Source organism: Lepisma saccharinum, chromosome 1 (genome assembly GCF_977018435.1).
Source record: "Lepisma saccharinum chromosome 1, izLepSacc3.1, whole genome shotgun sequence".
NCBI lineage: Eukaryota > Metazoa > Arthropoda > Insecta > Zygentoma > Lepismatidae > Lepisma > Lepisma saccharinum.
The window spans coordinates 161,116,620-161,334,120 of NC_139229.1; the positions used below are offsets into that span (position 1 = coordinate 161,116,620).

The following is a 217,501-nucleotide window of genomic DNA, read 5'->3' on the forward strand; positions in this document are numbered from 1 at the left end:
TTGGGATACACTATATCATCATGTAATCTAAGTTTCAATATTGAATTTTGGCTGGTGAGATGGAATACCCCCATGATGTTTTAAATACCACAAGGCCTTTTGAAAATCTTCAATTGATGGTTTATTTATTTGAGACATATATCTAAGAACAGATAAACACAGATGTCCGCAATTAACATCTTTGAAATTTTGAACACGGGCATTATTGTAATAAAGATTAGTTGATTTTAGATATTTTACTACATTTTCAGGTGGAACACCTCCAAATGAATCAAACACAAATGCCTCATTTTTTAAATATTTAAGATAACAGATCCAGTGAGTGCCCTGATTTTTGTACTTATCCAAATTAACAATGCCACACTCTTTGTTGAGTGGTTGTTCTGGTAAAGAATCAGACATGTACACACCTCTAAAATGTTTGATGCCCAGTGGCTTGATTAAAGCTTCAATATCTTGGTTTGTAAGCGGCTCTTGTTTTTTTTAAACTTATTCATGGCTCTCTTAACACCTTTGCCTTGTTTCTCCATGGCCAGGTTATGGCGCTTCAATTCATCTAATTCTGCCCTATTCTTCTTGGCATCTATTACTGTTTTTGCTATGGCAGCTGATCCCCCAGCCAAGCTCCCCACAGCCCCAAGTGCTGCTAAGATGGCCGGGATAGTAAATATAAATCCACCCACATGTGATTTTTTTCTAGATTGCTGTAATTTTTTTAATTGGGGGGTACTAAGTAATAATTTCATACCATGGCCCTGGGCAATACAAGAATTTTTTTTCTTGCGCTGCTTTTTGGTTAAAAGACTATCAATAGTTTTAAGAGATTTAAGACCTGCATAAGGTATCTGATACATAACACCCTTGGCCTTCATCCTAGGTTTATTATATATACATATTCACAAACCCCACCCCAGTTTTTGTTTGGTGCTCATAGCTATGGTGGTTCCCAATGCTGCTATTCTCTCACTCAAAGAAGCATCTTTGCTTACAAATCTACCAAATGCAGCCTCTTCTAATTTCTTGTCTGCAACATGTCTCTTGTCAAGATCAGAATGTGTGTTGTATGCTATGTCATGGTCCCTACAAGCAGCATCTAGGGGATTAACACCAGGATCACCTCTGTTTAATCTATGGTCCAATTTTGTGCCTGGACCACAATACTGATAGCCTGGAATGTGTAGTTCAAATGGCAGCTTGTTTATAATGTTATTAACCAGCCCCCGACCCTCAGAAATATTCCAAAATTTAGGTGGTAGAGTATTAATAATTTTTATAAGATATCCAATCCCCTTAGTGTCATTCACTATAAAATTAGACAATTTTGTGCTTATCATGTCCATAATTCCAACCTTTTCATTGTAAAAATTGTGGTTGCCAGCATTTTCCTCCCCAGCTATCACCAATAAACTATCTACAAGTTTCCTGACATCATCAACCCACACAAATTCTTTGGGCAGGGTGTTATAATGTTTGATTCCACTGCCAGTCTTGATCTGTGACCATATGGGCTTGATTAAGTTGTTATATTTTGCTCCACTGCTAGACTTGACTCTTTTTTGTGTGGGATCATTGTTCTGGTACAGAGCATCTGATTTTATTAATATTTCTTTGTAATGCTCATAATCTTGATCTGTATAGCTGCCAGGTCTCTTCCTAGTCATCAGTTCCCACAATCCAGGTGTGCCGGGATATTTAACAAAACCACCTTTTTCTCCAAGATGAGATTCTGAATATACAATCAGAGCATCTCCCATAAATGTTACTCTGAAATTGCCAATTCTATGTATGATGCTACCATCACGCTCTGTGTCAGCATATAAGCCAAAGACCTCATCTTTGTTGTCTTTAGGTGTGCTTAAATATTTTTGAGCAAGAAGACCCAATTCAATAGGATCCTGAGTAGCTTCAATTCTTCGAGGAGCAACAGGACTAGGTGTATGAATACTAGAAAGTGGGGTGATTGGATAATCTAATATGTTCCTTGCAGCTACAGGTACAAGCTCTGTGATCAAATTTTGATTTTGCTCTGTAACAGTTTTGATATTTTTACCTAATTCACTAATAGCATCAATAATAGGCTGTTCTGTTTGCTTGTGTTTTTCATAAATTCCTCGGTTCTCTGATTTCCATCCCTTAAATCTTTTTACAAGATAATCTCTTAATTTAAGATCATCAATAATTGGCCTTTTCATGGTTATTTATATATGTTTCAATGTCTAGAAAATTGTTGATTTTATTTCTGTATTTGCCACTATTGGGTTTTCTTGTCATATCAATTGTGACAAACCCATAACTATCCTGGTTCCAGCACCTACTGCAAAACTTGGAAAAATCATTGTAGCTCAAGTCCCCACCTACATATTCATCATGTATGTGTTTGAGGTTGGTATGATCTTGATGAAACACACATATAAAATTGCTGTTGTCTCGGATCAGCTGCTTGGGTATTTTTGAAAAAGTCTGTGCAAGGTAGAAGCAATCAATGTTTTTGTGTCGGCCCTGTGTAAAGAAATTTCTAACCTTGTTTTAATTATCCAGTATAATGTCATCAAACACAACAACAGAATTATCGAGACATTCATGAAGTGGCTTAACATCTGATTCAAAAGTGGCAATATCCAGTCCATCATATAGCTTCATCAGCTGCTGATATTTTAATTGTTCCAAGCTCTTAGAGAAGACATACAAGTGCCTGTTTTTCCAGTCTAACCAGTTGGGTGCCAATAAAAAATTATCAATCATTAGTGTAGTTCTAATATTATCAGGCAGCAACTTGCCATTTCTCTTATTCTGCTGTTCAGGTTCTGGCAGCCTCTTTATAACATCCCAGGTGTTCATATTATCACTTTGTTTGCCTCGATCCAGCTGTGTTCTGGAAGTCCTAGCCATTTGACAAATAACTTGTTGCCTTTTCTGCGGATGATTTTTTCTATGAGATATGTGTCAGGCTGTTTAGTTTTGGTGAGTTCTTCTTCATAGAACCTGCCTTTGAGAATTTCTCCTCGGTGGTCTTTTATTATATATGTGTTAAGGGTCCCAGGTTTAACTTGAACCACTGTAAATAATTCAGTGCTCCAGTTTCTGGTAAAGCCTCTTTTGAATAAGTGCTTATATTTGCTGATTCTTACTTGATCACCCACCTTGTATTTGGCTTTTCTTGTTGTTGGCTGATATTTAGGATAATAAACAGTACTGATCAATTTTTGCTAATCAGATGAAGTTACTTCAGAGGGTTTCATGTTGATTGTGGAATGGACCGAGTTGTTATATTTTTGTAGAAGTTCTGGAAGAATATTAATCCATTTATAATTACCTTGAAGTGTAAATTGTTTATACATATGATTTTTTAGGGTTTGTTGAATCTCTCTACAATTGAGGCCTTGAGATCACTGTAACTCGAGTAATGTTGTATTGACTGGCTTTTAATAAATTGTTGGAACACAGAATTATAAAATTCTTTGCCATTATCTGTTTCCAAATAGCGCGGTGATCTTCCACTCTGATTGATGATTGTTCTGAAGGCTTCTGTAACATATTTTCCAGTCTTGGATTTGAGTGGCACAGCCCAGGCAAATTTTGAAAATGTGTCTATTACAGTGAGTAGATACTTGTAGCCCTTGTTGATTTTGTCTAAATTTTTCAGCTGTCCACTTGCCATCTCAATCAAGTCGCACTGCCATAAATCATCTATGCCTTTTGTAACTACTGGCAAGCTCTTAAAATTATGTCTGGCTTGTCTGTGTAATTCATCAACAATAATTTGTCTAGACATAATATGTAAACAAGAATATTGCAACTATAGGGTGTTCAGCAGCTGATACTACAGGATTTTCTAAATACAGTTTGTCTCCTATTTGTATATAAAATTCCAGAGAGCCATCATCTTCAGCATAAGATGTTTCTAATGTATTGGGATCTGTAAAATCCTCTAACTCTACACTCATGATTTTTGGTTTGTTATCAGCATTTGTTATTGATAAGGTAGGGTAGTGGTGTGCCTGTGGTTGTAGCCAATATTTGATCTTGATTGGTCTCAGTGTGCCCCCAACAAAAAATTGGTAATAAAATTGTGCAGGGGACAGCATATATATTTTGCCTCCTGGTGTAAATGGTGAATCATATTCTTTGTTGGGGATGCTGTACAATTCAAGAATTACTGTATGTTTAGGATTCTCGATTATGCCTGTTATTTCTTTTTCTGCTGTAAGCAATCTGCTTGTTACAGATTCAAGGTGCTCAATGATAGTCCTAACAACATCATCATGGCCTGGCTTGATTTTTATGTCCACAACAAGTTTCTTGTATTGTTGCACAATTTCTTGTAGCTGGGTGGCAAAAACAGACAAAGCATTTGCTTGATTGGATTCCATGGTCCCTAGCTGTTGCTTGATATTAGCTACAATTTGCTGTAAATTTTCAACAACTGCCAATTTTGAATTTTGAGCAGTAAGATCATGGACCTGTCTTCTGATATCCTCAAACAGGGCATGCAGTTCATTAATATGTTGATTGGTTGGTAGAGTGGCCACTGTCTGAGTGAGTTGTTTGATCTCTGTCTGGATATTCTTGATATCTTCTGATTTCAATATGCGATTCACATCTCTCTTAATATTTTTAAGTTCCTGTGATGTAGGCAGATTTGATACAGTATTTTGCAAAGATTCAAGTGCCAATTTCACATCATTTAATTCAGAAGCATCAACCACACCAAGCATAGCATTTTGGAGCAGGGCTATATCTGCCTGACTGGGTGTTGATTGTTGTAAAATTTCAAGCTTTGCTTGGATATTATCGATCAAGTGATGAAAATGAGATAGCTCAGATTCAGTGTTGAGGTTTTCAAGATTTGTGATCTGTTGCTGGACACTGACAAGGGTGTCTACAATACCAGGCAAGCGAGATTCTAGAGATTCTTGTACATTTGTCAAATCACTTTGCACTGCTGCTATTGTACCCTCAAGATGGGTTATGGTACTTTGAATTTTTCCAAAATCTTCATATGTTTCAAGTTGCAGCTTAATATTGGCAACACTCCGAGTTATTGCACTCAAAGCATCAGAAGATGGCAAGTTGTTCATAAAATTTTCAAGTGTCTCAATTTTTTCTTTAACCTCGGCTATGGCATTGTTCAAGGGGTCCAGATTAGGTATTTGTAATGATTGAATCTGTTCTTTTAGAGTGGAAATCACTAGATCAAAATCTTCTTGTGATTTTATGCTTTTGACAATTGTTTGGAGCTGTGCCTGGACATTATTTATTTGCTCTTCCAATTGTTGCTTCAATTGCTCAGAGTTGGTGGCCTGGGTCTTAAATTTGGCTTGAAGAGCTGCTACAGCTTCTTCTAAACTTTGAAAATTATCCAATGTGGCCAACTCAGTATATTTCTGAAGCAATAATTTGAGTTCAGAATCAAGTTCAAGAGTTCAGAGCAAATTTGTAATTTCTAGTTGAAGACTGGCATTCAGTGTGGTTTGTAAAGCTTGTAAATCACTTCTTAATTTCTTGACTCTGACATCAAGCATCAGAATCTCATCACTGTGATCTTCATGTCTTATATGGCCAAATATATCATTAGGCATTTTTGTTTTAGCGGTTATTTATTATTGAATATCTAATTCTTAATTCTATAAAAAAGGGTATAAGCTTGTCATAGGATCCCGGGACCTCAATATATAAGCAGTCACCAGCAGAAACAGTATAAACAGTGCCAGAAATCATGTTTGAGTGCTTAATTCTATAAATATTTCTCCCTATTGAAATCTTGACATTACCCTCAGGGGTTGTAATAAATTGTAATTGTCCACCTACAGGTAATTGGTAATGATTTAAATTATTGTTAAATATGTACAATGTTTTACCTGTTTCATCATCAACATCTGTAAGTATGCTGTTCAGATGAATAATTAACAAAGCACTTAGTTTAGATATTATATCAGAAGAGGGTTGTGGTGTTGGCAGGTCCATAATAGCCTGTTTTTTGAACCCAAATAAGTTCATAGGCATGTTTATTTATTTCAAATCATGCTCTGTAATTGGGCATTGATTCCCACTTTTCAAATCACAATGACCCCATGGTAGAGTATGTATGCCACATGACAAAATACATCTCTTATCATCATGTGGGTCCAGAGCCACTTTTCTTACAATATTGCTAGTCAACAAGTGATCCACACTCTGAATTCTATTTTCTGATGTTCTGATTGTGCTACATGATTTGAGGCAATTTTTGTAATCTTCAAATTCAAGCTCTTTGTCAACAGTTACTCTGCCAATGCCCTTGGCTTTTTTGGCAACAGCACCACTACATGTTTCAAAGCTGTACATCTTGGCCCTTAACCCAGCAAATGCCGCAATAACATCACCAAGTGTCTCATCTTTTAACTTGCCAGACACCTTTTTGTTGTGGTGTTGAATTTTTGAATGTTCACTGGTATCAAAATATTTAAACAATTCAGGCTGTGCTATATCTTGATAAACATCTTCTGTTTGAATATCAAGAACAAAACTATCTGTGTCCATGTACATCAATTTTACACAATCACCATAAAAAGATTTCAGCACATTATAATAGAGCTCCAGCATGTGTAATTTGGCCAATTCCAATATTACAGCCCCTACATAAATAGGCTTATCAAACTTAATCTTTGTTTTTTTCATATTAAAAAGTGCCATATTTTCATCATAAATTCTTCTGTAGTTGAAATTAGGCTTTGTAATCAATTTTTTGCTCCGGCTGGGGTCAGTAATTATTTTAACATCAATATGTTTTCTGACATTTTCTATTGTTTTGCCATACACAGAATTGACCATCAATTTAAACAAGGTCTTATCAAATTGGCTCATTGCAGATGTTCGAAGCTCTGTGTTTGTATCAATATATGGCTTCAACCATCTTGAGTGTCAGGCAAAACTTTGCCAATTTTGCTCACTTGAACACCATGTTTCATCAGGAACTGGAGGTTTTTGTAATATATGACATAATCCTGTTTTGGCTCTAGAGTCATCATCAATTTCTTCTGTTTAGAGCCAGATGAGCACTCAACCTCAGGAATTGGGGGCAGATCAGAAAATATGTTGTGTAAATTATCAGGAATTGTCAGATCAACCTCTAGGAACAGGCCATAGTTACTGTCATCAAAATCCTTAAGATCTTCAATATTGAAATCTTCAACCCACTCAAGCCCTGCATATGGCAGTTTTTTCATCATAGCATAACCATAGAGGCTATTGGCATCCACATACAGTATATAATTTGATGGCAGTGCTGGATCATAATCAGGAATATATTTGTTATTTGCTCTGGCATATCTCTGAGAGCATTGCACTATGCCCCCTCTTATACATTGCTCCATAAACAGATACATATCTTGATCTTGGATCAGATCCAATTGCATTTTAGTGTTTAAAAACATTGCAGACCATGCTAGGCCTGGCGCACTGTAAAAATACATTGGGTCCAGTTTATAATTTTGCATGGAAGATTTTCTAAATGCCTGCAGTATATCAGCTAAGAGGGTCACATCAAGTTTTAAATAAGCCTTGTGATAATCACCAAATGACTTGCATTTTAAATTGTTCCACATCAACTGGGCATGGTGATAATCATCATCAGTGATTCCAGATCCTCTGATTTTGCTGTAAAACTCTTGTTGTGGTGGCAGAGCACACTCATCAAATTTAGAAAAATCTGTAACATAGTCATATGGATATACACCCTTCCGCCTAATTAATTTCAGGTCCTGATTTGGAAACAAAGCACATGTGATTTTGAATTGATCATCAGATAATTGAGTGGCCAGTGTAGCCAGGCTAGCAGACAGAATTCTGTAGGAATCAAGAAATCTTAAGTGAATAAGGATCACCATTAACTTTAATTATTTTGCTAATAGCAATATATTTCTCATTATTTTCAGCTAAAATATTTAAATTCTGCTTGTCAAACCCCTTGTACCTGATCAGATGATGAAAATCATAATTGGATGCACCATGGCAAAATATAGGGACAAATTTTGGTCTCTGGATCTTAATATTACAGCTATTACACAGGGCCATTAAGAATTTACCATCTGTATGGGAATGGTGATGTACCTTGATATTTATATCTGAAAATTCAGAATCACATACCGGGCATTTTTCTGCATTGTTGAAATCTTCATTCTGTTTCTCTGTTAAAGGCAACATGGGTTTTGATTTTAATAAGACATTAGATGCTATGTGATGCACTCATTTTCTATTCTATGTGCAAATTCTTTGATGGCATCTGCTCCCATGTATAAATATTCTTTACTAACAACCCCATCCTGTACAACCACATAATAAAAACTAGAAGGTTCATGTAATTGATAAGATGTAATTGAAGGTTCATCAGGATCTGGGCTACAGACTGCAAGAGGTTTGAGATTTGATTCAAAATCACAGACTATATATGCTGGGTGTTCCAACAAGGCTTCAAACTTTTTGAATTTGGCATTTTCACTTGGCATTGGCATCACCATATGAACAGGTTTATGGTTGCCACAATATTTTAAATGTTCAATTAATTTGTTTTTAGCAATTTTTGCATTCACTTCCCGAACCCCATTTATTATTTTTTGACCATCAAATACAGTCAAACATCTTCTGCACAACTTGAATATTGTCTTAGATTTGTCTAATTGTTTTCTGACTAAAGCTTCAAGATTATGTATCAGAGTGTAATGATATGTGTCATCCCCTTCAATTAAGAGCAGATCAATCGGAACAGCAGAATCATCATCAAGTGTACTGATTCTGAGAGGTGCTATCAAGCAATTGCCACGGCCAGTAGAACAAATAAAAACATTAATAGATAATTGTTTATCATTGATATCCCTGGCCTTTTTTTCAAATTTATCAATATTCTGAACAGACATTAGATATTCTAAACCCTCCATTGCTTCATCAAAATTGTGTTCATGCTGTTTATAATAACTTATTCTCTCAGGATTCCTTAAAACTGGAAACAAAGCAGCTAAAATACACCACAGAAAGCATTTCTGGTGGGTATTTTCTATGTTAACCACGGCTCTTTTGTTTTTAATATTGGCAGGTAATGGCAGATATGTAGAACCTTGTAATGGGCTGAATTCAGAAATATTAACATAGAGCTTGTGTGAAGAACCGCATAGGCTCCATCCTGACTCTTTTGTTGCAAATTCAGAGTGTTTAATATTCAATTGATCTATCAAACTGCTTATTATTTTGTCTGAATTTGTATTTGAGTATACAGGTACAGTTTCTGTTATGTGGGGCTGTGTAAATTTTGTGCCATTTGGTTTCTTATATTGTGTAAACAATTTGAGAGACAGCTTATAAGAGCCATTTTGTGCATTTAGAATTGCCTGCACATCAGGATTTATACTGTTCAAAAAATTCTTAATGTCACATCTTGGCTCTGATATAAAACAGTGATCCCTAAGTTGGCCATTAAAACTGCTATGGATAGGTGGTGCATAGCGTGGCTGCTTTGCCGGTCTAGCATTAACAGGTGCTTCATGCTTCCTTTTCAGACCAGATGTAGATGGTTGTGGGGGCAATGTTGATGACTGTGCAGAACAAGAGCCTACATGTCTATTGAAATATGCCTTGCTAAATATTTTATGGCATTTGGGGCATATTTTTGTGGGAGTTCTATATTTGCCTGGGTCACAATTTTTTTGGTGCCTAGCAAAATTGGGGCTGGATATATTTTTATTACACTGATTGCAATATTTTTGATTTGGCATTTTTGTTGTTGGTTTATTATATAAGATTTCCTGGGGTTCAATTCAAAATTTTGTACTTAATATATATATATTTTGTTCAGCTGTGTGCTTTGTATATTTCTTGTGTATATTTAATATGTTAATATTAATAATTTTTATCCTCGGTTTATTATATAAATTTTTTTGGGTTTTAAATCAAAACTCTATGCTTATTATGACAGGTTGTAAAGCTAATAGCCTACAAGTGGAAAAAGAGAATAAATATTGATCTACACTGACCTAGCACAAATACCTGCACAGACATGCATGTCCTAGAAAGGCAATGACCTAACACTGTGTTATGTATTGATTTTTGTATAACAGGCTGGGACAGATATAAGCCTGACTCTAAATATGAGTGGATTACAACAAACAAGCTGGATGTAACAAATATCAGATTTTTTATACAAAATATAAGCCCTTTTGTTCAATATACCAGAAATATATTTAATATGAATAATAAGAAATGTTATATATTAAACCAAACAGGCCTGTAGTATGAAAAGCACTGTAACAACACATCTGTACTCCTCAGCCACTCTCACAATACTGGCTGATATGTAATGTAAAATCTCTTTATATACCCTAAGCCGGTCCGAGAAGAAAAAACAGGAATTTCCCGTGAATTTTGTTTTTACGGGAAATTCCCGAGGGCTTTTTTTACGGGAAATTCCCGAGGGGTCATATTTTTCACGGGAATTTCCCGAGAGCTTTTATTAAAATTATCTGTGAATTCCACGATACACTCCCTGATGACACCATATGTAGTGTTATTCTTATAGGTGAAAAATCATATATTTATGATGTAAGAAATGAGAGAGTTACAGAGCAATTCTAGAAAATCTCTGCATATTACATTGTTTTAATATTAGATAAACAAATTGAGGCTGGTGTTCAATTGAACTTAAACCGGAAGTAAATATGGGTGGGTGGGTATGGGTTTTATGAGGATTTTGGCTTAATTTCAAGTGTATCCAAAACAATATCAAGAGGGGCATATTTTTAACAAGCTTATGGACAAAAATCTGGCAGATGTAGCTTTTGTAAGTGTAGGCAAATCAATCTGAGGGGGGTCATCATTTGTACACTGTAGTTTCGGGAAATTCCCGAGGGCATTTTTACAAAAATCTTGGATTAGACAGGGTGCTACACTTGAGCAAAAAGCTCATATGGACATGTTGAGCTTGTTTTAAGTGTAGCCAAATCTGCTTGAGGGGGGCTCATCATTTGTTGAGTTTATAATAGTATCAATCACACTACTTACCTTAACTTTCGCAAGATATGAAAAATTTTTGAATTGTTGGATCGTAATGTCGTGACCATCCCTGATATTTTCCTTGCATGTGAACGATATTTTTTTGAAAATAGGGTTAGTAACCCTCAATTGAAGACCAAGTGAATGACTTGCGATGTGGTAGTCGCAAACCTGGCCAGGACGAGCAATCGTTCATTGGAGCTACGGAGTCAAGATGCCATACACGTCTGAAGCTACTCGTGGCCGTATAATTGGCATGTTTCGAATGTGGCCGCACAATTTCTGATATCGCAATAGCCATTGGAAGGCGTGAACATGTTGTTCGTCATTAGATAGAGCGTTTTCAATATGAAGGAGAAGAGGATCTGAAAACAAGAAGGAAAACAGGGCGCCGCAGAGTGACATCGGGAGAGCAAGATGCTGCTATTGTGGAACACATTGCAAATCATCCATTTTCTCCAGCCAGTATTGTTGCCAGACATTTACAACTGCAGTGTTGAAGTGATACAATACGAAGGCGTCCACAAGCTGCGGGGATACGGCACAGAACACCAGCGAAGAAAGTGCAACTCACAGCGCAACACGTAAATGCTCGTCTTGGGTTCGCTTTACAATATCTACCCATGACAAATGACTTTTGGGAAACAGTAATTTGGACTGGAAAGTGTTTTGTTCGGATGAAGATGGCCAAATTAATTTGTGGCGGCCGGATAGAACTCGTTATGATCCAAGATATGTTCGTAGCAATCGAAGAAGTGGAAGAATTTCAGTGGCATTTTGGGCGTGGATCAGTGCAGCTGGTGCAGGAGATATCGTAGAAATATCCTCGAGGATGGATTCCGAAGAATATATTAAAGTGCTTGAAGAACATATGCTACCGACAGTTCGCGTTATTTATCCTTCGGAGAAAATGCCCATCATCAACTTCGTTCATGATAATTGCATTATCCATACGTCCAAAAGAATGAAGCAATGGCTTGCACATCACCCTCACATTCAGCCATTTGAATGGCAGCAAAATCACCAGACCTCAATCCAATTGAAAACGTATGGTCCATTATGGTGAGAGAATGGGAACCTGGCTATGAAAGAACAAGAGAACAATTACATGGCCATGTGTATGACGTATGGAGAACTATACAGAACAGGCCACGTATTTGTCATAGACTTGTTGAATCTATGCCCAGAAGATTACATGAGGTAATCGACAACAATGGCTGGTGGACTCATTACTGAACACACGTCAACATTATTTGAAACATTGAAAATCAAGTTTATTTTTTGTTTGTTTGAATGAGCATGTCCTTTCTTTCTTTCTGTTTTCCCTAGAGACAATATATTTATTTTCTTTGTAACATTTTGAACTCTGATTTTCACAAGGCTGCATTAATTTAGCATGTGACACAACGGTCTCAAAATATGGCATTTTATTTAGGAACAGGCAAACTAAACTCGAGTTTGCAAAAGCAAATACATTTTTTCGCCCTTGTAACTTATTGTTTCTTCCAATTATCGAGTGATTTCTTTGCTTTGCGTTGCTCTAGGTCACTCAGTAGCCATTTTTGTTTGTGAGCATATACTAAGTTTGATTGAAGCTTATCCTCTATCCTTTCATCATACAACTTGACTATGGGCTTCAGGTTTGACATCTTAATAGAATTTCTATCAAATATAAATAATCAACTTGAAATATATTTCACTTACTAGCTCCTACTTTCCAAAATTTGGTATGTTTGGTTTTCTGATGATACACGTGATATCGTAAAATTTGAATATGATAGATTTGTATTTTATACCTGTGGAGATTACTTACTTACTTTTGTATCTCAGACCTCTTGTAATTACCTACAAATTATGCGAAACAATACACTAAAAATCACCTCCCCCGACCTGTTTTCAAGGATCGATCCAGCATCCACCTCCTAGAAATGTTCATCTCGATCATTGCATATCAAATGAGTGTGGGTCTTCGTGAATCTTCCCTGTAATGCAGATCCATAATTTGCTCTAGAGTATGTGAAGATAACTGAAAGCAATACTTGTGCATATAATTTCAATTTTGAACTATTTATTCATCTATTTACTTCTTTCATTGTGGGAGGGAGACTGGCAGTCGGGAGATAGGCCAAGGCCCTTCCAGGGCTGTTGAGACACGTTTTTGTTATTTACTTCTTTCGGTCCGGGGTTCCATACCCGGTGGAAGCACATAGTGGTTCAAATCTCACTTTATAACGTATGTCAAGTCCCGATTAGCTTTTCTATGTAAAACGTGGATTGAAAAAATTACTTAGTCAAAATTTGTGACAGTTAGTTACTGATCGCAAGTTGCATTGTTGCAGAATATGCGGATACTACGTGTTGAAAGCAGAGGTGTTCATTTGGAATCAAACTCCCTCACCCTCCGAGATCGCAGTCGCACTCACCCTCCACCGCCCTCACCCTCACAAGTCTTCCGGAGGGTGAGGGTGAGGTCTGCCCTCACGAGGGTAAACACATCTGGTTAAAGAATCACGACGATGAGGATGAGTCATGATATGATAAAAGCACACAAAAAACAATGCCCAGGCCGGTATTTTTTAAAAAAAGGAATACACCTTTTCGGTAGTATCCCCCGTCATTCACACATTTCTTAAACTTTCACACATGTCAATTTTTACTCTAATTGTTTCTCGGATATGAACGAGATGTGCCTCCCCAAACGCGCCGTCAAACAAAAAGCGGATTCTCCCCGACGAACACATTTTGGATCTAATACCACTCATAAATTAAGTGTCCAGAAACAGATATTAGGTATGAATATACGATGAAATACTCCTTAGCAATTACAAATAATTATAAGCTAACTCGTGGCCGAGAGTTAGAACGATGTGACTAAACTTCCCGCTCTTGCTTCCGAGTTCGAGGCCTGGTCTCAGCATGGAGTTCTATCTCTGCAGTGTTTCCTTATCAATTTAATGTAATTATCATCCATCCTCATAGTTGCGACAAATTATAAATGTGTCATGGTAAAAACAAAGCAAAATAAGAAAACAAAATTGTAACATTACTGCAATGTCAGAACTACGTTGGCAAAAAAAAGTGAACACCAGATCATTTTCAAACAGGCATTTGGGGAGAACTGTGTAGAGGTAGACAGACAACATGCTCCCAAAAGTTGCCAATCGACATGACCTTCGGTACTGAAGTTGTGCGTTGAGAAAACTTTGCTTGAGGCTCCTCAAGCGTCTTATCACAAATGCCTAGGTGTTCGCAGCATTGCCAACTCATTTTTCGTCGAGAAAATCTTTTTTCTCCTAATTCATTTGCTGTTGATTGTACAATGGTGTGACTTAAATGGTATGCAAATTAATTTAGCTAAATGCAAACTATTGAGATGTTCGAGAAAAACAAATTGTATTGTTTGTCAATATGTTCCTAGTCATAAGCATGTGGGCATAATTATTGATCCTAAATTGCTATTTGATGAACATATAATTGAAGTTTGTAAAAAAGCTAAAAAGGTTTTAGGTTTCATATTTTTTAATTGGACTTCCTTTAAGAGAATGGAAACTTTTAGATTCCTATTTATAGTTTTGGTTCGACCATTAGTGGAATATGGAAGTGAATTATGGAACATAGCAGCAAACAGTCACACCGAGAAAATTGAATCAATTCAGAAATTATTTATTAGGTTACTTTGTATGAAAATGAAGAAAAGTTACATATCACTAAATTATATGGAGTGGTTGGAGATACTTAATTTTCCAACCTTGAGCTCAAGAAGGAAATATAAAATTAATTTATTGATACAAATCATTCTGTCAAATAGGATTGATAGTGAATATTTTATTAATACAGTAATATATAACGTTCCAAAATACGAAACAAGAAAAAATTCATTATTGTCAGTAAATTTGAAAAAATGTGGTGAATTTATAAAAATATTAATTAATGATTTTGACTATGACTTCCCTTAAAATATTTTCTTTAGGTATAAGATGAGATGTACTCTAAAAAGCATTATGAGTTAATCCTTTTATATTACTCTTTGTGACATAGTGTTGTATAAGGTTTCTTCTTTTTAACTGCTCTCAGTACTTTAAAATAAATAACTATTATTATTATTATTGGCACTCATCCTGGTACTTGCCCCCCAGACAAAAATTCATGGTTGCGCCTTTGGTGTGGGGGCAAAATTAGCTTCAAATTAGGCTGTTGTGAACACTTTATGGTTGCGTATCACAATAAAAATTTTCTGGTATTTCAATTGGGAGTGGATAAATCTCGTAGAGTAGGATGCATAAGTAATACCAATACCAAAATTGTCCATCACTATGTTCACTCGCTAGCTGTTGACAACCTCTCTACAGTGTCAACGAAGTTAGAAGAAAGGTCTGTTTTATACAGCGTATATTGATACACTTGTAAGTTTAATTGTATGGTGTATAAAGAAACACACTGCCGGACTACTAATTGAGGTGAGTGTACCAGCATATGTAAAAATTAAATTCTTAAAAACATGTAGGATGCTAGAGAAAACTCAATGAAAGTAGTCGTGGGTAATTTGCCGAACAATACGTATTGTGCATCCCACTGTTCTATAATTTATTCTCTTTTTTTATAAGAAATTTATTTTACGGAATTTGCACATTTTTGGGTTTCTCCCTTTTTCCCCTGTCCACCAAAATTCCCCGCTCCTGGGAAAATCCCTGGAGAATGCAGAGTTGAGATGTAGTGTGTTTACAGCTGATACGAATATTCAATGCTAAGCTTTCCGATGGCGGTGCTCTCGTGCTGTGTCGCAAGATAATTTTGTTTGTCATTTGGTACTCTAAAAGCTTGGAATGCGGTGCTGTACATCAAACGCTGTATTGAAATCCTATTTCCAATTGATTAATAATATAATTCGAAAGTGTTTAATGACCAAGTTTCATTGATGAGAACTGTCGAAAATGTTTCCGATTCTGTCGGTAAATGTCGGATATTTCCCATCCTGAAGAACGTCGAAAGATTTTCCGCCTCGCTCATTCTTTCTGTCTGCTCATTTCTCCTGTCTGCCATCTTACAAGTATCGTTGAGAACAGCGAGAGAATTTTATAAGGGTGTGCGGGATCGAGAAAAAAAAATCCCGCCTCGATTCTGACTTCGGCAATAATTTTCCAACTTTTCGGGATCCTGGACAATAGGGAAATTCCAAATGCTTGTGTTTAAAAGTGGTTAATTCCCGATGTTTTCTTGCACTATTAATGTATGAAATTTCTTGAAATTAGCCGCTTTTATTCCGAAAATGCAAAAATAATGACTTGATGCAGTAGCGGCTTCTGCCTATTCGCACATTCGCACTTGCACACCCAAATAAATCTGTAATACAAATTTTGATTATACCTATTCATTGAACACCATCTCATTCAAAATATCTAATGTTCCTACGCACTTCACCTGCCATTTGCTTCGTTTCAGCAGCGTCTGCCTAGATTTTTCGCGTAGACTGTGGCTCGCTAACGCATTTCGAAGTTTGTTATCTCTGTCGCTGTTTGTAGCAAAGCGCGTATAGAAAACAGATTGCCTCTTCTGGCTTGTATCATTATGGACTTCATTCGCACAGCAAGCTCGCGTGTTTACCACCATCAGCCATGTGCTGGAATGTAATGTTGCAATCCCGGTCCATTCGAGACCGTGTGACATCATTCCAAATTGAGGACTTTTTTTTTTTTACAAAAAAAAAAAAAAAAGGAAATCGCCATCTCACCCTGTTCCGAGCATGGCAGGAGCGGGAAAGAGGGTGTGGGGAAGCAAAACCGGTGTTTTAAACAATGTATTGCTGTAGACATCGAAGCAAGAGAGGGAAGTTAGCTACAAAGTATGCAGCGTTTGAAGGAATAATACGGATAAGACGGAAGGGAAAGACAAATTCTGAAGTACGAAACAGGTCAGTGTAAACTGAGTGAGTACTTTTATATTTTTTAAATATTTATTATTCTCCTGATTTCTCTTGATTTTGTTTGTTCGGTCAGTCGGTCGTTAGAAACAAACTAACAACTGCTAGATATATTACAATTGGTTTTCTGCATGTGGTAGTCTGATCGGCTTCTTTGATTGGTGTATGCAAATGTTATTATTCTCGTTGTTCACTATTGTCAGCGGAGCGAGGGAGGAAGTTTTTACTAAATATTTTCCAAATCGAAATAATATTGATATTACAGATCGGCATTTATTTGTTTTGAGTAATCTTATTAGGTTATCGAATGCTGAATTATCTATAGTCCAGTAATGTCTTTCTCCTCGTGATGGACGGAAAAATCACCGAAGTATTTCAAATTTGTAAAAAAAAAATCACATTTAAAAGTTTTTCAACCCTGCCATAGTTTCATTATCAGTGAAAGGTGGTCATAACTTGGATTCCCAAGACATTTAGCATAATTATGAACGCAAAAACGGGTGTGGGTAATTGAGAGGGCGGTAACACTTCTTCTTTACGCGAAGCCACAGACTTGATGGCGTGTAGAATTCCAGATTTTCGCAGTGTTGGGAAATTTCGAACGGCGGAATTTTTAATTTCCCGTCCGGACCAAAAATATTTCCATCTCCCACTTCCCTAGGAATTAGCAATCACTCCTCACCAGTGGCGGTCCCTCCATGGAACAGAGGGAACAGGCTGTTCCCTCCTACTTATCGCCCATTGAAGCTATTTAAATTATCTATATTAACATAATAACAACACTTCTTTCTCCCGAAATCAACATTTCCAAAAGTAACGCCGAAGAAAAACATTCACCGTGTCAGGGCGTTTGTTTACTTCACCTACCCTCGTCGTTCATCCCTCTACGGCCTGATGCCGAGTATTTCCGACCACGCGCGAAGGTTAACGATCCTCACCACGGAAGCTGAACTCTCTAGCTGTTCCCTGCGAGAGACATAGCGAATTCCTTTTCCTTCGAATTCTTGCTATGTGCTAAAGTTTAATTGCGTCGTAGTGATAGTTTTGAGTGTAGTAAGTCCATATTTTCCTAATTTCATTGCAAAATTGCGTCTGTCATTCATAACGAACTGGAAAAATGTTCTATAGTCTAAGCGTCTGCTAAATGCTTTGGCTAAACGCTGCAAAATAGCTTCCGAGGGAACAGCTCGCATCCATCTGTTCCACCAGCCCCAAGCCAAGGCCCAAGACGCACGCAGCGGCAGGACAAGAAAGCGAATGTTGCGAGCGTAGGGATGCGAATGTTGTATGATCGACCGGCTGAAGACGAAAACGAAAGCTTTTAGTTCATTGAACTTTACAGAAAAGACAGCAAACCAATAATATCCTAACTGGATTAAAGACTAAAACGAAATCATACACAAGGCATTTTCAAACAAGTTACTCAGGCACGTATCCAGGAATTCTTTTCGGGGGGGGGGGGGGGCTGAACACCATTTTTTAAAGGGCTATAGATAAAACCTCACAATTGTATGTTTAAGGCCAGTGGTGACAATTGGGTGCCAAAACGGGGGTTAGACAAGGCTTAGCATTAAGAGGCCATAGTGTGATAGTGCAGGCAAAAAATGGGGAGCAACTATCCCCTAAATCGTTGTCACTGTTTGAGGCTGTCATTTTCATCAGAACGTGAAATCGGAACACTTTCTACCTATCAACTCCTCTGTTTCCATGCTGTAACGCAACCATCTCAGTATGTGAGTTTGTCCATTTCTTCTCATCAGGCATCAAAACATCTATGTATCAGAAGTGTTTTTACGAAGCTGTTACACATGCACGGGATGCACAATCCACTCGACAACACGAAATTTAAACTATGGGCTGCAAACTGGACGCTGACAGTTCTCGAATATGATTTGAGCTTGAACACCACTAATGTGTCTTGTCCTCCCATATTATGTTTGCAGCTCTTATGCTCCGGAAGTTCCGCTGTCGTCAATGTCTTCAGCTTTGGACCCGAACTAGAACTAGTAGTAGACTTTGTTACTTTATGGTATTTAGTGATTTTCATTTTCGAATCACTAGATCTTATAAAGCAACCAATGGACACTGACTGATCACTAATCGACTGCATGAATTGCCACACTTACCTCTGAAGTCTTATTAACAGATTCTGTTGTACAGATCAACCGCGAAATTGAAGCCGCGTATTTATACCTTCATTATATTCTATATAATGAGGGTATATAAAAACTATTCGTTAATATTGCCAGTAGTTCGACTCCTTCTCTTATTCAATAACGTTCCCTCTCGCGCCTTCCACAGATTAAAAATTACAACGAATCGTCCTACGCGTGGCGCTACCTTTGTTGTGCAGCTTCCAAATGCTGACAAGTCTCTACATAGTGTTAAGTTCGCTGCAACAACACCGAAAGAGCAAGAAAAGGTTTACGTGCAATATTATCAAAAACAGGATTATAGAACATTCTCCGTCTTGTATCGATAATTATTTATCTCGAATTATCATCACATTATTCAAGAAGCCAAGAACCTACGTAATTTTATCTAGTGTAAACAGAAAAATATCCTGAAAGGAGGGGGGGGGGGCTCGAGCCCCTGATGCCCACCTTGAATACCTGCTATTTACAATAATAGGGTTATACGTAGAACATTCTCCGTCTTGCATCGATAATTATTTCTCCTTAAATTAACGTCACATAATTTTATTTCACACCACAAAAAACAAAAAAATCATTTTATCTAATGTAAACCGAAAACATTCGGGGGGCTCGAGCCCCCTAAGCCCCCCCCTTGGATACGTGCCTGTAAAATGATTAATTGGATACTCTTCCAGCGGCAAATTATTGTTGTCCTTGTTTGTTCTTGAGAAGGGAGTTTGGAACATTTCGGGTATTGTCACAATTTCTACAAATCTAGCGGACGTCATGAAAAATCTCTGCCATCTGAATATAATTATTTCATTGAGGACGTTTGAATTACAAGAATACGCAACTCTACAAAAAAAATGTCAACGTAATATACAAATAGAGAGATGAAACAGGATTCGACCAAACATTTATTTCCTCTGATCACTCATAAATTGCTTTCATTATTTTTTCTTTGTTGTGCATCAACAATTTTGTTTTTAATGTTTTCTCAAGGACCTTCAGGGCTGTTGCGCAAAGGATTATTATTATTATTACATTATATCATATTTGCTTTAACAGTGTAATTGTCATAATTTTAACGTGTTTCATGTATGTCACTTCTGACAATTTGTAACATATGTATCGTATATTTATTTAGTTCATTTCAGTAAGGGTTGAATTTTACTTTGTCTACTGCATTATATTACGACAGGTATGGGAGCAGGGACGGCGACAGGGGTGGGCACGGGTGGGAAAGCGCCCATCCAAAAATTCCTGTGCCCACCCGATTGCCCACCCAATCAAATTCAATAAGTACATATGTGAATGACTCAATAAATAAGTATATTCTGATGTTCATAACATGCATATTATACTTGTGAATATTATAAATGCTAGAAATGTTCACATATTATTTATTTATTTATTTATTTGTCTCTTTTTTTGTGGCGGAGATTAAGGATCATGCCTTTTCTTACACTTAACCACATTAGTACCACATTATTAAAACAAAATAGGTAATTTGGATGTAGTAAAAATATAATAACACACCAGACCATGTAACTTGGCGAGAAGTTATAACTTAAACTGTGTAGAGGGGATTGGAGTGAGGTCTTGCTGCTGTAAGGCCCGGGCCTCCACATACGTATATAAGTCGCGGCCTGAGTATGATTAAAATAATCTCCAAATAAACAAATAAAAACCATCATTTTAGCGTTACTTCCTCCAGCAACACAATAAATTATTTCGACTTTTTAATTATTATTATTAGAATAATTTAATCAAGAAGACTTAGATAAGAAGGCCATGTGACACGAATGGAAGAGGAAAGAATAGTTTACAGGATTCTTGTTGGGAAACCTGATGGTAAGCGACCTGTAGGAAGGCCAAGAGGAAGATGAAGGGATAACGTTGAGATAAACCTAAATGAAATCGGTTAGGATGGGAAAGATTTGATTGATCTTGCCCCGCATAGGGACAGATGGAAGGCTTGTGTTGCTGCAGCCATAAACATTCGGGTTTAAGTATGCTAGAGAGTGTAGTATAGTTTTAATAAGCTCTGCATTGAAATTCCAGAAGTGTCCCTTTCTTTATTTCGTTACAATTTTTATATATATACCTGTCATCTTCAAATACCAATATGGTCTGTGAAATATCAACTTTATATTCGTTCTTGTAATAAGAAGGAATCACAATAATCACTACAATACCGAACTGAATAAATTTTGATAAACCAGTTATGTATGGAAAAAGCTACAGAATTATTCAATTGCTAATGAGTGACTTATCATATTTAGAAATCCTCGTTCGACACATAAATTTTGCCACATGAATCAGCCGAAAATGTCGACAGAATCTGTTTGTTTTTAAGCCCACTTTAATGCTCAGATAGGCTAATTGGGACTAAACCTACAGTTTAACGTGTAGTCCGAACCAGTGTGCATTGTGCTTCCACCAGAGGGGGGGGGGGAGTTGAACACAGGACCTCTTCATTATTATGCGACAGCGTTATGCCATTGGGAAAAAATATACAGAAAGAACTCGCAACAAACGTGTTATTTTACCTCCACAGAAGATGCGTCCATTTTAAGAGGGTGTATTGTCTGAGACAAATACATATTTGAGACTTGTGGAAATCAACGTCATTGCTCACGGAATTAGCTGCCTTGATCTACTAATGAACACTGTGCAATGTGTTTCATTAGTAGAAACTACCACCTCAGCTTTCGAAGTGGTATGTACTAATGAAACTCCATTTTTGGAAGAGTAAGTTGTGGATGATTTGTTTTATTTTAAGTCATTTTTCTGCTAATTTTGATAATGACGACGATAAGGTTCAATAGTGATTAGATGAAAGTGAGGAAGGGGCGAAAACAAACACACATGGACACTCAAAATACAAACCCCCATAAATTATTACTTCGACTGTGGTTCCAGGAGCCAGGGACTCGTTGCCCTGCAAGAATAAAGTTTGCAGGGTATGCTGTACAGGACAGGGGTTGGCATTCTAGTGTGTTCGAAATGGTCATGCCATACAACGCAAGTCATCTATGAAAAATAGATGAATTATTCCTGGTACAGTGATCAACTTCGATGAATTCCTTGTGTCCTTAATAATTTTGTTACCTCAAAAAATATGTTCATGTAACCATACGTGTGTTGCTTCTCCCGCATGAGTAACATGACTTAGTTCAGAAAACGAATATCAACTTAGCTAATAATCTCTTCAATTCTGAACAGATTTTTCAATCTTACTTGTTTATTACTTATGAGTGATATTTGGTCAAAATAGCCTTTCATTAGCCTAGGAATACTTCATGGATAATGAACAAAGAATTGGTTTTCCGTGTGTGTTTTAAGTTATTCCTAATAAGACGTTCATTTGAATCCAAACTTTCAGTGGCGGCGATTAGGGGGAGCGGGAGATCGGGGATGCAGTTCCCCCCGGCACATATTGCGACTTTTTGCCCCAGCACTATGACTTCTTTATGCTAAGCCTTTTCTACCAAAATAAAGTACCTATATTGCCCTTGTCCCTCAAATGTTGGCACCCAATCGCCCCTACTGCAAACATTCAGATAGATTTGCCAGTTGTACAAACATTGTAAGCTAAGAAAAGTGACCCCGAAGGAGTAAGAGAACTCTTTCAGTCAAAAACTCATACGATGAAAATACTATGCTCAGGAACATGCATTTCAATTACGAGGAACATCACAATTGTCTACCTTCACACTTTCTATCACTGTAGCCTTGTATTTTTTTTTGTTTTGTTTTTTGTTTTTTGTTCCCGAAGGGCAAAATGTGATGCAACACAAGCTTAAACCTAATTCACATTTGTTTCATTATACACTCCTGACAAAAATTTTGGAATATAGTAATATTAGGCAATAGGTGATAGACACGGTGGCATATGTCGGCTTGAAGACGAGAACATCCACCAGACAGAAATCATATATTGTTGCATTCCAAGGCCGTGTCTGTCACCTATTGTCTAACGTAACAATATTCCAAACTTTTTGTGAGGAGTGTATTAATATGCATGAAAGAATGTGACTGTGAATGTATGGCTGCGCATGGATAAACACTACGTTGAAATAATTGTGTCCATCAGAGACCATGCGAAAGAAAATGGAACAAGTTGCGAGAATAGATTAGAAAAGAATAAAGAGGAAAACCTGAAATGGAGAGGGAAAAAAAGCAAGAAGAAAATCGGGAGTTTAAGAGAAGAGGGGATACATATACGTCTTACATGCACATATATCCTATATGTTCTTAAATTTATACTGCCCACCCTAATCTATCAATATGGAGCTTCTGCCCACCCGGTCAAAAAATTCTGGCGCTGCCCCTGCATGGGAGGTTGGGGGGGGGGGGGGCAAGTGCAGGTCACCTGTTTTCCTGCCTGATTTAGCACCGCACGCCACTGCTCCTCGCTATCCAGGAAACAAGTGTATCCGCTGATATTTCTACCTACCATTGCTATGTGAATGTAAATTATTAGGGAGGCTGTCATTTAAATAACTTACCAGAATTCATCGCATCAGACTGGTGGACCAAAAATGACATCAAATTCCGTGAAATCTGGAAAACTTCTTGCTTTCCGAAATCGTACGTATTTTTGCGTCTATTCGGAAAAGTCAGTAATAGTGACGAAATTTTAGAAGATATTTGGCGATATATCTTCTCACACAGCGATATCTGATTTTTACATATTTATATATAAAAAAAAACATTCGATCAAAAAACGTCACTTTTCCAACAGTACTCGCAATTTGAGCTCAGGGCTATACAGGTTAAGTTATATCTTTATGTTATTAGATTTTGTTAAGTATTAAACAGAACAAGGTATATATATATATATATATATATATATATATATATATATATATATATATATATATATATATATATATATATACGTATATGCATTCACCAGGGGCGTATATTCCAGGCTAGCTAGGCCATCTGCGAAGCCTGAAGCCTAGAAAGTAAAATACTGAAGAGAAATCTCTTAGAAACTGTGTGAATTAAGCTGATTTGAAACAGAAGGTAATGGCGATTCTGAAGTTGGCAACCTGAATTCTTAGGAGTTGGCAATCTGAAATCTTAGGAGTTGGCAACCTGTATTCTTAGAAGTTGGCAACCTGAATTCTTAGAAGTTGGCAACATGATTTTTTATAAGTTTGCAACCTGACTATCGTTGGGATGGCGACGTGGCTTCCTTGAAGACGTCAAGAATGAGTCTAGTCTTCTCCCTTCCTCCATAGCCTAGGACCAGGTGTCATTTGAGAGAGCCTAGGTCTTAGACTCAGAATACGTCACTGGCATTCACGTAATATGTGTTGTGAATAGTAAAGGTTTTCATGTTCTAAAAGATCTAATAGTTTGATATTAACAGTTGTTTCATATTTTATGACATTTAAATTTGACATGAGAGGCACAAAGACGTTAAAGTTTTCTTTCAATTCTTTTTATGATTGATTGATTTTGTGTTTTTAAGTCCACTTTATGCATAGTAAGGCTAATCGGGACTGGACCTACAGTTTAAAGTGGGATCCGAACCACTATGTGCCTTAACCGGCAACGAACCCAATCCCTTTTATGGTCTGATATGCGAATCAGGACTGGGTCCACAGTTTTAGAATAGAATCTGAACCACCATGCAATATGTCTCCACACACACACACACGATTTTAATAGTATTTATCACAATGTAGGTAAAATGTAACCACGGTTCCATTCCATTTATTCGATTTCTCTTGTATGTCAATGGTGTTGCTGAATTCTCGTTAGATTTCTTCTAGTTCAAAAGTCTAGCGCACAAAGAAAAATTGTGTAGGTCCGGCTTGATAAGTTCTGCAAGGGGGCCCAGAACTGAAACGCCGTAATCTTCTCTGCTGGGATGTATTAACTCTATTCATATATTAACATTATCGACATGTAAGCAAGATATTTCGGATTGGATTTTGAGTGGCGGACATTTCAATTTGAAATATATTCTATACCGACTTGCATTGTTGTGCTAAATTTTTTCTTTGTATTATTTGATAGTCTGCAAAAATGTATTGTTGAAGGATTCTATTTTATGTTGCTAAGGGGGAATTTATAAAATTTGAGCCCCCAGGTTATCCTTTGTTTTGAGCCCTGCTGACCTTATTATTATTATTATGAACAGTTTTGTTATGGTACTTCACTTCCACTAATTGCATGCTCTGTATTAATAACAATTGCAAAGTTTAAAATATAGATACGTCTGATTAAAAATTATTAATTAAACTTCGTTTTCGTTTATCACTTGCACTGTGCATTTCGCCACAGAACACTAATATCGCACACGCATCAAAAGAAAAAAAACGGATGCTACATTACGGTAGCCACACTGCGTACTAAGAAACGAGGATGTTGATTGCAACAGTCAATATTCCCCCACTTTCAAATGTTGGCATTCAAATTGTTTACATCGTTGCTTCGAGGAACAATTGTTTATATCCAAGCACTGTTACGTGACCTCTGAAAATAGGGTTATGGTGCAAGTTAACGCTAGAAACTCCTTCCTTGTACCTTCTTTCATGAAATATGCAAGTAAAAACGACTTGACATATTGTTTTATTTTATTTATCATCACAATATCAAGGAATTTTAATAGTCGATCGTCTTCGTCACTTCTGCCCCTTCAGCTTCTAATTTCGGTGTGCTCCCCCTGATGTTGCTGCTTGCACAGAGAAAAAGGTTTGTTTGGATTAACCAAAAAAATGGTAGTGGTGAACAAATCGTTTGTTTAAATAGGCATCAACCAAACAATTGTTCACCAGTACCAAAAGATTTGGTCAAGTTCTATTTGTTTGTCGTAAACAATTTTTTGGTTACCAAAACCAAATATTATTTTGGTAACTCTAACAAAATGTAGCCCATTTGTTTAGGAAAACCAAATAATTTAGTCAAAATTACCAAACGATTTGTTAAATATTTTATTCATAATTACTTATGTTATAATCTGGTTCATTTTAGCTAGGATGGATAGTTTGTAGAAACTAACTGATCTCAAAATACACATTCAGGATAGGAAGTTCACATGAAGTAACAGTTTTTGGAGCGTGTTTGTTTTTCTGCGCCAGTTACCAGTTACCAGTTACGAGTCTTGGCTTGCTTTGCGCAATATGATGTGGAGTACCAGCGTCTGTGGACACCTTGCCTCCTCTTTGAATTGTTTTTGAAATGGCGTGCGATGTTTTCGGTGTTGAATTCCACTCCTGCAGCTGTCGCTTCGGGTGGGAAAGTGAGGGTGGCATTGGCGGTTAGGCTTTGGTCACTTTTCAGTTGTATTGGCTGGTCGGCTCAGGGTCTTGGTAGACGATGAGTGTGTCTGTGTGGGTTGGCGGTACCAATGGCTCGTGCCGTTGGATTTGGGTTTTCCTGGAGTTTGGCCCAGAACGTGGTGGTTGTCCGCTTGAAAACGTCATCTAGCGGTGGAATGTCGAGGTCTTCGTGGAGTTGGACGTTTGTTGTATACCGTCCGTGTCCGCTGATGATACCTAGGACCCTGTTCTGTATGACTTAGAGTCTGCGGAGGGTCGTCTTGGGTATGATTTGCCAGGCAGGGCAGGCGTAGAGCAGAGCTGGTCGGATGATTGCCTTGTACAGTTGAAGTCTGGTTTCCAGCCGCAGTCCTGGCGATCGTAGCATCGGGTAAAGTGCTCCCACGCGTTTGTTTCCTTGGTTGACGATTTTGGCTGCGTGGTCTCTGAGATAGAGCCCTCTGTCTAGCAGCATGCCGAGATATGTTGTGGTTTGTTTGTGGGGAACAGGTTGTCCTTGTAGTCTGAGATGGTATTCGCGCGGACGACGTCTACGAGAGAACACGATGGCTGTGCTCTTGTCGGGATTCACTCGCACTCTCCATTGTTTTGCCCAGTGATCGTATTGTTGCAGTTGTTCTTGCATTCTGATGTAGGAAACACGAATATCCTTGGCTGCGGCAAAGTATGCGGTGTCGTCTGCGAAAGTGGCTGGGAGGCAACCAAAGGCTGTTGGTACATCCGCTGTAAACAGGGCGTACAGCAGCGGGGAGAGGGAGGATCCTTGGGGTACTCTGGCCGTGGTTGTTCGAATGGTGGAGATGGCTCCTTGAAACACTGCGAAGAAGGTAGCTGTCCAGCAAACGTACATAAGAGTCAGGTATACCAAGTCTGTGTAGCTTGTATATGAGTTCTTCGAGCCAAACCTTGTCGAAGGCCTTCTGGATGTCGAGGAATGTGGCTAGTATGTGGTGTTTCCAGTTGAAGCGTACCGAGAGATGGTCGACCACCCTCACCAGCTGGGTGGTCGTGCTGTGGTGTTGCCTGAAGCCAAATTGGTGGTCTGGGAGTAAATCAAAGTGTTTTACGTGGTCTTGTAATCGGTACAGGAGGAGGCGCTCGAAGACCTTGCTGACGTGAGACAGTAAGCTTATTGGCCGATAGTTCTGTGGGTGTAGCGGGCTTTTACCCTTCTTCAGGATTGAACATACTCTGGCGGTTTTCCAAGATCTCGTGTAGTAGCCAGTGAGAATAATGGCGTTATATATTTGGGTTAGGACAATCAGGAGTTTCCTTGGGACTTGCTTCAAGGCTTCTGTCGGTATTTTGTCCGGGCCTGGCGCTTTATTGTTTGGCAGCCGTCGTATGACTGTGTGAATCGCTCGGGGAGTAATTAGGTGTGGTATGTCTGCATGCGGCTGCTCTCTGAATATGTCCAGAAAGTTGTCCACCGTTGCTATTTGTTCCTCGTCACATGGTTCTGTATTGGGAGAGAACTGTTCTTAAAGGTTGTTTGCGATTGCGTCAACTTGTTCTTGTGGTTGAAATAGAAGATTGCCCTGTGGGTCGTGGAGGACTGGCGTCCACCGTTGCTATTTGTTCCTCGTCACATGGTTCTGTATTGGGAGAGAACTGTTCTTAAAGGTTGTTTGCGATTGCGTCAACTTGTTCTTGTGGTTGAAATAGAAGATTGCCCTGTGGGTCGTGGAGGACTGGCGTCGTTGAGCTGGCGGTGTATCCGCGGAAATTTCTTGCGAGCTTCCAGAATTCGTTGTTTGGCTTGTCGGAGCTCTTCAGTTTCTCGTCCCAAAGGTGTTCCCTTGATCTTTGAAGGTGTCCTCTCACTCGACGTTTCAAGTTCTGGAGGAGCTGCCTGTATTGTGCATGTCGTGTCTGTTGATATTTGCGTCTGATCCATCGCTTTAGGTGCAACAGGATGTGTAGCTTGAGGTCCGTTGTGTTTGCTTGCTCTTGACGGTTTTGTTTGGTGGTACTGTTTCGAATTGCTGAAGTGATCTTGGCACCGATTTCCTCAACGGCCGTGTCGATATCTTCCGGGGTTGCAACGTGGAGAGGAAGCTGGATTGCTTCTTGAAGAGTTGTTTTGTACTGCTGCCAATTTGTCAGCGGTTGTGTTGGTGCAGTAGTGAGATGCGTCAGTAGTCTATGGGCGACAACACATAGAACCGGCTCATGGTCTGAGTCGAGATCGGCGACGACATACGGCGCTACGGTAAAGTTGATTCCTTTGTGTAGTGTGATGTCTAAGACATCCGGCCTAGCTCCATTTTTGGGGAAGTGTGTCAGATCCTTTGGTGCTGTTACCGCAAGGTTTATAAATGGTATGTGGTTGAACAGCTGTATTCCGTTTCGATTGGTGACCCTAGAATTCCACTCTGGATGTTTGGAGTTCAGATCTCCAGCTATCAGTACTCTGGTGCCTAATGACTGTAATGTTTGAAGGTCTTGAAGCTTTACCCTCGCTTCCGGTCTTTTGTATGCTGCAACAAGGACCAGCGGTTCAGTTGGTGTGATGATTTTGATGGCCAAAGCTTCAATGATCTGCAGTTGTGGGATGGAGATTGTATGTGGGAAAATCGCTCTTTATTACCCTCTACTTATATAGTCAAGAATAAAAAGGTTGCTCATGGGAGATTCACTTTTATTCACTGCAGTACATTTTCTTCTTTAGTTTATAGCTTTGATGTTCACATATCTTTCGAAGAGTGTTAAAGCACAATTTTTCACTATGACTACAATCAAACGTACCATTATTTGTTGTACAAAAACTTATGTTTCTTCTACACATTTCGACAGAACCATCTAACGGCCGGTGTAGGAAACTCAGCATAAAGTAAGTATATTCTGAGCTTTTTTCCACAATATTAGGTTACACAGCAACATAAAGACTCGCTTCGAGTAATTATCTATCTACATGAGTTTCAATTTTCGACAAAGGATTTTCATACTACATTCGACGAAACTGGACAATCGTTATTTCAAATTCGAAAGCATGCTGACGCACATATAGTAAATTTAACCAAACGTTTTCTTTCTCTTTACTTATATATGCATCATTTTGTTTACGAGCACCATATTTCGTCTGACCAATTTTTTTGGTATTCTTAAACAAAATGATTTAGTAATTACAAGCAACATTTGGTTATCGGAAACAAAAAGCATAACCAAACGGCTCAACCAAACTTTTTTTTGGTAATTCCAAACAAACCAGTTTTTTCTGTGTGCTGGGACTTTTTTTATTTCTTCTTTGGAATGTAATACCACAGATAATACTTATAGTCATGTTTATCTTTTTTTGTTTTTGTTTTCTGTGAGGGCACATAGCCCGCCAATGGCCTAGTCTACTCGTATCGTAAGATTCAATTTGTCGCTTTTTCGACCTCAGTGGTAACAGTGAATCTTTGTCGTATGGTTGCTTGCATAGGATAGAACATGACGTTTCTCGAGGATTCGTAGAATTGACCAAAATGTCATTGACAAAAGTTTTTGGTCTTCACGTTCCCTGCAATCTGCACTGTGAAAGTTTATCGGTGATGTATGATGACATCCTGTATACACGCTCTATCCTAGGTGCGCGTGTATGATGTGTCCCTTCCCCAGAAAAGAAAATATGGTTATGGATCCGCCTATGTTCGAATATACTTACAGCCTCATCAGCAGGAAGAGCCTGCATTTTTCCGCCTTAAGGTAGAAACTCTTTGGCACAACTTCCTTCAACAAATCACCATTCCTATTCCCAGTTTTCTGTTGGGCTACAAAACTGTAGTACCATTGCCAGAGCCGGCTGCGACTCCACGCGCACATTTGTAGATAAATATTGCTAGTCGGCAACACTGCAGGCCAAGGAGACTGCATGATACTAACGCCACCTGCCGGCCCCAAGGAGGAGTTTTTGTCCCGCCAAAGACTTACGAACTGGTTCGGGAGAAGTTTGGGTTCGAGGCTTGGAAGATGGTGAAGTAATAACAATGGCGGAGTGAACGTTGGAGCACTCGCGTTTCAACGTGTTTTTTAATGGGGAATTTAAGTTGGTGGAGGATTATGTGCGTGTGGTGTGACTGATTCAAAGGACACCTGTTGAATTCTCGTGGGGATCCGCTGGTTGTCACTTGGAACACGTTGCAAGTGTATGGCTGGACGATTAGTAAGGTCAAGTCAACAGGTCAGTTGCTCTAAGTTTCGTTTTTGTTTTTTCTCTCCCCGATCATTCCGTGTTATTTGATATCACGTGCAGGAATTCCTTGTTGGTTTCACAAGTGATGAAAACTTGTGTGACACGTGTGTTTGAAGTGTGGTTATGTATGTGTTGTGGCAACGTAACGTAAATGTTTGTTGCTTATTGTCAACCTTTCTGAAGTCGGCTCTTGGGAAAAGATGCAAAGAATGACAGCAGAAAAGGTGCAGCTGTGGCATTAGCTTGACAAAACACAGGCAATCAGCGCTACTTCTGCCAACAATCTTTAATGTATACAGAAGTGTTTTGTTTGTTTTAAGTCTACTGTATGCTCCGATCGGCTTTTCGTGACTGGACCGACTATTTTAAAAAAAAAGTGGGTTCCCAATCACGGTGTAATGTGTCCCGTTCGAAGCCGAACCGTAGAAGTGTTCCGAGCGAGGTAATATACATGTCCTGTTACTCATGGAAGCAATGCCCAGCATGGAAAACACCACTTGCATGTCCCTGAATCCCTGCCTTGGAATATACGATGTACTAATTCATACGGTTTGTTTATCTCTCACACAAAATCTATATATTGTTTACCATTACCCCGCGCACATAATCTACATGTTGTTTACATTTGATACCAATGTTAACTAGAAGAGAAACAAGTTGAAGAACGTGTTAATTCATTTCTGATTTTAGGCGCTAAATATGATGGAAACTTTAGAAACTTGAATTAGTTGATTTGCATTATTTTACTTCACTTTTCTGCCACTTTTGGCTAATCGCGAAGATGAGGATGAATGATGGTATAATGATTAAGTTGATGAAGGGACACTCACAAAGAACAACCATGCCCAGGTCGGAATTCAACTCGTGACCCCTTGCATCCTAGCTATCACTGTGCTAACAACTATTTTTTTTAAAAAAAAAAGAAGTAAAAGGTGGTACCTCCAGGCCCCTTCATTCACTTTTTTCTCAACTTTCACACGTGTCAATTTTTACTGTATTATTCTATCTGTTTCTCATTACGGACAAAAAGAAAACAAACATCCATGTCCTAAACAGGATTCGAACCCAGGATCCCTGGCGTCCTAGCGCACTGTACTAACCACTCCGCCACGGAGGTCGGCCTGGAATTAGTAGAGAATAATCCAATAGATATAAACTCTCTGTATTTCCTCCAAGTAACCATTTCACTTTGCACAATTATGCATTGTGTGGTAGTGGCAAGCTTAGAGATTACTGTTATTTTGATATCATTATGTAGGTATTAAATAAGTGCATGCCTACAATAAACGTGTTCTTTAACAGCAGCACTTAAGGTATTTAAAAAAATAAGGCTATAATGTTTCCTCGTTAAAATGTTAAATATATAACATGGCCATTTGGGGGGGAGGGTTGCAGTAAACACTTAGGGCGTGGCAAGATAGAAATTAGAAAGGAAATCACCTCACCAGGGTTAAAAGTTTATCTTGAGCCGTCCCTGCATAATCCCAAGATCATTATAGTTATCATTGGTTGACAAAATAATTTCTAAACGTTAGAAATTCTTATTGTTACACTTACACTGGAACGTCAGCATTCTTAAAGGTACAGTGGGATCCATGAGTATTACCATGCAAATTGTCCATCACCATGTTCGTGCACTTTATTTGACCCAATAAGAGCTTCAAGAATTAAAAGAAAACTCAAAACAACCTGTTGACAATTTCTTCATCAGCATACATAAAAATCCATCGCTTAAAAACACATAGGATGTAAGAGAAAAATTAATGAAATTAGTCATGGACAATTTGCACGTTAATACTCATGGATCCCACTGTACTACTGCGATGCAATCGTGGAAGGGAGCTGCAAACTAATTAGCATTTTAAAATACCCTGTTTTCGAAAACAAAATCGCCAATATAATAATACTATGCATAGCAGTGATTGGGTGCCAAACCGGAGAAGGGGCGGGGGGGGGCAAGGACAGTTTACTTTCTCTTGGTAGACAAGCCTTAGTATCAGTGAGGACAACTGCCCCCCCCCCCCAATCACCGTCACTGCTACTACCTTCATAACTTTTCATGTGATATCTTTGTACCTACATTTCGTGCTGTTGTTACTGTTCTTGCAGTTGTTGCAAAATACCAGCTGCCGATTTTTTTTTTTTTTACCAAATTGCATTATACAGTACTTTACGTTTTCCGTTGCTTCACTAAAATTGGACATACCAGCACGTTTCGTTTCCCGTATGTTTTACTACATATTACATTAAAACTGTAAAAGTATATGTTTTTTTATCAAAATGAGCATATGAAATAAATTTATTGGAACATGAATGTAAAAAAAGTAGATGATCCATGAGAGGTGGGGGGGGGGGGCTGGGGACTCATGGGCCGCCAGAACATCTTTCTATTACATAAATATTATTACACAAAGAAAAGCTGCCTTCATGACGGAACAAGTTGAGCGTCTGATCACACTAATTTTACTCGTGAACTTCTCAGTGAGAGCAGTTTTTCCTTATTAATATAACCGAATTACCATTCAACCTCATCGTCACAATTAAGACATAGAAAATCGTCTTAAAGCAAAATGGAAAAATATCATATACTTTGTTCATTATTCATCGAGAATTCTATTATTTTTATTTTAGTCATCAAATATTCTCAGACTGAGGAGGAACGGTTCACGTATGTCGTTTAAAATGACAATTTTAAGTTGTCAAGGAATTTGAAGAGTTTTGGGGAGGGATTTTTCACGGGATGTGGATTTTAATTTATCAAATCTGAGACAGTTGTATAGTATATATTTCTAGAGGATTATAACATGATCAAATGAAGGGCTGGAGGTCATCTAAGGATCTCCTGCATCTTCATCACTGTAGTCAATCCATCTCAATGATACAGGAATGTGGAAGGGAGAGCAGGGGCAACTAACCGAAATCCCCCCCTCCCGAATTTCTTGCAGGGCGTTAACCTAACCAGTGGCGTGCCTGAGGGCAGATTTGGGGCTTGTACATCCAATTGCCTCCTATGGTCAGAGAAGAATGAAAGTTGGAGGAGCTCTGACATGCAACAACAGATGCACTAAGGGCTGCCCAGAGGGGCTTAATTGTTGCACAGTATATTGCATAAATTCCACACCATGCAGGGGTTTATTCAGAATTTTCCATCTGATAGGAGAGAGGGACGAAAAGCCGTTTTCAGGGGGTGTAAAAGTAAATTTACTCGGCCTTTGGGAAGAATTTAAGGGGGGTGTTGAGGAAAATAGGGGTTGCAGGTGCGTAGATAAATTACTGTCTCTATGTACAGTGGTGTACTCAGGGATGTTATCATTCTCCTAGGGTCCCTTTTCCTAAAGTAAAGATCACTAAATATATAATGGAGTGGTTAACACAGCGCACTACGACACCAGGGGTTCTGAGTTCGAACCGCCATGGGCATTGGGTGTTCTTTGTGTGTGCACCTTCAATGTCGTCATATCATCACTCACCCTCATCGTCCCGATTAGCCAAAGTGGCAGAAAAGCGACGCTAAATAACAACAATAAAATAAAATCCCCAAATATGTAAAAATATGGTAAAATAGTTCTTACTATTACAGAAAACACAAAACCATAACTCCACGATATTTTTGGGAGCGCCTCTGTATATGTGGATAGTAGGGACGTGAGGAAGGGGTATTTTTGGTCGAAGGGATCGGTACAGAAAATTTTTGAAAACCCGATTTCGGGACAGAAAATGTTCAGAAATTTCGTGCCTGTTTTCGTATTTCTGGGATGGAAACTACGATTTTCAAATAATCTCGAACACACTGTGACTGTGTAGAAAACTTGTGAAAGTATGCACATGTCACAAAGACTATTCGAAAATTTTGGGTATTGTTGGATGTGTGTGTGTGTGTGTGTATGGATAAATCACTAGGAGTCGGACAGATCCTCGGAATTACCTAACCTGCCGACGTAGCTGTGAAACGTTGCACTTTAACTGCTTCAATAAAGCTAGTCTTACCTCAATTTGACAGCCATAAGTCATAACGGTGCTCGCTCGCGGCAGCAAGTAACCAAGTGCGATGTTGTACAATCGGGATAACTGTTGCGGAAAAAATGTTATGTAAGATTGCTTGTTCTTCTAGCTCAACACACAGTTCCGGGCAGCAAAAAATAATGCACTCTCCAGAATAATCTTAACTCAGTTGTAAACCCTGTGTTCATGCAGTCTTAGATCAGTTTATAGAAATTGTTTCTGATGTGCACTCTTCTTTCTAATAGGGCCTCCCCAATGGCGCAGTCGTTGCCTTGTAATCAAGTGGTCCCGGGTTCGATACCAGGTGGATGCACTTGGCACAGTGCTTCGGATCCCACTTTAAACTGTAGGTCCAGTCCTGATTAGCCTTACTGTGCATAAAGTGGACTTAAAACACCAAATCAGTAACAATAACAATCTTCTGTCTAATACGGTGTAATGGTTTCTACTTGGGTTTCTACCACCCTTTTTCTTTGGGCGAGTAGTTAAGGTGACGGGCTGTATTTGGGAGGTTGAAGCAGGGGTTTATCGATAATTTTCTGTCGGTGAGTGTAATGGTAAATTTAGACAAATTGGCTCGTCCTGGCAAAATTTTTGGTGGCGGGCGAATGTGGTTAATCAGCGGCCATCCTAACTGAAGTTTCTGGGCGCTTTTCCTCGGTTCTTCTAAATACTTGGCAGTGTACTTTCAAAGAAGGCCATAAACGTTACCTTCCATCCACTTCCTTGTACGTACCTTTCCTCTCATCCTTCGTTCTGATTTTTCATTTGATCTTTTATCTAGCGCCGCTTTTCTTTCACTTTTAGCTAATCGCGACGATGAGGATGAGGTATGATACAATGAAATTATTGAAAAGACACCGAGAACACTTATGCTCAGCCCAGGATTCTAATCCGGGACCCTGATGTCTATGATAACCACTCCGCCACGGAGGTCGGCATATGTCCGTCGTTCACTTGGACTTCGCGAAGTGTCATTTATTGATAAGAGCCAACTGTAGCCGGCGAAATGGTCTGCTGAACGCGCCACGAAGCCAGAGTGCCCCGTTTGGAACCTGGGACAAGGCTTGACTGTATCATTGTACCAGCACCATTTCATCCTCATCATTGCATTAAACCAAAGAGGTGAAAGGCGACGTACAAATAACCGGAAAGAGTCAAATGAACTCTTTTTAGTTGCCGCTTCAATTCATTTCACCGTAACGATGCTCGACGTTACAACCGCTCATGATGTAAACGGTGCAAAATTTACTGAAATTGAATCTCGAAGAGTTGGGTGTCCTGGCCACCTCGCGTCTCCCCGCATCGATCAGATCAAATTCCAGATGTTTTTTCCCCGGCAATTCAAGAAATGTATCACCGGCCCAAAATGTGGCAACACTGTCGATAGTCACGTTTTCTTTCTCCGTCGGGTGTTTGGTTCGTTCACCTTTTTCTCTTGGATCGGCACTCCTGGAGTCCAAAGCAGGAAGATATGCACCAGTTTTGTTACGTTTCGAAGTAGTTTGTGCAAGAATTTGCATAAAAACGTTCCTGTTTCAGTAGATATCTAGGTTTGGAAAAATTGCAAAAATATGAACAGTTCCGGTAACTTCAAGGTTACAGATAGTGAAGAAACGACGTTTATGATGAATAACAGAGATTACGGAGATAACAACTACATACAAAAATAATGTTTCGTTTGTGTTTCATGGACACCCAACTTGCCAGACACAGTACCTTGTTAGAGTACAATGTTAAATAATAGTACTGAATAACATAACCTGATGCACACCAGTGGCGGATGCAGGGATTGCACTTGGGAGGAGTGATTTTCCCGCGGAAGTCCATTCTAAGCAATATTTACATAGCTTTTACATAAACAGGGTGTGAAATCACTGCAGATTGGTGGGGGGGAAGGAGCAGACAGACAGACACACATACACACACTATATATGTCATTAAATTTGTGTCAATTATTAAATAATCAAATTATATTATAAAATATACAATATATTATATCGACTGTCTTTCATTTAAATGTAATTGCAAATTCAAGATTTTGATGTGCTATGAACAATTAGAGAGGAGGGACGAAAATTAAGATACATTAAGAAGATAATAGTTTTCTGTATAAAATTCACATATAAGTGCTATTACGTGTTTTATTAATATATTTATATACTTCGTGGTTGCTAACGAAAGACGATGAGAAATGGAGAAGAAATAAGTCGGTCTAATTTCTGTGTTCTGGGGATTGCTGGATTCAGTGTCCTTAGAGATGAGTCTCTTTTTTGTCCGTTCTTTTTGTATGTTATCGATATTATTCCAGTCAAGTATATTCGAATCCTAAACTAATTGTTTTTGTTCGTTGTTAAAACAAAAACTCTCCCCCCCGGAAGAGTTTGGTGGGGGGGGGGGAATTTCAGGACAAGATCGTTGGTGGGGGGAATTCCCCACGTCCCCCTCGGGTTTTCGCACCCTGTACATAAACAATACGTACGATATAGGAACTACTCCGTAGGGATTTACACGCACAGCTGAAAACAAGGGTACTGGGTCCGAATCTGGGATAAGTAAAGGATGTTCATTAATTAATTCTAATTAGTAATTACATAAAGATGCGAATAGAAATTGGGAAATGAGGAAACAAGGACCTCTCCTATAGAATCATGTCGCTCCTGTTGATCCAGGAAAATGTAAAAATATGCATAAAGCATTAGGGTCGTTATTAACTTATTTTTGTAATTTTGATTTAGAATGTATATTCTTAGCAGACATCCTCCATACAGGCTTGGGAACAAATAATTAATAATAATAATTCGGTATTACAATCTTTATAAAAATATTCATAATAACAATCTATAATTATTACACCAATTAAATAATGGAGAGCTAGCTTACTGTGTAATTCTGATATACAAATGAAATATAAATTAAATATTATGTATGGAAAAACCAAGTCTAAGCTTTTGGATTGGGAGGGTGCCTTCCCCGTGGTTCCGCGCCTGTTGCACACTCCTGTTCAGATAAAGTGGCACATTGATTATGTTCACGGGTATGCTGATCTCGGAAGCTATTTCTTGAAGAATATGAAGGCACAAATAAGTGAATATGCACAAGGAAATACTTGCTGTCTACGATATTTCCTGTGAGGGGGTGGGGCTTAAAGGATGTGGAAATGTCCCTAGGGAATCCTTCGGCCGCCTGCCTCTGGTGTTGTCACTGAGGCAGAGTCCTTGCAAATACTGTATGGCTCCTTGTAATAAAGGAGTTCCTGGTTCTTATCTGGTGGAGATACATTATTCAGTGGTTCGGATCCCTCTTTAAACTGTAGGCCCAGTCCCGATTAGCCTATCTGGCCTAGCAGTGAGCACAACGTGGACTTGAAAAACACACTTTTACATTCAGGTGCATGCACAGGACTTCATAGCACATGCCATGACTGACTCCTCAGGCGTGAGGAGGATCTAGTGTAGGATCTCCTGCTGGCTTCAAGATTAAATCCACACATAAAACGAACGTGGGAGAACTTGAAGGGGAAAGAGAAAACAAACAAACAAACAAAAAAAAAGCACATTCACTCCGTAATAATCGAAGATTTTATGTCATTTTAATTGCAAAAAATGTGGATGGAGTGCGACCATTATGTTAATATTACCGGTACTTAAAAAATCTTTGGTGCATGATAAGGATGGACGGATTGCTCGTAAATATACCTTAAAATTGAACAGTCCAAATCGACGCACTTAATTTTTTCTTTTTGTGTCAGTTAACAAATATTTTTCCTGTCAGAAAAAATAACATAAGAGTATTAGTTGTTATTGATTTGTGCATTATATTCGAAATATTACATTTAAGAAAATTTACTACAGTGTTGAACTTACAGAATTGATTAGAAACCAATTTTTGGACTGAAAAAACGGTGCAACGATTATGTGGTGAAATACGGTAGCAGTTATTGACGTGAGTAATGGCTACAGCGCCTTGAATAACGTAGCGTGGAAAACGGCACGGTTCTGCGCTCTCTGGCTGGTTCCACTCGAAATTGATCCGCTAGAGGCGCTGGTGTTGGACCCGGTGCTTGGTATTCGTCTGCTTATAATGATTTGATTTGATTTGGTGTTTTAAGTTCACTTTTTGCACAGTATGGCTAATCGGGACTGGACCTACAGTTTAAAGTGGGATCCAAACCACTTGTGCCTCCACCGGGTATCGAACTTGTGACCCCTTGATTACAAGGCAATGATGCTACCACTGCGCCATGGGGGAGGCCCATCCGTCTGCTTATAATGGAAGTAAATGGAGTTTTCGCTGCAACGTCTGATTCTTTTACATGAAGCATTTCTATGAATGTGATAATTGTTATGATATTTGGTACAGTGGTCGCGAAGATATTAACGAACATTCTAGACAGTCGACCACGTCCTGTTATCGTCATACTTTCGTTAATAGTACGGGAGAAAAAATACGCGTGGAATGCTCTTGGCAACTAAATTTTTGTGTATGAATTAGGTTCATTATTATTGTCATCATCATCATTTCATTTAAAGATATACACACTGAAGCATGTGTATTTTTGATATTTACTGACTCTTTTCTTCCGCTTTAAACTAATCGCGGCGATGATGATGATGATTCCATGAAACGACAAGGGGAACCCCACAAAACTTTCTTAGTGTAAGGAAACTTTCAAACCAATGGGGCAAGCGACACGGGATGTTCACACTGTCACACTAGTGACACACACTTCCAGACTGTAAAATAGCATTCATTGCACATGAGGGTCGAAACAGCAAACGACACGTTCATATGTCGTATTCGCGTGCTACTTGTTTTTTCAGTCGGAAAGAAGGGTGCTCAGCTCGAAGCGAAAGCGACCCGCTACAGGGGGAGTTCCGAACTAAGTGACAAGCGACAGCCTTGAAGCGGCACTTCAGTCTATTACTAGCAAGCGTTTGCTGCTAATTGTGCGAACACCAGATCTAGGCGACACGATAAGCCACACGTGTCGCTTTGTCGCTTGTGTGTCGCTCAAACTGGACCATTCCCTCAATAGCTTGCAACGTGTTGCCGTGGTTTGTTGTTCGCGCATGCGCGATGCAATCAGTGTCTTGCTTTAGGGATATTGCGCACCAAAGCGGCACGCGACACTTATCGCTTGAGGATTTCACCAACCGAACGCTGGCCTGTGCTGCCCGTCATGCCTTTACAATGTGAAATGTTGCTCTTGATTGGCTCGTTTCCAAGCAACATGTGTCGCGTCTCGCTTCGGTATGAAAGTTGCCTTGGGCCGAAGGACCCGTGTCGCTTTGGTGTGAAATCCTCGTATCGTTTGTCGTGTGTCGGTTTGGTGTAAAATCTCCTTGAGGAAGCGGTGCAGTCAGAGCTTGTGTCCCTACGGTTCGAAAGGCTGCATTGATTACGGACTGCTCGCTTCCAAGCGACACTTGTGGTTTGTCGCCTCGGTATGAAATATCTCTCAGGATACTATTTATATTCTAATAACATAGAAAAATAAAGCTCTAGTACACAATCCAACACCTGACGTCCGGAATCACTTTTTCGATGTTTCTTCTTGTGTTACGCATGCTATTTATTTATTAATTTTATTTTACTTTTCTTTCGAAAGTAATGCCATTTCGTGACTGCAAATCACTCCACAAATATAACTGTTTCCATCAATTCACTTACCGCCTTTCTAGACAAACAAATCTACATAATATATTCCAAAAACTAACTAAGCCGCATTACTTTCATAAGAAAATTAGCACCTGGTCCTATCGCACTGCCATCTATGTTTGTCATCCGTCTGGGGAACTAGTTTCTTGGGTCGTTTTCCACACTACGTTATTCAAGGCGCTGTAGTAATGGCTATTCAGGAATTTGAAACCTTACTTAAAGCTATTCCAAACGTCAAAAGTTCGTTATAGTTTAGTTCAATCCACCGTATGAGCAGATAGATACCGACACTAGACACAAGACGAGACTAGACACAGTCTCTCTCATCCAGTCTTGTGAATGAGGGTTCATTCTTATTCTCGCCTCGACTTGCAAGTGCTTGTTTCTTTTCCTTGTTCTCTACAACCACTCCTTTGGCATATCTAAACAAGCCGCATGGGGCACCCAATTTTGATTTGTGGTCATATTTTTAATATTACACGAATCAGTATTCAGTATCGGCTTGGCGCAAAAAAGCCTCCATCAGATTACCATACGGCAAGGTGCTCATGTACAGTGGAATGCACAAATATTGATCGGCAAATTGTCCACGACTATTTTCATTAATTTTTGTCTTACATTCCACCTGTTTTTAAGGAATGGATTTAATTTTTACGTATGCTCTGGTGCAGAGGTTGTTGGCGTTTTGTTTCAAATCATGAAGCCATCACTGGCTAAAACAAAGAAAATAAACGTGGTGATGGACAATTTGCTTGGTAATATTCATGCATTCCACTCTAAACTGTGCAACGCGAACATCTTTTTTTATGATACCTTACGCTGCAAACTGATACGTGTAATTGCGTATTGGGGTTTCCTCCCGTGTTGTTTCAAAAGAGAGACTACTCTACTCTATGAAAAGGTCTCGTCTCAATTTTCAGACGTCTGTCTCTCTCCTTCCCGCTTGAATTCCATCCCTACTTTAGAGTTTAAAATCGTGTACGAATCACAGAAATAGCCAAAACTGAGGCAAACTCAGCAAAGTTAGCTCTTTGCTACCTCTCATTGTTACCCCTTGGAGTACGCGATTAAGATTCGCTGGTCTACAAGAAATTAAGTAATATTGTTTACAAACTAAAACCTTGCAGCTATGGACATCCACGTATGTATCCATCATGTATTTTGTTCACACGAAAACTGTCGGAAAAATCCAGCGGGAACAATGACAAGCATGGTGCTAAAGCAGGCGTTAATTCGCACCACGTCCTATTTCTCACATAATTTCCTTCTAAAACATTTCTGTACTTCTCTCAGATACTTCTTCACACGAGAAATCTCTGCAGTCGGTCCAATGCGATATGAACGACTGGTATAATTTAGGACTCATACTGTGAGTAAACAAACAAAGTAATATTATGTTATTTTATCTGCGACTTAAAGTTGAGGCTTATAATGAAGTCGTGGGAATTATTTTGTCCTGCATTCCGAATTTAATAACAGAGTGAGAGTATTGTCGTCTGTCTTAGCAGCTATTGTCTTCCTTTAGTCGGGATACGGTGGCCGCTGTTTTTGACAAAGAAATAAATGACGTTTATTTTATGGCTCGAGGTATGTTCTGGATGGTTAGTATTGTTTGTTATGTTGTCCTGTTGTACCTATGAGGTGTTCTTTAAAACCATAATTATAGGGTTCGGCCGACCGCCGTGGGGGAGTGGTTAGCACATCGCTCTACGACGCTAGGAGTCCTGGGTTCGAATCCCGGCCTGGCCGTGGATGTTTGTGAGTGTCCATTCATCGATTTCATCATATCAATCATCCCCATCTTCGCAAAGTAGTCAAAAGTGGCACAAAAGTCGAAGTAAAATAAAACAAATCAATCAATATAGGGTTCAGTAATGTGCTTCCTTTTTGGGGAAGGGGTGCCACACTCTCTTGGTTAAACCGACAAAGGCGTAGGAAACGGGACGGCTAACCCCCCAAATAATCAAGAAACATCCTATTTATAACTGTATGATTTTGAAGGTATTCGCTGAAGGTACTCAAGTCAACCTCACTTCCTGGTAAATGGCATTTCTGCCAGGCCAACGAGGCTCTGGTGTCAGTATAATTCTCTGTAGAGTTGTGTGTTGTCCTTATATGTGCTATGTGCTAAGTACCCCTTTACAGCCTCAAAATTTAACCTGGGTAAGGAGATTTTAGTCCTCGGAGGCCCAGAGAGACGTTTTGTTGGTAGTGGGCTTGACCCGGATAGTGCGACAGGTGCAAATGACTTAAATGTTAACGCACCCACAAATATGATTTCAACCCATCACAAAAATAACTAAATAGTAAAAGAAGAAAAGATAAGAAAACATGCCCATCGAAGCAACTGATATCTGTGGCAACATATTCCCAAGCATTTCCTGTCACTCATCCCTTTGTCAAACACGTGGCTGTACATGTTTTTCAACACGTTATTTTTAAATCTCCAATTCGCAAAAATTACAACAACCGAAGATGGTTTTAAATCTCATTTTCTTGTTATTTAGCGTTGCTTTTCTTCCAGTTTTGGCTAATCACGACGATGAGGATGAGTTATGATATGATGAAATTGATGAAGGAACTCTCACAAAGGACACCCTTGCCCAGGCCGGGATTCGAACCCAGGACGTAACATGAAACGTAACCATGGATTTCAAATATGTATCATGTATTCATTCCTTTTTAAATGTAAACAGGCTTGTAATCAAGGGGTCCCGGGTTATGTAATTGGTCCTGATTAGACCTACCGCTGCCCTCTTATTTCGGCTAAAAGCGGCAATCTTAGAATCCATCCTTCCCTGTACCATTCCCGAAGGGGCCAGCAAGGCAAGACGATTTTCTCAAAATAATCATTCTGCTCTGTAAATGGAAGCCAGGAGTTACCTTTAATCTGGCCTAGCTGAAATTGATCAAGGAGTACTTGCAAAGAACACCAACGCCAACCCCGGTACTCGAACCCGGGAACTCCGGTGGCGACTTCAAGTCGACAACTTGACCCTAGTCGTTATGTGTGTCTTGTCTACCATGTTTTGATATTCATAGAAATATCTGTTGCGAACCAGAATTGGTTTGGTGGGGTCATACCCCTTCGGTCCAACTCCTCTTTACGAAATTCCTGCGAGCCGCCTCGGTAGCCGATAGCGTTGAGTGGTCGACTCGGAACTAACTAGCAATGGTTCCGAGTTTGAGTCCATACTCATGTAAATGCCCCTTCATCAGTTTCATTTGATCGTCTTCATCGTCACGACTACCTTGAAGAGCATGGAAAACGACATAAAATAAGAAAACACAATTACAATTACAAATATTATACGAGAGTCCATGAATTTTGTCCTTTGACATGTTTAACTGTGTGAAGACTGTGGGTATAGCAGGGTGGCGACAGACCTGGAAAACCTGGAAAACCGGGAAAAGTCAGGGAATTTGAGGTGTCAAAAAAAGTCAGGGAAATGTCAGGGAATTTCGTCTTCATTGACCTTTTTTTTTATTTTTTTATTTAAAGGTATCATTATGTAACTCTGTATGGGAACAGGGTAAATTTCGACCTCAACTTTTTAGGCCCCTTTTATGCGCAACACAGCCACGGCGCCAGAAACCAGTGATGGCAGGAGGAGAGAAAGAGAGAGAAATTTCTCTCGCCCGGGCTTCTCGGCGGGAATTTTAAATTCGAACACTCTTTGGAGGAAAATTGTTATAACTCTGGCACTATGGGATCAATCTACTTCGGATAACTTTTGTTTTGCAACTAAAACATCCGCGCATGCAACCATGTACAATTCAGGACACCGGACCGAGGAAGGGGGCTTGGTGGGGGGGCATGTACCCCGAATTTCAATGGAAAAAACAAAAATCTGGAGTTTGCTACCTCTTCTCCCCCTATTTTGGGGAGAAGGCGCGAACTTTAGTATTCTTTTTAAAGAATGGACATTTCACAAGAGAACGAAACATATTTCATGTTTTTGGGTGACATACAAGTTGAATAATAAGCTAAAATGTGAAACTCTGTTTTTTACGAAAATAGGTAATTTGCATTTTAGGAGGTAAATTGTTATAACTGTGGTACTATGGGAGCAATCTACTTCGGATAAGTTTTGTTTTGCAGGTAGAACATCAGAGCATGCAACCGTGTAAAATTCAGAACACCGGACCAAGAAAGAGGGGCTTGGGGGGGAGGGGGGGGGGCGGGGCGAATATCTATGAAAAAAACAACATAAAAATGGGAGTTTGCCCCCACTTCTCTCGCTATTTTGCAGAGAAGGTGCAAACCTTAGTATTGTTTTCAAAGAATGGACGTTTCCAAAGAGAATAAAACATGTTTCATGTTCTTGGGTGCCATACAAGTTGAATAATAAGCCAAAATGTGAAACTCTGTTTTTTACGATTGATTGATTGATTTGTTGTTTTAAGTCCACTTTATGCACAATAAGGCTAATCGGGACTGGACCTACAGTTTAAAGTGGGATCCGAACCACTTGTGCCTCCACCGAGTATCGAACCCGGGATCCCTTGATAACAAGGCGAAGACGCTACCACTGCGCCATCGGGGAGGCCCCTGTTGTTTACGAAAAATAGGTAATTTGCATATAGCTCAGAAAATTCTTATAACTCGGGCACTATGGGAGCAATCTACTTCGGATAAGTTTTGTTTTGCAGATAAAACATAATAGCATGCAACCGTGTACAATTCAGAACGCCGGACCAAGGAATAGGGCTTTGGGGGGGGGGGGGGGGCGACCCCCAAATTTCAATGAAAATAAAATCTGGAGTTTGCCCCCTCTTCTCCCGCTATTTTGGAGAGAAGGTGCAAACCTTACTATTCTCTTCAAAGAATGGACGTTTCCAAAGAGAATGAAACATGTTTCATGTTCTTGGGTTTCATACAAGTTGAATAATAAGCCAAAATGTGAAACTCTGTTCGGAAATGTGGCATGGATATGTTGCGGAGAGGGGGGAGGTTGGTCATCAATATGAATTTAACCAGGCTTGCTCCAGACCTGTGTCAAGAGTCTCCACCCAAACATAAGAGTATGAAGGTCCAAAAAGCACATTGATTTCGTAATCAGCACCATTATACCATATAGTATCATCGGGCCAGTACGACCTTACTCTGATGATACCATATGGTATCATCAGGAGAATAAAGGTTAAGCTTCTAATTATTATGCGGAAAATGCATTGAACTGTTGTCAATTTTTCTTGTCCGTATGGGCGTAGTAAGGGGACTTGTCAACAGATGGAGGTGATAAAAGCGGGTGGCGCCGTCCGATAGCTGTTGGACGTCATAGTAAGGCATTTTGTTGGGCAAACTGAATGAACATGGAAGCAAATAGGTTCCGTTGATACCTACGATTTTTGTCGAATATCGCCAGCCGACGAAGTATCTCACTACAACATGCGACAGAAATTGCATGGACTGCAACATCCAACAAAAATCGCATGCATAAACAAGAAGAGCTTTAGACTGCAAATATGCTGCTGGAATTTTATTACTCTTCTGGCTCACTTCACCTTATTTAATGTAGCAGTGCTTACGAAGGTTTTCTTTCATCATCCTGACGTATTACTGGTTTCGCACAAGTTAACATACGTTTACAATGACATTGCACTATTCTTAGATATCAAGAAGAATCCAACCAAATGGGATATATATTGAATACTATCACGAAGAAGTGAAACATACATCTGCATTGGTGAACGTTATAAAAATTGGCAAGTGCATGCTCCCAACCTCAAATTTACTGCAACACTAGTATTGAAATGAAATTAACGCCACTCTCTGTCCTGTTTGTTTAAACTCATGAGCGATGGTCATTAATCTCTCACTGAGTAAGGTTAATGTCCAATATTATGAAATAAAATACTAATAATAAATACGTAAATATTTTAATATCATATTTACTCGAATCATTCAATCATAAAAGCAAATCACTTTCTTCAAGAATTGACTTTTCTCTGCCAGCCCTGGTAAATTTTCACTTTCCATCTACTGATTTATTCGAGGGGTGGCCAGAAAGTAATTTCCAATTAGTAGGGCCATTGATTTTTCGCAAACGCCAAAACCTTGAAAAATGTTAATTGCTGCGAAGTTGTGTTTAGGAATGTGCAGTGATGTCTGGACACATTTTTCGCCCATTCGAAATATCGAAATAATGTAAATTTGGCATAAAATGCGAATTGTTGGAATTTTTAGCGATTTTTTTAAAGAAATGTCCTAAAACAACGAAAAATTCCATGAAATCCAACATTCTTGTCTTTTCTAGGCCATGTTTGTGTACATAGAACATGCAAGTTTTCCAACATTTTACTCAAGAGTAAACTATGGAGTTATACGTACATGGAATAATTCCGACAGCCACATTAAATCATGCATTTCCCACGATTTTTTCAACTTCTATCAAAACCATTTGCATCACAGAGCAAAGTGGCAGGGTTCTAACAGGAGATCGAGTGTGTATCTACCGTCACACAGGAGCCACATCTTCGTATTTGTCGCACGAAATATGTTTTGAATTACCAAGCTAAGTGCGCACCATCGGCATTTGTTGAGCGAGTAATAATGGAGCTCAGTCGTTAGGGCATCTGACTACTATGAGAGGGACCCATGGTCGATCTCCTGCGGGGGAGAACCGGGATGTTTGCCACCTATTCAAACTGCTCCGGTGCCCACCCAGCATCATATGAAGCTGGTACCTTGAGGAAACTATGAGGGATCAAGGTAGCAAGGAGCATGGTGCTGATCACATCACCCATACCTTCGCCGTGATCAAGATAGTGTGGGGTCCTAACTCCACACCCCTACTATACACCTTCATGGAAAAGTGCAAGGGAGCACTTTACTTTTACTTCCTCAAAAATCTGTTCCAACATATCAAACTGTCACGGAAATACGTAGACCATGTGACCTACAATTTAAAATAATAGTTTAAAAGCACAATGGAGTATTACGTTTCGGTATATTTGGCAGATAAATTTTTTAAGACAAAAACGCGAATTTTGGGAAACGTAACACTAACAAGTCAAAAAAGATAATGCCAATTTTTGGTGCCATAATATGATCGGTATGTCACGTGAGATATATTGATTTTAATTTTTTGGGTGCGTCGCCACTTATGGTCATTATGCACCCTTCAATATATATGGGGAAAATTCCATTATCTAAAATCCTTACCTTAAAATTAAAAAAGGGCTATGGACAATAACTTTCCTAAAATAACTTCCAAGATATCAAACTCTCACGAAGGGGCATAAGCCATGTGACTTACAATTTGAAACAGTAGTTTAAAAACACCATGAAGGTATAAAACACCAGATATTTGCCAGAAAATGCGCAAAAATGAAAATGTGAATTTTTGGAAAAATAACACCGTATAGTAAAAAATAAGAAAATACACCAATTTGAAAAAAATAACAAAATATGAAGGTCCCTACCGATTAGGCATAAACAAAACATGAATATCAGTTGCTCCGGTGCCCACCCAGCATCATATGAAGCTGGTACCTTGAGGAAACTATGAGGGATCAAGGTAGCAAGGAGCATGGTGCTGATCACATCACCCATACCTTCGCCGTGATCAAGATAGTGTGGGGTCCTAACTCCACACCCCTACTATACACCTTCATGGAAAAGTGCAAGGGAGCACTTTACTTTTACTTCCTCAAAAATCTGTTCCAACATATCAAACTGTCACGGAAATACGTAGACCATGTGACCTACAATTTAAAATAATAGTTTAAAAGCACAATGGAGTATTACGTTTCGGTATATTTGGCAGATAAATTTTTTAAGACAAAAACGCGAATTTTGGGAAACGTAACACTAACAAGTCAAAAAAGATAATGCCAATTTTTGGTGCCATAATATGATCGGTATGTCACGTGAGATATATTGATTTTAATTTTTTGGGTGCGTCGCCACTTATGGTCATTATGCACCCTTCAATATATATGGGGAAAATTCCATTATCTAAAATCCTTACCTTAAAATTAAAAAAGGGCTATGGACAATAACTTTCCTAAAATAACTTCCAAGATATCAAACTCTCACGAAGGGGCATAAGCCATGTGACTTACAATTTGAAACAGTAGTTTAAAAACACCATGAAGGTATAAAACACCAGATATTTGCCAGAAAATGCGCAAAAATGAAAATGTGAATTTTTGGAAAAATAACACCGTATAGTAAAAAATAAGAAAATACACCAATTTGAAAAAAATAACAAAATATGAAGGTCCCTACCGATTAGGCATAAACAAAACATGAATATCAGTTGTAATTTATTGCATTAGTAACAGTGAGTCCTAACCTAAATTTCGACATAATCACCACCGTTGTTCTGGCATTTGTCGTAGCATGGCACTAAATTTTGTATGCCCATGGTATATGTGTCTGACAGCAAAGACTGGAACTATCTCTACCGCAGTGTAGCTGTCAAATCCTTGCCCTGCCAGAAACCTCTTCAGTTAAACAAAAAGGTGAAAGTCCGTACATTCAAGGACAGAACTGTACAGGGAGTGTTCCAAGATCTCTCACCTGAAGTGATGCAAAGGACCCGTGTGTACTCAGCTGTATGTGGTTGTGGACATTCGATTGGCCTTCCGTGAATTGTCTGCACCATCGTCTGACCATACTATCACTCACGACGTCCGGTCTGCACAACTCACACGACTGCTGGTGGCTCTGTGCCAGATTCTGAGCGTGCAATGTAGGCTACATCGAGTCGGTGGGAGACTGTATGAGAGCTGCAATCTTTAACCTAGAACTGTCCTAAAACGGCTGCATTGCGACTGTACCAGATTACAGCTACATGCCACTTCTTCCTGCCTGCATGTGTGTGTGTCGCGCTCCGACCACTAGTGCTGCGTATAGGCACCATTGGAGCTTTTTTCAGGATGCCCCTCGTATATGAACTTTCAGAAGCTTTTATTATTAGTGTTTCTGTTTTAGTGTGTGGTTAGCTAAATCAGGTACCTATACAATGCAATTCTATAAATTCCTTGCGTTAAATTTCTAATACTTACGTACCCTTTTCGTCAGCATTAATGGTATAACTGCATGTTGTCAGTTTCACAGCACTTCACTTGGATATACTGTACTGAAGCAGAAATCCCATTGATAATGTAAGGAAATATGACACTTTATTTTGTTCGATTCAATTGTTTCACTTATATTCAAGAGTTAAGTTGTTTGATTTACAGAGAAGAGAGAAGTAGCTTTATGCATTGAAAAATGAGTCCGCACTCATGGTTCTTGCAAGCAGAGGGTTCCAAACCTCAGTGGAAATATCAACATATAATACCGAGAATGTATAAGGAGACTGATAAATTACAAATTGTATTTCTTAATCATTCACTCTTCACTCTTATCTCATTTAGTCGTAACTTTAAAAATATACAATTATTTTATTTTAAACTTGATGTGTATGACAAAATTCCATAATCCTTCCCTAGCTTGTGAATTGTAATACTTTTGCAAATTCACTATTTTGCAGTTTGAATTCAAATCATAGAGAATAGAGAAATTAAGTCAATTTCATAGAAGATAATATTGGTACTTAACAAATCCATACCTGGATCTGTATAAGTTTATTATTTCCATTTGCAAAAACATCGATTTAGTTTCGTTTGTAATGGTCAGGGAAAAAATGTAAATTTTGTCCTGGAAAACCTGGAAAAGTCAGGGAATTTCATTTCTGCTTGTTTGTAGCCACCCTGGTTTAGGTATAGTATGTCTCCACATTTAATCACGGCAGTATGTCTCCACATTTTTTCTCGATACATCATTGTGAACCACGTTGGGTTAGGTTAGGTTAGGTTAGCTTGCGTTAGGTAAAGAAAACATACACCTTTTTTTGTCTGTTTTCTTTACCTAACCTAATCCAACCTAACCTAACCTATCGTGGTTAACAAGAAAGTAAAGTGAAGAAAAGATACACAAATATAGAACTTGAAACATACATACATATCACACCTATATTCTTCCAATATGGAGACATACTACATCAATGTGGAGACATTCTTTCCAATGTGGAGACATACGTACTACACCTACACCTGAAGACTGTATCTGTTAAGAGATCAGTTACCATGGCCTATACCTATATGTTTCAAGTTGTTAGCATTCCAATAGCGACCATCAAAATGTTTCGGACGATAAGACGCAGTTACATTTTAGACATTATTTTTTAAGGTAAAAGTGCGTCTTATCTTGTCCGAAATTAATCCTTCTTTTTTCTTTCTTTGTTGCCTAGATTTCTGACACCTCAAATGATTTGCGCCCTCAGAAATCCTACAGCCTACACAGCCACTGGTTAATATGGCACTTCTGGTTACGCTTTGGTTAGACCATTATTATCCAGTATGTTCTCAGTGGAATTCACTGCTATAAATCCTGTTCAGTTTTCATGTGTAAAGAACACGTACAGTCAACGTCGTCACAATGCAGACACGGTAACAACTCTACCATTACTGATTTTTTTCTTCCTATCTTTTGCCGAAAACTGCACGTGCATGATAAAAAGTTACTCCTGAAATGCAGTTTTTCTTCCTTAATGTCCAGTGGCATTGAAACAGTAGCGTCGTAACGTACAACAATGGACATTTGAGTCTTGGAGATGATCTTTACGATTGTTGGAACAGGCTCTGTAAAAGGAATGCCTGGAATAGCTCCGTCTAGTTCTCTTTCGGCCACGGCAATTCTTTTGCGTCACCCAGGAGAGGGAGAGAGAGAGAGAGAGAGAATAAGAAAAAGGAATCTTACGTCGTAATTTTTGTCCCGATGTTCGAGAAAACTCATCCGATGGTTTACAAAACTTCAGCCAAAGCGGACGATCTGTCGTATCTTATCTGACCTTTGGCAAGCCATTCAGCCGTAACTCTGGGATTATGTGAATTCCTTCACCATTTAGATTGGTCGCCATTGTCCGGGTTTCGTTCAGTTGATGTTCTTTACTGCGTTAAAAGGTTGACGTAAATTATGCTTCCTCCACCCTTCTTTTCTTCGATTCCTCTTGCGTTCCTTTCTGCTTCCTTCCACTCTCTTTGTACGCACGTGTTGGAGCGTTATTATTTCGTTTTCTGGTAAACGTTTCTTTATTGATGCCAAAGGTCGCTTGCCTCCTTCGTGCTCGGAGCGAGAAGTTTTCGGTGATTCCCAGCAGGTGGCGGTATTGTGCGGGAAAATTACGATTCTCGTAAATAAGGCGTTAACTCGTTTAGGAATTTTACGGGAAATTGTTTGTCAAGTATGGTGTGAAGGTCTGCAGGACGTAGAGAATTTGGCTGTTGACCCACGTGACTTTTGTTTCTTAACTTGAGGAATTCAAGAGTACTTTTCACTTTTCATATGGTCACTACACTACACTGAGTGAGGCAAGGCATGTTCTAAAATAATCAATTGAAATCTGTTTAATGTTGTTCTGGTCTCTTCATAGCTATTGTTTTTCCATATAAAATCGTATGTATTAGAATATACATTGAAGCTAATTGCACAACTATAGAAATTTCTGGACACACCTATTACATAAATGGTCCTTTAGCTTCGATATATACGTATACATAAGGTGTTGCCGCACGACCATGTGGATTCAGCATCCGGAGGGCGATTCTCATGAGGGCAGACCTCACCCTCACCCTCCGGAAGACTTGTGGGGCAAGTGCGAGCTGTGAGAGGGCGTGCGAGGGCAAGAAAACGTAAGGGTGAAGATAGGGGAGGACGAGGGCGAACTAATGAGCTAAAAATCCTCATCGGATGAACCATATTTGTCTGGCGATGCTACCATCTTTTCATCAGCTACAGGTTCAGTTGTTGCACTTGGAGCAGCAGTACTGTTGTCATGAGCCACATTCATCATGGCAGATGAACGGATTTTATACGAAATTTTTTCCTGGAATACCCAGAGGGGTTCATCCGAAGGTCGATCCTCATGAGGACAGACCTCACCCTCACCTTCCAGAAGACTTTGAGGGTGAGGGAATGCGAAGTCGAAGGTTTGGGTGGGCCTTGAGGGCGAGGGTGCGGGTGAGGGAGGTTGATTCAAAATGAACATTTCTGCGTACGACACTTTACATGCAGAGGATATTCAACTTCTGTTTTTGTCACTTTCAGTTGAGTAATTAAAAAAGATAAAATAAAATTTCGATATTTCGCTTTTCACCGTCTTATTTTCAGTCTCTCTTCTGAGGTACTAGGCTATCGTAGCTCTTTATTACGTAGTTTATATGTAGTTTGCAACAACGCTATTTTTTTTTACACATGGCAACCAAATACACAGTCCGACTATTGAGAAATCAAAACGTCGCTATCAAATGAAAAGGAAACAAAATATTTGAATGTTACGTGGAGTACTTAAAGTTAATCCATCTTGCATCCATACTGCAATTGGCACGGTAAGTCAACGATTGAAACGACATCTGCAAGTTTTCATGTTGCATGATTTGATGATTGGACGTCACAACCAATTGGATGTTTCTGTGTTCACCAAAAGTACGTAATTCCAGCAGCACTCAACTTTTGAGAACCGGAAATAATTACCAGGGATAAGTCTGGGAAGTAGAGAGGATGATTAAACATGACTCACTTTTTTTTTTCGAGCTAGGAATACCTGACACTGCGCGTTTACATGGAACGAACATTATCGTGGAACGAACCAACTATCCGGTTTAGGATATTCAGAAAGACACAGACAGATCTCTTTCGTAATCATTCAGAGCACCTCGATAGTAACGGCGTGTTCCAGTTTCACCCTCCGGAACTTGACTTTTGATTGGAGCTCTTAGCTTGGCGATTTCCACGTTTTTTTGGTTCGAAGGAGGACTAGCGAAAATGCCACGTTTCATCCTCCACAACAATGGAATTCAAGCATTTTCCATTCCTGCAACCAGTTTTCAGTACGACTTTGATGAAATTTTATGTTCACTTCCTGCTTCATACCAATTACGTGACAATACCCTTACACCTCCTTAACGACATGACAGCATAACAACCAGCACGCTCATCGCAATTTTGTCAGTTGTTGCCAGTTTGTAGATTATGGACCACGCTACACTATGAACACGTTACTTCACAGACGTGGCACAACCTAAAAATTTCTCTCATTACTTAATTGTCGTAATGTGTAATGTGTATATTTGGCATCTCTTGTGCCGTAGTAAGTCGAAGTGATAAAAGAGGATACAATATGATTTGTAGCATTGGTCTCCTAACTTAGTAGGTCACTTGCAAACTCCTGAATTGAATTGTTGTTTTAAGTCCACTTTATGCACAGTAAGGCTAATCGGGACTGGACCTACAGTTTAAAGTGGGATCCGAACCACTTGTGCCTCCACCGGGTATCGAACCCGGGACCCCTTGATTACAAGGCAATGACGCTACCACTGCGCCATGGGGGAGGCCCCCACTTGCAAACTCCTGAACGACAGATAAAGAATGACTGAAAATATTTTGTGAATGGTTCAAAACCATATGGATTGTACTACTAAAACCCCAATGAATTCATTTCAGATTAATTCCCAGCCCTCCATTCTTTCATTGTGGATACATAACATATATTTGAAGTTGGAGTAAAACAAATGCATGAATGAATGTGCGTGTTTTAAACTGTTTGCAAAACTATACCTTTCTCGACACATCGCTTAGTGAATGAAACACAAGAAGTGGTGGCCCATTCTAAATGCCCCCCCCCCCCTCTGAACGAAAAAGTGATAATAACAGTATTCTTTCCTGTACTTGAAAGGAAGAACATTTGGGTAGACTTGATAGCCCGCCACCTGTTACTCACGCATCATCCTTATGGCAGTACATTCTTTCCGAACCAGCAAGGTCGAACGCCATTAACCACCCCTGTAGCGACTATTCTGGCAAAACATTCCGAATTTACTAAATTTACCGTGGAAACATCATTCTTTTATATTTCTGTGATCTGTTCCCGCCCAGGAGGGCTTTCTTCCAATAGGAGTTTTGGGAAAACCTTAGGTTCCAAAGAAATACATGAGACACCTGGCGTCCTGTCAGCACAGCCATCGCCGTCTGATACCCCGAGGGGGGAACTGCCCCTTCCAACACCTGGCGTTGTGGAATGTATGTCAGTAAGAGATTTCAGAAAAGTACCTGCTGTCTTGTTTTGCTTCCCAACACAAACTTAGGCCGATATCGTCTGATTATTATGTGATATTGTGTTATTTATTAATATTGTGTGCGTGTCACAGCGTCCTTTTTTCGTAGATTGTGATTACTGGTGAACTACTAGATAAACAATTAGTATTAACTGCAAACCAGACATATTCTGTACAAAATCTTGGCCAAAATACGGACCATTTCCTGGCCTTCCCCGATGGCATCGTGGTAACGTAGTCGCCTTGTAATTAAGGGGTCCTGGGTTCAATACCCGATGAAGCCACACAGTGGTTTCGACCCCACTTCAAACTGAAGGTCCAGCCCTGATTAGCTGGTCAGTGCATAAAGTAACAACTCAACGGACATTTCAGTACCACTAAAATATAACACGCAGACAATTTTCCACCAATGTTTTTAAAACGTGATTCGAATAAAATTACAAATGAATACATAGACAAGAAAATACTTCACGAAAGTCACATTTTATTTGTACATAATATACAACGAAATACATAAAAAAATAATATGAAACTGAAATACAGACGACGATTTTTGTTCGATTTTTGTACAAAGAACCATTCGTAAACCATAATGCAAACTGTTTCAAACTAATGTTTGCTAAAGTTGCTTAACATTTTTTGCACCTAAATTATGCACTTTTCAGGAGGATGCAAGGTAAAAAATTTGATTTACTTTTCATAGATATTTTTTCCTACTAGGTTAATCAAATATGATCTTTTTCCAATGTGAAGTGGCTATAAGTGCTGTACGTGTTTTGCTTATCATAAATGTACGAATAAATATATTTTTCACCATAACCTTTTTTCTCTCCCAGGGACAGAGCGATGCAGTGGAATATACCCTGAATGACCTTGAGAAGGATCTCGGATCACCTCGCGGTAAGTGCACTTAATTATAGTTTTATTTCAAGTGTTTGTGTTTTCTTTTTGTGTATAACTAACACTGAATTTTTATGGATTACAAATATCGAAATAGCACTAGCGTACGCAGGATATTTTCGGAGGGGGCTGGGAAGGGGCCGGCATACACTAAAAATATTTCATAATTACCACTTGTAATCTTCGTTTTAAAAGTTGTTCAAAGACAAAAATGGTAATCGGGGGTCATTTTAAGGAGATTTGAATTTACCAGTTTGGTTTTTCGTAAGGTCTTTTCTGCTTTCATTTGAAAGTTTTGATTTTTCTCAAAATTTCTGGTGGTTTTGTAGCTCCATCAGCTCCCCCTGCGTACGCCAGTGTCTAATTCTGCACTAATCCGATACATAAAAATGGTTAGAATTCAGTGCAGAATTTCAAGCATAAATTCACCTCCTCCTCAATTGAAGAACTCATAAAAAGAAGAGATGCAAATGTTTCTGACTTAAGTTTGCAATCGTTACATTGAAATACTATGCATATCATGGAGTCCCGTTGAATAATGAATGTCGGCCTAAAATTATATATTTCAAACATACAATTGCATTTCAGTCCCTATAATTTGCGTTAATATCAAGGACTGATAATTACAAGTAAGGCTGTAGTAGGTCGTTGGAGGACAGAACTTCAAGTGAGGTAGTGTTTGGTGGGGAAAAAAATGCCTTGCTTGCACCCCGCATTCTGGAAAAACTACCGCGGATGCCTATGGTGCATACTGTGAAGTGTTTAAAATAAAACCACTGAATAATCAGTAAGATTAAAGCAAGTGCTTGTGTTCAACATAATAATACTTTGAAAACCTCTTTCCTCCAATATCCGAATGGTCTCTTTCTCTCTCTCTCAATCACATGAACACACACACACATAACACGTGCCAGAGTTGCATTTTCTTATAATTACATATTTTCCACATTACCGGCTGTTTTAAATATTCTCGTGGGTCATAGGTACTTTGACATACGGTTCCCATCCTAACAAAAGTGTAACATTTCCGCTTCATTGCTAACCACTGCCTTTATTCCACAATCGCATTTTTTTAGAAGTTAAGGATAATCTAAGGACGTACTAACCTTCCTCGCACGAAAGGACCTTGCAAAACCCGAAGTAATTTAGAGCAGAAAAAGATATCTTCACAACTGCAAAAAACAAAACAAAAAATAAAGGTGAGTGAGTTTTAAGAGGAAGTCAGTTAGCGATCTGCTCACAGGAGGGCGGGGAAGTGCTTGAGGGACGTTCCTATTCAGCGAAGCGTGTCTCGCTTAGAATGCTAGAAATTCTTCCCAAGTCAACAAAACATGTGTGACTCAGGGTTGAAGAATTACAAGATGAAGAAAATTCAGTGTTTCCAACTACAATTTTGATAATTAATTATACGAAATTGCAGATTTTATTCAGGAATTTTCGTTAATGTAATGAGTCATGTTTTCGTCGCTAAAACGCCGCCGTGTGCATCAAACGCGTGCCTAGTTTTTGATAGATAGCTTCTGTAGTGAAACTATAGTCCACTTTTGGAGGAGTTCTCCGAGACTTAACACAAGAAGTTTATCTGCGTCAGAGACAGTATCGGTTACTGAGTATTGAAACAAGGTTGTCCAAACTGCAGTACATAGTTTCAGATTGTACAGTAACGGGCAATAAAAATGCGACACGTAGATCCTGAAATACCCGCTTCTCTGCATGGAGTTATGTGTGTTGCCTAACTCCAGGGCGATAGCCTAATTTCCTATTGAATAGTTGCTATTAAAGTTGGCTTATCGCCGTAGAGTTAGGCAACACACACAACCCATTGCAGGGAAGCCAGTATTTCAGAATTCAGGTGTCCCATTTTTATTGCCGGTGACTGTACTAAAAAAAGGGCCACTATACAATTTGAGAACGTGCGTCTTTAAGTGCTTAATGTTAACCGTTGAGTGTATTTGCTATGTTTCGTTACATTTTATAAAAACATCCAACCGTAATAAAACAACGATTTAAATTAGCGTCGAATGCTGACCGACATTTAAATCCAAATTTACTTGAAAGTGGTTTTTATCAACATACAACACCATTATTAAATACTAGCGTTAATAGTAGATAATAATTAATAAAGAATTTTATCGGCAGGTAGAACATGATTTGTGTTATAGTTATTAATTGTTTAGTTAGTGGTTTTAACAATGTAATTTGTACGATATGAATAAAAAATAATGAATACTTTGCTTAAAATATTTCCTTTTACATCCCGATCATGGAAACCTACAACAACGACTGGAGGTTCGTCGTTCTGACCACACGTCACCCCGTAACTGGTTAGGTGATCTCCCAGCTCGGCAGATGGGAGTGAGGCCAGCAGTCGCAAGGTAGGCCCTGGCACCACGGGCTATTGTTACATATTATTATTTTTATTTGTCTTCCCCCGTGGCCGTCCGGTCTAAAGCGCTGCGCTTTGGGCTCCGACTGCGGGACGGCATGGGTTCGAATCCACCTGGATTCAGTCTCTGGGTTCTCGTCCTGTGTATAGGGCCGGTGGCAATCCACCATCGTGAGGCAATTGGACAGCTACGAGTGAGTAGCGTAACCCTCTCTTCACCCCACTACCGGTTGAAGATCTCCACACCTCTATGTAGGATTGTGGGAGGAAGACTGGCAGTCGGGATATACGCCAAGGCCCTTCTAGGGCTGTCGAGCCACGGATTATTATTATTATTATTATTATTATTATTTATTTCGTTTTACATATTTGAGTCAATAAGTGTTCTTTTTAAATCCTAGTGTTAGTAAAAGAATAACAACTATGTAATATTTGTTTAGAAAGGGAGGTTACTGTCTTAATAGTAACAAATAATGAATATTATTATTATTAGTTTAATTTTCCGATCTGGTGTCCCGGGTTGAACCTATACAGCATTTGTCTCCCTAAAGCGAACTAAAAATATAATTATGTTTTTTTTTGTTTATATTTGCTCATGGTTACTTTCAAATTCTGTCACATTTTGTGACAGACACTGTCCAATCTAAGAGCTCGAATTTCTTCGGAATGCCAAGAGTTACAATAACCCAATTGGTCTTGTTTAGTTTTGTGCGTACAACATGATCTAAAACCGACCTCCGTGGCGGAGTGGGTAGCACAGCGTGAGGAGTCCTGGGTAAGACATGGTTGTTTGTGTCTGTCCTTAATGAGAAGACTGATATATGTGAAAACAGAGAAAAAGAGAAAGATGGGGGAATACCGCTTAGGGGGTTTCCTTTAAGAAATGATGAAAATGGTGGTGAGAACAACGCGCTACGGCGCTAGGGGTCCAGAGTTCGAATCATGGCCCTAGCATGGATATTCTTTGTGAGTGTCCTTTCATCAATTTTTTCATATCCTTGCTCAACCTCATCGTCACGATTAGTCAAAAGGTGCAGAAAAGCAAAGTAAAATTGCCCAAATCAATCAATCATTCTAAGAACATCAACTAAAAAATGATTAGATTTGATTTTCTAAAATAATCTCACCGACAATCAATTGAGATTACTCATATTTTGCCTTTCATGCGATTTATTTTCCACTCTTTCCAAACTTCGTTATCATTAGTTCAGTAACATCGACTGAAATTCAATGAAGGGGTAAGAGGGCAACGCCTGACTGTTGAATTACATTTTGAAAAGTCTATATCCTGTTATAAAATAGGTGTACATACAATTTGTTGGGGTGCAAGTATTTACACTTTAACGTATTTCTGAAAGGGAATTAAATGTAAATTGCGAATCACTGCTGTTCACAAAACCTTTTTTTCTGTCTTCTGGCCACAGTCCTCCAGGCAACGCGATTACTATTCTAATTTCAGGAGTATGAAATAAGGAATTCTCCTTCTGATATCTTGGACACATTACGGCCAGTTTTTAGCAATGAAAGACGGGGACGATCCCGTTTTGTACTACCCTCAACGTCCCTGTTTTAGTAGACAGTGACTGACGCTAGAAAACATGGCGTCTCTTCACACAGTTATAAGATAACCTATCAAGCAGTATGTCAAAATCTAACTTCCCATACAACACAAATCTCCAAGGATATCCATTGGATATCCACAATGTTAAAATTAGATCCATGGATATCCATTGGATATCTATTAGATATCCAATTCTGGATATGCATTGGACGTCTATGGGATATCCAGAACTGGATATCTGAAACTCGACAAATTCTAGATATCTAATACATAGTCCAAATATGTAAAGAACTGGCTGTCAGAAACATGTCCAAATATATCAATACGTCTCCAGATCTTGTCCAAAATGGGATATCCAAAACTCATCCAATCTGGATATCCAGAACATATCTAGATCTTGTCCAAAATGGGATATCCAAAACACATCCAAATCTGGATATCCAAAACTTATCTAGATCTTGTCCAAAACGGGATATCCAAAACATATCCAATTCTGGATATCCAAAACATATCTAGATCTTGTCCAAAACGGAATATCCAAAACACATCAAATTTTGGATATCCAATACATAGCTAGAACAGATCCAGAATTGGATATCAAACAGTGAACATAAATATGATTTGTTTCGGATATTAGAAAATGATCATAGTATTTCCGTTATGTATACTTTTTCATACTGTATCGTAGAATTGAAACAATAATTGCATTGAAGCATTAGCGTTTATAAACTTATTTGCCTGTTATTTAGTGATTTAATTTTTTTCTTCTTAGAATCAGAAAATTTCGATTTAGCCTTACTCAACGCTTAAAATTATAAGAGTGGATGCTGTACTTGCCAAAATTGGATGTTCAAAGGTGGTTTGACAAGACCCAACACATTATAGAGGCAAAATCGAGAACTTTTTTCACTAAAACTTGAAAACTTCGTAGAAATAAGAAAGCCAAGCTCCCGGGTCTACGACTCGATCCAAGCTGGCATATAGACGGTCAGGAATGCAGCTAGTGTTGGGCGATATATCTTCCAGCCGATATATCGTGATATTGAGAAAAATATCGTCCAGGCGATATCAACTAGATTATATTTCGTCACGATATTTTTTCGATATATATCCTGTCGGCGATATATCGTCACGATATATCGCCGATATCACGATACGGAAAAAAAATATCGTATCGTACAGATCGCGATATCAAATTTCCGATATCGTCCATCCCTAGTAGCAGCATTAATCAGTGAGAAATCTAACGTTCCCATTTGATCCGCCGTCCCCGTTTTGGACTACTCTCCCCTACACATTATCAAGAAAGATTGAAAGACAGAAGGAAATAGGGAAATAGAGTAATAGTAAAACAACTATGAGTAGAAGGAGTGAATGTAGATCTAGACGGATGTTACTATTTTACATATATATTAACAAAAATAACGAGAGGAAATTCTTTGGATTTGCATGCAATTAAGTCTCAGCATAACCAAAAAACGTTGTTCCTTAGAATAACTTATACGCAAATAGAATTAAAAATCTTATTTGAGACCACATTATGATCTACAATTTTGCATTTTATGTTGCGTGCACAGAAATATCCGATTTCGGAAAATGCTCACGGGGACTATATGCAAGAACGAAGGAAGTAGTTGTGGCTTCTTAACAGACTGGCGCCACTTTCTTCTTCTTTTCTTCTTGTCTGCAACGTTATTTTTTGTGACCTTGCTTGCAGAGGCACTTAAATTATAATCCTACCCCTTCTGCCTTTGGGAATGCATATGCACTGTTGGATTTCGCGACAACTCCATCCATTATCCCTGGGTGACACCGGTTTAGCACAATTAACAGGTACTTGGAGCCGTCAGTGCGTGTTGCTAACGGAGATCATCGCATGGCCATCCTGAGGGCGATCGGTTTTCAGTGGAAGTTATGTGTTGAAGAAATGTGAACCTCTGCCAACCTACGTGGCGGAGTCGTTAGGACAATTTCTGGACTTCAGCCAACGCCAGGGGTCGTGGGTTCGAATCCCAGCCTGAGCATGTGTGTTCTTTGTGAATGTCCATTCATCAATTTCATCATACCATCACTCATCCTCCTCTTTGCGATTTGCTAGAAGTGACAGGGAAGAGGCGCGAAATAACAAAACTCAAATCTAAATGTTTCTAGTTCATATTAACAGCTTATTGATAGATATTGTTGATGTTGCTAACAGTCTGAAATACCAATATTTCAGTTTGGCAAGGAATTAATAACTGCAATTTTAACACCTAATCTTTGTATGTAATGAGAGAAAGCAGTTCCAGCTTAGCCAAATAGTTAACCTTAACGGTCTCGACGTTGGTCTAAACGTTCTGGGTTCGATTTGAGGTGGGAGTTCCGAAAGTTCGGTGTTAACCAAGCATCGTGAGGATATTTCGGGAGTTACTTGAAAGCAGTAAGTCTCCAGTCTCGAAAACCAAATGAAGGCACTGTAGTGTTTAAGAACATTGGTGTCTTAGTTTTATTGCGAATATCTGTACATAGAAGTTTAACCGCGAGAACGGAGGAATATATTTTCCCGTTGACAAGATTGGAAAGAAAATTGAAGTAATAGACATTTTCACGTGTCTGGAGTGTCGAAACAGACAGGATTTCAGGTAATGCTTTACTGAGAGCGAATTTCGGGTATGACTTAGCCTCGCCCCTCGGCAGAAATGATATCCCCCTCGCATATTCAAAATTTCTTCATGGAAAAGAAACCACGGACGATTTAGGAAGTTTTATAATTGTATGAAAGTAGACACACTAATTGCTTTTGAATAGCTCGGACGAAAATTTCTTCAGAGAACCGAATCGTCCCTGCTTGCAGACCCGTCGTGCTCGGAAACATTGTAATAATTCTATTCCCGTCACATCGTGGAGCCTCGATACAAAAACACAGCATTTAGCTTTTGTCCGTGTAGAAACATTCTGAATTCTTGCAAGATCTGAGGCTCAAGATGTATAATTTCGTTCCCCGTTCAATTTAAATAGGTCCTCGGGCAAGAATGTGATTAGTAAAAAGAGGTAGGGGAGAGAGAGAGAGAGAGTTTAAGAAGAGAATGGAAGAGAGAAACAGCTACAGTTGATAAGAATTCTTGCAGGCGGCCTAGAGGAGGGGGAGGGGGGTTCTTCTCCATGATCTGCATGCGAGGGACATAGGATGAAAGCCACGTCTAGAGAACCGGAGGTGTGGTTGGGTGCAGTGTATCTATCCTTTGTCTCAAGTTCCCCATTAACATCGATTTTCCCCTCTTCATTAAAATTTCCCATAAACATGAGAACATTGGAGGGCGGGGGTGCTTATCTTCACACAAACACGGTTTCAACCATAATACTGTATTTCACAATTGGGTGTATATTGAAACTTTTTTTTGGTATGGTCCGTGAGTTATAAAACGTTCTATTCCCACCAAAACTCGTTACGCAGTAACATGCACGTGAGTTCAACAACCAACGAGCTTCGTTCGCACACAGTCGTGCCACTATCCGGTTGGCACAGAGGCAGTTACGCACGTTTACTGGATTTAGATTTTCGCGGGAAAAGTGAGGAATGAGTTGCACCTCCCATATTGTAATGTGTTAGCTGATCTCTAAATTGCTGGCAGATGTCCGAAAACACTAAATTTGCGATAGGTCATTTACTGTTAAATGTGTTCATATAACGAATGTACCCGCGCGTGTGTATAGAAAGATTTCTTTTGTGAAGGTTTTTAGCTAATTATCTATTACAGTAACCAGAATCGCGGGTAGAGAATTCAAAAGTAATGATCGTTCGAAAGGTTAGAAGTTACTTTCTTCTCTCAGAGTATCTTCTTTTTCCATTTTATAATAATGTACGAATTCACCAAATAATGGGAACATTGGGTTAGTTACATTTAGTAATGGACCTAAGTCGAAAAGCCCATACTTAATCTATTCTACTGTGTTGAAACATCGAATTAGCCTATAATTATAAGGAAGGGAACGCTTCAGCCATCGTTGCGATTAGCCCAGGAGGTAGAAAACCGACGTAAAATAACTAAAGAAATAATAAGTCAGTACTTTAAACCGCCAAACATCCAGATATGTCTAATTAGTCAAGTAATTTCACAAGAACACGTAAGTTAACTCTTGTGCAATTTATGAAATATTCAAGCTTACATATTAATATTTAAAGAAATTTTATAGGTCACTTTAAAAAATAGGCAATTTCTAACAATAAATTGAAGGACATTTATAGGTCATCTTTCAGACTTTCCATCTTTGATCACGAAGTAGAGAATAGGACAAACAAGACACGTCCATTCATATTTTCCAAGATTAGAACCTCTGGCCAACTCATTACGCTATCCTTACCAATACCCCAACTTGATACTTGAGATTAGGATATACTAATAAGTGAATAGAAGTAACACGCATGTAAAAAAACAAGAACAAATGAACTATGCCATGCATCAAGTAAGCCAGCAGGGCGCCGTTCTGGCATACAGGGGCGCCTTGAAATGTTCCAATATTTTCACTGACATGATAGTGATTTTTATGAATATGATTGTTCCAAATATCTGCTTATTTGGTACTTTTTACATACAAAATGTTTCTGAATTTGAAATACGTGTAACAGAGCGTTGCAAGTATTAGACTTGGGCGCAGCGGAAAGATCTTGAAATACTATAAGGGCACGAAAATAATTGGGAATGTCTGAAAGCGAAACTTGTTAGGTTGCTGTTTTCTTTTGATAATTTTCATAATTTTTTTGTTTGCACTTCCTGCATTTTCCCTGTCAGAGGGAAATTTCCCATTATGTTGCAATACTGCGTACGAGTTCCATAGAGTCTGCCTGAGGTTCGGTGGGAGAACTTGGATAAGAAAGGGGGAGAAGGGGGGTACAGAACGAAGCTCACCGCGGGGTTCCCTGTCAGAGCTTGACAGCATCTTTTGTCGTCCTTTACGTTGGAATTTTCAAGGTTGAAAAAAAAAATCAAAAGGGGGGAGGGGGAGCTTAAGGCGGAAAGACGGAGCACTGTAAGAGCTATCTCTGTAGCTTTTGACGTGGCCTTGAAATGTGGACGAAGATGGACAGATCAAGTATGACGTTCTTCATTGTTGCCCTCGACTCTTACGTCAAATTTCTCTAGAGATAACTGCTTGAGCCGGGAGCAAATTCCAAAATATTTTTCTGTGCGTTCACGTGAGTGTCCACCAGCTTTCTGGCCGACGGAGGACACGGACATTCCATGTGCATATGCGCTTTGCATCTCACGTAACGCGAGAACTGGCCTCCAGGGTGTAGTCGTTGAAGTATGGAAGTGCGAATTTTGAGCAAAGCAGTGGCTTGCCCAGGATTTTCGTAATGAGATTATATCTTCAATTTACTCGTAAAATAGCCAGTCCCATATTTTGCTATATTTTCTTGCATCTGATGTTTTTTTTCGTAAAATAATGTTGAGCCAACCCCATCTTGGGTACGTCACTGCTTTCATGTATTTCTTCATTTCATAATTTGATCATTCTCATCGTCGTGCCTATTTCGATATTTAGTATCTATCATTTTAGCATCGTCGTCGCCTTAGGGTCCCGAGTCCCAGTGGAGTCACACTTTAAACTGTAGGTCCAGTCCCGATTAGCCTTCCAGTGCATAAAATGGAATTAAAGCAACAAATCAATCAATCAAGTATCATTTTGAGCTTCTACTGCCTCCATCCATATTATATTGCATGATTTTCTTGTCATGAAAACCCAGAAAGAAATCACTAGCAACTAACTCTCTAGCATTCTTAAACCCGAATGTTTATGTCTGTAGCAACACAAGCCGTCTGTCTGTCCCTATCCTGGGCAAGATCAATCCAATCTTCTCCATCTTCACCGATTTTGTTTATGTCCATCTCAACGTCATCTCCGTCTTGGCCTTCCTACAGGTGTCTTACCATCAGGTTTCCCAACTGCAAAAACCCTGAAATGGCCTTTCCTCTCCCATTCGGTTCACATGACCTGCTCATCTAAATCTTCTTGATTTACTTATTCTTATCATATCTGGACATGAATACATATTATGCAGTTCTAAATTATGTAACCTTCTCCACTCACCTGTAGCCCTATCCTCATTCATCTCTGGAATGGAATATTCCAGGAAGAAATAATTGAAATCAAATTTAGATTTTAAAAAGACCACAGATTTTTTTAAAAAATGTCCAAAAACCATGAAAAGTTGGGTAAATTCAGTTCTTTTGTAAATTCTTAACAGGAATTGAGATAAAAGTAATATCTTAGTTGGAACCTTTTTGTATATTTGCAGTTCTACAAAGTAAGAAAAACCTTGATGAGACTTAACGGGTATTGTAGGCTGAACTTAAAGCATTACAGAAAGGTGCGAAAAATGTATTTAAAGATACTGGCAAAGGCAAACATGTATTTGACTTTGAGAAGAAAAACAATCGTGTCTTACAACGTCTTTGGTAGGTCTCACGTTATCTTCGTCGTAAACCAGCAATATCACTATCGGTGGTATCGACAAGACACGATACAAGAGTTGCCCGTTTCGAGTCTCGAAGTATTTAATAGCTTATAAACAACATATAGGTAAGTATAGCGCGTCACTGCACACCTTGAGTCCTAGAAAAAAGGAATGTTGTCCTGAATATATGCAACAACGCTGCACAGGCTCAATTGAATATACTCTGCAATCACGATAACGAAATATTTGCTTGGCATCAGTGGCGGTGATTGGGTTCCAAAACCGGTGGGCAAGGTGCCAAAACTGGGGGGGGGGGGGGGGTCAAAGACAGTAGTATATTTCCTTTTGTAGATAAGGTTTAGCACATAGTGTAGGAGCAATAGTGGCGAAAACTGGGGGGGTGGCAACTGCCCCCCCTAATCGCCACCAGTGCTTGGCATGTTTGAGAAAGTTATACAGTAAAGTAATTTTGCTTTACAGAGGTCTGTCTCGGGTCTTAATTAGGGTAAGTGAAAAGGCGGGTGGACAATTGCGATGAAATTCTAAATCTTATATCAAATTGAAGGGTGACTTAACACCTCGTACAATACCTCTTAGAAGAGAATTATGTGAAACATTGATATTTTCGAATAGAACACTGATTCCTCTCACACTTTCTCCAGGCTGGCAAGGTAGCTTGTAAACTTACTTGCATTACAACCACTTTGGCGTGTTTAAAATCAGTGTTATTCCACACATCGTCAGTTATAACTATTTCCTCATTCTCGCATTTTTGTTATTACTTTTCTCCCTTCTTTTATTTCTTGTCAGCACGGAAGTGCTTCGTCAAACGTGGCTGGGAATTTGGTTCAATCAAGTTTTTAAACATGGGCTAGAGCCAACGGACACCTTTTGAAGTCACCCTTACCTCATATATGCGAATACACTTTCCAACTCTCTTCGATTTTAGTGTCACGCTTCTTCCTTTTCTGACCTTCTAGATTAAGTTCCATCCGTATGCACTTTATGTTGGTTTCTTATGTTGAGGCAGGCCAGAACATCATGAATTTTTGGATGCCGTCTTCCAAGCCAGCTATTTATTTTGTTGTTCCAACCTTCTATTGCATTATTAGTTCTGTGGCGCCTTTGGTTAGGTTAGGTTAGGGAGTGATCGTTGCAATTGACCTCCCATTAATTTGTAAGATGACCTTCACTGTCAAAATCATCGCAATTGTCCTAGATTCCTTATTTAGTCCCGTCTCGACAAACCTCAAAGGGTCTGGTCTCGTCTTGAATGTCGAGATGATTGTTGATTTGTTGATTTAAGTCCACTTTATGCACAGAAAGGCTAATCGGGACTGGGCCTACAGTTGAAAGTTGGATCCGAACCACTGCCTCCACCGGGTATCGAACCCGGGACCCCTTGATTACAAGGCGACGACATTACCACTACATCATCGGGAGGACTGAATGTAGAGATGAGACCGAGACTTATTGTGTCTCGGTATTACCCCGTAATATTACAGCTTTTCACATGCTTGTTTGCATCAGCTTAACCCGAACTGCCCTGTAGAAGGGGGCTTTTATTTGTAAAGTTGAACCAGACAATCAGAGGCGAAGATATAGTACAAGCAATGCAAGCACTGCTTGCATAATTCGAATATCATTTAATGTACTTAATGTTCTAACCGTATTTAGTTTCCATCGCACTCGATTTCGCGAAAAAATGCGGCCGCAAACTCCCCCAGCAGCTCTGTAGCAAGCACCAGCCTCAATGCTTGCAGCCGTTCTGCGGGAAAATAAGGCCTCCGAAGGAGTCACATGGCGAAGCGTGAAATTTTGGTGGAACCCGTCCATAAAGCTTCTAGAATAGAATAGAATAGAATAGAATTTATTTCCAGTATGAGCCTTTACAGCTATACATACCATACAGGTGAAAAATTTTCGTGCACTTTCCCTACACCCTTCCTCCTTTATAGTCTGCTTCCCCCTTCACCACTGCTTGGTAGTTCACAAACACTATTTCATTTCAAATCTTTCCCTATACTTGCACTGTTACCTGAGTGGTTCCTACGTTTCCTCAAATGTATTTATGAATTTATTTATTTATTTGGTACCCCTCCCTTCTTTCACACATGTTCGCTATCCCCACTGAGCTTCTTTGCTCTCTTTACCCAGGCGTAATGTAGGAAAGTTCCCAGATTCCTTATTTGCGTCTCTCCCCCTCTCGGTCTCTCCCTCCTAATAACGCTTGTCATTATATTCTCAATGTTATCTTCATCTATTTCCCTGATATATTTTTGTCTTGCCTCCCCTGTTTCTTTGCACTGGAGGAGAATGTGAAATTTCGTCTCGCCTTCGCCGCATAACGGGCATTCTACGCTCCCGTCCTCACGTTTAAGCCTAACTTGTGCCCATCCCCCCAGTCTGAACCAGGCCAATCCTGACCTTTCTTTTGCCCCACACAAATCTACGTAGTTCCTCCTTCCCCATTCTCGATCCGTATCTACTATTTTCGCCGATGTTAACGATATTTTTGCGTCGCATTCCGCCAAAATTTTCTGTTTGGTAATATCTTCCAGCCTGGCACGTATGGCCCCTAGCATCTGCGTATCAATTCTCCCCTCTATTCCCTCTTCCCACACCCATCCTAGCCCTATACTGTATAATTCCGTCTTTATTTTTGCTACCCATTGCCTCCCATTACCCTCCCTTATCTGTGATTGTACACAGAGTTTCTTCAAATTTCCCCCCTCCATGGTGATCAGTTTTGCCCAGTATTTAATGCTCCTCATTTTGGCATCCACTTCCTCTCTTAACTTTCCCAGTTCCCTAAGTGCCCCACATGTTGCCGTACCCCTCCCTACTCCTAGCCCTTGTTTTAAGAATCTAGACTGTACGACGTTTACGGTTTCCCCTCCCTCCCAGACCCATAGTTCGATGCCATAGAATAGTGTTGCCTTAACTGTGGCCTCGTAGACCCCCTCCAGAATTTTGATTGGAATATTTGGTACTTTGTATTTTATTTTTCTTGTTTTTTCTAACGCAAAAATTGCTTTACATTTATTCCTGTGTACGTGCCTTGCCCACCTACCCGTCATTGTCATCACCATGCCTAAATAGTCGTACTGTTTCACCCTATCGACACTTGTCTCTCCGTATTTCCATTGTTCATCCTTACCAAATACGTATCCGTTCTTAAATACCATTATTTTGGTCTTCTTCATATTTACTCGCATGGCCCATTTCCCGCAATATCCGTGTAACGTGTCTAGACCGTTCTGTAGACCTGCTGTTGTGTTCGAAATCAGTACCAGGTCGTCTGCGTATAACAAAAGCGGTACCTTTACGTCGGATCAAAAAGCTGTGCTTTCCGAGCTTGCGTGATTCCCGAAAATAGCCGAGTTCAACCGAAAGCAGAAGGATTCATCTATGGGTACGTTGCCAGCAAAAAACTAGTAACGAATATTTGTCTTCATGAACACGTAAACAAGATCGCAAGTATAATAATAATTGTTAGTCATAAAATAACTAAAAGAAGTTATTATCACTGTTCTAAATTCCATATATATCATATTATATTACAAATTATTTTAGATTTCGCGAAATGTAAAACGCGTAAAAAAAGTTGACATTGGGAGTTGGGGCAGTGGAATTTCTGCACCCCCGTGAAGAGTTTTCTCAGGGAGGGAGGGAAGATTGGACGGACCTTGGTCCCGCACCCTGCTTCCTGGTCGGTCCAGCTCAAATTACGCCAGAAGTGTTGACCGCTACCAGTGTTTGCAACTGCCAAATTATTTACGCAGTAATTCAAGTGAGCTCTTTCACAAATTTTACAATCAATAAATTGACTGCTTTTGAATAAAACTTGGGGTGAAAATAAAGCTATCTGAGAAAGAACTATCTACTGATATTTGTACATGGCATAGAAGTAAATCGTATACATTCTGCATATTATGAGCACAAGAATATGTTTTAATGATTGATTGATTGATTTGTTGTTTTAAGTCCACTTTATGCACAGTAAGGCTAATCGGGACTGGACCTACAGTTTAAAATGGGATCTGAAACACTTGTGCCTCCACCGGGTATTGAACCCGGAACCCCTTGATTACAAGGCGACGACACTACCACTGCGCCATCGGGGAGGCCCGAATATGTTTTAAGTTCTATTATTATGACGCAAGTGGTTTTCCCAGGGTCTTTTTACGGTCCCCATTTTGTCATCTTTTCCTTCCTTTGACGTTTTTTCTTAGATATACTGGGCCAAAAGGGGGTTATGTCTACCATCCACCCCCCCCCCTTCGCCCCGGGCACGCCATTGAATGACACTTTATTACTTAAATATTAATGTACATACTCGTTCTGCTGAAATGATTCTGATTCCTCCGCGTAATTTTTATCTCCAAACTGATATATCTTTCCTTTGTGACGGATAAAATTAAGGAAATAGGTTGGTATCACTTTCTGTTGTTTCAGAGATTTTCAAAGTGATCTTGTGTGGATGCTTGTATTTGCAGTTGTGGAAAGCGCGTGGGATAGTGTGAGTGTTTGTTGCTTCGTGTTTTGTGCTGTGAATTTATCGGAATGAACGCGTATTTAGGAACGGTTGATGTGAAGTGCGGGTGTATTATTGAGCAATTGAAAATTGCTTCGTTTAGCTCGAGAGAGATAAGTGTTAAAATGAAAATCGTGGAAGGGGGTCGACCAACACCAAGAGTTTGAAATTTATTGTGGTGAGTACATCGTCTATGCATGTGTTTCTTTGCTTTGAAAGGAATTTTTTATTGTTTGTGTTTAACTTTTTATTTAGTTTTTAAGTTACTCCAATGCGGTTTTTAGGGTGCCCAAAAATACTAAATTACATCATGCAGCGTAAAATAAACAAATGATTCCCATTTTTTTAAAATCTAAATCGGTTTGGTCACCGTTTGACCATATTAAATAATAATGAACAAATAAAGGTACTAATAAGTAAGTAAGAAATTCCGTCTCCCTTTAGTCGTATGCGGAAAGTTCGCATATGCAAAACGTTTAATATCATATGAATAACGTTACCTGGATTTTTTTTTAAAAGTAAATGTGACGTTTGCGGATCATATGGTTTATTTTTAGTACAGTCACTTTATTACGATATTTTGACAAATCCAGCGACTGGGTAAATGAGGCTATAAACCTTGAATCTTTCCCCTCGGCATGTCGTTGTACTACATGTTTTGTTGTACTGAAACATTGCTTGCCTCCTTCGTAAGACTACGCTTCGCTACTGCAGACAATATATACCCCTCACCGTCCTGCTCTGTGGCACCCGACTGGTTGGCTAAACTAATCATATTGGCGATATATCGAAATCTTTCTGAGCAACACTGCAACGCCGACTATGCAGTTGGTAGGTTTAGTTCTCTAGCATAAGTACAATGCAATATTTCGGGGATTGACTAAGAAGTTATTATTTTGCTAAGAGAACTAAACGCAACAAGCCTAACCTAATCACGAAGGCTTACCGCAATGACGTCAGAACACGAGTGTCTTCAATATGGGTGCGATAAACGAGACCCGCAGTTTTGCATCTGTCCAGCGAGACGAAACAGTTAAGTGACGTTGGGATTACTCTCCTGGTGCCGTAACCGTTGCTCCGACTTGCGACCGCATTGCTGATCGAGACGAGAAGAGAAGGAACGTTTTCGTATTGGAAAGGCTGGATGGAAGGCATTTTCGGATTCCAATCGCAGTCACGATTTGCCAAGCCACGCAAGCGGCGACCGCAGAACTCTGTAGTCACGATGGTGGGAATGCACGCGGGAAGATTAAGGGAACGTGACTCCAGGAATCCCAACCTCAAGATGGGAGGAGGAAACTTCTGCACCGATGGTATGCAAGCATGGAAAATGAATATCTTATGCACGACTAAAATTTCCCTCATTTGAGACTCCCCCTCTTTAAAAATTTACTTTTAGTCAAAATGTATCTCCCTTCTCCTGAGAAGTGAACATAATTTCTACATAATTTTAGCAGGTACAAAAAATATCGCATGCACAAAATTATTTACAAAGTAAAAAATATTATGAAATGGTATTTTATGCAATCTTCTATGTGATTGAATAATAACAGAAAGCGCAAAGGAACACAGTAAACACCATGCTAAAATTATACCTCACCAGATTGTTGCTAGTTTAGTAAATATTGAACTGCATTCCGAATTACGTAAGAGCGGGAAAATGTATGCCAAGGTTCTTAAACCAAATTAAAAGCTACATCTGTAGATGTCTAAACTGGATTCTAATACATTCTCTTAATTTCCGTCCCTACCATGTTATTCACCCACTTGTCTCAAATCACCCATTGCGGGCAATGTAAAAGGATATGATAGTTCTTCTCGCCCTCTCGCACAATGGACACTGCTTCATCCTTACTTGTTTTATACATCCCAATGTGAAACATGCCAAATTAATGAACTTTCTCCCCATTATTTTGTTTTTAGTTGTTCCCTAAAGCAATATTAGATTGGCAGCTACCGGTATTATTTTATCTCAATTCCATTCAGTTCCATTCTGAGCTGATTTTTGCATAATGTGTGCAATCTTCCCTTGCCAACTGCCTTTGGGGTACCATAGTAAGTTCTTTTGACGTGGTTTATGTGGGAAATTTTGCTTTGGTTTTTCTTGTTCCAGTTTTCTTGTCATTGAGAATGTTTTCACGTATATGAATCTCCTTGTGACAGGTTAAATTGTCCCTTCACCCATATGTCCACTTCTTCTTCGACTATTTGCGGAAGTCATAATTTTCGTGTTTTTTTTTTCTTTTTCAAATGTTAACCATCATCTTATAATTTTTCCATGCCTCGCATATATTTCCTTCCACATGTCTTTATGAACTTCTGCGAATATTCCTGTGCCAAATTCTTTCAAAATTTCCCTCCGCCTGAGTAAATTTTCCCTCACGTACCATCACTGCGAAACGAGTTCTGAAAATGTAGCTTCCTCCATCACGTGATTCGATTTTTGGACAGGTGCCATTCGGGGATGCGAGCAGGGTTGCTTTTGTTCAGAGGTATTTGTCTGTGTCACAGCGTCCGGCGGGCGGCTCGCGACAGTCACGTGACCCAACACGCTTCTCCTTGCGAGGCCGAACCCCGGAAAGACGATCGTTTTATTGGTTTCCCCTGCACGTCACATTGTCCTCGGCGGCCACAGCCTTCCCTTCCCCAATCTCAGTATTGCCACTTCAGCCTAACAACAGGGTCTATGCAGCTGAACGGAGAATAAATCGAAAATAAGACCAAATACCACAACACGAAAGAAACAGAAAGAAGCAGCAGCGCACCGTAATCACTAACCAGTGATAGCGCGAAAGGGGGCAGAGGAAGACGCCTCCCACACGGTTGACTAGTCCGCTCCCTCTCAGTAAACAAGAAAAAGTAGGAAAATATTATATTTTTAATGGTATTTAAGTGAATGTGACAGACCCCCGTAATATTTTGGTCGCCGTCACAGGTCGAAATAAATGCGTAAATAGTACTTAGAAGAAAGTTTTTTGTAAGGAAAAATCGTCACGATTAGCCAAAAGTCGCAGAACCAGCGATTCGAACTAACAAAACTACAAATTCTAATACATATAGAGCAAGAAGTTATTTTATAGAGTTAGAAAGTATGTAAAAAGAAGAATACGAACCGAACAGATGCTGTGACGCTTAGTAAGAGTGAAAAATAATCCAAAACGGAATGGAGAGAATTAAAATCTGATTCGAAATAAAGTCGACAGTATTTCAGAAAACTGAAATTTAGCCGCTCGGTGTCGTCTTGATCTCGAAGGGTAAGTCTCCTTTTCGACTCGAGTCTCGAAATTAGTATGAAAGCTATATATGCAGCTTTTCTTCGCACACAGCGTATGGAATTAAATAAGGCAAATACTTTTCTTGAAGTGCTTTCGTTTGCATCATTTCGATTCCACGAGCCCTCGAAAAAAAAAAAAATGGGACTTTATCCGAATGTACGCACCACAGGTTTACAAGTGCAATTACTATAAACGAAATATACGACGTACTATCTATAAAATAATCAGGTAGATATCGGCTTGACATGTTTGAAGAAGTCACAAAAATAAAGTAAATTTGGTTAAGCTAAATTTTACATGCCGTTGGACACCAAGTCCCGGTCTTGACAAGTCTCGAAACGTGGTCTCTGTCTCGTATCGTTTCCATCCCTACCTGGAAGCAATTAAATGCGAAAGAAATACTGAACGCCGGATTAAGGAAGTAATAAACACGAAATTAATTTATGATCAACACCGGGATAAGCTAAAAAATATATCAGTTTTTTTCATCTGTCACAGAACTAAATTCTGTGAAACAATAGCCCCTTTTTGGTCAAGGTCTTCTAAGTTGCTTTACATTTGGTGATGTGTTTCTAGCGCATCCAGCCCCATCTCCGCTGTCACCTGGCGTTCACACGATGCTAGGCCAGTACCGAAATATTGGTGCTACCACCTGGCAAAGAACCCGGAACTGCTGCCACAAAACTCTAAACCATTCTAACAGACGGGAGCTTACAGATATTCTCCTAAGTGCATTAATTTGCAAGCACTGAAATGTTTTTTTTTTTATTTCATGGAATGTCTAGAATCAAGTTGTACAACCTTGCCTTAGTAAATAATAATAATAATAAAAGTAACAATATATTGTGTTATGGTCCGTTTAAATCCAATTTATGCGCAGAGACGATAATTGTTTTTTAACAAGAGTTTAAAATATCCTCACTGGAGATGGAATCCAAGAATTTTTGTTTCAAACGCTACAAAATTGTCTCAGTAATGTGATTTTTATTTATTATCAAAATAACCCGTTTCACTTTCGCACCTTCATGATGACGTGGTGCTTGCCACATACATACTCATCAATAGGGCTAAGATTTTCATGACTTAGCATATTTCTTTGGTGAGGGTGATGTGTTTCCTAAATATATAGAAATTCATATTATGAAGAAACTAATTACATTAAGGTGCTTTTTAAGGGCATATTTTGGCATATTTGGCCATTTCTGAATGATAGAGCATATTTTGATGGATTTTCGGTCATATTCAGCTTATTTTCGCTTTTTCAAGAAATACACAGTCATTTTCGAAGTGGTTTCGTTCTTAGTCCCATGTTCAGTCGTTTTTTTTTGTTTTTTTTTTTGGACTGTAGCAAAATCTTTTTCATTTTTATTTGAAAATTTACAGAAAGTATTCATTGTGCATTGCAACTCAGGGCCCAAAAAGTGAACTAAAAAAGTACGTATGTGAAAATATCTCAGCATTTAGATATTGATGCTTGAAACAGTCCTGTTATAAGGGCATAATTTTCAAATTATAGTGCATATTTTGTACAATTTTAGGTCATAAGAGCATATTTTATTTTGCATATTTTGGTGATTTTTAGGTCCTACTCATCAACGTATCTAGAGTTTGATTACCAATGCGAAATATTTAGAATAGTTCGATATAAGTTATATTCGATCTTTCCGATCACTCAACGTGGATTTGAAATAACACTTTACATGAACCTACTGGAAGGACGTTGACAATACGATAAGAAGCCGGAAGACGTTAGCAAGTAAAACAGTGGTTGAATTCCTTTACCGCCCAGATCGTCAATGAAACAATTCGTTTCCGTTCAATTAGCATTTTTTTGTACATTTTGAACGTAATTTAGTCATGAGGTTAGCAACACTTACTCCCCCCACCCCGAGTGCTTTTGAGATTTGGCAACACCCTACCGCTACATTCCTGTGAGTATCTGGTATAAGAAAGCGGCTCGTTACAGGAGGGGAGGGTACCGGACGTGCCGAACCGGGCAACTTTGGTGACAGCCGCTCGCTTTCAGTGCTGGTGACAGCGTTGCCAGGTTCATAAATTATTACTAGATTTCCTGATTTTTTTTTGTATCACATCCTTCCTGCTGTGGTGGTCGAGTGGAAAAAAAAACCTGAGAAAGAGTGAAAATCGTGCCAGAATTCGAGTGAATTTTCCATGATAATTAAGCAGAAAAGAACAGCAACGTTACATGTAAAACATAACGGTTGGCTGTCTTAATCAAAATGCCAAGTGAAAAATGTACATGATCATAAAAAACGAAGAACATTTTTGTATAAAAAATGTAATGGAATAGAATGATAAATTATAATACATAATAGAAGATGGAAAACACATTTATGTGTAAAAAAAAAAACTGACCTCAGGGTACACAGACTGTTGAGATCTCAGACACGTGGAAGCGATGTGATCAGCACCAGTACCCCTGTATGAGAGACTGGGAAGCTCCAGAGCACTTATGGGTAAACGGAAATATTCCCACCCGAGCGAATCGAACCCGGGTCTCTCGTAGAAAGTCAGATACCCTACTGTCTGAACCAAGTTTTATAATTTCTCGTATGGGGCTCTTAATTAGAGAATTCTTGACATAATGTATTGCATTTAGTTTCTTTTGCGTCGCTTTCCCACCTGTTCGGGTTAATAGGGATGATGTGAATGAGTAATGATGAGATGGAAGAAAAACACCCGTGCCCTGGTGGGATTCAAACCAGAGTGCTCTTGAGGTTGTTCATGTTTACATTTCAACGTTTTTGTACTTACCATAAATCGTGTACCTGCTACATATGCGGTAAAACATTGACCCTTTGCTCTGCCTGTGTACCCGTGGTAGTGAAATATACTTATAAAGGGGACACTTCATCTAAAGCTTATTGTAAACATAGGAGTAACTTGATCCCCTTGCCCCCCCCCCCCCCCAATTTTCAGATTTGTTAAAATCTACAAGTTAAGAATACTTTTATCAACATCCTGAGACCTGAGGAGCTAAGTAATAAATAATAATATTTGTGATTTAGCATGTAACAGTTATTTAACAAATAGTTCTGGACGCTATTTTTATGTGATAAAAACGTTTTGACTCCCCCCCCCCAAAGTTAAGTTCGTACCTGCCCCCCAAAGTTAAGTCCCAAGCTACGCCCATGATTGTAACGCACACACACACAGGGTGTCCACTAATATCTCCCGGGGTTGTAAACGGGCATGGAATCCTTATCGGTGGCCGGGTGCACGTGTCTCCAGAAAGAGTGACTCACAAACATTCTATGTATATTACATCCTTTTTGCCACATAGCAGATATCAAGGCGATATTTCCACTCACGTCACACAAAGCACCTCAGGATCGCTCAACATTGTAGCTAGCTATTTCTGAGTAGACATCCACTGGACGCACTTGCTACCTGGTGAGAGGGAGCAACGGTTACTTTCTTCACCCAACATAAAATCCTATCTCTACCTGCGGTCAATATATTCATCTGCTAGTTACAAGTTCGCACGCAGGATGCACGTGCAGTATAATTTTGAATTTAAAATGGACAAATGGATACCTTCTATAGTCATCATTCATCAGCATCACTGGTGGGGGGATAAGGATCTTAATCTATAAACCTCCCTCCCCCCATAAACATATGTATAAATTATACGATATACATATTTATAATATTAAAAATAAAAATAAATTACTAAATTAAAAATATATTAGTATTAATTACATATAAAAAAAACTAGCTTGTGTATCACTTCACTTAAATACAGTGATACAATGCTACCCCGTTCGTTATACCAGTAAAATGCTCCGCGGCTAAAAAGGATTATGATCTTCGCGAGAAAGTAATGACAGTATTGTCAGGCAGGGAAATGTATGTCTCCACGATATTTATCGTGTTGGCGATATATGTATATCGTTACCACGTTATGAGTGCTAGCCAAGACCGTGATTCAGGCAAGGGAATCACTCTAACGTGGAGTGTTTTAATTTATTTTGGTTCTCGTACAGCCTCAGCCAGAACGACGAATATCTGATTTTCCGCATAGGTCACTACAACTCAAGTTTTTAGCGTTCGCAGATAAACCTTAGTTTACCTCGCATGTCTGTGGGTCTTGTCCAGTCTTACGGCGGGCGCCCTACATGCTGGCAAGCGAAGTGGGGAAGCGACCAATCCAATGCGATATGAAACTCAGCAGCGTGTAGAACGAGGTGCGCGCAGCGCTTCTTCTCGACGTCGTAACTCTGTGCCACCGTTTTGCATGATTGGTCTGCTGCGTATTCCCCGCTCCCCATTTTCCTTGCCAGCATGAGGGCCGGTTAGTTCATTAAACTCTCCAGCCTAAATATTGCGTATTTTGTGGAAGCAGGAAAATTTTCTTAAAAAGTCCTTGCCTTGACTCACCCAACAGCTCGTTAGTTGCCGAGTCTTGCCCCTAGTTGACCGCTTCCTGGAGATGAGGCCTGCTCGAGAAAGGGTTCTTAAGCCGCCCACCGTAAGATTAGACAAGAGTTATAGCCAGAACGACGAATTCCAGGTCACTAATCAACAAATTTTGCAAACTTTATATGAAATAACATTGTGACAATGGAATGAACATTTTTGGAAAATTATTTGGTTGTAATGGAAAATGATCACAAGACTACTTTGATTTTGCAACATAGGTAATTACCATTATGTTTTGTACAATATATTTACATACTAATTATTGCGTTTCCATTTTTTTTCTCGCCCTGCTAACGTACGTAAGTACGAAGTACAGATCTTACGTCCTTTTTTACATCCAAATGTGACGAACCGAACTTGTTATTACATGAAATACCTCTGTTTTTGACGGGAAATGCAGCACGGATTAGCGGACGATACTCGTATATATATCGTGGAGGCGATATGTATCGTGGGACGATATATATCACCGATATCACGATACGAAAAAATATCGTATCGTATCGTCTGTGACGATATATCGCGATATCTATTTTCCGATATCGTCCATCCCTAGATAACACTGTCTCTGGCTGACATACAGGGTGGCCCAAAAAAAGGTAACCGAACACATAAGGTAACGGTTCTACATTCCAGTCACCTTCTTTGGGCCACCCTGTAGAAGCTACTTGATATACATTTCTGCCCATTAAAGTAGGTTATTTTCGTGCCTCCAGTATTTTTCATAGCCAATTAGAATTTGAAACTGCACGTTTCATATTTTCTTGTCGCTGATAGGGAGAGCGCAAACCAACTGACAACTGCAGATCAAAGTTGGGAAAGACAGTCAACGAATGTGATTTGGTTTATTTTACTTCGATTTTCTGCCGCTAATCGCGAAGATGAGGATGAATGATGATGTGATTAATTTGATGAAAGGACACTCACAGGAAAGAACATCCATGCCCAGGTCGGGGATTCGAAGGCGGGACATCTGCCGTCGTAGCGCGCTCTGCTAATCACTCCGCCACGGAGATCGGTTAGGTAATCAACGAAAATAACGTGTTACAAGATAACTTTCCTTAAGAAGCAAGGGGTGACCTTTACTTTACCCATTACTATGTCACATGAAATCTATTGGACACCCCTAACAAACAGCCGTGTATGTACGTATATTCACATCATTATCAGTCACCATGCTAGTGGTTTTGGCGCGAAGTAAAATTTCTTAGTAGAAAATCATACATTGTTCTGTGGAATGAAGAGAGCAGTTTTTAATTTAGCAGAGGAACGTAATTACTTTTTCTGGGTAACACGCTACTAGGCTAATAAAGTTACCGATATAATTTCAGTAACGTGATGTAACGCGTTGGTCTTCCGCGTATCTCAATGTTAAACGCTCTTACCTTTAGCACCAAGTGTTCCGGGTTCGATTGCAGGAACCACAAAATTCCAGTGTTGACGCATCACGAGGACAATTGTTGTAGCTGATACCGCTGTAGAAAGCCCAATAACGGCGGCAATGGAAAACGTAGACCCAACCCTCAGGTTTTTCAATTCATCGCCGTTACAATATATACTGTGTAATCGAACGATATGGACGGTACACAGTGCCAAAGGAGATCATAAATATCGCAGATAACACAATACGAAGAAATATATCACCAAACTTCCGGTATCACTCATCCATAGTCATGACTTTTCAGGAATTCGACGTGGCAACACTGTGTGCAGAACTCTGGAAGACAAATTTACCTTCGCCCATGGAATCTTTGACGATTTGACTTCCATACGGGTTGTTTATCGTGTGCAACGATATTGACTGCGTATGAATGAAGGAAAGCATTAATTGCATGGTTTCTTGACCTTGCCATGGTAATAGTGTATCCTAGGTCTAGTGGCAGAAATAAAAACATATGAAAGTCTAACGCCGCGTGTGCATACCTGTTGCTTGTATCGGGGAGATTTGACTGTAATAAGTATCAACATCACGCCGGACACTCGTGTTTTACCAGAAAATCGCTTCAATGTTATCTCCTTGCAGGTAGGCTACCCGACAACACGCAGCGGATTTGCACGTTACATAACATTGATTTATTGTACTGGTTGGAAGTGCAGTACATCATTATCTTCCATGTTTATGTCAGTATTCGAGGGGAAGTGCTAAGATAACCAGTACTCCCTCTGTCCCATAATTATTGTCCGGTACACTTTAATTTGTTGTCCCATAATACTTGTCCGATATTCAAACTGTGACATTGGTGTATACAGAAGAAGAAAATGGAACACGGGAATGAGTCATACAACGTTATTACTCAAGGATCAGTACAAATTGGCCGATCAAGTATCCAAAAGAACATAAATAAAAAGTTACCATTTTGGCATACCTGACTATAATTATAAGACAAAGGGTGTATTTTATAGGAACCATTAGGGAAGCATCCTTACTGGCAACGGCGTACTTAGGTGGGGGAAGGGGCATGTGGGACGCGTTTCCCCAATAATCCAGAAAATGCAGAATGTGCGTACAATATTGAGTAGAATATACTATGTTGGTTTTTAGTTTGAGTTTTTGTTTTAAGCCCAGTTTATGCACAGAAAGGCTAATCGGGACTAAACCTACAGCCAGGACCGTAGCCAGCATTTTATTTCGGGGGGGGGCTCATCCCTTAACAGCAGAGGCGTCGCCAGAAATATTTGTAGAGAGGGGCAGGCCATTAATAAAACTTGATTAGTAGAAATGTTGAGTTGAGTTGGTGTTTTAAGTCCATTTTATGCACAGTAAGGCGAATCGGGACTGGACCTACAGTTTAAAGTGGGATCCGAACCACTTGTGCCTCCACCGGGTATCGAACCCGGGACCTCTTTGATTACAAGGCGACGACGCTACCACTGCGCCATCGTGGGGCCCAATTATTAGTAGAAATAATAATAACAATAATAATTATTACCACGGTTATAATTTTCATTTTTTACAATAATAACTATTATAAGTTATTAAAAATAATTGTTACTATTATTATAATTACATAAATGGAGGGACTTTGATATTCGATCCACCGTATGAGTGACATTATTTTTCTTACATTTTGTACAGTTAGTGTACTGAAATTCATAGCTATTGTATTTTGTTATAAACTTTTACACATTACGTTCAAAAAAAGACTAAAAGTTAGGGGCAAATTTTACTCATAAAGTTTATATTGTGACCTCTCACAAAGGAAACTATACATTTTGGGAGCTGTGGATCCATTTATTCTTTGGATTAAATGGTAGAATATAAAAATATAAGCTGGTTGCTCTATTATACACTAAATTTTTTTTGATCTCATATGTTTAATCGTGCTAAGGAAGTAAAATTAATTACCAATATACATTATTCAAATTAGATATTTGTAGCATTTCGGGGGCTTCAGCCCGCTCAACCCTCCCCCTGATACTTGCCTGCCTACAGCTTAAAGTGGAATCTGAACCACTATGTGCCTCCACAGCGTATCGAACAAGTATTATATTGGTGTATTATACAGCAACCCCGGTAACACAAAGGTAGCGACGCTTATGCTTACTAGACCACAAAATACTGAAGTGACAGCAAATATATTGGGTATTATTAAGGCGCTTTATTTATCATCAACCGAACGCCTCTTAGTGGTCGTGGCATGACAACTCTCCCGTGAAGGATTTATTTATAGGGGGTGTTCATCGGGGTCAAGACCCTCCTCTCGAAAGAGTTGCGAATTCATGAATTAAGTAGATAAAAATTTAAAATGCTGTTTGTTGTATTCGTTACCGTGCGTGGACTGTGTACTGTTTTATAGGTTCATCACGACCATGAGGATGAATGATGAATAGGTGAAGGAATACACACAGTGGAACATGTGCACCTGGTGAGGTACAAATACAAAACATTTGGCATAAATTGTGGGTCATTGCAGTTAAAGACTCGATTGGGTTGAGTCCCAGTTTGTCAGCTGTCAGTAACATCATTTTAGAAAGCCGGTAAACTTTTTGGATTTTCTTTATATCCCGATAGTGTGCTAACACACTTTTGTTTTATAATTTCATAAATTTATTATTATTATGATCAGCAGCAATGGCGGACCCACGAATGTCACTTGGAAGGGTAGATTTTCGGCCAGAAATCTATTCCAACCAACATGTACATTTTTTTAAATATATATATAACATATAAGCAATATGTGGTCCTACACACAAAAAACTAGTTGGCCTTAGCGGTGTAGGGATTAACCCAACGCATTGCGAAAATAGGGATCCAGAGTTAGTAACGGATATTTATTTTTATCCCCCATCATTATCACAGTTTTTTCCGTTGTCGCGCTAAACCCTAACGATATTAATATACGATGTGAAATGGGAAGACAATGATTGTTATTGATTTGGCGTTTTAAGTCCACTTTATGCACAGTAAGGCTAATCGGGATTGGACCTACAGTTTAAAGTGGGATCCGAACCACTGTGCCAAGTGCCTTCCACCAGGTATCGAAGCCGGGACGACAATGAAACAAGATCCTTTTGTATAGAATCATGTCGTTCTTTTTATGTCAGGTAAATGTAAAAACATACGATCGTTCCTTTTGTTTTTTACTTAATTTGATTTGAAATGTTGAGAACACCAGGAAGGCCTCAATACAGAATTAAGAACAAATAAATGAACATTCAGAATTGCAAGACATAAAATACAAGGATAATGTCTTGCTCTAATCAAATAATCGATACACATACAATACTACGGTACAAATAATGAAGCGCACATTCTAATAAATAGAATGTGTAAAAACAACCTTCACGTAAAAATCTGGTCTGGGCAATTTGAAGCGGTGATTTTGGTAGTCTCCTTTACATGGCCCTCCCTGTGGGTTCACACCTAATACAAGCGTGTATTCTACATGATACATGATTAACCTGTACACGCACAAAGCGCCCCTCCACAATATAACCCTGCATACTTATTTATACTTCCCAGGACTGCCAATTTATGAGCACCACTAAAATGATCGAAAGTGATATATGAATCTCCACCTAAAGGGACATCGCGACGATGAGGATAAATAATTAACTGACGCGATAAGTGGCAGGACAGAAGCAGATATCCAGGCTTCGAATCTATTGACTTCGAAGTTCTTGTTAACCACCCTGCCCCAGATGCATTGTCATACCTCAGGATATACAGCTTGGAAAAGCGTGACAAAACTTGCAAAATCAGAGCTACATTTTTGTTCAACTTTTATCAGTCATCAACTACATGTGATTTACCAATGTAGTAATTTCATTTCTTCGTAAACGTTTTTAAGCTAATATCTTGTTATAATAGAATGCTTCTAAGAAGATTTAGCAACAGTTATTTTATTTGTTGTCAAATAACCACTACTTAAAGCAGGAATCATTGTCCTTCTTGGAAAGACATCTGTACACTAGAAAAGCTGGAGCATTGGTTGATTATATTTTCTCGTCTCTAAAATAAGAAATAAGAAAAAGAATTTCACTCTCAACATCTGTCTTCCTATTTGAAGATTTCTCATTGGTACTGATATCAATTCTTTTAAACGGGATATAGTCTTCTCACCATTAATTCCAAATATCACTTCACCATTTTGAAACACACCTCTTTCTGCAGAATGAACGGAATACCCATAATGTTTACTTCCTACTGCGAAAATATGGTACTAACAGTGAACGGGTGGCAACACTGTTTTTCCGAAGTGGCGGCGGACGGAGCCGATATCAGCCGACTGACCAGATGTAAAATCTACACGGCATTCAGGGATTTTTCCAGTACACGCGGGAACGTTTGTGACATTAGCCGAACGAGACTTTTTTTGGAACTCCGAAGCGAGTTCCCCGCGACTTTTCGGAAACGGAACGTCTTTGTGGGAAACACTGGAATCGAATCCCGAAGTTCTGTGACGCGACACGCCGGTAATTCCGTACAGCTGATCGGGTGCCGAGAGCAGGTCAAACTAGCGTTTACATGTGCGGTTGTGTTTTTATTACAAGTGCGCGCTGTGCAGGATTTCCGTCGTCGTATTGTGACGTAAGGAGAGAGTGAACTTATTGAAACGACTTAGGAAGTGTTTAGGATACAGAAGGGCACAAGGCGGTGCGTGGCCGGCGTTTAGGAATTCTTTGCCACGGGTAAGTAAGTTAACTGTACGGATAGCGGAAGCTGGCAGTGTTAAGGTCCATATATGGTAAATTCAGCAGAGTTGGCAGGAAGGGGGCCTGATAAGGTTCGGCTGGATCTTAGGACGTCTCAGAAAGTACTTCTCGTTTCGAAAATATGTCGATGCCAAAAATTTTGAAAAATACATATGTTTGGAAACCTTTCTGTGACGTTAAAAAAAAAAAAATTCGAGAAGATTCAATGCGCTGTTCACGGAAATCTGCAATATATTAGCGGGGACTACGTCACGATTAACAGATACTTAGTTTTCAATCTTGGAATGTAAGAATTTTTTTTATAGGGTATGAAAGAGTGTATTTAGCGCTAAAGTAGGGATCTCGAGGGTGACGACATTGGGAAGTTGCGGTCGGCCTCTGTACTTGAAAGGGTAACGCAACGCCCTAGAAAACCAAGGGCCATAGGTTCGACTTCGAATCCTTTCGAATGCATATGATCGTCTTTGCCATGTTATCGTTTTCATCAGTTCTGATATTCATTGCCATTGTCGCTATTAACTTAAGTGATAGGGAAGTGACCTAAAGTAACCACTGTAGAAACCGAAATAGGAGTAAACCACTGGCGAGACGAGTAAGCTTATTTGCTGCTGTAAAAAGTATAAACCGTAGGACATTCATTTGAAAATTATTCCGAGCTATCTATGAGAATGTCTAACAAGACATAGTTATTCCAAATTTGGAATCCCATCGTCAGTTCTAACAATGGTTTGACATTGATTTCTTTTTTAAAAGTAACAAATCATCATAAATAAACAGTTAATTCAATTTTGAAGTGGGCATTAACGCAGTACATGCAAAATAAACTGTGTAAATCAACATTTTAATAATGTCCACGATGTAGATAGTGTTGTAAACTCGACGTTCACAGAACTCTATAGTGTACTGGTTAACGTGATGTGGGGGTTCTGGGTTCGATTCTCTGGTCGATTTAATCAATTCCTAAGACATTCGTCATTGGGATTTACCCAAAGAATAAAAAAAGCAACAGGTTTTAACTAAAATATAAGATTCTTAAACTGGAGAACTGACTGCCTCTCTTGTTTACACACATGAAAAAATGCCACTGATACAGTTCATGACATGTTTGCAGTCTTTATTAGGTTTCTAGACAGTTTTGCGCGTTGACTGAGGTAAAATGCATTTATTTTTTAAAATTCGTTGTTTGATTTGACCTAGTCATGATAAATTCAAAGACCTGAGAGCTGTTTATGACCCATGATAATTCAAGAACTATACGTCTGTTGCCCAATATGAGATAAGGAATGAACATTTTATAGCAATTATACAAACTTCACTCTGTCGGTAATGAATTAAATGAGTGAGATGTAAACGTGTCCAAGAACGGGGTTGAATTTCGCGAAGTTAATTCACATTTGTAGTACAAATTATGAATCACTCTTTGACACATCTTTATGTCCCTGCACCAATGGCATATTAACGACCATCTCTCGTGAGGTGCGGGATATTTTTTTCTATCGTCATGTAGCTTCATCATATTGTTAGTTTTAGACGTCCTTTGCGGGGAGGGGGGGTGATTAACTAATTTTAGACGTCGAGGGTTATGGTGTAATTTACTCTCCCTTAACGGCCTATTTACTGTTAGTCTTGAGTAATGTCTCAAGGATGATTTTTACCTTTTTTTAAATTCTGTTAATAAAACAGAAATTCTAGTCACGAAGTTTACGCAAATTGAGGCATCATTTTATTCTTTGGATTAGTTGATAGAATATGAAAACATGAAGTTGTGCCCTTGATTCTGCATTCTACACTCAGCTTTTTCAAGTCAACTCATTTTTTCGTATGGTTATTGTTCTATAATATAATTAGCTTTTTTGCTTGTTTTTGTAATTTGAAATTAATGTGCCAGTTTCCAAAGGGGAGAGTTAGTCGACCTTCTCTTCTCGCGACGCCCATTGAGAGATCGTATTTTGAGACATCTCGTCAGCCAGGATACAATTGACGTTGGTATAGAATCATTAAAACACAGCGTAAAGTGGCATTTTTCTCAATCTACATGCAAGCTCCAGTTTGAAGATTGGAGATTTCAACTTGTGTGATGTACAGGAACTCGGTCGGTTGTGGAAATTATCGTGGGATGTTCAGTAATTAGATGCCGCTGGTTCGACTCTTTGGTGGCCGGAATGCTTTTGTCTGTGCCACTTCCGTCACATACGTATATAGGTTCATCTACTCCGTGATGCTCTATCTCTCTCAAGGTACTTTGGGACTCAAATCATGTAGCATGTCCTGAAAACGTTGTTTATTCATAACAACGGACATTTGTCGACTTGAACCTCGGTTCTTATTGTTGATGTCGCTTTTATTTGCTTTAGCTTTGAACTTTATTGGTGATTCGCTGTTAGTCCCACAAATTGTGTTACCATTCACGTAGCCGCTTAAAATTCAACGGTTAACATGAACGTCAAGTGAATGGAAATGTTGCACAGTGAGATACCCTTGAATTTCTTGAATTGATACATTTTATTCACTATGAGCCTTGCCCGTTATCCACCCAAGTTTTAATTTGTTCTCAGACTTGTTCCATTACCGGAATATGAATCTGTGACGAAACGACTAAGTGACATGGACGGTCATTTCTGAATAAAAATATTCTGTTTGTAGAAATTTGAATATTTATAGCTTAGTTAGCTTTGGCACCTCATCGTCATGCCATGATCCTCTGGAGGAGTCGGATGTCAATTTAAGCTGCTCCATTTTTCCGGTCTCTGCTAATTTTCATTCTCCACTTTTTCCGTAATTCTTGTCGCCTCTATTTTCACAGTTTGTTCTTTTATTTTGTCCGCGGTGCAACCATATGGACTTGAGACGGAAATTAACAACAAACCATACATGATGTACGACAACTCCGAACACGCACAGACAAAATGCTGATCTTCCACGGAAAATGCAGAACCAAGAAACGCTCTATAGTATCACTTTGAAAACTTCAAATCTTTCACTACCCAAAAGACACCCAGAAACTTAGGAAATCTATTATGAAGAGACGGGTGTTCAGAAATTTCAAGATATTCCACATGAACGTATTGAATACCTTCTGTAATGAATTGTGAACGCACAAACGACTTGGAAAGAACTTCGAGGAAGTTGATGTTAAATATCCATTGGATATCTCTTACAGAAAACAAAATACATTAAAGAACTTTCACCATCACTGGATTTTCTGGTATTTCATTAGTGGCGGGGAGGAGTTAGGCTGCCTTCGCAGCAAGTAGCATTCGAAGTGACAGTGCAGCTGCCACTTTGTCTGTCTCGAAAGAGAACATTTCTTCTTATGCAAATCTCATGTTTACTGGCGGGGATGGGGAAAGGACTAGATCACGCTTCAGTTCACAAAACAGGCGCCAGACATCGCTAACGAGATTCTCCGAATTCCGAAGCCTGTTACCACATCACGTCGCCGTCGAAATTAAACGTGCCTTCTTTCGTTGGAGCAGTTCCGGACATTCTCACGACGGCAGCTGCCTGCTTCCCAAAGTTGTACTCTCTATTGATGAGGACCGTCGGGAATTTCACCACGGACGCTGGATCTCTTCGTTCACAATGTTTTTACCATCTTGCTAATTCGGTGCGTTCTTTCCACTTGTATCCGAAATTTGTACTCGCGTCATTTCGGATTTTTTCCCCTTCCCTCCATCTCCATAGATTTCGTCCTATCTTTCTTTCTCATTTCAGCTTTCACCGATGTTATGGTGTTGCAGCTGTCACTTTGTAATCAAGGGTTCCCGGATTCGATCTCCGGTGGAAGCACATTGCACAGTCGCTCGGATCCCACTTTTAACTGTTGATCCAGTACCGATTAGCCCACTTGAACATAAAGTGCGCTTCGAACAAGCTTTGACAAACTTTAGAACTGCTTTTCTATATTTTAACTTGTCTCTTTTTCTTGTTCCTTATTTGTTACTTTTTACCGACCTCCGTGGCGGAGTGGTTAGCACAGCGTGCAAGGACTCTATGGGTCCCGGGTTTCAATCCCTGCCGGAGCATGTCTATTTGTGCACCTTCTTCAATTTCATCAAACCATCATCATCGTCGCGATTGACCAAAAGTGACAGAAAAGCGACGCTAATTAACAAAAAATCAAATCAAATTTATTTGTTTTCCTTTCCATTTTCTACATTTTCCTTCCTTTATTTTTATCCCTTCCTTTTCTCTCTTTGTCACCTTCCTTCACTTCCGTTTTGCCACGTGAAATCTATTAGTTTCTGTTATCTATTTCTATTTCGAAGAAATGCTCGACCTATAGTTTGTTGCAATATTCACCAATTTCTTTAGGCGCTCAGCAGATCATCGTTGGATATCCATGCCGATATAAGAGAATGTGGAAATTAACTTTGTGCATACGTACGTACAGGTTTTCTTCGGAAACAAATGTTCCTATACTCTTCTTGAAGCTTCCTCCTCCCGCCCCTAAAAACAAGGAAGAACACGCACTTCCAATGTTGCGTACAAGACCAAGAAATATGTTAACAAAGGGAGAACAAACTGGTATGCGATGTGGATACGTGAGTTGGTCCTTTCTACGCAGAAGGCATATTACGTGGTCATTTCTTCATTACGATCACGTACTTAAGGGAGAAAAAAAATCCTTTGAGTCGGCTTCTCTCATTCTCTCTCTCGTACCGGCAAGGTCATCCTTCGCCAGAGCATTTTCGGCAGCACTTTCGCTCGTCATTTGCATCGTGCAAAGGTTTATCAACATCTAATGGAAATCTCTGTGTTTGTATTGGGGAGGCGGGGGGTTATTTTTGGCATATAGCTATGATAAAAACCTCGTTTTTCAGAAAACACTCTTCCATACGGGATTTCAGACGACAATTTTTTTTTCGAATCATCTGGTTCAATCTTCGATAAAAAGAGAAGGTTCAAAAATTGGTGTCGGGAAAAATGCGCCCGGGAAAATTGCGCTCTCGCAATAAAAGTGGGAAAAATGCGCCCTCCCAAGAGTAACCACAGTGAAAAGTGGGAAAAATGCGCCCAGCACACACGACCTTCACCAATATGATAATAGGTTGATTAAAACAACCTTGACGTAGCTTCCCCTCACATTTAACACAGGTTTGGGACTGTCAGGAAAGATATTTTTTTAAAAAAAAAAGTACAGTAAAAATATTCTCTTTTCTGGCGTGTTTAGAAGTTGGAGATGATGTCCTTTGTCATACTTTTTTTTTACTTTTGTAATTTTTATTTAATATGTTGTAATTTTTATTTTATTTGATTAAAGTTTTTATTTACATTTGTATTTCCATTTCTTGTGACCTCCGTTGACGATCTTTTACTCCATTTTTTGGATGTACGCCAGACTTCTCAGGCACTTGGTAAGGTCCTTGGGTGTGCTTGTTTTGTAAGTATGTAAAATTTTGCTAATCTGTTCATCCAGTTTATGTCAACCATGATTCTTTCTGGATTCCAACCCGGTAAACATTCCTTCATTTTCCCAAAAAGTAGGTCGTCAGTTTATCTTTTTTTGTTCGGCAGGAAGGCGAATACTACTGGAGCGATGTTAGTCTCGTTATCTGTACTGCCAAGATCTGCGTGAAGAACTGATTGTGATTCTGCAGTATTTCCCTGCCTTTGGAGCTACAAAAAACTAGGATTATCTGCTCGTCTCCTTCATCTAGCAAAAGGAAACTTGAACTGTCGCCCATTTTCAGGTCTTCTTCAGATAAAACGATGTTCTGTCTGGAATTCGGTCTCGAGGATCTCCTTGTGCCTGCCTCCTCACATAGTTCATGCTGCGTTTGAAGCTGGAGTACACAGGAACTTCCACCACGAGGTCGAATCCTTGATCAAACAAGTGACCCATTTCTTCCTGGTAGAGCTTAGACATAGATTCGTCACCTTCTCTTGCTCGCTTCTTAGCTGCCACTCGCTTAATTGTGTGCTGGGCGCATTTTTCCCACTTTCTAATGTGGTTACTCTTGGGAGGACGCATTTTTCCCACTTTTATTGCGAGAGCGCATTTTTCCCGGGCGCATTTTTCCCTGATTCCAAAAATTGATAAGTAAATGTAAAAAATGGGGATGCCGTGTGGAGGTAGGGGCCCCACATATTCGCAATCTAGGCCATTTGTGGAGGTGATATGATCAGCACCACGATCCAGCCATCTTTTATATCCCAGGGTTGCCCCCAGTACCCATTTATTAGAGTCTGAGTGAAACCTATAGCCACTCCATACAAGCTATGTGGCAGTCAGGTGCGCTACCGACTGAGCCAGTACCGCTCTTGAAAAATATGGGGGTATGTTATTGTAAAACAAAATTGCAGTCTACCTGTCGCTGTATAATGATTACATAAAACACCGCTTTCGGTTGATGCCACTTTGATACCAATACCGATTATTAATATTAATGTGTAAATTATAATTATATGCATCAATTTACCAAGGTTTTGCATTAAAATATTCAAGAATTACATTCAGAATATTAAATTACATGTTACGTTATCACAAAAGTCAGTTTTTTTCACGCAAAACTGATGACTTAGAACTGTGCATAATTTCCAGGCACCGCGGGGCGTTTATACGGAGCCCGAGAAAGACAAAAATGCAGGAAAAGTATCTGCTATAAATTTTTCGATACCGATACATCGCCTCGCCCCTGATATTTTCAGTTGTAATTTTTTTTATAGTTGATAATTTTCCCCACGTCTCAATTATTTTTACCAGTGGAGCAATCTGTTGCACTGATAAATATTTCTATATAACTTAGCAAAATTATATGAGGGCCCCGTGTCCGCTGAGATGGCAGGATATAGCATGTAGCTTCTTGGAGACACATTGATTCTTTCAAGGGTTTCACTTCCTCTTGAATTGTATTCGGGCTGACCCTTCGCTGCCCTCTTGTGCCTCGCTTCCTCCCACCGCGATTGTGCTCGTGGACCATCTCTCACAGTTACTGCTGTCGGAGGCTCCTTGTGCGAGTTAGCGGGAACCCGCTAACTGTGGGAAATGGGGTCGCTCTCTTCCCGCGTTCTCACTTCCCAGCTACCGAAGTCGTCCCTCGTGTGAGAGAACGTTGCTGGAAGTTGTAGGTTTCATGAAGAACCTTGCTTGCTTAAATTTCTTTGTGGAACGGTACTGGATTCTTAAAAATCCTGAATTCTTGGGCGTGTCGAAAATTTTTGCTGGGGTTAGAGGGGTCGTGTCCTTTATATCAGTGATTTATCCATATATTCCCACTCATAATATTGTTGGAGAAATACCTAATGTATCATTATCTTGGTGGTTTACACCCCTCCTTAAAAACTTGCTTGCACCTTTCTTTAATGAAGTTTATTCCCCTTGAAACCATCTTTAAAGACGTGATGTTTTTGTTAATTCGAATTTTGGATATTTGGAACTTTTTTCATGTCACTTGGAGTTCGAATTAGAAAGAGTCCACTCTATATATTTAAACAATTGATTTAGGATGAAAAGGATAAAGCTTCTCCTTGTGTATGCAGTGTTGCCAAAACTAATTAGTAGAAAGGAGCTAAATCGCATCCAAGATTAAATTAAAATTCATTTTTCAGGAGCCACATTTACAAAAATCGTAGCCGCGATGGTCCAGTCGATATGGCGTCTGGGAGAACCCGGGTACGATTTCCAGGGTGGGTGTTTTCAGGTAGGGATTTTTCCAGTGAAGTTCATCCATCCTTTAGTAGATATGTACCTGGCGGATAAAGGCTGCTGGAGCGTGGTGCTGATCACATTTCCTTAAAAAATGACCGAGATTGTGAATGTGTGAGGCCCTAATTATACATTATTGGAAATATTCTCGTCTGTTACTCCCCCCTTTAATTTTTTCTTTCGTTGTTAGTGGTTTCCTTGATATCTTTTAAAATGGACAAACATCAGACGAAACATGATGTAAGTTTTTTTTTGATAAATAGTACTTATCTGAATATCTTAATCAAACCTGGCATTTTTAAATTTCCATATTACACCCAGTAGTTCCTCTTTATATTAGCTTTTAATCTAGTTTTTTTAAAAGTTGATATCGAAAATATTTATGTTTCTTGGTAATATATTGGAATACAGTAAACAAAATGGAGGCACAAAATCCTTGCTTCCTGGTGTACACGACAGCTGGCTGCCTTCGTCTTCTGGAATGGAAACGCTTGCACACAAATATTCCACAGGACAGAGGTGACATTGGCTGCTATATATAAGTAAGAGATGCCACGAGATTGCCCTGTTTCTTGCAATCAACTGTTGGCTCATTCCTGGGAGACACACTCGTATATTCCCCTTCCCTGGTTTCACCTGTAAATTTGAGAAAGTGAACACTGACTCATTCCTTAGAAAAAAGTGCGATATGCTCATCTCACTACTATGTGTACTAATTACTATTTAGATATTGGCAGATAAGCCTCATACTATTCACTGCGCATGAATATTTTCGTACTTATCCAGAACAGAATCGCAGGTTTTCGTGCATCACATTACGTCACGTGCCACTTTTGGCTAATCGCGAAGATGAGGATGGGTGAAATGATGAAATTGATGAAGAGAACACCCATGCCCAGGCCGGGATTCGAAACTCTGAGTTCAGATAAAATTATAACAGTAATATTTTCAGCGGAATCATGTGACAGCCAATCACAATGTTAAATATAACGACGGAGCTGGAGTTAATTTTGTTCATTGTCATCTATCTCAGAAATAACGTTGGAATAATGGTAAACAAAACAAGTGGATTATTAACGATATTTAACGTTCTACCATGGTTTGAGTAACAATGTTTACTACATTGATAATTCTGCATTCGGTTTGAATTTGTGTACGAGTTCTGTTTGGGAAAATCAAGCATTAAAACTTTCATCTGCATATCTCAGTTCGTGAATCTCGGATTTGAAATATTCGCAATTTGGCGATATCCAGCTTGGTGCTACAAGTAAGAATGGAAAACGTCCATATTTGACATCAAATGGGTTAAGTTGGCAACAATATGTGAAGGTAAGGCTACTCCTTACTAAAGATGCCCGCTCAGTGAACCCTAGAACCGTTTACACTGGGACATCGAGAAAAAAACCCTTCTTGAGATCACCTACTTCCTTGCAGTAAAAAAAAAAAAAAAAAAAAAAAAAAAAAAAAAAAAACTTGAACCAACGGCACACCAAATAGTGTACACTGACTTTCCATTAGAGGCAAGGAAACTTCACATGTTGGAAAGGCGGAAATGCACGGTCAGGATTTTCCCCATTCGAAGGGGACACTACTGCTGTTTCTTCTCCATCATTTATGTTTTTCGTTGTACGTAATACCCTATATGTTCTGCTGTCGTTTTTATTGGACGATATTTCATTTCCGCATTTAATTAACGTGCATTTTTACTTCTTTACCTTTTCAATTGCATAGTCGTCGGAGAGATTCACCTGACTGGATCCGCGGTGGTACAGTCGGTAGCGCGTCAGACTGTCATGCGGGAGACCCGGGTTTGATTCCCAGGGTGGGTGGTTTTAGGTGGAAATATTTCCTGCAACATGCAGCGGCTCTCGGGATCAGCCAGCCTCTAATTAATGGGTACCTGGAGGCAACCGTAGGGAGTAAAGGCGGCCAGAGCGTGGTGCTAATCACATCATATCCAGAAATGGCCGAGATTGTGAATATGTGCGGCTCTACTTCCGCATTCCCCATGAACCTTCACGGCAAATGTTCCGGGGGTAGTTTTACAAGATTCAACTAACTTGAGATTTTAGTTATAAGTTACTGCACATCATTCAAAAAAAGAAAGTAATTGAGTACATAAAAAAAAGATAGAGAAAAAGGTCTGCCGTAGATGCTCGTCTCTCAAGAGTTCGCAATTAAAATCGTGAATTCAGATTGCTGAATATTCAATACAGAAGTTAATATCCTAGAGTATATGCAACCCGCGTGCAGCTTCTGCTGAACTAGGATGTGTGCTTGTAAGGGGTACAAGATACGATATTGGTGTGGTGTTTCGGCTATTTTTCTTCAACTACAGTATTTTAGTTTCGAAGCTTTGACTTCAGACACACACACGAGATTGATTCACTATGTAAAAATTTAAGCGGAAGTGCGGATTTGACAAGGACTCGGACCTGGGTATGCCAGAGACCTGGTATAGAGTTCCGGCCGAGCCGGCATTTTGAATTAACTAATGAATGTAACAACTGCACTTTTTAAAATCCTCATTTGCATAATGTTTTGCTCCTTGATAGCCTAACTAAATAAAGAAACAAATAAAATTTTCCATTGATACTTTGTTCTTCAAATTAAACTGAAGTTTTCTTCAAAAGTTACATGAAATAAGGTAGTTTGTGTACAACTCACTTGAAATAATGTAATGAAAGTACTTGTAGAATAGCAAAAACGTTCAAGCATAGTATGAGAATTACTATATTTTTAGCAGCGTTTTTCACAGCATACAAGAAAACTGGATTTGTTATGTATGACCTTTTTCACAATCGTAAGCTTATGCGATTCTGAATAAACATAGAATTGATAGGCGTCATCAAGTGATATTCTACAGAGGTACACATGCCCGACCCTGTGGCCGAGTGGTTAGCAGATCTCGCTGCGACGCCAAGGGTCCCGGGTTCGAATCCCGGTCGGGCTTGGTTGTTTGTGAATGTCCATTCATCAATTTCATCATTTCATCACTCATCCCCATCTTCGCAAATTAGCCAAGAGGCACAAAACGCGAAGTAAAATAAACTAAATCAATCAATCAATCAATACAGAGGTACAATTGTTTAAGGTTTTGTTGGATATTGTACACTTACAAAATCTGAATATACAATATACGAGTACAATTTATCATTTTTGTTCTTGCATTAGCCAATAGAAATCTGGCATTCGGTTTGCCATTTTCGCGCACTGTACAGTCATCGGCAATAAATATGGGACACCTGGTCCATGCAATACGTTAAATGTGTTGCCTAACTCTACGGAGGTGACCCGGCTTCAATAGCAAATTTTCAATAGGACTACCGCCGTAGAGAAGGGCAACACACGTGACGCCTTGCAGAGAAAAGCCCGTATTTCAGGATCTAGGTGTCCTACTTGGAATCATAAATCGTTTGCGAATTTGAAATTAAATCACCACTTAATCAGTTATTATCTTTTAGCTTTTGATCCACAATTATTGGCCAAATATATAAGATGCTTGTTTGTGTCCGAGTTCCTAATGTGAAGGAACGACGTGAGAGAGAGAGAGAGAGAGGAGGGGGAGAGAGGGAGAGAGAGAGAGTCACACTTTCTTGTTGTTAGTTTCGGAGCACTTTTGCTCGTGACTGTACACGTAATAGCGAGCATTGTAAAAAGCAATATCACTAATGGGAAACCTCGGGTCGTAACTCGTTTAGATTATTGTCCACTGAGCCAGTCAGATTGTCCCAGTAATTTCGGTCGACCATGAATCAGGCGGCCGTGTTTTGCGAGCGAGGGGATTTTTTTCTAAGAGTCTTTTCTTGTAACCCCTTACCTTGATATCTTCCCCTGGAGGAACGTTCAGATGAATGGCTGCAGCAGTTTTTTTTATCCCTTTCTACCTTCCTTCTCTTACTCAAACCACCTTTTTTTTATTCACAAGTTCAGAAATTATAATTTATGTCGGAGGGGAGATGGGGGAGGGGAGACAGGCCCGTGGAATGCCGCCCTGAATTGTCCGCGCCGAACTTGGCTCTGCGTATCCCCGGTAGCCGACAACAAACAAGTGAAGGTCTAAGCCCGCGGCAATAGAAAAAAAAGTGCAGCGTTGCCAGCTCTAGTCATTTCCCTCTGTACCCATTCCGTTGGTCAGGTTGTCCCGGGCCGAGAAACAGTGTTGCCAACGAAGAAGAGTCAACGCTTACTTTAAGAAGCCCTAAGTCGAACGTGTCTGATGTGTAATTAGTAATCACTGAAGCGGAAATCGGATGATATTATTTCTTCCTTTAGAGTTTGTCCGAAAGTTTTTGGAACACATTTTAAGTGAAAATTTTAGAACTAGACGAAATCTGTACAATTTTTTAAAATGTAAAACACACTAACACGGAGTGGCGTGCCCAGGATTGTCGAAAGGGAGGCGTGACGTACACTTTTTTGGTAGTTACCCCTCATTTTGTCATCTTTTCCTACCTTTGTCGTTTTTTTTTAGGAATACTGAGCCAAAGGGGAGTTATGACCCCCACCAACTCTCCCTTGGTCACGCCACTGCTAACACATGTATGTATTCAGAATACAAGACAATGTTAAATACAAGTATATAATTCATGCAAGTCACTAGAAATAAATACTCCTTCATAGACCTACACAGCGGGGAGATAAAAAGTGGTATTTGGATGTTGTCGAATATTTATTTAATTATTTATCTGTATGCTCTTTTAAATTTCGAACGTGAATTTATATTGTCAATAAAAAATGTCTGGAATAAAATATTTAGGATAATTTTTACAGTTCGGTGTTTAGAGTGTTCTATTCCAGACAAGCAAATTAGGAGACACCGCCGAATGTTTAGGGTTGTCAGGTATATTGAATGTAGAATTTCGTGAAAATTTCATACAAAAAGTACTACGTTGCATAGAGGTTATAAATTAAAATAAAACATATATATATATATATATATATATATATATATATATATATATATATTATACGCCATGCCAAATGAGATAAGCCGACGAAACGTTTTTCAAGAAATGAAATCTGTTGTCAGAGAAAAATATTACTACAGTTTCAAATACATAGACATATTATTGTAATAATTTAAGTGTACCGACTCTCTAAACACACACACACACGCACGCGCGGGAACTGACTACAGGTTCAGTGAATAGACAGCAGGTCAGTTTACCACAACGTTTACTTTTTCGTTTAGAATGCTTTGTAGCATTTTTTATTAACTTTGTATTTACATAACCTTTGTTCTTTTTTTTTTTCTTGACACTTCAATTAGAAAGGCTAATAAATTCTTAAAATTAATAATAACATTTCACATTTTACCAGGGATTCGGACCCAGTACCCTGGTTTCGCAGCGCTATGCACTAATCTCGACAGGGTGAATTGATGCCCCCCCCCCCCCACCCTCAACCACCGCCACACACACATAAATCTTCCAAAATTTAGCATTTAGTAAGTTGTCCCTTGACGCCCAACAGCTATAAAATAAATAAATCACTAGATTTGGTGGTTTATCTATGGAGTCTGCAACCCTTTCCAGCGGTGGAAAGAAAAAGCTTGTTGAACAAAACTCCAGCGAAGTTCCAGATGGCGCGCGAGTGGAAGTGTAAATGCGGAAGGGAAGCAGAATAAAGTATCTTGGCTTTCTCATTCTCTAAAATGACATTCAATATGAGATTTGATTGTTGATCTGCTACTTGGCATTGCCAGTTCTGCATTGAGCCGTGGCAAATTGGTAAACAAAGGTGAAATTTAAAAAAATTATAATAATAAAGGTCTGGATTATTCTGTTTTTTATCCTGTGGTCTAAGTAATTACATCTCTGTCCAGCCTGTGCATAATTTTTCACAAGGTTTAGTCAATTTTTTGGTCTAAAATACAAAGAATGTCAGTGACTGTACGTATATTTATATCAGAAATTGGTTTCAAGGGAAACAGCGTTCCAAACAACCGACCAAATACGAATACATATTCAACACCTTAAAAAAAAAAAAAGGCAACGTACCCTCCGTGGCCGAACGCGTTGGGTACAGGCGTGACGAAAGAAGACAAAATTCAAACTTAGAACTAAAGCCAGGCTCCGTGGCGTAGAAGTTAGCGTGGCAAGCTATGATTCATTGGTTATCTATGAACATATTTGTTCCTTCATTTAAACCGTCAGTTCACCATTCATGTTCATCGCAGTGAGGTAGAAAAACGAGGTAAAAATTAGGGAACAGTGATACTTAGATCTAATCGTTCTCCTATGTTTTAATGTTAATGTGCTTATTGCCAACTACAATTCAATTTGGAGGTTACACTAACAATGATATTTTAACCCGGCCTCCGTGGCGGAGTGGTTAGCGTAGCGTGCCACGACGCCAGGGGTCCCGGGTTGGAATCCCCGCCTGGGCATGGGTGTTGTTTGTGAGTGTCCCCTTATCAATTTTCATCATTGCCACTCATCTCCATCTTCGCGATTGGCCAAAAGGGGCAGAAATGCGAAATAAAATAAACCAAATCCATAAATCAATCACTCAGTGATATTTTAAGTTTTCTTCACGCAGAAAAAAATGTTGTTCTATGTCATCTTTTTTTCTGGTTTGTGTGTCTTCATTCTCTCTCTTTATGTTTTATAGTTTGAACTTTGTTTTGTTGTTTTAACTGTTATTTTGTTAGTGCTGTTTTCTCTGCTTCGGTAATAAAGTATGTTGCAGAAATTTATTTATTTGCCTTTTGTGTATGTTTGTATGATATTATATGCTATGCTTCAGTGTTTTAATTTCGTTTCATGTTGTTTGGAGCCTATAAATTCCTATTTTGATATTTAGTGCCTATTGTGTATAATCTTTCCCCCCTTTTATATGTTTTGCTCATTCCTGCTTTCTAGTGTTGCCCACGAGACGAGACGGGACGAGACTTTGGTCTGTCCCGTCCCGTCTCGTGAAAATGCTGTCTCGTCTCGTGTCTCGTCTCGAAAATATTCGTTTGTCCCGTCTCGTGTCCCGTCTCGAAGGGTTCTGTCCCGTCTCGTCTCGTCCCGTCTCGTTTTGTCTCGTCTCGTCTCGTAAAAGTGATCCGGGATATCATGCCAACAAAAGTCAAAAGTAGCAGAAACACGAAATATTTTTCCGGAAAGTGGGATAAAGCTCTAAATATTTTACCCATTGCGTGGTGAGAATAAATAAGGGTCGTTAATCATGAGGACATTAATATTAAAAATGCAGTTTGTTGGTTACTGATTGCTAGGTATCTTATGAAATCTACCTTGTGGTTTTTCTGGCTTCCATACAAGAGTGCTCTTTTCATTACTGCTATACCTTTTGGAAGTTTTGAAATGTTTTCCACTAGACCTTCTTTCTTTCTGAATGTCGAACTTCCGTGCACTATGAAAATGTACATTTCTTCTTTAAATTCTAAGCTTGGCGCTCGGGAGCAACAAAAAAAGTTTTTAAATGTGTAGTACGAACACAAAAGACTATTTAAAATTTCAATACTTAGTATATTACAAATATAAAGCATTTATTGTTTTTAATATTGTTAAACATCTTCTATGACATAAGTTTCAAAAAGTGTTTCTTTGTGATATTGTGCTGTTTCTTATGCTCAGCTTATGATGCACATACTTCTTTGTTTTCTCTTTAGCCTCTAAGTCAGATACCACCACCGCTTGATCTAATTTATCCTCTGGCAGGCACCCATCTAGAAATATATGTCGGGGGAGGGTGTCCGAGCCAAGTGTTTCAGAAAAAATGATAATAATAACATTAACGACAACAATTAAGCAAGCCCGACCCTGTGGCCGAGTGGTTAGCACATCGCGCTGCAACGCCAAGGGTCCCGGGTTCGAATCCCGGTCGGGCTTGGTTGTTTGTGAATGTCCATTCATCAATTTCATCATTTCATCACTCATCCCCATCTTCGCAAATTACCAAGAGGCACAAAACGCGAAGTAAAATAAACTAAATCAATCAATCAACAATTAAGCAAATGTTTAAATTAATACATTAATATAATTCATAGGTCTATTCACTTGAATATGTAAATTAATCAATTCTATTATTGTTATTACATGAAATGTTACAAAGATTGTAGAAGAATAGTAATATAACAGCACGAATATTAGCTAATATCTAGCTTACGTGTAGTTAAGATCGCCTAAATTTGCATAAAAACAACTGTCCTGGCAAGAAGTTTAATGTCAAAAAAGGTGATGAATTGAATATTTGTTAAATAACAAAAAAGAATGTTAAGTCCACTTGATGAAAAATAAAATTCCTGATTAATATTTTATTCTCATTATTATAAGTAGTAGTGTACATAAATCTTCATTGATACTGTCATTCAAAGCCGTATGATCGCAACAAAATCCTTGTTCGGCATGAAAAAGTAACCCTCGATTATGCTAAAGAAATATATTTTTTGTTTAGCTAGAGCACGGCCCCAGAAGGATGTAAGAAGCCGTTCCTGCAAAAGTGTATGTTTTACGAAGCGAAGAAACGTGACAAAACCACCAGGTATGGAAGGCAAACCTGCATATATTTTATACCGCACATTTACAGAGCCGTGCCTCCTGAAGTTATAAAAATCCCAACTTCAATGATTCGTTTAGACATGCTATAGTTGAACAAAATATGTTTAGATGCACCAAAAGTGCATCATTATCAGATTATACATATAACGTGTTATTGGAATCAACATATTTGTGTAAATTGGGTGCCTCCCCGATTACGTAGTAATAACGTCGAGGTCTTGTAATCAAGGGTCCCCGCATTCGATACCCAATGGAGGCACAAAGTGGATCGGATCGCACTTTAAACTGTAGGTCGGTTCGCGATTTAGCCTATTTGTGAATCAAGTGGACTTAAAACCCAATATCAACCTTAAGAATATTAGAACCCACTAATTCACCCGCAGCTAAGTCAAATTTCACATATCCCTCTTCATCCTCGTTCATAGATTTCCTGCAATACTCTTGTGCATGTGGGTTGCATCCCACCAGGTGCGAGAAATGTGAAGTTATTCTTTCCCTGTACTGCGTTATTTTTTTTTCATAAGAGTAAGGCTAAATTCTCGTTTTATCTGAACTTTTAAAAAATGTGCGAAATACGTCTCTATCTTTAAACAACCACCCTTTCTCATGTATGTGTAAAATAATCCCACTCTGTCTCAGAAAACCTCTTCCTACGATCAAATGAAGGAAACAACTCTCAAGTCTCAACAATTATAATTTTTTGCTTAAATTTCCTATAATTTATACAAACAGTAGCACACATCACGTCCTTTGGTGCAACACAGTCAACAGCTAATGCTACTTTCCTCGTCCTAATAAATTTACTTCCAACCAGTGACGGCGCCAGGGAAATGTGACTGGGGGGGCGGAAGGCTGGCAACAAAATATTATAAGGGGGCAGTCACATTAAAACGCGAGAAAACACTACACATATATATACATATATAATAATACTTATAATAATAATTATAATAATTATTATTATTATATTCATGTATGGTGTTTTGTGTTTGTCTTTTATTTAGAGTGGACGTTTACTGCCTAAATTTACTTCTTGATTACGAGTTTATCTCCACATGATTCGTTTTAATAAAGACATTAATTCTTTTTTAGTGATAAGTTGCGTTGTCTCTAGTGGCCTATTTCAGTATTGGAAGACATTCATAATTTTATAATTCATCGTCTTTCTTGAGATGAAACTACTGATATAAATATTTTAGTTATAAGATATTAATATAAATGACGAAAAAATGCTTCGAAGAGTTTAATTTTCTTGCAAAATAAACGTGACGTTGGAAGAAATGAATCTTCTTAAGTATTAGAAACAATGTGAGGCACTTCTCCTGCAGGAGAATTCTGCTCTATGTGCTTTGGAGAACACATTGCCCACCTTTGGTACGTCCAGGACTTGACATTTCTTCTCAATGGCAAGAACAGTCAAATGAGGCAGTTTGCATCCAGCATCCTGTTTCAAGCAAGCCTTTTCAAAGATTTTAAGGACAACCATCTTCGTAATGCTGAAGAGTTTTGGGCAAAATTTGTGTTTCACCTTTCAGGGAAATGTTATCACAGGATAAAAAAATCAGACAAAGGTTACAGTTATCTCATAATTTAAGAAATATTCTGACCCTGGCAATACTTACTCTTACTCTACCACTCCAATGTATGTCAGTGCTACACAATTACAGGCACCTATGGGGTTCATGGGAAGAAGTTCTTCGATTTTGATATGTACGAGAAATAGCGAACCTGCATCCAATGATTGAAGAGTGGCAAATCCTAAAAAGCGTTATTTTACCTGCACGCGATATGTTTTGAATCGAATTTTAAGTGTAATTTGCATTTTAAGGTTCACGTTCAATACATTTCCAAATAATATCCCCTCATTAACTTCAAGAGTATCGAAGAAATTCCCTTTGTTACGGTTTCCTCAGACTCATCATCTCGAAATTCAAATCCCTGAATAGTAAGAAACCGCGATGAATCCACAACAACTGACATGTAGTGTCGGGTTTTCTCCGATCACCTTTGGTCCTGGGTTCGATACCCAGTGGAGGCACTTTAAACTATAAGTCCAATCCCGATTGGCTTTTCTGTGCATAAAGTGGACTTAAAACATCAAATCAACCAACCAAATAAAATCTTGAATCAACTTTGAATGTCTTTTAATAATTAGCGTTGTCACTAACGACCACGATTAGAATAATTTGCCCGTACTACACATGATGTCTTGAGGTCCTGAAAATATTCGTGATGTTTTAAAACCATCCACATTCAACACTTTTTCCCAGTTCTTAAGACTGGTTAAAACTTAGGTTAATCTCGGCTATTACAGGACATAAATGAATGAATGAGAAATCACCTATGCCCAGGTCGGTGCTCGAATCTTGAACTAAAGTCACATACACATAGCTATATATATACTAAACAAATTAATATTTGTTAATCAAGTTGGTATTATAAGCAGGAAAGTGATATCATGCATAATACACCACTTTGAAAAGGTGGTCGTCACCATAACATTCTAAAAATTTCGCAACCCGTGCAAATAATCACGTGGTAAAATCTTGTCATGGTTCCCTGTAAACACTAAAATCACCAAATTACTTCTTTCCATAACACCCGTATTTTCTCCTCCTCTTTAGCTCTCAGCTGTTCGGAGTGGGATAATGCAAGATTATTTGTCCCTAATTATATATTTCTCTTAGTCTTGCTAATATCTTGGACTCCTTAATAACTTTCCCAACAACTCCTTATCAATTTGTACTGCCATGTTTCCCACAATGTTTTTCCTACTTCCTAATAACATTCACTTCTGTACACCCTTTGATGTAAAAATTAAGTAATAATAATAAACCCTATCCGTCGGTCCGTTTATCTTTCCAACCTATAGAGCTGAGACTATGTTTACAAGATAAATCTCGGACGCAGACACTCCACGATCTTTTGGCCCCTCCTTCCACCTTCTCTACCTGCCCTTTTACTTGATGTTATTCAGAATTGTATTAGTATCTGGAGTACTATCGTAACATAAAGTTATTAACCTGGAATGAATTGAAAAATAAAAATGGGGAGTAACCCTGTGTTTCGAAAGAGTATTGAAAGTAAGTTTAGGTATTCATTCATTCATTACTCTCTCTAGAATAGTCTTCTTTTGACTTAACACGCGCTTATCAACGTTTCTAATTGAAATATCTTTTTCCAAGCAAACAAGTATTTGCAACTGATTAAATATTTTGCTTTTATTTTTTCGAGACATTCGAGACGAGACGAGACTTTTCAAAAGCCGTCCCGTCCCGTCTCGTGTCTCGTCTCGAAAACGAGACGAGAAAGTCATTCCGTCTCGTCCCGTCTCGAATTTCAAAAGGCTTGTCCCGTCTCGTGTCTCGTCTCGTTTTCGAGACGAGACACGAGACGAGACGGGACATGTCCCGTCCCGTGAGCAACACTACTGCTTTCGTACGCTACTTTGGCTTTCTCGACAATGCAATGTGGAAATTCATATCTTGTTTTGTGAGTTCCCCTTCAACAATATCATCTAATCACCATTCATCCTCAACAGCAGTTTGCCAAAAGTAAAGCCCCGCACGATCAAAGAACCAATTTGGAAAAAGTCTTAGGTTTTTTTTTTAATATTTCGGGCTTGAACAGGAAGCGACACAAAAATTAGAAAAATACAGTAGAATACAAAATATTCCAGTCGATATGTGCAAATGGTGAAGAAAATTTATAAATGTTTATGAATGGTTCATGTTCACTGCCTATTTTGTGCATTTTTTATTTTATTGGTGTCTTCATTATTTTTAGTGCTTCTTTGCTTATTTTACAATGAGTTACCACGAGGATAATAAATTGTTGTCACTAAGGTAATTTTTGGTTGGTAGATGTCTAACGTGAAGCTTTTTCCCTCCAATCACAGAGTTCGTCTCGTCGACGCCGAGGAAAAGCAGCAGCAGCGGACTTGGAGCTGGGCTAATCCGTCACCATGTGAAGAAGAGGCCTCCTCGAAATGCCATGGTGTGCGAATGCAGTTGCCGTGTACACGGCCGATTGCAGGTAAGGATATGCTAGTTCCGCATAGAGCGTACCTGCATCCATTTATAAATACTCTGAAATTCATGCGTTTAAGACTGTAGATTGTCCGTGCGACAAATTATATTCTTAATGAGATATTTTCAGCTAAACGACAGCGGTAAACATACCTCAACGTGGCACACAAGTGCCAGCAAAAGCAAGAGGAATATTAGCTAATACATATTTTCACCTCGTGTGAGTTGAATTTTACGTTAACTGAATTTTTCATCCTTAAAACCAAGGTATATTGCCACCACAACACAAGTTTTCCATCTATTCTATCTCTATTATGAACAAGATCAATCCAGTTGTCAACAGCCTTAACTAATTTCCTTGAGGTTCATCGCAGCATCCAAGTAGGTAGCTTTGTCTGTTAAGTGGCCTTCTTTGAGTGCACAGGATTTGACAATAAATATGTTTTAATCCACTTGATTTTTTTTAAAAAAACCTAAAATATTAATTTTAAGGATAAATTTAAAGTTAAATTTCAATCGATTCTGATTTCAGCAACCTCGGAAATGTAGCTGACGACATACTGCATGTCCATGACGACCGTTAAAAAAATATAAAAATATATCCTCCGTATTGAATATTAATTTTTTGAAGCCTCGCTCTGAATTGATTGATTGATTTGGCGTTTTAAGTACACTTTATACACAGTAAGGATAATTGGGACTGGGCCTACAGTTTAAAGTTGGATCCGAACCACTATGTACCTCCGCCGGGAATCGAACCCGGGACCCCTTGATTGCAAGGCGACGACGCTATCACTGCGCCATCGGGGAGACCCGCCTCGCTCTGAAGTTGCCTTTATTGTTGTGATATGAATCTGTGCAAAGCGACATCTTTTCTTCGTCAAAGCTGTATTTTTTCATCGCGTAGAATTGCTTTACATCTTGTATTACCTTCTTGAAAGTTGCTTATCACCGGATTTTCCAACAAGGAAACTCTTCTCCTGTTCATCGAGGTATCTTGAGTTAATTATTGTAATAATATTGGGACATCACACAGATAATGAATGCATTTTAGTATTTTACTCTTGTGTTTCTTGATCTGTTATGAACTGAAAGGAGTTTACAGCTGTCATCTGTTTATTAACCTATAAAATTAGATTGAAGGATGTCATGATCATATGCTTCCGTAATTCTATGTACAGAATGTCTGCATTACACGTCGTATTTAAAAATTAGACGTACCATAAAATCGATTTCATTTTCAAGCACAACTCCCATGAAGCTGGAAACTCGAGTATCTCGTGGTCAAACTACAAGGCTGTTGGTTATATCCAGCAACAATTCTGTTACAATCTGCGAGTCAGCCATTGAGAGTTGTTTTCAGAGTACAAGAAGGATCTTTACAGTTATTGCTCCTCCTTAAAAAAATGAGGGTTATGTCCTTGGGTTATAACCCCTTCATATATCGATTACTGAGACAACTAAAAACGGAAACAGTATTTGGTGGATTGAAATATCTGCTTGTCACGACGGTCAAACAATAGAAGTCAGTAATCGACTTATCTCGATTCGTTGATATCTCAAGAGTAAAGCTACATACATGTACCGAGAGACATATCGCACAAACCAACTTCATTGAACAAAATATTCTCGATTGTTTTGTTTTTTTCCAGTCAACAACTGAACCATTCAACCTGTTGACTGTTCAGAAACTGGTACTGATAAAGGATAAAATTTCGTGGACTGAAGAGAGTTCCATGTTCTATTATAAAGGGGTATTTAATATTTCGATCTATCTGTCAGACAATGGGGGCAGACAACTAACTGTAAGCAACGGGATTATAGTGGTCTTTCACTAGCCCAGAGACAACAAAAGTATCCATTTTCTATTTTTCGGAACGATACACCGATGAGATGTCAGTTTGATGCAACATTAATATTTTCTTATTATCTTGGATCAAGAATCATTTTGTACTAAAGTGCAGTCGTTAACAACACAACTAACTATTACAAAATTGACAGTACGTAGCCAGCTTACGGTAAAAAAATCAACAATATATTTAGCATTTGTTATGCTGGATAAAAACGCAGTAATACGCGTATATTAAGAAATTTAATCAAGGAGTTTATGAAACAGGAGAACTTACATCACTGTAAGGCTCTTTATTTCATCATGCTCATTGCTTGTACAAAAAGATGAAATCGAACTGTTCTTTGTAATTAAATGGAAACTAAGATTCGGAAAATATAAATTTAATTTGAATATTGACTTTAAAAGTTCATGAAAAATTATTTTAAAATTCAGACCAACAGATATTTGTATGAAGAAATGAACGAGTCGTGTAATTTCCAATATTTTAATATTTCGTTACAGGTAGTGTTAATAATAATACAGATATATCGCACATGTCCTCTAAAGAAAAGCTAATTTCCTTGTAAATACGGTATGCGCCTTTCTTGTTCACATCTTAATGTATGCTCCCCTCCCCAAAGCAGAAAGTTAAATTCTCACACTTGTTCGGGAACTACTTTAAAACTGTACGTCCTGTCCTGATTTAACTTTTTTCACTTAAATTTAGACGTCATGTAGGGGTCGATCACCATGGTTTGGTAGGTTGTTCTGGTGAACTCATAGCCCATATCTACTTGCGCAGCTTTCCAACCCAGTTCTGGGGGGGGGGGGGGGTTGCAAACGTAGCCAACTTGATTTAGTGAATATTCTTAGCACAGCAAGGAACATACGCATTTGAAAACTTCCTCACAAGAAATAAACAACTTCCGAGGAGCGCGCAAGGTTCACCTGGCATATACTGGCAGGCCGAGCGTCCCTTGCCCCCACGCAGCAATTACCAGCGCAAGTATTTAATCGGGCAGAGGCAAAGATGACGTCACCGGCGACGAGGAGAATTTATGCATCCGCCGATAAGCCCGATGCGCGTACCGTCGCATCATTGCACTTGTCCCGGTACTCTGCTAAGTGAGAAAATGATAAATGCTCGGATGTCTGTTCCCTCCACTCTCTCAAGGTGAACGCGAGGCGGCGGAGGGGAAGGGAAATATATTAACGCCGGCTGAATGAAAACCTTCCAGTCAGAAGAATAGACTCGATCCCCCCACCACCACCACCTCCCTTTTTTTCATGAATAATTCATCCGCCGATCTTCAATTGTTGTAAGGAGGGCGCAATTAACCGAGTTTGCACAAGGCCAGGCTCCTCGTAAAAACATGGGAAGTTGCGAATGCGGGCGCCGCATATTTATGTCTTGCGTGTTTTAAGCATCGCCGTACCAAAAATTGTTCTCAGTTACTGCCCCGTTGCGTTTCTTCCCAAATTCAGAATTAGATCGTTGTTTATTCGTCCAGAACCACGTGTAAGTTTTCACTTTCAGATTCCAGATGCCCACAACAGTGGTGCAACAACAGCGAAACGGGATACCTTAAAATATTCTGTTTGATCAGACTTTGGAGACTGTATGCCTCACTTCCACCCCGGTAGAAACCACCCAGTATAGTTGAAAATCCGGTAAAAAAAAAATCAGAAGTAGGAGGCATGGAGAAGGGGTGCAGAGTGGCGAGTGGGAACGAATTAAAATATTTTGGAGCGTCGGTACATATGGCCATTTTGCACCCTTCAAAATGTAGGAGGAAAAATCCTCTTATCTAAAACCCTTACTTTAAAGTTAGAAAGGGGGTGCAAAGATCCCCTTGAGGAAGATGAAAAGTACAAGGTTGTTAAGGGGCCTGCACATCATACACAACACATTAAAACGATAAAGATAGACGAAAAACTTCCTCAGAAACAGTGTAAAGCTGCTTCTCTCAAAAAGCTAAAAACATTTGTTAAAACACTGTCGTGATCTCCCAACATGGATGATGAAAAGTTTGGAAGATGAACATTTTGACTGGGGAAAGTAAAATCGGCACATACCCCGATAAGAATATCATTAACATTTAAAATAACATTACATACACGACATTGGAGCCCTTGCAGCAAGTGGCCATGGCTGAGACAGCTGTGTCCAATTCGAAGTCGAGTTAAAATGACCTCTTCTCGTGATGAACCAGTGGCGGGCTTCATAGCACAAAGCTCGTTCCGGTTACCTTGTCCCTTTCTTCCTGCCTCTTGTCAAGATTCAAGAATTGAGCAACAGAACACATTCTGCAGGTTCCTGGATGATAGTAGGTGGACAAGAACATCGCCGTCTATATCAGCAGATTTGGCGGCAGCGTCGGCTGCTTCGTTCCCGTTTATGCGCATGTGATTAGGGACTCAACAGAAGCGAACTTCAGCTCTTAAAGATAAGGACACGAGCCGTCGAAGGACGACACTAACCTGGAGAACAGCGATTCCAGACTCTGAAGCTCACTAATCGAATCAACAAAATATTTTTCCCTAAAAACTGGGTGCGGCAAGGAGTCACCACTGACTGACTCCGCGAATCTTGTGTTTTAGGGACGACCGACAAAAGGGCTATTTCATAAATGCAATGATACGCCATCTGTTATCGGGCATGATATATTGTGCTTTCACTGAAGATCCGACCATGTCTGCTGCCACGAATGGACTCCAATGTTCATGGATTTCTACATTTATTTTCACTGTTGCGAATCGGTCAAAGTCTACGTCACTTGTCAGAATAGGTTGACATCCAATGTAGAGTGTGAATAATTGGGCTGTGTATGGATGACGTTTGTGGGTTTCCGCCGAACAAGGTGAGCCATTCAACCTTTTGTGGCCATAAATATGTTCTTCCAAACTCTTGGCCATCCCATCACAAACGATTTTAATGCCGCAGGGGTTTGTGAGGTCGAATTGCTTACACAACATGAACTATTGTATCAAGATTAGAGTAAATTCTATCATTGGGGTTGGCAATACCTTCAACAAAAATATTATCTTTCCAATTGGTATTCCCAGTGTGGAGAGGGGCTAAGAACAGTGAGGGGGATAGTTCACTCCCTCTCGAAATTGAAAATTGAATATTTTAGCTTTTGCAGCGAAGAAAAATGAAATGCAAAATTTGCGCGAATAATTAATTGCCTTTCTTCTGGTAAAATCTCATCATTCCCCACCCCAACTACAATACTTTTATTTCTGAGCAGGCCAATCCCTTCTAGCTGATATGTATACAATTTTAGTTATAGTTCTTACACTAAGTTATGTCAAACGGTTAATTATTTTATTTCTAATAAGATATTTCTTGCATTTCAAATGTCGCGTCCAAAAAACGTTTCTTCTTTCACAACATTTTCTCACAGCCCCCCCCCCCCCTTTTTTGCACCGCCCAAAGTCACCTCTAAATCTGAATCCGAGCATTTATTTATTGGTAGTTTCTCAACAGTTGTCTAATATCTGGTCGTACACATACCCCTTGAATGCCCTGCTACACGTGATCTGAGAGATCCGTTGGTGAAGAACACAACAGGGAGGGAAGTGGTAGAAGTGGCAGACGACGGAGGAAAAAACTTCATGCTAGAAACGGTTCGAAAAGTGGATAGGTACGTGTGAGAAGTGATGGAACGTCGAGGTAAAACTGCGACAGAAACAGAATCCGTGTTAACAAAGTGGAATTTCAGTACTTGTTTGTTTGCCATGATTATGGGAGTATGTGTACAATCAACATAAAATTTACCGGGTCACTTAGACGTAAAATTGAGCTGTACCGTTCTTATTATTATGTATTTATATTTCACGACTTTACAAAATACGAGTATGTAAGTATGTAGTGCGTACAGCCAGCCGGCTCGCACATGAGAAGAAATATAATTTATGATCATATCATATCACTCCATGTATGTTTGACACAATTTCTTCCTATGGGTCAACGAAGATTTGTTAGTGCGAGATTCCTTTAGAAAGGCGAAAACATGTAGCAAAAACGTTGCTGTTTTTGTAGTACTTTACTTCTCACAACGAATAATCTGTATTTAATTGCCCAGTGGCGTATTCAGAAATTTAATGTGGGTTAGGATAATCGTAAGGGGGAGGGATTATATCTCCCTTTAAAAAAGAAATCGGTTCTACGAGTGGCCGTTCCTGCCTTTTAAGTTGTAAGAAGAGTTACAAGTGAGTGACTGTTTGCGTGTTCAGTGTTCTATATTTACCCAGTATCGTGAGGGCAACTGGGGAACTATTTGAAAAGGAGAAGGCAGTAAGCTCCGGTCTCTGGACAGCCAGATAACAGCAGCGATGGGATGGAACTCTATCTCCTGACCATGGGTCAACCAATGCAAAGGCGCTTGGCAGTCTTTGCCCCTCAGACAGCTGTTGTAATTTGTTTTTAGTTTTATATCGAGTAGTGCATAATCATATAACCATTCATGCTTCCTTTTGACAGCATGGAGAGAAAATATTAATTATACACTTTATATTGCCATTCCATTGTGTCAAAAACAAGTATCACATTGATTACTCATTGAAATTCACAAACAAATACAAAAACATATTGTTAACTAAAGAACACATCTTTGACGTAATAAAAGTCTTGAAGCATTTTAAAAATTGCTACAATTAGCTGCATTTGATGCAACAGAGCTGCTAAACTGCTAAAATGGATAAATAAAAAAAATGTAAACGCGGCAATTCACCCACAACTATGTGCGTTTCAAACTAAAAAAAATCAGCAGGTAATAACATTCTACCCTTGAAGGGAAGACAATTACAAAAGATCGCTAGGCTTGTCTTCGCAACCGATTTTTCATCTCTGAGGAATTCTTAGGATCGTGTTTCACGGTTCATCTCACACGGGAATTGCAAGCGCACACGCGCGAATTCGCATATGTGTGTACAACGATGCAAAAAAAAGGGGGGAGTAGTTGGTGGGAAGACGAACATTCTTGCGAAGTTAGGTAGACGTGGCAACACAGTGCGCATTGTTGCGGTAAGATTTCGGGGCAGGACACCCGCTTGTTCGGGTCGCCCGCCTGTCACGTCTCCGCCTGACACGGCGATCCCAGGAATCCCGCATACTTGCTCCGCGCAAGTGTTGCCAATTTTTTGCCGTTGGAAAACACCAGATTGCGTGTATATTTCTTTAGGGGAGAGGAAAGTATCCAGGATTTTTTCAATTGTCTCCAGTTCCTAGAAATCTTCCCCAATATCATGGTGGACCATACCCTAGTCCTGTAGTCCACGGTTCGATTACAGGTAGAAACAAGAGTAACAGTTTCCTTCACGGAGAAGAGCCGAGCCGGGGTGATCTATGCTGCCTGGTGTCGGGCAGTAGTTAAAATTTTGCATACGCGCTTACTGAAGTCTTCCTTTTTTATTATTTACTCTAGGAATATGTTTACACAATAGAACTGCACAAAGCACACGAAAGTTTGAAGAAAATAATGCCAGACCAGAAATACACAGTGCAAACAAAACGTTAAGTCAACGAGGAAACGTTTTCATCCTCCATAAGAAATACACCGTCGTCCAAAATGCAGTTGCTGACGCTATGTTTAATCGTCATCATACAGCCTAATAATGTAGTACATTAAGAGCTGCATACGTCTGCCACACGAGGATAAGTACGTACTCAAGAATACATCAGAGGCCTTTTTTTAATATATAGTTTAATATTCAAGCTAATTTCGACAGAATTAAGATAAATGTGCACATTTTGCAAATCTGTTCCCCATGTTTAAAAAGTGTATTAGTCTATCACTTTTCTTATTGTTTCTGTTGTCTCACAATTTTATTCCTCTATTTTTTTACAATTTTTAAATGTTATTACTTTCATGAATTTGTACTTTTGGGATTAGGTGTTAGGATAGGCATTACCCATTCTGATCACGAAGATTGTGTTGTGTGACCTTTCTCACATAAGAACCTCAATGGTTAAGATTTGACGTCATTTATTATTTATCTATTTTCGGGCACCCATATATAAAAGCATGAACTTCAGTTTAGTGTTCTCTTAAAGTTACATCAAATTGTTCTCGTGATCGAGATAAGCAAGCGTGTACTTAGTCCATTGATGTATCAACATCCCCTATCACTCCCCAAAATCTCTTCAACACCCCCGTAAAATTTATGCCTATTTTGTCTCTAAATTTATCCGTTCAGCCCCTAAATGCGAACTTACACTCCCTAGATGGAAAAATCTGGATATACTCCTGACTTGGTATGTTTACGTACAGTCCATAAATCCACCAGTGGTTAGTTTCATGATGATAATTTTGTTGCATATAATCTGGTGTTTGATCCGTGTGATTTTAGTGACTATTGTAAACGGAAGCTACCAACTCTGCTCTCAGTTTGAAAGTCGTTTTTGGATATTTTCCTTGCATGCTGTGGTTGCTGCGTAGCCTAGAGGGTATACTTGTTTCCTCCCTTCACTTATATAGAAGCGTACGTTTTCTTTCGTAACATTCGGCTTTCCTGGGGCATACATTTCCTTATCTGATTAAATTCTCTATTTATTTTATTGCTACGAAAAGAGGGGTAATGACGTAACTTTCGGCCCAAGAGCCACGAAACAACCGCTTACCATCTGTCAGCAAATTCGAAAAGTCCCTGGAAAGATTTCCTGATCGCGTTTTGCATCCCCTGTTTCATCACTCCCGTAAGGTCATTTGTAGGCTTGGTTTCTCAATGAAATTCTTTATTTTTCAGCAAAAGCGGATGTTGGTGGAAAAAATAAAAAAAAAAACAATCTTGTAGCAGGGAACCTTTTAAAACAACTGCTCAGTTCGTGGTAAATTAGCGAAATACGTGAATATGCTGCGACCGCGTTAAGTAGGCAAATGTGCTTTATTGCCGTGGATACGTACATAACGGTCTAGACTTCTAAAACATCCACACATTCACTATTTTGGCCGTAGGTTTAGTTGATGTTATTAGCATCGTGCTTCGACAACCTTTGTATCCTCCCTTTAGTGTACCTCATCTGATAGGAGGCTGGGGAAGTTCATTTTTGCCCAGAGGGTAATTGCAAGTGGTCCTACAGTTGATAGGGGATTCAAACCATTACATTGGGTCCATATTGGAATTCGAACCCACATTTCCCTAAGTTGGTAATCATTGACATGCAATGTTTGCTAGGAGAACTTGTTTTCCCGTTTAGTAAGGTTTTATTCCATTGATGAAAATGTCTATTTTTGTTAAGACACAGGATGAATCTAATAAAACGTACAGATCATGTCAATATTTTCGTTATGCGTGGATATCCAAAACATATATAAAAGTGATCTACAAACCTTCATGTATATTCTTGAAGGACATCCAATTTATATCTTTTGGATATCCATGGAAATCCAATTGTCTACTGAATGTCTGTTGGATATCCAAGGGACATCCAATTGTCTACTGGCTGTCTGTTGGATATTCAAGGGACATCCAATTGTCTTCTGGATGTCTGTTGGATATTCAAAGGATATCCAGTTGTCTACTGGCTGGCTGTTAGATATCCAAGGGACATCCAATGAATGTCTGTTGAATATTCAGCAGATAGCCGTTAGATATCTTTCGGACGTTTGTGTGCTGGATGGGAGATTGCATATTTGAGTAGTTTGATAATCATGGTTGTTACCGCTCTGTTTGAATAGTAAGAGGCAATTTTGACCAATCTTAAGAATACCTAAGTTTACATTTTTCCTATTGCTTTTTGCAGGATGAGTCCCCACTGGGTCGAAGCAGACACTGGCAGCCACCGCCGCCCTCGCAGAATCTCCAACGAGAGATGATCGAGGAGTACCGCCTGGATGAGGCTCAATTGGCGACTTTGCATGCCTTGTATGACTTGCCGCTAAGTTTGAAGCCTCACAGGGTCCGGCCGATGCAGAAACCGAGCGTGAAGACGGTGTCCATCATAGAGACACTGAGCGGGTTGGCGCACGAGCTGGCGGCTTCCGGGCCCCCGGCTGCCGTCTCGCCGCCCGGAGGGCCCGCTGCGAGGCGGAAGGAGACTTGCAGGCCCAAGCCGCGTCGCTCGGAACACCCGCAGCCTCCGCTCGAGAAGAGGAGGGTCGTGTCCGCGGGTTCGAAACCCGCCGATGTGGATCTGCTTGCTGGTGGAACGGGGACTCGAGGCCGCCATGATCCCGATCGATCGTACAGGGGCCGAGGACGAACACCCGATTGGATCCGGAAGATATTCGACGTGGCGAAGAGAGGGAACCTGGATAAACTGGTAAGAAATTTGTGATATATTGATATCGATAAGGAATGGAAAAACTATAATTAACTCGCAATAAGAGTTCTCTTTTATGAAGGTGTAAAGTTAAATGTAGGGCTAAAATTGTCTTGAGTTAGACTGTAGCGAAAACTTTTACAATGGTGTTTTTAAAAATATAAGGTTGCGTAAGGGACAGTGATGCTAATCTGTTTCGGTAATTTCCTTCTCAAACAAAAATTACCTTGTTTTAGATAAATTTCCTCGCTTTAATATAGAAGAGACCCGCGAAAAGAGAATAATGCATTTTTCGTAGAAACGTCAACAGATAACACATGCTACTATACTGGGAACTACATGTAATTCCAACCAGAAACAGGTGCAGGAAACGAATTGGCGCGATTGTTGCCTGTAAGACAAGAGACCAGCGTGTGTTTGAAGAAAATTTGCTGTTTTCTCTAAAACCTTTCAAGGTAGTTGAGACACACGTAGCATACAACACACAATATTTGAAAGAAAAAAAAATGTTATTAAATAGTAGTTCATAAGCGATATAATTGCTTTTAATGTGCAATAGTTAATAATGATATTTTTTAGGATTATATAAGCATAACTTCAATTGAAATGCCTAAAGGCATCCTGCGGGCAAAGCGCATAAGCCACCTGCTTTGCACGCTCAGTTTAATTTGGAGTATGTAAGTTACATAGAGTGGCTGAAGCGGTTTCCCAGTAGAACCAAATAGAGCGCGAGGTTGTGCCTAACTATTACCTAGAATGAACCAAGAGGTTCAAGAGTGTCTGAAGTGATTTCCTGGCTGAAGCAAATTGAATTGTGTCTTATCTGTTGTGACAGCACCGGCTATTCTGGGGAAAGGAACCGCACCTGTTGAAAGTTAAAAGTTGCCTCTCATAGACAACTCCGGGCACCGGCAAAAATAAGTCAGAAGAATTTGCATTGAATTTACCTCAGCAAATAATGTGGATCTAGTTTCTTTTTTAATATATTTTTTTAAATTTATTGTTTTCAGAAAAGTGCCTTGCAAGACATGGGATCCACCTTAATCAGAAACCTATCAGACCATCACGGAAACAATCTGTTGCACGTTCTTGCCTCGTATGGCCACCAGGCGGCTTTGGCGTGGCTCTGCAGCTCCTGTGGTGGCCAACTGGAGGGCGCTCTCCATGACGAGAATCGCAGCGGTTTGACTCCAGTTACCTGCGCAGTTAAGGTAATAATATTATCATGTCGTGACTTTCGAACTTTTACATTTGTGTTACATATATATTTATTTCCTTATGTTATGGTTATGCTCGGTAATACGGGCAAACACCGTTAAACTTTTCTTATTCTTCCTTTCTGTTTTTCCATCTTCCCTTTCCCGGTTAATCTAATGGCAGAAATAAGCGACATTTCAAACCACCCAACCATGAATTATGCCAAATTTCTGTTTGTCGATTTTGGTTTTTGGAACCTTTCACCCTTAATTATTAGATGTAGCGTTGCCTGCGTAAATTCAAAGAATAATAAAAGACACTTCAATAGATGAGATTTTATAAAGCATAAAACTCAGTGTTGATATTTATCATGGTATTAAAGTTATTGAGAAATTTGGTTGCACGACTCTTGAATCGCTCTCTATATTGAAAGAAAATTAAAAAGCCATTTTTCACAATTTCTTTAATAATAAAAACAGTATAGAAGACTAACTAAATATCCACATTAATAATATTATAAAAATAATGATCGTAATAAAATCTTCACACTTCCAACTTAGCCATATGGGTGACCGAGTGCATTGAGAGGTTGAATCCGCTATCTTATCACCAAAGGTACCGGGTTCGAATCCCGGCACGGCCAAGGATGTTCCTTCGTGTATGTGTCAATTGAACAAATTCATGTAATCGCCCTTCATCAGCAATCAGCCGAAAGTGGCAGAAAAGCGACGTAATATAAGAATACCAAATAGTTTCAACATTGGCCGCGGTGGCTCAGTCGGTAACGCGTCTGACTACCATGCTCAAGGTCCCGGGTTCGATCCCCGGCCGGTTCAAATCCGGAAACTTTTCTAACGATGGAAGCGGCCCCGGCGCCAACCCAGCGTCGAATAACATGGGTACCTGGGGGGTAAAGGCGGTCAGGGGCGTGATGCTGATCACATCACCCTCACTCCTGACTGGATCAAGAAAGTGTGGGGCGTTACCCCCACATCCCCTATACGCCTTCATGGCGTGGTTGCTAAGCACAGGGGAACATTTTACCTTTTTTTATAGGACCGCATTTTTGGTTATTTTACGTCGATTTCTATTTCTTTCTAGGTTAATTACGCTGATAAGGATGATTTGTGAATTGATGAAATAGACGAATGATAAATACAATAAACTGTTCTATCTAGGATTCGAACGTAGAACCTATGGCTCTGTAACACCTCTCTAACCGATCCGCCAAGGAGGCGGACTCTACATATACAGGTACAAGTGCTGTTTGAATTTCAGGAGTTCCTGCAGAGAGGATGTGTATTGCCTTAGGTGCATCATTCCTGTTCTTAGACTTTTGAAACTGTTTGTACTCATTGTGTGACCACAGTTTTTTTTAATTATTTAATTTTCCAGTGGTATATAATTTTCTATATTATCTTTATGATTGTTTTTCAGTACGGGCGGATATCGTGCATCGAGTGGCTGGTGAACAACACGAAAGCAAGAGAAAAACTGGGATCAAGGGAAGGGGAGAGGTCCTTGTTGCACAGTGCTGCCAAATACGGTCAGGTGAGTAACCACATGGCTTCTATTCGTGCCCTTTAATTCACAGGATGCTTTCTTCAATTAGGATGCCAGTGAGTTTCTTTTCTTCTCACCATAGATTTCAATATCCTTTTTTTTCTGTGTTTCTATGTCGAAGAGACTTTTCAAAAGAAGCCGGCGTTTTAGGCGTGTGCCTTCGGACCCTGCCTAGCAGCGCAGGATGCATAATTATCACGTTTTGGCCCTTACGTCCTTTATATATATTTCTGTTACCTGATTCATTAGCAGGTAGCTATAATGTAGTTAGATGTAGGCCTTCCAGAGTTAGAGAGTAAAATGTAGCCACGGCTGTCTGTAGCTGTCTGTATACATGTAAAAAAAATGGGAGGGGCGTCACTAGCTCTGCGTTATGAAAGTTTAGTGATTGTATTTTGTAGGGCTCTCTCGTAGTCGAATGGTTAGCGCTTTGCACAAACGATCCCGGGTTCAATCACCGGTGAGAGCTTCGTGAAGGTGACTTAAGCTACAGAAAAGGAAAACGTCGCCGACTCCTGTCTGGAAACAGCGAAGATAGGACTCGATCCGCTGACAATGTTTCACCCAATGAAAACAAAAACAGCCCCGCAGGCCTTGGCACCCAAACGACTGTTGCGCCACGAAGATAAGTTGCATTTTATTATGTTACGTCGCCTTTCTCCTTAACTTGGTTAATCTTGACGATGAGGATTATTGATGAAGAGTGGTGGTGATCACAGTTATTAAATCCTGCATAGCTGCGGACTGGACTCCCTTTCCCTGATGTCCCGCGTATGTGAAAGTGACACGGAGCATTAGGAAATAATCCTGTTGCTGTTCAATAAAAAGAGAAAATAATGTGTTCGTTTCATGTGAATCACCCTGTATATTTGATAATACTAGAAATCATTTTGCTGATATCAGCATATTTGGGTACTGCAATGAAGCGCTCCTTTTTGTGCTAATAAGTGCGTCTACTTCCCTGTGTACATTCTGTTTCAATTTCTACCCCCCTTTTTTTCTCTCTTTTCCCCTCGCAACGATTTACATTCGTTGTAAAAGTGGCCACCAGGCGACACCACCTGCCACCGACACTAACCAATGCTATGTAATAGATGACTGCTTCGGGTTATGGGAAAATTTTCTGTCCCATTAAAATTTTTGTCATGAAAAATGACGAGTGCCCGGCCTCAGGTATACTAGCAGCGGGGGAAACGAAAACCGACACCAGCTCACTCTGACGGTAATTACAGAAACAATTTATGCCGTCAAAAGACGCAAAAATTCCTCGTGTCACATAATGACCAGCTTTTTACGAGCGTTTCTCCTCCCGGGTTCTTGACGTTCGACTCACGTGGACAGGCCGTTCTTTCCAAAGGCATTCTCCAGACCTTTCAAAGCTTGGATTTAATAGCTATTATAGTTTGGGGTAAAAGGGGATTGAAATTCCAAATAGTCATCGTGCTCCCGAGGAGAGTAGACAGTTCACGAATGAAGGCTTATTATGAACCAGGTTCCATTTTTTTCCCCTTTCCCGGCGGAGCTGGATGTTTTCGGTTTTGAATTCTTGCTCCAAGGGACTGGCCAAAGATGAAAAATGATGCACGTTTCCTTTTGATTCAATTCGTTCTTATCGTAATCATCGTTGCCGGAGATTGAGTCGACGTTCTTTTCAGTCTGATGCACTGATTAATGTTTATAAGGTTTCCACTCTTGTTGTTAAAACGGGGTTTTTGATAAGCGTAAGAAAAGTTTTTGAAAAAAAGTGGCATTTCATAAAATCATTTTTTGGATTCTGTTTTTAGAACTGTTTTTTCGGGTTTCGTTTACAAAATCCGAAAGCGTGCACTACCTACCATAAACAGGCAATCGTTGCAGCACTCAAATATATAAGAATTCTTGTCGGTTAAGAATAAAACATGTACACGCGTTACTTCTCTATGTACCTTCGTTAGTAACACGCTACTTCTCTATACAAAGAATAATTGTGACGGCACTTTGCTACTTTTCGTTGCTTTACGTGCGTTACGTAGAAAATTCAAAGCTAGAGGAATTATTTACCAGCGCGAAACAGGTTTTGTTGCGTTATTTTAAACTTGTGCATGTAAAGTTCCGCAGGAAAAACATGCGCTACAGAGAACTTATGTGATACTTGTGTACACAGTTATTGTTTGACGAAGTAACGGTAACTGTGATTGCAACATGTTACTTTTTTCTTTTTGTAGAAACGGATCTCTGTAGAGAAGTGAGCTAAACTTCATGATTGAATCTGTGGATAAACTCGACCCTGAAGAAATTTAAATTTGGTGGATCTTGTCTCCTATTTTTTGTTTTTTCTTCACTTGACATTCGAAAATTAAGATACAATTCCCCCCGTCGCCCAGAAAAGAAAATGACATTTGTGGTCAACTTATATGACACACAGATTACTGAACTGCCTTTGTCGACTCACGACCTCGTCAAAAGAAGTTTCCGGTTTCAAGTCAACCTGGGCATGGGAGTCCTTTATGAATATCCCTTCATCTTAGCATTCATCGTCGTCGCGATTAGCTGAAAGTTGAAAAAATAACGCCAAAAGAAGGAAACATAAAAATGCATACAAAAATGAACACGTTATTAACAATAACAAAAGTGTCTGAAAACTTACGAATGTACTAAACTTCATTGTCAAAGTTAAGGATTTTCCCCTTCAGACTTGAATGTGTGCGGGGCCCTTCGAGATAAATGTTTGATGTCTGAATTCGAACCAACTACCCATCAGAATCGAGTCAAAGCTGACATTCTTTTGTTACGATACGGCACAGAGAGATGTTATTATGGATTAAAGATTGTTATCGATTTTTGAGTTTTTGAAGTCTACTTTATGAACAGATAGGATAATTGGGAACTGAGCCTATAGTTTAAAATGGGATCCAAATCACTATGTGATCCCACCAGGTTTCGAACCCAGGACTCATAGATTACAAGGCGACGACGTTACTACAACACCATCGGCGAGGACCAAGAGTGTAGCTAATCATATTTATTCACAGCATATTATAAGCGTGCAACGCTGTTCAGCGTTTATAGCAGAACACGTAGATTGTTGTAAAATCATAGGATGAGCTTCTACGTTGAACGGGAAGGTGCTAAAGTAAGTAATTTTGCCATGCAGTTAATTGATAAATCATAAATGGTATTCAAAGTGCCCTATGATTCAAACTATTAAGCAACTCGAACACTGAATAGCGTTGAGTTCAGCCCAACTACCTGCCAGCCACATTCGAAATGATCGTTCTTCCCGGGGCCTTCTTATGCAAAGGAATTCCGAGCTGCCACATGACGCAATCCAGAAACGTTTAAGTGGTATGGTAATTATTCCTGGATATTTGGTAGATTCCAGCTTGCATTCCTTCTGCGGGGGAACAGTGACCATTGGAGTACAACCACGGAAAGGGGGAGGGAGGAGGGGCGGTCTTGTGTGATGAAGCAAAGAAGCTGGAGGAGGTAAAAAAAGGGGGGAATTTAGCGGACGACAGGCTCGCGTGCCGCGCATTCTTCGCGACGTTGCCAAGTCGTTCCAAGAGGTTCGGGACATCTGACTTATTTCAAGGTCACGCTGATGGGCTTCCACTTCCAGCCATTGTTTGGATGGATGGACAGATCCTCTCGGGATGGCCGTCTTTGAAATTATGGACGGCCAAATTTTCTTTCGATTGCCTAGTAATGATAATGCATTTGCTTCTTTTGTGATTCCACCACGCATACAAGCCTATCTGTGTACATACACGCTGACGAGCCGTAAAGGTCATATTATTGTGCAGCAGTACATATTGCTTGCTCAACGATATTTGGGTATTGTATGTACTGAAGTTTATGTGAAGGTGCGTATGTTGCAGGCCCCTAGCCAGGAATTCTTTGTAGGGGGGGGGGCGAAGTCAATCCTAGAGGGGGCAAATTTTTAATATATTGTGTCGCATTAGCAGATAAAGCAGGGTACACAGACAAGGACGTATTTAGGGGGTCCAGGGGGTCCGGACCCCCCCGAAAGACGTATCAAGTATTAAAATTAAATAATGAAAAATATATTCGTTTAGCCTTTGTTGTATAATTTGCTCTGAACTTATTGGGATTATCGGGCTTTGAAGGACAGGAAGGACGTATTTAGGGGGTTCGCACCCCCCGACCCGAAAGACTTATTAAGTACGAAAATTAAATGAAAATATATTCTTTTAGCATTTGTTGTATAATTTCCTGTGAACTTATCGGAAGACAAGGATTATATTGGGATCATACGGCTTAAAAAGGACAGGAAGGACGCATTTAGGGGGGGTGTCCAGGGATCCGCCCCCCCGAAAGACTAAGTACTAAAATTAAGTAATGAAAATATTAGCATTTGTTGCATAATTGATGGTCATTAATTTCCTCTGAACTTTTTAGAAGGCAAGGATTATATTGGGATCATATGGCTTTGAATGACATTACAAAGAAGATTTATGTACACTGCTACTCAATTTGCACAAAATATTAATCAGAAACTTACTTTTCTCCAACTGCATGTAACATCATTTTTTGTTATTCCATAAATATTCAATTATTCATCTATTTGACATCAATTTCATTGCCAGGTGACTTGTTTATATGTAAATTATTCCGATCTTAACTACAGGTATGCTACGTAATGAATATGCACTGTTATATCTCTATTCTTATACAGTCTTTTTACCTATTCGTATAATAATAATATAATATTAATTTATGTATTGTAATTAGTATTAATTTGATTTAATATAATTATTTTAAATTAAACATTATTATTATTATTCCCGAGACTCTTGGTTCGGACCCCCTCCAAAACGTATTTCTAGATACGTGCCTGTACACAGAGTTACTTGCCCCCCCCCCCCCAAAGAGATAAGTAACAGAAACTGCAACAAACAAAAAAAACTTCGAGCAACATCAAATAGCAATATTTCGATAATGACCTTTCCAGATTGCCAAAGAATATAAAGTGTAACATAAATAGGCTAATAGGGGCCTTTGTTGATATTTACAGGTCGATAATGTTAATAGATGATTAATATGTACCAACAACAGCTTTGGGCCTCTCTGCAGAACTGATTAATGAAGTCCTTTATAAATCGTGCTTCATAATGTACTCTAGTTTCCAGTATGCAAGATTTTTATGCACAAAGGAATCTAACGAGAATCCAACATCACCATTGTGTTGTGTTATGCAAGAAAAATCGAATTAATTGAATAATAATGGTTACATATTATCTACACTTTGATGATTTGTGTAAAAATTTGTAATATATTTTTTTGTACTTGCTAAAACATTAAAACACGGGTACCTTAGTCCACCACGGACTCTATTTGCTTCAAATGAAAGACTCTTGCATCACTACAGACAATGTTTGCCTACTGGTTACGTTAATCATTTTGCAAAATATTGTGTGAATTGTATTATATTATAGTTGAAATACATGTTTTGACACCTGACAAACAAATATGAATTTCTTGATTGATCAATGACTTCTTGTATATTGTATATTGTATATTAAGTTTTATAGAAATGAATTGTTTTAATAGGGCACAAATAATTTTACGGGGGTGCCATGGCATTCTCTTTAACATTTTTTTTTTCAGATAGATTGTTTGGCTCGCAGGGTGGACTCCCGCTGGCCCATAGCTATAGCTCTGAACTTGGACTATAAGAATAGCAGAGATTGAGAGCGAAGCGAGCAAGAAAATTTAACGAAATGTATTTTTATTTGTATAAAATTTGAAATCGAGGGGAAAAATTGCCCCTCTGTGCCCGTTTCAAGTGCCCTTGGCAATCTGGAAGAAAAATGCAAGGAACACATATAAACTAATTCCGTCATGAGTACCCAATTGTCCTGCTATTCTTAGATTCTCTTAGTCTTGTTTTTTTACTTCAGTGTTTGCTTCCCCTAGAACGGACTTCCATCCAAGGTCGAGGGGGGGACAATGTCCCCTGCCCCCCTGTGGTTGCGGCACTGTTTATGAGTGTCTCCATCAATTTCACGTCATCACTCATTGTTGCGATTAGCTAGAAGTGGCAGTAAAGCAATGCTATGTAACAAAAATCAAATATCCACTCCCTCTTTCTGCCACATGAATCACTATTATCAAAAGGTAGACTTGGGAAACAAAAATTTAAGCATTTCTAAGTTCATAGCAACACATCCAAGAAATACATCCAAATACCTTAGGCACCTTTAATACAAGACTACTCAAACTGTCACAACTGTTCTAGATACTGAAAATTGCAAAATTATTTCCCGAAGTCTGAATCTGGATGGGAATTTTTCCTCCCAATCCTGATACGACATTATACAGAATCCCATACACCCTAATAAATAACAAAATCAATAAGTGTCTTTGTTATGTTGCTAGAGTAACACATTATATAATTGTAAAGATTAGTGAGAATTCCAGGTAGGAATGTGTTCTGTATTTTTCACAGGGATGGGGGGCAAAGCATGCTCTCAGGGGGTGGCAACTGCCCTCTCTAGCTACGGGTCTGGTATGTTGATATGGATGTTGGAAGACCAAGAGAAACATTTGTGTTTTGAACGGATCTACTAAAAACGCCGAATGAGGAATGGAATTGTGCAAAACGACGAAGACAGAGGCGGAACATCCACAACAAATCATTCATGCACGCACACATATAAGACAATTCTGAACAATTGGATGAATTCGTTTAGGGTTACAAATTCACACTCGCCAGTTTCCTTGTTTTAATTATTTCGTTAGCGCTCCTTACGCCTCATGTAATAATAAATTGTATTATTAAAGATATTAAGTATAATAAGAATAATTAAATAACATTCTATTATTAATAATAATAATGTGCATAACTTATTATTAGTACATAAAATACGTAGAGATATGTATAACAGCCTGCACGTATTATCAAACTTAATTTCTAGTTAAGACTGCATAATTTGTATTACAAAAATGCCAAAATAAAGAGAAAAATGCAACATTTTTCAAATAACAAAGGTGTTGTTACTTCCAAATAATGAAAAACAAAGTTCATGGTCATTATTTTTATGCAAACACTTATCAATAAAAGTAAACAATTATCAGAATATCAGATAATCATTCAATAAGTGACCTTCATATTATACAGGAAATGGCATACAAGTATTTTGCTTATGTCATTTTGCGTTACCTATCACCATTTTTAGGGACTGTATCCAGTATCATCAAATATCATCACTTGACTGTTTATTTTTGATGGTATTCATGGTGATAGGTAATCTTGCTAATTTGTATTCTGATTGTTTGATCACTCATCATCAATTTGTATAACTTTTAACACCAAACCGACTGTATCAGGAACGACCGATTCTTTGATACACACATCGAATACGAATTCAAGTGAGTTTCTAGTCCCGAAGAATCTGTCAGCCCTGCTGGTATATAGAACTCTGGTAAGACATTTGCTAACCTATGATTGTGTGTGTGTAAAAGGTTGCTTGTCAAAGTGTAAGTGTACTTTATGCTCAGATAGGCTGATTGGGACAGAACCTACAGTTTAAAATGGAATCTGTACCACTGTGCAGTGTACCTCCAGCAGGTGTCGAACCTGGGAAACCTTGACTACAAGACAACAGTGTTACCATTATACCACCGAGAATCCCCTGTGGATGTATGTGTATAAATATATTTTTTCAAATGAACGGAAACTCTTGAAGAGAACCAAATATCTCATCTTGTTTTGTAGTTGACCATATAGCAAGGACAGAATTTATATAGTTTATTGTTATTATTAAATTTTTATATCATTCCATTTTCCAGGATAGTTTTAAAAATTTACAGTCACTCATATGTATACTAATTATTGGTATAAACATTGCCTATAATGTTCTACATGTGTACATACATATAGCTGTTCCAGTGTTCTAAAGCTAACCTCTGTGGTCGAGTGATTAGGACAGCATGCTACAATGCTAGGGGTCCCGGGTTTGAATACGGGCTGGGCATAGGTGTTGTTTGTGAGTATCCCTTCATCATATCATCCTCCATCTCCATCTTTCTGATTAGCCAAAAGTGGCAGAAAAGTAATGCAAAATAAATTAAATCAATCAAACCAATGAATTCAGTGGTTGATTCCCAATCTTGCCACTGATGGCCCAGGGTTCAAGTTCCGGTATGGCCGTGGGCGTTCTTTTGTGTACCCTCTGTAAATTTAATCATCATTCTTCATCGTCATGATTAACTTAAACAGGTAGAAAAGCAACCATTTTTTAAAAAAAAAATGTTATAATAATGTTGCTAAACACGTAGCATTGACTTGCTCCAAAGATGATTGCTTTATTTCAGATATGACTGTAGTATTGAAAATCTATAGCACCATAATGTAAATGTTGTCCGTAAATACTTGGCTATTGTCCATTCCAAAAATATTTGTTGCACATTCTTATGCTGTACCCTATTACATTACTGAACTTGTATAATTATATTGCAGGAGCAGCTTCTTTTGTGGTTACTGCAATATATGAAAAAGGAGAATATTCCAGTAGACCATAGAGATCATAGTGGAAATACACCTCTTCATTTGGCAGCAAGAGCAGGAAAGTTGTCAGCATGTTGCCTGTTGCTGTCACACGGAGCCAGTATTACACTCAAGGTTTGCCAAAGTTATATTTATGTATTATCGCTGTGGCTCAGTCGGTAACACGTCTGACTACCATGCTAAAGGTCCCGGGTTCGTTCCCCGGCCGGTTCAAATCCGGGAACTTTTCTAACGATGGAAGCGGCCCCGGCGCCCACCCAGCGTCGAATAACATGGGTACCTGGGGGAAACCCTGGGGGGTAAAGGCGGTCAGGGGCGTGATGCTGATCACATCACCCCCACTCACAACCGGATCAAGAAAGTGTGGGGCGTTACCCCCACACACCCTATATGTCTTCATGGCATGGTTGCTAAGCACAGGGGAGCACTTTACCTTTTTTTTTATATTTATGTATTATTTTTAAAATATAACCATGCTTTTTATATGTCTAGGTGTAATTGTACGTGATAGCATGAAAAGGCACTATAAAGCAGAATGAATAAATATTACCAGAGTAAATTGTTCATCCATCTTCATGTTAATTTACTTTGTTTGAAACAAGAGGCCAAGGGAGCAGTTGACAACCACTGCACTTGCATGAGTACAATTCATTCATTATAAACAGTGGCGGCGATGGGGTTCCAAAACTGGGGGGGGGGGGGGGGCAAGGACAGTTTACTTCCCTTTGTAGATAAGGTTTAGCATAGTGTGAGGGGCAAAAAGTGGGGGGAGGGCTCCCCCTCTATTTGCTGCCACTGTTAAAAAACATGTTGGATATAAGAGAGAAATTAATGAAAATATCAATGGGCAATTTGCCTCGTACTTTTTATGCACCCACAATACAAAGATCTGCCTCTAATTACTGTACCATGTTCTACAATGTTTGCATCTGTTAGTCAGTATTTTTAAATATAATATTCTGTAGATGTATCTTGTCTTCTTTTAAACTTTCTGGAACAGTAAACTTTCTGTGCTACTACAGTAGTTAATTTGAAAGCAATACATTCTGACCACCTATCACAGGGAAAATAATTTTAAGATGATATAAAATATTTTAAAAATTATAAAGTAAAAATAATTAATTTTGAAATGTCAGTCTTCTAAGAAAATCACAGAATTATAAATATTCTTGAGCCATCTTCATCATCCAGAATTAATAAATTAAGCAAGTGATCATTCAATTTATGAGTGTAAATTTGCGTGTGTATGCAAGGAAGAAAATAAAAGTTAGTGATTGTTCTTTTAAGCTTCTATTGACCTACTGAAATTTTTAACTTCACGATTTTTTTTGGTTATGTCTTGTTTGATTTTTATGAAAATATTTTTTAAAAGTATTACCAACTTTTCTAGCAACATTCATCATAAGGCTTATAAGTAAGGAATTTATGTAGTAAAATTAGTATTTAGTAATTAATCATATGCTAATTGAGGAGTCAAATGACAAATATCATGTAATAGTGTGTAAAAGTAATTTTCTACAGTTATTGATAGTTGTAATATCTCTTATAACTAGAGCCTGGAAGTTTGGCAAAATGCCTCTTTTTATTTACTGCATATATTGATAAAATTTTTCCGGATATACGTTTTTTATGTTGTTTCGAATGTTTTAGAAGCCTTTTCATTTTGCCTATTTTGCCTATTTGGGACCCCACTGCCTATTTTTAATTATAATGCCTTTTTCTGCCTTTTTCAATGAAATTTGACCATTTTTTTTAAAAAAAAATGTTGGCATTTATTTTTCTTCCGTTTATTACGTGAATAATTTTCGCCTTATTTAAGTAATATTGAACTCACGCATGTTTCAACATTGCTGAAGGAGAAAAGTGTGAGAGAAAAGTATTTCCAGCTGAGTTAGGATATTGCCTTTCGGTTAACATTTCCTTGTGCATAATTGACTGCTGAAGTGGAGAGGTTGATTTCGAACACAAAGAAGATATTTCTGAAATCTCCCTCTCGAACCCGGAAATTTCAGGAAGTTACGCCTGAGCTTAGTTTTCCTCCGCAACCAGTCTTGACAAGATGGGGAACCTGGATATCAGCAGCTATATATTATGCTAACAACCTTGAAAAAATCAGTGAGGTGATCGATGCTCATCCAGAAAATGAAGCGGCTTCAATTCGTGAAGTGAAAAACTCCTGAACTGTCGTTTATTTTTGCACATTATGGTGCATTGCCAGAGACAATTACAAAGCTAGAAAAAAGAGGTGAGACTCTTGTAGCATCCATGAAAATCTTCGAGGAATCTATGCAGCAGATGATGGAAGTGCCAGGAGAAAAGGGGTCAGCTGTTGCGGAAAAGTGCAAACGGGTAGTGAGTGCAAATAAGGACTTGAAACAATTGAAAACAATTTGTTATATTCTAAAAGATGAAAATGCTGTTACCAAAATGAGTCCAGCTACATTAGCTTGTTCTATGTATGCTCCAATAACTTCTGTCTAAGTAGGAAGGTCATTTTCTATTATGAAAAACATTCTCTCTGACAGACGACTATCAATGAATGTTGAGAACTTAAAAAAACACCTTGCAGTTATGTGCAATCAAGACGGAGAAAATTGAAATGCTCTTCCCAATGTAGATTTTAACATGTTGCCAGATATTATATATAAAAGTAAGCGACTTCCAAATGTGCCATTTTTTCGGTTTATTTTGCCTTTTTTTTCTCATTTTTAGTGCCTATTTTCCACATTATAAATGCCTTTTTGCCTGCCTATTTTAACGAAAATAAATGCCTGAACTTCCGGGCTCTACTTATAACCATATAAAGAGAATAGTGTAATTTTTTTTTTTCCATTTCAGAATGACATAGGGTACAAAGCGTATGATTTTGCAAACATGTGTGGTCATGTGGCATGTGCTCAATATCTTCTTCTCTATGAAGCAGCCTTGGGAATTGCCTCTGATTACACACATGTAGAGACTGATTCTGAAATTCTAAGAACAGAGAATTCTGAACTCAAAGGCTATTTCAGGTAAGATATTTATTAGTAATTCTGATGTTGGACAGAGAGCTTTAAAACATAAAAATATTTATATGCACACACACTTCCATAGTACATGTGTATGACATGTGTAATTATTTCATCTACAAACAATTCATGTAACTTTTGAAAAAAAAAATGTTACATGTTTGCAATGATTTTGCTTTATTGTCCCCATTTTGATAGTGGTATACATGGATCAGATTAAAACAGTTGTTAAACTTGAAATCAATGGGGTTTGGGATGCCCTTGCAACAGATGGGAGGGAGAGGGATGTAGGTGCCCCAATTGTTCTATATCTGCTCCAGAAATTTTGAATAATCCCAAGAATTCAGCATATAGTTTCGCTTAAGAAACAGATGTGGGTCAACAATGCCACAATTTGAACTGGAAATTCTTTGAAGTGAGCACTGGATTGTTTATTGTCAATGAACATAAAAGTTACATCAACAATCAGAGTTAGCTGTATTGTACTAGTCTGGGAACCACATAAACTTCACAACTCAGCAATTTTTGTTATTATTTAATATGTAGGTATGTGTGTGAGTGGTTTCCCCAGAGGCGTGCATGTACCGCAGGTAACAGCAAAATGTGAAGAATTAAAAAGTTGTTTCAATAAAATAACAACATTGTTAAATCAATAAAGTAACAACATTGTTAAATACGTTAACCAATCGTGTTGCCGGCCCTTGCATGAGTGGTAGTTCTTTCTAGGAGTGTTTGTGGCTAAATCACTGAGTGGATTGCAATAAAAGAATGAAATGAACAGAAATCTAGATCGAAGGCATGTTTTTTTTTTGTTGTTTTTTTTTGGGGGGGGGGGGATTGTAAATGATAATTGCCATACTGATGGCTGATAACACTTTGAAAAAAGTCACGCCATGCCACTGGGGTTCCCATAACACATCATAAGAGGGACATACTTATTCAGCCAGAGAGGTCCAAACTACTTGGCATGTGGTGAATTTAGGGTTACCAGACGTCTGGTTTTTCCCGGACATGTGCTACATTTTAGCCTTATGTCCGGCATCCATGAGGAATTTGAAAAATATTATAAATGTCCTACATTTTTGAGCATCGCATAATATTAATTAGGAAAGTACGTAACAGAAAAAAATGATGCAAGTTACTAGCCTATGGACTGCACTTCCAAACTCAATAGTGAAATTTATTTTGATTCCGTCATTGCACAAAAAGAAAAAAGTTTGTCCTGCTATTAAACAAATGGGGAAACAGAAGCAATTAATGAACAAAGTTTTGGGACCACTTTCTGATAACGTTGCTGTTCAATGTCTGAGCAGAATGTCTTGCCTTAGGGTTTATACTGATGGAACAAGGTGTTGCCCATTCTTATTCAATATAATTTGATTGTAAAGCAGGGGTATAGAGAACAAAGTTATTCAGGGTGTCTGCCAGTCAAGAAAGTCATGGTAGTCAAGAAAAAGTAAAGAAATCAACAAGAAGTCAATAAAAAGGCAATAAATGATTCTTGTGGTCAATATTTTTTGCTATCAAAATAACTGATTGTTGATTTAGTTTATTTTACTTCACTTTTTTCTGTCCGTTTGGCTAATCGTGAAGATGAGGATGAATGGTGGTAAGATAAGATGGATGAAGGGAAAGTCACAAACTAATAGGGACAACCGACACAAGCCCCACATAAGATTATACTGGCTGTGAGTCCAGATGCCAAAGTCTCACTTGTCTGCCAAACACAGTTCAGGATGCATTAATACGAGAAAGCAGATCTAATTCTCTTCTTAAATTCAGCTTCCGTTCTTATCTTAACTGGCCCTTTGGTAGGGGTTTTCATTAAATAAATATTTATTTTCTTAATTACTATTTTCCAAGTTTACCTAAGCAGGGTTCGAATAAATAAACGTTAAGAATAACTGAAAAAAGGTCTAGAAAAGTCCAGAAAAAGTCAAGAATTCTGGATGTGTTATTTTGGTAGACACCCTGTTTTTGAACTAAAAACTACCTAAGATGAAACTTCTGGAACCATTTTAAATTACGGTAATTGCTGAATATTTGTTTGCCTTTACAGGTCATAATTCAAATGTTGAGAGAGTACTTTCATTACCATCAGCACAACATTGATTGATTTATTTTCTTTTACTTCTCGTTTTGGCCTCTTGGCTAACTTGCGAAGATGGGGATGAGTAATGAAATGATGAAATTGATGAATGGACATTCACAAACAACCAAGCCTGAGGGGAATTCGAACCCAGGACCCCTAGTATTGCAGCGCGATGAGCTAACCACTCGGCCACAGGGTTCAGCATCATCATCAGCACAACAGACTCACGAGAGAAATTATTTTTTCATAAAGTCTGTAAAATGTTTGGTACTGATCCATATAATTTCAGTGTGTTTGACTGTCCACTCTAACATAAATATAGTTTGACTAAACCTGAAATTTTGATAAAAATTGTCTTCTCTGAAAACTATCACTTAAATCATGTAGTAAGAGGTGCATTAATTAGTATGATTGCAAGTTTTGAAATTTTGAATTTAAAAATTTATTAAGAATTCATTTTTTTAAAACTGAAAAGTGTCATTTTTCAACTACTTTCTAACGTGTTCTATAGAAATATGTATTATTTATTGAGAATGTTTTGTGTCCTGCATTTTGGGAAAACATGTCCTACATTTCCCTTACATCGATCTGGTAACCCTAGGTGCGTTCCATCCAAAATGTCACATGAACTTACTTGCTCACAGATGGCCATCATGCGAGAGGTGCTCCTGAAATTTGTCTTTTTAGTTTGTGCAGTAATTTTCATTAAGAAATATTTTATTGTGGAAATATTCTAATTAACTGTAGTTTTCCATGCAACATGCCAATGAAAATCAGCACTTACCAAATTAATTTAATGATGTTGCCCTGAGGAAACCACAAGATACGAGGTGCATGCCAAAAAAATAGGGCCGATAATTTTTTACGCAGGGTTTGGCAACACTGGTGAAGTTGAGCATGTGCAGGAGCATGCCCTAGTATTCTGTGCTTGCAACAGAGATAGAATCGTCAGAGTGGGGTTGCGTACGTGCGAGTAGCAGTAAGGTGAAATGGCTGCCGTAATACAAAATCCTGCCAAATGTGAAGTGAGATCTGTCATACGATTTCTGAACGCCAAAGGACAGAATGCAGCTGACATCCATCGGGAATTATGTGCCATTTATGGACCGACAGTGATAAGTGAAGGGAAGGTCAGGCAATGGTGCAGAGAGTTTCGGGAAGGGCGTTCAAATGTCCATGACGATGAGCGTAGTGGAAGGCGTAGTGTTCAGACGGACGATCTAGTGGAACGCGTTAACGAGAAAGTGCATTCCAATCGCCGGTTCACAATATCTGAACTTGCCAAAGAGTCTCCAGAAGTGTCTGTGAAAACAGTGCATCGAATTGTGACTGACAACCTGGGGTATCACAAACTGTGTGCGAGGTGGGTACCAAAAATGCTGACAGACGCTCACAAAGAGCAAAGAAGGACAGCTGCACGTGATTTTTTTGCCTGCTGGGTGGAGGTTGGAGATGACATCTTTTTGCACATAGTGATGGGGGATGAAACGTGGATATCGTACACCACTGGGGAGTCAAAGCAGCACTCAATGCAATGTCGGCACTCTGGTTCTCCTAAAGCGAAGACATTCAAACAAACACCATCAGTTCACAAAATCATAGCAACCGTGTTTTGGGACCAAAAGGGTGTAATTTTTGTGGAATTTTTGGAACCAGGACGAACAATTACAGCAGAGGTGTATTGCGAAACACTGAATAATCTGCGACGTGCCATCCAAAGTACAAATGAATCAAGTAAGGATGGTTTTATTTAATTTTGTTTTAAGTGTTTTTATTGTCCTAAAACAAAGTTAACTGCCTTTGTCAAACCAATATTGAAAATAACCTTTTTTCTAATCTTTATGTATGAACTTCATGAATTCTGTTTTGTACACTTTTAATGTGAGAATGACAAAATAAGAAACCTTGCAGTAGTGTAAATTTCCTAAAGTTGTGGCATTAAATTCATGCACATAACTAAAAATAATAAATACATGAAATATTGTTGAGTTTTTCGTGATAAAAAACTATTAATTTCACAGTAGTCGGGTATTGCACCAATGATGATGAAAGGATGAAACAACTTGCCTCATGTACATGTATTTTGTACTGAAATGTACTCACTTATCTGTAAAACTGTTTTTTAAGAAGTTCTATAAATTTCAGCGACAACGTCTTTCTTTCCCTGAAACATGAAAAAACACTTGAAAATATTGTGAATAAATAGTTATAAATATAACTATTATATAGTTATGGAGATGAATGGGATAAAATCATCCTTGGCTGATATTAAATTGCACCTTTGTGTCCAGGATACTTGGCTGTAGCATTGCCCCCATTGATTCATATCATGGTTTTTCTCCATGTCAGTATTATTTTTGTTTATCAACCTTGCCTACAGGACCACTATCAAATATGCTATTATTGTATCTTTGCTTGTAAGCTGTATATTTTATGTGTACTTAGGTATGTGTTTAATGTACTTGTACAGGGATGTCCTATCTGTTGGAAAAAGATTTGCCAAAGAAAGAGATGAAATGTGTCGAGAACTTGGAAGGTTTCATGAAGAAATTATTGAACTACATGACAAGATGATCATGGAAATGCAGGTGCTGTACAAAGAAAATACAATGCTCAGGGAAAAACTTAATGGTGGAAGGAAAGGCAGCCAGCAGGAGTGAGTTTTATGCTAATATATACTGTTTGACTATTATTTTTGTAAGTAAATTTATTGTTGCATGTTGTGTAAACCAATGCTAACCGATCGTCTTCCTATATTACAGATCCTACACATATTTCTTAGAGTGCAAAAAGTAAAGAAGAAACTTCAATACCTCACAAAGAAATGGAATAAATACAGCTGTATTTTCCCTAATATACTGGCTGTTTGTTCCATCTGCTTGTGGGGCATTTGACGAAAAGTGGCCCTACTCCATGTAAATATTAAAGTGAATTAATATGGAAATTTTTATTGCTTTTAATTCCATTAAAGTTTCGATGTTTGTGAATGCATATAATTTACACATTTCACCAATAAAAGTTACTGGCATCTGTAGTATATGTTTCACAAGACAAATAAAGTCAAAATTTGCTACATTTATAATTCATCACACATGAAATGTACTTTTGTTAATGCTTTTCACACATTCAGCCTATGCCTTCACACTCATGCTATTTTCATTTGCTAGCAGATACCACAAAGTACCTCACAATTCTGAAATCAGTTCATTTTTAATATTTTAATCCAATCTCATGACTAGAACTTCAAATTTTGTGTGTAAAATGTCACACACCACGCCATCTTTAATAGAGGCCGGAGCCTTCAATTTGGAAACCGTGTAAACCTTGACATCAGCCAGCCGATGTTTCTCGGAAGAAACATTAGAGAATGAACATCCAAAAGTAGAAAAAAAGTAATTATTTTATGTAGCCTATTCATCCCGTAATAACTTCATTCGCTCAAATTGTATTCGTTACTGTATTGAACGTTATTTTTCCTAAGTAAAGCAATATGTTATCAAGTTGTTAAAAATATACATTACATGTTTTGAGCAGCATATCAGCATTTCACGGAGCATTCCGTACGTTTCACATGTGGTGAATCATTGAATATAATAAATATCCCATATTGATGTCATTAATATTTTTAATTATCATGTGCAAAATAAATTAGTGACATCAAAGAGCTATAACCATGACACAGAGGCTTATAAAATGTTTACGCAAAAAGCAAATTCCACGCTGACGCTGAGAAAAGTTGTGTGCATGAGGCACCACACACTAAGCTTTTACTTGTATTAAGTGCAAGGATTAAACTACAACACTCAAACAAGAATTCGGGGAAACAATACAAACTCAAACAAACCTCTAAGAGCATAAAATTAAAATTGCCTAACCTAACAAAAACTGTAGAACACAAAATCACTAATTCCTTCACTGTGACGTATCTCCGCAAGAGAAAAACAACGGAAATGTATCCCCTTTCTAATTTCTAAACCATGCAAAATTATCCACTTTCTTGCAGGGACTAGATAGTCACCAGCATTCAGCATTATTTTAGCCTTGTACATACATGGGCTATATGCAAACAAAACAAATATTTGTACATATGAACATCATAAGTACAATGTACTGTCTGTTGAACAAAATCTTGGCAATTATGTCATAGACTGCTAAAATGAAGACGTTGTACAGAAATATGTAGGCTACATAAGATTTAAAAGATTTATTTAAACTCTGAATATAACATTTGTTCATGCTGGTTTATCACATCCACAACTACTTTGTACGTCTTACTTTTAGAACCTTAAGTCCAGTGTGTTAGATCTTCCATCATTTAAATATTTAGTTGTTAATTCGAATGTCATTCCGAAATGCTAGCAAATAAAATAAGGGCAAGCTACACATTATTGGAAAGTTCCATACTTGATACTGCATATGAAATGCAAAGTTGGCATTGTATTTTCTGCTTATTTCAAGTTATTTAACGGCAAATTTATATTTCAATTGTTAATGTATGTTTTCCACTTACATCATAATGTCTATCTTGTCTCCAGATTTGGAAAAAGGAAAAAAATTTACACAGATTCCCATGTTTCTTTAAGAGTCAACATCAATTTTGCTATTTGCGCCCATGCTATGTAACTGGATGTTTAGGCCGGCGAGACAGCGTTGCCACATTTCAGGATTCTGGCCTTTATAAAGCAGGCCGTGCACACACGCAATGTTGGAATGCCCCATGTATAGGAATAAACTACAGAAATCACTCAAAGGGACAAATTACTTTAGGTCATTACACTATAGTGAGTAACCCGTAATTTTAAATCATATGGCAGGGTGAGATCCATGTGGGATGACAGGAATATGGAATCATCCCCTAATTTTTCTGCAGGCTTAGTGAAGAATGAGGCTGTTTGTGAATAGAAAAAAAACTCCACTAAAGTGTAACTATTTAAAAAAGAAGGAAGGTATGACTGATAAGTGTCAAGTTAAGTCACACCTACGTAGAATAGTTTGCCAGATTTTCCTTCTTACAGTAATATTACTACAAAAGGTTGTTAGAGGGTGTGGACGTCACATTACTTACAAACTTCAGTACAGCTGTAGATGCATATGATATTTATTATCTTCAAACCACTCAGCCTTGTTTGATACCATGCTATAGGGAATTGTCACAACCTCACCTCACATAGTGCAGTAGTTGGCACTGTTGCTTTTGGTATAAGCAGTCTGAGGTTTGATCCTCGACATGAATCCCAGAATTTTAACCTTTACCCTGCACGAGGAAAATTAGGGAACTGCTTGAAAAGATGTAGCATACTTAAGTGCGGAAAGCTTGATAGGCATGGCAATGCAACAGGATACACTAATCATGCATCATCCTATGAAAAGCCTTTTTCATTCCATGGTGCTCAAGAGGCTGTTACACCATCAGTGCTTGAAGTGGAAATCCCTAGCTGGGATGGATGAACATGGGAACAATGGAGTAGGTGGAGTGGTACCTGTGGAATTGACCACTGTGCACCATGGAGTTTGGTTTAGGTTGTACAGAACTAGAAAGCAGCACAAAATATCTCAATTACTTGCCCAGTAAAGAATCTTGGGATATCCACACAGATGACAACACCATCTCTATAACTCCAAAATTGTGGTAGTAATAAATAACATATTTCAGTCTAATACAAGGGCTATTTTTTTTTCAACCTCCGATAGGGCATGAAATCAAAACCACAATGAATAGCAAAATGGATTTATTGACAAAAGTTATGTACACAGATAATCTACTTTTCAACGTAATCACCAAGAAGATGCACCAGCTTTCCAATACCCTCTGCAAAAAAAGGTGCCGCCTGTCTGTTGAGCCAGGTCTGCACGGTATTCCGAAGCTCCTCATTCATGTGGAAGCGCCATCCTCCCAACCACTTCTTCATCACCGGGAAAAGGTGGAAGTCACTCCGTGCCAGTTCAGGGATGTAGGAATGGTGATTGAACACTTCCCAGTGGAATCGTTGAAGAAGGTCTTGGGTTGACGCAGCAACATGTGATCGGGCATTGTCATGAGGCAAGACGTAGCCTGAAGACAGCGTGCCTCTGCGTTTGTTCTGGATGGCTCTGCGTAGTCTGTGCAATGTCTCACAGTATGCAGCCGCATTGATTGTGGTCTCCAGCTCCATAAAGTCTACCAGTAACACACCTTGCACTTGGTGGGAAAGTCGATTGTAGCAGACATCTCTACGTGCCCGACGCTCAGCTTCAACTGAAGCGTTGGGCTTGGAAGTGGTGGTGGTAGTGGCAAGGAGGATGCCAATCACGCTGCATGATGCCCCGCTTCCTAGTGCTTCATGGGCCACCTGATGGCGCCATCGGAGGTTGAAAGAAAAATAGTCCTCGTACAGTACTACTGAAGGAATTGTGCATTTAACATTTTTTATTAAAAAAATACAATTCCGTCATTAAAGATTTTGAATTTCAGAGAAATTATGATTGCATTTGGAAATGAAGTGTATGGGAGCTGTAATCTATTTCCCATGTTGACACATTGATAATAGTATGCATGGTTGGTAAAATACTGATAATAGCATAATTCTTTGTCCAATTTTAATGCATTTATTTCACCCTTGCAAACATTTAAATTGTAATATGTTGTAAAAATCAGGAAGAAATGGGAACACATCTAAAAAGCAACAATTATGTTTGCAGTCTATAAATAAATCCCATTTTATAGGAAAAATAATATTGTTTCCTTTGCAGGCATGGCATAGACGAGACTATAGAATTATGCAATAATCTGCATGATAGCTGGCAGTCTCAGTACAGAAGCTGGTTTTCAAGCAACCTGGCTGACATGGAACACAAACTCCTTGTTTCAGAGGAAGGTTGGAAACGACTCCGCAACAACACCAACAAGAATCATTTCAGTTCAAAGCAACCTCTGGAAATCCTTCAGTAAGTGCATATTGCAAAACACTAATCTCTATGACAGTGTCAAAACTTCATATATCCACATATATAGGATTATTCAAAAAGAAGAAGCAGATTACAAATCTTAATTGTGGACACACGGTAAAAGACACAAACATGTGCTATGCGTCACCGGAGAGAATAAGAATCAAAGTTTTAATAACCCACGTAGAATTTTCATTGTATCCCATACAGCAGAAGTATAGGTGGTGAAAGCAATATGGTGAACCCCCAGAGAATTCCTTCGACATTTCGGGATGCTGAATTGTAAGAGTTGGGCACCATGACTTTATGTGTCGTTGATGGTTGCCTAGGTCCCTCACAATTTTCATCTCTAGGGGTACATAAAAGACACTGTTTACATCCCACTTCTACCTTGCAGCTTTTGAGTCTGTAACTCTAGACCATTTGAAGCACGTGTGGAAAGAAATGCATTATTGTTTCGACTTTTGTCGCATAGCACATGTTTGTATCTTTCACCATGTATTCACAATAAAGGTTTGTAATCTGCTTCTTCTTTTTGAATAACCATGTCCATACACACATAAAAAAGAATATATTAAATTTTTGGATTTCATATTTCTAAATCAGTTGTGTGTTGTAGGTCTTTCATTGAAGATGCAAAACAGGTCTTCCCATATTTACACAATCATTGATATCTTGTCATTGGATTGTATGGATGCACAGCCATGGACATAAGTACCTGGTAAATCAGAGTTCTGAACTAAAAGAAAATGTAAAAGTGAACTGGAAATTTGAATCAATGTAACCTTCACAGAGAGGTAGGCTATATCCAGTGATAAAGATGTTTTACTATTTTTCATACTTCATTGAATATTTATTGTAGAATGCAGATAATGTAACAGAGGACGTACTTAAGATAGCAGGTGAAAAAGAATATTCAGAAAATAATCTCTTCTGATGGAATATACATTTTTATTATTAATCCCCATAATATAAAAGCACAGACAGCACACATAAAACACCTTGCAGTTGCTGAGATGCAGGATGAATGGATATCTTTGTGGATATGGTTCAGGATAAGCTGTAGTTTCACTTACCTGTTTCTTGTTCTCACTAGCTCTGATGACATGTTCATGAAGTTTACTAGCATTAGTGTGTTATATATGCATGGTGTTTGTACTTTTATAATAATAATAATACTAATGATGATGATGAAGATGAAGTAGATGTAATATCTTATGCTGAACCGTTAGACAAGAGATGCCAAGGATGCATGATCTGTCAAAAGTATCCATCTCTAAGTTCTTTGACATGGTCCACTCTCAGAATGATCAGTGTGATTTTTGTGGAATTTGGGTTGCTCCACTGTATGGATTTGATATTGGCATTTGATTTAAATTCCAAATTTTCCTATCTAAACTGCAAGTCTTGTCAGCCTGTTTATACTATCAGGTTAAAAAATATGTTGGTTCAGCCTTGATTATATGAGGAGTATTTTGCACAAATGATTTTTATACCCGAAGTTTAAAAACACATTCATTCTTCTTTTGACTATCAGGTTATGCATGATGCATGTTCTAGTAATATATGAGACCACTCTTTCCACACTTTTATGTATTAGAATTTGTAAATTACATGCATTAAACTACAATGAAATCAACTGTTAAACAAGTAGTAATTTAGTAGTTGCATTATTATTCTCTCGTTTCTGTATATTCTTCTTGTGTATTCTGCATGCTAATTACTTTACAGTTATAAATAAGTAATAAATAAATTTCTTATGTTTACAGGAAACAAATTGCTCAAATCGAAGCTCAAGTTGGTGGGCTTCAACTGGAAGTGAAGTCTCTGTCTTCCTCAGAAACTTCCTTGGCTAGTTTTGTGTCTTCAAGCAATGATGATATCAGTGAGGACCATATATTTGGCAGCAAAAGTGAATTGAAGGATTGTTTAAGTGAGAGATATGGAAGAATGCCCATTCTGGGTGAAGAAAGAGTGTTTCCAGTGCATACTCGTGTTCGAAGTGTAGAGTTTGAAGACTCTTTTGAGCGGAAAAAGATGTATAGTGATTTAGATTTGTCAGTTGAGGAAAACTTGGACATCACCATCAACAAAAAGTATGACTTTAGTTTGTTCGATTCTTTCTCAAAAAGTGATACTAGTTTGAAACTATCTTCGCCATTGCCTCAGAAAGTTTCATTAAAGGCAGGAACTACCCATGTTTTGCATTCTAGTAAAAGTAAAAAATTTAGGAAAAATTCAGCATCACACAGTAAACTTTCCTTGAGTTGCTCAAGCATAGAGAAGAAACCGACCAAAGAAGAACTACGACAGAAGTTGAAAGAGTTATCTTTAACTTCGGAAAGTGGAAATGCTTCTGTTCTTGAGGTAATTGAGCCAACTACAAGTGAAGAAGATGATGACATTGCGAAGGCAGGGCTTGGGTGGGACCTACACAGAAGTATTTCAGAAAGTACAATTGATAAAGCAGGAAGAGAGAAGGATTCATCAGCAAAAGGCCAAAGAAAAAGTAGCAATTTTCCATCCCCATCACGAGACAATCATCACAGAGCGAAAGGTGAACAAAATATGTCAAGATTGAAATCTCTCAGTGCTTCAATTGAGGATGAACTAGAAAAAATACGGACAAAAAAACATTCTGGTACGCATCAAGATTTGGGATGGCCAAAGAGTAGCAGTTCAAAAAACGGTTCAAGTAAAAAATCAGATGTTGAAGAAACTCAGACAATTCCAAAGAACAGTGAAGCAAGGAATACTCTTTTTCGTGTGACCGGTGATGACAAATCTGATTTTTTTCCTAATGCAATCCAGCCAACAAACTCCTCCCAACCAGACTTATTGATAGGGACAAACAAGATGTCTCGTGATAGTTATGAAGATCATGGATATGAAGTCCTCGATGGATTGAACAATACTGAAATACACTCTACTACAATTATGTCATCACTTAGTGAACATGTGGATGACATAGGATTAGATATGTCTGATCAAATGCTGGATATAGAAGAAATCCCAGAACACCAGATTTTTCCTGTAGAATTAGAACAACATCAGTTAAGGAGTGATACAGTAAGTACAAGCTCAGGTAAAAAACGTGGTTTTTTACAGAAGTTTTCCCTAAAAGCTAGGTGGCCTTCTAAACGTAAACCAAAAACTCATAAAAGGATACAGGAAATATCACCGGAGGATTTCAAAGAGACTTACATGCATCCACGCCCAGGTAGTACAGGTTCTTTGATTGATGTTGAGACTAGTCTGAAGGGAGAAGTAAGCACTTCATCAAGCCAGGAGCTAAGCTCTCACTCTGATGAGGTAGCTCCCAGTGCCCAGAAAAGCTCAGATTCAGCTCAGTCATCAGGGTCATCAAATGAGGGTGGTAGTGTGCAGGGAAAGAAACAAACTTTAGGCTCACCTTCACTTGAAAATGTAGCTGCTGTTGAGAGTTCAGATGGAGAGGTTCGATCGAAAAGAGCTTCTGTGGCATCAAGAAGGGACACATCAATCCTTTCTGGAGACGAGAGCAAGAAAGAATTGACTGATGATGTATCATCTTCTTCATTGTTGTCGCCGACAGTGACTCCTCCTCCTCCGCCACCACGGAGAGAGAAAGACCAGCCACCTCCATCCCAACCAACCAAAGAAACAAACCCCTGCTCAAATTGTTCACCCCACATACAGTCAACAGTATTAGCTAAAGAAATAACTCTACCTCGCAGACTTCCCCAACATCTTCTCAAATCAAACCTGGACATTAAAGCACAAGTAGAATCCTTAAGTGTTGCCACATCAGAGGACTCGGGAATTGTAGCTCGTCCATCATCCAGTGCATCGAAATCTGATTCGCTATCTCGACCCGAATCTTCGTCATCATCATTCCCTCCTTTTAAGGGAGGTTTTCCTTTGCGAAAAGCATCTTCAGTCTCCACAGATTTGCTGCCAACTCCAGATTCAAGTACAGCCGGGCGTCTGTCACCGGCTCCCTCAGATGTTTCCAAAACTGAATCAGCATTGTCTCCCCCTTCCCATGCATCAGATGTTTCTAAAACGGAATCTACCAGGCATCTAAATCAACTTGGGAAAATTGAAGAGTTGTCGGGTACAAGTCCAACATCAACATCAAGTGCAAATGGTACAAAAAACCCAGTGAGGATCCTCTCCTTGAAGAAGCAATTGGAAGTGAAAACAGCATCAATTCTGGACATAAGCATGGAAAACAAGTTGAAAAATAACAAAGAAAATGGGAATAAAGCAACAGAAAATAAATTGCAACAAGATGGAGATAGACAAAGCAAGGTCAGTACACAATAATCTTCAAATTAGTGATTATGTATTACTCATTGCATCACTTGTATATTCACACTATGGAAATTTCGTAATTACATAATATATCATGTTAAACTAAATTCACCTTTGATAATGGCTTACTGTTTTACTTCTTCATTCTTTGTTGAGAATGAGGAATTATGTATTTAATAATGCACTATATGAGGATTAAGTAAGAAATGTTTTTGAATAATTAACTACAAGTTCAGTGACAGTGTTCGAATTGAATTGGTGTTTCAAGTCTACTTTATGCACAGTAAGGCTAATTGGGACTGGACCTACAGTTTAAAGTGGGATCTAAACCATTATGTGCCTCCAGCAGGTATCGAACCCAGGACCCCTTGATTACAAGGCGACAACGCTACCACTGCACCATCGGGGAGGCCCTGACAGTCTTCGAAGATCTAACATAGTCACAATATGCTTTCTGTTAACTATGATATAATTTACAATATTAATGTTTTAAAAGCATATACGTAGCTGGCAATCTGTAATATTAGTGAAGGTAGTGTCAGTAGAAAGCTAAAATGTATCTTCAACTATCTGGAATATCACTCAAGTTACATGCTTGTTTGTTAGTTTCTTCTTCCCCTTCGTGCTGTTAGGCATCGGCAGGGCTCAAAAAATCCCGGTCGCCATGGCGACTAAAAATTTCATCTTGGCGACTTTGATCTTTTGCTGTAATATTGCCAGTCTTTTAAGTTTTAGTGTACGAAACTTTCAAGATTCTAAGTTCTAATTGCAGTACAACGTAAGTTAGCAAATTATTTTTTTATCAACGTTCTGAACATTCTATAGAATCAGTAACAATTTCTTACTCATTGTCCCCCATCCCCCCATTTCCAGCTTTCTCACATAATTTAGCGATGTTTTGAATACGGTGATGCTCAGCTTATAGACTGATTGATTTGCTTTATTTTACTTTGCTTTTTGTGCCACTTTTGGCTAATTTGCAAATATGGTGATGAATGATGATATGATGAAATTGATGAATGGACACTCACAAACATCCAAGCCCAGTCTGGGATTCGAAACCGGGCCCCCTGGCATCGTTGCGCAATGTGCTAACCACTCCGCCACAGGGGCTGGCTCAGCTTCTTATAGTATCCACAATTACTAGTAGGTGGTTTCCTGGCACCTGATTTTCAGAGCTGGCACCTAGCTCTGAAGAAAATTTTTCGAGCACTGGGCATCGGGGTCCTTCAGTCATCTGCTAAAACTCTTCTTGTGCCATTCTTTTAACTTCCATTAGTGTCTTCCCTCTTTTAGTAACCATCTCTGACAGGTATTGTTCCCATTCTATCCGAGGTCTTCCTCTTCCTCTCCTTCCTTCTGGTCTTGCTTCCATTAATTGTTTCGGTTTTCTTTCATCTCCCATTCTCATGACATGGCCATACCAGCTCAGTGTTCTGCTCTCTATTACCTCTTCAATTGATTCTACTTGTAGCTGTTCCCTGATTTTAGTGTTCCTGATTCTATCTCGTCTGGTTTTTCCTACTCTTCATACTCTTCTGAGGTATTTCATCTCTGTTGCTGTTAATCTACTTTTGTGCTTGTTTTGGAGCGTTAATCTTTCTATGCCATAGAGCATTGTTCATATAATTATGGTTTTAAATCCTTAATTTTGTATTTTCTTGTACCTCCTTTTTTCCTACTATTGTATTATTTATTTGGTAATATATTTTATTTGTTTTTAGAATCTTGCTATTTATTTCTTCTTCTACATTTCCATTGCCTAGTATTATTGCTCCCAAATATTCATACCTATTCACTTGTTCGGAAAGTTACATGTAAATAAATTTATGTATTTGTCTCGAGCACTAACGAGTCAGTGCAGTTGCTGCAATGCAGAAGGGCTGTAATAAACTGTTTTGTATGAATGTCCATATCTCTACGCCAGGTTCTTCTCCAAGCATGTTTACTTATTCCTTCTCCACATCATCAAGCCATGTCTTTTCATGTACCAATCTTTTTAATATCTTGGTTTTTAAAAAAAAATCTTCTCTGATTGCTACACTCTTAATATTCTTTCTTTTTTAAAATTTCAACTATTATTCTTATCTGCAAAACCTAACCTATGGGATTATCATAGCTCATCTTCAAAATTGTCTTTCTATCCTTTGGCTTCCATATCACATTATGTTGGAAATACTTTTCCATAAATATTACTATCCTGAATAATGATGTGGTTAGTCACAAAGTATCTCACACTATCTCTTTTCCAAGGTCCGTCGACTGCTAGTTTTCCCTGCTCTTGAAGGTCTGGTCATAACTCGTCCTTTTTTCAGTGCCCATGTTTACAACCCCACGAGGGTTTCTGTGACGTCATCAGGATGACACTTCTCCGAGTGGTATTTCCAGCATTGTAAAGCATGCAAGACTCTTGTTTTTGAGGGGAAAACTCATATTAGAAAAACATGGCAACACAACTTACATAGAATAGTACATGAATGTATTTTTGCATAGAAAAAATTTAAGTAAGTAAAAGCATAAGTTTTCCCACGGTTAATGCCGGAAAAACTGTAAAAAGAGCAGCTCTGGAATCATTGAGTTGCTTTATGGAGTTTCTCCGTTTCATTTTTTTGAATCCTGCCATTCAGATATCGAGTTCCGAAAAAAGTGTACTTGCTTTAGTGGCGACGATTAGGAGGAGACGTGGAGAGGAGATCCTACCAATTTTTATGCTTTTGCCCCTGCAGTATGGCCTCTTAATGCTAATCATTTAAAAGAAAAAAAAACATGAAGTACGTGTTAATTTGTGTTTGCTATTGTTTCATTTTCTAATGAACAAATGACAAGAATGATCAAGATTTTTGTTCTCGAGGATACACACACACTTATTAGGGCAGACAGAACCTTCTTCCTGACACATCTTGCTTTCACACTACGGATGGACAAAAATATCCAAATCCAAGAAAATTTAAAATCCCAATTCGGAAATTTTACTACCGGATTTCTGAGGTAATCCGAATTTCGGGGAGAGAGGTTTATATCAATTTTTCCATTTTCAAGTAGATTTTATTAACAAAGCTGTTAATGTGGTGTATTTTAAGTTATGTCTCCCTCATTTCACAATCATATACTTCATAGTAAAATATCCAGTTTTGGCCATCCCTACTTGCAAGAACGCGGTTATTATCACTGACCTGCTGATGTGTAACTGTAATTAATAATAAGAAGAAGAAAGTCATCTTTATTAGAGCGGGCATGTTTCAACCTGGAGAGCCGTTCTTACAACAGGCCCTTGTCTGGGAGTTGATTACAAGTAAAAAATGGAATACATTATTACATAGCCTATTGATTACATGTAAACTTAATTGAATAGAACGAACGCAAATTGATTAAAAAAGAAAGAGAAAAGCATTACATTTAAATTAAGTGCATAGGTATCTAATGATCGTTGCATTCATCTTTAGTAAGTGCATGACTTTGAGTCAGCTAGAACAAAAATTATATACCTATTAATCATATTAATAATCATAATAGCTATGAAAGATAAAGTGAAATAAAATAAAATAATGAAGTTATAGAATGTTAATAGCTATAAGAGGTTTTACGAATACAGTTGCTAGTTGTTACAATATGAGTTTTTGATTACAAGTTGTTCGTGATTAAGTAATTAATGTAAGAACGGCGCCCTTCTTCAAACTCTTCTTTGGTTTAAGGTTTAGCAATTCGGATTGTAAATCACATTCCTAACATCCCGGTAAAAAATATTAGCAACCTGAAATGTTTGTCTTTTCGATAGGCTTTTCTCTGCCAATTTTTCGGAACTTTTCATCAGACGGAAATATATGGTAAAAAAATATTAGCATTTTTTTTCTTGAGATAATGCAGACATTATCATCACTCGGACACTACAATATAAATCACATAAAAAAACTGGAAATACACAAATACAAGAGCAAGGAAAGAACAGAGAAACACGTTTCCCTTGCTAAAACTAACGAATTCCAAAATATCCACAGCGATCTTGCATCCCTATGATGTCACAGTTTTACAACCACCTCAACTTGTTAAAGAGGGGCCTTATGACCAGACCTTCTGAGGCAAGTGGCAAACAACATCGACGGACCTTGATCTGTTTCCATATTTCACCAGGTTACAGATACATTCTACACATTTCAAAATATTTAATAATAAAAATGTACAAACTATATATACTGTTGAAGTTATCTGTAACTTGTTCAATAGTAATTTGAATTCTAGAAGAAGCACAAGCATTAAAAAAAAACATGATAGAGGAACAAAGTGAAATGATCATTGCCTGTTTTTTTGTATCACAAAACAAGTTTGCTGATAGACTTGTCTTGTAAATGGAGAATAATAATCATGTCCACTTTTATCCTTCTGCAAGAATTTTTTACTATTGAAAATGTTTGATGAAAGCACATTAAAATATATTTATTTTGAAAATGTTCTAAATGCACACTGAAAAAAAATAATAATAATGATGATGTGATAGCTAACACAACACATTACCATGTTAGGATTCTGAGGTAAAATTGAAATAAAACATCCATGCCTGATAACATTTTCTGTAGCAGTTCGTATTACCAGGAGGAAGCAGACTAATAGTAAGAAAATGTGAAAGAAAGAAAAGGTCTGTTGAACTCAAACATCAGTGGATGCTTAGCGGTAATCCCAAGTAAAATGTAAATAAATAAACAAACATCAGTGGTGTGTTAGTTTGTAATCTCTTTATACAGGATTCTTTGTGCTATCAGTATTTTTTTGTTTGTTTATTTATCTGCCTGCTAGTAATAGTAAGTACTTTTGAAGTTATTTAAAATTGCAAAATTAAAGTAAATAATTTTAATTCCAGTACATACTGATCTGTTCATAACAGGAAACAAATGTACATACTAAGAAATACATAATGTACCAAATAAATTAAAGTGCTGAATATTTTAAGAAGTATATTGGAATTAATTCATTTTTTGTGCTTGACAAAGATACATACATATTAACACTTTTCTATGTGTCTGTGTTAACACAGTGTTCCTATTATTATCTTTATTTTGCCCTACCCCCACATCCCATAAATATGCTTTCATGGCACGTTGTTATATGCATGGGGAACTTTACCTTTACTTATTCTTTGTGTTTTGATATCTTAAACATCCACCTTTTCCAAGAGCTGCATTGATTATACATTTAAAAAATATTATACACAGGCATAACTAACACATGTGGATGTGTTGAAATGCTGAATGTTTATTCAACCACAGAAAAGTATATTTTTTACATTAGTGTTTGTTATATGATGACAGAACATTATGAATTTTATAGGTAATCAACATTAGTTGAAACCAAGGAGAAAGTTTGATTGGGTGATAAAACATTGGGATCCTGTTAACATATTTGTCATGCACTTTGGAGGAGTCCATTATATATTAATTATTCATTTTTTTCAGCTGAAACAAGAAGGGGATCCAAGTGGGCCTTTACAAAAGAAGAAAATAAGAATTGAAGAACGTCCGTGGTATGACATGTCAGATGACGAATCTGATATGCTTACTCCAGACAGGCTTACAAGCATAGCTCGAAGCTCAAGTGATGATGAGGGGGCGACATGAGGAAACAAAATGACCAGCAACTAGAAAAACAATTTTAATTCTGCTGGCAAGCCAAGGTTTTGAATGAGTGTGACTGAATGTTCAGAAAACATGTGGAACACAACCCTGAATTTTCTGATCGATAGGAATGAATTTATTTATTACTTTTCATTGCATTCCTAATTTTTCCTATTCTCATGAGTTTCTAAGTTTAGTCAGAAAACATGGCAATGGTGCCCTTTCTAAATCATGGTCTTATCAGCTTTCCAAGGCAAGGAATGGTAAATAATAACAATAACGATAAACAGAATAGAGACAGCTTATGATTTAATCACAAATGACAGCTCATTTGTGTAACATTGAGCATTTATGGTATTTAAATTGTTCTCTTTTAAAATGGCAAAAGGTTTTCTGTACAAATATTAATAGTTCTTAATATTTTGAAAATTATTGATGAATTTTATTGAAAATCTCTGTAAGAAGTATAATTGAAAACCAACACAAAATAATCTCCTTTTAAACTAATATGAATTTTTGATTCAGTGAATATGAATTAAGAAACTTACTCTCTTTTAATAGATAATCCCCTGTCACTTCATTATCTTACACAGTATATTACTTAGTTCATGTATACTTTTTGTGAAAGTAGTACATGACTTTTCAAGAAGTGTCTAATCTGTAGAGATAAAGTACTTGTTTTTAAAACATAGTGAATTATGAAACAACTGAGATGTTTGACAGCAATTTTTAAAACAAGGATGAACAATCTTCTAGGAAGGACACTGTGCTAGTTAAATGTGATAAGACTATAAGAAGACTTTATTTTAACTTCTTGCTTTAACACATTATTTTCCATATTAGACTATAAAGTGTAAAGCATTTATATCTCCTAATCAGGCAAGCTTTTCCAAAAAGTCCATTTCACTTTTATATATACTTATATCCCTTCATACCTATGAAACCTTAATTCATTATTTATAATATGTAATTACATAAGATTTTGTAAACTGAACTTTATTGTACATTGCTACTCATAATTTTATTCATGTTGACAGCTTAGTATGTTCCAGTGTGTTGATGCTCCAACAAAACATTACATTGTAAACAAACATATTGTAAAGTTCCTACAATGCTATGTATTTGAAATATATGCTACATCCAGTAATATCCATGCACTAGTAACACATTACAAGTTATTGGATTCAGCATTCTTACACAAAAAAAGGAATTGTTTCACACAAATCAAATGCTTGGAGAGAGGAGCTGTTATCAGCATGTAAAGCAATGTAAAGCAAAATATTAGGGCTGAGCCGATCCTGATGTATCGGTAATGGTCGATACCAGGGGTATGGGTATCAGAAAGTAACGATTGATAATTTTGCACCGATACTAGCCGATACCATTGTTTTTGAGTCGCTAGAGGCACGGCCAAAACCAATTGTCTTTTTCCATTTCAAAGTTTTGTTCACCTTTTCCGACTTACCTTTGGTTTTGAAAAAAAAATTAAAGAAAGTTGTACATTTGTTAAATGAACCTGTACTAAAGTTTTCAAGAACAGAACAGCAAGTGCGTGACACAAAGATCTGTACGCAGATAAGACTTGCGGTCAAATATCTTGCAAATCAAGCGTAACGTGAAATTATCCCCATAGGAGTTTGCTGCTTCTCTTTAGTTCTCTTCGAAGTCTACCAGGCTTTGTTCGTACAGATGCGGTTTCATATAACAATAACTCCAATGAGGTCCCGAAAGCTAACGATGCATCTGTTGGTAATCCTTCGACTTTCTTTTGTGTTTGCGGACTTTCCTCTATTTAGTACCTCCCGCAGTCAAAAAGGGGTGGACGTGTCACAGACATAGTAAATAGCATTTTCCTGGATTCAAATAACTGGGCTAATCCCCATTTTCCTTTCCAACTTTAGACTTTTGTTTGTCCCGACTGGGTTCCAGCAGACGTGTTTCAGCACAAGGAATTTGGCAGGGGAATAATTTTCTTTGAATGACAGATGACAGCAGTTAGTTTCTGGAAAAGTGTAATGATGGGTTTGGATTCCTCCCACGCCAAGCGATAGAACTATACATTTAATTTTTCTAAGAAATCATTTGCCGAAAGTATATCGAAAGCAAAGTCACTTCGGAATATCACTACTGAAGTCAGTCGCCTGATAGAGAAGCAAGAGACTGGTAAGTTTTCATTCTCTCCTTACATTTTGTTTACTAATTATTATTCTCTTTATTAGACAAAAAAGAGATGAGATTCGTTTCACATTACAGCTTTACTGTTAGTTTTAGACGTCGTGTCCGGGGCTGGTAAATCACCAATTATTCTTGAGTTCACGGATGATTTAATGTTAGTTTGGGAAGAGTAATCCCTTAGTAGTTTTAGAGGAGGTTGAAGAGACATGATCTCATTTTTCAACATGGGGGAGAGGGGGACGACGACCACACGATTGCCTCTCTCTTAGCTTCTTATATGGTAATATTTCTCTCATATTTGAAACATCTGTTCGATTGTCACTGTTCTAAAAGTGAATACGTATAAAATATAATATAATTATAATAATTGGACACCACACACACACACACACAAACATACATACATATATGTGTGTATGTATATGTATATATAATATAACCTTGTCATTTTAAATTTGGAATTATACAAGTATCGGTATCGGCATTGGTATCGGTATCAGTTCAAAGTGGTATCGGCCCAGCCTTACAAAATATTGTATTGTAAGTATTGCAAGTATACAGTAATTAGCTGTATGAAAATTGTTTTAATTGAATAAACTCAGGAAGATATACCACTTGTTATTAACATTGTAAGTTACATGTGTCTGTGTGTGTGTGCGTATGCGTGTGAGTGTGAGTGTGAGTGTCTGTGCATAGACGTGTGTGTTTGAGTGTGTGCATGAATATAGATTAAGAAAAGACATCTTTTTTTCCAACATTAACTGATATTTTCTGTACATAATTTTTTGTAAGTTTTTTTGGGCATGTAATTATTGCAACAATTTACAAATACTAATATAGGTGCAGGCTATGTACCTGTAATATTTGGTGTCGAACATACCTAATTAAATAATGTATACCAATACAAAATGCCGTAAATAATTTTGTATATTTGAATTCCTGTAATTGTAAATATTAATTGTATGATATTAACAGCTATAAATGAAATATAATATACTTTAAAAAATACTATGTATATAATACAAAAGTACTTATTGTTCATCAGCATTGGTAAACAATCATTCCAGTGTTTGTTATCAAAAATCCTTTTATATTACCAATTTAAGGTAAAATATTCAATAATTGTTAAGAGAAAGACAAGTTATTTTAATTTTAATAACAATAGTTCCTGTTATAAAGATTCTAGAAAATGCATTGAATTGTGCCATCAATGTGCTCTGGAAATTGAGAAATGCTGAGAAGTGTCAAAAATCTGTTTTGGGGATTGTTTTAATACATTTCTTGCCATTTTGTGCCATTGGGAATAGTGTGTGAATGTTGTAAATGGAATATCGCTACTGTTGTTACTGTAAGTGACAATGTGTAAGCTTATGTTCACTGTATTTGATACTTTTGGAGTGAGTGCTTTTGAGTGTGTGCATGTGGAATTTTTGTATGTGTGAACCATGCCAGTCCTTATATTATTTTTAGATGGTGCACAACTTCATTTTTATACATATACATTTTTATATTTGTAAATAATCTGTTCACTTATGAAGAACATGCAATTATATAATACAACAAATCTCAGGACAATTTTGTATGTAGAGTTATTATATTTACCTGTTTGTTCTAATATTGTCATTGATACTCTATTTATTTCCTACAATATTTTTGCAATGTTTTATAAAGCCATGTGTATATATAAATATATATTGTGAAATAAACATAATTGAATATCATAATTTGGAAATGAGTATTTCTTTGATTATATGGTTGTTTCGATACCTTGTTTTGTGTTTTCATTCTGATTTTAATTATTTATATTTTTGCTTTTTACCTTACAAAATCTTTAATCACATTTTCCAACTGCATCATTTGTGAAACTCACAGATTTAAATTTTACAAACTTAACATCTTTAGAACACTGATTGTCAAAGTGTGGGCCACAAGGGTTCTGCAGGGGCTGCTGCTTTCTGTGAAAAATACCTTGTCACGCTTTCATACTTGCAAAGTAGCCTCAGTGACTAATTTCGAGCATCCCGGGTCCCTACCGTAACTTAGCAGGCCAAAGAAAGCACAACATATCATATCGCTGCCGAAAGTGTGAGGTCGCTGCAGTGATTCTGCTTGTGAAATAATAAACTGCAGCAAAGCAGTGTTTCCCTGACACTGTTCTTTGATGCTCGATTGTTGGAATTGGAATTTGAAACACATGGTTGCACCACAACAATTACTCCAATTTGTTAGTCTTACCGACTCTTAAGTTCATTTGGCTTCAGTTGATTCAGGAAAATTGATACGTACACTGGAAAGAAGGAACAAGAGCTGATGGAAGCAAAACTTCCTACAGTGCCATTAAGAAACGTAAATTTGATGAAAGAAGAAACAAACACATTCGTCACATTGAGGTCAGTAATTAAAACATTTTTGTTCTTATGAATACTTACCATGCAGTTACACCATTTTCTTTATTACCATATTAAGAAATAATTGATTTTTTAACGATGCCTGGAACATCAGAAACACTAAAAGTGTACATATGGTTTTAGCTAAAACCAATACTTCTCAGAAACATAATTCTCATATTCTCATTGGTTGTTGGTTGATTTAGTGTTTTAAGTCCACTTTGTGCACAGTAAGGCTAATCGGGACTGGACCTGCAGTTTAAAGTGGGATCCGAACCACTATGAGCCTCCACCGGGTATCAAACCCATGACCTCTTGATTACAAGGCAACGACGCTACCACTGCACCATAGGGGAGGCCCTCATTGGTTGTAGAAATGCAATTTTGCTCTGATGAGCATAGAAAAAATGTTGCGCGCTCCGCAGGCTCATCTTTGGGTGGAAAGGTCTCCGTGGTTTGAAAATTTTAAGAACTGCTGGTTTAGAACAAAGGTACTGTGCCGAGATTGAAAAACAGGAAGAAGAGACAAAGCCATTGCATTCTACATGTTTGGTTCCTTGCAGCACACTTCTATATTAATTAAGTCATTCTTTATAGCTGGGTATATTTTGTTTGATTAAGTAGTTTTATTTTCGAAATCCCTCATGAAAATTTCCTTCACAAAATGTCCAGTACTCAATGTCATAATATAGTGCGTTGATTGAACTTGGTGACGTGGAGAAAAATCTTGACCTAGGGAAAAAATCCTGACGTGATGGAAAGAAATTGATGACATTTCCATGAGCAGAATTCAAAATACTTTCAGAATCACCTATTGGTTTGTAAACAACTGAAATTTCCATTGTATAAATGTATTTTGTTGTGTTCTGTAATATATGTAATGTAATGGCAAATATGAGAATTTTGATTGTAAAATTGTGAAAAATCCTGACGTGATGGGAAAAAAATTAATGTCATGTGCATGATCAGCATTCAAAATACTTCGAGAATCACCTCTTGGTTTAAAAACAACCGAAATTTCCCTTGTATAAATTTATTTTGTTGCCTTCTGTAATAAAGTGTAATAGCAAATATGAGAATTTTAATTGTGAAAAATCCTGTCTTGATGAGAAAAAACAGATATTTTCTGTGATCAGCATTCAAAATACTTCCAGAAACACCTATTGATTTGGAAACATCTGAACATTTTTCACAAAATGTCGACCAGATTATTGTTTGAATCTTAATTTTCGGTGCACTTTGACATGTTCCTCGGATTACAAGGGCCTGCATTTTTTTTAAAAAAAATCGGATGATTTCAAATCAATAGGTGATTCTGGAAGTATTTTGAATGCTGATCACGGAAATGACACCTATTTTTTTCCATCACGTCATAATTTTTCACAATCAAAATTCTCATATTCACCATTACATTACATCTATTACCTAAAGCAACAAAAGAAATTTATGCAAGGGAAATTTCAGTTGTTTCCAAGTCAATAAGTGATTCTGAAAGTATTTTGAATGCTGATCACGAACATGAAATAAATTTTTTTCCATCACGTCATGATTTTTCACAATCATAATTCTCATATTTGCCATTACATTACATCTATTACCTAAAACAACAAAATAAATTTATACAAGTGAAATTTCGGTTGTTTACAAACTAAGATGTGATTCTGTAAGTATTTTGAATGCTGATCACGCATGTGACATTCATTTTCCTCCATCACAGCAGGATTTTTCACAATTTCACAATCAAAATTCTCATCTTCGCCATTCCATTGCATCTATTCCAGAATGCAAGTAAAATTCCGGTTGTTTACAAACCAATAGGTGATTCTGGAAGTATTTTGAATGCTGATGACGGAAATGACATAATTTTTTTCCCATCACATGAGAATTTTTCGCTAGGTCAGGGTTTTTCTACATGTCACTAAGTTCAATCAACCCACATATTATAACATTGAGTTTTGGACATTTTGTGAAGGAAATTTTTGTGAGGGATTTCGAAAATGGAACTTACGTAATCAAATTTACAATTTTCATGTCGAATGTGTCTTGTGAAGATAGAAGGTGGATTAAATGCTTACTATTCTATGTTAATTTATAGTTCAAAATTTGAAGAATTTGTATTGTAGAAAACCAATATTTGACCATCATCTAAACAGAGTCATCTATGGGAAAATGATGGAACTACACATTTTGTTGTGAAATTAAGACAGTTAATATATTGCTGTTTTCTGAAAAACTAGACGTGATGAGTAAAAATAAATTTCATTTTGGGAAGCAGTATGCTGAAATTATTCAGAGACAACAGTCATCTGCGAGACATCAAAACCCATGCAAGCCGGTGGAACACATGTATCTCCATCTCTCATAAATGATAACCACATTAAAATGCAGAATATTCAGAAATAAAATGAGTCTTTCTCTCCGATATAAGAAAATTCATTCTCATGAGTTCAGATAATTGTTATTACGTATTCATACATTGTGTTCTAGCCTTAAAACTCCTATTGGAAAAGAACCCCCAATTAATAAGAACAACACGCCAAATATTAGCTTCAGAAGCATGCAAACATCATACAACACTTCGTTAAAAAGCTATCAGATAATATATGGACTCTGCAATGTACCCTGAGACAGGTACATTTTCTGCCTTTACTAATAACAAATTAGCCTACGTGGGCAAGCAAACTTTTAATGCAACTTTCATCTTGAAAATCCCTTGGAACACCTCTACTTTAATCCCATTGACTGAAAACAACAATAATCTGTCATATTTTCTTTGATCTTCTATAGTCTGGTTGATATTAAGTGTACATTCATCATCTTTTGTGACAATCTGAAAACGATGAACTCATTGCTAATATGATATGCCTACTGCCTAACCTTTTCCTGTCCCCCATGTTGGAATAATTGGGGGAGGATATATCCCCCTGTCCCCCATCTTTGAATTATTGAGGAAACACATCCCCCTGTCCCCGATAATGACGCCCACTTAAAGATGATTGAGCCGGCCTTCATGGAGTAGTGGTTAACATAGCATTTTACGATGCCAGGGGTTCCGGGTTCGAATCCTGGGCTTGGGTGTTCTTTGTAAGTGTCCCTTCATCAATTTCATAATTGTAGGTCCAGTCCCAATTAACCTTACTGTCCATACAGTGGACTTAAAACACCAACTCATTCATTCATCAATTTCAACATATCACCCACCACTCATCCTCATCTTCGCGATTAGCCAAAAATGGCTGAATGCCAAGTAAAGTAAATCAAATAAATCAATCAAAGATGAGTGATTTTTCCTTGAAGTGAAATATACAGTACATTGGTCTTCCTTTTATTAAAGGAACAATTTTTAAAATTTTCTGGATAATTCTGTCAAATTTCTTGTCAGCAAGAAGAACATAAGCATGAGAGAAACTTGAGAAATATGATTATTATCCCTCTTTGAACCCACTATAGTAGAAGCGAATGCAAGTTAAATCATACATACTAAATACATCTAATTTTGTTATGGTTATCACCACTGGTTGTCCCGCATCATGTAGTGTAAGGCACAAGCTTTGGCTCCAGCTACGGGAAGCACGTAGGTTCGAGTCTCCTGGGGGAAGGGTAAGAACTTTTATCCTGAGATTTCGGCCTGTGTATGGGACCCGTGTCCACTCACCATTGTAAGGAAATTGGGGAACTAAGAATAAGTAACATAACCCGGTCATGGAAACCTACAACAATGACTCTGTGTTAACCATGCTGACCACATGTCACCCCGTAAATGGTGGGATGATCGCCAACCTCTGGTGAGAGAGAGGCTGGAAATTGGTAGGTACACCACTGGTTTTGTGTACATTCAGGAGACTATATTGTTGTGAGGTCACTGAGGCCAGAAATCCTTTTTTGTGGGATATAACCCACATAATTATAAATATAATACGAGTTTTAAAGATGGCGCTCCAGTAAAAGGTATAAATTCTAGAAATTTCATTGAATGTTTCAATATTTTCATATAAATGCTACAATTTTTTTCTGTCTGTACTGAGCTGTGGAAACAATCTAACTGGGCATCTAACCTGCAGAGTACTGCATTTGTGTTCATGGATGTGAGTTATGCATCATTTGGTTGTCTTATATTAACAGGGCCGGCGCTAGTCATTTTACAGCCCTGGGCGGCGGCGGCAGATGCCGCTCCCTTTCGAACCCCCCCCCCCCTTTTCCGTCTTTATGCAGAAACGGGAAATTGAAAATCAATATATTCCTAAGTAAAACATCAAACGATAAAATAAATATTGAGACTTGTTACGCTATTTCAATACAATTAAGCACAAAAGGATATCTCGCTCGACCACACTTAAACTTTAAAAAATGCGACACTAATTTTTTATTAATATTATATTTTATGAAAACTCTCTTTCTGTCTTAAACGTATCTTAAATGTAACAAGTATTAGGAAAGAAATGAAGGCTTGAGTTCATATGTTTACCGTTGTAGGTCTGTGACATATGATTGAATTTTAAAAATAATTACGTGTAATATTCCCGGATCTCCCGCGTGGATGATCTAAGGCCTGAATTATTTCTTGCGTTGTCCCTGCATAAAGCGGCTCTGTGGTTCACCCAGCCTCAAATTAATGGTTACCTGGGGCAACCATGGGAGGTAAATGCGGCCGGAGAGTGGTGCTGATCACATCACCTTCAAAATGGCCGAGATCGAGAATGTGTGGGGTCCTGCCCCCACATCCCCTAAATGTGCCTTCATGACATGGTGCTAAATGCACAGCGAACTTTAAATTTACCTCTGCATGTAATATTCTTTTTCGTATAATGTTATCTTGCGTAAAATGGAAACAAGCGTGTTTCAGACATGATTGACCAAAGATAGTATTTTTATTAGCCTTAATTTATAAAATAAAGAACAACTTTGTTCGCCACTTGCCACCGACAAAGTTAATAAATTCGAAGTTCTACACTCATATTAGGTGCAAAATCATGACCCTTTATCACTTTAAGGTCCCGAAAGATCAGATGGCATGTCTTTATGCTTACTAATATCATAACATAAATTGAAAAATTCACTATGATGTTTAAGCTGATCAAATCTTTCTCTTAGAGCTAAAATAATCGTCTAGAACCTGGTAATAAAAATCAACTTTGTACAGTTTTTGTGGATCTTCAACAGTTTCATCATACTGAAACTGCTTCTTCTTTCGATTTCGGCCCTGTACAGTGTTGCCTATCCTTTCATCTATATCTAAATTCGATGCCAATTCTTTCTCATCAACCGGGGCTCACAGGTCGCCGCCCCCCGACGCCTGTGCCAACTTTGAAATTTTTCATCACTCCTGCTTTTTTCAAAGCGCCGATATGTTTGCAAGAAATCATCTAACAGCATCTAACACATCGTAGATTAATGTTTTGAAGACATTTGCTCATTACATTACGTGGAGTAAAAAGTCATACCAGATAACTAGTGAGCAAAAGAATGTAAAGCCACGCAACTGGTTTGCAATACATTGAGCCTCATGTGCGACCATTTGGACAGTTTTATTGTCGCCAATTATTTGAAGGAGCGCATCCTCAACGGAGTTAAGGCATCGAATTTGCTTTCCCAATTTGTGACACTTGGTTTTAAAGTGAGACTACTGATATGTTCCTTCAAAACTGTGGGTTGTCATATATTAAGTTCCAAGTTAGAATAAAATATTATAACTTTCAAGTTTTCCATAAGATTATTTTTTTTCTTCTCTTTAAATTTTGACGCCCTGAAAATTTGCCGCTCTGGGCGGTGGTACGGTTCGCCCCCCCCCCTTTCCGCCGGCCCTGTATATTAACACATTCGGGTCTGGCCTCATAATACAGCATTTTTACCTCTGGACTGCGGTTTTTGGTTGTTTTTCAAAAAATCATAGAAAAAATATTTTTAATTTGCTTTTATCTACCACACATTTCTTAAATCTACAAAACTTCCTCTTTTCAATGAACAAAAATTTGTTAAATTTTATTTTTATTTTCAGACATTTTTGAATATTTTTTTCAGCAATGTTTTGTGAAGAAAAAAAAAGTACAACATTGTAACAAATGTTAATATAGAGATATTTTAAGTTCGTAATCTGGAAATTTCAATAATTAACTACATAAACTATCAATACATCTTTTGACTCTTGCATAAGAATACTTCTTATGTGCACATAACAAAAAATAATTACAAAAATAATTACAAATTACAGGTAATTAGCTTTTGTATGAAAAAGTGGCTGCAGGACAGGACCAGACGATGTATCAGTTGGTTCTGCGTCATCTGTAAAAATTAAACAAATAAATAAATAAACTAAATAAATAAAATAAATTTTCATTTGACATACACTATACAAAATAATAAATGGATAAACTCAAAATACATGAGTGCATGTAGGAGAATCAAGCAAGAGGCAAGATTAATAGACCCAAAAAAATTACCTCTTCTCACTTCATTCATAAAATACTAGAGTTTGCAACACTGTTTATATTGTCAACAATTAATTATTACGAATATAACCTACCTTCCAAATCTTCAAATTCATCTGCATCATCAAAATCGTCGCTAACTTCAAACTCTGAGGCGGAATTTCCGCTATGCAGTCTGTATCTAACGACGCCATTCTAAACAATGCAACGTACAGTCTTAGAAAAAAATACCTGGGCCACGGGACGTAGAATTTCGTAACGTCTTAAAGCCTGTTGTTTATGCAACCCAAATAACAAAATATTCGCTTAAGTTTGCCTGGTGATTCTGAGTTCTCGGGAAGGATTGAGCTTTGATAGCATGAGTCACATGACTCGTGCCCCAGCCACAACAAACAGCTGGGTGCTACGATGCCTCCAGAAGAAAATTTCAGGAACTGGTTTCTTGACAAGACCTACTCGTAAAGAAATACTATTCTTTCAAGTGATATTAGAGTCATTGTCAAGAGGTTCGCTGAAATGATGGTTCTCATCACAGACCACATGCCACACGTTAATTGTTTAAGTCCAGTTCATGCGCTGGACCTACAGATTAAAATGGGATCCGAACCAAATGCCTCTCTATTTGGTATTGAATTCGGAAGCCTTTCATTACATGGCGAAGACGTTACCACTACGACATCAGAGAGGCAATGGAACCCCTTGAGAAAGAGATAAGCGAAAATTGCTACGTGACAAACCATATTTGCCCGTAAATTTTAAAAATAAGACAATATTTTGTACTCACAGTTTCGAACCGTGGGAGAGGCATATATTTTTTTGTACCATCGTCCATTTCACGAGTTTATAATTCTTTCTCACCGACACGAGTAACGCGAGTGGTAGAAGAAAAGCGAAGTAAAATAACTGAAACAGAAATAAAAGGAAAAAGCGAAATAAATTTTATTCATAATATTCTGCAGTCACTTGAGTTGTATTCACGGGATGCTATCTTTAAAGAAAGCCGTGGTCTCTTCCTTGTCTTTTTTGCTTTCTTTGTGCTCTTGCTTCCCCCGTCACGATTGGTCTAAAACTAATTAATGCGACGTTAATTAAACAATCCAAACAACGAAACAATGCACAATCAACTGCACAAAACAACATTCCAAATGTTTTCGAATCGGAAAACAATTGAGATGCTGTAAAATGACTTAAGATGCAGTAATAAAGTGGGAATTCGGTACCGTATAGAATTAAATCGGTAGAGATGTTCGATTTGATTGGACGTTTGTTATTTAGATTTGCTATTCTTTCACTTTTGGCAAATAGCGACGATGAAGATGAGTGATGCTATGATGAAATTGATGAAGGGACACTTACCAAGGACACCCACGCCCAAGTCGAGATTCTAACCAGGGACCCATGGCATCGTAGCGCGTTGTGCTAACCACTCCTCCATGGAGTGGACATTATAGCATATTTTGTGTGCTCAATTGGGATCAATCAATGGAATGAATAGGCATATTATATGATTAATAAATTCATATCATAATACCACGTCATATTATTCGGCACGAAGTAACATCAGAGACATTCAATCTTGCATTTTTGCCTTTCAACTAATTCTTTGAATTCAGGTTAATCACAACAATAAGATAAATTATGAAGCAAATGATAGTGAATGTGGGATATTATTACGAATTACCTGACAGAAACAACATTAAGCAGGCTCGGTGGTCAAGCTCATTAAGTGATTGACATTCGATATCGTCGCCAAAGTTCCCGGGTTTGAGTACCGTCCTTGTCGGGGGTGTTTGACTATTTCGTCATCAATTTCATGTAATGGTCACTCGTCCTTATCGTCGCGATCATCGAACAGGGAATAAAAATTATAAAAATAAATACGATGGAAGAGTACTTATTTCATCTCTCACGAAATCTCCTACAAAACCGGAATATATAAAATACATGTATATTCATTCACATACATTTTCGATTTCTATATTTAACTAATCGAGACCGAGAACGGGAGAGCAATTTTCAATTCGACAAACCGAGAGACGGAGAAACTGTCAACTCTCGTTTCTTCTTGGCACCTCCGTAATCGAGTTGTTCTGTTTGTCATTGGCTTTGTATTGGCAATTATTGCCAGTATTCTTCCCCTGCAGGTGAACCATAACGATGAATTATGATGAAATGAAGCAGATAAAAGGGCAAGAACAAGAAAGTCATGCCTGTTCGGGACTCCAACCCAGAACCTTATGTAACGAGATTTGAAATTCTGGAGAAGGCGTCCGTGTTTCGCTTGGTTTTCTCTTTCCTCTACTTCCCTTATATTATCATACATGTATAATAAAAATGGATCTGATACGATATGTTGCGATTCATAATTGTGCTGGTTAGATGCTACAGATGTGAACTCCAACCTGCAATATATTATTCCCTTGTGTTTCGTATGTGGTTGAACATGAAATTTTCTTACACTGTGACAATTTCTTTCTTAGTTTTGGTTTGGTGCACAGATATGCTAATCTGGACTCGACCTTCAGTTTAAAGTGGGATACTAACCACTATGTGCATCCACCGTGTATCAAACCCGGGATCCACTGATTACAAGGCGACGACGTTATCACTACGCCATCGAGGAGGCCCCATGACAAAATGTTATTCACTCGATCTCTACCATAATTTATTTCAGCATTTACATTTTCGATTTCTTCTTCTTTTTTCCTTTTGTTAACTACTCTTATACAACTCTTTTTGCGTCTTCGAATTTCTTCTTGTTTCAGGAAAAAATAATACATGCAGGCTGTATAAAAATCCCCCGTTCAAATAGATAAAACGTTCACTCTCGAGAACTAATTTACATGTTTATCACTAAAGTAACCATTAGGAAGGAAACTATTGAAATGGTAACTGATATAACTGCAGATGAAACAATACTTACAGCCACTAACGAAATATCTATTCTTGTGTAGCCTCACAGACAAGTATATGGTGAGTCATTCACTCTTGCTGACTACGGGCGAAGGTCACTGAACTAAAGGGTGGTGGCAAGCAAGCAGGCTTCTGCTCTACCAAAGACGAGGTCACGTGTTACAGTTATCAATGGCGTACGAAATAAGGAGGAACACAGCTATCTGCCGTATGTTTTGGTCCCGTCATTGCACTTTATCGTCGTGGCCTTGAAGTTCCCTCAGGGCACTCCTACGTAAAGGTTTCTCAGCTAGAAGGATATCTTCCCCATTGAGTGGAGGAAAAGTGGGTGCGTATAGAGGTCCTTCAACTTTCGTATTCTTTTTCATTTCAGAACCCGTGCTGTATCGTCGACTTAATTCAATCTATCCGATGTAGGTTTTAGGTTCTGTTTCTGTTCGGTTATTTCACGTTGTCTTCCTGCTTATGTTATTCGCGACGAAGGTTCTGGATTCGATAATCTGGACAATAACGGGATTGTGTTAGTTGCTTGATTTGGTGTCTTAAGTCCACTTTATGTCCTGTTAGGCTAATCGTGAATGGACCTATAATTTAAAGGGGGATCCGAACCACTATGTTCCTCCACAGAGTATCGAACCCAGCGCCCACCCAGCGTCGAATGACATGGGTACCTGGGGGAAACCCTGGTGGTAAAGGCGGTCAGGGCCGTGATGCTGATCACATCACCCCCCACTCACGAACGAATCAAGAAAGTGTGGGGCGGCGTGATGCTGATCACATCACCCCCACTCACGAACGAATCAAGAAAGTGTGGGGCGTTACCCCCACACCCCCTATACGCCTTCATGGCGTAGCGCCAAGCACAGGTGAGAACTTTACCTTTTTTTTTTTTGCATACAGTGGACTTACAACAAAATTTCAACTTGCGATAAAGATTATGATAAGGTATTAAAGAATTGGGTCTAACACATTTTTTTATTGTTTACCAATGACATTATTAACTAATATTCTTAATTTCAGTTTCAAGATGAAATCGGCTACGAAATAAAAGGTGTGGGTTCATATTTCTGTTACGAAATTCCACTTTTGTAGTAGACCTGTGCCACACTAAGTTGTGACAATAAACAAATCTGAGACACTTTCAAAGTATTAAATTTCTATCTACGTATTTGGGAAAAATCTTTCAATATAATACTTTTTTTGGACGCGTCAAATCATAGTATTTAATTCCTGTTTTAGCAGCTTTAAGAAACCTGATTTTTTGGGGGGGGGGTTACAAATGCCCTTTCTGCTCCCGTCAAGTTACGCCTATGACAAACAGGAATTCAAAGTAAAAGACTGTCCCGACTAAATCGGGAGACACGTCTGATAGATTTACAATTGGGAAAATCATAATTAAGCGTGTAGTTGAAAACAACCTATTTTCATATATTGCATGCAGCTCTACTTTTTCTGCAATGTGGATCAAGAACTGGGGACGTGGAGAAGCACAACAACACTCCACGTAACCAATAGTCACGTGACCCTCTTTGCTTTCCTGTCATGTTGACCTTCGCGTGGAACACATTTCTCGGTGTTAAGACAGGCAAAATCACCCGATCATCGAAGGGTGCAATATGTGTTGCCTACCCTCCTGCATTACTTGCTTCTATTAAAGCCTTATGGGGAAGAACTTTTTTCCATGACTGTACATCAACCCGAACACAAACAGTCCCAGCTGCGAGATAAAAATAGCACATGAGTCACCTAGCGGTCGGAATTTCAACAGAGCAGCTTGAATGAACACGCACATGAGACGAAGTACGAACATAGCCCGTAGTTAATCGGCAAAGCTATTGCATACTGCAGGATGGGCTATGCCCGTTGTTCTTCCACATTGACTTTAAGTGCACTGCGGGCTATGCCCGTCGTGAGACCCCAATGTGTTAAGTATGATTAGAGGATAACTTCGAGCTTGCAAAAGGATGCTGAGAATTGCTGCAAACACTAAAACCTTTCTTGGACAGCTAGGAACAACCCTCTCACATTATGAAATTAAAATGTGATTTAGACTTAACTAGAGATATGATAAGATAAGATAAGATTTATTTCATCCATGAATCACTTATTTGCATATATAGGGAGCGATATCGGACATGAAAGTTTGTTTACAATATGATAAACAATGCAGTATAATAAAACAATGAAATACAATTTATGGTTACAGTGAAATGTAGTAAAATTATAATACAATAATACGATGCCAATACAATACATGGTAACTGTGGAATATAATAAAATATCATTGAGTACAACATAATGTAATGAAACTCTGCAATGAAAATGTTACCTTATACCAGTAACCACACCATGTTGATACACATTGAGATGCCTCAATATCAGTATAGTATAATATGGTTTATGTTATGAATTAAATTTGTATTATATTTTTACAGATTTTGTTTTGCTTTCTATTCTACTAATACTGAAAGTATTCTACTTCATTCAGTGTGGTAACTTACCAAATCAGGATTCTATTGTAACTTACATTTGCATTATTTAATATAACTAATGAAACAAACAACTGTAAAATAAAAATAGAGTTGGCCTAGTGCCTAGTCTAATGATTAGCATACTGTACTGCAAAAATTGTGATTCTTGATTCAAATTCTGGGAAAGATAAAAATGCTTATTATTTAATTTAGAATCATACTTTGCCCTAAATAGGAATTGTAGCTTTCCTGGCTACGTGATTCGAACAATTGTGTCCTCGGGTTACCCGAGAACACTTGTTCGCATACTTTACTCTGTTGACGATATATGTCGAAGACAACAAGAATGTGATGTAAAATTAAAACCAATAAACAACTCATTCTCAAGAATAACATCACTAAGCTCTGTGGCGGAGTGGTTAGTAGAGCATGCTATGATACAAGGGGTTCCGAGGTTCGAATCCCAGCCTGTGCATGGGTGTTCCTTGTGGGTTTCTCTTCATCAATTTCATAATTGATAATTCCTTTCATTAATTTCATAATTCAATAATTTATCCTCATCATCGCGATTAGGCAAGAGTTGGAAGAAAATCGATTCTAAATAAAAAATCAAGAATCACATCGTTATCAAAGAAAACTTGTACATGATTCACTTTTGTAGTAATCGCATGCAAGGAAGAAGCCTGTCTTGATTTATAGCATATTTAGCTCACTTTCTACCAGCATGATTTAATTTGTATGACTGATATTTGAAGCAATTTTTCTCTCTGACAGTGACACCAAGGATTACCTATTACGCAGGGGCGGCGCGTGCCTTTCCAGGCAGGCAGGGCACATTTGTTTTGGGGAGGGGGGCAGATAACCTCTAAATTTTTCTTTAAGGTTTTTGAGAAGAGTTTCTTGACATAGAGTAAGTCAATTGTTCGAACAATGGATCACTATTTGGAATCAAATGTAACAAATTCCGATCTAATATCAATAACTAACTAGGAAGATGATTATGCACCGTTAAGTTCAGTTACAACACTTTTCATTGTCCATGTACCCCCAAAAAAGTTCGTTTATACCTACGAAGATAATCTGCATGTCAAGTTGTCTGGAACACAGACACAACCACACAAATAAATACACACGTACAGTAACTATAAACTCTTTCACTCGCGAAAAAGAACTAATTATTTCATAAGCGATCAACACGCACACAGATGGAACGCAACGAAAACTCACACACTAACTCAAATCCAAATCCGTATACAATGGAAAGGAAGGAGGATCTTTTTGAAAACACCGAGGGACTAGTTTGTGCAATAAAAAGTGTTGTCAACTTTTCAGGTCGCCGGAACAAGCGCGAAGAAAAGCATTCGAGGGAATTTTTTCTAGCTTATTGCTGCATCTTACTGAGGAAGGTGAAAGTACGAAGGCTGGAAGAACGAATGAACTGCCTGCCAAGAGTTGGAAACACTGAACGGTGAATGAGGCAAACATGAATGGGCAGGGCACCTCGTTCACTGCCCAGAGACGGCTACGAATTTTGCGCTTTTCCATTGTGAGGGGGTACCGTCCCTTGCCTATGCTGTAAAGCTTTGGATCAGTTAGTGACGTCACGTCTCAGGGCAGAGCTGAGATCTGACTCTCTCCAACAGGCCGCAGAAATATATTAGCCTCGCACAGGGTGCACACCCTGTACGTCTGGTTGCAGCAACGTAGGAGTGGAGGGAAAAAAATAGTTATATACCGATCGTCTCTTCAGATGAACTTTTTATGTTAAAATTGTTGTGGGGCAGTGCCCTAGTTGCCCTTTATTTAGCATCGCCACTGCTATTACGGGAGTATTACCTTGGTGACACTTCATGACAGCAACGCTCAGATAACATCTAACTCAGACAGCAGTGAAAACACCAGAAAAAAAAAATGAGTGGGAAGGCAAAAAAGGAGGGGGATATTTTCTGGGAACAGTCACATTTGATATACAACTAAATACCACACACAAATGCATATTTGAGCTAAAAGGGTATTTTTTATTAAATTTTTCCGCCCGCTGACGTCTCCTCTGGCCCTGTTACTGTTCAGGCTGCTTCAAATTTGACCCTAACGAAAATGTGGAAACAAAGGGATCTTTAACATTAACAGCTGATTGATTTTAGCTTCGCAGTAGGCACTTGAGTTTATTTGCTTTTAACAATCATGGGAAAATAAATCGATTTTCGTCTACTTTTGAGAGGACGCTGGGGCGGTTTGTTCGTTATTCTGCTCTTCTGTGATTGACCACATGTGGTTAAACGTTAATGACAATTGCCAAAATTACAAGACAAGACAACAGACACGTCGTATATAAACGAAAGTTCAATTCTAACGTTGTCAGATTCCCGATTCTAGCAGATATGGTACGTATTCGTGTCCAGATGTTACGAAGGTTGTGTAGTTTCACTTATTCAGTCTTTTCTTGCCTTGAGTTGCAAATGGCTGTCTTGCCTCGAAAATCGACTCTGTATCTTGAATTCAACCACGTTGCTCAGTTGAGTTGAGTTTTTGTTAAAATCCACCTTATGCACAGATAGGCTAATCGGGACTGGACCTACAGTTTAAAGTGGGATCCTAGCCTCCATTAGGTATCGAATCCGGGACTCCTTAATTACAAGGCGACTACGTTGCCACTACACCATCAGGTTCACAGTTGCAACTAATACATTAACTTTGCAATTATTATTAAAAAATACATAAGATGACTTATCGTTATAGGTAGGGGCATGCATATTTCGTTTTTGACGAAAAAACTAAATTTAAAAAAACACATTGTAGTGCTAATTTTTCATGTTTTTGAAAGGTTTGAGATTCATTTTGTGACCATGTTTTGTCACGAAATAATGCGATATGAACTGCAAAAAGCGAAATTAACTCTTAAACATGAAATTTAGGATTTATTCACCGACGCGACACCTTCTGTGGTCTGAATTATCCTGAGAGTTATGCAATTCCCGGAAAATTGATTAATTCTGCTGTTAATATTGGAGAAGCAAAAATGGACTCCTTTACACAGAAATAAACTTAATACTCTGATAACTACAGAGTATTGGGCTATTAGAAGTGAAATGTTAATTCTGTGGAATAAGTGTAGTTTTTAAATCAAATTTAGGATTATATTCACAACTTTAAAACAAAAATGTCTTTTTATATACCACTTTTCATCCAATTTTTCACCGATATAACACCGATATCTTATTTTATTTACCGCTTTTGAACCTGAAATTGACTCAGTTTTTGTACCGAAATTTTGCTTTTTTATTTACCAAAAATATGTGCCTCTAGTTATAGGGTAGAATATTTGATATGCATAGGCGTACGCACTGGAAGGCAAGGGGAGCAGTTGCCCCTCCTAATACTCTCACTTAGAAATTTAGTGTAGAGAAATCTTATTACTGTTATTAAACAATATTATTCTCTTTAAAAAAAATAAGTATTTTCAAGCCGACGAAAGTTCCAAGCAACTGCGGCGGTTTTATTTCCTATGGAATTGGACTATCTCGTTCTCTAGAAAATTACTTGTTATTAAGACTCGCGCATTTTATTCGTTAGCCTAGTTGTGTGGTCGCACATTGGAAATGAATAAATTATGTGCAGTTGTTTTGAATCTGCTGTACCAAATCATGTTTATATGTAAATTAGTCTGAACTTCACAGAAAAAAATAAAGGGAGAGGCGAACAGAACTTTTGTGCCACGGAAGCTGGAAATCTTCTAATAGAGTGATTTTCGGTGGGTCTGGGCACACACTATATACGCCCCTGTTTAGTATCCTTCAATACAATAGAACAGTGAGATGGAACGAGGTTTTTATTTCTCCGACTGATCTTTTATCAAGGTTTTTGCTCCCCCTTAATCAGAGGGTCTGCGCACCCCTATACTGATAGGCATATTAAAGTGAAATTGATTTAAGTAAATTTGTCAATATCATGACATCAAAGTCTTGAACGTGAATGGGAGTGTTAGTCTATTCTTCATTTTACAGAGGTCTGTCTCAAGTCTCGAAGGGTTTGATCTCGTTTTCGTCTAGATTTTTCGAAAGCCGTCTCGCATTGGTACCACCTCTATTTGTTAGAAACAGCTACTTCAAAAATGGAATACAAGCAGATATAATGTCAGGAATCAAAATTATTCGTTCATTACTTTTTGAATACAGTGGCCGCGATTGGTTTCCAAAACTGAGGGGCAAGGACAGTTTACTTTCCCTTGGTAGATAAGCTGTAGCATAGTGCGGGAGCGAAAGTGGCAAACAGTGTGTATGTTGGGGGGGGGGGGGGCAACTCTGTGCTGTCGCAAAGATAGTCACTGCTATAGTGACTGCGCTCTTCCTAAAAAAAAGTATTCTCTTCGATATGGAACTCGCCTCTCTGCAGTGGAGGAAAAAACTGTGATTATGATTATGGTCTGCTAATCAAAGGTTTCAGGATTCGACCTGGGAAATATCAAGAATTGTATAATTGTTATCTAAAAACCAAGCAATCTGTTGGGTTTGTCAAGGCATGGTGTTCTCTCCAGGATCAGTATCAAGCATGTATGGGACTTTTTCCGTCTCCTAAGATGAATGCCTTTATTGCACGATCGTCTGGGGGGACAAGTTTATCTTCAACACATATCTTTCTTTGCAATGATTCGTAATGCTATAGGTCCTAGGTTCGAATCCTGTGCAACGCATGGGCTTTTCATTGAAATTGTTGCTTCATCTATTTCCTCAATTCAACGAGGAGCCGACACTGGTTGATTGATTCAATTAGGCTATTTTATGTCGCTTTTCTGCCAGTTTTGGATAGTCGCGACGTTGAGGATGAGTAAATTAATGATGCGATGAAATTGATGCACATTCACAAAGAACATCCATGCCCAGGCCGGTGTTCGAACCCGGGACGCCTGGGCGACAAATATTAACAAAAAATACAAATATCCATTTGTTTTGGATTTTGGCCACGTTGTGAATTGTCTCTTTTTTTATATATTTTCCCCTGACCTAATAGTTTCTTTTTCTTTTCTTTATTGAAGCTTTTCTTTGTTTAATGCCTTGTTCTTTATTTTCTTATATGCTCTTTGCTTGTTCTATTTGTTTTGATATTTTCTTCCTTTTCACTAACATTTTCTCTCTTCTTCATTTTCCATGTCTTGTACTTAAAGCAAATATAAACTTAAATATAGCAGATATCCAGTTAGAAGTTTCCAGCGTTCTTTACTAACACTCTGGGGGAAAAAGCCTATGGAAAACACTGCTTTTGGTAAATGATTTTGAAACGCAATTTATCGCCAGAACTACGTTTCGTTAGATATTTACTTTCAATTATCTTAATTCGACACACTTGTCGTATATAACACTGTAATACATTTCCTATGTAAGACATGGAATAATTGTTTACTAATGGACTATTTACGCCTGAAGTACATTGCACGCCGCACGGTGAAGAAGCAAATAAATTCTCAATAAACACCGCAACCAAAATTGTAAAATGTGCGATGTCAAGGGAACACTGTGTGGGCAAGCGGCTTTGTAGAAAATAAGTTGGCACCCAGGTTTTAGAAAAAAACGCACGGTTATTTCCAGGTTGGACCGAGCAAGGTATTTTTTGCCAAGAGGGAGCAAACAGGCATATTTTCTCTTATAATAGTGTCGTCCCCTAAAAATAAACACTCCTATAGTTTGATGCTATTACTTTCCTTCTAATAATTAATATAAATTACTGTGACTGAAATGAAATTATTTGTGTGAAATATGAATTTTTAAGTTAACATACATTTTCCAGGGGGTGACCCCTTCTTTGGCCCCCCTTCCGAACGTCCTAACTAAATGTAACAACTGCATTGTTAACTTTTAGTACAAGTTTCTCGGATGCTTTTATAACGAGTTTCACTCAAAAGTGCACTAACACCTTATTTAGGCTACATAGACTAGTTGTTGAAACTGCTTGCAATAGTAGCCTACATGCGATTCGGATCACTAGTATAGCAGACCTTTGAATGAGAGGCAGGCACGCCACTAAGCACAGCTTAGTGTTTCTTTGGTCACTCATGAAGGAAAGTTACAGATGCAAATTGCTCTTGGATCGGAAGGACACTGCCATGTCTGTTTCTTTCTGATCTATAAATAGACTATAATTTCTTCGAAGGGATTAAGTGCGAAGTAATGCAAGTCTTGAGACCAGAGGAAACTTCTATTGAGCCATGAAAGCAATGCAAGTCTTGAGACCAGAGGAAACTTCTATTGTAGCAGCACGAAAGGCAATAACTCAACTCATATTTATACCTGTCCGTAACAAGCAGTAATTCACATTGAGTCAAAGTTTTAGCAGCCAATTGTCAAAATGACAACTGCAAAGTTAACATCTCTTACTGAATTCCCAATTTCCTAGTAAAATATTTCTATTCTTATTTGAAAATATACTTCTCCCTTTTTGGAAATGGTTGTCAAAACTTTCGCCCAATTGTAGGGGGGAAATAATCATGAGTTAACCTATTCACGAGAATTATTCTACGTCACCTGTTTTTATCATTAATCAATAAATTCAATATAGTCTATATTTTAATGCTAAAAAATGCTTTAAAACGTAAAGGAGTAATTGACCACAACGTTCTCCATTCCAGGCTTCGTGTAATCTCCGTCTAAGTCTCACCTGCATCTGCCTGTTGGTGGCGACCTGCTACGGAAGACGGTTCCAAGTAAAGAGGAACGACTCTTCTGATGGCTGCGGGCCAAATCCTGTTCTAGCGCTGGTGTCGTACGTCAAAGATCTTGGTAAGAAACAGTGGCGTGTCCGAGGTTTCCATAACGGGGAGGAATTAGGTCCACACACATCGCATACGATTTATATTGGTGTGCCCGTAGGGGAGCCGGCGGTGAGGTACATTGCATTAGCGGTCACCTTGTCTCATCTCTCCTTAAAAAAGGTATATAATGTACCTGGAAAGATAATAATATGTAGCTTAACATTTCCTTACAAAGTTTCTGGGCACACCACTGCAAAGTTGTGATCTCTGTCAACCCATTGCTCCATCCCCTTTAATATTTTAGAGCTTACATTTAAGCAATGTCAATAATTTTAACATGAAAGTAATATATCCATAAAATATAATTTTTTATCGAGGAATAAACGTTATAGTACATGTATTCCCAAAAGAGACATAACGTTCTCTTAATAAAATATTTTAAATATTTTTGACCTAGTTAGGAATAATCATAAAGGGCATAATGGTATTAATTTATTCACTCTTCAATTATGTTCTATGTGCAGTTACTTTATGCAAAACTGTTTTTTAAAAAAGAACAATAGTCTTTCTGTGCGCGTTATGTAGCATGCACGGAAGAAAAGAGAAACACTATATCATAGCTACTAGTAGGCAAGCTTTGAAAGAGTCCCATTGAAAAGGCAATGGGAACTGAGATCTGTTTCACCCCTCTCCCCTCAAAAAAACACATAGAAGGAAGACTGCATTCCTGTAGAAAAAATCTTCAGGTTTCGTTATTCTAGAAATGTAACCAGCATAATAAGGCAGAATTATTTATTATATTTAATTTATGAGAAATATTTTTTCCTAATAGATATTAACGATTGATTGCTTCTCGTCAACATAAGTATTATAAAATTAAGTATAATTTTCAAAAGATATGACGTTACTTCTGGAACACATTTTGTCAAAAGTTAGAAGATTTTTGAAAGGAAAACAATCATTCATAATCTATGTGGTGTAATTAGAAAAGTTAAATTATATTTCACGTTTTTAGGGAAAATGTGAAATATAGTATTAAACGTTATTATTAGAGTTTAAGTATACTGTAAGCCTAAGTATGTAATAATAACATTTAATAATAGGCCTACATTTCACATTTTTCCTGAATGGCTGTGCAGTTTAAGTTTATTTTAACACACAGATACTGTATTTTTTTAAAAAAAAATTGAGTGAAAGTATCCTGCCATTTATTTTGTACGATATGAGTTCGGTATAGACATTTGCCGCTTACATATGAAAAAGGGACAATATAGGCACTACAGGTATTTTGACGAGCAGCGTTCAGAGCTTATAAACTGAAATTCCGTTTTTTCTTTCATTGTGAATTAGGTGATTATTCTCCAACCGAAGTACTTCGAGCTGTAGAGAGGGACACTGAGCTATGGAGTCAGCTAGCAGACGTCCTGAAAGAGTATGATGATTGTGTGAGGGCTGGAGAGGGGATTCGATTCAAAAAGTCTCAACAGGTGGAATCTAAAATGCGGTCATCTTTCTTTTCCCGAGTGTGCCAAATGGCCATTAGAGATTAAGGCAACTTAATACATAAACGTTAACATAATATGAACATTGAAATCATGATATATTACTGTAAAAGTTACAAATAAAAAAGAGTAAGCATTCTCCTTGCACTTATTGTTTGTGAATATAGTCTGTTAATATTGCATTATGTCGTATGTACCTGATTTTGTACGAAACAAAATCTAACTTTTTCATTTTTGATTTATTGTTTTAAGTCCACTTTATGCAACAGAAGTCTAATCGGGATTAGACCTACAGTTTAAAGTGGGATCCGAACCACTGTGCCTCTACTGAGTATCGAACCCGGAGCCCCTTGATTACAAGGCGGTGACATTACCACTACGCCATCGGGGAGGCCATCTAAGTTTTTTCATGTTTAACGGATATGATTTTACTATTCTCAACAAAATGTTATGAGAAAGTTTAGCTTTCTTTATTCTAATATGAATTATGATTAATATTAAGATAATAATTTCCTCTTGATTGTCTTAGATTATATTTTTATTCATCAAACTACGAAGCTAATTACCAACTTTTCATCTCCTTAGATGCCAAGCGCCATTAATCACATTTACAATGCATTTACAACCAATTTTATTTGGACCTTAACCAGTGTTTTTCGTTTTATTCTATTCTATTTTACTCTATTTTACACACTACATTTCGAATGTGTAATTGGTTACAGCGTATAGTTTTTGCCTCGCCGTTGTCAATTCTATAGTAGTAGAATTCCTCTTTGACTGGCAACACTGGTTCATGCACAATATCACTGGTGATTCATGTTAAAATGAGAAAAGCAGTTTACGATTTCAGAAGGAATGATGAAAGGAAGAAGTACACGCAGGTAGAATGATCTCGATTTGAATGACAAATAGTATTTTTGGTGTGTGTGTTCGTGGAAACAAATATGTAGCAATCATTTAAATTTTCTTCCTATTATTATTTCAACGGTGGCGCAATCTATAGCAAAGCTTGGTGGTTGTCTTGTGGTGAGTCGGGCGCCCCCAGCGGAAAACAGTGACACTATTCTTTATTTGAGTGATGTGTTTAGATATTGTGTGTGGCGAAGGATTATAGAACCTAAACATTTTCTAAGGTGTTCATTGCAGGGAGTCGTAACGTACCCAATTTGCGTTACACGGTACGTTCCATTTTGTAGGAGGAAGAGTATGGTTCAGCTGCTGGTACCCATGTAACGTAACGAAATGCAATATGTTATAGACTGACGTTACAGAGAACGTAACAAAATGTATTATGGTAGATATTAACGTTATAAAGGAACGGAACGAAATGAGCACATTGGAACATAACGTAATATGCAATTTGGTATATACTACCGTTACAAGGAAAGTAGTAACGAAATGCATTGTGGTATATACTAGCGTTACAAGAACGTAACGAAATTCAACATGGTAGTAAATAACGGTACATAGGAACGTAATGAATGCAATCCTCCGTAACGGAATGAAGTGAAAGGCAATATAATTAACTAACGTTACATAGGAATGTAGCAAAATGTAAACCACTGTAGCGGAACGGAACAAAATGCAGTTGGGTACATACCATCTGCATAAAGAAATAAAGAACGTAAATAAATTCAGTATGGTAGATGTTAACGTTACAAGGAAAGAACAATTCACAAATATTAGCTAGTAACGTTATAGGCGCGTGACGAATATAATCTATTTAACATCAAGGAAGAAAAAGGAATAGCCAAAATCTCTTACCTTTCATTGGAACATTGCGAAAAATAACTCAGTATATCGTATGGGATTAATGTGAAATAGCCGTGAAAAATATGGTTGTTTGTAAAAAAATGAATTTCAACCAGGGTTGTTAAAGGGTCAGGGATTTTAAATCAATTCAATTCCGGTTCAGCAGGGAATATTAGCAAGCATAAATGGATCAGGACTGTAAAGAGCCTCTGTATGTATTTCAATTCGTTCCAGGGACATTTTCTCTTGATCAATTGAAATACGGCACAGGGACCTTCTTTCCGGATCAATTTAAAGACGGTCTAAGTTCCATATTGAAATGAAAGAATACGCAACTTGGACCGAATTTAAACTGTGCGATAAAAAAGGTTCCGGTCTTATTGCGGAACCCAATAGAATTTATTGGTTCGTGGACGTTTAACAACCCTGATTTGATATTAAATTACATTTCTGGCTCGAAATTGAATAAAGCTTCCAACTAGTGTAGAAATGAGTAGCAATAGGCGTGCGCACGGGGTGCAAGGGGGGGGGCAAATGCACCCCCCTAATCATGGACATCTGTCGATATTTTAGACGCAGGGAAATATGCCATATTGCACCTGCAAGGGGGCACAGAGGGGCAATTGCCCCCTCTCGATTTCTATCTTTATACCAATTTAAATAAAGTTATATAAACTTGGACAGTTGCTGCTGATTACGGTGTACGTTTTGCCCGTGTAAGGTAATAAATAGATTTATTATTAATTTTTGAAGCCGCACCGTTCATTTATAAACACACTGTATATGAGCCATTGTGAATTCGAGTCAATTTAAACATTTTGCGTTGTTGCGAGATTATCTATTAGGATAAAATTTGGACATAAATAATCTAAGTAGAAAAAGTGCAACTTGTATATCAAAATTGCCATGTCCATCTGATCTCCGAAAGTAGTGTTTAGCACGTCACATTTCAAGTATATGATTGATTGATTTGGTGTCTTGAGTCCACTTTATGCACAGTAAGGCTAATCGGGACTGGACCTTCAGTTTGAAGTGGAATCCGAACCACTTGTGCCTCCACCGGGTATCGAACCCGGGACCCCTTGATTATTAGGCGACGACGCAACCACTGCGCCATCGGGGAGGCCATTTCAAGTATAGTCCATGATTGTATCTAGTATATGAACGAGATTTGTCCCTCCTCTCAAACAATTCGTGGCTTGTCCAAACCGAACGAAGTGTGTCACTTATAAATTAAGTTTCCGAAAGCAGGCATTATGCATGAACAGAACAAAAAATACTCCTGAGAAATTACAAAAATTATAAGCCAGTTCGTGACCGGGAGTTATTGACGGTCTCCCCCCCCCCCAACCTATCCGCTTTAGGTTCCGGGTTCGAGTCCTGGTCTGTAAATATCTTTTTTAGGTGTCTCTTCATCAATTTCATCTATTTATCATCCATCTTCATAGTTTCGATTAATTATAAAAGTGACATAAAAGCAAAGCAAAATAAGAACAAATAAAAATAATTGCAAAATGACTACAAGGTCAGAACTACATTTGAAAAATAAAATGTGAGCAGAAGATTCATTTTCAAACAGGTATTTGGGTAGAATTGTGTAGACAGACAGCATGCTCCCGAAAGTTGCCAATCCACGTGTAGCATGACCTTCGATACTGGGGTTGCGCTTTTTCAGGAAAGTTTTCTCGACCCTCCTCAGGCGTCTTATCAAGAATGCCTCGGTGTTCGCAGCATTGCCAACTTATTTTCCGTCGGAAAAAGTATTTTTCCTCCTATTTAATCTGCGGTTGGCTCTACAATACATCATATTAAACAAGATACAACAACTGAATTACGGCGAAGTAGGTTAGAAACCCTGCGTGCTGAAGAGCAGCTTCGATAAGGCACCTGAATTGTTTCGAGCTGAACCAGGAAATGGGCGATCTTTATTCCCGAAGGCCATTCCGTAAAACTAATGCCACAAGAATTTTTCTGTGTGGATTTGAGAGCATGAAATTGTAGGTTGATAGTACTACAAGACGTCAAGTGGATTTTTTTTTTCTGTTTCGTTATTTTATATAGCTTTGCTACCTATATAGTTTGAATAACTAATCAATCATTTGATGAGCAGACAAACACGAAGAAGCCGATCCCGTGGCAAATTAGTTAGCGTAATACACTGCGAAGTCTAATGTCGGATTAGAAAATATGGATGGGTCATTTGTCTTTATACCACTTCCATCACCTATCACATCCTTTATCATCGCGATTAACATAAAGTGGTAGACGCGAAATAAAAATACACTATGTGGAAGAAAGTCATTGGACACCACATGTCAGCGGATACCATCAGTTTTCTTGCAATCAATAGGATTCCGGTCCGCCTTTGGCAGCGATAACAGCAGCCACTAGTCGTGGTAAACTGGCCACAAGGTCTTGTAGTACACCGAGTGGGATATTCCGCCATTCCTCCTGCAGTACAGTCACCAACGCTGGAACTGTAGAATGACAAGGCGATCGCGACCTCAATTGGCGCTCCAGTTCGTCCCATAGATGTTCGATAGGGTTGAGGTCAGGGATCTGAGCAGGCCAATCCAGTCGGATGACATTATTTTCTGCATACTACTCCGTGGTAGCCCTGGAAACATGACAAGTCGAATTATCGTCCTGGAACACACATTCTTCGTTTTCTTGGAAACTCCACAATGTGGGGAGCATGACTTGTCGAGAATATCTCGGTAGGACGCAGACGTCATGTAGCCATACACCGGTACCAGTGGACTCACGCCATGCCAGCTGAAATAACCCCAGAACATGATGCCGCCACCACCATATTTCACTGTGGGCACTACACAGTCGGGTAACAGACGTTCTCTAGGTAATCGCCATACCCACACTATCCCTTCTGATCGAAACAGTGTGAAACGTGATTCATCGCTCCATAGGACCTTCCGCCATTGCTCCACCGTCCAGTTTCTCCTCCCTTTACACCATCATAGTCTCTGCCGCTTATTGTTTTTTGTTATCAGGGGTTTGTGGGCAGCGGCTCGACCATGATAACCGAGCGTATGGGCCTCCTTGCGAAGTGTCTTCGTCGAAACAGTCAAATTGGTCGCACTTTGAAACTTTTCTGCAATCGAATGCATCGGACGGCTCCTGTTTTTCCGAATCTCCCTCTTCAGCACTCTCCTGTCCCGGTCGTCCAATTTCGTGGGTCTTCCACTTCGTGGTGCATTGCTGCAGTGTCCCTTTTCCTTCCACTTCTTGATGACAAAGGCTACAGATGATTTAGGGACCTGTTGGGCATCAGCTATGCTACGTATACTCATGTCTCCTATGGAGCAGCCTACTATTATCCCTCTTTCAAACATGCTGAGCTCTTTCCTGTCTGTCATTTTATCAGCGAATGATCTGAGAAGCCTCCTGCTGCCGTATATATATACCCGTCTGTACTCTCTTTTCCATGAGGAGTTCGTTTCAGAGTTGAAACCGGGGTGTCCAATGACTTTCTTCCACATAGTGTAGAACCTTTGCATGAATGTCCGAAAAAGAGGCAAGGGCACGACCCACCTGGAAAAGGAAAGTCAACCAAAAATTATATATATCGCGCAATTGCATTTTAGCTATAATAATATATGTTAATTATTGCATGAACATGATAACTTCAAATTAAAGCAATGGTTTTTGAGGAGACAACACTGTTATGGGGGAACATGCACCTTGTTTGCCCCCCCCCCCCCCCCCGTCCCGGAAAAAACCTACCTTGCTTGAACCTCCCTGGAAAAAAAATCCTGCAGACGTCCATGAACCTTTGGTATCGACTTCGGAGTATAAAGCTGCAACGTGCCACCACTCGTAACTCCAGGGTATGCCGAATTGGCAACACATCGCTCCTTGCTCCGGCTGGTCAGTTGGGAGCACCAGTTCTCACCCAGGGATCGGGATTAAGACGATCCACCCTTCCTCCAGGAAGGAAACCACCGAATTGCGACACGTGACAGTAAATAAAATTCCAAATACTTTATAATTAAAATGTCCAAAATCTTTAATCACGAATCGCGCGCGTGCATACTGATTCGCACAAGTTAAAAGTTATAACTTATTGGGTCATGCACGCTCGCAGGCAGTCATAAGCAATTTATTTAACACGAGAGTCCGCGCACCGCCTTCACAGTTAATAGCAAGACCTCAACTGCTACCTCAAGCGCGAGGTTCAGCATAACAGATTGTTCTAACTTACAATACAAACTCATCACATAAAATAACACAAGAAAAACTGATAATTTATATAACACATCAATGTTACCTAATTAGCGATAGTAAGCTAAAGTTAAGGTTGGCAACAATTAAAAATGCCAACGTGGAAGTTTTTACATCGCCAAGAACACGAAGCGTGGTTCCCCTACTCCTAACATAAACAGCCAATAGGAAAACGATATTTTATTGAAAACGAGGGAGAAATACTTTGCTATAATATTACAATATTAAACTATATAGAAATAACTAAACTGATTTTATCAAATAAATCATACTTGCCCTTGTACATAAAAAAATGATTAAATAAATATTTAGTTTATAAGGAAGACAAATTACTTCAATCTTGTACATTGTTGAACAAAAATCGATATTAAGATGAAATGTACTTAACTTGTGCTTCAAAAACAATGAAAACGTTGCATATATTATTTGGGATCCTATAAATTCTGAATAAATGTTGCAAAAATACGCGAAAAAGAAAGTAAAAAAAAAATACGTGAATAATATTATAAAATATAAAGAAATGTAATATATACATGAATTATAAAAACAATTAACTATAAATAATTTAATCCAAGTTCTTAACTTGAAAATATACGAATAAGACAAATGCCAATATACAACTGAAATCTGCCCAACATGGCGGTCATTAGAAAGCATTGTTTCTTCAATGTATAGCGCGGCAATAGACCGCGACATCCTCTTATTTGCCAGGAAATATCAACACGAGAACAGGGATAGGAATTCCTCTTATTTTAGATTTTCTCAAGCTAATGGAGTGCATACATTGCTCTAAGCAGGATGCTCTCTACCTTATGATGGGAGCAATGTATGCGCTCGAAACATTGGACGCTAACGCCGATTTACGCTGGCTCGCAAGCCGAGAACACTGTTCGAATCTCCACAGGAATATAATAAAAATGTATCATACCCAAATGCCACATCTGGTGTAATACCTAACGTGCCAAATTTTGGAAAATAGGAGCTGGGAGCGCCACTTCCCCAGGATTATTATCCTTGGCCTGCAAGCAAGGTTCTTGTATGTGTGACTTTTCTGTTTCTCAGACTACGTGTGACTACCTACACATTATGTGAAACAATAACAAACAACTTCCCGACCGATTTCCAAGGCTCGTTTCACCCTAGCTACAAACTACCACTTCGATCACTGCATGCACGAGTGAGTAGTGGTATTCGCGTGTCTGCCCTTTAATGCAAAACCACAATTTGCTCCACAGCATGCTAAGATTTTCGAAAGCAATACTTGTGTGTTAATTTAAATTTTGCCCTGTTCATTCATCTATACACTATTTACTACTTCCAAATTTGTGTGCCTGTCTTGAGTTTGCATTCTCGTGGCTGCTGCCATATTGCGTAGATGAACGAAAAACACACTCAATATACCAAATTGCTTGTATGTAGACATCAGACGATAAGAGATGAAACAATTGCAGCCTACAATTTCCCTCAATCAACTACAATTGCCATCTGAGTATGAGAAACGACTTGCATTCTAACCGGGTTCGATTCCTGGTGGAGGCACAGTGTTTCATTTCCCACTTTAAACTGTAGGTCCACTCCCAATTAGCCTATCTGTGCATACAAGTGAACTTAAAACAAGACAAACTTTCATTCTAACCTCAGTCAATTGTGGGAGCTGCTTAGAAGTAGTAGTGTTGCTGGAATGGTGGACTTCGGTTCTTACTTTTGCTTTTACCAGATAGATACATTTTGAATAATAGTGAAATCAAAGTAATCGATTATTTTACCGAATGACAAAGTTATAATGGAATTGTGTTATCTCCATTACAGAACAACTACCTAATCTCATTCAATTCCAGTGTTCTATCTGGTAGATAGATATATCAACCTTTGCAATGATGTAACCTTTCAGTGCAATGGCAACAAAGGTCCAATAACTATAATGTCAAACTTTAAAGGTTTCCTGACAAAATAAAAAATTGACAGATCATTTACATTCTCAATAGACATGTTGAAAAAAAGACAAATATTCATTTTTTTTAATTTCTTTTTTTAGCGTAGGTAAAAGAAAGTCACTTGAATAAAGTGGGAATATAATCAAAATGTCCATCAGCTATTCATTGATTTCAAAAAAGCATATGATTCGGTCAAAAGAGATAAATTATATAATATATTAGTCGAATTTGGAATACCTAAGAAGCTTGTTATTATGATAAAAGTATGCACCAGTGAAACAGAAAGTAAAATTCGTGTGGGTATTTATGTGTCTGACAAATTTACAATTCATGATGGGTTAAAACAACGAGATGCATTATATCCATTGCTCTTTAATTTTGCCTTAGAATATGCTGTTAGGAAGGTAACAGAAACTAACGAAGGACTAAAATTAAATGGTGTGCAGACTGATTTCCTGCTAAATCAAAGAAAACTTGCATTCACAGTTACAAATTGACGTGTTGAATGAACTTAACCACAGATTTCTCTCACTCCAATTCCGATTAATCGAACAACACACCACAACGTGGGTCATTATATATTTCCAACTTACTCTCGAGTTCCTCAACTAAAAATAAATTGACTGCGAGACAAAAACTCCTCTCCGATAACATTATATGCAGAGTATACGTAAGTTGAAATTCCATCATAATAATAATTTGAATTCTTCAAGTAGTAGCTACAAATATAATTTTTCATACATATTTTCTTAGCAAAATATGAAGTTCCTCACTTCACAAGGATAACATATACACAGTATTTCACAAGAGTTTTTAGTTCGAGCTAGTCGTAGGCCTAATATGAGTATAAACGTCACTTCATTACTTAGTTTAAAAAAAAGTGCCAGGCAATCAGAATTCGAGGGTATGCCTGAAATTATTTGCAGTATCTCATGTATCAAGGGGGCTTTTTAAGTAAAATGAAGGATACATACCACATGCTTTGGTCAATTCAGAGTAGTAGAAACCAGTAGCGAAGCGTAGTCTTACGAAGGAGGCAAGCAATGTTTCAGTACAACAAAACATGTAGTACAACGACATGCCGAGGGGAAAGATTCAAGGTTTATAGCCTCATTTACCCAGTCGCTGGATTTGTCAAAATATCGTAATAAAGTGACTGTACTAAAAATAAACCATATGATCCGCAAACGTCACATTTACTTTTTAAAAAAAATCCAGGTAACGTTATTCATATGATATTAAACGTTTTGCATATGCGAACTTTCCGCATACGACTAAAGGGAGACGGAATTTCTTACTTACTTATTAGTACCTTTATTTGTTCATTATTATTTAATATGATCAAACGGTGACCAAACCGATTTAGATAAAAAAAAATGGGAATCATTTGTTTATTTTACGCTGCATGATGTAATTTAGTATTTTTGGGCACCCTAAAAACCGCATTGGAGTAACTTAAACACTAAATAAAAAGTTAAACACAAACAAGAAAAAATTCATTTCAAAGCAAAGAAACACATGCATAGACGATGTACTCACCACAATAAATTTCAAACTCTTGGTGTTGGTCGACCCCCTTCCACGATTTTCATTTTAACACTTATCTCTCTCGAGCTAAACGAAGCAATTTTCAATTGCTCAATAATACACCCGCACTTCACATCAACCGTTCCTAAATACGCGTTCATTCCGATAAATTCACAGCACAAAACACGAAGCAACAAACACTCACACTATCCCACGCGCTTTCCACAACTGCAAATACAAGCATCCACACAAGATCACTTTGAAAATCTCTGAAACAACAGAAAGTGATACCAACCTATTTCCTTAATTTTATCCGTCACAAAGGAAAGATATATCAGTTTGGAGATAAAAATTACGCGGAGGAATCAGAATCATTTCAGCAGAACGAGTATGTACATTAATATTTAAGTAATAAAGTGTCATTCAATGGCGTGCCCGGGGCGAAGGGGGGGGGTGGATGGTAGACATAACCCCCTTTTGGCCCAGTATATCTAAGAAAAAACGTCAAAGGAAGGAAAAGATGACAAAATGGGGACCGTAAAAAGACCCTGGGAACACCACTTGCGTCATAATAATAGAACTTAAAACATATTCGGGCCTCCCCGATGGCGCAGTGGTAGTGTCGTCGCCTTGTAATCAAGGGGTTCCGGGTTCGATATCCGGTGGAGGCACAAGTGTTTCAGATCCCATTTTAAACTGTAGGTCCAGTCCCGATTAGCCTTACTGTGCATAAAGTGGACTTAAAACAACAAATCAATCAATCAATCATTAAAACATATTCTTGTGCTCATAATATGCAGAATGTATACGATTTACTTCTATGCCATGTACAAATATCAGTAGATAGTTCTTTCTCAGATAGCTTTATTTTCACCCCAAGTTTTATTCAAAAGCAGTCAATTTATTGATTGTAAAATTTGTGAAAGAGCTCACTTGAATTACTGCGTAAATAATTTGGCAGTTGCAAACACTGGTAGCGGTCAACACTTGACCGCTACCAGTGTTTGCAACTGCCAAATTATTTACGCAGTAATTCAAGTGAGCTCTTTCACAAATTTTACAATCAATAAATTGACACTTCTGGCGTAATTTGAGCTGGACCGACCAGGAAGCAGGGTGCGGGACCAAGGTCCGTCCAATCTTCCCTCCCTCCCTGAGAAAACTCTTCACGGGGGTGCAGAAATTCCACTGCCCCAACTCCCAATGTCAACTTTTTTTACGCGTTTTACATTTCGCGAAATCTAAAATAATTTGTAATATAATATGATATATATGGAATTTAGAACAGTGATAATAACTTCTTTTAGTTATTTTATGACTAACAATTATTATTATATTTGCGATCTTGTTTACGTGTTCATGAAGACAAATATTCGTTACTAGTTTTTTGCTGGCAACGTACCCATAGATGAATCCTTCTGCTTTCGGTTGAACTCGGCTATTTTCGGGAATCACGCAAGCTCGGAAAGCACAGCTTTTTGTAGAAGCTTTGTGGACGGGTTCCACCAAAATTTCACGCTTCGCCATGTGACTCCTTCGGAGGCCTTATTTTCCCACAGAACGGCTGCAAGCATTGAGGCTGGTGCTTGCTACAGAGCTGCTGGAGGGAGTTTGCCCCCGCATTTTTTCGCGAAATCGAGTGCGATGGAAACTAAATACGGTTAGAACATTAAGTACATTAAATGATATTCGAATTATGCAAGCAGTGCTTGCATTGCTTGTACTATATCTTCGCCTCTGGTAGAAACGTAATTATACTGCATGTTGCAACTGAAACCATAGCCTCGAAGGCCGAAGTCGTTTGGTGATCCACTCATACACTCGGTACCAAACATTTCAAGTTCGAGTAGACATCTGGGCATGGCTGTTTTTTTTTGTAAGCATCCCTTCATAGATTTAATATGATCATCATTCATCTTCATCGTCGCGATTATCTACAAGTGGCAGAAAAGCGATATAAAACATGAATAATACAAAAGTATAACAAACAAAAGAGGATAAAAGAATGAACTGAGTTTGAGTTCATGATAGGAAGTTTTATAAAATTACTGTTTCTTGAATAATCTTGTCCTTTGTTCCGATTGTATTTCTCAGTCACACGTTGGTCAATGTCCATGTCGACTGCCTTCCTTGCGTTCTTGAAAATTACTTTCTTGTCTGTATATGCCCTTCTTTCAAACGTGGTAGGTAGGCGGGCGTTCTGTCTGTTTCTACACCAAAAAGTTTAATGCACCTCCTGTCCAAGAAGACAAGAATTACTGAAAGTAATTTTCAAAATTGTAAGCGGACGAGGGCCCTTGTAAATGATAAAATATGCTGTCCTTTTATTCGCTTAGTTTTGAGAATCACTTTCCACACAATTCTTGACTTCTTGAGAGTCCAATGGCCCTGTCTAGCTACAGACCAGTTGCACAAACGCGGTTTCGTTTGTTTCGTACAACAATTCCATCTAACATTTCGTTTCTATGCATTTTCTACTTGCCAAAAGTGCCTTTCATATCGCCCCAAGGCGTTGTCTACTCGGATGCTTCGTGATCGAAGGTCACATGTACAAAGTTTCAGGATTCAGATTTTCCGATTTTGCGTGGTGCTGCTGCTATCAGTTCGGTTCGCCTTCTCAAGGTCGCGCAACAAGCAATTATTTTTCGTCTTCTGATAGGAGAAAGCTTGCCTCTCGCTTAGGTGGACTAACGCGTGGCACGGATGATTTTTTGGCTCGACCATGGTTGGTCCTTTATGTTTCGTCCTTCAGCAACTTAATCTAAGCACGAATCATTCTCATCGCCAAACAACTGTATTTTTTTTTAAAAAAATGATGTAACACATGTAAACAGAGAGAGAGAGAGAGAGAGAGAGAGAGAGAGAGAAAGAGAGAGAGAAAGAGAAAGAGAAAGAGAGAGAGAGAGAGAGAGAGAGAGAGAGAGAGAGAGAGAGAGAGATATAAACGTTTTCCCTCAACAAACATTTGCTTTGCTATCGTATAAAGTGAACGTACATGTTAAAATTCATCTCGCATAAATAATCAAATTAGAACAAATTCACATAAAGCGATTAAGTATGCAGAAAAGAAATACATTTGTGATAAATACATAGTTAATAAGTAAAATCCAATAACCAGAACTTTAGTCACGCCGAATCTTGTTTACGGATGTTTTCAAACGTTTTGTTTTACAATTTAATTTTTTCACTGACATCCAAAACGAAAATACGTATTATAACTTAGTGACTTTCAAGGGGTCAAAGTACTGTAATGTTAGTATGCTGCCGATCATAATTATGAGGCTTCTTCGAAAACGCCTTCGATAACGGTATTTGCTATTCGTAACGGACATGTGTATCACTTTTTGGAAACAGACTTTTGTGGAGGAAAAGAACTGTAACGTTACAAAAGTAACGAGCACAATTATACGAGAGACCTATGTTATTCTCTCCGGAACACGGCATCGGACACGGTATTGCACATCGGAACGTCTGTATGATACCAGCTATAAATAACGTTGTTCCTTTGAAAAAAGGAGTGTAACGTTTTTACAGCCGTGACCTCAATTAAGTTACTGGTTAATAGTAACGTTACTATCACTTTCCACACACACTAAAGTTACTAGTCAATACGTGACGAACCTCTTTCTTACCCTGTAACGTTACTGGTTGCCGGCAATGGATGGAACGTTAAAGTGTCACGTAAAGACCTACTCCTTTAGAGATCAGTTATGGTTCGGTACCGTTATGCACACCTGTAACGTAATGTTTATGTACCTGAGGTAACGTTTCTGTTCACGAAAAAAGTTATTCTGTTTCTGGTTGTAACGTAACGGAAACCGTAATTGAAAATACCGTTCCATTTCGTTACGTTACGACTCCCTGGTTCATTGTACGAACTCAATTATAGTTAGTGTTAACAGAACATCGTAGTGCTTCATATTATTATATTACGGAGTAATGATCAAATGTAGACGCGAAAATGTTGAGAAATAACCACAAGCACCGAAGACAGGAAAATAACAAACGAAGATGGCTGGTTCATTGATTGATTGAGAATACGGAGCAAGTAAGTACATAATTTTATATTATTAAATATTTCAATTGTATAATGAATTAATAATTCTGGTCAAGGTAACACTTTACTATACCTGAGACAGATTTCTTGAAATTTACAGGAGAAAGTACTTACGCAAATCATTTTCTGTAGCGTTGTTGATGTTCTGGAATGTAATTTTGATTCATTTTAATGCGAATGCATGTGGTTTTGTACGAAAATCTATTTCCGACGCGCTATTGCAGCTGCCGCCATTTGCTTCCTGCATGAGAGCACAATACACTCTCGTATTGTCAGTATATGCTAAATTGAACGAAAGGAGTGCTAATGGAACCTAACCTAACAGGCCTAACCTAACCTAGTAGGCATACCTCGTCCCTGTGATGGTTTGTGGGGCTATCGTGAATTTTTGGGCTAACGTCAATGGTTTTTCTGGCTCAAGGAACGATCAACGGTAAGCTATCGCCATGTTGTGTGTGGAAATAAACAAGAACAGTAAGTACTCGTAAATGTAAGAAATATACATTACTTTCCTAACAAATTCAATTATTTCACCTAAATAAGTGTTCCGGAATGCAGAATAGTACGTTAGCAATGTAAAAAAGTGCGAAAGAAATGATTCCCAGGTGTCTCAGGTATAGTAAAGTAGTACCAATATAAAGATGCATAATTATGTTCGTGTTATTTGGTAACTCAGCTTGCATTGAAAATTAAATGCCTGCGGTATTTGTATGAACTTACGTTCATACCATGGTCTAAACCACTAAATTCTAGCATTTGACATACTAAATACAATGTCAATATCTAAGGTAGGAAAGTTACCAATTCTACGAGCCGGATCTATTGTTTATATAAATCATCTTCAAACAGTTCAACTTTGAAGCTTAAAATTGGCAAGTGCAAATTCAATTTTTGAGACTTGCATTGCATTTTGAATTTTCTTGGCATTTTTCCGGTGTTGCCATTGTTACGCATAGGAAATTTGAAGTCTTGTGGTCATTTTTCTCACTATTGTCGTAGGTTTGTAAGAAACTCTAATTTGTGTGTACATTTTTGGTTAATCGCGACGATGAGGATGATTAATGATTACATGAACTTGATGAAGGAACATTCACAAAGTAACAGACCACTCAACGCTCTCGGCTACTTAAGCTGCAATATGGTGTTGATATCATTGGTAGATATTGCCCTAATGCACTAAGAACACAGAACGAAAGAGTTGAGAAAATGTACGGTAACAATAATCAATGGATCATAACACACACTTCCAACAGTCGAAAAACTACTGTATTCAAAATTATTTTATAATGTGCTTACAAATCGTAATGAGATAAGTTTACAATTGATTGAATACATACACTCAAACACAACCTACCAAAAACTCTGCCTTTGTTGTCACGTTCAGAATATATCCATTATCTACTATTATATCCAGGCATTATCAACAATGTTCAATGAATTGTCCAGACCTCGACTGGTAATTAAGGCATCTCGGATTCGATCTCAGGTAGAAGCACATTGCACAGTGGTTCGGATTCGACTCGATACTTTATCCATATGAAGTGGAAATAGTCATAAAACAACGACAAAAATGAAAACCATGTCCAAACTAGGGTGACCAGATATTTGTTGACCAAAAAGAGTATAGTCAATAGGTTGAAGGTGCGCATGCACAAAACATAAAAAGAAGACGAAAATAAGTGGTTGCTATTTGTTATTGCTTCTATTATAGCCCCTATAAAATAGGCCTACACTCTACAGATTTAAATTACTTATGGGTCTAATGTAATTAGCTAATTACAAATACTTACTCACCAATGGCACCATCGTTCATACTTCTGGGATGATTTTGATTTCTTGAGTATGTTTAAATCGTACTTTATTGTGGTCATATCCACATCAAATTTCACTTTCATTACTTGTTCAAGTGTTGACACCAGGAGTGTACGTTTTTCCTCTCGCCAATAAGTTTTAATAACACTGAAGAGTTTTTCACAATCAGCATTCGTACCAGGCAGAGTAGAGTACACAAGAATTTTATAAGAGGCACAATCACTTTTAAATTTGACCCAGCCTGTACTAAATCCTTGTACACTGACCTCCACTTACCCATCATTACTTCTTTTCTTTCCCTCCCCCAATCTTCAAGATGTTTTTCAACGGCTTTTGAAATTGCACAGTAAGTGTCAAAAATATCATTATCATTAAATTCCAATGAATTTGAAATATGTTTAGCTTGTTGATGGATATATGAAAATGTCTCTTGAAATTGTTCATAGGAAATTCTTAAGTCAAGGAGTAAATACCTCAGTTTCTTGACATCTTCAAAAAAAAGAAGTGACATGTTTCTAAGTATTTTACCACTTCACAATACGGTAAAACCTATTTAAAACAGAGTATGCATATTCCTCCTTCATACTCTCTTCTTTTACAAATTTCATAAGTAAACTCTTTGTTGAGAATGGGGGAAAAGTTCTGTTCTATTCTGTAGGAGTTGAAAATATTTATTTATTTATTTTATTTATTTCGTCTTCTTTTACATGGCGAAGTTAAGGCTGTGGAGCCTTTTCTTCCACTTGACCATGTTTACAAAAAAATTGAATATGAAATAATTAAAATTTTGAAAAAAAAAGGAAGAAAAAAAATATATAAAAAATTACAGAGAAATAAAAAATACAAAGAGAAATTACATATAAGAAAGGTAATCTAACCTATAGATACGGACACACACACTCACACACACACATACATATCTTTGCCCTTACACACGTACAAGCAAATACATAACACTACACTTACTTAGTCCAATATTACACATACTGAAAACACAGTCCAATACGGTATACTTTGACGATAATTCATCTTAACTATTACTCTTAATTCATTTTAGTGCCTTACGTCCTTCTATCATTCTCTGCACCCGCCATATTAATAGGGAAATCAAACATTTAATTTTCATTGTATAATATGTGTAACTTTAACAATTTTTTGAACGTCACAATTGAGGAAGAGACATGAATTTCAGGTGGCAACTTGTTCCAAAGGCCTGCTGAGGTAACAGTAAAAGAATTTGCATAAAAGTTGGATTTGTGGAGTGGAATGGACAGCAGAGACCTTTCGCGCGATCTGGTGTTGTGGCTGTGAAAGTCGGAAAGATGTTGAAATCGGTTATAGAGATATTGCGGGTCTTTTATTTGGAGGATTTTGTACAGTAAAATTAACTTATGAAAATTACGTTTATCGCTTAATTTAAGCCACTCGACCTTCGCAAAGTACGATGTCAAATGGTCTGAATATTTTAGGTCGCAAACGAAACGAATGCAGGCATTTTGAATTCGCTGCAGTCGTTTAGCTTGCTCGTGATTGACATCCAAGAAAGCAATGTCGCAATAGTCAACAATGGGAAATACAAGAGACTGGACCAGTTTAATTTTTATGCGTTCAGGGAGGAAGTTTTTGAGCCGATAGAGTGAATGCAATGCACCGAAAGCTCTTCTAGATACAGAGTTAACTTGTTCTGCCCAGGTGAGATGTTGGTTGAGTATCACACCCAGATTCTTAACAGTAGTGGAGAAGGGCAGATGAATATCATTTATGTTGAGTCTAGGGAGGCTAGATTTATCTATTTTGCTCAAAATTCTAGGGGAACCTACAAGAATACACTGGGTTTGTGGCCGCGGTGGCTCAGTCGGTAACGCGTCTGACTACCATGCTAAAGGTCCCGGGTTCGATCCCCGACCGGTTCAAATCCGGGAACTTTTCTAACGATGAAAGCGGCTCCGGCGCCCACCCAGCGTCGAATAACATGGGTACCCGGGGGAAACCCTGGGGGGTAAAGGCGGTCAGGGGCGTGATGCTGATCACATCACCCCCACTCATGACCGGATCAAGAAAGTGTGGGGCGTTACCCCCACACCCCCTATACGCCTTCATGGCGTAGTGCTATGCACAGGGGAGCACTTTACTTCTTTACTTTTTTTAGTCGGGTTTAGATGTAAGCCATGGTGTGCAGACCAAGTACTTATTTGTTTAAGGTCATTGTTCACAATTTCTATTGCATGCAGTATTTCTTGCGGGGGGGAAAGAGAAATATAACTGAAAATCGTCGGCATAGATATGGTATTTACAGCCGTTAAGCACCGTCGGGAGGTCGTTTATATACAGAGCAAATAAGAGGGGGCCGAGTACAGTGTCTTGAGGGACACCACATGGAATGTTTTTCCACGACGATTTTCCATATAGGTCAACGACACATTGTCGACGTTCTTGTAGATAGGAGCAGAACCAATTAACCGCGGAGTCGGAAAAATTGAAAATCGATGATAATTTAGCGAGTAGAATTTCATGATCAATTGTCTGAAAAGCTTTTGTAAAGTCTAGAAGTACCAGAATCGTAAGTTGTTTATTGTCCATGGCTAGCCTCATGTCATCGGTTACGTTGACAAGAGCCGTGCAAGTGCTGTGGTTACTTCGAAAGCCAGACTGAAGAGGATCTATTAAATGATTTCGCGTTAGAAAGTCCCGGGTTTGATCGCTAACGAGATGCTCTAGGGCTTTAGACAAGGCTGGGAGGATGCTGATTGGTCGGTAATCGTTGACGTTTATTATGTTGTTTGTTTTAGGTATAGGGCGTACCAGGGCGAGTTTCCAAGACGAGGGAAATGCGCCGGTAATTAAAGAAAAATTAAAAATATGAGTGATAGGAGCAAGTACGTGGTAGAGAATTTTTTTAATCATGAGGATAGAAATTTCATCTACTCCTACGGCCGATGACTTTATCTTCTGTAACGATTTTCTGACCTGTTCCGGCGAAAAATAAGAAAAACAAAATTTTGGAGCAGTTGTGGAGCGTGTTTCAATGTTACGAATCGTTTCGTGTTTCACATTATCATCGACGATCGGAAGATCACAAAAGTGATCGTTCAATACTTCCGGTGGAAATTTATTCACGGATTCGTGGTTTCTCCGTTTCCCAACTCCCAGTATTTTCAATTTTTTCCAGAGGACGTCAGGTTTGCTTTCGTATGTTAGTAGTTCAGACCCGAATCGACGCTTTGATTTTCGTACTTCCTGGGTGCAACGGTTCCTCAGAATTCTGTAATTTTCAAAGATGGATGTGTTACAATATTGAACAGAAACTTCAATTACTGTTATATCACACCTTTCAAATTTTAAAATAGTATCATTAAACAGGAGCACCTGTGCATGCAGAAAATATAGCCATAGTTCACTTGTATCATCTTGAAAAAAATTGACTATAGCAATTGGGGCATTTTCCTCACTCAAAAAATAGGCCTTTATCGCTTCATACTGACGTATAATTAAAGTAAAGAGAGGAATCTTATCTTTGAGTGGTATAAAAGACCCTCATAATGGCACCCAATAAATACACAGAATCTTTTCAAATTTTCTGTTCTCACAGTAAAAATACTAAAATGATTCTATATTTTGAAAACTAAGTTCTCAACATCTATGGGTATTATTTTCGCACAAGCTACAGAAATTGCACTATGTAGAATATGAGGCCCACAACCAATAGGCAAAATATTTCTTTCTAATCTGCACTCTAACTCTCTGTGCACATTTTTATTTCCTGATGTTGTCTTGTTTATGCTACCAAAATTTAATGGTGCATTATCTGCTACAAATCCAACAACCTTAGTTTTCAAACCATATTGACTTACTGTATCCATCAATACACTTCAAGAAACTATCCAACTTACGTGTCTCAGAAAACGATGAACATTCTGTGTGTGACTTCGAGTTTATGTGTTGTTCAATATCATATTTACCTTTGTTTTTATGGAAAAGAGTATATTTGGGGATTTTTGCAAATAGAAAAGAGTATAGAGTATATGAACCTCTAAAAGAGTATAATACTCTTAAAAAGAGTATGTCTGGTCACCCTATCCAAACAAATTCTAATTACAAACATAATAGCAGGAAATTTCAGCAAGGTGCAAGGGCAAAATGTAAGGACAACGAGGTGCTAGAAATCATAAGTGGAATTTTGAAAATAGTAATGAACAATGTGGCTATAATTAATTCTTACACACTGCCCTCTTCGATATATTAACAAATGGTTTGAAATTTGAATTGATCTGGACATTGACAGACACTTATACCTGACTACCAGCTATGTTTCACAACCCTGCTTGTCACTCAAGTAGCGATTTAACTGCCAGCTAAAGACGTGGGTTTTGTTTGGGTGAGTCAAATACTGCACGTGGGGGCAGCTCCGATGGGAATGGGTAATGGCGTAACCTGGCGATGGCGAAGTAGTGCTCTATTACCGAAATCCATAATTGATTTTCTTACCGGTGACAGCGATGGGCTATGCTCGTTATCTTAATTGTTTATGTGCCTCTGTTTATTCCATGCAACATTTCGTCTTTCTACGTTGCCAACACTGTGTATTATCTGTGCTGTTATCTTTGAGATTGCGGAGGGAATATTCTCGCAGACCTAAACAATGCCACTTGCTTGGCTACACGCTGCGAAAGTTGAACTGCTACATCCAGTGTATAAACTATCTTATATCACCAACATTGCGCCTGGCAAGCGAATGGAATACACTCTTTCCGCTCCCCCCTCTTACCTTATTCTCCCAGATTGCCTTGTGGTTAGGGCTTCTACCTTGTATAAGTAGAGGCTTGTAAGGATGTGTTCTAGTCAGAAGCGTCAATTGGCACCATTTCGTCCTCGTAGCCTGGAGACTGGGTATTATGGAAAGCATGACCGAAAACTTAAAAGATAAAAGGATCCAGTCTCATTAAAGTCGAATTCGACTTTACATAGTGCATACACGTATTCTAGGAGTTGGTTCACTCAGTCAATTTTAAAACAATAATTATTGCCAGAGGCGTAGCAAATGGTGGATGAAGTGGGCGACAGCCCGGGGCCTCGCGTCCCATGGGACATACAAAAAATATTAATAAATAGAAATGAGAAAAATAAACGAAAAGTCTAATTTTTGTAGGAAATAGAAACTTTCTGTAATCAAAGGGCCTCATATTCTAATTCCATCGGAAACACATTTTCTCACATGGTTCTGATCTTATCCAGAAGCAGCGCCTGAAGTGGGAAATATTAGCTGGAGGCATGTTTGGTCGAACCGTGGCTTTAGCGGGTTGGGCGCTTTGCGAAAATTTTGCAAGCAGTTGGATATCATATTTTTTTGTATTTGACGTTCCCTTTTTTTCTTTTAAGAATGCTGGGTCAAAGGCAGTAGGGCTTATTATGACCCCATCAAATCCCTCTTCAGAATGTAAGATATATTCATGAGCGGCTTATGGTATTCTAACCTTCGTTTGACCCAGTTTTCCTTATATTAATAATAATGTTTCGATACCCGGTGGAGGCACATAGTGGTTCGGATCCCACTTTAAACTGTAGGTCCAGTCCCGATTAGCCTTACTGTGCATAAGGTGGCCTTTAAACACCAACTCAATCAATTATAATGTAATAATAATAATAACTCGATATTTGAAATGACGCTAAGGTATTAGTCTAATTAATGAAGAAGCCAGCTCCGTCACCACTCCCCTGCCTTGTTTTAGTCATTTAGTGTCGTTTTTCTGCCACTTTTGGCTAATCTCGAAGATGAGGATGAGTGATGATGAAATCCATGAAGGACACTCTCAAAGAACAACCATGCCCAGGCCGAGATTCGAACCCAGCGGATAAGTATGTGCTTATGTGTGTATATATATATATTAGATATATTTTTATATTTATATCTCAAATTTCTGCTGCTTACATTTCTTTTGCGTTGCAATCAACTCACTGAATTTGTCGGGGCGATTTTGGAAGGAAGTGTAAACCAAATGTTTAGCAACCGTTAGTGTCGAGCAGTTTCAGCTTTCTTTCGAAGCGTTTTCGTTGGTGCCTTATGTCTGTATGTACTTACTAGCATGCAGATGCTATCGAAACGAAAACCATGCAACAGCAACAGGTGGCGACGGTTATGAGAGTCCGTCGCAGGTGCTATGACTAATCATCTGCCGCAGCTGGAAGAGACTCGCAAGCAGAGGATGAAGTAGCTCCAAAGTACATAGACAGGTAAGTTTAACTCTTTCATCTTACTTTCTGTGCTCGAAGTGGAAGTTCCTAGCTGGGGAATGCTTGGTGGAGGTTTGTTATGGGTGGGGGAAGGCTTTTTTCTAACAGTGTGTGTGTGTGTGGGGGGGATGTTTTGTGAAAAATTTAGCTGGTGGATATCATTCTCTGCGTTCCCCCACTTTAAACCCTGTTTATTCCTAACGTGTAACTTTGGACTGGCAACCTACATTCATTGTCTTACCATCTCGTTCATTTTAGTGCTGCGCTAGGAAAGTGAAGAGAATTTGTGTTGAAGTAATACGTACGGTAGTATGGCACAGCAGGACTTCTTAATATAGTGTTTAGCTTAGCTTTTGATTTTTGTTTTTCAATTTTTGTTATTTAGCATCGCTTTTCTGCCATTTTTGACTAATCTCGAAGACAAGGATAAGTGACGATATGATGAAATTGATAAAGGGACACTCACAAAGATCACCCAGGCCCGGGACCCCTGGCGTCGTAGCACGTTGTGTTTACCTTATATCGCTGTAGAACCTTAGGTTGTGCATTCGAGTTCTCCGTAAACAGATCTCTTCTTTTGTTCCTGAAACGAAAGAAAAATATTGTTACGGAGACAGAAAAAATAAAATAGAGAGAGAGAGAAGCAGACATAGACAGACAGAATGAAGAAATAAGAAAAGAGAGGCAGGAGTGTTGGAGAGAAAGCAGGGCTTATTTAAGTATGCTGCCTTAAGCTACGGGGGCGGGCCGTGGTGAGTAGAAAAGCGAATAAAGCCACCGTGACCCCAGTTTGGGATCATTAGCACCATACACAGTGGCGCAGGAAAGAGCTTGATAAAATACTTTTCAATATTTTAAAATTTCCCCTCATTTTTTTGTTATCTGTTTCATCTGTTAAAATTCAGATCAGAACGAGCCTTCACAATTCATTAGTTTAGAAGTTAATTTTATTTCTTAACATTTCTTGTACAAAAGTTGCAAATTTTAAAATTTACCGTAGAGTTTGAATAAAATGTAACTAATATTTTGTAGTAGAACTTCTGAAAATTGCATTTGAAATAATCGAAATTGAATACCAAAAGAATTATCTCTCACCAAGTGAACTGACTAAACCTAGTAGGTTTACGGTCGTTTGAATTCTTTTGTAAAGGAAGATAGTATTTGTAGACAAAACAAACTTTTTTGTTTAGTTAGTAGAAATGAGGTTCTTTGAACAGCAGCAAGAAAAATGAGAGGGGTACAAGGGTTAAATATTCGATCTACGGATTTAAGGGGTACTCTAACCCCTTCCAAAAAAATTGGTTGGTACAATGTACCCTTGTACCCCTCTGTTCATACGCCACTGACTATATACAATATTTTGTATTAATTTTCCAACTTCTGTGAGTTTTCATATAACACCTTCCCCCTTTCTGTCTCCCTTTGGACCTTCTTCTAAATTTTTTCTGGAATTACTACGGCTGCCTTTGTTTCAACATCTATCCTCATAGGCGTAGCTACGGGGTGTGCCGGGTGTGCCTAGCCACACCCTAATGGGCTGCTTTATCAAAGAGAATTAAATACAGACATTTCAATAAGAGCGGCAGTTTGTAAGAAGTTGAAAATGTCATTACTTGGTACAAACACGTGCATTATCGCTGATGAAATGAGTGTCTATAGATTTTCGATTTTTTGATGTCATTGGAGAAAGAAGATATTTACTGCATTCTACTCTGTACTGCAGTGCCTTTCTTCTATACGTGTCACAAGCTGCACGTGTCAGATCTTTCTCCAAGCTTACCCAAGTTAAAACTAAATTAAGAGCAACTCAGAAGCAGGATAGATTGGAAGCCCTGCTCTTGCTATTTGTGGAACAGGAAAAAGCTTAGTCTATTGATGTAAATGAAGTTATTGATGAGTTTAAGAACATTGTACCTTTTGACAGACGTCTCTTGTTATAGATGACGTGTATTTTGATGTATTTGTTTGTAACATTTATGAACATTTTGTGTGTGTGTAATTTCTATGCAATTTGATTTTTTCTACTACATATATTTATAAATTTTCAACACTGTCATTTAGTGAACTTATATTCCTTTACAAACATCAGTGCAGTTAAAGAGCCAAATGATTGTGTTGCAAAATATGCTATTAAAAAGATACAAGACCTCATTTTTTTCTTTGTGCACACCCAAATATAAAGTTCTAGCTACGCCTATGTCTATCCTCATAGTTGCGGTTAATCTAGAGAAATAGAGATGTGATGCAAAGTATAACCAGAACACAAATACCGGGTGATCCGTTTGAGATGTAAGAAAAGTAATTCGTTATATACAATATATTTATGTACTTATCTCTTAGCCGCTTCCGCTTGTTGTAATACAAGCAGAAAGGATGTGAGTTTTGAGTGAGTGGAAGTTTACAGGCTTCAGCCGCGTGGCGGCGCTAGCGTGCTCTTAGGTAAAAAGGTAAAGTTCCCCGTGCATATAGCACCGTGCCATGAAGACACATTTTAGGGGATGTGGGGATAGGGCCCCACACATTCTCGATTTCGGCCATTTTGTAGGTTATGTGATCAACACCACGCTCCGGCCGCTTTTATACTCCAGGGTTGCACACAGGTACCCATTGATTTGAGGCTGGCTGAGTTCCAAAGCCGCTTTATGCGGGGACAAGGTCAATCACCCCGGGTCTCCCGCGTGGCAGTTACACCCTCTACCGCTTAGACTACCGCGGCTCTAGCGTGCATGTAAGACTCAAAAATTCCGCATACCCTACGACATACTGTGCTGACTGATCACCATCTTTGTCTACCATGCACGCTAGCACCGCCACGCGGCTGAAGTCTGTAAACCTCCACTCACTCAAAACTTACATCCTTTCTGCTTGTATTACAACAACCGGTTAAGAGATAAGTACATTAATCTCTTGTATATAACGAATTACTTTTCTGACATCTCAAACGGATCACCCGGTACTATAGGCTATGCATAACGTAGTTGGTAAGAGAATCTTGATTAAACAGCTAGGAGTCGGGACTCGTATCGGTACTGGAATTTCACCCGGTGCTCTCTCTCTCTCTCTCTCTCTCTCTCTCTCTCTCTCTCTCTCTCTCTCTCTCTCTCTCTCTGACCTGTGTTGCCTGCAAGGCACGGATGAAAGATTAGGCATGTTCAGTTCGCGCGTGGCTCACTTGTTTCGGGATTTTTATCTCTGTGTGCAACTGTCAACTTTCCCACTTAACAGTGCTAACTCACAGAGCCTAATGCTCATTGAGCAACACGTCTAAGCTACAGGAAAAAATAACAGCTAATGTGCTTTAAGTTACGTAGCAGTCTGTAAATGGAGATCACATCTTGGTCCTCCGTTGATGATGAATTTCTAAGAGAGTTCCATTTCACTACAGGCAAGTATACTCGTACATTCGTAGGTCCTGCTGGACATGTTTCTAACAGTGTCTATCGTTTTGCAGACCCATTCTTTTGCTCTAAATTCTTAAATACAAAAAATAGATCTCTTTAGAATACCTCTCAGAATACACAGAAGGTTGTTGAAATTGAAATAGGCTATCTTACTGCGCTTTGTTACATGTCAAGATGAAATGAAAGGACGATATTGATGTAGAGCTAAGGGTAATAGATGGTATAGACTGGATTGAAATCGCCCAGGAGAGGGACAGAAGGTAGGCTTGTGTTGCTACTGCAGCAATAAATCTTCGGGTTTAGGAATGCCAGAGTAATGGAACCCACAGTCTCCGTTAATATATTTCTTTCTGCATGTTTCAGCATCTACAGCACAAACATAGAGTACATGATAACGGCACGTATTCTAAAAGTAATTTATCTTAATGTAACTAATGTCGGAGCCTCGTTTTAAATAGTTTTTTTTCCCACCTTCTGACAGCAAAGGCGTGACCACTCCACTGCAAGATGGGGATAGTATACATGTTTCTTGTCACCATAGTAACCGTGATGATGTTACTGTCATGCTACATCCTATTTCGAAGATTCTTCTCTATTACTCCCAGGTGAGTTTTTAAAGTTTTCTTTACAAATTATGCAGACAGTTTCAAAAGTTCCGCAACACTAATTTTGATTACTTTTACGTATAATGAAAACTATAAGATATATTCGCACCAGGTTTCCTACCTTTTGAAGCCTTACCAACTGAGAACATTTTAATGCTTTTAGTTACAGTTTATTTATACAGAAAATTAAATGCAAGAAGTTAATTAATTGATCAAATCAGGGCCCGTTTTGTTATCAGAATGCCAATTTCAGGAGATAAGAAAGTAGAATATATGTCACAAGGTCAGTTTTGTGACTGGTGCCACGCTAATCTGTCGGAAGCGAACAACAGCGATCATGTGCAGCATTAATGTGTTTGGGAATATCGATCTCACGCGAGAAGTGGAAAGCAGCCTTTTAGTGGCATATGGTCTTTGTAAGTAACATTAGCAGTGCAACCGCAGTAGCAGCAGGCAATATGTTCCCAAGTGCTGACCATAGAATCGCATAAGAAAATCACTAATCACAATTTTTCCTCGAAATTTTGCTATCAATTGCATTTTTGAAACCTGGCAACACAAGCAATACCATTACAGTCATGGAACGTGCGAGGAAGCTAAACCAGGGTAGCCAGGTGCAAGTCAGAATCCTTTCAGGAATCTCATTAGGGTTGGGCGACTTTTATAACACTGCAGAATCGATTCAATTCTCGTTCACAGAATTTATTGACAAATAACAAAAATAGTTGATGAAAGTTGAGAATATGAGTTTTTAAAATTTAATGCTAATTTGCATCCGATTTCGCAAAGTGATTCACAAAACAGAAATTGTCAATGAGTAATCTTACTGTTGAGTGTTCGTTGTTGGTTTTCAATAGTTTAGTATTCAACAAGACAGTATTCAGCTTGTAATCCCGATTGGTACGCGGATATTTCTCTATTTAGGTTTCCTCAATATCGGCAGCTGGGGGGCCACTTTCGTCCTCATTATTATTCTAGACGTACAAGAACTACCGAAGAAACTGAGATACATATATAAAATCGAACCTCTCCCTAGTTACGTGTAGTTCCTTGCTGGGGAGGTGCGTGGGAGATGTTGGCGTAAGACGTTCAGCGTGGCGGGCAGTGCGCTGTGATCAGATCACTTTACTCTTAGGAACATCAAGGACGAGATACATAGAGCGAACTTAACTTTTCAACCTGGAAACCACAACTGACCCTTTGGCCACCGCCAGGGCAGATCTTTTCAAATTGTCCTCCTTTCGAAAAACCACTGCGATATTCCAAATTTTTTTAAAAAAAATGCATCAGCTAAGAATTCATTGTAGAGCATTGACGTGAATTTTTGTGTGGTTTGCTTTGACTGTTATCAAGATATTATCAATACTTTCATGATTACATAAGTCTATTAAACTATTGATAATATTATCTAGATTAAAGCAAACCACACGAAAAATTAACGTCAATGTTCAACAATGAATTCTAAGCTGATGTATTTTTTTTGTACATTTTGGAATGTCGCAGTGGTTTCTCGAAAGGGGAGGAAAATTTGAAAAAAAATCTGCCCTGGCTGTGGCCAAAGGTCCAGCCGAGCCTAAACACACGTTACATTTTCCCTTCTCTGTGTCAGTGAAGGACATTGGCGATACTTTTTTCGTTACAAGAACCACTTTGCTTCGTAATCATCCTGTACTGACTTCAGTTATTAGTACGTCTCGTATAATTATTACAAACTTCGATTAGCGACTCTGCGTATAAGTGTACGTTAAAATGCCAGCTCTGGCAACCTTTTCTTTTTCAGCTACCTTCGAGGGGAGCGCGTTGTTATCCTTCGCCGCTGCCCTCCGATTTACTGCCGAAAGGTGAGGGTTTGCCAAGAACCCCATTACAGGCTGATACAGGACTGGGATGCGAACATCGGTTCACGTGACACTGTAGTGGACGCTAGGTAATATGCAGAGATGATTACGAGTCTCTGAAAACTAATATATATATAATTCGCTTTCACTCACCAGCATAAGGCGTCTACTTCTTCATCTGTATTCTAGATATTGTCAGTAACTGGTGACATGCAGTACGAGGTCTCTTAACTACTATAATCCACAAGCGTACGATAATACAGTGTGCTCAGAAAATACCAGAACATGTTATAACTAGTGATGAGCGATATATCGTCCAGACGATATATTGCGATATTGAAAAAAAATATTGACCAGGCGATTTCAACTAGACGATATATCGTCACGATATTTTGCCGATATATATCGTTTCGGGGATATATCATCACGATATTTTGGCGATATATATCGTTTCGGGGATATATCATCACGATATTTTGGCGATATATATCGTGTCGGCGATATATCGCCGATATCACGATACGGAAAATATATCGTATCGTATCGTTTGTGACGATATTTTCTTGACGATATATCGCGATATCAAATTTCCGATATCGTCCATCCCTAGTTATAACCCATTTTATTTTATACAGACATTTTTTTTAAAAGAACCGCAGTGATATATTATGGAGGGTGCTGAATGTAACGTGAGACTTCATGTTTCAACAGTCCAGCTGGGTATCAGACACGACCTTTTTTTTTGTCCGAGTCCCCATGTGAATGACTTCGGGACTTGACCAGTCTCTCATCAAGGGGTGCTTGGGAATAATGGACGGATCATGATGTTGATCACATCACCTACAATACGACTGAGATTGACAATATGTGAAACCCATACGTAATATCGTGGCAATACCCAGGGAATAGTTTTCTTTCTTCTTCTTTTTGCATTACGGTACTTATTTTTACACTTTTCGTATTTCCATTTTTTTTTCATTTGAAGAAATTAAGACATATATTACTTACATCAACTCGCGCCCTCTGGAAGCCACTGCAGAAGTGACAAGTTACCTGTACCATATGAGAAGGAGATAAGTACGATATCGACGTGAAAAAAAGTAAAAGCTTTTGAATGTATGTGGTCTGCTCTTAGCTAAGTTTCCTACCCGAAAGCTTCTACCAGAAACGGGCACAACCCACTTTGGGCGGAAGGGAGAGAGGAAGACAAGGGTACGTCGGTTGAGGTCACAAAGAAATTTCAAACGCCTCTAAGTTCTGGGTACCTCGACAGATCAGTCATTGCTCCCAATATCCAGGAACCACATAATCCCTCTCCCTTTCACTTTGGTAAACGTTTTCGAAGTCGAGCGATATTGCGTCTAAAACTAGACGAATGGTCTGTCTGTCTTGACATCTCAGTCGTCGTAATAACGCAGGAACTCCATGAGTCTATGATTGGACTTCAAACCAATTACTACTCGAGTTCCGCAGCATCGGTGACCGAGCGTGTTGACTTTCCCTTCACCATTTTTATCTAATCAACAGGGGTTGGCAGGGGCAGACTTTAGTCCACGCTCATTGCTACCCAAATAGCTACACGAGAACTTCTCAGAATAATTTGGGGGTGAATCAAGAATCAGAGGGGTAAAAAGATAAGTGAGGAAAAAGAATGAGACAGAAATAGTGTGATAGAAAGAGGTAAAGATATAGAGGAATAAGATAGGGAAAGAAAGTGAGAAGGATATTAAGAAAAAGAGGATGAAAGATAGAGAAATGAAGGAGGAAAAAGAAAGAAGAGGAAAGAGATAAACAAAGAAGAAAGGGACAAGGAAAGAGATAAAAATAGAGAAAGAGGAAAAATAATAATGACGCCCACCGAAGAAAAGGTTATTCGAAAAAAAAATCCTCCACACTTGAGGCCTCCCGAAAGAAATTCCCTGTCAGCGTCACAGCTAATCAGCATTCATCAAGAGAAGCCCAAGGATGCAGAAAACCGGCGTCAAATAAGAAAAATAGAAACAAAAAATATTACTTGAGCGTCTTCGCACTCAAGGTAATGGAATTGTACCATTAGTGTTGTACGACAGATAGAGTCATGCACAGCACTATCCACAACTATGCATGAGTACCTTAAAAGTATATTGAATAAACTTTTCTATGCAACTGACAACGACGATTTTTATGTTAACAATGATAGTTGGACGAAAGGTAAAGGTATAAAACTAAGCGTGTCAAACCATCAGCAGTTTAATTCATTAGAAGACTTTCGATATAGAATTTGATATTAAATATGATTTAGTTAGATAACTCAATATATTTTTGTACATTACATATATATACAGTACATATATTCAAGTTATTTATAGAGCTATGACAAAAATACTTTAGAAAGTTATTACAGACGCACAAACTTTAACTCCTGCCATTTGTTTTTTTCTGGTTTGCTAAATCTTTTCTCTTTTATAGTTACTATTAATTCAACGGAATGGTGACCATAATCGATTATTCGCTTTGGTTAAATTTTCTTCTATTATTTGACTTCTCTTTCTTCATGTTCATAGATCTTCCATTCATTTGCATTGTCTCTTTACTCCTTTCCCTTAATACATTCATCTTAGCACTTTTCTTCACATATTTCTGTCGTATTATTTCTTTGTTTGTTTCATTTCCTTCATCGCACTAATTCATTTTAATGTTTTTTTAGCCTCTTTTCCGTTTGTCCTTTAATTATCGGACGTTTACAGTCAATTGTTTTATCATCCTCTTTATCGGCATAATTATTCATACTTTTCTACTATCTTAACTTAGGGTCATAAATGTACACTGAGGCAAAGAATTTATGGACGCCTTGCCCCTCGTAAAGAGCAAGGACCTAAGAGGTGTGAAGAATGAAACAATATTTCTCTTACGGCAACGAGGATTGAGGTCACTTGTGGGTGGATGCATATCCCATGCTATAAATCGACTGCGATCATGGTCTTAGTGCAAAGCATGCCTTACAAACGACGTCCTTAGAGATTTTAGGACATAACGCGGCAACAATGGGGCGTATGCTGGAGATGAGTTGGAGCTAGTCCAAGGGAAAGAGCTATGTCTTTGAGAACCTGGAAGGAGCATAAGGGATAGTAAGCAGCGGAAGGAAGTCGCTCGAATAAGGCTGAAGTAGCAATGAAGGATATGCAGCATCAGTAGGGATAGGCATTACTTTAGTCATAAGCTTGCAGATTTTCTTGTCCTTATGCCAATTTTTCTGTCTGACTGACATATTTGATAGCCGACGGGGAAACTATATTGTACACTCACGAATACATTTGGGTTGTAACGGTTCCACTGACTTGCAACGGACTCGTTCCAACCTAGAAATGACCGTAACTTTACAATCTCACGCAACAGATGGAAAGTAATATACCACCCAAAAAGCACAACCAACTGATGCATTCTTAACCTGAAATAAGTAATGCTAAATGATAGTAATGAATTTCATTTTAGTATTTTTGTAGCATAAAGATAATATCACCGGTAAAAAGAAGCACTAGAGTACGCAGAAGGGGAGTTAATGGGGCTACAGCACTACCCGAATTTTTTTTTTTTTAAAAAAATCAAATTTTTCAAATGGAAGCAGTGAAGAACTCGGGAAAAACCAAAGAGATAAATGCGAACTCCCATAAAATGATCCCCGATTGCCATTTTTGCCTTTGAACAACTTTTAAAACGAAGGTCAAAATGGGAATTACGAAATATTTTATTCTGTATCCTGCGCCCCCCTCTCCTTATCCTCTAGAAGGCAACTATGTAATATCTACCATTACAATTCCAGACTCTCCGAATTGATTGATTGATTGATTTGGTGTTTTAAGGTTTTAAGTCCACTTTGTGCACAGTAAGGCTAATCGGGACTGGACCTACACAGACTCTCCGAATAAATCATGCGTATGCTAGTGGAAGGAAGAAAGAACAAAATCAGTCCCTTGAGATTCAAAGCTACGAACAGGGTGTTGAAAGAAAATGTGAAAGCAAAGAGGAGTTACATTTTCAAGGTATTCATCTGTAAAGTAACTAACTAACTAACTCTCTAACCTTCTTAAACCCGAAGGTTCATGGCTAGAGCAACACAGGTCTCCCACCTGCCCAATTCCTGAGCAAGATCCATATACTCTTTTCCATCCCTACCAATTTCTTTTAGGTCCATCTCAACATGGTCCCTCCATCTTCGTCTTGGCCTTCCTACAGGTCTCTTACCATCAGGTTTCCCAACAAGAATCCTGTAAACTCCTCTTTCCTCGCCCATTCGTGCCACATGGCCTGCCCACCTAAGTCTTCTTGATTTAATTATTCTAATAATATCTGGACATGAATACAAATTATGTAGTTCTAAATTATGTAACCTTCTCCATTCACCTATCTCCTCATCCCTTTTAGGTCCAAATATTTTTCTAAGGATCTTATTTTCAAATACTCTCATTTTTTTTCCTCTTTCAATGTAAGGGACAAAGCTTCACACCCATATAATACTACAGGCAAAATTACTGTTTTGTATATTTTAAGTTTTAGTTCCTTAGATATTAAACGAGAAGACAAACGTTTATGAAGAGAAAAGTAACATGCATTTCCTGAATTAAGCCTGCTTTTTATTTCCTATTTAATATCATTTTCATTTGTTAGTATTACTACCAAGTATTTGAATTTGGAAACTGGTTCAAACGAGTTGTTATCAATAAATAGATTTTGATTGTTACCTAACACTTGGTTTCGGCCTGTACGCATATATTTAGTTTTCTCTTTGCTAATTTGAATCCTATCTCTTTAGCGGATTTAAAAAATATTTGAGCATTATTCTTAATTGTATTTATATCATCCCCTAATAAGTCTACATCATCTGCATATGCTAACAACTGAGTCACACCGTTTAATTCTAGTCCTTTGTTAGTTTCTTCTACCTTCCTAACAGCATATTCTAAGGCAAAATTAAAGAGCAATGGAGATAATGCATCTCCTTGTTTTAACCCATCATGAATTGTAAATTTGTCAGACACATTAATACCCACACGAATTTTACTTTCTGTTTCACTGGTGCATACTTTTATCATATTAACAAGCTTCTTAGGTATTTCAAACTCTACTAATATATTATATAATTTATCTCTTTTGACCGAATCAATGAATAGCTGATGGACATTTTGATTATGTTCCCACTTTTTCTCAAGTGTCTGTCTGATGCGAAAAATTTGATCTGTAGTTGATCTGTTACGTTTAAATCCACATTCATAATCACCTATAATTTCATTAGCATATGGGATTAGTCTTGTTAAGGGAATGTTAGATAAGAGAAATTCCACGGTAATTATTGCAGTTCATTTTATCACCTTTTTTAAACACAGGAACAATTATGGATTCTTTCCACTGTTGAGGGATTTCTTTTTTATTCCATATTAAACAAATTAATTTATGAATTTGACATATTAACGAATTTCCACCATATTTAATTAACTCAGCTGGTATTAAATCAATGCCAGGTGCATTGTTATTCTTTAGCCTTTAATAGCATCTTTAACTTCAATGAAGTTAGGTTCTGGAACTAAAGGTTCTGCTGTGTGTACTTCATTTACTTCTGATTTGTCTCATAATGAACATTTAAATTGTCATTAAAGTAGTTCTTCCATCTATTTAGAATATCGCTTGGGTCAGCCAAAAAAATCACCATTTTTATCTTTTATCAAGTTTACTTTAGGTTGCCACCCCTTTCTAAATTCATTTACACCTTTATATAAATCTCTGATATTTTTGTTTCTGCTGTTTGTTTCAATTTAGTTAATTTTGCTTTTCAAGTAATCACTTTTTGTTGCTTATGATTTATCACTGCGAGTCTTTCTCTTAATTTAGCAATTACTAAATAATGGTCACTGGCACAATCAGCACCTCTATGTAAACAAACGTCAATTATACTAGTATGCCTTCTCTTATCAATGAGAATATGATCTATCTGATTATGAGTTTTACCATCTGGAGAAGACCAGTTATATTTATGGATATCTTTATGTTTAAAAGTGGTACATTTCACAATTAAATTCTTTGATGTTGAAAAAGTAAGTAATCTTATACCATTATCATTATTTAATTCATGAAGACTTTCTTTACCAATCGTGGTTTTAAATGTCTCTTCTTTGCCAATCTGTACATTACAGTCAACTAACAGAATTTTCATATCATACTGAGAAAATTTATCAAAGACCTGTTCTAACGCTGCATAAAAATCATCTTTAGTATTATCATCTTTATCTTCCGTTGGTGCATGGATATTTATTAAAATAATTTTACACCACCTACCCTGTAAAACTGCATATGATATCCTATCATTAATAAATTCTACTGTTTTAAGAGCCGAGATAATTCTATTATTTATGAAAAAGCCTGCTCCAAAATTATGATTTTCAGTACCACCATAGAAAAAGTATAATTTTTAGTTTTACAATTCCCTTCTCCTAGCCACCTAACTTCCTAGACAACTACTACTTCTAATTTATACTTAGCTATCTCATTAACTGTACACTGAAATGCCCCAGGCCGGTAAAGGCTCAGAACATTCCAGGTGCCTAATTTAATATCCTTATTCCTAATGTAGATCTTATCCTTAGTCCAGGGACCTTCCAAAGTAGTCCCTGCCCGGAGATTCAAATGGGAGACTATTTTAACTCCGGAATATTTTGCCTTGGGAACATCCATGGCCTCATATTGCTGATTCTTGACATTTCTTTTTACAGTGTAGAGTTGTCAGCTCTACGCCTAACCCCCAATATGAATGGAGGACCGCACCTGTCGTTGGTCAGCGGATCACTCGGATCTAGCTGGGAGGATCACATTGTAGTCCACCAACCATACCCCACTTCTGCCGATTGTGGGACGCACATAGAGCCATGACAGGACAGCTCTGTAAATCCCAACAGAGCAAAATGTTGACCATTTCACTCTGTTGGTTGACTAACTTCAGTGAACAAGTCACTGGGCGATGAGGTCGTCACATCCCTACGCCAATTTACTCTCTAATAACAATATTAATCAGCCTGTTATTTGATTACAACTTCAATGCTGCTAGCATATTGTATTATGAAATTAAACTTTACGCAGGAGTTTATCCAGACATTTGCATCTGAGAGGTGTAAAATCATATTTAGGCGGTGTAAGAATAAAATTATAGCAAAAATGACCATAAATTTGGCCTTCTGAGAAAATTTTTTAGGGGTGTTGAAGAAATTTAGGGGAGGCTTTGGATAAATCACAGCCTTTATGCATAATAGTATATTATACATATCTCAGGGTACAGTGTAAGATGTAGATATTTCAATACTTTCTTTGCAATAAGTCTCTAACAACATCACTTACACACCCCCATAAATACTTTACACTAAATGTATGCTTATTGACTTTTGTACTTACAGTACTCCATCCACAGAACCTTGGAGACAAGTATGATCGATATGACCATAAGAGAGCTGCTGCAAGCATAAAGGAATGTGGATTAAATCTTAGAGAGAGGCATGACACATATAAAACAAGCACGATCACATTTGTAAGAGCTTCTTGCATAGATGTGGTCAATAAAATGCTTATCAAATAAGTTAGCAAAGTTGTAAGGAAGTTGGAAGCCACATGTTACACCTTATATCAAGTATACAAAAATTTTCTGTCCCACTCTTCACTGCTCAGCAGCTGGAGTAAAACATATCCATGACACAAATGTTTCTGCGTGAACCTGCACTAATTTATAACAGCAGTTAATTGCTGGTGATGAGACAGATCTTAGATTACAAAACTAGTGTCACTTTCTTTTTTGTAATAACCTTTACATAGAAAACTACTGGTCACCAAATTCTATCATCAGCTTCCTACAATATAAGAAATAATGTAGAATTACTTCATTAAGCCAATCTTAAGGAGATTAATACATTAGAATGATATATTTTAGAACATTTGCATTGCTTGGATCATTTTTGCTTTTTCAAAATTTCCAAAAATGTGCCCCTCGTGCCATCATAGCAGACAGATGACATAACCACCGTCAAACAGCATCTGAATTAACGGGTGAAACGTAACCCCCTTGAACCGAGTTTTGTTAAGAGAATGGAAGATTTTCTCCAGCAACAGCCTGATACCCACCATTTATGGAATGCACAGAGGGAGCTTTCTTCTTTACTTTGTTATGAGTGGGGTCCCAGGTTCGATACCCGGTGGAGGCACATAGTGGTTCGGATCCCACTTTAAACTGTAGGTTCAGTCCCGATTAGCCTTACTGTGCACAAAGTGGACTTAAAAACACCAAATCAAGGTTATGAATGGATCCAGATGCATCACTGTGAGCATATAAACTTCAACATTCCTGAATTCGCGGTGTGAGGAGGTTGAACTAAATAAACTCAATGCGAAATACCCACTGTGAAGCCAGTTGTGGTGGGCCCTCCGAGCAATCCATATGCTGCTCCCCGTCCTCCCCTCCCCGCAGACACTAACGAAAGTAGATGGGCAGGGAAGCCTGACATGGATCTTTAATTCGTTTGCTCACGCATTTATTAACCAAGCTGCTGTGACATCCTGCATATTTAGCATACAACGCGAAGCTTCAATAAAAGGGTTAGCGTGTATTTTCAAAAATAGCTGCGTGAGGGCAGAATAGTGAGCTACTATTTTCCCCACCATCCGTTGGTTTCAGCAATTTTTTTTGTACAATTTTGATGTTGAGAAGTTTCAGGTCATCTTAAAAGTATTTGTTGAGAATTTATTTCCTTTAGAAATTCATACAACTGGCTCCGGTACAAATAAATTTTTCAGTGCGAAAGAAATTAATCGTCTGAAAGAGGGAAGATTGTATACTATTTTACATGTACAAAAAAAAACCCGCCATAAATTGAACTTTTGTTTATTTTGCAAATAAGTATGTTAGACACGTTTAGTAAATCATTATCCAATAATTATTTGTAAATATTTGGTAAGTCTTTACATTGTACATAAAAGCAGCACAACATTTGGAATTACAAGTAACCTATGTATCGAGATGTGAATAAATAAATTAAAACAAGTGATTTACTCACTACTCATCACGAGATATCACACAAACCTTTTTCCATTTAACCTAAATTACTCCAAGCTGTTCATAAGCACGGCTGCATCTGTAGTGTTCGTAAGAGTTGGTAGGGCGTCTGACCACCACGCTCGGAACGTTGGTTCGAATCATTGGATTGTTGATCTCAACTGGGAATTTTTCCTCTCAATAAAATTGCTAGAGTATTCACCCAGTTTTTAAACAATACTAGTGGCTGTATAAAATGCATTCATATGAAAAAAAAGAGATTTTTGCCGCATTTTTTGGTATGTTAAAGCATGGTTAAAGGAAGCAGAATTTAAGCTTCCTTTATGCACACTAAAGCTGATTGAAGTTAGTTGAATTGAAATGGGATCTTATTCAGGATTTTTTTATATAAAGATATAACCTTAAAACGCTACCGGAGAGATTCAGATGTAACACGATATTTTATATTTTATATACCTGCTTCGCGAATATATTCTCAAAAAACGTGCAGTTCAACAATTCAACCTTGATTAGTTTCTTCATGCAGCGCGATGCACATTGAACGGGAACGAAAGGAAAGACAAATGTTTAAATAAGTAATATCTTAGTTAAGGGTTGAGGAAGAAATACACACATAAGTAAGTTTTTCCTGAAAATGCCTAACATGCTGCTTACCATTCTTCGTAACTCCTCCTGCCGGAGACAATTCAGGAACGGGCTTTCCATTTCGGATTATTTCCACTTTCTTTTCATAAATATATGACGAAAAAACCCTCTCCAGATCGTCATCAACAACTCCCGATTCCATATTATTTCTATTTCACCTCTTCACCACACTGACAAAACAATATTAAGAACGAAACACTGCAAATTTCACACGCAAGGCGGATGAAACAAAGAAACGTCAACCTCTCGCGATAACAAGTGTCTCCTCCCTCGAAATAGCCACTCACATTTGCAGATGAATGGATCAGGGTTGTCAGTCGACGAGATATTTTGTAGAATGAAGAAATTACGGACTCTCGTAGAAAATGCATCAGAATAGAATGGTATTAATCCAAACACACTTCAAAAGCTCAAATAAATGTTGGGCAGGGTTCGAAGTCCTGAGGGGGAAGGGAGGGATTTCCCCCCACCAATAATCTTGGCCTCGAAAATCCAAACACCAAAATTTCCCGGGGGGAGGGAGAGTTTTTGTTATAACAATGAAAGATGAAGGATAATATTAAAAACATACACTACCTCTTCAAGAGATCTTTAACAGATCCACACCAATAGCAAAATATGCACAATAGAAGTAAAACAAGAATGAAAGACAAATATAAATATGATGTTAATAGAAAAACTATTGCATAATAAAACGATTCCAACTATTTTTGTAATTTATTGACATGTTTAACCAGTTAGTAAATGAATTAGTTTGCTACTTTTTAAATATCTGATGTATATAAAAGTAACAAATTGATTTCTTTCTATGTATTTATTAATAATGCATTTTTAAATATTTAGAAATTCATTATTTTTTTATATTGAATGACATTATAAATATGTATATCATAATAATATTATGTATATATGTACAATATGCGCGCGTGTGTGTAGATTGAGATATGATTTTCCACCCTTATGTTCGGCACAATAGAACGTCCATTTACATAACTTTGCAACGTAAGGGAGCGGGGGTACATTCGAATCCCATATTAAGCATCGTGTTTATGTTTCTTTCTTTCGTTCATTTATATCGTCGGGTCAACAGTCAACACCCATCCTTATCATAAGCTGAAATGCAAAGTGACACGAATACAATTTTGATCTCTAGAATGAGAAAGACAGGTACTGAGAATGGTGTGAAACATGCAATTTGTCCATATAATTTCCCTGTGACACATTAACATGACGACGCCGAAAAGGGTTTCAGGTAAAACGCAATGCTCATTCGATCACTCCATTTCCCTCACCTCCCGATAAACATTTCCTTGCCTTCCGCTCCGATTTATGTCAATAATAAATTTTTATAACGCATAATAAAATAAAACAAGCGTGTCTGTCCAATGTTAGTAAACTAAACATTAAAGAAAAAAATATATGTTGACTACTACCAACACTGCAGACGCTGCCAAAATCTTAGGTACCCTGGCTTCTTAGAACCATGTGCTTTGAACAGGAAAATGCAGCGTGGGACGGCGCGGGAAGACCGGGCTGATCGGAGCCAATGGGGATTGCCCTCCGAATTTCTAGGGTACCCAACAGAGGCAGCAGCTTTTGCTCGTGGAAATCGGCAGAAGCCACGGTGGATGGGGTGGGTGCGGGCAACACCGAAGGCACAATCGGGATCATTCGGCAGACGTTCGGGACTGCCTGGAAGGCCAGGCTACTCGGGCAAGGCAGCAGCGTTCTCGTACGGAAGATAGAATTTCTGGCAGTGGAAGGGGTTACGGAGAGACGATAGTTGAATTTTCATGCTCCGAGAAGGTGGGGAAATTATTTTTTTTCTTACGGTGTTGTGGGTACGCAGTGAGTACCTTGCGTACCCAGAATGCACGCCGCTGTCATCTACACCGTGACCACGAACGAAAAATATGTGGGACCTTATCGCCATCCTCTACATTCCTACGCATTTCTTTCTTGCGGGAGGTGGCGTCCTCTCTCATCCCCGACTACCTACCTACCTTAACACACACACATTATATGTGTGTAGGTGTGTGTGTATATATATATATCATATTGACAAAGTCACATGCAAGGGCCTACAGGGTGGTTCAAAAGTCCCTTAACACCCCTTATAAAAAGTAAAGGATTTAGGCTGCGTACAATTGGTAATGATAGAAAGAGGTTAGACTATTTTGCATTGAAGAGCATGAAGACTACAGCATTCCCATGTTTTCTCCTCTATTCTCGCACATATTCATTCATAATATACCATGCGTTTTCCTTAATTCATTGTCGTCGTGAAAAAGGATATGACACTGTTTCTCACACCTGCAAAATGATACATTTGTTACAATCATGTAGTCATAACTTTTTCCTGATTAAAGATAGGTTGAAGAAACCTTCATCTCTGCATTCTAGGCTGATCTGATTCTAGTCTGACTGTCACGCCGAAAACCCGGGGTGGGTGATATAAGGTCGGAATTTTTCCGGCTTTGTCCCTGCATAAATCGGCTTCAGGGCCCAACCAGCCTCAAAAGGGCGGTCGGAGCGTAGTGCTGATCACGTCACCTCCAAGATGTCCGACATCGAAAATATGTTTGGCCCTACCCTCACATACCTTAAATGTGCCTTCATGGCACGGTGTTATATGCACAGGGAACTTTAACTTCACCTTTACCTGTATATATTGTATTCGTTTCTGTACCCCTGAGTAACTACGTTTATTTTTTACATACCTCTATGCTATACTATGCAATGGCTGAGGGCCCTAAAGGATTACTTGTCTCCGGGCCTCCCCGCATTGCGGGGTTTTGCGGCTTGTAGATTCGGCACTGGTGGTATATAAAGAAAATAATAACTTTCTCAATCGCACCACCGTGGGTACACACACAAAGGAACCTGCGCAGACCCGCGACTCCTGTTCATCGCACTCCCGCGTGGAGGGGAGGGACAGAGTGGAACAGGCTTTCTTATGGCCCGAGTTTTAAAGATGAAGGGGAAGGTGCGCGAAGTGGCAGAGGTTCTTTGGTTTGTGGTCACTCTATAGAAGGAGGGTTTCTTTATATATATTTTCCTTAGCGTCTTTTTTTTTCCTTTCGGAGAGTGCAGAATGGCATTCTGAGAAGTTCAATTTTATTATGATTTACATTTTTAGTGGCCTTTCTAAGAGCGTTCTGCAACTGCAAAAGCGTATCAGGTTCTGCCCTTAAAGCACCAAAACTTTTAAGTAAAGTTAGCTCTCCGCTTCGTTGCAAGGAGCCTCTGAGAATAGCATGTCTGATTTTGCCTATTTTTGAAATCCCCCGAGAAAACTTCCTTCCGTTAATTGGTGTGCAAGTTTAACGATCTGTATGCGTTGGAAGTTGCCCCACGTGTTGGTGTGGCGTGCTGGGTATTGCATCTGGCAGTGTGTAGCCCATTAGCAGGAGAAGGTGCTCAAGGCAGCTGCTGTTGTGTGCTCGAAACCTGTTTTGTCGCCGACGTATAACTTTGTCAGGGGTTCCAGAGTTTGGTCTTTTTCGAGTTAGCCAAGACTTTGATGCAAACTACACTGACAGAACTTAATTGAATGCATCTGATAGTTTTCGGGGTAAGTCGGCTTGTTTGTTCCGAAAGTTGGTGTGGGATCGTGTCGTCTGAGTTCTATGCTGGCGACTGGGGTTTTGTAGTTTTTGATAGGACATTTATCTTAATGTTGAGCAGTTGGAAGTAGTTGGTCGGTCATATTCGAATCTGAATTACCACAATCCAAAATTATTGGATTGGATTCGAATCCAGGATTCGTAACCCGATTTTCAAATCAGGAATCGTTCTCAGATTCTTGGCCCCAGAATTCGTTACCCGATTCTCGAATTTGGAATTCGTTACCAAATTCTGAGATGCAGGTTTGTTACCGGATTCTTGGTTCCAGGATTCGTTGCCCGATTCTTGAATCCAGGGTTATTTACTTCATTCTCCGTTCAAAGATACATCTCGCCAATTGCAAAATGAAAAGCTGTTAATAAATAACTTTCATCCAATATGCACACTTTTATTAATGTCAAAAATTCTAGAACGCGTTGCACATGATCAGCTATTCACTTAAATAACAAAGATACGTGCTTACCTTCATGGTGGAGTGGTTAGCACCCCGTTCTACGGCGTCCCGGGTTCGAATTTCGGCCTGGGTATGGGTGTTCTGTGTGAGTGTCTCTTCATCAATTTCATCATATTATCACTCACCTTCGTCTTTGCGATTAGCCAAAAGTGGCAGAATGGTGAAGTAAAATAAACCAAATCAATCAATTCCAAAATATCAGTCTAGTTTTCAGTCCAAGTATCAAAACAGCTATTATGAAAGTTAATGACGACATACAAGAAGCTGTCGATTAACTTAAAATTACTTGTATACATTGATTTTTTCAAAGCGTTTGATTGTGTAAATTACATAGTATTATAGTTAATGACAACCAAGAGTGGTTTGCATCATACATCTCTGGCAGGAAGCAGTGTGTAAAATCAAACACAACAAAAGCTACTTTATTACGAAAACTCCCAATGTCAAATGATCGTTCAGGCGTGTTCCTAAGATATTTAACTTTTAAGATACAACCCTGACGCAATTGCATAGCGAATTCAATGTACTGGTGGCGATTGAATAACGTATGATTTGGATTTAGCCTTGCATGCAGTTGTCATAATGTTGCATTAGGAGCTATTTCTAGTCAATAAACCAATCGCATTAAGCAACAGACTGTCATAATGAGGGGAGAGATTATGCTATTAATTACATCGACCTTGGATAAATTCGCATTCAAGGCCAAAAGTCCATTGAGCATAATGAGGGCCAACTCTTCCTGAAAAATGCAAAAGGAATACAAAATAAAACCGAATAAAACAAAAATAGCGACGATGAGAAAGACACTTATTATTACGACCCACGTCCACGTGGTGCTGATTTGAAAAATTAGGTAAATTTTAAAATATCTTCTCCACACTAACTTAGAAATAAATAATACATTATTTAGCAGATTTAAAAATGATTAGCATAGTTCACCACTATTAGCTAGTATTATCAGTAGTGATACAGCATATTACAATAAAAGTAACATATTCTTACATTGTAATTTAATTCTAGGACTCCTCCAGGATCCCTACTTCATCCACGAGCGACCTCGAAGGGTGGGTCACGTACTCTGGAGCCTCCAGCAGTTGTTGTGGAGCCAGTCTACACACAATTCGAGTTCTCCTGAGCATCCTGACACTCTGTCTCAGAAAAACTCAAAGCAATATTTTAGGTTTAAAGAGAGTACGTTGCTTCAACATGACAATGCAAGTTCCCATACTCACACTTTTCCTCGTTTTATTTGAAGTATTTAGCCTAATATAGATATTGTGTGACTATCAAGTTATCCATTTGTGATCAAATAAAGTAAAATAAAATATAAACTCTAATTTTGTGCAGAGAAAAACGTTTGCTTCAAATTACACTTTTCTTTTGTAAATGTTCTCTATTTAATAAATGAGTACATTAACTATAGTTAACTTTCTCCCCAGCAAATGGCAAGTTAAAAAATTATAGTGTTTACAATTTTCGGCTAAGTGATTTTTCTTTATCACTGACTGTTTATTTGATTTGTGAGTGACTAGTGACTATATCTTTTTTCTCCAAATACAGGGTGTCTTAAAATATCCGGCAAATATTTATACGACCAGAGGATTTTACCATTCAGCCTTTTTCCGTGGGGGCAAAATAAACTTTTTTCCAGCGTTACAAATAACTCATTTTATCGCGGGGGACAACAGGCGACAATGCTTAAGTTTGAATTATTTGAAAAGGGGAATAATATTTATTTTACTTTCCACGGAAAAAAGTAGAGAGAAATATATGAAAATTTTCACCACTCGTTTTCCAGAAAGGGGGGCATTACCTTCTTGCTCCCGCTGGGTACGCCCATGGTTTCACTCTTCACAGGACACGAGATTGAGACTATGATCGTGAGTTATGAAGGTCGTGAGGGTGAGGGCAAGGTCCGGCAGTGAAGGTGAGGGTGAATAAGGTTGAAATAAAATACAGAAGGTTGTTTCACGTTGATTGTAACGATTTCGATCACCAAGGAGCAGCACGTAGGCATAGCACAGAGCAGCCAGAGCCAGTAGGACGAAAGTACTGTATATTGACTTTCAAAAACAATGGTGTGTGTGGGAGTGAGTGTTTATATGGCACCAAAAATTCCGGTCTTTTGGGAGGGGTACATCTGTTCCTTTTCCGACGTTGGTTATAGTTATAGCCACATAATTAAACAGTGCCACATGAAAGCATTCCATGTGTCAAAGAAGAGTATCAATGCAGTGTTGAATCGCTATGGAGCTTGTACCGTACCTGTTGCTGGTACCAGTCAAAGTGGGCCTCGGACATATCGGAAGCCCAAGCGTTCCTCCGATGTTGTGCGGAAAGTGAGATCCTTGGTGCGATGTGAAACCCTGAAACGCAAAGAGTGATTGCACAGGCAGTGCAATGTTTCCCTGCAACTGTAAATCGCATCATAGCCCAAGATTTACAACTTGTGCGGAAGCACAAGGCTCAAGTTCATAAGTTGCGTGCCTCACATGTCCAAGAGAGGAAGACCAACAGTCGGAAGCTCTACGAACGCCATCTGGCAGGGGACCGCTGGAAGTATGTGGTGTCCCTGAATGAAGCATGAGTGTATCTGTCGGCATGTGGTAAAAAAAATGGCCATCTACTATCGTCCACGTGATGCAAGAGGTCGATCTGAGTGGGTATGTGAATGTGCTGAACGTTTTCCACGCGGTTTCATGGTTGTTGGTGGTTACTACCATAACGGCAAACTTCCACCGCGCAGAGTGGAAAAAAAGGCTAAAATAAATGCAGCCTATTACCATACGAATATTTTGGAGGAACTTTACAGACATGATATTCCATCTCTATATGGCAGCGACACATCTCGTGTTGTTATCCACCAGGACAAGGCTTCCAGTCATACGGCAAAGTCCACGCAGGCATACATGGATCGGATGGCACGTGAAACGGGCATTCATGCAATCCCCTTTACAGACATCCCTGTGAAATCCCCCGATGCCTCTTCCATGGATTTTTTGTGGGTTTCCGTTGTTAAAACGAGCCTTGGGAAGCAGACGGCCCCGCACAATTGAGGGTCTTTGGAAAGCTTGTCAGGAGGAATATGATCGTTTGGACCAATGTGTTCTTCAACGCAGTCTCCTCCAATGGAAACTTCGCTGCAGGGCCATTGCTGCAAGACAGGGGTATCACGTGGAGCACCACCGCTCGTGGCGTCATGGTTTTTCTTAAGGTGAGGTGGGTTCTAACTTTGTTACCATGGACATGAAACGACCTTCTGTAATCATCTCTCATACTGCCACAGATAAGGGGAAAAGTCTGTGCCAATCAGGATTCGGATATGCCGTGCGAGTTATTGTGAATTGTATATAAAGTCGTGAAGAATTTCACTGAGCTTTTGCAATTTTCACGTATACAACAGAGGAAATATGCCCATTTTATCTGTATGTGTAACCTATAATTCCATACTGAAAATTATTCGTACCGGTAAGTTGTCAACTGTATTCAATTCTGTCAATAGTTTAATTCTGCGATGATGTATATTTGATTTGAACATATTTACTACTTAAGCGCAGTGGAAGGTGCTTGAACCAGGCAAACACTTCTCTTAAATACTGCCATATTAAAAAAAAAAAGTATTTTAATAAGTCAGTGAAGTGGGTATTACCTTCCTTCATTTCATATTCTGTTTATAACTTTCATGTAGAGCAGCTTCATGTGACGATTGGGTGAATTTGTTTTCTGAAAGAGAGCAATTTCATTTCCTCTTCCTTTTCATACTATTGCATGGGAGAACCATATAAATATTTTGGCTTCATTATCAGAATATAAAAATTGTACAGCATATAGTACGGTCTTTCTCCTCAACATTTAACTAGTTAATTCTTTGCGAGTAGAGTGAAATGGTCTACTTTTTTCTCTCTTTCTTTTGTTTTTACCATGTATATGAGTCGTGCACAGATGTTTGGAACTTTCTGCTTTTCGAATTTGAAAGTGCTTTTGAAATATGTGCAGATGATGCAAGGTGCAACAGGATGGGGTTGTATGTGACTCGGAGTTCTGTAATTTTCTGGAGGAGAGGAGTGGGAGTTCAAGACTCGGAAGAATTTTAAGTTGATACCACAAAACTTCCTTCATTTGATACCTTCAGTGGGGTTGGAAGAACTATATGCGTGAGAGAAGAGCCGTTGATGCATCCCATCCCTTCTCACTTTCTACAGCTTTAATTTCCTGCTCT

The 217,501-nt window shown here is 38.4% G+C and overlaps 2 protein-coding genes and 1 long non-coding RNA gene across 12 annotated transcripts; all 3 read left to right on the top strand.

The window, feature by feature from the left end:
• Window positions 1-30,313: 30,313 nt before the first annotated feature.
• LOC146003239 (uncharacterized) lies at window positions 30,314-151,373 on the top strand. Of its 3 annotated transcripts, XM_083141418.1 has the most exons (12): window positions 30,314-30,534; window positions 55,155-55,218; window positions 104,069-104,205; window positions 113,777-114,295; window positions 115,306-115,506; window positions 116,930-117,043; window positions 125,517-125,678; window positions 128,403-128,575; window positions 133,135-133,320; window positions 137,394-137,588; window positions 139,358-141,881; window positions 147,329-151,373. In XM_083141418.1, the coding sequence occupies exons 1-12, from the start codon at window positions 30,502-30,504 to the stop codon at window positions 147,488-147,490; spliced, it is 4,470 nt and encodes a 1,489-aa protein (XP_082997544.1). In that variant the 5' UTR covers window positions 30,314-30,501; the 3' UTR covers window positions 147,491-151,373. The 3 variants fall into 3 exon arrangements, with proteins under 3 accessions (XP_082997544.1, XP_082997562.1, XP_082997553.1); XM_083141436.1 differs by lacking the exons at window positions 30,314-30,534; window positions 55,155-55,218 and adding an exon at window positions 57,466-57,593; XM_083141427.1 differs by lacking the exons at window positions 30,314-30,534; window positions 55,155-55,218 and adding an exon at window positions 83,640-83,988.
• A 558-nt stretch (window positions 151,374-151,931) lies between these two features.
• LOC145989784 (uncharacterized) lies at window positions 151,932-172,139 on the top strand. The gene is made up of 3 exons (XR_014441897.1): window positions 151,932-152,052; window positions 170,478-170,628; window positions 171,951-172,139. It is a non-coding gene; the product is annotated as an uncharacterized LOC145989784 (long non-coding RNA).
• Window positions 172,140-193,516: 21,377 nt separating this feature from the next.
• On the top strand, window positions 193,517-214,811 carry LOC145989790 (uncharacterized). 8 transcript variants are annotated; one of them, XM_083125148.1, is made up of 4 exons: window positions 193,517-193,651; window positions 197,534-197,657; window positions 199,438-199,584; window positions 214,303-214,809. In XM_083125148.1, exons 2-4 carry the CDS (start codon window positions 197,560-197,562, stop codon window positions 214,415-214,417), a joined length of 360 nt encoding a protein of 119 aa, XP_082981274.1. In that variant the 5' UTR covers window positions 193,517-193,651; window positions 197,534-197,559; the 3' UTR covers window positions 214,418-214,809. The 8 variants fall into 8 exon arrangements, with proteins under 8 accessions (XP_082981274.1, XP_082981318.1, XP_082981265.1 ...); XM_083125192.1 differs by having other exon boundaries at window positions 193,528-193,651; window positions 197,539-197,657; window positions 214,303-214,811; XM_083125139.1 differs by lacking the exon at window positions 193,517-193,651 and adding an exon at window positions 193,665-193,723.
• The last annotated feature ends 2,690 nt before the right edge of the window (window positions 214,812-217,501 follow it).

Excerpts from the sequence above, each read along its gene's own strand:
- LOC146003239 (XM_083141418.1), top strand. The coding sequence starts at position 30,502 with ATGGCTGGACGATTAGTAAGGTCAAGTCAACAG. Across the intron at positions 117,044-125,516 it reads GTGCTGCCAAATACGGTCAG|GAGCAGCTTCTTTTGTGGTT; the intron begins GTGAGTAACCAC and ends ATTATATTGCAG. Across the intron at positions 125,679-128,402 it reads GAGCCAGTATTACACTCAAG|AATGACATAGGGTACAAAGC; the intron begins GTTTGCCAAAGT and ends TTTCCATTTCAG.
- LOC145989790 (XM_083125148.1), top strand. The coding sequence starts at position 197,560 with ATGGGGATAGTATACATGTTTCTTGTCACCATAGTAACCGTGATGATG. Across the intron at positions 197,658-199,437 it reads TTCTTCTCTATTACTCCCAG|CTACCTTCGAGGGGAGCGCG; the intron begins GTGAGTTTTTAA and ends TTTCTTTTTCAG. Across the intron at positions 199,585-214,302 it reads GACACTGTAGTGGACGCTAG|GACTCCTCCAGGATCCCTAC; the intron begins GTAATATGCAGA and ends ATTTAATTCTAG.